The sequence below is a fragment of the Myodes glareolus genome, chromosome 24 (genome assembly GCF_982192425.1).
Source record: "Myodes glareolus chromosome 24, mMyoGla1.1, whole genome shotgun sequence".
Lineage (NCBI taxonomy): Eukaryota > Metazoa > Chordata > Mammalia > Rodentia > Cricetidae > Myodes > Myodes glareolus.
Window position 1 is genome coordinate 660,642 of NC_142049.1, and position 254,928 is coordinate 915,569.

The following is a 254,928-nucleotide window of genomic DNA, read 5'->3' on the forward strand; positions in this document are numbered from 1 at the left end:
CTTTGGGTCACCTGTGCTCCCAGAAGTAATCCTCATATAACTCGCTGGTGCGCCAAGGCTAGCCTTGATTGCAATCATTTCTTTGGTCTCTTTGGTGCTCTTTCTGGGGTGAGGAGACATTTGTTCATGTCTCCCCAGGAAGAGTCACATAACACAAGCACTTTAACAGGAGTGGCATGGTGAAAGTGACCCAGAAAGTGGTGGTGGCTATGTGAGTCTCCTCCTGCCAAGACAGACTGAACTCCTGAAGGCTTGTCTTGGGGTCTTGTCTCCTTGCTTACCCTAAATGGTGTTGGCTAAACAAGAGGGGCTTTTCTGTGTCCAGAGGCTGAGCGACTGGATCCTCTTCTAAGTCTGAACCAGGGCAAGAGTTGCCATTTGGTTTCTACATGGGTGAGCTCATCTGAGATGAGTCACTTGTAACTGGATGCCCAGTCTCTGTGCACTGCCCAATTTGTGACCTCATATTATTCTCCCAACCCCCGCCCCTTGCCAATTTCATGTCCCATGGGAAGACATGGAGACATGGGGATTGGTTTCCCCAGTTTCTAGATGGGAGAATTGAGTTTGGGAGAGAGTACGTGACTTACCTAGGGTACCCTGACATTCACAGTGGTTGGTGTAATGGTTTAAGTAAAACGCTGCAGGTCCCCGAGTGGTGGTGGCAGGTAGTAGGCACTGGGTTCCAAGACTATGGCAGGCCACAAAGGCAGCCCGGTCCCAGACAGGAAGCTGCGTGGTGAGTGAGAGACTGAGATGGACAGGCACGCCATGCAGAGTGAAGTTGGATATTTATTTAGTGGGTTATGGAAGGGAAGGGGATAAGGGGGGAAGAGCAGAGAGAGAGGCAGAGAAAGAGAAAGAGGAAGGGGAGAAGTGGGGAGAAGGGAGAGACAGAAGCTGCCCCTTTGAGGGGGGGAGGGGAGGGAGAGGGAGAGGGAGGGGGAGGGGGAGAGGGAGAGGGAGGGAGAGGGAGAGAGAGAGAGAGAGAGAGAGAGAGAGAGAGAGAGAGAGAGAGAGAGAAGAGACTCAGGCTTGAAGCTGAAGATCAAAGATCAGCTTGCCTCAGCAGACAGGGGATGGAGAGGGCGTGGCTTGTCTCTTAAAGGGACAGGACAGACCATTACAGCTGGGACTCCTTTCTTTCAGCTCAAAAGGTTTCAGGGGGATTCAGTGGTGAGCTGTGTGGTTCAAGCTCAGGAGCAGGAAGCCACACAGGTACCACGAAGGCATGGAAACAGTGGTGGAGGCAGAGGATGGATGCCAGAGCCTGGAGTCAGGGGGACAGCTGGATCCCCCAAGGGTTGCCCATAATGTGTGACAGAGGGGTGGACACAAAGCAAGGATTGCTTTATGGAGTTCTGGGAAATTGTAGGCAGCACATAGGAGGTATGCATACGGTGACAAGACACCATGAGCGTGGAGTGCAGTCAGCAGATAGGCAGTAACCACCTGGAACAAATGCTCTGAAGTGAACTCAACTTTATATGAAAGGAGAGTGAGTGGCACCCAAGTTACCATCCTGGTCTTTATCAGAGACAGTGGTTACTGACCCAGAGCTGTTGAGAAGGACTCAGCACAGCTGGAGACCCTTGAGGGAGGTCACAGGTCTACAGGCTTTAACCTCCAGGCTAGGGGAGGGTATGTCTGGTTTGAGGTGTCACTGGGGATTGCTGGGGTGATGCTATCTAAAGGTGAACAGCCTCAGGAGAACAGAGGATCTGCCTGCACATCCAGGGAATGCCCACAAGCCCTACACAGAGTGAGGACTGCATGGGGGCCCAACCATTCTGACCACAGGGACTCCAGGTACCTTATTGCTCTAATCCATGAGAGCATCCCAAAGAGGAGGCTCCCAGAAACGAGTGACTAGTTTCCACCAACAAGGAGGGAGACAGAGGCCAACAGATTATATGTGAGGTGACTTTGGACAAGATATTAGCTTTCCTTCCTTGGTGCCTTCTGCTGTAACCTGGGTATATCTGTTGCTTTTCTTTTCTTTCTCTCTCTCTCTTTTTTTTTTTTTTGAGGCAGGGTTTCTCTGGGTAGCCCTGGCTGTGCTGGAGCTTACTCTGTAGACCAGGCAGGCTTCAAACTCATAGAGACCTGCCTGCTTCTGCCTCCTGAGCACTGGGATTAAAGGCGTGCACCACTACCACCAACACTGCAGGCCTTGTTGTTTTTCTTATCTTTTTGACATAATGACTGACAGAAGCAGTTAAAAAATAAGGGGTTTAATTTAGATCACAGGCTGAGGGTACAGTTCGTCATACGGGGAGGTCTCGGGGTCAGTAGAGTGAGGCAGCTGGCCATACTGTGTCTGTAGCCAGAAAAATGCTTGGAGCGTAACACATTTTCTCCTTTCTATACAGTCATGGGGGTGATGTCACCCACATTCAGGGTGAGTCTTCCACCTAAACCTTTCTGGAAATGCCTTCACAGACTCAGAGATCTATTTCTTTAGTGATCCTAAGTCCAGACAAGTTGATAGTTGAAGGCTAATCACTGTACTGGGAAACCCAGCTGAGCCTGGTTATATAAAAGCCCTGGGGCACCTAAGGCAGGCTCTCATCTGAGTCATTCTTGTCCTGGATTTCGATGGAACTTACTGGAAAGCAGGAGTCTGCCTGTCTAGTTCACCTCCTTGAGTCCAGTGTCTGGCACACAGTAGGTCCTCAGAAAACAGATGATGGAGAAGGAGCATTTTGAGACACGTTATTAATGATGGTCATTCCATGTGCCTGCAGAGTAGGTGGCCAATGGGGCCTGTTTGAAATTGCATCAGACCAGCAGACCTGGGTTCTGTGTCATTCCTGGCACATTTTTTTTTTTTAACTTCTTCAGTTAAAGAGTTAGGCAAGTTCTCTGGTTCCTTTATGGCTCTGAGGTTGGGAGTCCGGCAAGAGGGACCATGTGTTCATCCACGCCTGGGTCCATAAAGATAATGAATTCAACCTCCCAGCTCTACCCTCGTTATACTTTAGCCCCTGGGTTTTTTTTCTACTCAGATTGGACCAGGTTCTTTTGTAGAGTCTAAATGCTGTTTTGAACCTTTGCAGATACCCCCATCCATCTCCAGCACTTCTTGTAGGCAGTGACAGTGTCTCCTCCCACTCTCCTATAGACGAGATGTCCACCCCCTTGGCCTGCAAATGCTCCCCTCCTTCTCAGTAGCTAGGGACAAGTCTCATTTTCATGATCATCTTTACCCCAGACCCACCTCCAGAGCTGCAGTGGCCCCTTAGCCATGGGTCGGGGAGGGCAGAGTGACATGTTTGCTGACAGACTGGTGGCCAGCGTGCTGCGGGGAGCAGGCCAGCAGCCGCAAAGGTGCAGTCTGTGCCAGGTGGGCCTTACCAGCCTGAGCTATTTTTAGAAGCCATGTTTGCAAATTTTGTGTTAATAGTGTCTCTGTCCAAGCTCTGGCTCCCAGGGCTTAGGGAGGGAGAGAGCCTTGAGAGGTCCTTCCCCCGGCTGCCTCCCTCTCCTCTTCTTGTCCTCCTCCTCACAGGTGGCTGGGATCAGAGCCTTCCCCAGGCTTCCACAGCAGACATTGGGCCAGTGGGGGTGGGGAGGAGGGAGGAAAGTGCAAAGGCTTAGTGCTTAAGTTGTTAGAGGACCAGTCTGAGAGGTGGCAGGGACTTGGCACGGGACACCTCTGTTGTTGCTCATCTCACTGGATGGGAATTGTCAGTCATTTTGTTCTTGGCTCCCCAATGAGCCGGGGTCTTCTCCTGTCATTCTCCCAAGACTCCCATCCTATCCCAAGGTCCCTGCCAGGCCTTGACTGAGCCCTGGCCCACAGCAGAGAAAACTCAACTCAGCGGATCTTACCTGGGACAGTGTATGAACAGGGGACTGACTATGGTGGGGAGGGTGGACTGGCAAGATCTTCCAGGTGCACCCCAGGGGCCTTCTCGTCTGGCAGGAAGGACAAAGACACTGAGCATGTCAGAACCCTAGGGGAGGTGGTGGGTGCTGGGGAGTCGTAATTGCTCGGAACCTACGGCTGACCAGTGAGTAGAAGCCGGGTGAAAAGTGGGTGGAAGGGAGCCACAGGGCACGCTGGGAGACTAGGGATAAGGGAGGACCTCAGATTCCATACTTCTGTGACCACTGCAGCCAGGGTAACCCTACAACCACGGAGGTTCCCATCTTTTCCTGGTTCCCACCCATCCACACAAACCTGAACTCTGAAGGTATGCAGCCCCAAACCCTAAAAAGAGTGGGCTGGTAGAAGCCTGAAGGCTCCAGGGAATTCTGTCTAGTCCCTTGCTGGAACACCCACCCTGGGGAGCGCACTCAGATGGGCAGCCTGACAGGGTCGGGGATGGGACGGGTGAGCAGGAAACGCCTCCTAGCTATTGCCAGCTGGCCCTTCCTAGCTCTGCCTCTTCCTGTGGCTTTGGGAGTCTGGGTTCCAGCCCTGGCTCTTTCGTTTAGAACCATGTGGCCTTTGACGAGGCCCTCACTCTCTCTGGACTTTGGGGCCTGGAACCCTGTAGGCTTCACAGTTAACACTGCCATCGTTACCCAGCAATGGAGGGGGAAACTGAGGCCAGGAGTGCACAAGCTGCTGCTCAGGGCCGGGCTAGCCCGGAGCAGGCAGGGAGGACAGCCATGGCCTCAGGGGCCCTCGCCAGACTCCGTTGGGCCGCTGCGCTTTACGAGCAAAAACAAACACGTCCCACAAGCCCGGCCTGTGCCGCCGGGTCAAAGCCGGCTTTGTGCCCGCCCCGCCGCCCCCGCGGCCCAGGCGATTTTAATTAGCGTCTGGGTCCACGCCGGAGTCGCGAATCAAAGCCCGCGTTCTTTAGTGCCCGCGCCCCAACCCCCGCCCCCGGTCCCGGGCTCCACGCACCCTGCAGGTAGCCGCGGGCAATGGAGCCGTTTAGAGTTCGAGTCTTGGCCTCTATGGCATGCGATCCAAGAACCGAGCCTCAGTTTTCCGCGTTATTCACAGCGGTCACTACAGCCAGCCAGTCCGCCAAGTGTGGCTTGTGCTATAGGGAGATAGGGGGTTGATGGGTGAGCTGGCTCTGGTAAAAGCGCAAAAGACCCTTAGGGGAGAGGCTCCTTCTTGGGAGGATGAGGCGGTGCTCAGGAAGGGCACTGGGTAGGACAGCGAGGCGGTGGGAAACAGATATTAGTCAATGCTTGGCGACCAGATGAAGGAGGTGGATGGGCAGCCATGGACCCCGGAGTAAGATGGTCGGATGTGAGTTTAGGGGGAGTCCCCCTACGCTGCCTGGTTATGGAGGTCTGGGGCGTTACCAGTAACTTTTGATGCGCTCTGAGAGCAGCCACCATAGGAAGGAAACAAAAAGTGGGCTAACATGGGCAGCATTCTCCCTGAACTTCTGATCTTGTGCTCTTAAGGGATTCTTTGGGTCTAACCGGGATGCTTGCTTAAAACATCAGTTTAGGAACTGGTAAGTTGGCTCCATAGGTAAAGTATAGATAGCTCCGAGCAAGCATAGGACAGGAGTTCTCACCTTCAGACTCAGCATGAAAGCCTGTTTGGCAACATCTGAAGCCCAACAGAGACAGTCTGCTCCCTGGGCCTCTTGGCCACCCAATCTGGTCCAATTGGTGAGCTCCAGGCTCAGTGAGTGACCTTGCCGTTTTAGTCAGTGTTTCTATTGCTGTGATTAAACCATGACCGAAAGCAACTTGGAGAGGAAAGGGTTTATTTGGCTTACAAGTACAGATCACCGTCCATTACTGAGGAAAGCCAAGGTAGAACCTCAAGCAGGGAAGGAACCTAGAGTCAGGAGCTGAAGCAGAGACCGTGGAGATGTCTGCTTACTGGCTTGAACTCCATGGCTTGCTCAGCTTTTTTTATACAACCCAGGTGATACCCAGGGTGTAGGCACCACCTACAGTGGGCTGGGTTGTCTCCCATCAATCATTAATCAAGAAAATGCCCATAGATTTGCTTACAGGTCAATCAGTTAAACCTCCCTGGAGACACCCTCTCAGACATGCCCCAAAGGTGTGCTTCACCTAGATCCATTGAGCTTTCTCTCAAAATTGATTTAGTGCAGTGTGTGTTAGCATGCACACATGTAACACAATATGTGCACAGAGGTCAGAACACGTTAGAAGTCAGTTCTCTGCTTCCATCCTATGTGACCCAGGGATCAAACTCGGGAGGTCAGCCTTGGCAGAAGCTCCTTTACTCGTGGAGCCTTGGTGTTTCTTAATCTAAGCAAGTTACAATCAAAATCAACGACCACACTGGACCTGGGTCTGTTGGAGGCTGCCGGCTGGAAGGACAGGACATCTAGCGTGTGGTGACTGCCTTTTGCTGGGATCCCTAGACTCGGAGGTTGAGCTGGGGTATCTGGTGAAAGTAATGTGTTCAGAGATGTTTTCCAAGACAAACCAGTAACTGTGGGGCAGAGAGGGGTGTGGAGGGGAGCGAAGTGGGGGGCCCACGACATGGTGGTTCCGTTCCACATTGACCAAAGGTCAGAGAGTTCAAGCCTATTCTTCTTGTTCCTTCAAGGTTCTGACAGGAGGTTTGACCCAAGGTGTAGCTACTAACAGAATGTTTTTGACCTAGGGTGTGGTTATTAGAATCTTTGGGTATTGAGAAGGTGATTACTTTGTTCCTTGTATTTTGGTGAAGAAGCCTCTTTGGATTGTGGTATATAAAGCCTATGAAAAATAATATGGAGCAAATTTCACTGCTTATTGGATGCCCTCCTGCCTCTATCCTGTGTCTCTGTCTTTTCTTTTGTAGCTCTGTCTTTTCCACCTGCCATTTCTTAATCCTCGCTCGTCCCTCCAAGCATAGACAAATAAGCCCAGCAGGACCAGCTGATACTGTCACCTGGACACATGCAGGATACAGCAAGGAAGGGGAGGATGGTCCCACAAAGGGGAAGAGAGGAACTAGAGATGGTGCTGGCAGCTCCTCAGCTCAAAGCAGCTGGAATGTCAGCTCCACACACCCTCAATCACTGCCAATGGAATGGGAGTGAGCATCCTCAGGTTTTCTATGCTGGGAGATCACCCAGAACCAGTGCATATGACAATGATGAGGGAATAAAGGATGGGCGATGTCCCAAGTGGAGACTGGCTACAGAATGTCTATAGTGGTAGGAACCGTGAGGCCATCTGTTTTCTTAAATGTTGAGGGAGGGAGGTGGTAACCATGTCTGATTGGCATGACTTTCATTGACTCAATCTTCTATTTATTTATTTTTTAAATCACTGCTTGACCAATCACTTAAATGTATTGCTAGCTCTTATATCTAGTATTAACCCATTTCTATTATTTTATATTTTACTATGAGGCTTGTGGCCTACCGGCAAGGTTCCGACTAGCAGCTCATGTCTGTCTTCCCTGGTGGCTCCATGGCTTCTCTCTGACTCTGCCTTCTTTCTCCCAGCATTCAGTTTAGTTTTCCCTGCCTAGCTCTGTTCCCCTATAGCTCTGCTATAGGCCCAAAGCAGTTTCTTTATTTGCCAGTGGTATTCACAGCATACAGAGGGGAATCCCACATCATACTGTCAACCTTCTATTTAGGTGGAGTTCTTAAATCCACTTCTATCTCTGTTCTGGCCTAGACAGCTAACCTCTCTGTCACCGAGAGCTGTGGTAAGACACTAAGCACATTCCCCTGCTTCCCGTGTTGACCCCCTCCGCAGAAACGACACCTACCCTCAGACCCCATACCGACCCTTTCTCAGTTGTGCCCAGAGCACCAGGGACCCCTGGAATGAAAAGAATGGGCACCCTCTCCCCATCAAAGGCCACACTCTGAAACAAGGAAGCCTGGGATTCTTTGTCCAGAGGGTAGAGTCTGCTTGAGGACAATGTGATCTCACCTATTCTCAGAGGGACCACTGGCTGCAGTGGAGCACAGCAGGACTGTGGGTGGGGTCTGGACAAGTTCCACTTACCTTTGCACATGACAAATCCCTGCTCCCTCCCCCAACTACTGTTGTTGAATGCTTCTGACTTCTGTTTGGGGCCAGCCAATGCAAATGCTTTGTCTATGTCCCACTGTGCCTGGGCTCTCTGGTCACATACGTGGGCTATCATTTATGGTAGCTGGACTGTCGCTCAGCTGGACCTGGTGACTGCAGCATCTAGGAATGACAGCCTGCCGTGGAGTCATTGGTACTGTGTGACTCAGAGCTCCAACAGCAAGTCCATTTGTAATGGGCAGCCGTGGTGTGGCCTCTTCTGGCCAGAAGTCACCTGCCTAATTTCTCCTTCATTCTGTTGGTGCAGATGAATTCTCCCAGGTTTACAGGGAGCAGAAGGGCTACGTGGCCAGTGTGGGGAGAGAAGCAACTGTGGAGCTGTTCAAGAGCTGTCAAAGGATGCAGGCCAGGATGGCCACACCTGTGAACAGGGCTAGAAGAAGAGGAAGAAAAAAAGGATCCAGACATGGTGATACATGTGTGCAATCTTGGCACTTGGGAAGAGATGGGAGGATTGTGAGTTCAAGGCCAGCCTGGGATACCTCTCGCGGGAGGAAGAGCCAAGGATCAATTCTTGGTTCTTTCCTGTGCTACCAAGGAATTTGGAGAAGTCACTAAACTTTGTATTTGAAGTTGGCTTTCAAGGCCAAAAAGGAATATTTTGTGGAATGGTTTGTTAGTGTGACTCTCAAGTTTTAGATATTTGAGGTACACAGATTCTGTTTGAATTCTCGCCCGGGCCCTGTAAACGTGAGGTCCTGGTGGAGAAGGTGGCAGTGATACTGGGTACCAATGGTAGTGATGATTTGTGGTCTCAACAAATGTTTATTGAGCACCTATGATAGGTCCCTTCAAGCCACTCCCACTGCCCTTAATTTCACTGCTATTGCCATGTTTCCCTCTTGTATATTGTGTGTTGAGCAGAGCAAGTTCTATTATGGAAGAATACAATATTTGGGCAACAGGAAGGACTAGGGGAGTGCCTTAGTTATTACATCGCTGTGAAGAGACCATGTCCAGGGTAGCTCTCATAAAAGAAAACATTTAATTGGGGGCTTGCTTACAGTTTCAGAGGGTTAGTACATGATCATCATGGCATCATCATGGCAGGAAGCATCTTGCTGGCAGACAAGCAGACATGGGGCAGAAAGAGAGAGAGAGAGAGAGAGAAGACGGCCAAGCATGGACTTTTGAAACCTCAAAGTCCACTCCCACTTGTACTAAAATAAGGCCACATCTCTTAATTCTTCCCAAACAGTTCCCAATACCTGAGAACCAAGTATTCGTGTATTTGAGCCCATGGGGGCCATTCTCATTCAAATCACCACTTTCCACTCCCTGGCCCAGCAGACTTGTAGCCTGGACCGTGGGGTGCTGTTGGGAGGACAAGCAAGGAGATTCTGTTGAAGAGGAAGCAGAAGACATCAAGAAGAGTCGTGACGGAGAGCTTTGGTGTTTCCCAAGGGTTGTGGGAAGTCCTGGAAAGACAACTTTAATGGGGGCAGGACTTTCTTGCAGGGATGAAGTAGGAAGGGAAAGCTGGTGGGAGGGAGCTGTGAGCAGGTTGTAATAACCTGAATCTTCAGTCACATCCTCTGAGTGGGTTCATTGCTGTTTGACCTCAGGCGTGTTGTGTGTTCTGCGATAGAATGGAATCAATCAGTGAGCCTGAGAGTGAAATTGGATCCACGTGGTCATTACACCAGCACAGAGCAGAGGTCCAGACCCAAGGTTTCTTTCTAGAAAGCTTCCCTGTGCAGAGAAGGGCATTCACGCAGAGACCCACACAGCCCCGGCCAGCCTCGGCTACACCTGATAGCAATGCCCAGTTTTCTCCTGTCTCCCATACATGACTCTGAGAAGTCAGGCAGGGGTGCTTTCCAGACACCAGGCTGAGGCAAGGTGAGTTCAGAGCCAGTCCTAGAGAGAAAGTCATTGTACCAGCGTGGCCCCAGGCCTTCCCTCACTTTAAAGGCAGCTTCAAGCTATAGACCACATCCTGATTCTCAGAAAGGCTGTCATTTCCCAGAACCCAGTATTCCCTGAAGGGATTGGGAGGGGTGGTGTCAGCAGCTCCAGGAGAAAGAGCAGGAGGAACCAGCCTTAAGAAACCTGGAGGCATCACAGTGAATGAACCAGCTGGGAGGGAACCTGGAAAAGTGAAATGTAGGCTCTGAGCTCAGTTCTGCTGGGCACTCTGGTGCTTTGAGGTCCACACGACCACAGTATCATCGACCCCAGTTGGAATCCGCTCTCCTTCTTTTATTCCCAATTTCATCATTCATTCCATGGGACTTCGTTTCCTCCTCTGTGAGACATGAGTAGTAATCCCCACCTCACTGGGGTCTTCTGAGGAGCAGAGAAGATGATGGATTTGAATATACTAGGATGGTGGAGTGGGTATGACTGACCTCAGGCAGGACAATAGATCCCTGGGATCCCCTGTGGGAGCCCCAGTTCCTTCTTCCTCAGCAGCCTCATGTGAGAGGAGTCAGGGTACCACAGTGGGTTTTTAGCCAAAAAAGATGATCATCTTTGAATATCCATCTCTCCATCCTCAGATCTCCTTTCTTCTCTTTTACCCCTTCCTGGGATCTTCTCATTACCGAGACTGGCTGGGTTCCCTCCCCTCCGAAAGTGCCTTCCATCCCATATACACAGCCAGCCGCTCTCCCCCTCTCTTCTTACTTCTAAATTTGTTAAAAGTCTGTTTCCTCACTTTCCAGACACCACCTCAGGTCCCCCAAACTCAGCTTCTGCTTCTCAACCAACACAAATGGTTGTCGTATCACAAGGTTGTCCTTGGCTCTTCAGAGGCTCTTTCAAGACCTCACCTATTCAACCACTTTGTGGTGAATCTCTTGCCTTCTCTCTGGTCTCCCCAACCATTCCCTTGCGAGATGCTCTATGTTCTACAATCTCTCCCAGGCCAGGGTTCCTCCCCTCCTGGCTTTGGTCACCATCTATAAGTCAACAGCTCCCAGCTTCTATATCTAGCCCAGCCTTCTTCTGGTAACCCATAATATACCCATAATGCTATGGTTATCTCCTCAGATGCCAGGTGTGTGTGTGTGCTCACGTGCGCACATGTGTGCACGCGAGCATGTGTGTACATAGTCTCCTAGAAGCTATCTGGTGAGATTCCTCCCTCTCTCTCAACATCCCCCACCCCTAGTCAGTCCACCCTGCCTTCCCCGTGGCCTCCCTCCTCCCCAAGCCTCTCGTGAACATTCTCTACACTGTTCCTCCCTGGCTTCAGCCCAGCTCTGCCAGGTCATTCTTCTGCAGCAGGTAGAGCAGCCTCTAAATCACAGAGTCTCTTGGGGTGAAGCCAGAGCCTCTCGGCTGGAAGACAGCCTCACCTCCGTCTGCTCACTGCCCAACACTGTCCAGCATGGGTGAATGATCGTGATTCTCCTTGTCATCTGCTTCTCTCATCTGTAGAGTTTTCTGCTCCTACATCATTACCCATCCTTCCCTCTCCATCCCTCCACTATTTCTCCACCTCTTCTCCATCCTTCAGAGCCTGGGTAAGTATCCTCAGATGGGGTTGGGGACTGTGTCCCCCAAAGTCCTGCCTTCACCTCTGTCATTTCTCAGATATCATGATGTCACCTCTTCACCTCATTGTTGTTGATCTCTTCCTCCAGATTTGGGAAGGGTAACATCAATCATTTCCTTGGCTCCGTGTCATTGGTCTAGTGTAAGGCTTACCCTGGAGTGGCTCAGAGAGCTTGTGAAATCATGGGGCAGTTTGGTGTTGCTCAAAATGAGCGTTTGCTCAAATAGAAAGGTCTGGACTGAAGCAAGGAGGGGGGGGTGTATAAACCGTGTGCCCACCCCCATGGGAAAGCAGGCTTAGGGCACACATCACAGGCTTCACATAAGCCTACCAAAGAAATCGGGGAGACAGCTCGTCCTGCCACATCAGGAAGAGTACACCAGGGTCCGGAAACCTAGGACTACAAAGTCCACCTACAGCCTAGTAATGGGGAAGAGGGATAGGGGTGGGGCAAGGGGCAAGGGTGGAGTATTGAGGAAAGCTTTGCTGAAGGGACATCTTCAGCAAAGACTTCTGGGAAGATGATCAGAGCCCACACTATAAATGGCTGGGCTATTAGGTTTCCGAATTGCTCAGAACCTACCCCTAGAATTGCCAAATTAAGTCCCTGTAGTGAGCAAGCAAGCCTAAATTAAGCCTATTCATTAGAAGGTACAGGTTTTTCTAACCTCAGACTCTCCAGCCTGTCCTCCCAGAGCTGGCAATGGAAGCTTAAAAAAGGTGATTCCCAGTCAAGGTGGCATTGGTGTCTCCCAGATCTTGGGGACAGTGTGGTAGAAACCGAGGCTGTGGAGATGGCTGGGTGGGTTCTCTAGGTGGCCGCACACAGATCCAGTTAACAGGCCTCTGTACACTATCTCTTCACTGCCTTTAACTTGACCTGGATAGGGAGAATGGGGAGCTGGGGCTGTGGATGGCTCAGCCTGGCTATCCTGAGCATTTCTGCAGGGTGGCAGAGAACCTGAGTTCAGGTTCTGCCTCGTTACTCATCCCTGTGAGGTTCTGGGGGCAGATTGCCTTCCTCGAGCCTCGGAGGCCTCTCCAGAGTCACGGGGGCGAGAGCGGTAAATCCTACGTTGTTTGACGTAAATGATGTCACAGGCCATAAAGCATATCTGACACCGCAAGCACTTGCACACGTGGGTAGGATAAACGGTTGATTTGTCTTTCACTGTATGGGTTAGGCCTTCCCAGACAACGGGCCAACTTGGCAATCTGACTGCAGTCTTGGATCCCTTTGGAGGTGAGGCCGTTCATGTGGCCGCAAGAATGGGGAGAGAATGCTAGCCTGGAGTCCAAGTCCTGGCTTCCAGTTCTGGGACCGCTACTAACCCCCTCTGTGCCTCCAGGTATGTTAGCTCCAGCTTTCCTCAAAACCCGGATTCCCTGAAGTAGGGCTGGCTGGCCACAGGAAGGCCCCAGGCCCCGGGGAAGGACTTTGAGGCTGTGATCACCACCACTTGGCTAACTTAGTTCCTCTCCTTGGGCTCAGCACCACGTAGCTGCTGAAGGGGTGGAGGTGCTACCTGTAAAAACAGCCTGCTGGGGGCCTTAGGAGTAAGGGTGCAAGGAGGCTGCAAGACCTATTCATGTTGCTGACCGAAAGCTGCAAGCCCTCTGTGCACCTTCTAAATTCAAGATGAAGGCCTCGATCTGCCTAGAAGGTTCCCTGGAAATGGGCGGTGAAGTCAACAGGCAAGGCTAGAGAGTAATGCAACCTCTTTATTAATATACAATAACAAAAACAATAAATCTCATATCTGCAACTGTTTGGGTCCTGGTTATAATGTCTTAGTCACTTTGTCTGGGCTGGCTGTGACTTTCAGCTCTGGAGTCTGGGCTAGGAAGATGGTCCAGTAACCTGCAAGAAGAGAGGTAGAAGAGACAAGGGGTGTGTGTGACCATGTTCGCTCACAAGCATGTGTACATCAGTGACAGCAACTGGGATTTTAATGCCTGGGGCAGAAAAGACTGTGTGGGCTAGGGTTTGGGACCCACTGGTGGAAGGGTAAGGTCCCCATCTTGCAGTCGTATGACTCAACCTTCAGACACCCTGCATTTAAGGGCTGGGTTTCCTAAATCCATTACTCAGGGTAATGTTTTACCTATTACCTGACCTGATACTCCCCCTTCTCCAAAAACCCCATCTAGGTCCGTCTTCTTGAAGTAATGCAGAGCAAATTAGAGAGTCAGGAAAAGTGGTTAGAAGGACCCTTCGTTGGGAAGTGAAAGCCTTCCTAATGCAGACCCTTTAATACATCCCTCATGTTGCAGTGACCCACAACCATAAAATTATTTCGTTACTATTTCATAGCTGTAGTTTTGCCGCTGTTTTGAATGGTAATGTAAATACCTGATATGTGACCGACCCCCAAGGGAGGGTGACCCACAGGTTAAGAACCACTGGCCTCAAAGCTTGGGAAGCACCAAGGCTTGGGGGATCAGACCTGACCCTACTGGGCCAAGACAAGGCCAGCTGCTTAAGCTCACCTTCTCTCTCTCATTTAGGGATTGAGAAATCTCTGGCCCAGACACCCACTGGATTCTTGTTCTGGGAACTGACGTCTGTGGCTGACAGCCGCCCCCCCTTCCTCCCGACACTAGCATCCTGGGAACTCCCCAAGAGGTCCTACTTTGTCACTGCTCCCCTCCTTGGCCCAGTTCCTAGACCAAGGTCCTACCTTCATGGGTGCCAGTGAGCAACCGGAAGTTCTGGGCTTCTTTCTGGAAATCTTGCTTCCTGACTCTCTTGATTTGAACCAAGTGGAAGATTCCTGTGGGCAGACAAGGCATGAGCTAGGAAGATCGGATGGGGTGACAGCTTACAACTCACCCTGCCACCTCCCTCCCTGCTTCTAGTCTGACCAGACACCAAGTCACAAGTCACGTGGAATAAAGCTGCAGGGTCCCTGTCCTCCTGCCCCAACTGCCCCTCCACACGAGTGCCCTAGCCCCTTTTAACTGGCAATCCCAATGGAGACCATTTGAAATATGCTGGCGTCTGACCGCCTGTCACCACCACAATAACTAAAGCATGTATCCTTTCGCCTCTTTTCTCTGCTGCTGTTCCTGCCACCATCCACAGGCCTGCCCACAGTGAAGGGAGCGAGGGGGAGGGGAAGGGAGGGGAAGGGAAAAGGGAGGAATGAGAGAGACAGTAAGAAAAGGTTGACCATGTGGACCAGTTAAGCCTTCCTCTAGCATACAGCGTATGATAAAAATCCATAGCTGTGTTCATTCAGACATCACAGAACATGGAGCTATCGTGTCGTGAGTGTGGCCCAGTCCTAGCAAATACTTGAGGTCCTAGGAGGAAACCGAGCCTCTGCAAATTCCAGTCCTTTTGCTATTGCTTTCTACATCCACTGTGCACAGCAAGTGAAGCACCCGTCTACCAGGTCTTAGTGGGAAGGTTTCCCTGAGCCTCCGTGAAGGGGATTTTAGCCTCCTCTATGCAGGACCTACCACACTTGGGTTCTGTTTATCATTTTACCCATTTCTTTTCAAAGGTGTCTATATGGGGTAGGGGGATGTGTGTATACATGTATGTACATGAACGTGGAAGACAGACAACAGACAACCTTGGGTACCATCCTCAGTAACGTTGCCATCATCCTTTGGCGACAGGGCCTTTCATTGGCCTGGAGTTCACCAGGTAGGCTAGTGGGGCTGGGATCTCCTGTCTCCACTTTCCTAGTGTTGTGATTACAAGTGTGTGCCATTACACCTGGTATTTTTACACGCCTTCTGGGGACCGAACTCAGGTTCTCACGCTTTTAAAGCAAGCACTTTACTAACTGAGTTGTCTTCCCAGACCAATCCCACCCATTTCTATGACGCTGTCATTATGCCTATTCCTACCTTCTCTCTCAGACTTGGAATTCTTGAGAACTTAACTCTCTGGGTTCTAAGCATGAAACACGTAGGATATATTATTCCTTGGATAGAAGGATGGATGGGTAAAAGTATGCATGGCTATGTGTATGTATGAATGAACAGGTGGCCAGGAGAATGAATGAATGGATAGATGGGTAGATGGATGTGGGGTAGGTGGATGGATGGGTGGGTGTGTGCATGTATATGTGTATGTATAAATGGGTGGATGGATGGATGGATAAATGGTGTGGGGTAGAGATGAATAGACGGATAGAAAGATGGGTAGGTAGATGGAAAGATGTGAGGGTGGATGTATAGACAGGTGTAGGGTGAATAGATGAGTGTGGTGGATGGATAAGTAGATGGGTAGGCAAATATATATGTATCTAGTCTAGTGAGGCCCCGGGAGGAATGAGGTATTAATCGAATCATCTGGTATTTTCACTTCATGGGAAGCTATGCCCGACACCATACATGGCACTGAAGCCCTAAGCGCATGGGTTGTGAGGTGGCACCGGCTGTCACCCAGAGAGAAGAAATGCATCCAGCAAGGCCTCAGCTAGGCCAAGAACCAGATCTGTACCCAGGGATCAGAGGGGAACCCCATGAAGGGGAATGGAAAACTCAGACATGGAGCCTGCATTTCAGGAACTGGGAAATAGCCCAGTACTATCCTTGGAGCTCTGGCTTAGATGCCAAGATATAGCAAATAGCTCCAAAGGCCCAGGGACTATATGTGTGGCAAGAAAGAACTTCTGTGGGAGGAGGATGGGCCCTCCTGCATTGCTCACCAGCACACAGAAAAAAACATGGGAGGAGAGACGGGGCGTAACAGATGGGAGGGATCCCTCCACCATGGTCTGTAGGGCATATGGAGAGGAAGATGCTTAGGGGTCTGAGGTCTTGAATGTGCCTCTTGCCTTTTGGAAAGGCCATGTCATGTCTGAGCACAGATGAGCTCGTGGCCCCCTAGGCGGAGCTGGTTCTGCTGAGTTCCAGGCACTAGGCCAGTCCAGATCACAGTGCAGCCAAACTTCTCTGGACCAAGTTGTTCTGGGTTGAGATAGAGGCACCTGCACGGGGGTGGGGCAGGGACCAGGGACCATCAGGAGGTTCGGGGAAGTTCTTTGAGGCCCCTGAAGTCTACCCTACCAGGAAAGTCCAGACTCTCACAGGCTCTTAGCCCTGGACTGGTCCCAGACGGAGTGGCCTTGCAGCACGTTCAGTGGCCACTGTTCCCTTGTTTCCATCCCTCCGAGGGAGGAAACTGCAGTCCTGATATAGAGTCCTCGGTGGGACCGTCTGGGGCAGGGAGGAAATTGTGGAACATTTAGGTGACCCAGGGGGTCAGGAAATGGGGAGCACTGCCAGGGATAGGACAGTAGGGTCTACCATGGTAGAACTGAAGCAGCCCCCTCATTTCTTTAATGCTGGGTCTGGTGATGATGAGACGGGAAGTCAGTCCCCTCTCCATCTTCTCTGTGTCATCCTGGCCCTTCCTGGTCTTTCTCAGGCACGCCCCTCAGTCTTTGGCAAGGCCATGTTGTCTTCTGGACCAAGTCTGCCCTTCCTTCCTTTGACTGGGTCTACGTAGCCCAAGCTGTCTTCAGATTCTCCATGTATCTGACAGTGGCCTTGAAAGTCTGATTTCACTTCTGGTGTCTGCCACCGTGTCTGGTTCATACTGCGCTAGGAATTGAACTCAGGGCTTCCTGTGTCCAAGGCGAGCATTCTGGCAACTAAGCTACACCCTAGTCTTCCAGACTTAGTTTTCTTACCTACAAAATGGGGCCTGAGTACATAGCTACACTCCAGTCTCCTACAAAATGGGGCCCGAAGGTGCTTATATACCGTGAAGGTGCTTGTGAGGATTAAATGGGGTACTTTGCACATGGTGTCTGTAGCATGCAGATCACAGAGCACAGGGCTGCTGCCCTCCTACTTGCAAAGTCTCTGTGGCTTCTCCAAGGCCCCCTGCTTCCCTCCGTTGCAAAGGTCTACCCTGTAGGAAGCCTTTCTATGAGCAACTGTTGCAAGGATAGGGGCTTACTGCTTTCTGCCGTCCCAGCACCTGCTGTGTGGTTGGTCTGAGAGCTAGCTGTAGCCAGCACCAGTCTGTGAAACGGTGTGATCTGTAGATTCAGAACAATGGCAAGAATTCCTGCTTCTGCCTCTCCCGTGGTCAGCTCCACACCTTCCTCTCACCATAGAAAGGCTGTGAGGATGAGCAGGTGCCTCCTCTTACTAAACAGAAGCCCACCTGTCTGCCATTCTAACCAGCCGGTGTGGTAGGAGGAGATGGATATTTTTGCCACATTCCATAGGTCAGGGATTATCCCAAAGCTCCTTTCCCTGGTTCACAGAAGAGAGCACTGAGGTCCAGAGAGGCTAAGTGGCTGCCTGAGGTCATTGAGAAGAGGCAGGATTTGAAGTAGCAGAAGTGAGATTTGAACCCAGGTCTGCCTGGTTGCGTGGCCTCTGTTTGTGGTCTGACCTCTGCAGTCATTCAGAGAAAAGCTGTTTCCTCTGACAGGGCAGCCTGCATCTTCTTTTCTTCAGGCTTTGGATCATGGTTCAACGCTTCAATCTCACCATGTAGAGTCTATGATTTTAAGGTCGGCTCCTCAAAGGGTGCAGTAACCCTCCATGACCAGGAGAGGGAGCGTTCAGAGACATTGGCGAGCTTATCAGAGCTATCAGAAATTGCAGAGGAGCAGAAATGGGAATGAAATTAGGGGTTCTTATTCCTGGAAGGATGCTGAGGCATCTGATCAGGAAAACCTCCTTAAGGCCCTTGTCGGTTCTGAGAGCAGGAAGGTACCAGAGGAATGCGAAGCTGGGAGTAGGAGCTGGCCACTCACCTTTCACTAGCTTCCAAATGTAGGTCTCCACCTGGTCAGAGGCTTCATGCTCCAGGACAAAGCGGTGCAGACCATCTGGGCTTGGAGAGACCAACATGTACACAGACACCTGGCCTGGCACCTTGGGACACTTGGTGGAAATGACCTCACTGTGGTCGGCATCTGCCTCATCTTCTGAAAGAGAAAAAAAAAAAGTATGATGTATTCAACCAACACTGACTATTCTCAAAATGTCCCATGTTCTAATACTTCATGGCTTCAAAGAATGCAAAACATCATTTGACCTCACGTCTATGTCAAGAACCTCTGAGGTTCCCACTGACATGCTAGGTGGTTCCATGTAGCCTGGTATTTTCTGTGTCTGTGCTTCTAACAGTCTGTGCACCTGTAAACTCCTCCTCCATGGCTAAATGTCAGCGTTCCAGGCCCCAGGGCTCCCAATACCTATGACCAGTGCCTCCCCTGCCTTCAGCACCCCTCCTACCTGGGCAGATCTTGCAGCACTTCCCAGCCACCTTCTTGGGTTGACTGCAGGGATATTGGGTGGGGCAGGTCACACGATGGCAGGCCTGGTCGCCATCCACACAGGTGCACAGGATGCAGGGCATGGGGCCGAAGGAGAGCACAGTAGGGTGCCACACCTCCCCATGGGAGTATGTCTTCCCGTTGTGGGTGCAGGCTGGAACATGGAGAGCAGGGAGGAGGCAGGGAGGGTGAGTGCCTCAGGTTGGCCCAGAGTCTCTAGCCCAAAAAGTAGAGGGTGCCAAGAACACACCAGCTGCATTGCCTGCAAAATGCTGGCCAGGGAACAAAACCTGTACCAACCCTGCATCCCTCAGGGTTTACTGAGGATGGAGAGCCCTCCCCTGGCCTCTGAGGTTCTTCTGGTGGAGAAAGGAGAATGCTGGTCTGGCAATCGGAGAGCTGGAGAGCTGAGGACAACTCTCACACCAGGCGACGGGCACTCTAGCAGGTCTACTTCCCCTCCCTGTCGGGACTCTGTAGCCCCATGACTCATCCCTCTCTACCAGCCTGGGAGGCCCACTGGGAACCCCTGTTCTCTCCTTCTGCAACCAGTGTGCCTTCCCTGTCCCCACTGTCACCCTGCAGACCAGTTCTGCCCCTCCTTCATTTGGCAGTCTTGTCTTCAGCCCTGTGTCACGGTAATTTATTCACGTGTCTTCCCAGCTAGTCTGGGAGCTCACTGGGGCAGAGACTGAGACAGACTCTGTTCTGTCTCCTCCACTTCTCAATAAAAACATAATAGATGCTCAGTAAAATACTATTACTTAGGAAGCTGAGATGGAAGGGTCTGAGGTTCGAGGCGAGTCTGAACTACGTAGTGAGAAACCCCCATCCCCCACGGAATCCAGAAATTGGGCACCTCAGTGTCCTCATCTGCCAAATGGGAGTTAGGATCCATGATCTTCAAGGGTACATTTAGTTGTGTTTGGTTTTGAGTTTAAGCTCACAGTCAGATTGAGATTGGAGAACCAGGGTAGGGGGTGCAGGAAGTGGGAGTCCCCACCCCATCAGCACATGGGAGGAGGGTCCTATCCTCACCTTTCTTATGCTTCTCCTTCAGAATAATCTTGACAGTGGTGCTGCCCGTTCCCATGGGTCGGAAGTAGCGAGGGATGAAGCCCAGAGGGAAACTGAGGCTGGTAGGTGCTGGAGTGCTGGGGACTCTCCTCTTTCCATCCTCCGAGCCAGGATCCTGTCTCTGCAACCAGCAGGCAGGGTGTCTGAGTAGGATGTGCCACAGTTGGGGCCACAGACTAGGCTGCATTGAAAGATCTGCTAGTGGAGATGAGAGGACTTTCCAGAGAGAGAGGGAGGCAGAGGGAGAGGGAGAGAGAGAGAGAGAGAGAGAGAGAGAGAGAGAGAGAGAGAGAGAGAGAGAGAGAGGAAGGGAGGGAGGGGGATAGGGAGAGGAAAGGAGAGGGAAAGGGAAAGGGCTGTGGTTCACTCTCCCTTCTCAGACCTCAGAGAGCTGGGAAGGCTGGGCCATCTGAATTCTAGGCAAGATTGACAGGAGCCAGGATTGAGGTGAGAGCAGAAAAACAGATCCCTGGCAAAGGAACTGCATCCCAGAAATGAGGCACAGAAGCATGGATCGAGCCAGAGGCCATTCCTCAGGGGCTTGGGTTAATCAGACACACACAGGCTGTAGATAGAGTAGTGTCAGCGAGATTCCCCAGAGGCAACCCCAGAGGGAGCCTGGGGTTGACCCTGCCTTGTGTGGCAAGCTGTTCCCTTATGGTCTGTCAGCCGTAATGGGGACCCTGTTGATGGTAGGGGGAGAGGCTGGAAGATGGAGGTGCCAGTGTAGCTGGCCCAGAGTGAAGCTCTCAGGCCTTGGAGTTAGGGTGGGCAGAGGGATACGGGATCAGGAATAGATAAAGTGCAAAGCATAAGAAAAGCCAGTGCTGGAGGTTCCCGCAGGCTTTTGGCCTGAGATTGCAGCATCTCTCTCCACCAAGTCGGCAGAGCTGTGTGCACACTTACCTCTCCGGGCTGCAACTGTACCAAGTCTTCTTCAGTGGAGCTCTCGCTTGTCCTGTCTGCAAAGGAAACAGGGTCACCCTGGTGGCCATGGCACCGAAGCCTCCGCCTATAGCTCTGCCCTCCTAAAAGCCACAAGTTACCTTAAGGGGCCCAAATGTCTCTAAGCGGCTTGTCTTTGTCATTACTGAGTTATCAAACATCTCCACAGCCAGGATGCTTGCTCAGTTCCCCAACACTGACTGAGTCACTCTAGGGACCCAACTGCTCAGCTATGTCAGAGCATCTTACATAGTCTACTTAAAAGCCACCCCTCAGCCAGGCTGTAGTGGTGCACACCTTTAATCCCAGCACTCGGGAGGCAGAGGCAAGCAGATCTCTGTGAGTTCGAGGCCAGCCTGGTCTACAAGAGCTAGTTCCAGAACAGGTACCAAAGCTACAGAGAAACGTCTTGGAAAAAACAAAAACAAAAAACATAAAAGCCACCCCTCTGGGACACTGGTCATCCCTTTGTGAATGGTCCCAAGGTTCCAGAATTCCATGTCTACAACCAGAATTTTCACAACACACTTCCAGGGCTCTACTGTCTAGTCCCTCTGCCGCCAGGGGAACCCTGAGGCCATTTCTAGTTGCTTCATTCACTACACCCGTGATCTGGTCTGTCTTGAATGTTCCTGCTTCAGAGAGGCAGGCAGTAGAATCAGGCTGCCTGTTAGAGTCGCTCAGCCAGCCTCCCTGCTCACCTCCCAGCTGACATGGAGTAAGGATGACTACACAGAACTACGCCTTCCCAAACCCCAGTCCACATGGCCAGTCCAATTGTACACCTCTGCTCAAGCCCAGTCTTCTCTTCAGGAGCGAGTCCAATCCTGTGGCCTCTGAGCTCATCCGCTCCCGGCTGCTACTTCGTGCCTTTTAGCCTTGTTGTGGGGACAGGACCCCGTCACAACAGGCTCTGCGGTGGTACCACTTCTGCCCCCAGCAGCCAGTTGTCCGCAGCTTTGCCCTAGCAGTAACTCCAATCCATGCTCCTCCCCGACTGCCTGCTCCTCCCAGGGCTGTCCATCACCCACGCTGCAGAAGTGAGGGGCTTTAATGAGGGCGATCGATGTGAGCATTGGCTGATGGGAGTTGACAAGACGGGAGAATAAACTTTTCCCTCTGCTTCTCTCACCCCCAGACTTTTACTTTGCCTTGCCAGTGCTTCCTGGTACTAAAGTGACCGAATAGGCACAGCACAGCCTTACCCATGGGTCCCGCTTTCTGGGACATCCATTTCAAGCCATCCTCCCTATAGGATGGGAGTGTCTACTTCCTACTGGCTGTCCCTGTCTCGTCCTGCAGGTCCACAAAGGGGATGATGCGGGACCCTGGCAGACTTCAGAGTCACAGTTCCAGTTAAACTCAATTGCTGGGATTAAGCATTCTCACCAAAAACAATTTAGGGAAAGAAAGGGCTTATATCAGTTTATAAGTTACAGCGCTTCAGCGAGGGAAATCAATACAGGAGCTCAAGTGGGAAGTGGAAGGGGAAACCGTGGAAGAACACGGCTTGCTGGCTTGCTTGACTTAGCTTAGCCCATAGTGGGCTGGCCCTCCCACATCAATTAACAAGACAATTTCCCGTAGATACCCCACCAGTCTGATCTAGGCAATTCCTCGGTTAAGGCTTTCCTCCTTAAGGGCTGTAGGCTGTATCAAGTTGACAAAGCTCACTGTGACACTCACCTTTGCGGGTCTGACAGCAGGAGTCAGGCAGAGGGAGTGGGGTGGGGCAGCCAGGTTCAGGGCAGGTCATGAGACCGCAGTAGATGCGTCCTTCCTGACAGACAGAACACACCAGACTGGGAATGAACTCTGTTGAAGAGCAACCTTGGGGCCCAGGAGAGCCTCTTTCCCAAGGAACAAACAGCCTTGAGGTCACCCCTGAGGCAGAGGATGGAGGGAAGCGGCATTTGGTTCCTGAGCAAGGTAAGTCAGCTCAGGTGTTTCCCCTTGACCTCCTTTTCCCTCTCCAAGCCCTGAAAAGAACTTCACCGCCAATATTCCCTCAGCTCTCACAGCTACCTGTGAGATGGGCTTTAAGGTGAGGGGGGACCTGGGAAAGAGGGGGGAACCGTGTCATCCAATCAAAGAGAAAGTTAGGGTAGAAGGAAGAAGAGCCCAGGCTTCGGGCTTTCCCTACTGAAATTGGTATTTTTCTCCTGTACCTGCATCAGGGACCCAGCAAAGGGAAGGACTACATGGGTGACTCCTAGGCTTATAACAGTCCTGATGAAAACCATTGGCTTTGAACTTCAAGACCCACTCTCCAAGGTGAGACTCCAGGATGCAGGAGCCTCAAGGAGGCAAGAGGCTGGGCACCTTTGGAGAGGTCTTTTCTCCTGAGTTTCACCTTCTGTGAAAGGCAGTGAGCACACACTCATTCTGGTTGTGAAGGTCAGCTGTGAGTGTGACTGGGAAAAGCTGCTGTAAGTCCCTGTGTTCCTGTAGTCTGAGAAGTAAGGATCCTGCCCCAGAGCGGAGGAAGAACATGGACTTTGGGAGTCAGAGAGGTCTGGGTCTGGATTTTGACCGTGTTGACCATGCAGCCATAAGCAATCTATTTTACTGTTCCGAGTTTTTGTTGCTTATCTGAACAGGATGTACTAAGTTAGACTTGGTTTATGGTTGGTATCCTGTCTGTGGTGAACAGATGTTCATCCACGTCTCTCCAGGAAAAGTCACACAAGGCCAGGACCGAGCTGAGTTCCTGCATAGCTCACTGACGCCTCATCTAGAAAGAGGCTAAAGATCACCTCAGCAGACTCCCTGAAGGAGTCAGGAGAGGTTTGGTAATAGGAAGTAAGGAGAAAGGGAAGCCAAGCCTGGAGTTGGGGTGGCAGCATGTGTGGCAGGAAGAGAGTGGCAGTACTCTCCCACTCAGTCAGGACATGCTTGGCTTGATCTGTCCCCCAATTACAGGGCTGTCAACCCTGCTGTCCCTAGGCCTAACATGGGCCGGGAGAGCCTAGCGCTTCAGCCTAAACCCCATCTGTGTCCCAAGACTGTTGAATGGTCTTCCTTCTTCCCTTCCTTCCTTCCTTCCTTCCTTCCTTCCTTCCTTCCTTCCTTCCTTCCTTCCTGTCCTTCCTTCCTTTCTTCCTCCCTCCCTCTCTCCCTCCCTCCTTCCTGTCCTTCCTTCCTTCCTTCCTTCATTCTGCAATAGCCACTGGCATCTTCTACATGCCAGGCCCTGGACATTGAGCAAGAGAAGACACAGGAAAAAGATGGGTACATTCCCTCCCTTCAAAGGGGTACAGCATTCACTGGGGGAAGCAGACATGGGCTACTCTCATTATTTGGGAATCAGGTGTGAAACCCAGAGAAAGGTCACCTCAACAAACTAGGGGCAGGGCATTGTGGACCCTGGGTGTTCCCTTCCCGCCAACCTTTCTTATTCTCGCTTAATGGCCCCCACCCCATCCCTCTCTGTAGGAGAGACACTGGCTCGGGCCATAGAGGCTGTAGAAGGTCTTACAATACAGCTACAGAGGACACACTGGCTGGACAGGCGGCTGGGGACCAGCTCCTGTGCACTGAAGATCTCTCCATGTTGGTATGTGGTCTCGTTGAGCTGGCAGGACTTTAGGGGAACCCGAAGCCCAGAGGGGACATGAGGATCTGCAGGTGGGAGAGAAGGGGAAGAAGGAAATGATATTTCATGGATTTAAGATTTTTTCCAGAATTAGGAAGACCACTTTTCTAAAGATTTTGTTCTCTCTCTCTCTCTCTCTCTCTCTCTCTCTCTCTCTCTCTCTTTAGCATTTAAACTAAGGTCTGGCCTAAGAGGTCCCCCGACACCTACACTGACCACATGCCTCCCTCCATTACAGCCCAGCTACCTTTCAGTGTCTGAGGCCCATGAGTGTGCAAGGAACACTCTGGGCTTGGTTCTCCAAGAGACAGGTTTGGAGAACACCGAATTCTCACCCTCATGGAATTATTCTCATAGGATCAGGTGTGATGCTCTCCACCATCCAGGGCTTGGAGTAAACTTTTATCATTCACTGGTCAACTCCCACTCCTCATTCTGCTGGGTGGAGGGGATGGTCTCCTGCTCTGGGACACCCCTCTCTTCCCTCACAATACCTTCACTAAGACCCTAGGCCAAGAAGCAGGAACATAGTGATTATCAAGGTTTGGCCCTGTCACCAACAGGTTCACAATCTAAGAGGTAGAGAAAGACACCGTGCATGCGTGCATATAGGGGTCAGCCAGCCCCAAATCATTCCCCCCTTACTTCTGCATAGCCAGAGGGACGGGAGCCCAAAAGTGGAGTCAGCATGCCAAGCCATTCTAATCTCCTTCAGTCAGTTTCTACTCTTTTTTTCTTTAACTTTACATTTTTATTACATTTTTTTTTTTATTCTGGGGGAAGGGGTGTAAGCTTTGGCATGTGGGTGGCAGACAGAGGACAAACTTCTGAGTCGATTTTCTCCTCCTACCATGTGGGTCCCATGGACGGGACTCAGGTTTTCATCTTGGGGAGCTCAGGTTCCTCTACCTGCTGAGCCATCTTATCCACCCAATTTCTACTCCATCTGCTTTCTTCTCCTGCAATGTGCATCAATTTTGGAGCTAGAAATCTGCTACCCTCGCCTACTTGGGGATTCAGAATGTGTCTGCCTAGCATCTGTAAGGTCCCATACATCTGATGGACAGGGTCTCTCTTTTCCTTATGGAGGCTTCTCTCAGTCAGGGGCTTACAGCAAGAGTGAACTGGTCTGTGTGGAGCTCAGGGCCAGGGTAGGAAAAGTGCTACTTACCCACACACCTGGGGCAGCACTGCTGTGGCTCCATCACAGGTTGTGAGCAGTGGAGGGGCGGGCAGCGGAGGCGGTAACAATTTACATGGCCACTCTGAAACAGACACATGGTCAGGCCTTATTCCAAAGAACCACTGCCTCCAATCTTCAGGGGTCCTCGCTCCAAACATCCACCCTGATTACAGAACCCTGCTTTCTCTTCAGCCTACGTATAGTAGAATCCAAAACAAACTCAAATGAGCCCCATCCTGACTCTGCCACCAAGCGACCTCACTTAGCCTAATTATCTGCATGCTTCATCTATGCAAAAGACGGACCTGTCATGGGTTTGCTTAGACCTCATGGTCCCTTTGTGGGTATGAGAAATAGAAATAAAAGCCTTGAGATATCTGGGCATTGATCTTGGTCCTCTGCCCTCGGCTATTTTTAACTCTACGACTTTTTTCTTACAGTACCGACCCTGAGCTTTGTGTTCATAGGAGAACTGTAACACAAGAGGACAGCGACCAAGACAGGACTGGTTCTTTATCACCCTACTCTCCAAGAGGTCTGGGGAACCCTGGACAGACTCTCTGGGGTTGACATCATAGAAGGAGGGATCTGAAGTTTTTTCAAGTCATCCAGTTCAGCAGGTAAAAGAGAATCAGACAAACACACATAGCAAGAGATGGACAGAGGCTAAGATAGAGGCCATAGCCCCTGGCAGAGGTTTCCCAGAGCTCCAGGCTGTCTCTCAGTCCTTCCTCAGCCTCCTCACACCTTCTTGCTCTTGCCCCTATGCCAGACTCATTGTGCTGTATGTTTGCATCTGCCTTTCCTATCCAACCATGAACTCCAAAGCATGGTCAGCGTGGGACCTGACTCCACTATAATCTACAAGGGTGAGCGAGTGGTGACCGGGGGAGCCAGGTCAGTCATGGAGGTTCTCAAATGAATGGTTCCAGCATCGATTAAACCCTAATGTTGACCAAGTTGGCTCCAGCTCTCTAGTATGTGTTCCCTTTTATCCCCTCTGCCCAGCAGGGACTGTGGACAGAACTTTTCCCAGAGACAGTCTCTTAACCAAGGAAGATCCTAGACTGCCCAAGTCTCTCTGGAGTCCCTGCTTCCCAAGACGGCCAGAGAAAACACCAAGGACTGGTCAGAAATGGCTTGAGCTTCAACAGTGACCTCCTAGAGGTCCCTCAGCTGGAGAGTTAATCAACCTCAAGAGGGTAAACTGAGGGCTAGGTGAGACGCTAGGTGAATTTGAGGGATGTGTGATCTAAAGAGCTAGAATCTTTCTCTTGGCTCTTGCTGAAATGATGAACGGCAGGCAGCATTGGATCAGGTGTCGGGGGTCAGCCTGGGGTGAAAGGGCAAGGACTTGGCATGAGGCAGGGCTCTTTGTGGTCAGAGGGAACTTCTCTTTAAGGTCAGATCCACCATTTTTGAGTGGCTGTGTAAATATAGATGACCTCATATCCTGTCCTTAATAATAGCCTGAGAGGCACTAGCATCCATACTGGGTGCAAAGAATCTCTCAGAGGCTGCCTGAGACCACACTGCAGCTGACCACCATCACCAGGGCCCATGCCTGCCTGGGATGCTGAGACACCTTGAGTGCTTATACTGGGCATAGACACACAACCAGGATAAGGGACAGTCTATCTGTTCTCAGAAACCTGCATCTTAGTGGCTGGAGATGGACCATAGGGCTTTAAGAAGCAGGGGCAAGCTAACTTCGTGAGTTACGTTTATGGCCATGATCAAACCAGGTGACGTGATTAGAAGACAGATCCGGAGACTGTATGAGAAACCCTTCTAATGAGGTGACAGCTTCACTGTGAACCAGGAAGGGAAAAGTTGCCATTCCTGAAATTAGAGGAAGACTATTTGGAGGGAATGTACCAAATGCTGGAGGTTCAGACTGGTGTGGTTGCAGCAGGGTGCGAGGGTGTGGAGTCGGAAGATGGGAGAGTGTTGATATTGCGGAGCTGCTAGAGGTCTGGGCTGGTAGAGTGCTTGCCTAGCATGCGTGAAACCCTGCGTTCGATTCCTACCACCCCATGAAGTAGGCACAGTGGCACACGCCAATGACCCCAGCACCATCAAGGTAGAGGCAGAAGGATCAGAAGTTCTAGATCATCCTCAGATAATTTGAGGTTAGCCTAGGCTATGTGAGACCCTGTCCAAATATAAGTGATTGGATGGTTTTAAGGGGGAAGAAACACCATAGCCCTGGGTTCAGGAAAGGCCATGCGAGCTGCTTCGTGGAGAATGGATTTTGGGTGGGACAGTAGAGAGGCCTGCTGGTGGGCTGATGCAGAGAGATGAAGACAGCCTGGATGGTGAAGACGGGCAAGGGGGAGAGAGCGGGAGGCATTCAGACTGCACTTTGGAAATACAGGCAACAGTCCTTTGGGCTGAGGGAAAGAAACTGCATGTGTGAATTCTGGGGAAGCAGACATGAATAAGCTCCAGTGGATCACAAAGCTTGGCCTTTGTCAACCGTGTCACGTGACATGTCTGGAATTTTCTGTTATGGTTTCCTTTCTGTTTTCTGGCTATATTTCATAAAGTTCCTTTTTAAATGGCTTATTGGCCTCTGATGTGCTATGGATAATAATAAAAAAAAGAGGCAGCTGGAGTTTGGGGGAATTGTATCCCTATCTGTGCCTGAGTTCTACCTGGAGCTCAGTGGTGGGACAGCGGGAAGAGGGAGGGAAAGACCCAGGAAGGAGTGAGCCCAGTGAGGAAGAGAGAAGAGCTGTGCCCCTGGCTCCCCACTCAGACTCCTTCGGGGTTCTTCTCTGCCCCTAAAGTTTCTGTCGTAACCATGGACGCCCTCAGAACTTCTGCCTCCTCCCTCTCTAGGTCTGTGAGAGAATAGGGTGCCGAGGGTCTGAGAGCCAGAAATCCCAGCAGTACCCAGAAAATGAGTTCAAGACGCCTCAACAGGGCCCTGCTGACTGAGGGTCCCCTCTGCCCTGCTCCTCCTGTCTTTCCGTTCTCACGCCTTCCTGGAGAATTCTGCTTTGCGCTGGTATCCTTTATGATTATGCAAGGCCCAGGGAGATGCTGGGTTGGTGATATGATTTGGATACTGAATGACCCCGAAGGTGAAGGTGTTGAGAGGTTTGGGATATGGGATTTTGTGGGCAGTCCATAGGTCACTGGGGGCAGGCCCTTGAAGAGGACCATGGGACTTGGGCCTCTTCCTCTTTGTTTGGCTTCCTGGCCACAAAGTGAACACTGAGACCAATTGACCTTGGACAAGAACCTCTAAAGCTGTGAAGTAGACAAACATTTTCTCTTTATGTCTATTTTTTCAAGTGCTGCATGGTGGTAAGGGAAGAGGCTGACGGCTTCCATTAGTAGTCGGACAGCAGGAGATAGAAATGAAAACAGAGACATGGCCTCCGTTCCATTTGGTTCAGCCTTTGGCTAGATGTGTGAGACTTCTCGGGGGCATCATCTAGAGAGGCACACCATTGTGGACAGTAGTTAGGAGGCTGAAACACGCGTGTTCATGCAGGAGGAGCACAGAGTGAAGCCTGGGAGAAGGAACATTCCTGAACGGGAGGCACGCTGAGATGGGGTTAGGTGGCAGGCTGGGGGGGATTTCTTGGAAAGGAAGGAGTAGAAGTCACAGAAGCCAGAAGGCTCTGGCTCGGCTGGGTGGAGACTGGCACCAATGCACACTAGACTAGGGACCAGATCCTCAGTCCACCCAGTCACTGAGCCACAGCCACCCCTGACACCATCTCTCTAGGATGACAGATCCTGGGTGTCTGCACCTTAAGTCCTTTCATCCTCTGGTCTCGCAGACACACCTGGCAGAGGTGACCCGGTTGCCAGAGGAACCTACCTCCGTGCAGGTACATCGCACACAGTATATCGTGCCTTGTGGTTCCAGGTAGGGGTGCCAGCTCTGGCCAGGGGTATATATCTTCTCACCGAAAAGGCAGACTTTGCCTGGTCCTGGCAAACCAATGAGGGGTGTTAGTCTCAGGAGGTCCCAACCACAAACCCTGCTGCATTCCTGCTCCCGGCATGTCTGAGTTTGAATCTCAGCTGGGCTACATATTTGATTTCAGGCATGCTGCTGCCCCTCTCTGAGCCTTGGCAGTTTACAGGGCAGTGAGGGGATCGGGCAATGAAAGGTTTTGTGGAGCAACAACTGTGGTATAAATGGTCGCTCTATTGCATAGTGGATAATATGAGGTCCAGAAAGGACAAATTAGATGCTAAAGTCACACAGCAGTTAGCACACCAGGCAGGCTGAAAGCCTGGATCTCCTGGCTCTCAGTGTGTTCACTATTCCTCTGCCTCATCCTCACACTTGTTCCCTTCCCTTTGTCTCATTTGCCTTCTCCTCTCAGTCTGTCTCTTACACACACACACACACACACACACACACACACACACACAGTATCTAACTTTCACATACCATTAATAATGGTCTTTGTGAGCCAAGGGGATGGTTTAGTGCGGAAAAGCTTGCTTCACAGATGTGAGGACTGGTGTTCAGATCCTCAGCACCCGTGTGGAATGTCCCAAAGTGTGGTGGCCTACCTGGAATCCTAGTGTTGGGGAGGCAGAGGACAGGGAATCCTTGGAGAAATCTGGCTGGCTAGACTAGAAGAAATCTCACTAGTCGAACCAGCAAGTGCTGGGTTCAAGCAACAGATCCTGACTCAATACATAAGGTGGGAGCGATCTAGAGAGACATCTATATCAACCTCCGACTTCCACATCCACACATACACATCTGCACATGCACGCACACACACACATGATATGAACACGATGCACCCAGAGACAAAGATTATCTTTGTTTCTTCCCTGAGCCACCTTGACTTGACGTCCTAGCTGTCTGCATATCCGTTGCTAATGGGTATGTGGGTTGTTTCTCAGAATGACTGAAACACTGGCTTGTGTTTGAGATGGGTTAGCCGCCTCTCCTATCCCCCTGCTCTGCAAAGCCTCCACTCTCCTTTTATCTCTAACCAACCATTGTCACCCTCACTTTCTCCCTACCCCCTGGCTGGCCCAGGATCACGCTTCCAATTTCAATATGGCTACCCAGGTTCACTATATCTCTTGCCTATCTCTGCCAGCTCCCCACCATACAGCCAACTGGGGTTCTTCAGTCCCAAATGGATGTTGGCATTCCTATAGGAAACCTCCATGACTTGAGTTCTTCTTTTCAGAAGAAATGGAGAGATCCAGCCATTAGTGCCTCCGTATTGAAACATTGAGAAAGAAACCTGCATTTATTCTCTGTGCTGTTTTACATGTTACTTCGCTGGAGATATAGCTCAGTGTCATATAAATCAGGCAAGGCAGCAGAGGCCTGTAATTCCAGTACTCTGAAGGTGGGGAAGGAAGATAAGAAGTTCAGGGTCATCCTCAACTGCGTGTGCATTTGAGGCCAACCTGGGATACAGCAGACCCTGTGTGAAAAATAAGTTAACGATTTCCTAAACATTGTGTGAGAATTAATTGCTGTAATATTTGCTTAGCTTTCTCACTGGAGGGTCACCGAGGACCTTAGGAATATACCACTTAGCTTCCTCCCTGGTGGGTCATGAAGGACCTTAGGAATACCCAGCTTAGCTTTCTCATTGGGGGCGGGGGCACCGAGGACCTTAGGAACACATTGCTTTGCTTAGCTTCCTCACTGGGGTCATGGATGACCTTAGAAATATCCAGCTTAGCTTTCTCATTGGCAGACCATGGAGGACCTTAAGAACACACCGTTTAGTTTTCTCATTGGGGGGCCATGGAGAACCTTAGGAATACACAACTTAACATTGTCATTGGAGGGGCCATGGATGACCTTAGGAACACACAGCTTAGCTTCTTCCCTACCTGTTCCCACCAACCCGCTATGGAGGGTGGCACCAGGCAGCAGGTCCTATCCCCCACGAGCCAGCAACTCCTAGCTGGCTGGTCTTGCCCGTATCAAATGAGCTATGTTTATCTCTCAGCCTCCCCTGGCAGAGGGTGGAACACAGGCCCAGCTGGGGTGCTGGCTAGAGTCAGTCTGACTCTCCGTGGAGTGAATAATGTCTTTCTTTCTCAGTCCCCTCCCCCCAGAAGGGAGGGGTGATTGCAACACCGTGACTACCTTAGGTCTCAGTCAGTTGCTGAAGAAACTGTGTCCTACCTTTCTTGGGGCAGTCCTAAAGCCTTGGGTTTCTGCGCCAGTTGGCAAACCTTTCCATCCCTGCCCGCTCGGAGTGTGAGGACAGGAGCCACTAAGTCAGGGCTCCTCCCTGCCACCAACATGCCTGGCAGAAGCTGAGCCTGTGGGGGGCCTGGCAGGAGGCCTTTGGTGGCCACAGACTCCACCCTACCATGCCCTCTAAGGTGCCTGGAGCGCTCTTCCTCTAGGGAGGTGCGTGCCCAAGGCCATGTGAGCACCAGGAGGGAAGGAGACTGCCAAGCAGAGCCATCCTGGTTCCACTGACCCTGGCACCAGCACCAGCTCCTGTACAAGGCTGTTGGCACGAGTGCCCGCTCCTGAAGTGGCAAATACACGAGGTGACACTCAGAAACGTCTTACCTTTTCTGAGCCTCAGTTTCCCTATTTGAAAGATATACAGGGGTAGGCTATGGTCTCCAGAGGTTTCCTGTATAGTCTATGAATCCACACTATCAAGTTTCTAAGATTCAAGATTTGAGAGTTGCACACTTGTAAAAGCCCACATTTCTTTACATTGTGAAGCTTCTAATGGGCTTTTTGGATGCTGTGGTTATGAGATGGATTGGCTATTCCACAGTCCTTGGAGGTTCTGATGGCTGCATCTCCCCTAGGCTCTCAGCCCTCCTAGGAGGATTAGGATGAAGTTCTGGGAGCCACTGAAGTCAGTCCTGAGTGCCACTGAGAAGGAGGCAGTGCCCTCTTCATATCTCCCTCCCCTTGTCCTCCGTAACCTCCTGCCTCCTCCCCTGGCCCCAGCCCAGCCTCCTCTCCCTATCACCATTCTTATTCCACCCTCCTGTGCCCAGCTCTCTCTCCATCTAGAAATTAGCATGTCTTAATTTCTAGGACCTTTTGTAGTCCCAGAGGTCGGGGCTTAAATAATAGATATAGCTTTTATTTGAAGCCCAAGTTGAGTAAAGCTACTTAAGTTCCCACGACCAGTTCTACATCTGTTCACTGGCACTTGGGGTTATCCTAGGATTAAGTCAGATCCTATCGACATCACGCTTGCTGTCAGACACATATCACAATATATGTTCATGTAAGTAGTGTGTAAGACCAGACTGACAAAACCCAGATCTGGGTGCTGGCTCTACACTTCTTTAAAGGTCTATTTCTCACGGTATTTATTTCCATAGTTCTCAGGAAGCCTCCAGCCCCTCCTAGCCATGAATGTCATAATACCCCAGAGGTAACAGCTCCAAAGTTTCCTCATTCATGAAGCTCCTGGACCTTATATCTTCACTCAAAAGCCAGTCCTGTCTCCCTTAATATCACCGGCGCCTATCTGGACCTCAGCTTGGGGTGCAGAGCTGAAACGGGATCTGAAGGTTGGGCAGAGAAAGGGAAGGGAGGATTAACAGGTGAGACCCTCGGCTGGGGAAGGAGGGATGGAAGCTTGCAATGAGGCCTTGGAATCCAGAGGGCAAAGGGCGCCTGTGATGAGTATTAACTGAGTTGCAGGGTGGTATGATCAAACCTGCATTTTAGAAGCATCACCGTGGGCCGTGATCAAGCCTGCATTTTAGACGCATCATCAACGTGGGCCTTGGGAGTTGAAAGCCAATTGGAGGACTAGTGGGCAAGGGACCAGGAAAGAGCTATGGCTGTCACTCTGGGGAGAGAGTACCGTGGCTGGTCATAAAGGGAAGCAACTCTGCTTGATGGGCAAAGGTAGAGATGGAAGAAACAAATTTGTCGGTTCCAAGGGTCGCCACAGGGCAGGATATGGATGGAGAGGGCAGAGGAGCCGTCAAGGTGGGCATGGAGGTTTGAGTGCGTGTGATGTCATCGGGGTGACCCAGAACCACCTGCAAGGCTGGAGACAAGCGCAGTAGCCTGAGGCATTTGGCAACATGAAAGTTAGCAGAGTGACGGCAAGTGACCACAGTGGTTGTAGCTCCTGGGCAGGGGCCAGAGAATGACATATCAGTGACGGCAGGGCACTTGGCACCTTGTGCGGTGAGCATCACTCTCATTAGTAACAGGAAAGAGCTTCCTGACATTCCCTGATTTGTGGAACTTCTGCAACTCAAGTCTTACAACCAGTCATGAGACACACACACACGCACACGCGCACACACACACACACACACAGAGACACAGACACACACATACAGACACACACAGACACACGTGTGCACACACACGTGCACACTCACATAGACACGCACACACACATACAGACACACAGATATGCAGACACACAGACGTACAGAGAGAGAGACACACACACATGTAGACACACACACGCACAGACACACACAGACACATACACGCACAGACAGACACACAGAGAAAAACACACGCAGACACACACAGAGACAGACACACACAGAGACACAGACACACACAGAGACACATGCACACACACACAATGCACATGCGTGCATGCACATACACAGAGGCACAGATACACACACAGACACACACAGATACAGACACACAGACACACATCACACGGGCGGGAGGTGTGAAGAGACACCAGGCAGGATCTTGGAGGTGCTAAACAAGGAATGGGAGGAGAATGGCTTGCCAGGCATCTGGAGCCACCTGCAAATACAGAGGCTAGAGTGCCCGTGGCTAGGACAGGAAGGCCCGAGAGGGGCTCTGAAGGGTGTTAGCCCCACAGGAAGCACCCACCTCCACAGACTCCCTGCCTACTTTAGCAGACGAAAGGAACTGGACTTAATTTATCTGGCCTCAATTCAGGGCAGGGATATGGTCCAGGCTGACTGCAGACGCCCCAGGTCACCCACCAGGCTGTCCCTGAGCTGGCTCCTGGATACATTTTACCCACTACTGTTTGTGTTTTCAGTCCCATCCCCTCTTGCTGAGTCTCTCGCTCATCACTTCAAGGATCTCCACCTCTTCCTCCTGGAACATACTGCCAGTGTTAGGACAGCACCCCCTTTTTAAAGACAGTTACATGCCACTGCCCCTACAAAGCCACCCCCACCCTGCAGAACCCTGGCTTCACCTTCTGCACTGAGTTAAGCGTGGTCCCAATGTGGTCCGAATTCTTATCACCATGGATTGGAAGCACTTGCTGAGTGGATCTGTCTCCTCTACCAGAATGTGTGAGAGGAAGGAATGAGTGTTGACCCTCTGGTGGGTGCAGAGGCTGTGTGGAGTGGATGAATGAATGAATGCATGGGTGGATGCGCTTAACCGAAAGAGGGGGATCCGATGATGGTCTTTAATCTCAGAAACCTCTCTCCTTAGCAACAACAAAACCCAGCAGTATTGCATGGAAGAACAAGGCCCTTTCAACATGTATACCATGCCACATCACAGGAACGAACCTTCTACCTCCCCTTTCAGGTCTTGGCCACTGACTCCCAAAACCATCTACAAACCAAAGAACACTATACACAAAGGTCAGAAGCTTGAGGCAGCTGAGGGCACAGATGACTCCCTGATCTTTTTTTAAAATTTATTTATGTTTTATGTATGTTCGTTCTGCATGCCAGAGAGGGCATCAGATCTAATATAGATGGTTGTAGCCACCATGTGGGTGCTGGGAATTGAACTTAGGACCTCTGGAAGAGCAGCCAGTGCTCTTAACCACTGAGCTAACTTTCCAGCCCCAACTCCCTGATGTTTACGAGCAAGTCAACATTCCTCATCTGTTCCCCACAGTCACCCCACAGTCTGATCCAGAACATGCGTGCAATGGTAAATAAAGGTGGGGGCAAGTCAAGGGTGTGTAGTGTGCCTAAGGACTCTTCCAATAGCAATCAGAAACGAACCAAAAAGCAGCTTCTAGGGAGGCTGAAGGGGGCCGTGGAAATACACCGCGAGGTTCAGGGACAGGAGCGAGAGGGCTGGAATTGTAGTAAGAACTCAGAAAATCTCAGTGAGCCAGACTGCCCAGGAATGCAAGCCTTCGGGTCCCATTTCTACCCATACAATCGTATTTTATTCACACAGACACCCTCACTCCCCTCTAAAACACAAGCCTTGCTCTGGGCTCTGGCTCTCCTAGAGGGAGGCCTCTAATGAAATTACACGAAATGTCTCAGAGGCCAAACTGCGCAAGCCAGCAGAAGGGATACGCGTCTCTGAAACCAGTTCCCTTCATCTGGACACAGCAGACATTTAGAAGTGTGGAAGGACTTCCAAGAAGAGAATCTTTGAGCCAGGAAGGGCACCTTTATTACCTATCAAAGAGAGCTGTCCACATTCTATTTCACTTGAATATATATGCTTAGATTCATAGAATCCTAGTAAGCTAAGGACTCAAACTATGTTCAATTCCCTTATTCTAGAGAAAGTGAGTCCCAGTGAGGGAGGGATCAGCTCTGGAAGGGGTGTTTATAGAGATGCCTGTCCAAGGGACAGGACCAGAAGAAATGGCTTCAACTTGCAAGCAAAAGGACTCAACCAGACACAGCGAAGAATTCCGAGTACAAGAATGGGCAGCAGGCTTGGGTCCTGCTCAGAATGGCGCCTGATCGTTGTGCTGCACGCTGCACCTCCCAGGGACACCGCTCTCACATCGGTCCTCCTCTTTGAGAGTTCGAGATATTCAAGGTCCTTTTCTCCGAGCCGGCGCCATGGCCGGCGGCTGGGGGAACTTGAGAGGCCAGCCCTGGAACAGGTGCAACAGCTGGAGCAACTGCGCAGCTGTCTCGGGGTTTGCTGCCTGGAGCCAGTGAGTGAGGCAGAGACCTCTACTGGTGGGAGCAGAGAAGTGCAGAACCTTGTGGTTAGAGACCCAGACACAGGAGGGTGAGCTTCGAGCCTTCCCTTAGCTGTTCCCCACCCGGGCAAGCACATCTAGACAGATGGATAGAGATGTGGCTAAGCTGGACAGCAGGGAAGGATTCCATATTGCCAAGTATTCCAGATACATATTTCCCTAGACCGTTCCAGGCATGTTTTCCTAGAATTGCTCATCTATCCCTCCCCACGGGGCAGAATACCTACACTCTCCCAACTCCCACTCCCAAAGTCAAGTGGATGAAGATGAGGACATCTTAGAGACAGGCAGTTAATGCTACCCTGGTCCTCAAACGTCACCTAAGTGTGAGCATCTTACCTCACAGGTGGCAGAGGCAGGGAAGGGCACGGTGCCTGAGGTTAGATTTGGCATCAGGGAAAGAGCGAGTGTTGCTACCCTGACATTCTGAGGGTGGGTTTAACACATCACATCTGAGGAACTACCCTCTGTCCAGGCCTGCTTCTGACATCTGAGAATCCATCACCTGGGAACCAAAACTCCAATTCCCGTTAGATTCAAACTCCAGAGGGCTGATGCCTTACTTGGTAATCAGCTAGTCTCCCGAAAGCAGCACAGAAGAGAAGCCTGAGGCATGCTAGATCTGATGGTTCATGAGGACACGCAGAGAGAAGCAAGTGCTGGGGAAGGCACTGGATGAGTAAAGGATGGGGCCACTTCTGGGTCACAGAGGGGATGAATGACCACACAGACGTGACTCCACCTGGAGCTTGGGTCAGCACAGTCAGAACTAGGACAGAGCCTCCAGCTTATGTGAAAATGGGATACAGTCCGTGGTGAGGCTGGACAGTTAGGGCTCAGCTTATGGCCTAACAGAGACTCAGTCTGGATCTGTGGGTAGAGCTGAAAAGAGAATAAAGAACTTCTGTTGAGAAGCCTTGGACTTCAACTAAAGAGTGTGCCAAAATCCCCGCTCACAGGCCTCAGCCATGTTTCAAGCTGTGACCACCTTGGAAGTCCGTCCCGAACACACCTGAGAACACCCATCTGTCGGCACCATTTGTAAAAGCACTTTGGAGTTACCAGGAGACTTCACACACACCACATGCTTGAGATCTCTCCTACACTAAGACAAGACTTTTCATTTGAGACCTTAAGACAGGATGCTGGCAGGAGACTTGCAATGATGGCAAAATTCACAGACCAAGAGCACCAATCAACCTTAGGCTCAGTGACAGGTGAAGGTGTCCCAACACACGCGACCAATAGATGACAGAGCTGGGGTTAGGATCTAGGTCTCTGTTCCTTTCTCCATGGCTCTGTAGTAGTGTCCCCTCCCCCCCTTCATCTTAACTCTAAAAATAGGTAATTTGACGGCTAGACACAGAAGAGAAAGCTCTCCCAGCCTTGACAATGCCAGGATCTTAATGCTCCTCCCCGAATGCCAAGTCACCTAAATGGCGGTCATTTTCTTGAGTGTCTGGAGCTTTGTACAAGGCTATGGAGGAGATGACATACTGAGGGACCTGGGGAGACAGATACAGATTCACGGGGGTGAGGGGGCGGGGGCGGGGTCATCAGTCAAAGGTAAAGCTCTGAAGAGCTGGTGGTCATGTGGGGTAGCAATGGCTTCATGTAGTTGCTGGGCCATCCTCAGAGTGGACCCCCCAGGGCACTGGTATTGGGAAAGGAGCTGCGGGGCCAAGGCCGAGATCAGGGCAGGCACAGAGGTCCTCTGAGACTCTCTCTTTTGGTGGACAAGCAAGCAGACTAGGAGGAAGTCCTCAAGGTTCAAGGAAGGAGCGAGGACATTTACTGAGTATTTGGCATCTTGCTAGGCATTTGAAAGCACTGTTCCCCAAACCCTTCAGACCCCTGGTTAGTAGCTCCCCTTTGCCGAGGAAGAAACCAAGACTCACGGGTTTGAAAAGTAACACCAATGTAAGAGGCAGAGTCAGGGCTCGAACCCAACTCTGAACACTCTGTTTCCCGTTCATGAGGACATTTACAAATTTCCAGCCTCTGGCAGACTAGGGAACATCAGGCAGACATGCAACCTTCCATTCACCAGAACAAAAAAAGACAGAAACTAGCCTCACCAGCTCCACAAAGCTGGGCGTGAGAGGGAAGCAGAGCTGGCCTGCGGAGCTGTGCTGTGGAGATGGAGGGCTCTCAGCTAGGAGGTAGGCAGCTGCGGTCTTCAAGCTAGGCTCTGCCCCTGTGGCCTGGAGCAAACCACTGCCCCTTGTCGGTCCCTGTTTCTTTATTAAGGGAGTTCAGAAGTGATTACCAGTTTAAGGGGGCTATGGGCCGACATAACCTGCTTGAGGTTACATTGTTTTTGAAGAAAAAAACTCCAGCATTATACTTTGGAGAAGCTACCTCGCAAAACATCACTCTGCAAGTCACCCTGCCTACTCCCTGTCATTTAATACTCAGAATGGTTTTAGGAGTCTCACATTTTATAGATTAGAAAAGAGGCAGTGAGGTTCCTTCCGTGTCTGACTCCCACTGGGTAGTATTCAGTGGGGCTAGGAAGATGAAAACGCACATCTAGTTTACCATGTCCGGAAGCCTTCCAGTGTCTCCCAGCTCCACATCACGGTGCCTTCCAGGCACTGCAAGACGGGCTTTGGAATTAGAGTCCCAGGTATGGATTGTTCACAGCTTTGGGTAACTTTCTCCTCTTTGCCCCGCTACGTTTACTCATCTGTTAAAATGAGTGATGGCACCTCCCTGCAGTATTGTGAGCATCCGGAAAGAAAAAGGACCAGAAAGGTCACCCTGCTTTGCTCATCTTTCTATCCAAGAGCTCTTCCACACAACAGCCTTTACGCTTCATCACACACTCCTTTCCCGCGGCGACACACCGGACTGCTGGGAACACGGTTCCTTTCTACAATGCACAGTGCCTGCCCTATGCAGGGCAGCAACCCCGCTACCCTGGTTTGCCAAGCCCTTGTCTTCCCCCAGACTCACCAGCCCGCACTGTCTCAGACTTCCTGCTATGCAGGTGCTGCCTGAATGAATTCACGAACTAGGGCTCCCTACATCCCAGTGGTCCCCATCCCTCCCCTGCCTGCCCAGACTCTGCCTCGTTTCTACTTACGGGCTCGGGCTTGCGAGTCCAAGGGGAACCAGAGCATCACGAGTCCCAGCAAAGACGAGAAGATTCTCACCCCGGGAACCATCCTTCCTTGCCCCAAGGCCAGACAACCCCGGGATGAGCCGGGAGAAACTAAGACTCTGAGAGGAATGCAAGTAAGTCCCCAGGACCAAGTAGGACCACTGCCTAAGGAGTCGGAGAAGCAAAGATGAAGAGGAGCCAAGGACAGGAGAGGTCTCAGGTGGGGATGAGAGAACAGAGGGAGGGGACAAGGAGAAAAGGGAGAGAGATGAAGAGATGGGAGATGAGGAGTTAGAGGAACGTCCGGCAGGAGGAAAAGCGATGGCAGAAAGGGAGAAGGTGCTAGCTAGAGAACCGGGGTCTGCGGGGCGCGCGAGGCTGGCGGCGGCGCGGCGGTGCGGACTCCGCACCGGCCTGCGGGACTGCAGGACCCTCAGCGGCGGCGCGGGGGAGGCTGAGCGAGGCCGCTGTGCACGCTTCGGGCGCCAGACGCCGTGCATTTGTACTTTGCCGCGGGAAGCCTGCAGCCCCGGGCTGGCCTAGCTCTGGCGCCTCCTCTGAGGCATCGCAAGCTCGTGGATTGGCCACCCGAGAAACAAGCCCATTTTCCTCCTCCCCTCTCGCGTAGGGCTCCGAACCTCCGCTCCAGGCGAGGCGCCGAGTGGAGACGAGGGGTCTGCGGAGGGGGAAGGGGCCGCTCGCGCCCTGGGTTTTAACCCCTGTCTCCCCTGCAAGGGGACCCAGCCCCGTTACATTTCAGATGGAAGTGAGTTGGGTTTCGAGTGGGGAAGAGTACAGCACCGGTCTGGGAAAACTCAGGATTGGGTGTATTGTGGGGAGTGCAGAAACACTTGACTTTCTTAACACAGTTTGTGGTTTTGGGCATCTACCTGGGAGGGAGACTTTCTCCCTAAAACTAAAAGGTGACTTTTAAGATCTTCAATATCATCCTGCAAATGTTGCAAAGGATCAAATGAGATTAGGAACTCCGAGTTGGGAGCAAAGTCATACCATCACCATTTCAGGTACCTGGATTCTCCACTCTCCAGGCGGTGGTCCCAAGCGCCATCCCCTGGTTGAGAGCTAGCCCAACAAGACTTTCCTATGGAGTCACTCCTGCTGCCACCTACCAAGCAGTCCAGGGTGAGCTCTGCCTGCACGGGTGAGGTCCCATCGCTCTCCACATGTGTCAGTGACAGCAGGTTGTCAGAACCTTGTAGTTCACGCTGATCCAGAACCCCAGCAACCCAGACAGGCTGTGCTTCCAGACCTCATGTTGAATGAGCTCCTGAGCCAATAGGACCCTAAGAAGAAAACCAGCTCTGTCCACACCAGAGCACCCAGGCTCCGCAGCGAATGGGCAGACTCAGTGTTCCGGCCTCATCCACATCTTGCTGGGGCACTGTGGGTAAACACAGTCTTCCTAACTTTGGACCTTGGGTTCCCAAGCTTCTACTTGAACTCTTAGCAAAGTCTCAGGGAGACCAGAAAACGGATAAGAAAAGAGAAGAGGTGGTGTGCCAAACCCCACTCTGGCAGAGAATCTGATTTCCAGGTTCAGACAGTGACTGGCAGGAATAAGTCTGGGCTGCCTGTCCCCCTGTGTTGTCACCTCCTCACCCCAATGAGCAGTGGGAGGAACCAATGACCCAGGAGTCCCCTTCTCAGGGCTCTCAGAATGAAGACACAGACACTGACTTCCCCCAGTACCCCTTAGACTTGACTTCTCTCCATCACAACCAGCCTTCTCTCCTTCCTCCGGGGTAGAGGGTTAAGTGTACCTCTTTGCTCTGTCTTTGGTAACGTGGGCTCTGCACCCATCTTAATGTCTTAGGCTACAAGAAGCTCAACCTTTACCAACTACTTGCATCCCCGAGGTGACCGTGCATTTTCTCGCCTCTGTACCTTTGTGCACGTTTTCCTTCTGCTAAATCAGTTTCCTTTTGCTTCTCAATCTTCGACCTTGAGCAAAGTAGACCAGCACTTTCTGAGTCTCGTATCTGCTCCTGGCTTGTCAAGTTGCCCCAGCTGGCTTCAATGATCCTCCCGGCCTCAGCCCCCTAGTGATCAGGAAAATAAGTCTGCATCACGGTGCTGGAAGTTTCTGTGACCTCGAGCTGCTTGTTTCTTTTTGCCGTGCGTTTTTGGTGTGTTCACACTTGGGCACTGTATGCACACCTGTGTATGCCAGTGCACATGCCTCTGCACTTGCATGTTATGGCCAGACGAGGGCAGCTGTTGCCTCGTTTCCACCTTACCCAGCTAAAATCCAGGGAGCCTTCTGTCATCACTGGGGTTACAAGCTTTAACAGCTACACACAGCTTTTTAATGTGAGTCCTAGGGATTTGAAGTCAGGGCCTCATGTTTGCCCAACAAGGGCTCTTACCCACTAAGTCATGTCCCTAGCTCCCCATTTTAACTTACGATCTTCCTGCCTTTGCCTCTAGGTGCTGTGACTGTAGGGATCACTACCATGTTCAGCTGGAGATGGGACAGGGCTTCTTGCATGGTAGGTTGGTAGGCGCTCTAGCTTAGCAACGCCATCGCTGGGGACTTCACTGAGTTCTCCCAGGCAACAGTTTTTCTTTTTAATTTTTGTCTTGGTTCAGTCGGGGCTCAAACCTGGGGCTTTCTAGGGCTTTGCCAGGCAAGGGCTTTAATAAACTCTCAATCTTTGTGTAGAGTGTAAATATTTATTTGCATTTCATCCTGCACTGTGAGAAAGATGCCCCTTTCACTTCTGTGGCTATTTTGAGTACGATGCAAACTTTTGATACACAATGACGCCTAATAAACATGGCTGAACATATGAGCAAGAGCAAGAATGACATCAAAAGACGTTACTCTTTCATCTGAATGCATGAAGCACCCACTGGCCTCAGCCTTAACCACTAAGAAACACAAATGTTCAGTGCTAAGGTTCTTGCCAAGCGTGTGCAAGGCCTTTGGTTTTGACCTCAGCACGCATTACTACAGTCTGCTTTAAAAGACCCCCAGTCCTAAAAAACCACGATGATTTAATAGTCTCCAACCTCTTAACTCCCAAGAGCATACTTCCAACATATTTGGTCCAAGTGGACATTCTTGTGAAAAAAAAAAAAACAAGACCAAAGCGAATGAGCAATCATAACAAAGTATAATCAAGCCCAAGAGGGAAAAACAATAAACCTTGCAGCTCCGAAGACCACCATCTGGATTCTTCTGGGCTCCAGAGAGTTGGTAGCAAAGTCCCTTGAGGAACATTTAGGGTTTTCTTTTAATGTCTTGTGACCTTAATATAGTAATATACATTTACCACACTTAACCATTGATATTATCTCAATTGATGTTATATTACATGATAAATAAACAGAAGAAAGAAAGCCATAAATGCCTACTTAATATGTTTACAAATAATGCCTGCTGGGTAGGACAAAAACATTCATGTCAATTACAGTTTCCATGTCTGTAACTGGTCATGTGCTACTGGTCATGTGCTACTGGTCATCTGCTACTGCCCGCTCTGTACCTCCCCCACTCTCAGCGAGTGCTTTCGTGAGCTTTTGTGTGGGTAAAATCATGCTTTCCCTCAAAGGGTCTGGTCCTGCTGTCTTCATGTCTGGACTGGACGGTTGTAGCTTCCAACTGGCCTGGATCCTCCCTGAAGGATCTCTTGCACCGCAGATGTGCTCTTCCTTACCCCCATGATAAAGAAGCAGTCCAAGTCTTCCCTGGTAGTCTGGGTCAATCGGTCCTTCTAATACGGTTGTTCCTTTCTTAGCTGGCTCAAGAACGTCAGGAGCCCCAAAGGGCCAACTCCTCACTCCAGTTCAGTGAAATGTTTGGTGGGCCTCCTGGTAGAAGCAATCCTCCATCTAAATCCAAACCTTCCAGGCTTACAGAGCATGAGGTCACAGGAATGGGAAGCAAACAACTTCCTAACAGGCTACTGGAGTGACTGTGAGCGGAACCACCGCCATTTCTTCCCCTTGATTCCTGGACCTGTGAATCCCAGCTACAGGAAAAACAGTACTATATATTGGACACTGATTCAAAGCATATACAGACATCGGAGAGCCTGCCCAAACATACCAGGCTATTGCCACCCAGTTAAGATACACTTTAACTGTATCTTTATTTTATAATATTTTAGTGATTATTATTATTTTACATGTATGGGTGCTTTGCATGCATGTATGTCTGTGTGCCATATGTACATACATATGGTGCCCAGGGAGGTCAGAAGAGGGTTGGCCTCTTACAGACATTTGTGAACCATACTTTGGGTGCTGGGAATCAAACTTAGGTCTTCTGATAAAACAGCCATTTAATTCTTCCCCGAATGTTTTTCTCACTAGTTTCTCAATCTTGCTCCTTCTAAATCCCTGACTATCTAGCCAATCCGTTGATCAGTGAAAACCCACATATATGTCCATTTCTGTCTAAGCAAACATACCGATCTGTTTGATCACTGTGCAGACTTTCACCAGCGTCCTTTATGGTTGTTCTGGAAAGGGTCTGTGATGCAGCAGCTATGCAGTTCAGGACGATGCCTGCATGGCATGCAGAACCACCAGTAGCTGGTCTACAGAGTGAGTTCCAGGACAGTCAGAGCTGCATGGTGAGACCCTGTCTTAGGGAAAGAAAGAACAACCAGTAAACCGGGGTATAGTTTTCTCCTCCGTTAACTGATCATAGGGCAGATCCTACAGGGCCATAGTGGATGGTCGGAGACAGACAACATTGTAAAAGGCATAGGAACTGTAGGCATTCGGGAAACCTTCTGTAACTGGCTTGTGCCAACTGGCTTGTGCCCTCTGAAACCTCACAAGACTCGTTTCCATTTGTCTGTGATGCTTTCCGCGTGATCCTCCAGTTTCCCACAGTAGCTCATTAAGCTGTGAGCCCTCAATGACATCTTCAGCCCAAAGCTCCAAGACCCTTCCACAATCCTTCCCAAAACGTTCTTGTCAATTCCATCACAGCAATACTCTGCTTATGATATGTTGCTAAAATCCCTCCCCAGGGACAGAGACCATCTCATTCCCCTCTCCAAGGTCCCAATGATAAACCAAGGTACGATTCCACCAAAGTTCACGCAGGAAAGCCAGTGAGTTTATTAGGCTGATTTACAGAGCAATGGTGAGGGTTTAGGGACAGGAACACAGGTGACCTTAAAGCAGCCATACTGGAAGGTCAGTACCCAGCAGGGATGATGCCCTCCCTGTGGCTGCATAGATGGAACCCCCTCTTCATCCTTTCCCGTTTATAGCCCTCCACTACTCATGCTGAAATACGGACTACATTGATTTCGAGCAGATATTGTATAGCAAGCACAGCTGTCGAGAGTTCGTGCAGCAGCTACCGGTCAGAAGACAATTTTGCAGGTGTTCTTCCTGACCTCTGGCGTTTACAGTCTATTTCCTGAGCCTCAGGAGGAGGGTCTGTGATGGAGACATTCCATTTGAGCATAAGCAGTCACTTCTGTCCACTGAAAGAAGCTTCTCTGGAAAGGGAGTCAATTGGACTAATATATGGGTATAAGGATAAGGAATTAAAAGGAAGTTTACAATGCTCCCGGTTTAGCAAAATTATAGTAGCAGGATCTACGGTGCCTTAATCCACAGGTTCTTGGCCAGGTATATATAGTGTTAGGTATGAATTTCCCCATGTTGAGTGGGCCCTTAAATCCAGGCAAACAGCTGTAGGTCACCATCGCTTTCCTTTTTATTATTTTATTTAATTAACATTTTTGTTTATTTTACACACTGACCACAATTTTCCCTCCTTCCTCTCCTTCTGTTCTCCCCCGCCCCCGGCTCCCATCTGCCCCCTCCCCATCCACTCCTCCTCCATCTCCATTCAGAAAGGGGCAGGCCTCCATGGGTTTGAACAGAACATGGCACATCAAGTCGAGGCAAGACCTAGCTCCTCCCCCTGCATCAAGGCTGGGCAAGGTAATCCAGCATGGGGAACAGGTTCCCAAAAGTTGGGTCCCATGCAGGCTCCCTAGCTGTTGGTCCAGAGTCCATGAGGTCCCTCAAGCTCAGGTCAACTGTCTCTGGGTTCTCCCATCATGACCTTGACCCCCGGCTCCTACAATCCCTCCTCCCTTTCTTCAGTAGGACCCTGGAGCCAGGCCCAATGATTGGCTGTGAATCTCTGCATATGCTTCTGTCAGTGATTAGATAGAGAACCTCTGATGGCAATTAGGGTAGTCATCAATCTGATCACAGGAGATGGCCAGTTCAAGCACCCTCTCCACTATTGCTAGGAGTCTTAGCTGGGGTCATCCTTGTGGATTCCTGGGAGTTTCCCTAGGACCAGGTTTCTCCCTAACCCTAGAATGCCCCTTGGATCAAGACATCTCTTGTCTCTTTTATTACTCCCCCCCTGTCCCACCCCCAACCCACCTCCAGTGCCTAGTCTTCCCAGCCTGGTCCCCATCCCTCCCAACCTCTACCCCCAGTTTACCCAGGAGATCTATTCTAGTTCCCCTAATCAGAAAATCCATGCATCCCTCCTTGGACCTTCTTTGTATTCTAGCCACTCTGGACTGTGGATTATAGGTTGGTTACCCTATACTTTACTCCTAATATCCACTTATGAGTGAGTACATGCCATGTTTGTCTTTCTGGGTCTGGGTTACCTCACTCAGAATGATTTTTTTCTAGTTCCATCCATTTGCCTAGAGATTTCATGAGGTCGGTTCTTACAGTTGAGTGATACTCCATTGTGTAAATGGACCACATTGTCCTCACCGATTCTTCAGTTGAGGGGCATTTAGGTAATTTCCAGGCTCTGGTTGTTATAAATAATGCTGCTATGAACATAGTTGAGCAAGTGTTCTTGTAGTATGATTGAATCTTCTTTGGGTATATGCCCAAGATTGGTATAACTGGGTCTTGAGGTAGACTGATTCCATTTCTCTGAGAAACTATCACATTGATTTCCAAAGTGGTTGTACAAGTTTGCACTCCCACCACCAGTGGAGGAGTGTTCCCCTCACTCCACATCCTCTCCAACATAAGCTGTCATCAGTGTTTTTCATCTTAACCATTCTTACAAGTGTAAGATGGTATCTCAGAGTCATTTTGATTTGCATTTCCCTGATGACTAAGGATGTACAATTAAACAATTAAACACTTAAACAATTCTTTAAGTGTGTTTGGACTATTTGAGATTCTTCTGTTGAGAATTCTCTGTTTAGATCTGTACCCCATTTTTAAATTGAATTATTTGGTTTTTTGATGTCTAGTTTCTTGTATTCTTTATATATTTTGGAGATCAGCCCTCTGTCAGATGTGAAATTGGTAAAGATCTTGTTCCATTCTGTAGAGTGCCATTTTGTCTTATTGACTGTGTCCTTTGCCTGACAGAAGCATTTCAGTTTCAGAAGGTCCCATTTATTAATTGTCAACCTCACTGTCTGCTACTGGTGTTATATTCAAGAAGTTGTCTCCTGTGCTAATTGTGTCCAATGCTACTTCCCACTTTCTCTTCTATCAGGTTCAGTGTAACTGGATTTATATTGAGGTCTCTGATCCACTTGGACTTGAGTTTTGTGCAGGGCGATAGATATGGATCTATTCACATTCTTCTACATGTTGATATCGGTTTATACCAGCACCATGCTTTCTTTTTTCCATTTTATAATTTTGGCTTCTTTGTCAAAAATCAGCTGCTTATAGCTGTGTGTGCATTCATGTCAGAGTCTTCAATTTGACTCCATTGATCCATGCATCTGTTTTTATGCATACCAAACTATTACTATTGCTCTATAGTAAAGCTTGAAATCATAGATGGTGATACCTCTGGTAGTTCCTTTATTGTACAGGATTGTTTTAGCAATCCTATTATTTTTTTCAAACGAAGTTGAGCATTGTTCTTTTGAGGTCTGTGAAAAATTGTGTTGGAATTTTTATGGGGATTGCATTGAATCTGTAGATTGCTTTTGGTAAGATTGCCATTCTTGCTAGGTTAATCCTAGCTATACATGAGCAGGGGAGATCTTTCTATTTTCTGTTATCTTCTTTAATTTCTTTCTTCAAAGACTTAAAATTCTTGTCATACAGGTCTTTCACTTGTTTGGTTAGAGTTACCCCTAGATATTTTATATTATTTGTGGCTATTGTAAAGGGTGTTGTTTCTCCAATTTCTTTCTCAGCCCATTTATCATTTGTAGACAGGAGGGCTACTGATTCTTTTTAATACCTGTATCCTTCCACATTATTGAAGATGTTTGTCAACTGTATGAGTTCCCTGGTAGAATTTCTGAAGTCATGTATGTGTTCTATCATATCATCTGCAAATAGTGAAAGTTTGACTTCTTCCTTTCCAATTTGTGTCGCCTTGATCTCCTTTTGTTGTCTTATTGCTCTAGCCAGAACTTTGAGTACTTTATTGAGTAGATATGGAGAGAGTGGACAGACTTGTCCTATTCCTAATTTTAGTGGAATCTCTTTGAATTTGTCTCCATTTAATTTGTTGTTGGTTGTTGACTTGCTGTATATTGCTTTTATTATGAGTAGGTATGTACCTTGTATCCCTGATCTCTCTAAGACCTTTATCATGAAGATGTGTTAGATTTTGTCAAAGGCTTTTTGAGCATCTAATGAGATGATCATTTGGTCTTTTTCTTCCAGTTTGTTTATATGTGAATTACATTGACAGATTTTTATATATTGAGCCATCCCTGCATCTCTTGGATGAAGCCTACTTGATCATGCTGGATTTTTTAAAATGTGTTCTTGAATTTGGTTTGCCAGTATTTTATTGAGTATTTTTGAATCTATGTTCATGAGGGAGACTGGTTTGTAGTTCTCTTTGATTGTTGTGCCTTTTTGTGATTTCAGTATCAGGGTAATTGTAGCCTCATAAAAAGAGTTTGGCAAGTTCCTTCTGCTTCTACTGTGTGAATAGATTTGAAGAGTATTGGTATTAGCTCTTCTTTGAAGTTCTGGTAGAATTCTGTCCTGAAACCATTTGGTCCTGGGCTTTTTCTGGTTGGGACACTTTTAATGGCTGTTTCTATTTCTTTAGGGATTATAGGTCTATTTAAATTGTTTTTGTGGTAGCTATCCAGAAAATTGTCCATTTCTTTTAGGTTTTCCAACTTTGTGGAGTACAGGTTTTTGAACTATGACCTAATGATTCTCTGGATTCCCTCACTTTCTGCTGTTATGTTCCCCTTTTTATTTTGACTTTGTTAATATGGATATTCTCTTTGCCTTTTGGTTAGTTTGCATAGGGGTTTGTCTATTTTATTGATTTTCTCAAAGAAAAAACTCCTTATTTCATTGATTCTGTGTATTGTTCTCTTTGTTTCTATTTTGTTGATTTCAGCTCTGAGTTTGATCTTGTCCTGCCATATACTCCTCCTGGGTGAGTTTGTTTCTTTTTGTTCTAGAACTTTCAGGTGTGCTGTTAAGTTGCCAGTGTGAGATTTCTCCAAGTTCTTTATGTAGGCACTTAGTGCTATTAACTTTCCTCTTCGCACTGCTTTCATAGTGTTCCATAAGTTTGGGTATGTTGTGTGGTCATTTTCATTGAATTCTAGGAACTCTTTAATTTCTTTCTCTATTTCTTCCTTGACCCAGTGATAATTCAGTCTCAAGTTGTTCAGTTTCTATGAGTCTGTAATTTGTGTTGTTGTTGAATCCTAACTTTAACCCATGGTGATCAGGTAAGATACAGAGGGTTTTAGCTGGGCAGTGGTGGTGCACACACTTAATTCCAGCACTTGGAGGCAGAGGCAGGCAGATCCCTGTGAGTTCGAGGCCAGCCTGGTCTACAAGAGCTAGTTCCACGACAGGCTCCAAAGTTACAGAGAAACCCTGTCTTGAAAAACAAAAACAAGCAAACAAACAAAAAGATACAGGGCGTTGTTCCAATTATTTTGTATCTGTGGAGATTTGCTTTGTGATCGAGTATGTTGTCAGTTTTAAAGAAGGCTCCGTGAGGTGGGTAAAACAAGGTATATTCTATTGTGTTTGGATGAAATGTTCTGTAGATGTCTGTTAAGTTCACTTGAGTCATAACATGTTTTAGTTCCCTTATTTCTCTGTTAATTGTCTATCTGGCAGACCTGTCCAGTGGTGAGAGTGGGGTGTTGAAGTCTCCCACTACGAATATGTGGGGTTTGATGTGTGATTTAAGCTTTAATAATGTTTCTCTTACAAATTTGGGGGCATACATATTCATAACTGAGGCTTCATCTCAATGGATTTTTCCTGTGATGAATATGAAATGTTCTTCTCCACCTCTTGATTAATTTTAGTTTGAAGTCTATTTTGTTAGATATTATGAAGCTACACCAGCTTGCTTCTTAGGTCCATTTAATTGGAAACTCTTTTCCCAACACTTTACCCTGTCTGAGGTAATGCCTGCCTTTGAAGTTGAGGTGTAAGTCTTGTGTGCAGCAAAAGGATGGATCCTGTTTGCATATCCATTCTGTTAGCTTGTCTTTTTATAGGTGAATTGAGTCCATTGATATTAAAAGATATTAATGACCAATGATTGTTGATTCCTATTATTTCTGGTTTTGGTGGTGGTGGTGGAAGTGTGTGTGTGTGCTTTCCTTCTTTGGATTTTGCTGGTGTGAGATTATCTATTGTCTGTGTTTTCTTGGGTGCAGCTTGGGTTGGTGTTTTCCTTTTAGTAGTTTCTGGAGGGCTGGATTTGTGGATAGGTATTGTTTAAATCGGTTTTGTCATGGAATATCTTGTTTTCTCCATTTATGATGACTAAAAATTTTGCTGTGTATATTAGTCTGGGCTGGCATCTGTGGTCTCTTAATGTCTGCAAAATGTCTGTCCAGGATCTTCTAGCTTTTAGAGTCTCTATTGAGAAGTTAGTTGTGACTCTGGCAGGTCTGCCTTTAGGTGTTACTTGACCTTTTTCCTTTGCAGCTCTTAATGTTTTTTCTTTATTTTATATTTTATATTTTTAGTGTTTATATTTAATTTAAATGAGGGGGAGGGATTTTTTTGGTCCAGTCTATTTGGTGCTCTGTAAGCTTCTTGTACCTTAATAGACATACTCTTCTTTAGGTTGGGAAAGTTTTTCCTATGATTTGTTGAACATATTTTCTGTGCTTTTGAACTGGAATTCTTCTCTTTCTATTTCTATTATTTTTAGGTTTGGTCTTTACATGGTGTCCCAGATTTCCTGGATGTTTTGTGTTAAGAATGTTTTGGATTTAACATTTTCTTTGACCAATGAATCTATTTCCTCTATTGTATCTTCAACTCCTGATATTCTTTCTTCTATCTCTTATATTCTGTTGGAGATCCTTGCATCTGTAGTTCCTATTTGCTTACCCAGATTTCCCATTTTCAGAATTCCCTCACTTTGTGTTATTTCTTCTGTTTCAATTCTCAAGTCTTGAACTGTTTATTTGCCTGTTTGTTTGGTTTTTTTCTTGGACTTCTTTAAGGGATTTATTGATTTCTTCCCATTTCCTCCCCTTACTGCATGCTAGGTAAGGACTCTAATAAATTTCCTATCTTTGTGAGGGGTGTAAATATTTATGTATTTTCCCTATCCTGTGAGGAATATCCCCATTTCTCTGTACTAGCACTTATCAAAACCTCTGACACACAAAGGCATTGAATAAATATGGCTGACTGAGTGAGCAAGGACAGTACAATTCTACATTATTCCTTCGTCTAGTGCCTGAAGCACCTGTTGGCCTGAGTCTAAGAAACACGAGAGTCCTAGACATTCTTCTCCAGGTGTGTGCAAAGCCTTGGGTTTGACCTCAGCACTCACTACAAAATCAGCAACAACAACAGAAAGAAAGAAAGAAAGAAAGAAAGAAAGAAAGAAAGAAAGAAGGAAAGAAAGAAAGAAAGAAAGAAAAATAAGCATGTGAAGAAAATTCAGGAACTTCAGCGGGAAGGATGCTAAAGATGTGGAAGATAGTTGTCCCTGTATCATTTAACATCATACTCTAAAAGGAGATGTGAAAGGCTGGGGAATATGTCCCACTAAGTTCTAATTGGTCTTTTTTTTTTTAAACAAAGTATCACCACACAGAACTTCTTAAGGTGTATTTATTTAGTTTGTATACAGTATTCTGCCTGCAGGTCAGAAGAGAGCACAAGATATCACAAATGGTTGTGAGCCACCATGTGGTTTCTGGGAATTGAACTCAGAACCTCTGGAAGAACAGCCAGTGCTCTTAACCTCTGAGTCATCTCTCCAGCCCCTCTAATTGGTCTTAATAATAAAAACACGGAGCCAGATAGTGGGGCAAATGCTGAAAATCTGAGAGAGAAAGGAACAAGCCATAGCTAACTCTCACTTTGCTAACTCCTCAGCTGAAAAAGGGGCTGAACCCTGTCTTTTCCCACCTTATATTATTCTCTCTGCCCAGCCATAACACTTCCTTCTGTTTGTACAGCTCTCTATACCTCTGTGGTTAGCTAGTGGTTAGCTCTACCCTCTGTTCTTCAGGCAAATTTTATTTGTTAGAGTACAAATAAGATATCATCTCATTTCCCCATTTTTTTGTATAAATTTTAAAAAGAAAGTTATAATATAAGAAAAACTATATACAATAAGAACAAAAACTGTATACAATATCTACAGACAATAAATACACCAACAAGGTCTAGTCCATTAGCAATTGACAAATTCAGAGAAAATACTCCATATCTACCCTATCTTGGTGAGTTCAAACAGTTGTGCCTAATTCACTTTCTATTCTAACTTACATTACCAAAACTATCTTTTAATGTCCCTCAACCTTATATACTTTATACCTCTTTAGTGAATTTCTTTTCTGAATCTGGTAACAAGAAAAACTATAACTATAAAGTCTTAAACTCCATAAGAGACCTAAGAAGGAAATAATATTAACTGAGTAAGCAGAAAGTGGAAGCAAGCAACTTGCAAAAAAAAAAAATGTGAGATACGACAAAAACAGCTGGCTGTCTGGACAGTCACCCAAGTTTCCTCTATAATGTTGGGGTGCCTGTCTTCAGTCTACAGGCCTAGCATATCTATTTTCCCCAGAAACATACATTAATTTATGTTTTGTTTCTATGATTGGGGAAATGTTAATTTGAGTATTCCAATGTTGTAACAAATCATGTCCCCATAAGTTCAGTGCTATGTTAGCCACATACGGTTTTAATTTTCCTCTCTGATTTTCTGGCCCTATACATTCAACCCATCTTGCACTCTATTTTATCTGAAATTAAGTTCCAATCCCTAAAAACTGAACATTTACCTCCTGAAGAGACCAATTTGGATGCCAAGATTCTGGTGCAATTAATGTTACATCTTCAACTGTAGCTACCAGATCTTCAATGACAACATCATTTATTCGTATTTTTAATTTTGTTCTTTTTTCATTTATAGACATTTGCTAAAATATTTGCTTTATTGTTTCTCCTGAATATTTTGTTCTCTCTTCTATAGTTTTTTCTATCATTCAGAGCAGTGTAGTTTCTTACAATAGGTATTAGGTTCTTTAATTGCTCTGGGAAGGAATTTCCTCCATGGATACGGGAAATGACTTAACTGAATTTGTTATAAGGGCCTACAAGAATAAAGGCCTTCAATGCATTTCCCGAAGGCAAAGGACTACCTTGATTATCCCTTGTTGATCTACATTTGTTAGCCCAAAGCCTGTCTTTGCAATACCTTCTGTAGAATCCAGAAGGGAGAGACATTCTGTTTGAATTATGCATAGAAAAAACATTGTTTTTAGGAATGCCCTATTTACAATCCCCCTTTTAGGTGACTGTGTTTGCCACAAATGAAACAATTGACATTTTGATTTTTCTTCAAGCCTCTGGATTAGCTCTCCTTCCCAAGCATCATCATGATCATGAGATTCAACATTGATTTTATCTCAGATCCATTCCTCTAAGGGTGTTGACCATGAGTTTAACATTTGCTTCACAAAAGGTGAATGTATGCTATATGAGATAATTGCTTCCTTGAATCTCCTTAAATCTAACATTTCCACAGGATTCCATTTAACTCTTGCACATCCTTGGGGATATCTATCATTTAGCAGGTGACTGGATAAATTAAAGTTGGTTGTCTGAAAACCTTAGGCTGTTCCTCTCCAACCTTATGAAGCAATGCTGAAATTGGTTCTCCATTAAATTCCTCTGTCTGGATCTGAATATCTCTATGATCTGTTTTAATGAGTTTTTCTAAGGCCTGTATCTTGAAGCTCATATCAACCAACTTTTTTAGAGATAAACCAAGAATTATCATACCAACAATAAAGATGATTAAAATGATAATTAACATTATGTCAATCCTGGTTAAATTGATTTTCTCTTCATTTAACTGCTCCAATTTTAGACCATCAGTTGTGTTAGGTCATACAGAGACCTAACTCCCTTCATCGAAATAATGTTTCCCATTTTGTGTGTGTGTGTTTCCCCTTTTTTAACGTGAGAAAAAAAAAACTCTTCTAAAAAAATTTCCCCCCTTTAAGAACTCTCAATTGTCTCAACAAATCTGCTGAGGATGTTAGTGACTGGGCAGAGAACACAGGTAGAGAACAGCCTGGCTGAGGACAGCTGCAGCTGCTGGAGCGTAGCCGTGATCTGAGAGTGTGTGGTGGTTGTAGCAACAGCAGAAGCTTGAGTGGATTTCAAGGCAGCTATCTAGTGGGGCAGCAGCTCAAGGAGGGGCTTCTGGGGAAGCTCACAACCCACAGGGGAGAGGGAGCCGGCCATCTGAAAAACACACATGGGACTGTACAGAAAAAGCATGCTTAATGGAAGCTTCCTGAAGGCAGAGCCAGTCTAGGGTGGATAAGTCCTGTGGCATTGGGAGCCCAGGTGCTTCTGGAGTTTGGGTGGCAGCTGAGAGGCTACAACAAGAAAATCACTGTGGCGCTCATTGGCCAGCCCGCTTAGCCCACGAGGAAGCTAGATTTCAGTGAGAGACTCCGTTTCAAAAAGTTAGTGAAGAACAATTAATAAAACCACTCACTGTTGGCCTCTGACTTCTGTGTACACACACACAGACACACACACACGCACGCACGCACGCACGCACGCACGCACGCGTGTGCGCGACCAATTCAGGCTCTCAGTGTGGCTGCACAGAACAAGCAATTGAGAAAAGCAGCACAGTAAGGCACCCTCACCGAGTATTTCCCACGCACAATTGCAACAGGCATTGATAACCTCGAGCCCACTGATGAAAAATTAGGAAGTGGTTTAAGTATTTATCATCCCTGATCTATTTTAATTTATTTTATTATTTTGATTTTTAATCATTTGTTTGCTCTTTAGAGACAGGGACCCTTATTGCCCAAGCTGGCCTTGAACTCCTATGAAGCTGAGGAAGATCCTGAGCTCCTTCTTCTTCCTGAGTGCGGGGTTGCAGGGAGTGCGCCACCAACACTTTGTAGTTATGAGGAGCTAGCTGATGATAGCACCCTTCATGCACCTTTACCAAGCATTCTTCCACCGGAGCCACATTCCCGTCCTTACTATCTCTATTTTAGATACAGTTTATTTAATTGTAATATTATGCAAAAATTTTGGTAATAACTATTTAATGACCAGTTACAAATATCTAGAAATGTAACCCTTGGTCTAGTATGGTCAATTCTTTAGCATCTACGAACTCAACCAACTCAGGCATAAGAGATCCAGAAAGGAGGTATACTGAGCATGCCCAGGCTCTGTGTCTTGCCATCATTCCTAAACACTAACATGTAGCATTCTTTACAAGTGTTTACGCTGTTGTAGTGAAAGCAGTCTAGAGGTGAGAAAATGTACACATGCAGGAGGATGTATGTTGATTACACACAAACACGTTTTATACAAGGGACTTGAGTGTCCACAGATTTTGGTATCTAGGCAGGTCCTAGATGCAGTCTTGCATGGATAGTGAGGGACACTTGCTCACTGCTTTATTTGATTATTTCCTTTAAAAGGGTGAATTCAGCTGGGTGGTGGTGGTGCACGCCTTTAATCCCAGCATTTGGGAGGCAGAGGCAGGTGGATCTCTGAGTTCGTAGGCCAACTTGGTCTATAAGAGCTAGTTCTAGAACAGGCTCCAATGCTACACAGGGAAACCCTGACTCAAAAGACCAAAATGAAAAAAAAAAAGACAGACTCTTCATTTTGACTCTTCAAAGTTAGAAACAATTCACAATTCATAAATGGTGGAAGGAGAGGCTTATTTAAAGGGGTTCTCAGCGTTGGTGCGTGAGGAGAACTCCATTCACTTGTCACTATTCCCTGGCTCAGTTACTGGAGTGTGCAACAATTTTTTTTTTAAAGACAGAATTAAGACAGACGTGGTGGTGCATGCCAGTTATTTCAGGGATGGGGAAGTTGAGGCAGGAGGATCACAAGTTTGAAACTAGTTTGGTTACACAGTGAAGCCATGATTTCAGGATGTATTCATCTGAGTCTCTAGATAGTGTGTTTGTTCACCTAAATGAATGCTTGCAGAATGGACGAGTGGATCTTTAATACATTAAATTGTTGCAATGCATCGTAAGTGCTCAACAGTTTTGTGAATGAATGAGCACACAGATCTTCTTAAAGCAAAACACATGGTATTTACTCATATGAGTTTTATTTGTCCATGTAAATATCACTCAGTCTTTCTTCCCCTGTGGTGGGTTCAATTCTCAGCATCCACATGGCAGTTCACAACTGCCTGTAACTCCAGTTCCAGGGGATCTGATACCTTCACACTAATGCACATAAGATAAATTTAAATATATATATATATATATATATATATATATATATATATATACACATTCATTGTTTTTATAATCCAGTCTGGCCTCTTGGTGACTGCTTGAAAGCCCCTTCTGAGCTGCCTCTGCCTATCCGTGAACTTTCTCTCTGCTTTGTTGTGGAGGCACCTGGCCTTTCTCTGTCCCGTGGACGGACCACATTCTCAGCCCTTCAAGGTATTTGTGTCTTTCCTGGTTGGAATTATTTCCTTCAGGCTTTCCCCAGAGCAGACCTGACATGTGCTCAATTGTCATGTCTTCTACTATGGTCTTCCAAGTCCAACCCTATCAAGCAGTGTCTGCCCTCTGTTTTCGACCAGACTGTCTTTTTAAATTTTCTCATTACTTTTTTTTTTTTCTTGTTGAAACAGGGTCTTATGCATCTCAGGCTGCCCTCAAACTTACTAGATGGTAGAGCATGACTTTAAACTTCTGTTCCTCCTTACTCTATCTCATGCACTCAGAAATGGCGGCTGGATCGCCACAGGGCAGCTCCATGATGCTTGGAGAAATCCTCCAAACCACATGTGACATAGGCAGTCTACAAAACAGCACCACTGTTGGTGAAAACATGATCCCCAGCCTCATGTATAACTTAATTGAGAAACTAGTCTTTTTGTAAACACAGAAACCATGAAAACCCAGGGTTAGGCAGGCGTAATGGTATGTATCTTTAATCCCAGCAGTCAGAAGGCGGAGACCAGGGGCTCTATGTGAGTTCCAGGTCAGTCATAGCGATATGGAGAGACTCTACCTCACAGGATATGGGCAGGGCATGGGTAGACCCGGAGTTGTCAAAAGCTCTGGTTTCTAGTTCAAATGATTCACCACACGGATTTGTCAAAGTAATTTCCCTCTTTAAGCCTCAGTTTTCTCTATTTTAACAAAAGGGGTTTGATTAGAAGCTCTGACGATTTCCAAAGCCTGCAGTGAGTGACTGGCTACCTAGAGAGTGTGTGGAAGAGGCTGAGCAGTATCTGTTCGCCCCCTGGTGGTCACATGGTGACATCACAGGGAGGGCAGAACTAAGACTAGCCAAGTAATGAACAAAGAAGATCCTCCATGACCATTCCAGCATAGACAAACCAAATTCGTCATCGGTTACAATTCTCTCTGGTCTCAGCCTTTAGCTGAACCCGTCAGTTTCTCCCCAAACAGGAGACAGTTTCTCAGGCAAATTCATACATCAGTATTACTATCTATGCATTCATTTATGATAAAAAATGGTTTCCCTGCTTCTCACACTTGTGCTGAACAGGGTCATGGCCACTTTCTTTCCGGGCCTTGGTCTAGGCAAAGTGAAGCTAGTAAGACGTCTTGTTGAGGTTTCTGGAGGCAGACTCAGGGAGCATTGAACAGGTGAACTGAGCTATGATGTGCAGATACTAGCAGAGAAAGGCACATCTCTAAAGGTCTTACTTGGAAATGGGGTTGTGTAGAGTTATTCACTCCTTTTTCTCCTATTTCTATCATAAACTTAATATGCATTTAAAGTCATGCGTGTCCCTTTAAAAAGAACAACTATATAGAAAATACAGTTTTTTTAATTCAAAGAAATTTTGTAATGTATAAATCAAGCTTGGTGTGGTATGTAATCCCAGCATTCTGAAGCTGGAGACAGAAGGATTGGGTTAGTTTCAGGCCAGTGTGGACCCCAGTGTGAGACTCTGCCTCAAAAAAAAAAAAAAAAAAAAAAAAAGGAAAGGAAAGGAAATCGATTCCTTAGAACCATAGACAGAGTCTATGGGGGAGAAGAAAGATAGGAAAGATTCAGGGTCAGGAAGAAACAGGAAAGACTTTGGGGATGGGGAGAAGGGAAAGAGGTACAGTGAGTGAGACCAAAGTATATGTAATTAAGTAGATTTACAGGATGGAAGTAGGAAATCCAGAAATAACTTTTTCACCATCAATGTGTTTGTTTGCTAAACAGATTTTTTTCTTATTTTTTCTTATACTTTGAAACTCACTAAATGTTAACGGCGTTAACTTCTGAATGCTCTTCCATGATTTCATAGCATGTAGGATGTGTCACTTGTACTCAAAGCTGCCCATGTCACCAATACCCTCCTTCCTTCTCATGGCTGAATTCTCAGCATGTATAGATGCTGAGTGACAACTGCCAGCTTTCTCTAGTAATATCTGAGCTCCATATGGGCAGGGATAAGACACTATTTTTCTCCATATAGTCATAATTATAGGTTTGAGAATTGTTCCTATAAAATCCACATGCCACACTCCTTTAGTCCAAATATGAAGTCTGGTTTCTCTGTGTATCTCTGGCTGTCCTGGAACTCACTCTGTAGCCCAGGCTGGCCTCAAACTCACAGAGATCCTCCTGCCTCTGCCTCCCTGAGCACTGGGATTAAAGGCGTGCGCCATTACTGCCCCGTTGAAGTCTTTTGATTGTTCCTAAAGTTCTTAAGTGTTTTCCTCTGTACGGGACTGACAGGCTTAAATGAGGCAGTCACCTTACAGCTTAATGTAGTGACTGCCATATTGTGTAAATTCTCTGTAAATTCTAGTTTTATTTTTTAAAACACCTTTTCATTTAAAAATTTATGGCTACGTGTGTTTTATCTTCATGTGTATCTGTGTACTACATCTGTTCTTGGTACTTTCAGAGACCAGAAGAGGGCACTGACCCTCTGGAACTGGAATTGTAGGCATTTGTGAGCTGCCATTGGGTGCTAGGAATTGAACCTGGGTCCTCTGGAAGAAGAGTCAGTGCTCTTAATCACTGAGTCATCTCTCCAGGTTTGTTAACACAACTTTTTATTTTTACATTTTTGGGGTAGGGAGAGGTAGAGGAGGAAAGGGAGGGAAGGAGGAAGGAAGGGAGAGAGAGAGAAGGAGAGAAAAGGAGAGAGAGAGAGAGAGAGAGAGAGAGAGAGAGAGAGAGAGAGAGAGAGAGAGAGAGCCATCCCTGTGAATGCCAGTCAGGCTTGCCTGTGGGGTCAGACAACATGAAGTCCCTTCTCTCCTTCTAGCACATGGGTCTTGAGGGTTGGAGCTCAGCTCTTCAGACTTGCTGGCTCCACTTCATCTCTGCCCAATCCTAACTACGTCCCCAGCCTTGTGTTCTTCCCACACTGAATGGCTTAGTCAGATCCTGCCACAAAGGCTGAGCTTTGATGCCTTCCTGCCCCAGCTGTGTCCTCTCCCTGCCTTCCCTCGTTTACTGGGTGAGCTCACTTCTCAAAGCAGAGCTCTGGAGCCCCTCCCTGACTCCTATGCTCTCTGCTTCCCTAAGACCAAGAGTACACTCACAATACTGCTTCTCGCTTTGCCTCAATTCTTTTTTTACAATCATTAGTGCACACGTTTGCCTATCAGAGAGGCAGAAGTCAAGGGTCATGTGGGTTCATACAGTGTCTGGAGGGGTCAGATAACCTCAAAGCAGCGGGTAGAGGGATTCGCTTTGTGAGAACTTCTGAAACCAAAGGGAAGAGCAGGGCACAGGGAAGTCTAAGGGATGTGAGGTCTTTCCTGGGCTGCCGTGGAGGGGCTCCTGGCTTTTCAGAGACAGGGTCTTCTTTCCCCCAGGAAGCAGGCTGAAGGATCTTATTGGCATCACAGTTTATCAGTCCAGTGTTGTGCCCAGTCCGTGGGGACCCCAAAAGACCACCAGGGAGACCATCTCACTGAAATGCAAGAGCAAGGTTTACTGTGTATACATGTTCAAGCCAGCAGCAATAGGCGGTACCCCACCCTTCTAGAGAACACTGTTTACAGGCAAAAACCAGAAAAGTTACATTAGCAGGGTTTGGGGGGATGGGTTCAATCTTGATTGGCTCGTGTCTAGGGACTTCTTACAAATTTTATTTTTGAACCTGGCCTGTTGCTTGTCAAGTTTTCTTATCGGCTGACCTTCGGGTAGGGACATTCTATGGTTATTTGTACTTTCCAGATGGCTACCCTGTCATTCCTGAGGACTGGAATGTTTTATGGGAAATAGCTGACACAAGGCACAAGATGGAGGTGGAGGGTAAAATGGAGGAACTTCGGTTCTTCACCCGGCAGAACAAAGCTGGGATCACCAGCCTGAAGGGAGAGCAAAGGTCTGCAGGGGTGTGGATGGAGAGGAGGAAGAGTCTTAAGGATCGTTCACGACTATGTGGAGCTATTCTCGTTGATGCTCACTATGGCGGCCATGCAGTCCTCAGCCTGTAAGGCAGGGGTAGCACCCTGAAGCACGGGACTGCACTGTTTGTTCTAACAACATTAAAGTGAGTCTACGGCTCCCACTTTTCCCTGGTAGTCTGTGGTGTCGGCGAAGGACGAGAAAAAAGAGTGTGGCCTGCTATGGTCACCTTACTGCTGGGAGCAGGGCTCTGACCCTGAATCCTGCCCTCCACTCCAGCATCTCAGGCTCAACCACCTGCCCTCAACAGGCCTATTAAAGAGACAGTTACAGTGAAAACCAGACAAAAATATATCCAATGTGGCCACGGTGGGCAGAGGAACAAAAAGGTCCAGTGGACCACATACCCTTCCTCTGGCCAAATCCAGCTTCTAGACCTGATGTGGGGGTCCCCTCTGTGTGCTGTGATTACCATTAATAAATAAACTACCCTGGCATGTTGATAGGGCAGGCCTTAGGTAGGTGGGAGGACTGGACTGAATGCTGGGAGAAAGAAGGGCAGAGAGTCAGGAGATGCCATGGATCTGCAGCCGGAGGTAGATGTGCTGAAACTTTGCTGGTAGGCCATGACCTTGTGGTGAAGTACAGATTAATAGAAATGAGTTAAATTAAGATGTAGGAGTTAGCCAATAAGAAGCTAGAGCTAATGGGCCAAGCAGTGATTTAAATAATATTGTTTCTGTGTGATTATTTCAGTTCTGGGCAGCTGGGATGAACAAGCGGCCTCCTCCTACATAGGCCCTAACATGAAGCTTAGGTTTAAATGTAGTACAAGGGGTGTGCAGAGCTAAGCAGTCGTAACTGAAGTGTGGTCTGTTGTCTGGGCTGGAGTGTCTCCCTCAAGGTGGCCCGACAAGCTCTCAGTACTGTGTGAAGTCTCTGAGAGACCAGTTTCTAGTCTTCTCCTTCTGCCTCCTGTCAGGAATATATAGAAAGGGGCATTTCCCAGCAGAGGTGAGAGCTAGGTGATGGGGACAGATGAGGTAGAACAAAATGCCTGCCCGGCCTCAGTCCTCCTCGCGGGTCTGGTGCTCCTTCCCGGATGCTGTTTTTTGTTGGCTTGTCAGTCGTGATCACAATCTCTGGTTTACATCTGAGACTTTGGAACCATCTTCTTCTCCATCCTGTGCTCATCATGAATGACTCTCCACCCATCCGCCCAGCCCTCCGTCACCATGACTGTGTTAGGGAGAATCCCTTAAAGAAGGCAGGGGTTCTGCCTTGGCTATCCAAGTCCCCTTCAGACACACAGTGAAAGGATCTGGAGTCCATCTCAGCGGGGATCCTCACTCTTTTCTTTTTGTTCATTTCCATGGCTAATTCTCCCACCGAGCACTCATTTGTCTCTCAGGAATATCCAAATGTGCCCCCTGCTTCCCTTTCTAAACATATTTCACACCTTTTCCTACCCAGCCGGCTTCTCTGTGTCTCCATCTTCTCACAGCAGAGGGGAGAGAAGGGACTGGACACTGGGGACTGATCTTCTGAATTTGAGAGATGGAAGAGACTTCTGAAGGTATCCGTTGTAACAGACTTTCCTAGGAGTTTGGGTTAGCATTCTTAGAGCGTTAAGAAGGAACCTCACACGCCCAGTAGCACAGACAATAAGAGAATCAATGAATAAATGGAACCTCCTGAAACTGAGAAGCTTCTGTAAAGCAAAGGACACTGTCAGTAAGACAAAAAGGCTACCTTCCGACTGGGAGAAGATCTTTACCAACCCCGCATCAGACAAAGGTCTGATCTCCAAAATATACAAAGAACTCAAGAAACTAGATACTAAAACTCTAATTAACCCAATTAAAAAATGGGGTACTGATCTGAACAGAGAATTCTCAACAGAAGAACTTTGAATGGCCAAAAGACACTTAAGGTCATGCTCAGCCTCCTTAGCAATCAGGGAAATGCAAATCAAAACCACTTTGAGATACCATTTTACACCGGTCAGATTAGCTAAACTCAAAAACACCAATGATAGCCTATGCTGGAGAGGATGTGGAGTGAGGGGAACACTCATCCATTGTTGGTGGGAATGCAAACTTGTGCAGCCACTGTGGAAATCAGTGTGGCGGTTTCTCAGGAAACTGGGAGTCAACCTCCCTCAGGACCCAGCAATTCCACTCTTGGGAATATACCCAAGAGATGCCCTATCATACCACAAAAGCATTTGTTCAACTATGTTCATAGCAGCATTATTTGTAATAGCCAGAACCTGGAAACAACCTAGGTGCCCCTCAATAGAAGAATGGTTAAAGGTGTGGAATATATACACATTAGAGTTTTACTCAGTGGTAAAAAACAATAACATCTTGAATTTTGCATGCAAATGGATGGAATTAGAAAACGCTTTACTGAGTGAGGTAACCCAGACCCAAAAAGAGGTATATGGTATGTATGCATTCATAAGTGGATTCTAGCCATAATTAAAGGTCTTTGAGTCTATTATTTGTGATCCTAGAGAAGCTAAATAAGAAGGTGAACCTGAAGAAAATTATGTAGTTATCCTCCTGAATATTGGAAGTAGACAAGAGTGCCAGGCAACCTTGGGTGCATGGGGTTGGGGGGGGTGGACGGAAGGGGAGAGGGTTAGAGGAAGGGAGTAAGGGAGGATTGGGGAAAACTTGGGAGATTGGGATGGGGGGGAGGAAGGATAGATATGGGAGCAGGGAAGTATATATCTCAACTAAGGGAGCCATTTTAGGGTTTATAAGAGTCTTGATTCTAGAGGGGTTCCCAGGTCCAAGGAGAGATCCCCAGATTGTCCCCTGGACAGCAGAGGAGAGGGTGCCTGAACTGGCCTTGGCCCATAACCATACTGATGAATATTTTGCATATCACCTTAGAACCTTCATCTGGCGATGGATGGAGATAGAGACAGAGACCCACATTGGAACACTGGACTTAACTCCCTAGGTCCAAATGAGAAGCAGGAGGGAGAACGTGAGCAAGGAAGGCAGGATCAGAGGGATCCTTCACCGGACAATGGATGGAGATTGAGACAGAGACCCACATTGGAGCACTGGACTGAGCCCCCAAGGTCCAAATGAGGAACAGAAGGAGGGAGAACATGAACAAGGAAGGCAGGACTGTGAGGAGTGCATTCACCCACTGATACAAGGGGACTGATCTAATGAGAGTTCACCAAGGCCAGCTGGACTCGGACTGAACGAGCACGTGATCAAACCGGATTCTCTGAATGTGTCTGGCACAGGGACTGTCTGAGAAGCCATTGATAATGGCACTGGGACTTGTTTCCTCTGCATGTACTGGCTTTTTGGGATCCTAGTCTTTTTGGATGCTCATCTTCCTAGACCTGGAGGGAGGGGGGAGGAACTTGAACTTCCCACAGGGCAGGAAACCCTGACTGCTCTTAGGCCTGGAGAGGGAGGAGGAGAGGGAGTAGGGGGAGTGGGAGGGTATTGGGAGCAGGGGCGAAAGTGGAAACTTTTATAAATTAATTTAATAAAAAAAGAAAGAAAGAGAAATAAACAAACAAAAATCAAAAAAAAAAAAAAAAAAGAAGGAACCTCACAGATCATACCGACCTTCAGCCTCAACTTTCGTCTTCGGTTGGCCCGAGGTGGCCCCTGGGCTGTCATGTGGCCATGTGCACATACTTATGCAGCGCACCCCAGGTTGAGAACTGCTGGATTCCAGTATTTTAACGCTGGGGAAACTGAGGGCAGAAAGGAGGAAGTGAGTCAGTGCAAAGGACTGGGACCAAGATCAGATCTGGCATCTGGCCCAATGATGCTCAGGTCTCTTACTTCTCCTTGGGGAAAAGGAAATGTCCTATTTCTCTCTGTGTCCAGAAAAGCACACTGCACTCTTCCAGGCCAGCAGTGAACAGGCCCTTCAGACTAAAGTCCCACTGAGCTCACAGCTCACTGTAAGGAACTGTTTCTAATGGTGCCTGCTTTCTGACTTAGTCAGGGTTACAATTGCTGTGATGAAACACCGTGACCCAAAGCAACCTGGGGGGGGGGGAGGAAAAAGGTTTATTTGGTTTATGTACCCCAAGTCACAGTCCATTGAGGAAACCAAGGCAGGAACTCAAACTGGGCAGGAATCCAGAGGCAGGAGCTGATGCAGAGGCTGTGAGGGGTGCTGCTTGCTGGCTTGCATCTCCTGGCTTGCTCTATCTGCTTTCTTATAGAACCCAGGACCACCAGGTCAAGGTCAGACTGCCCACAATGGCCAGGGCCCCCCTGCACCAATCACTGCTCCACAGGCCTCCCTACAGCCCAATCTTATGGAGGCTTTTTTTGTTGTCATTTGAGGCTCCCTCCTTTCAGATTATTCTAGCTTGTGTCAGGGTGACATAAAACATAAAACAAACCAGCACACTTTCTGTACAAGTCTCCCTTGTCGGGACCAGGCAAAGTGTCCCAAGAACCTCAAGCAGGTAGGAAGTGGGGAAATGCTGTGAATGAAAGATAGCACAGCCAAGATCAGACGTCTGTGTCTGTTTGGACAGGGACCCTTCAGTTGCTGATGGTCCTTCAGCAACATGGTTCTCATCTTGGGAATCCAAGGCTTTTATTTTCCCCTGGCTTCTGACTTTGACCAAGTCACTTTGAATTGGTCATCACCAACTCTGCCTAATCTCATGGAACCCGGGGCCTCTGAATGGTTCCTTCTATGTGTGTCAGCTTGACACAAAGCATTAATTGAAAACATTAATGTCTTGACAAAGTCTAGGCTTTTCTATCAAGATACCGTCTTGGTTCAAATGTACCTTAGGGCAGAAAAACAGCAGCAGGAAGCCTGTTGTAGAGGAGCCATCTTTCCATCAGGGGGAGCCATTCTTTTTCCTAAAGCCTCTGGATCCTGAAAGGGAAGTCACAACAAAGTCTGAGCTCCTCACCTGCCAGGGGTGGAGCACACCTTTGATCCCAGCACTCAGGACAGAGAGGCAGAGGTAGAGGCAGGAGAACCTCTGTGAGTTGAAGGACAGTCTATAAAACGAGTTCCAGGACAGTCTGAACACCTCTCCCTGGCTTGAACAGGAATAGTATGGCCAGAGCTGGCCTTTAGGGAAGAACTCTAGGAGCCACGGAACAAGGCTTAAGGGAAGTGGAATGGGGTGGTAGGAGGTCAGTTTGCCGAAGTCACTGCTGTCAGCTAGGTAAGGGATGATGAGAAATAAACCAAAGTGTGAGACCAGAAAATAAAGCTGTCAAGAACAGGTTGGAAAGGAGCCATTTTGACCAGAAAACGGCAGGACTGTAGGAGATGGTGATGATGCCTGGACCGGGCGCTTGAGAACCTGTTGGCCATGGTTCTGGGAATAGACTGAGGGAAGTAAGAGGGGCTGTTTTGAAGGGACTGTGGCGTTAGGTTTGTGTTGAGGGATGCAGACATCCAAGCGTATAATAGTAGATTCAGTAACTCTGAGCTGCAGATAGCTATGCGGGGTTTGAGAAGGCTCATCCTCCTTCTCATTCCTCCTTGTGAGGGGACCAGGGAGCACACAGAGTGAGAAAAGGAGGGGACCGAGAACCAAACTTAGAAGAGTTTCTATATTTAAGTATCGAACAAGGAAGGAATCAGAGATGGAGCTAGGGTGTGTGTATACGTGCGAAATAAAGTACGCTTTTGCCCCCGGTCAACGGAGGGGGTTTCATGAAGGGATATGGAGAGAGAGGATGAAAGCTGAACAGTGTTGTTATTTCGACACTCGTTAAAGACTTTTGGTCCTGGTAGGCCTCATTTCAATCATAACAAGCTGTCGTGGTCCTGAAGAAAAAAAGCACAGGCCCTGACCCAAGAAAGCACTTCGACAGGTTTCTGGATAGCTCACACAGACGTAATTACTTTCTAGAGCTCCACGTCGCTCAGAATTTCCAAATAAATCCTTTTAGCGCGCAGCCTCTCTGGATTCAGTGCTAGAAACTGCAAAGACTGGAGGGCGGGCTGACGACCGGATATATCAAGAATAACATTAAATATTAATGAGCATTCTTCGGCGGAGCTGGAGGTTCAGGGAGAAACCTCTCCAAGCCACTAGATCCACGCCCCCTCATGAATATGCATATACAACTCGCCGTGCCCCGCCCCGCCGCGCCCCGCCCTCTACTCTTCCCCCAGCGCAACGGACTCTCCCTTCAAACGGGAAACAAGATGGCGGCAGCAGGTCCGAGCACTCGGGCTTCTTCCGCGGCGGCCACGGCGGCTCTGAGTCGGCGGGGCCGGCGGGGCCGCTGTGACGAGATGGCGGCCGCAAAGACCGGGCTTCCGGGCCCGGCCTCTAGCCCCACGTTGATAGTGTTACCGCCGCCGCCACGGCCGGAGGAGTCGGACTGCGCCGGGTGCCTGGAGACCCCGAGGGAAGCGGCGGCCCTGCCGTGCGGCCACTCGCGGTGCGGAGGCTGCGCCTCCCGCGCGGCGGGCCCGGGCTGCCGTCGCTGCCGTCCCCGGGGTTCGGGCTGGGCCCGCCGTCGGGCCCGCGACGACGGCCAGGCCGCCGCGGAGCTGCTGGGTGAGCGCGCCCGTCGCGGACAACCGGAGCGCTGCCGCCCGCGCCGGGACGGGGGCGCGGCCGCCGCGGGGCCCAGGCCGGACACGGAGCCGCGCGCGGAGCCAGGTGGAGCCTCCCCCTTCCTCCCTTTGGGGTCCCAGCCAGGCCCAGCCACCCCGGGTCTGGCCTGGTGAGCGGGGTGGAGGATCCCGGGCCCTCCTGGAGCAGGTGTGGAGAGTTCTCTCCTAGGGTCGCGATCGGGTTCGGTCCCGGCGCCGCCTGAGGTTGGTGAACGTTGAACTTTGGAGCGAACTGCGTTCTTGTTGCCTTTGGAGGGGTAGTGAGGGGACCCCGCGCCTTACGTAAGTCACAAGTTTGGAAGGAAGCAGTTCTTGGAACAAGTTAGGGGCATGTTGGAGTTGGTGCGTGGAGGGGGAGGGGCCCCGGAGGATGCCAGGAGCGCTTGTTGTTGGCGTTAGGCGGAGGGGCTTGGGGTCCGGTTCTAAGAAGGATGTGTTTTCCTGGGCTCGAGTGGATGAGCGGCGGGTGTTGGGTATCCCAGGCTCGGGGGACAGATCGAATCTGAAACCGTGGAGGGGGGCTTTGCAGACTTGAGAGCAGAGCGGATTGGTGGTGGATGAGCTCGCGGCTCATGCAATCTTGAAAAAATACATGCTTATCGCAGAGCCCGGCACATAGTGAGGATGAGATAAATGCCATCTATTTATATTTGCGATAATACTAATCATAAACGCCAGAAACGCTCGATGAAAAAGCCGGGTGGGATTTAAGTTTTGGAGACGAAGATTGGGACTGTTTTCTGTCTTTCTGGGTAGGTTTCCGGCTATGATGCTGGCAATATAAAGTTCTGTTGCAGGACTCCTTTCTCAGCAGCGGCAGCCCATCACTTGTTGGTGCTGAAGTCTGAGGAAGGAAATCCGTTCAGTAACACGAACCAAGACAGGTTTCTTTGGGGGCACACCCAAGAAACATAGGTTTTGAAGAAATGTAAAGTCAGGAGATGCCATTTGTTAGCACTTTTATATTAGGAATTCTGCCTTACGTTGTTTTCTGTAGGTGAAGGCAGGCATTACATTGTGTGTATGAAAGTGTAGTTCCTAGAAACTACAGGGTCCAGAATGCATCTGCTTTGGTTCAAGCGGGGACACCTGTCAAAGACACCTACCTTTCTTCTCCAAGGGCTGAAGTGGTCTTCTTTTTACTTTCTGTGTTTTTTGTTATTTCTTTTTCGAACATCACAGTGCTCTTGCGAAGTTGTATGTTTATTTCTGTTTTATAGATGAGACTGAGGCCTAGAGAGATTAAATAACTTGCCTGATGATAAAAGTCCAATTCCATCTGATTCTTGCTCAATTTAGTTTTCTTTAATTTCTGAGACTATAAATATATAAGGCAATTTCTCTGGCCTCTCTACTACATTGATTGTATAGTCAAATAGGTTAGCAGTTTTAATTTCTGTATCTCTAGAAGCAGTTGTGAAGTACCTGCTTTGAAATTTGAACTATGAAAGAGACTATTGCTTGTTGGTAGTTTTTCTTCTTAAAGAAGTTTGTTTTCATAAAGGATAGGCTGTTAGTGAGTAAGGACATTTAAGAGTCCATAGGATTTATTGAGTTAATTGTGTGTCTTCCAGTTATATGCGGGTCATAATGAAAAGTATTTTCCCTAAATTTCTTTTTGGATCATCGAGTATATGCAGTCATATGTTTATTCAGCCAAATAATTTTAGAAGAATAGAAAAACACTACTGAACCAGTCATGGTGATGCAAACTTGGGACCTCAGTATTTAGGAAGTGCACTCGGGGTCAGGAATTCAAGGTTTTTCTTTGCTATGTGAGAAGCTGTTCAAAAAAACAAAACTTAAAAAAAAAGAATTGCTGAATAGGGCTTGGCAATTATGTTTTAGCCTTAGTGGGTATTCACTGAACTTATACACAGTATTTTTAAAATAAAACTTTAAGGGGGGGGCAGCAAGATGCCAAGCCTGACTTGAATTCAATTCTAGGACTCACATAAGTGAAGGGAGAACTGACTTTGGACAGTTGTCCTCTGGCCTCCACATGTGTGTCATGGCGCATAGACACACCTCCCAAAATACATGAAATATAATAAACTCTGCGAGGGTGATGGGACAGGCCTGTAATCCCACTATTAAAGACAGAATCTTAAAAAGTTTAAGATCTTCCTTGACTACATGATAAGTTTCGGGCCAGCCTGGGCTGCATGGGACTCTGTCTCAACAAAACAAAACCCAAAACCCTTTTCACCATTCATGAGTTAGAGGCGAATAGAAAGCGTTACTTGGTGATGCTGCTTTCTCCTCATTTCCTCTGTCTCCAGTGTTCTCTTTCCCCTTTTACAATTTATGCATCTCTATGAACTCCTTACCAAAATTACAATTTATAGTTTGCTATTTTTATACAAATGGTTGTGTGTAATGCACATTGTTCTGTATGTAGTGTGTGTGTTACATGGACAAACAGGACAGAGCAAGATGTCAGATACTTTCTTTTATGCCAGTGGCTCTTAGCCTTCGTAGTGTGACCCTCACCTTGTAGTGACACCCAACCATAAAATTATTTTCGTTCTGCTTCATAATTGTAATTTTGCTACTGTTGTGAACCGTAATGTTAATATGTGTTTTCTGATGGGCTTTGGCAATCCCTGTGAAAGGGTTGTTCGACCCCCAAGGAGATTGCGACCCATAGGTTGAGAATCACTGTTTTCTGCCTTTGGCTTTGAAGTGAGGACACCTTCCTCTATGCCTGATTGCTTTGAGATGAGGTCTCTGAGGGACCTAGAAGCTCTTCATTTTGCTAGGTTGACTGGCCAGCAAGATCTCAGACTCCTCCAGTCTGCCCCTCAGTGCTGAGATGACAGACACCTGTAGCTGCTCCTGGCCTTTAATATAGGGATTTGAACTTAGGTCCTCATTGCAGATCAAACACTTGTAGCCACAGAACCATCTCCCTAGCCCTGTAAGTTGTGGTTGCTTGTTTAATATGCATGCATGGTAGAACAGAAAATGTCTTTAATGCTCTTATACTTGAATGGGATTTTATTAAATGGGTGTAACATTTAGCCATCTATTGGTGCACGTTTAAGTGGAATCTTTTTCTATTATAAACTTTTTTTTTCCAAAGTTGTATTTGTATGTGTGCTTGGTGGCCCAAGGTGGCCAGAGGAGGGTGTCAGAGTCTCTGGATTTGGTGTCATAGATGGTTAGGAACTGACAGGTGGGTGCTGGGAACTGAACTTCAGTAGCTGGAGCTCTAAAGCATTAGCCATCTCTGCAGACCCATAAATAACTTATAAAAGTTGTCTCGTAAGTGTGTGCATTTTTATGGAGAGGTCACCTACAGCTTCAACAGATTTTCAAAGGGTTGCTAAAGAAAAGAGAAAGAATGAGGTTAAGACCTGTTTCATTCTGGGTCCTCATTGCTCAGAGAGAAGACTGGAGTGGAGGGGAGAAGAGAACTACCAGTTACAAGGTGCAGTGAGGTAGAAGATAAACAAAAGCTAAAGGAGAGACCATAAAAGCAAAACACAGCCTCAGTGACAGCGAAAGGTCCATGTTGACCTCATTTTGGTTTTGATAAGATCTCACGTTATAGGCCAGCCAGCCTGAATGGAGCTCTGTGTAGACCAGGGAGGCCTGGAATTAGTGACGATTCTGCTTCAGTCTCCTGAGTGCTGAGCTTGCCCGTGTGAGCTACTAGCCTGGCTCATGATGGCTTTTAATGGAGGAGGCTGAGATACTTGCATTGTGATTTCATGAGTAGTAACTAGAGCAGCAGGAGGTCATTTGTAGGAACCTTAGGAAGTGCATCTCTTGGTGGATTCTTAAGGCATACACAGTTAAGCCAGCTGATAAAGGAAGGGTTAGGCCTGCTTTGTGAAACTGGAGATGAAACTGCATTAGGTTTATTTGTTTATATATTTGAGGCCAGGGTGTGCTCTGTTGCATAGGCTGTTTTTGAGCTCCTGCTGTCAAGTGGTGTCCTCCCACTTCATTCTCCTGCACATGATACTGTAGCCGCTTATTAGAGTTTTGTATTTTGAGACAGGACCTTGCTATGTAGCCTGTCAGGCAGTGAACTTGAGACCTTCTAGCCTTAGTCTCCCAAGTGGTGGTTTCCAAGTACGTACCACTGTGCACAACTTGCTTTTCAGAAAAGATTTCAAGGAGTTGGGGATTTAGCTCAGTGGTAGAGCACTTGCCTAGCAAGCACAAGGCCCTGGATTCAGTCCTCAGCTCCCGGGGGAAGAAAGAAAAAATGATTTCAAAGTACAATGTCTCTTTTAGAATTGGATTGTCTATGACAAAAAGTATAGTCTGTGCTTGTTGAAAATTTTGGTTGTGTTTTTGATATTTTTGTGGCTTGGCATTTTATTTATTTAACTTAGACAGGGTCTCACTTTGTATCCTGGTCTGGTCTCAAACTTACCGCAACTGTTCTCCCTCAGTCTGGGAGAATCTCCCTGAGTGCTGGGACTATAGGTGTGCGCCGCTACACCTAGTTTACTAGTTGTTTTTGTTGATCTGTGGAACCCTGTGTGAAGGCTGCAGCAGTGATCAGATCAAGACTGACTCCAAGTGGAACTTCACAATCTTTGAGGCTGTGCAGGTCCTTGTCTGTGTGGACATACTAAGTATTTGCACTGTTTTAAGCAGCTTGCAAGAGTTTATAATGAATACCTACATTTTGCTAAGCATTGTTCACACCAATGAACAAAATATAAATCTCATTCTTATGGAACTTATATTTTAAATTTAAAGGCATTCTAATGTGTTGATTTAAAATCATTTACTACATAGGTGTGCATAGATTTAGAACTGCACATAGTAATTATATTTAAGCCTTATTGAAAATGATTAAAGAATTTTGAGAATTAAAGCCAAAGATGCTTTTAAATTATACTGTATTTGATCTTGAAACAGGAACTTTTTGGACTTTAGGACAATTCTTTTTTCTTCTACTATAGGTAATGATTGAAGTGATGATCTAGACAAAGGCTGATAACCATTTTAAGTTGACGAGTTTTTTTTTCTATTTTTGTCTTAAAGTTGAATTTCAAAAAATTAGTAGATAAAAAAGTGAATAGTACATCATTTATCCTTTTTTTTTATCCCACAGTCTCCCTGCATAAACATCCCTGTTCATACTCCCTGTTCACTTATGATTAACAAACATTTTAAACATTTGCTTTCCTTGAAAAGCAAATAGTTCTGGTCTGTTTGTCAGACAACATCTGCTTTCTGTGTTGCCTAAATTGCTTTGCAAACTAGTGAATAATGAAGCTGTGATTGTATAAAGGACAGGCATTCTCTGATCTGTAAGGATTTGTTTTAGCATACATAAAGTGACTCACCCTTCCTCTTTCCTGACATACCTGAGCATGTCCTTTTGTGTTGCACTAAGCAGGAACCATGTGCCTTATGCTTGCTTATGTGTTTTATAAACTCAGGTGGAGATTACCTCGCCACCTCTTTCACCAATGAAATGAATTACCATGGAAAGAAAGCACTGCTCAGCTCTGTGGACTTAGATTGAGCAGCAGGGATTCAGGTGGTACTTACTTCCTCTCTTACACCTGCTCCCTGACTTCTAGTTAATTTAGAAGAGTTACTCACCTTGAGTTCATTTGTATGTGAGCTTACTTGAGCATATGATATCCATTTTCATCACGTTTTATTTGATTAATTTACAGAATATTTGGTTCCTATTATTTTTAAGACACTTATTTATTTGTTTTTATTGGTCACAATAAATCCAGTCTGGCCTAGGAGTTAGTACACATAGTGTCTAGGAGAGAGTGGAAGGATGAGGGAGCAGGACTTGCTGAGTGGTAGTGGACTTTGGACACCTTGCCCAAGAGTGAGGATGCACTGGCGAATTCCATAGAGACTCTCTGATGAGGTAAAGTAACACATATGTTGGAAACTTCAGTTGTCTTTGGAAGATGACTAAGGTAGACAGCACTTAACCAGACAAACTGGTGAATATGGAACCGTGACTTCACATACATTCCTGAGCTTGCTATGAGACAGCAGTCAGCAGACATGGTGCTATCAAAACTGTTAAGTTGTTACCCCCCAGCAGGCTCAAGGGATCTGCTGAAGCCTTTCTGAGTAAGGAGGGTCTCATTTTCTCTTCCTGGGGAAGGGGTGGGGGGTGAGTTTAGCCATGCACAAGAAGCTAAGACTTCTGCATAGCCCTGGGGTTCTTCACGGGCTATATTCTCTGTGAAAGGAATTGTCAAAAAAAAAAAAAAAACCCAAACAAACAAACAAAAAACTACCCTCTGTCACAAAAAGAGAAGAAGATATTTTGTCTTGAGTTGCCTGGGATTTTTGTGAAGAGGAACTTAAAGAAATGTTTTCCTAAGAAACTAGAGCAAAGGGTGTATAGCTTTTTCACGTTCAAGATCTTAGAGGTTTTTGTTCAAATAACTTTATGCTAAAAAATATAGAAGAAATGTCTCCAAGATAGTGAACTATTTAAGTCACATGGAGAAACTAAAACAAGATTATCAGGGACACTCTCCTACCTCCGAGAGCCCAGGGTTCTTCCAGAAGACAGAAGCCAGCTGCGGTAAACTCACAGTGGGAAATGGCAGTATAAGCCTGCAGGGTTCCCTCAAAAGGAGAGTCTACAGACAAAACAGGACTGGAGCTCCTTGAACTGATAGTGTTAGTTCAAAAGGTAATTAAAATGAGCATAGTTAAGACTAAAGCTGTTCCAGAATTGATACCCCAGTAAGAGAGTGTAGTTAGGACTAAAGCTATTGTGGAATTTAATACCGTCTATGTAAAGATCTCCAGAATTAAACAGCTCAGTAAACAAGACATGAAATAATTTGTAAGAACTACCTACAGTGAAACCGTCAGTGAGGGTGAGTGCTCAGTAGGGCCAACAGTGCTCTACATAGATGAGAATAGGCGAGTATGTGAGTAAGCTCTCAGATGCACATTAGAATAGAAACATAGGAGATTGATCAGGAAGCTCCAGATATATTAATCCCAGGAGAAAAGCAGATAGAATGAGAGGGATGTAGAATCTGAAGATATGATGACTTAAGGTATTTCAGAATTAATAAAAAACCCTGAATCTTTTAAGATTCATGAAGCCCAGCAAGAATTAGAAAACACAGAGCCCTCATAACTAAACACATTGTGGTGAGACCCCAGAACCCACCCCACCCCAGTGCTGGGGATTGAACCCAGTTTCTAAAAGTAACAAACCAAGTGATCAACATAATTAGAAAAATAACAACAGGTTAAATTCAGAGGAAGTGCGTGCTAGAAAAGAATGGAAGTTCCCAGTGAGAAGAGGCCGAACAAGCCCAAGCCAGTCATTGAGGTGTTGGCCTTACCTGGTATACGTATCTACTGCCTCTTGAGTCAGCCTTTCCAGTAGTGGTGGTCTCGGGAAGTGCACAGGTATGCATGCTCACATGGTCATCTCAGACTGCATAACTGGAAAAAGAACAGTTTCTTTGAGAAAAGTAGCAATGAATTGTGGGTCATTTCTGTAACTTATTACAGTGAATGAACAAAGTTCTTATATATCATGAATAAATCTTGAAAAGATGTGTAGTGAAAAGTTATAAAAGGCTTAGCTGATGCCATTGATATAGATAAAAAGGTGCGTGAAGATGAGCTTATTTAAAGGACCGAGAGATGCAGGGAAAAGTCAGCACTGTAGACTACTCTTTATGGCAGTTAGATAGTGAAAGAAAGGAAATGGGGTCTCTCTCTGCAGACGAGGAGCAGGTTTATTCAGGACTCGAGATGACTGGAAAGTCCCCATGCTTGGGGTTTTGGTAGAGTTTGAGAGCTAAAGTGATAGAGGTCACGTTTCTCTCTTGCAGTGTATTGCAGGGGTGACCGTTTATCCCAGTAGCTGGAGATAATTTACCTAGTGTTGGTAGAAAGCAGTTAATGGTTAAAGGAGGTCAGGGCCAGGCCTACCTAATAAATTGACCCTGACTAAAACTTAAGTGCTGAACACTGTTCTAAATGTCTCCACTCACATAATTCCTACTTAAACCTAATGTCCCCCCCCCCCTCTCTCTCTCTGTGTGTGTGTGTGTGTGTGTGTGTGTGTGTGTGTCTATATGAAGGTGGGAGGACAGCCTCAGGTGTCATTCCTTAGATGCAATCCAGCTGAGGTATCTTGTCTTGGAATCATTGATTAGGCTATGTTGGCTAATCAGAATGCTCCAGGAATCTGCCTGTCTCCACCTCCTGGTGCTGGTATTACAAGTGCATGCTATCTTTTAGCATGGGTTCTGGGGATCAAACATAGGCCCTCATGCCTTCATGGCAAGCTCTTCACTGACTAAGCTAGTGTCTTAGTTCAGGTTTTGTTCATTTTAGCTCTAGATATGGAAGATGATCCCAGGTTTATTGGCATCTAAATATGTGAGTAGCTATTTCTTTTTTCCCTCAGGATAACATCTCTTAGTTCTTCTGTGAGTAATGCACATAAATATGTTTATTTCCTGTCTTAGTTCCTTGGTGTTTCAGTTTTCTGATCTATAAAAAGCAAGCATCATAAGCTGTACCTGGTTACTTGAAGGTTTAGGAATTATGTATAACAGCAGAGTGCTCAACATGTAAGCACTGAGTCAATGTCAGTCTACCAGGTACGCGTTCTGACTGGTCCAGATGCTGTAGCTCTTCTAACCTCAGTTCTTTAGGCCGGCCACCTGCTTTGGTTCTGCTCTCTCACTTTATTACTTTTTTGGCATTGATAGAGGTGTTAGCTTTTCTGAGTATTTGCTTCCTTGTGGATGGAGTAATGCCAACAAGCCCTGGGAGTACTTCAAGGATCAGATAAGATGTCCAATGTAAATGGTTAGCAGTGATCTTAAACAGTGAAACCAGCTTTTTAAAGGAATGTAATATCTCCAGTTTAGTGTTTTTACAGGATTCCTGATGTGAATGAGTGGGTCTCTGTGTCTTTATCTGTTTCTTGTGCCTTTTCTTGGGCTCTTTTCCTTCTGTTTGTTTGTTATTGTCTTATTATTTTTTTGCATACTGAAAAGTATTCTGGAAGAAAGATAGTATTGAAAAGTACTGGGTCTGAATGTAAATTCTGGCTGTGAGACTTTGGGCAAGCTGCTTAAACTCTGTCCCTAAAATTCTTCATTTCTAAATCCGAATAATGGTTGGATTGGAAAGTGGTATGGTTTAGGCAAGATGGCACGTTAGGTGCTTAGAGAAAGCAAATACCTCACGTAAGCTTTTATACATTATTTGTTAATGTAGTCATTAATTATTGTGCTAAACACAGTGCTAGTTGCTAGGGATACAAAAAAAGAGTAAACCACAAGCTTCTTTTTTTATGATTTATTTATCTTTTATTCTATGTGCATTGGTGTGAAGGTGTCAGATCCCCTGGAACTGGTTTCTCAGACAGTTGTGAGCTGCCCTGTGGGTGCTGGGAATTGAACCCAGGTTCTCTGGAAGAGCAGTCGGTGCTCTTAACCGCTGAGCCATTTCTCCAGCCCCAACCACAAGCTTCTTGAAGACTGTTGAGAAACTTGTCCTGACAGTAAGTGCACAGGATGGATTTATGGAGAGCAGAACCTAAGAATGAGAAACTTAGTAGGCATTTGCATTCAGTATAGGAAAACTGAACACCAAAGAAGCACAGTGAGGGCTGGAGAGATGGCTCAGCAGTTACGAGCACCGGCTGCTCATCTAAAGAACCTGGGTTCAAGTCCCAGCACCCACATGGCAGCTCACAGCTATCTGTAACTCCAGTTCCAGAGGATCCAACACCTTCACACAGACATACATGCAGACAGAAAAAAAAAATCCAAAAAGTAAAAAAAAATAAAACCACAATAAAGTGATAACATTATATGCTATTGTTTTTTTACATTTCAGTGGCAGCCGTTGTTAATGAGAATATATTTTGCAGACTTTTTATTTGCTGATCCAGTTAACACTAACAGTCAAGTTGGCACAGACTAGAATTATCTGAGAGGAAAGCATTGATGGAGGAATTGCCTAGATCAGATTGGTCTGTGGGCATTTTTTTGTGGGGGGTTGTTTGGTAATTAACTGATGTAGGAGGGCCCAGCTCATTGTGGATGGCACCAGCCTTCCACATGTGCTTCTGGTCTATATAAGAAAGCTAGACAAGTATGAGCCTGGGAGTGAGCCAGAGGGCAAGCTAGCAAGCCAAGTTCCTCCATGATTTCTGTTCCAAGTTCCTGCCCTGACTTCCCTCAGTGATGGACTGTAATCTGGAAGTGTAAGCTAAATAACCACTTTCCTCCCTAAGTTGCTTTGGTCAACAACAGAAAGGAAACTAAAACATGTATGAATATTGTGTGTGACTTGTGTGCATATTCAGGTTTATGTTCAATCACCTAAATCTCTTGAATTTTAGAATCTGGGAAATTTCTACCACATCATGATTTTACTTAAATTTATCCTGTAGTGTGTGAAATTTAGGAACTCTGTGTCTCTTCTTGTGATTCTCTCACAATGCAAATGTTTCCGACAGAAATAAGTAGGCTTGTTAATATAGGATATGAAGGATTTGTCGGATTTAGGCATTGTTTGATACAGCCAGAAGGTAAAAGAATTTGCATTTTCTAATTAACAAATAGGAATTTACTTTGCCTATTTATTAAGGCTTTATGCTGTATTTAATGGAGACTTCTTAATATGTATAAGGCACTGGACTAGGTTCCTAGCAAGGGTGGACATGAGAGCAGAGTATACTGAAAAGGAGGGACGTCGAGGGAACAGTGTTCTTTCTCACATAAGCTTGCTCCATTCTGCTTTAGAAGAATGCATTCTAAGAAGCTTTAGGAGTGGTGAGGAGACGCTAACGAAGGACAGTGTTTGCTGTTGTTTCATTCCATTCTTTCCAGGGGGAGTGGATGGTGCTGCTGTCCCAGATCTGTGTTTCTTAGTTCTTAGACATAAGTGTAGGTTCTTTCTGCACAGTGGATTATATCCATCCTCTGAACCCTTTTGCATCTGTACTATGTAGCCTTCCTTGGCTTACCTAGAGGTCTTTGGGCCCATTAAAAGCATTTGGTAAAGTAGTTGGATGAAAACAAAGAATCACATAAACCAAACCAACAACAGCAACAGGAGACTCCTACAGAACAGGCTGAATTGAGAAGTAAAAACAAGATTACAGAAGCAGATAGTCTTCATGAGTTTGTTGTAAAGGGAGCAGAGAATCAGTACCTGTGGGGTAAGAGCTTAAGAAGCTTTTCTCTTTAAGATAGGTGATATCAAGTCACCAATAGATATGTTACATTTGTGTATTATAGTAGAGGGGAGAAATTGATGGTTCTAGAGACTTTGAGTAGAGAAAACTGAATGTGGAAGTTTATATTCTCATTGGATAATTCAACAAACACTTTTTTGAAGGCATTGAATGACTGTTGGGTACATACCTGGAGATCATCTCTATTTTAATCCCTAGGTAGTGTGACAAATTCATTCATAACATATGTGATATGTGCTAGTGCATAGCATGTGTGATTGAGTGCTGTGAGCAGCCGGCTGGTAATATACTTCTCCTGGGTTAGTAGAAAAAACTGGAAAGTGAGAAGGCAGAAAATGGGTATGAGGTATGAATAGAGGATCATCATACAATGAAGGAGAGAAAATGTGTTTTAGGAAGAAGCAACATGTGTGACGTCATGGTGTAGTTCAAGTATGGCATATTAGGAGTAGTTATGTGGTTGAGGGATGGTCTATTGAGGAAGGGTGAAAGATAAACTTGGAGTGGTAGGTTTGGGAACCCATTGTATAGGTCTTGGAGGGAGTTAATGGCTAACCAAAGTTACTCAGTAGTAGGATGATAGGGCCAGACCGTTTATTCGAACTAGAAAAGCAGTGTTGAGTATAGATGAAAGACAAAGTTTTTGAGAGACAGGGAGGCTGCCATTGAATATGCACACAAACTGTTCCCAGTAATACTGGAAGATTAGTTGACATAGACTATTCAGATAGGAAATACTCCCATTTTATGATTAAAGAATCAAGCTAGCAAGGAAGAATAGTGCAGATGGAATCCAGGATAGGGTACAATTGAGTGCAGGTCTCTTTGGTTCCAGATTCTGAACTCTAACTTTGGAATCATTTTACTGATGATAGTTGTCTTAGTCACTGTCCTGTTGCTGTGAAGAGACACCATTACCATAGCAACTCTTACAAAAGAAAGCATTGGAGCTGGCTTATATTCAAAGGTTTAGTCCATTATTATCATGGCTGCACTCAAGTGTTGGAGAGGTAGCTGAGAGTTCTACATTTGGATCAGCAGGCAGCAGGAAGAGAGGCACAGGACCTTTTGAAACTTTTGAACTTTTGAAAGCCCACCTCCAGTGAGACACTTTCTCCAACAAGATCATACTCCCTAATAGTGCCACTCCCTATGAGACTATGGGGGCCATTTTCATTCTGATCACCACAGTTGTGAATAATGTTTTGCCTCACATAGAAGAAATCAAAGGCTGTTGTTCCATTTTGGTGGTGGGTGTGCTGCTGTGCCCATGAGGTTCTTTGTTAGCCTTGGATGAAAGATCTGAGGCCCAAGCCCTTCTCAGCTGCTGCTGAGTCCTGCACCTACATTTGATTCTGTGACCTCTTCAATCATAGGGTTTTACTGATGAATCATTGCAGATTGTCTTAACAAGAAAACATTGCTTTGGGGGCCATTTTTAGATTCAGTATCGAAGTCTTATTTGCTTGTCTCTATTTTTACATCTGTTTTTGCAGGTCTGTTGACCTCTACTGTCAGTGTTTTCTGATTCAGGAGTTGGCAAACTGGCCTGTAAGTTAGTCCAGCTTCACCCTTCCTTACGAAAGTGTTGCCTGTCCTTCCCAGTCCTGTTCTCTTCCCATTGTGACTCTTAACTGCAGCACTTGTTTGTAAGATTGATTTGGTAGTTGCTCATTCTGTGTGACTGTTATCTCTGCAGTTGTTCAGCTCCATCCTAAGAACTTTTGTAGATTTGTCTTAGCTAATAAACCATATTAAATTTCTTTGTGGAAGATCTGCCTTGTATTTGTGTGTTTTCCCTTTTCACTTCCCTTCTTCACTGCTCATTTCCTCTTTGTGACTGTTTCCATTGTTGTCTCTCTCTCTCTCTCTCTCTCTCTCTCTCTCTCTCTCTCTCTCTCTCTCTCTCCTGTGTTAGCACTTTGATTTTCTTTTTCTCTTTTTGTGAATTCTGTTAAGTCACCATTCCTTTTCTAGCATGTTGGTTATCTACCATACTCTTAACAATGGTTTTTCGTCTTACTGAAGCAACTTCTTTTATCATTCTAGTTACTGCCCAGCCCATCGACTTTGTGCAGTGTACTCAGTAAATAAATTTTTAAAAATTCCCTTGTCTTATTTTGGGTTACTATAGCTATGATAGAACACCGTGAGCAAGCCAACTTGGGGAGGAAAGACTTTATTTGATTTCCACTTCCATATCATTGTTCATCATTGAAGGAAGTCAGGACAGGAACTCAAACAGGGCAGGAACCTGGAGATAGGAGCTGATGCAGAGGCCACAGAGGGGTGCTCACTGACTTGCTCATTGTGGCTTGCTCAGTTGCTTTCTTACAGAACTCAGGATACTAGCCCAGCAATGGTACCACCCACAATGCGCTGGGTCATCCCCCATTGATCACTAATTAAGAAAATGCCCTACAGGCTTGCCCACAGCCAAATCTTATGGAGGTATTTTCTCATTTCAGGTTCTGTCTTCTCAAATGACTTTAGCTTGTGTCAAGTTTCCAACATAGTCCCCTATATAATTTTAATAGCTAAATTGTCTGACTATTCATTAATTAGCTTAACCAATCTCTCAGTGTTTAGCATTGAGGTTATTTTTGTTTTTCATTTTGTAGTGAAATCTTTTAAACTTTTTAATTACATTTATTTGCATGCATGTGTACGTGTTGGATTACAGCAGGCTTGAGGAGTTGGCTCTTTTATTCTATGATATGGGCCCTGGGGATCAAACTCAGGCCATCAAGTTTGGTAGCAAACATCTTTGCCAAGCCATCTTGTGGGCCCTGAAAAAGTTTTATGTAAGTTTCTGTTCTGTCCTAGAATATTTTAAAGATACATTCCTAGAAAATAAATTACTATATCTGAAGTTACAAATATAAGTTCTTCATATGTGAGCTCTGAAATTTTGATATGATTAAAGCTTTACCAGGGGATGTTTTAAAAATATAAACAGTAAAATTGAGTAATGGTGATTAGAGATGTTCAGTTCTATCCATTGTTAAGTAGTCTACATACTTGAGTCTAAATTTTACTAGCTTTTAAGAAAAATTTTAAAAAGATTTACTTAATGTATATGAGTATTTTACTCACGTATATATATGTGCCTTTGTGCATACCAAATGCCTGTGAGGTAGGAAGAGTACATCAGACTCCCTGGTACTTGAGTTACAGGGAGATGTGAGCTACCATGTGAGTGCTGGGAATTAAGCCCAGGTCCTCTGCAAGAGGAGCAAGAGCTTTAAGTGTTCTTAGTTCTTACCCTTTTCTCTCTACAATCTCTTCTTCCCAGCTAGGCACTCTTGGTATTGCCTACTATAATTCTTCTTGTCTAGAGTGAGAAAGTTAGCAGTTGTTGACACTTGGATATTGCCCATACTCTTAGAAGGAGCAAACTAGATAACAGTAGATAAAGGCTAAAAATAGGAAATAATAATAAAGCTATTTTCTTTGGTGCTGGGGGTTGCACCATTGCCTCACCTGTATTACGTAAATGCCCCCGATTCTGAGCTGTATCACCCCCAATAATGGGGCCTGTATCATTTTGGCTTTAGCACACATTTATGATTTACTCCTCTTTCTCCTTTCATGCTGTGGAGCATGTGCTTAATTTAACATCAAATTTCTCCTTTTGGAGGGCTGACTGTGGTGGCCAATACCTATCATCTCAGCACTGAGAGAGACTGATACAGGAGGATTGTGTGCTCAGGACATGGTGAGACTATCTTTACAAAATTCTCTTTTCAATTGTTCCATTTAACAGTGTTCTGAGGTTTGGTGGATAGGCACATACATACGTGGTAAGTTGGGACTGTATTGATAGTGACTCTTGTTTTTTGTGCATCTCTGCATTTACTGTATGTTTTGAAGAGGTACAGTATTTTCCTCTTTATATCTGCCAAGGACATGCTCCAAGACCCCAGTGCATGCCTGCTGTGGGCAGAATCGAGCCCTATATTTGCTGATTCTTCTTATGCACACATGTTTAACTTTCCTAAGTGTTTCTAGTCCCAGTGTGGTGTTCAGCTGCCATAGACAGTGTGGTGTCTTTTCTCATCTGAACTTCAGTATGCATAAGACTCAAGCTTCTTTTCTGTCTTTTCTATCAAGGTTGTAATTATTTAAAGCCCTTTTTACATTTATTTATTGTGTGTGTGCCTGTGTGAGCACATGTGTGTATATACCAAAGCCTTTGTGGAGTCAGAGGACAACTTTTGGGAGTCATGTCTCTCCACCATATAGGATTCTGAGATCAAATTGATGTCATCAGGTTGGTTGCAAGTGCCCTTACCTTTTGAGCCATCTTGGTGGTGCCATTTTAGCCTTTCCAGAGAGTATTTTCCTGTTTTCCCATGCGTCTATTAGACTTGTCTCTTCCTTCTTGTTTCTCTGTTACTCTTAGGACCTATCTATGTCTCTGTTAGAACATTCACTCAGTAGTGGTTGCTCTGACTTCTCCCATCCATATCACTTTTAAAGGACCTTCATGCCTCTTAGCAGAGGCAGAAATACATTGTGTCAAGGACTAACCTTTCGGCTTCCTGAGGTGCTGTGTCCGTCCTCATCGCCTCCACTCATCACTGCCTCCCATTGTTGCCCCCCTCTCATTGTTGCCCCCCCGTATCCTGTGTCTCACTCTTAACTCACAGTGTCCTTACCTAGTTTGTGAGTAGCTTTTTTGTCTTTGCCAGTACTTTTTCTTGACACCTGCCATAACTCTAGGCAGCCTGACTTTTTTTATTATGTCAGCTCCTGTTGGTTCTTTCATTATCCTTCAGATTTATTTGTGTAATACACATTCGTCTTATGATATGCTTATCTCATAATTTGAAAACATAGTTTGGTCTGCTTCATGCTTTTATCATGTGTAATATGACGGCCGGCTTGTTGGGGTTCTGTCCCGCCTAGTACCCCACAGCTGGCAAATCCCAAAGAGAAAATCACACACAAGACTCCATAAGATTATAAACTGATTGGCCCATTAGGTCAGGCTTCTTATTAGCTCTTATAACATATATTACCCCATTATCCTTATCTACATTAGCCACATGGGCTCAGTACCTTTCTCAGTGTGACAGCTTACATGTTGCCTCATCGTTGGTCTGCACAGGAATGGCTGAGGAAGTTTCCTCCTCCCTAGCCTTATCCTATTCTCATTGCCCCACCTCTACTTCCTGTCTGGTTGACCCGCCTATACTTCCTGCCTGGCCAATCAGCGTTTTATTAAAATACATGATTGACAGAATACAGATAATTCTCCCACACCAATCATGAAATCTTGCTTTTCTTACAGTGCTTATAAAGTATGTAGATTTTAAATTCTTCTGACTACAGTGGAGCAGACAAAACCCCTGCTGAGAGTAACTAGAAGAGCCTTATTTAAAAAGTGAAAGCTCTGTAAGGTTGCCACTGCAGCCAGGGCTTCAGAAGTTTGTAGATTCCTGGTAATGGGGGAAGCAGCTAGTGAGAAACAAGAAGCAGAAAGTCAGACATGCTGTCCTCATGGGCAGTAAAGAGGAAGTGCATTCCCCACCTGCTGTCTCTTGGGGGCATTTGCTGGCTTAAGTGGCGCCTTACAGAAGCCACCGAGAAACAGGAGGTCTTTTAACTTTCCTTCAGTGCTGAGGAGGAAAGTTTCCAGGAGTTTTTGAGGAAGCTGGGTGTTGTGGATGCCCAGGATCCTCACTGGACCCCTGTAGGATAAGAGCAAGGCCAGAGTAAGGTTTGCCACTAGAGGCTGCAGGCAGTTTTGAATTTGTTCATGTCCCGTTTAGGCTGTGGGGTGATTTACTCCTCTATCTGACTGTTGCTGGAGAACATGGTGACCCTTGCTTGGGTCATCTGGATGCCATTCAGAGCTGCTGCATTTTTATGCACAGTGGATGACTTCTTACCCTAAATCACCAGGCCAACTAAGAAGCTAGGAGAAAAGCAGACATTGCGGGAATGACTGTTACCAAAATGGTGTCCCACGTATAGTTTGTTTAGTCGATCTTAATTTGATTGTAGTCTTAAGTATCGTGAGTGATCTTCAGTGGGCATTCTTGTGCATATGTCTTTGCACCCATATATCTACAGTATCTTGTGCATACTACTTCAGTCTCTGTGAGTTCATATGTATGTCAATCACATTGATTTAGAGGGCATTGTTTTCTTGGTGTCCTTCATTCCCTCTGGCTTTTATACTGTTTCTGTCTCCGCTACTTTGGGATTCCCTGAGCCCTGAGTGGAGGAGATATCCTGTTTAGGGCTGAGTATTATGAGGTTTCTTATTCTCTGTGTGATATCTGACTGTAGGTCTCTATTTGTTCCCGTCTGCTGTAGGAGGAAACTTCTCTGTTGATGGCTGAGCACTGATCTATGAGTGTAGTCATTTTATGCTACCTTTTTTTTTTTTTAATATAGAACAGAAGTGTTTGGTTTTTACCCTAAGTCCCTGGGCTATCATGTTTCAGGTTCTTGGTCATCTAAGCAGTGTTAGTTACATCTTATGAAGTGGATTGTCAATCAAATCACATGCAAGTTGACTATTCCCATAAACTTTGTGCCACCATTGCACTAGTATATTTTGCAGACAGGACTCCATTGTACATGAGAGGGTTTGTGGCTGGGTTGGTGTTTACATTTCTCTTTTGGTAGCTTGCAGAGTGCCTTCCTGTAACCAAAGATGCTAGAAAATAGGGGAGAAGGCTCTATGTAGGCACCAGCTCGGCTTCTCCGTGTTTAAAGTGTTGTGTGGGCCATGTTGTCAGTTAGTAGAGAGCTACCTATAGTCTTAGCAACATCCTGGATTGTTTGGGGGTTCACGTGGGATCCTTTTGGCCAACAGCTCAATTAGATGTAATTCAGTCTTGGTATTGGAAGCTTCATTTGGTGAAAAGAGATGGCCAGTTGAGACTCTTGTCTCCCCCATTATTTGTCTGTTTCATTTAGATAGCCTTCATATATGTTGATATTTTAGAAAGTTTTTTTCTCCAGAGCTTGCATGGGTCTGAACCAGTTGGAGTCTGAGAGCCAAAAGGGGACGTAGGCACATGCTCCCTTCCTTAACACAGAAAAATCTCCAATTGATAATCACTTGTACATATAAATTTAGTTTTCTTAAAGTGAGTCTCCCTGGAGAAACAAACTACTCTTAAAGAGTAGACTGCACGTCCAGCAGTAGATGATCAACAGAACATGAACTCTGCGGCATCTTTGGGGGTTCCTTGTCTCATAACGTCTTGTCAGGACTCTTTTTTTTTAATTTTAAATTTATCTTATTATTTTCTATTTTTATTTTACTTACATTTTTTTCTCTTTACCCAACAGCCCTTTTGCATATATGTTATGGCTTCCAGTTTAGGTTTTTATGAGATTTCTGAGTGTACAGATGAATGGGTCTCTGCTTCCTTTGCCTTCTCTTGGGCTCTTTTCCTTCTGTTAGTTTGTTTTGTCCAATTCCATTGTGTTAGTTTTTGTTTTATTTTGTTGCTATCCCATAGAATCCTGTTTGCTTTCTAATGAGACAGACAGGGGGTGAATTTGGGTGGGTGGGGAGAGATGGGGAGAAGCTGGAAGGAGTAGAGGGAAACTAATCAGGATATATAATGTGAGAGGAGAACTGTTTTCAATTAAAAAAAAAAGGTAACCGTATCCTTACCAACTCTTGTCTGTACCAAACTTTTTGATCTTTGCCAATCTGCTAAAGTATTTTGTTTTATTTATTTATGGTTTTTTCGAGAAAAGGTTTCTCTATAGCTTTGGAGCCTGTCCTGGAACTAGCTCCTGTAGACCAGGCTGGCCTTGAACTCACAGAGATCCGCCTGCCTCTACCTCCCAAGTGCTGGGATTAAAGGCGTGCACTACCATCGCTGGATAACCTAGGCTGTAATTTCCTATATCCTTTGTTAGGTGTATGCGTGCGTGAGTGTGTGTTAGTATGTGAGAACAGAATCTGAATCCTGATTGCCTGGATTTCGGTCATGGTTTTCTTACGGCACTGGGGCATTAGCAATTAAAATCTCTGTTCCTCAATATCCTCATCTGAGAAATGGTAAAGACACAGCACAGAGACGTTGTGACAGTGAGTTAGACCTGGGCCCTGCATACCCTGAGTTCCACATCGTTGCCTACTATTGAAGGAAGGTTTAACCTGGTGCAAGGTGAATAAGGAGAGTGGCTGAGGAGAGAGTGAGGTTGAGAGTGTTTCAGGCATAGACGTGGGGCAGAGCTTGGTCAACCAGAGACAGAAACTGTTGATGTAAGGAAGGAACGAGGTGATTATAAACTGCAGATGTGGCAGACTGTGTCCCATGACTGTCTCTTATATTGTGTTGAAATGTAAATGGTATAGAGACAACTCTGGTGGTAATAGACAATTCCCCTTTATATCTGAAAAGAATGCAACACTCCCCAGTTAACCATTTTTCAGTAGATTTTAATCTAACCATGTTCTTGCATGGTGGTGGTAAAAAATTCACCAAACACTTTAGCAACTTACAATCTTTTGAATTCATTATTTTGTATCACGTCCATAGTTCTTTAAGATGTGGTTATATTATTATAAAATTACAAATAAGGAAATTGATGCCAAAAGAGTTTTTAAAAATTACCTCAAGGACAAGTAGCTAGTCAGTGAGATATTCTTACTAAAATCTAAGACTTAATAAGGCTTAAGATACAGTAAATCTAAATCTCTCTTTTATTCTGCTCCATTCATAAGAAATTACACTTGTGATGGGGCCCCTTAGTCGTGTTCCGGAACTAGAGGCCAGTTGACTTGACTTTTAGGGTTCATCAGCTAGCATCTTCCAGTACAGTAGAGTAGGGTTTCTTTTTCTTTCTCTTTTTTTGAAACATTGTTTTTATTGAGCTGTGAATTTTGCTCCACTCCCTTCCCTTCCTTTCCCTCCCCGCTTCCCACCTTCCCTTTTACCCTCTCCCGTAATTCTCACGCTCCCAATTTACTCAGAAGATCTCGTCATTTTCTGCTTTCCATGTAGATTAGATCCATGTATGTCTCTCTTAGGGTCCTCTTTGTTGTCTAGGTTCTCTAGGATTGTGAATTGTAGGCTATTTTTTCTTTGCTTTATGTCTAAAAGCCACTTATGGGGGAGTACATATGATATTTGTCTTTCTGGGTCTGGGTTACCTCACTGAACTTCATGTTCAGTTCCCAGCACCCACACAACAACTCACAACTGTCTGTAACTCCAGTTCCAGGAGATCCGGTGCCCTTTCCTGGCATCCACAGGCACCAGAAAACACATGGTACACAGATATACATACAGACAAAACACCCATACACAATAAATAAAATGAAGCAACTATTACAGAGAGTGTGGATGTTCTGGTAGTGACACTCAACTAGGTGCAAGTAGCAAAATATCTGTCTTGTAGTTCATTTGTTTTTATTAACAAACTACTAGTCACCCTGCCCCAGGGAGTACTTTCTTAAGGACTTTGAAGAATGTTTTTCTATTCTTAGAATTTACAATAGACTAAAGTAAGTACTATGCGTCGGTCACTGACCACAGGTGTGTGTCATCCCCAGGCTATCGCATCACTTGGGAGTTTCTCTTCCTGGTGTGCACAAAGTCAGAGGGCAGGCATCAGGGAATTCCATCAGCCCCTGGATTTGTGTATGGATGAAGATGTTCTATGCTCACATGCATCCAAAGCTGTGTCTAACACTTCTTTATGTAAGGGAAGGAAGTGTGAGGGGTTCTTGTAGTGCTACTGAAACACTTGAAAATCACTGAACAGTTAATAGATGTTTTCCTAGGTGGACACTTTTAACCAAGTAAACAACAAGACCCCATGGGATTGGTAGATTTATTTATTTTTTTTACAAACTAACTCCTCTGTGCAAGAGAGGGTTGTGCTGCTTTTCCTGTTGGCCCTGATGTCTTGTTCCTCTGCTTGTAGGAGTGTTGCTGTCATTTCAACCTCAACTTCCTTTTTGGGGGGTGGAGGAAGCTGACATATACTCCTAGAGAGGTTAAGGAAGTAAGGAAAAATCAAGTAAAATCCCACATCAACAGATGCAAACTATTTTACAAATCATGGAACCCAATGGTTCATACTAACTGATATGTTAAGTGCCTGCTACATAGTCCCCATTCAACTGTGAAAGAGTGATTTGAAAGAGGAGCTTTTGGGCCAGAAAGATGGCTCAGCCGGCAAGGTCCATACTGCCAACCCTGACCACCTGTGTTCACTCCCTGGGACTCAGACAGTAGAGAAAGAGTGCTGACTCCAAGGTTGTCTTTTAGCCTCTGCACGCACTTACTCCCTCCTGTAAGAGAATAAACATGTAATAAAAAATTTAAAAGCAGAGCTTGCTTTCATTTTCTGACCTTTGCTTGGTCCATTTTCTTCACACTGGTCCAGGCAGATTAAAATGCCATGCTTCATAGAGTTTCAGAGACATCATTTTGAGGTTTTAATTACTCTAAGCCAAATAGCATTTTACCTATAAGATTGAAATGTGTTGTAAGGAGGCCACTTGTTTTGTTCCCAGCTGCTCAGCCCCAAAATAATCACACAGAAACTGTATTCATTAAATCACTGCTTGGCCCATTAGCTCTAGCTTCTTATTGACTAACTCTTAAATTAATTTAACCCATTTCTATTAATCTGTGTATCACCATGAGGCTGTGGTTTACCGGGTAGAGTTCCAATTTTCTGTCTCCAGTGGCTCCATGGCTTCTCTGCCCTTTTTCCTCCTAACATTCAGCTTAGTTTTCCCTGTCTAGCTAAGTTCTGCCCTGCTATAGAGCCAAAGCAGTTTCTTTATTCATTAATTGTAATCACAGCATACAGAGGGAAATCCCATATCACCTCCCCTTTTCTGTTTTAATAAAAAGGAAGGTTTTAACTTTAACATAGTAAAATTACATATAACAAAATAGGTATCAAGCAAGAATTACAGTTACAATATTTGTATCTACTTTATCTTTTATGATAACTAAGGAAAATTATATAACTATAAACTTACTACAAAAATGTAGTGGAGCTTTACAGGTTTTAGAGGAATATTGACTAGGAAATAAGAATGAATTTGAATTTGATATTGGACCAACAACTATAGATGTGTAATATTGCTATCATTTCTCAGATACAAACTGAAATCTAAAGAATATTTAGAGCTAGGCATTTAGTAATGCACATTTGTAATACCAGCATTCAGAAGACTGAGGCAGGAAGATACTAAGGTTATCCTGCACTACACATTGTGTGCGTGTGTGCCCCAAACCCACCCATAACCTCAGCTACTCAGCAGGAGCACTTACAGGACTCAGCATGTAGTTGTGCTCATAGCTGTGATCTAGGGCAGTGAAATAACACTGAGCAACATCAACAGCAAACACTTTGCAGGACAAAGTCTGGGGGAAATTAGGTACAGGCTTCCATGGCTTTCTCTCAGTGGAGGCCTGCAAGATGTGTATTACTCCCCCAGCAAAGAAAGTGGAGCACTGTGTGAATGTTGCCAACCAGAGAAACTTGTTGGAGGCTTCTTTCTTAGAGCTTTTATAATGAACCGATCACATACACTTTCTGTTGAGCTTATACCAACATTTCATACTCCAAGTAGGTAAACAGGTGTTTCTAAGTCAGGGAGGTACAACAAACCACTCCTACCGGTAAAGTCAGGGAGGCTAGGAGCCTACCTGAAATCCACGTTCAAAGCATCAGCCAAAGGCTAATTTTGTAGGCAAGCCTTCATAATGACAGGCAGTTAGGTCTGCCATATCTATCTTTGTGGCAATGTGTGGTTTGTATGTATTTGACATTTAGCATATAATGTTTGCTCCTTACCTGTTAAGTGTTTTTATTATAAAGATTTTATTTTTATATTATATTATATGGACCTTGGACTCCATATGTAATCTGGGCTGAACTGGAATTCACAAAGATCCTCTTCAATTTCCCGAATACTAGGGTTACAGGTATATGCCATACACTAGGCTACAGTAAGGATTCTTCATTGACTGCTAGCCCTAATACTACTTAAAATTATGGTATATTTTCCTGTGATTAGTTTTTTTTTTTTTTTAAGAAACAGCGTTATACCTTGTGTATGTGGCAGGGAGGGGGGTGGTTTCCTGCAGGTTTTACAGCTGGTGGGGGGCAATCTGGGTGAGGGAAGAATGAAATTCAGTTCAGGTAACTAGTTAGTACAAATCCAAACTTTGAGAGTCTGAGTTGGTTTATTGTAGCCATGTTTAAGCACAGCATGATTTTGGAAAACTTTTCTGAAAACCAGTAACTCAGTCCCATGAGTATAGCAGAGCTTATGATGTGTTTACATTGAAATTCTTTACAAAGTACATCCAGCTTCTTCCACTAGATGGGTACTGTTGACTCAGAGATAGCGCCCAGGATTTAGGGTCTAAGGAAAAGACCTTAATGTAATAATGCCTGTGGGTGTCTGGTTTGTCCTGGCCCTAAGATAACAGAGAAGTCACTTAGGCTGTTGCAAAGCACAAGTGACCTCACTCACAAGGATGGGCTTTATGGCCTAGAAGCAATGCTTAAGATTTAGGGGGAAAGGGTATGGAATAAGCAAAACGTATTCTAGGGGAATACAGTAGAGCTTGCCTCAACAGATAAGGAAACACCAAGTTGTCAACTACATCCTACAGCATTCCAGAGGACAAGTAAACTCACCCTCTGAAGAAACAAGCCTGTGTGTTTTTCACTTTTCCTGGCTTCTTCAAGGCTTGTCTGTGTGCACAAGGACCTCTTGGCCTCTACAGTACTTTTTTTTAAAAAAAATATAGAGATGGTGGTGATGATTATTATTATTGATATATGTTCTTATTATGTAGCCCAGACTGGCCTCAAACACAAATTCTTCCTGTCTCACCCTTTGGAATATTGGGATTACTTGAATGTACCATCATGCTTAGTTTAGCATTTTGCATTTTTAAATTATTTTAACCCAATATTAAGATGATTTATTTCTGTTCTAATGTTAGTGGACATATGATGGCACCTTATTCTTGTCTTTTGATTGCAAACAAGATAGTAAGATATGATAGATCATAATAATTGTGGTCTAATTGCATATGAGATAAGTTGGCCAATATGTTGATTTGTGTTTGATAGATAAGGAGACTGAGGCAAAGAGAAGCTTGACATTTCTGAGTACTTTGACATCATTGACTGATGGTGGAAGTTACAAAATAATCCCATACCAGTTCAGAATTATGAACAATGAAGGGTTATTTATTTAGGGGAGACTCACAAATCACTGTCCTAGATAACAGTCCTCTGCATGAATGGGGAACAGGAACAGAGTCTAACAGCCGGAAGCAAGAACTGCCTTTATAGTAAAGAGACCACGCCCAAGTGGGCTGGTATCTTAGGCTATTGGCTGAAGGAGTGGAAGGAGCTCCTACAACAATTGACAGAGCAAGTGTGTGAACCTGATATTATGAGCCCACCCTCAGGGCTGTGATGCCAGGTGTTGAGCTCCTATTTAACATTATACGACTTTTTAAATAAATGTACCACAGTGAATATAGCTTTTTGTGGAATGTGCATATAAAACAGCTAAATCTGTGTTTCTTATAAATTTAACTTGCTAATAAAACCAAGTTATAAGAGCATTACACCACAAAAATCAACTATAATTTTATATTTAATAAATTATGCTGTATTCTACTGTCAGAAATAATTTACAGTGTTTTCACTTTTCTTATTCTCATTTGATCTTCATAGCCTACAGTGACTGATATCAATTAGGTTGTATTTACTATTAGTCTGATTTTATAAAAGAAGAAATTGAGCCTGCATCATCTGAGGCTCTGATTCTTGTCTACAGTCAAGTTTTAAGTTTAGAGTATTTACAAGATGAAGATATTAAACACTTGAAACTTGAAAATTTTACTCACTTTTAAAATTAGTGTATACTATTTATACAAAATAATAGTTTGTTGTGAGATTGACAACCATCAAGACCTGTCTTAGACAGAGAAAATTTCCTAATGGTAAACTCAGTTGTCATTTTTCCCAAGGTGTCACTAAAATATTTTTATTCTCTTGTGTTAGATAGTAGTCTTATTTATAAGCCTGAATAAGATTATGTTTGTTATGTTGTTTCTCAAAATACTTGGAATTTTAAAAAGTGAATCTGAGAAGATTGTTATGGTTGTACCAGAAGGGACTATGTATAATAGAGTTGATTATGTCTTGATCTCAAGGTCTTCCAAATACACAAAATGCAGAAGCCATAAAAAAAAAAACAATTTGAGACCAGGCATGGCATGCATGCCTTTAGTCCCAGTTCTATCACTTGGGACGCTGAGGCAAGTAGATCTCTGAGTTCCAGGCAAAGAGCTCATCTCTAAAAAAATAAAAGAAAATTGAGTATCTATTGCATAAGAATTTCTGCCATACACAGAGTCTACTGAAAGTGTTGCTCTTCAGATGGTATGACTTATACAGAGGAACTCTAGCAAATCAAGAGGGTGAGTTTATGTGAGCAACAAAGGGAACAGAGCTCAGAGGAAGCTTAAGCTGCTTTTAGCTATGTGGAAAGCCCTCTCAATTTTACCCATGGAATGTCATCGTTGCCTCTTAGATTGACAAAGCTGAAGTTTCAGCACTGGTGTGCTGGACAGATGGCAAGTTCATGCCGTGCTAGTGGGACCATGATCCAATGTGGTCTTAGGAAGGTGAGCTGTTATCTGTTAGAAAGCAACGTTCCATTGCCAACATTTTGTTCTGTAGATAACAAGCAGCCATGCAAAGGAGCATATATGCAACACCAGTCACTGTAGCGTTAGCGGTCACTGCAGATTGAAGCCCAGTATGGTACCTGCACTTAGGTCTTTTTAAAACAAAATCTTTCTCCTTTTCTTCTTGGTTTTGCTAGCTCCTGGTTTACTCTTTATTTCAGAGTACTATGTGAAAAATAGAAACAGCTAACCTTGTTAGTTGTACTAAACAGAAATCTACATTTGCAAATTTATTCAGAAAAGGGATTTAATGAGAAAGAATATTGAATAGCAATTGGCAGGTGCATGACTAGAAAGCTCAACTTGGAAAATGGTAGCCAATGTTGAAAATTTTTATAATACAGATTTTTTGAAACTGTTTGAAATGTCTTTGTAACATAGTATATTATAAATAATTGTTTCTGTTTTTCATTAAGTAATAAATACTCTTCATTAGGTGGGTACATATATATGTAAATATGATCAAATGTAATATTTTGCATTTTTCTGTTTATTTTTTGCTGCCCTTTTGGTTTGCTTAATGCATGATTTTACTTGTGGTATATTAAATTTCTTACCATAATTTTATATTAATTTCTCTTTAAATTTTGTTTGTGTGTTGTGTTGTAGGTTCTTGTAAATTCATGACTGTTTCCTTATTAATGAATATTTTGTATTTTTAGGTAAGAAAGGAAACATATTAGTTTCCTTTCTGTTATGAAATATTGATTAAAATCAAGTTAGGGTAGAAAGGGGTTTCCTTTAAATGCCTATTCAAGCAGAAACTTGGAGCAGAAACTATGGAGGAATGCTGCTTGCTGACTCATTCACATTTGTACACAGCCTAGAATACCTGCTCAGAGAATGGTGATGGGCATATTCCCACAGTGGACTGGGTCCTCCTGCATCAGTTCACATTCAAGACTGTCTTCCACAGGCATGCCAGGAAGACTGTTCAGGAGGGTACCGCTGCAGTGCTTTTTGTAGTACATGAGAGAGATTGGCCTTAATTTTGAAAGCATTGCCTTTTAAATTATTAAATAATTTCTCCTTTTCCTCCTGTTGAAATTTCTCTTCCATCTTTGCCGTGCTCCTGTGGTGTTGTGGTAAGCAAACCTTTGAGACTCCCAGTTGCCTACCTCAGTTGTAGGATGGGTTGGTGCCTACGGTGACGTTTCTGTGAACATTTCACTGTTTTCAGTACCTGTGTCTGAAGTACTTTCTTTAAAAAAAAAAGATGTTTTCTGTGATAAGTGTTTGGCCTGCAGGTATTTTTGTATATAACACGCGTGTCTGGTGCCTGTAGAGACCTGAAGACGGCTTGGATTCCTTGGAACTGGAGTTACAGATGACTGTGAGCCACTGTGTAGGTCCTGGGAACTGAACCCAGGTTCCTCTTAAAGAGCAGCCGATGCTCCTAACGGCTGAGCCATCTCCAGCCCCTAAAGTACTTTTTAAAAATGAGTTTTTCTATCTTTTCTTTTCTTCTCTTCTCTGTAAGAGCATCAACTTTTAAACGCACTTCTTGTAAGTGGAATGCGCTTTGGGGTACGACTGAAACAGTCATCAGGCCTTGAGGGGGTGACGATTGTCTGTCTTCTTTGTGGGTGGAGGTCTTTACGCCAGTGTTTCTAAGTAGCTCCTTATTCTTCAGTATACTTTCTTTTGAAAATAGTTTAGACTACTGAAAAAGGACAAAGGGCTTTTGAGGAACTTAGTTTTTCTAGAACCAACACTGGGAGGTAGAGTTATCAATAAATTATAAAACTATTGCTATAGTTAGAACACTAAACATCTCGAGGCTGTAAGCTATTATCATATTTATAAAAATAAAGTGTTTACCCCTCTATCCTTTCTAAAATTAGGTTCCTGCTCTGTAGTCTAGGCTATTCTTGAATTTATGGCAGTCCTGCTTTCGGCTCCTGAGTGCAGGGATTCCAGGCATGTACCTTCATGGTTGGCTCTCCCTTTTTGATAACATTTAAGACTTAACTTTTATTCCTGTTCTCAATTTTCATTTTATTGTCCATTTGCATAACTCTCATGTACTTTATGCATCTTATAGTCCTCCTGTCTTCAATTTAGAAATATATACAGACTGGAGAGAAGATACAATTTTAGATGGGGAAACAGCATACAAATTAATGTATACAGTTTCTGTTTTGTGGCTAATTATTCAAGGATTCAGCAATGTAGGGATTTTGAAAAGATGATCAGTTAGTGGAGTACCTTGAAGAGCACACTGGGAAGTAGTGTCTTTGTTCCTTAGGCTCATGAGAGTCACGCAAGACTTTGGGGCTAAAGAAAATACGTTACATACTTTAAAAGATTGCATTTCTGTGTGTGTGTGTGTGTGTGTGTGTGTGTGTGTGAGAGAGAGAGAGAGAGAGAGAGAGAGAGAGAGAGAGAGAGAGAGAGAGAAGAGGGAGGGAGAGGACACAGTGGCTTCAAATATAGTTTTCTTTGTAATCTTTTGACATGTTTATCAGCGAGCCTTTTCCAAACCACTCTGTATAAAACAGACTTTTCCATCCACCCTACATTGACTTCCTCTCTATAGCATTTACTGCCACTATTCAGAAGGAAACGCTTGCTTACCTGTGTCGGCTCCTCCACAAGATTGTAATTCATGGCACAAGGACTGTACTTGTTTATATTTCTTCCAATGCTTAGAACAGTCCTGATTTATATAACCTTTAGTAAATATTGACTTAATGAATAAGGGAATAGTCAAACTAAGACACCCATACTTTAAACCAGATGTGATAGCACACACCTTTAATCCCAGCACAGAAGCAGAGACAGACAGAGTTCAAAACCAACTTGGTCTACATAGTGAGTTCCAGCTAGAGCTATATACTGAGTCCCTGTAACAAAAAACAAACAAAACCACTCTGTAGCTTTTGGAGCCTGTCCTGGAACTAGCTCTTGTAGATCAGGCTGGTCTCGAACCCACAGAGATCTACCTGCCTCTGCCTTCCTAGTGCTGGGATTAAAGGCGTGCGCCACCACCGCCCGGCTTACAAAGCATAATTTTTAATGTGATTTATAATGTGGTGGTCAGCGTTAGAACATTGTCATGGTTCCTTCTTACAAAACTCTATTTGAAAGTATTTTCCTTTTCCTCCAGAGTTTATATTCAGAGCACCAATCAAACTGAGCAAGCCTGGAGAACTTCGTGAGGAGTATGAATGTCTAAGAAAGGTACAGTGTACATATTAGCATGACATTTATTTTCTCGAAGTTAACTGAAATATTGACATTAAAGAATGCTTACTTTTGATTCATTGGGCCTTTAAAAATTTACTCTTCATAGTCTGTCTTTCTATATACTACTTTATAACAGCCCATATAGATTTAAGGCCACACTAGAAGTGAACTTAACTAAGATCTTTTGAGTTGTCTTTTCACAGGTGAAAGTGTAACTTAGAGGGGCTATCACACTCTACCAAGAAACAGCCCTTGCTAATAATTGTTTGTGTTAGTTTTTCTTGTGAGCACTTCTAATTACTTGTAACTACTGTTATTTTTATAGTTTTTAATTTATTAAGTACTCCAGGAGAATTGTAATGGAGGCCGTAGGACATGTGCCTGTCACTACATGGCCACCCGCAACCATGCCCTTCCTGCCATGAGTGACTGTACCCTTCCATAGTATCAGACAAAATAAACCTTTTCCTCCTTGAGCCCCTTCTTCCAAGCACTTATCACTGTGAGAAAAACAATCGCCACATCTTGCCTTTATTCTATGACAATGCCTGATTCTGATTAAGTAGATTATTTACCTTTATAAAGTAATGCCCACATGCAGAATTATTACCTAATTATTTACAATCCTAAGTGAGCAGTTGAAAAAATCTCTTAATTCCAAAATTCTTACTATTTGGGAAGCTTTTAACTGTGTTATAATAATCTTTTTTTTAAAATATTGGATATTGAACCTAGGGCATGGTGGATATACTCTGTCACTGAACTCCAGCTTCAGCCTGTAACTGTTGCTTTTGTTCGTTTGTTTGTTTTAATTTCAAACTAATTGTCTGAGATTGGCCTATAGAAGTTTGATGTCAACCCTCCCTAGTCCTCTCCCTGCACTACAATTGCTCACTCATGGTGGGAAGGGCATGGCTGGCTAGACACTTCTTCCATATAGCCATGTGTGTACGCACGTGCGCGCGCACACACACATACACACTCACACACTCTTCAGTGTGTTTATTGAGCACCACGTATGCTCACTAGGGATACAGTGTAAAAGAAGACACACAAGGTTCTTGTCTTCAGGGAGATTCCTTTTTGGGGGTAAGACAAGAAATCATGATTTTACATAGTAAAGCAGTCAGAAGTGTCAGAAAGCAGTGGGAGGGAGCATTAGAGCAGTTTTGGAAAGAGTGGTTAGGGAAGTTACTTCAGAGGCAAGACTGTGTCCTAAAAGAAGCAAATCAGGTAAAGCATGAGAAGGCGCCCTGCAGAGGCCTAGGGACCAGCAGTTGGGTGTGGTCAGTGCACAAGGACTTCTGTGTGTCTGAACATACAAACGTGAGCAGGACGGAAGCAGGTGAGGGTTATAGGAAATGAGTTGAGAGATGTTGAAGGGCCAGGGCAAAGATGTAGTTAACCTGGTAAAGAGCCTAATGGGACATGAACAATGCAATCCTAATGCAAGTGTAAAGTGTCTCTAGTTACTGTGTTAGAAATGGAATAGGCCAACAAGTCAGGAATTGTGTTTATTGTAAATAGTAGAAACTCTAACATAACAACTCACAATATGTAAGAATGGCTTTCTTCTTTTGTTCTTGCCATAAAAACAAAATGACTATATGAGTTGATTTAAGTGTGTTGACTGTCTTACTATCTGTGTGTATCCTATGATATCATGCTGGATACCTTAAATATACCAGTAAAGCATTATTTTAAAGATAATAAGACTTTTTATTATCCTCAGGTCACACAAACATGGAAGGCAGGTAGTTCAGGGCAGAGCACAGCAGTACTATGACTCAGGGCTGTTTTTTTGTTTACATATCTCCAGGAGTGCTGTTTTCCTTGTGTAAACGGGTGACTCTTCTAGAACCACATCTGTTGAGTGAATTGGGTCCTTTGAAAGATCTTTCCCTAACTCATAACTCATCAGAATTGTAAATTCTAATGTCACAGATCCCTGTTGTAGGGAGCCTGGGAGGTATAGCATTTTAGCAGGTATACAAATTTCCTGAGTAAAATCAAGATTTCTTTTGTAAGAAAAGAAAGCATAGATCCTGGCTGGGAACTTGCAGTATCTGCCTCATACAATAGGAATAAGACCAATTAGAATACTTTTTCTTGTAAGTAAACTTAAGTTAAACCACGGTTAAAGTTTGTCTAAAAGTTTGGTAGAAAGGGTACAGTAGATTAGAAGATGTATACAAGGAAGTTATTAGAGTTGCATGTTATTGCTTTGTTTTTGAAACACAAGTCTTACTGTGTGGCTCAGTTGGTCTTGTACTCAGGCCTTCAGCTTCCCAAGAAGATGAAATTATAGGTATGTGGCACTGTACCCACTAGTTATTAATATTAAGGCTTTGGTTGTGGATCTAGGTTTATTAAAGAAGGGACTTGAAGGCATAATGGATAGTGAAAAAAATGAGCTGTCAGGTTTATATCAAGAAAGAACTGCAGAAGGTAAGGTTGCTGGCTTAGGAATAAAGTTGAAAAGCTAGGGTATGGTGGTCTAATTGTGATTTTACTAAAACTTGGACATGTCACTCAATCTATTTGGCTGTATATATGTTGTGTCATAACCCAAGTTTAAACTAGCTTTTCCCTTATTTGTTTTCTGTTTCTTATTTTAGAAAATACTTGCAGCAACCTAGGGAGTTTAAAACATGTTGTATCATATCACAGAAGCAGCAGCTTGTTGGCCTATTTTAAAGTTTTTTTCTATAGTGTTTTTAAGTACAAATGTTTATTCAGTTGTTGGTTATCTAATCCTAAAGCCTCTTCTGTATGAACAGTGATTTATGTAACAATGTCCTTAGCTTGGGATAGGACAGGATGCATTTTAAGATTCCTAGTGTTCTTTTGTCTATTCTATCTGCTATTTTTTCCTCTAGAACATTACATACTGTTTGAGAAAATGCCCGTTTCTGACATGTGCTGGTGTTCTTCTTTCTAGAGACAAAGAAATAGTGCAGAGCCTTATGATCTAGGAACAGGCCAATGCCTGGTAAGGGGAAGAACACCCCCAAGAGTGTACTTTAGTCCTCACTACACGAAGGAAGACCGTCTCTATAGGATGGGTGCTTAAATATGCAGCTACACAGATGGCAACAGCTTTTTCAAGTAATGTACTTTTCGGAGAAAAATAGCATAACACAAGACATTCAGAGTGTGATCAGATTTAGAGTAACAAGTATTCAAGTTATTTATGAAATGTGATATTTTGCCTTTCTACTTTCATATTTGTGAGACAGGATCAATACTTATAAGATTACTATATTAATTATTATTATGGCTTAGAGAATAATTTAAATAAAATCATCTCAATGTTACTTGCAAACCAGACAGAGGAATCATCTATCTGTAGCTATTTAGCCTCTAGTATAAATAAAATACTTTGTTAAACTATCTGCTTAATTAGACTTTGTAGTACTTGAATGAAAATGGCCCCATTGCTTCATAGGGACTGGCACTATTGGGAGGTGTGGTGGTGTTTGAGGAAGTGTGTCACTAGAGGTAGGCTTTGGGGTCTCAGAAGCTCAATCCAGGCCTAGTGTCTCTTGGTCTCTTCCTGTTGTCTGTGGACCCAGGTGTAGGAGTCTCTGCTCCGTCTCCAGTACCAAGTCTGCCTGTATGCCATCATGCTTCTCACCATGACGTTAATAGACTACACCTCTGAACTGTAAACCAGCCCCAATTAAATAATTTCCTTTATAAAAGTTGCTATGAGCCGGGCAGTGGTGGCTCACACCTTTAATCCCAGCACTCTGGAGGCAGAGGCAGGAGGATATCTCTGTGAGTTTGAGGCCAGCTACAAGAGCTAGTTCCAGGACAGGCACCAAAGCTACAGAGAAACCCTGTCTTGAAAAAAACAAAGTTGCTGTGGTTATGGTGTGTCTCTTCACAGCAATAAAACCCTAAGACAGAAGTTGGTACCAGGGACTGTGGTATTGCTGCGATAGGCCTATGATGCTTTTGTTTGGAGGAATTTGTACTTTAAACTTTGGGTTCGAAAAGCAGTTAAATGTTTTAAGTAGGGCTTAAAGAGCCATCCTAGTGGTTCAAGATAATTTGAACTGTGGGGACCCAACTCAAGAGTTTCACAGAAGACTATTAATATGTGGCCTGGAGACCCTGGCTGCTTTCTACCTTTGTCCAAAAAGCAAAAATTGAAAACAAAAACAAACAAACAAACTGTCTGAGGCTAAATTGAAGAGTTTGGATTAACAGCTTTGGCAGAGGACATTTCAAAACCACCTGGCATTGGCTATGTTGCTTGGTTATCAGTGACCAGTCTTCAGCAGATCTATAATGAAAAGGAGCAATTTGAGCAAGGGAAAATTCAAAATATAAAGTGTGAAGAGGAAAGGAGCACCAGGAAGTTCAAAGAAAGCCTGATGCCAAAAAGAATAAATGGAGTGATGACTCTGATGAGGGCCAGACCCCACCCAGCTCAGCTTCCAGTTTGTGAAAAGGAATTAAAGAACAGTTTAGGTCAAGGCAGACAGGCAAGCAGACCTCTGAGTTAAAGACCAGCCTGGTCTACAGATTCAGTTTCTGGAAGCCAAGCTTAGTCAATGAAGGAACCATTGTAAACAGAAAGCTGGTGAAGATGTAATTGAACAAGGAGGCTATGTTCCAGCCCCAGAAAGCAGCAGAACTTGGCAGCCGAGGCCACATTGTTCTGGCTTTAAAGTCAAAGATAGAAGAAAGGCTTTATAGAATCTTCCTCCACAGCTAAGGAAAGCCACCAAAGCCAGACATGTGTCAGGGGTGTCCCTGCATGGAGGCCGAGAGAGGCCATTGTATGAAGCTGTAAAGGTGAATCTTGAATTGCCTGAAGACTCCAAAATGTTGGCGATACCAGAGCCTTGAGATATGTGCCAACAAGAGCTGCTAACAGGAAGTAGAACTAGCCCGAAAGAGAGAACTGGAAGGAGTGGAGACCTGAAGGAGTTTGCCCAGTTGGCTTTTAGTCCTGCTTTGGTCCAGTGTTTCCTCACTATGCTCCCTTCCTATATTTGGAATGGTGATATATATATATATATGTGTGTGTGTGTGTGTGTGTGTGTGTGTATGTATGTGTATGTATATATACACATATGTATGTATATGTATGTGTATATGTATATATGTAAACATACACATATGTGTATACACAGTGTATACACACTGTGCCATTATATGTTGGAAGTATGTGATCTACTTTTTGATTTTGGTTTTACAGAGGATTACAGTTAAGAGATTGCATGAATCTCAAAAGAGACTTTGACAAACTTTGGACTTTTAAACAATGCTGAGAATATTATAGACTATAGAGACTTTTGTAAATTGAACTGAATGTATTTTGCGTTATGATATAGCCATAAACCTATGGGGCCCAGGGAATGGAATGCTAATTGAATGAAAATGGCCCCATAGGCTCATAATTCTTTATTGATTCTTTGGGAATTTCACATCATGCACTCCAATCCTGCTTACCTCCCAGTTCCTCCATGTCTGCCCCTTGAAGCACGACCCTTGAAGCATGACCTCCCCCAACATTAATTAAAGCAAAATAACTACTTCCCTCCTCCATCTTTTCAACACCTCTTCACTTCATTCATCCTAGTAGCATTGGGAGCTGCAGTGTGTCACACACACAGTGTACCCTTTTGTTCAGTCAGCCCCACCCGCAAATGTCATTGCATTGAGTCATTAGTCTGGTTCAAGGCCTCCAGCACACCATCATCATGGACCCTCACTGAAACTCCTCAGACAACCTGCTGTTGCTCCAAGTTATGGAAATCCTGTGGATTGTTGCTCAGGACCAGTCAGTCCCTCCACGCACTCCAACAGGTCAAGGATATAGTAGATGTTAGGGTGGGCCAACCTAAGACTCAGGATGTGGGTCTGGGCGGTAAACAAGCTGGTTTGTCCTTGGCACTGGGACCACTCCCTTCAGGTGAGGGGTAAAGCTAAGCTGAGCCATCTTTACAGCCCTTTTAAAACATACATTTAAAAGTTTCACTTTTTTTTTTCTTTTTGAAATAGGTTCTCTCTGTATACCATGGCTGGCCTGAAACTTAATATGTAGACTAGGCTGGCCTCTAACTCATAGAGATCTGTCTGTCTCTGGCTCTGAGTGCTGAGATTGAAGATGTATGCCACCATGCCCGGTTCACTGACCCTTTTTTATAATTAAGAATCTGCTTGTTTATCTCAGACTTTTTTTTTAAAAAAATGCAGATATTTTTCAAATGACTTGTATTATACAGTTAATATTAACCTAAGCTGAAAGGCAATATTGGAAAGCCAACTGCCCTATTTCAAATCCTGCTTTTGCTGTTTACTAAAATGTGAATTTAGGCAAACTACATAACCTTTATAGTCTCAGTTTCTTGGTCTTTAAAATGGATACCATAGTCCCTAGCTTACCATTATTGTGAAATACTGTTGGCAAATGGAAATCCATATATAAGTATCAATTATTCTTACTAGAATTAAAAAAAAAAATGAGCTGCTCCCAGATGCTACTATTTTTTTTCCTTGGGTAAGAGAGAAAGACTTTCAGAAGTTGTAGTTGGAAGCTGGAGAGCTAGTGCTGTTAGTCTATGTGAATAGACTCCCTCAGGCCAATGATGTTGAGCATCTTTTCTTCTGTTTCTTATGTTCTGAATGTTGCATTAAATGTTATATCTTAAAATATATGTTATATGTTAAAAATGTTCAATTTTTTGCGTAATTTTATAAGATCTTTATATATATAGTCTAGATTCCATTCTTTCCATGGGTGCACATTCTGCACTGTATGATCTGACTGTAGGCCATTTTCTTAATTAGTGATTGATGGGGAAGGCCCAGCCCATTATGTCTGGTACCATCTCTGGGCTGGTGCTCCTGAGTTCTGTACAAAAACAGGCTGAACAAGCAATGAGGAACAAGATAATAAGCAGTGTCCTTCCATGCCCTCTGCCGCAGTTCCTGCCCTGCTCAAGATCTTGTCCTGACTTCCTTCAATGATGGACTGTTATACAGAACTGTGATTGAAGTAAACCCTTTTCCTCCCAAGTTGCATTTGCTCATGGTGTTTCATCATAATAATAGCAACCGTAAATAAGACAGCCAATATATTGATTTTTTTTTTCAGAAAGTAAAAGCAAAATAAACCCCACAAACTTTGTTCTTCAAATCTGTTATTAAGGAAATAAAAAGGTAAAACAAAAATTTGAAGATTTTATTCTCAGAATGTGTATCTAACAGTGAACTTGTATCTAGAATAGATCAGAAATTTTTGTACATGCTATTAAAATAATAAGTAAATAAATAAAATTACAAAAAGGGCAAAAGGTTTGAACAGACATTTCACAAAAGAATATAGCCTATTAAGGACATGAAAAGACAGCGTAATTAGCCATCAGGGAAATACTAATTAAAACCATAGAGGCAGCGCCTTACATCCTCTCCCATTGGTGAAAAGACAAAATGTAAGAATAATGTAAGCATTTGGAAGAACTGGAACTTTGTGCCTTGAAGGTAGAACTTTACAGCAATGTACCCTCCATGGAAAGTGTTTTAGCAGTAGCTTATATATTTCAACCTGCACTTTTTAATATTTGAGTAAAATTTAAAAGTGGGTATGTTCATGCAGTGAAGTAGGTCTTACTAATATAAAAGAATATCTAATTACAAACCCAGTTATTAGTTTGAATAAGTCTCAAAAACAAATTGAATGAACAGTTGGCATAGGGAATTGTAGGGCTACGTGTGTGTGTGTGTGTGTGTGTGTACATGCATGTGGAGGCCACAGGATGACCATGAACTTATTCAGTGCTGTCTACCTTGTTTTGAGTCTCTCTCAGTGGGACCTAGACCTCACCAGTTAGGTGAGACAGGCTAGCCAGCAAGTTCCATGACCTCCTTCTGTGTCTGCCTCTCCAGTTCTGGGATTACAAATATAGGCCAGCATACTGACTTTTACAAGGGTTGTAGATTTTACAAGGGAGTCGATTCTCATGACCTCATTGTATGTGAGAATGAATGCTTAAATGAAACAGAAAAAACACTCTCCATGCAATTAAAATTAAACAGTGGTACAAATTGGAATTTTCTGTGTTTAGACTGTGTGGGAAGTAACCTGTGTATCTGAGCGCACAGGTATGTTGTGGTTCACTTTTAGTTCATTGCCTTTTGAGAAACTAGGTAATCTATAAAGACAGGATTACTTGGAGGTGGCACAGTCCAAAAAGGTGGTCCTTGCGTCTGCTAATTATTTGGTGAGGACTATCCCTCTGTGTTGTAACATGACAGAGGCATTGCACAGTGTGATGGCTTGAATGAGATGTCCCCTTAGTCTTGGGCATTTGAATGGATGGTCTCCAGTTGGTGCTGCTATTTGGGGACGCTTAGGTGGCAGGGCGTTGCTGGAAGGAGTATGTAACTGGAGGTGGGATTTGAGGTTTAAAAACCTATGACTTTCCTAGTGCGCTGCTCCCTGATGGTTCAAGATGTGAGCTCTCAGTTTCCACCTCCTGCTCTCATATCATGGACACCGCCCCCACTCTAACCACAAGCCCAAATAAACTCTTCTTAAGTTGACTTGGTCATGGTGTTTATTTGCAGCCATAGAAAGGTAACCAATACACGTTAAGACAGCAAGTGTGCTAGCATAGCACATCTCTCTTCTCTTAAGGAGTCACCGATGTGATCAGGAAAACCCCGCCCTCATGACTGATGGAGCCCTAATCTCTCAGAGCCCTGTCATCATACTGTTAGTGTGCAAATATGAGGGTTACATTTCAACACATGAACTTTTGGTGACACTTTAAACTGTAACACACAAACATATATGTAGATATGCGTATGTACATATTTTATCCTGACAATTCTCATATCCAGAAAATATAGGTAGCTCTTACTAGCAGGGCAGAAATGTGAATATCCATGCTGAGAAGGGAATGTGCAAGCAGTGAGCTCAGAAAAGGTGCTCTGCAGGGCTCTTCTCAGAAGAATGCAGATTAGAGTCCTCATGCAGTACCAACCCACAGGATGGCAAAAATAGAGCAGCGAGTGGTGGGGATCTGGAGCGGCTGTTGTCCTCCCACGCGGAGGGGCTGCAGGTGGGAGTGGGGTTTGATAACCAGCTTGAGAAGCTGGCGGCATGCCCGTGTCTTATGACTCACAGTTTCTCTAGATACTGTTCTGTGGTACACATATGCCTAGGTAAATAGTCAAGAATATCAGCTTATTTCTAAATAGCCACAGAATAGAATGTCTCTAGGTATCTATAAATAATAGAATGGTTAAATTATTTTAAGACCAAACAATAGAATATAAAAAAAAATGAGAAGGAACACACAGAGATAAGTTTCACAGAATGATCATGAATGATTACAGTCAAAAAGCATAAAACTCCATGTATGTAAAATTTAAAACTAGACCAACTATAGTAGCAAATGCCTATACTCTCAGCATTTGAGAAACTGAGGCAGTAGGCTGGAGAGTTCAAGGCCATCTTGGGCTTTAAAGTGAGATGCTGCCCCCAGCCCACCAAAAAGCAAGTAGTATAAAATGATTTTTGATAAAGCCAAACAGGACTGACAAAAACAAAACAAAATAAAATAAAAACACGATGAAATGATTCCTCATGATGCTCTGCTGTACTCATAGATCAGTACCTAGCTCAGTTGTCAGCAGAGAGGCATCGTCCAGCAGCTGATGGGAACATGCAGAGACCCACAGTCAAACATGAGGTGGAGCCAGGGGAATCCCACAGGAGAGGAGGAGAAAGGATTGTAGGAGACAGAGGGGTTGAGGATACCACGAGAACTTGGCCCACAGAATCAACTAAGCTCACAGAGACCTAAGTGACAGTCATGCCCTCTGGATGGGTCTGAGCTAGGTCTGCTGTATATATATATTATGGTTGTGTAGCATGGTGTTCTTGCAGGACTCTGGGAATGGGATGTCTCTGACTTCTACCTGCTCTTGGGGCCCCTTTCCACCAACTTTGTCGCCTTGTCCAGCCTTAATATGTCTGGTCTTACTATAATTTGTTGTGCCATGTTTGGTTGATTGCCCTGGAGGTGCTCTTTTCTGAAGTGAAATGGAGGAGGAATGGATCTGGGGAACGGGGAGATGGGGTTGCTGCTGAGAGGAGTAGAGGAAGGGGAAACTGTGATTGGGATATAATATATGAGAGAATTTTTTTATTTATTTTTATTTTTTAAAAATATTTATTTATTATGTATACATAATTCTGTCTGCATGTATGCCTGCAGGCTAGAAAAGGGAACCAGACCTCATTACAGATGGTTGTGAGCTACCATGTGGTTGCTGGGAATTGAACTCAGGACTTTTGGAAGAGCAGGCAATGCTCTTAACCACTGAGCCATCTCTCCAGCCCGAGAGAATTTTTTAAAAATATAGGAAAAAGTGATTTTTGTTAAAGTATTAGAAACCAAGATTATGGTTACTTTTGGGTAAGGAATTGGTCCAGGGTACAGCTACAGGCTGGACTTCCCACAGCCCACTTCTTAAGTGCAACAAGTTTACTAGGATGCTTCCTTACACTCAGGGAACCTCTTGTGTTTACTTACTCAACACCAAATAAAGTTATGAGCAGGGCAAATCCTGTGGAGACAGTCTGTTGCTTCAACATGGCCATTAGACACACCATCCTCAGGCCTCCGTATGCTACCTAAAGCTGTTAGGTCCTTTCATGGAGTCTTACAGGTGTGAGTGAAACGTGGGAAGCTGTACAAATGTCATGGACACAGAGTCTGAGGTCTTAGCTCAGTTCCTGGCATACAGTTAGCAAATAATAATTACTAAAAGGCTAAACCTGATCACTTGGGGCCAATTTGCCTCTGTATCCCTGAAAAGTAAATGTCCATCTGTGTGACCTGTGCTAGGTTGTAGAAGACATGAATTCCTCCCTGTGGGCCTTGAGCACTGACATCAGTTTTGTTTCCTGTTTGTGGACTCGCTCTTCTTCCTATATGGTCTCATTTGGATTGGGCAGAGCTGGGAGTCCGTTTCATTTGAATATCCTTGCATAACATTGTCTGTGGTATTTTCTGCTATATATAACCACTTGAAGCAGGTTCAGTGTCTTAGAGACTAGTCAGCCTTAGGGGAGATCCATAGAAATCTGAAAAATAAGACTAAGCAGGCTTTATGGTTTTGCTTTTGTTACTGTGGGCTATTATTATTATTTAAATCTTGACACAACAGCCTATCAAAAGTGTGTTTTAACTCGGTGTGATGGTGCAAGCCTGTAATGCCAGCTCTTGGTAAGCCAAAGGAGGACCACCGAGCTCAAAGCTAGCCTGGGCTACATAGTGAGCCCTTCTGTTGTAAAACAAGGGCCAGTGAGTGAAAACACGTGCTGCCAAGCCTGACCCTTGAGTGTGACCCTGGGACCCACCTGGTAGGAGGAGAGAACCAGCTCCTCCGTGTTGTCCTCAACCACGTGTACACCATGGCGTGCTGGCGTGCTCGCATGCTCCTGCTCATTTGTGCAAATGTGCACACCAAATAAATAATTCACAAATTAATTAAAAATAAGCCATACCCTCGCCTAAACTATCCTTTTTTTTTTAAAACTTTATCTTTTTACAAGAAATGAAAACTATAAATATCAGTGCTTGGAATGTACCATCTCATTGAAATTTATTAAAACATCAAGCAGTAAAAATGAAATAAAAATAGAAAGGACTGCTTGATACACTGTACGAGCACAGCAAGATCCTCTGCCAACTATTTAGAATACTTCCAGCCATAGTTTTCTCAGAGAAAGGCACAGAGGTCCCTATTCTGAGCTAAATAAGAGATGAACTGTTGACCTGAGATTGCCCAGGTTTTTACTAAAGTCCTCTTCTAGTTGCATAAGGTAGCACTGCCTTTCCCGAATGAGAAGCATATACCTGTGCCTTAGATTTTTCGTAGGTCTTGTGTCTTTGTTGACCTATCCTGTGACTAGGATATGAACGTAAAATGCAGGATATTGGAACTGAGAGAAGTCATTGTTGTTGCTAGTAAGACCCAACCAGCTACTCACATGCTCTTGCGGCTGTTTCGGCGCTTCTCCTGACCCACCCAGTACAATTATATGTAACTTATGGAGCAAGGATTTTTAGGGTCAGGTTTTATTTTTTCCTATGTGAATGGATCTATCTATGCAGCTAGGTTTTTGGTTTCATGTTGCAGAGCAGCACAGATACTGAACCGACAACCAGGGAGCCTATATGGGACTGACCTAGGCCCTCTGCATGTGTGTTACAGCGGGAACTTGGTCTTCTGTGGGGGTCCCAACAGTGGGAACAGAGGCTGTCTCTCACTCTTTTGCCAGCTTCTGGAACCCCATTCCTCATACTGGGTCATCTTGCCCAGCCTTAATATGAGGGAAGGTGCCTGGTCTACTGCAACTTGATGTGCCATGATTGGTTGATATCCATGGGGGACCTGGTCTTTTCAGAAGGGAAGTGGGGGTAGGAGGCTAGGAGGAGGGGAGGAAGGAGAAACTGCAGTAGGGATGTAAATAATGGTAATAAATCATTTAAAAATCATAACCTCATCTTAAACTGTATATACACACAGTTATTCATTTTCATTATATTTACTTATATACAAAATGTATTGGGAAAATAAAAAAGAATGCAGAGTAATTCAGTCTTACTGCATGAACTATGTTTAGCTAGAGCCAAGTAAAAGCAGATTTATGTAAAAATTGGGGTGGCCATCTTTAATGAGAGTCACCCTGGAGGCTACCACTTGTCTTGTCTGTAAAGAGGTTTTCAAGTCTGGGATTTTCAAAACTCCTCGTCTCTGTGTGATTTGTATTTTTCAGCTGAGAGAAGAAAAGTTACAGGAAGAAAAAACTTGTGAAGATAAGATCCACAAAGTCCTGCAGGAGGATTCAGAAATGGGGAAAAGGAAAACAGATGAACAGAAAACTAGAGATGAACCAGTAGTGCTGAAAACAAGTCTGGAGCAGGTCAGTGGGCACCTGGGTGGACATCTTCCCAGTCTACCGTCCAGCCAGGGACGTGGGTCTGAGAGCTCTGTGCCGCCTAGGAGTAGGGAAGTGCTTCCTGTCCGGATGGCGATGGAGGGAAGCAGTTTTGAATGGGACAGTGACAGCCTGGGTCAGTGTGCTGCATGTGATAAGATTTGTATGTATACCATCATATTGACGTATGTGCCGATCTTTGCATTAAACTTTATACATCTTAGACTTGAACATTTCCATTACTGTTTTTTATTATTTGTATGTGTATAAGCAATGCACACCTTGACACACATGTGGCAGTCAGGAGATAAGCTGTGAGACTTAGTCTTCTCTTTCCATCACGTGGGTCCTGGGGATTGAATTCAAATCCCACCAACCTATCTGACTGTACCAAGAAAGTACGTTTTGAAAATGTAATTATATTTGCATAGAAAAATAGGAGTTTAGTGTCAATTCTAGTTACAGTGGTTTGAACATCTAATGATTGCTGAATATTTTTGAGTCATATCTTTTAAGTATTTTTATATAGCCTTGTTAAAATTTCAGGTTACTTTTTTTTAATGGGTTGAAATTAATAAAGCCTTAACATATGTGAAGATAGGCAACATAAGAGAGTAGGAAAATGGGGGGTGGGTACTGGAGAGATCGCTGATCTTGTAGAGGAACTAGGTTCGATTCCCAGCACCCACATGGTGGCTCACAGTATCCTATAACTTCAGTTCCTGGGAATCTGATGCCCTTCTCTGACTTCTATAGGAACCAGGCATGCATGTGGGGGGTGCAGGGGAGAGAGCGAGAGAGAGACTAAAAACAGCTCTCCACAGCCAGCATTGCAGCTCACGCACTCTGGCCAAGTTTTTTCCTGTCTACCTTCTGAATTAGTTTGTATAAGGTATTTTTTCTTAGTTTCAGAAACAGATGTTTTTAAAGCTGTCTTGGGTCAGTGTGTTGCTGACTGTCATATGCAGATGACATATGATTCTGGTTGTAATCTTAGTCATCACTGATTATTATTAAAAGTAATCACTTGGAAACAGACCATGATGACATACATCTGTAACAGCAGCACTTGGGAGGGTGAGGCAGGAGATTTGCAGTTAAATTGTCCTGAGCTCTGTAGTGAATTCTAGGCCTGCCTGGGCTATATTATATATGTAGCAAGGCTCTTTCTCAGAACAATAAGAATAAAACAAATTTTCAATCCTGGAAAAGATTCCATTTAACAAGCATAAAATGCTGTGTGCTCTCAATGGAATGCACCCCAGGAGCTTTGAAAGACCCGCTGCTTGTAAGGATACATGTGCATTAGCTTAGAAGGCAATAGGATGCATGCTGGTTTGACCGCAGCCCCAGCTGTGCCTCTTTCCAGTCGTAATGTCCTCAAACAAACAGTCCCAAAGCCCCCAACTCTTGAGAGCTCAGTCCTTCCATAGAAGGAGCCTGCATACCTAGATTTCCTCCAGGAACAGGTCTCTAATACTGATTTTAAGTCACAGCTAGGCATCATAATTATTTTGCTTTTAGCACTACTGTTTTTAAAATAGAAATCAGTTAAACCAGCGCAGTTCACTTCTCTAAAGGAATCAGAAAATGCAGATCTTCAGATTCCCTTATTGGCAGTAGCCAGGTTCACAACATTGTCAATGCAAAGCACAGTGAGTAACATCCAACTTGTTTTGGATTTTTATAATCCTGCCCTTTTCTACTTTCCTTGTACATTTTTGAGGACTTTTAAATGGCTTAATAGTTTTTAGACTAATGCAGGCTTGTGCTCTCAACTACTTGAGAGACTGAAGTCAGAAGATTGCAATTTCATGATCTGATTGGACCTCAGAGTGAGTTCAAGGCTAGCTTGGGCAAATCAGTGAAACTGTCTAAAATTAAAATCCCAACAAAGGCTAACAGTGGAGTAGAAGAACATTTGACTAGCATGTGCAAAGCCCTGGGTTCAGTCCCCTGTTCTAGGGCAAAGCAAGTGCTTGGTCTTGAACAAACAATTTTATTATATTAAAATTGGGCCCAAGAGAATCTGAATAGTCTCAATGGAAAGCCAGCCAGTGAACTCTTTGTATTAAGGGTGTGTCCTGATGAGACAAGTCATTACACTTTCATACCACCAAACCTCATCGACCCTGCATTTCTTTGAGAACTCTTCAGCCAGCACTCAGGTCCTTCCTGGAACATAATTCTAGCTTGTCTTTCCATCCTTGAGTATGCTCCAAGACTCTTGGGAGCAGAACCATTTGCTGCCAGTTTATACATTCTGCTTCCCTTTTTTCTGGTGCATTCTCAACAGCTTGCTGCTGGAAAGACTGCTCTGTCTGTCTCTCTGGGTCCAGTTTAAAAGCTGTCACCTTCAGACTGGTAGATCTCCTTTCCTTATTCCACCCTCAATACTTAGTGACTGCTACAAGATTCCATGCTCCCATCATAGATTTTGATTGTTTGTTGACATGTGTCTGACCCAGTTAAAAACCTCCTGCCATTTCTTGCCCATCACAAGTTTTTAATGCATGCTCATGAAATTATTAAACTCTGAGAGAAGAACATACTCTTTCTAAGAAAGGAGAGATTTGGGCAGTGGTGGAGCACACCTTTAATCCCAGCACTCAGGAGGCAGAGGCAGGCGGATCTCTATGAGTTCGAGACTTGCCTGGTCTACAAGAGCTAGTTCCAGGACAGGCTCCAAAGTTACAGAGAAACCCTGTCTTGAAAACCCAAAAACAAACAAACAAACAAATAAAATAAAAATAAAAAAAATTTAAAAAATAAAAGAGAGATTATGATCTATTATTTTCTGAAATAGAAATAAAATGTTTAAATTGTTTTCTTATAGTACCATTAATCTAATAATGTGAATTGTTGGAAAACAGAACAGTAGAGCTAACAGTTATATTAAAGATTATAAATCAGAAGTGAAAGATTAATTATCCTACAACCTAGAGTAACGCCTCTAGGCATTGTGGTAATTATCCTAATCTTACTTATTTTCTAAGTGCAATGTGCACATGCATCTATACGTGTGCATGCATACACACAGACACACCCCCCCTTGTGTATGCACTACATGTTCTTTTCATTCAGAAATGTTGATTTGCATGCAAACCGCATTATAGCTCCTTTTTAGTTCATTATAAATTGTGCCTTTCCGTGTAAATAAAGAATTCATATCTTTCTTCAGTTGTCCCCTACTACAATTTGAGAATTTTAATCTCCTGTAGATATCTTGCTGTCTTAAATGCCACTGTGATAAATTACTAAAAGGAGACCAGGTGAAGGAAGTGAGCTTTGAAGCTGTTTTAGCATGTGTGTTGCTCAGTTGTCACCACCCTGGACAGTGTGGTTTAGATGAACTCCTTTCGGTGCTGTATGAAAGCCACACCTGCTTCCCCTGACCCACCAGCCTGGGAGGGACGGTGTGTTTTTAGGGTCACTGCAGACTTTTTATTTCCCCGTGCTCTGCACTGTCTTAGGCTTGTCTATATCCAACACGAAAGATGAGAGGTAGACATTTCTTAGCTAATGTTTCTAGGTTGTGGGCATGGAAGCGTGGAGACATGGGTAGCTTTTGTCTATGTAGATATTTGCCATTTAGTTTTAATAATGCAATTTAGTTTTCATCAGTTAAAAGGAATTTGGTAAATAGTATAAAACTAAGCTTTTTTTCTTAATACTATTTAAATTTCTAAAAGTAAAGTCTATTTTTTGAGACCTTGCCTGTTAGCTTATTTAATATTTTATCAATTTAGCAGAATCTTTACAGTAGTGAAGTGGTTCTCAACTTTCCTAATTCTGTGACCCTTGAATACAGTTCCTCATGTTGTGGTGACCCCAACCTTAAGATTATTCTCGTTGGTACTGCATAACTATAATTTTGCTACTGTTATGACTCATAATGTAAATACTTTGGAGACAGAGGTTTGTTAAGGGGGTCATGTCCCACAGGTTGAGAACCATTGATTTAGAGACAATGAAAATGGACGAAAGATGAGCCACTGACTCTAGAATGACACTGAGAGGGATGGGGTCCGAATAGTCTTTTACGTGGTACCAAACTGGTTATGAAAAGAGACCAAAGTACATAGAGAGTGCCATTGTTTACCTGTGTTGAGTCTGTCACCTCTCTCCCAGAGTTGGAAGAAAATATCAAATGTAATTTGATAATGGGTTAATTTGATTTTCAGTTAAAGCCACATTTGCAATTAGTATTTTCAGAAAGCATTTCTAATCAAATTGGAACTCAGAAAGTGAGAGATTGAACTTTGAAACCATAGCTACGATAGATCCGATGGGAACCCCAGTCTTATCTCCCTTGTCTCCTTGCCAGTGTCCTGCACGTCTCTCGGATTCAGAGAATGAAGAACCTTCTAGGGGCCAAATGATACAGACGCATCGCTCAGCCTTTGTCTCCAAGAACAACTCCTACTCCTTAGCTTTCCTGGCAGGGTAAGAACTGAATTCAGAGTTCTTTCATGTGGGGGTGAGAGGGTCTTCGGACAAGTAGGGGGAGTAAAAGGAGAAGGGAATTAATTATTAATAGATTATATATGGATGGTGGTGGTGCATGCCTTTAATCCCACTCTCTGGAGGCAGAGGCAGCAGATCTCTGTGAGTTCGAGGCCAGCCTGGTCTACAGAGTGAGTTCCAGGACAACCAGGACTGTTACGCAGAAAAACCCTGTCTTGAAAAAGAAAAAAAAAAAAAAAAAAACGATTAGAGAGGTGTGTGTGTGTGTGTGTGTGTGTTGTAAGGTTAACCTCTAGTGGTGTTCCTCAGGAGCCATCTACCTTGTTCTTTAAGACAGGGTACCTGATTGGCCCGAAACTTGGCAAGTGGGCTAGGTGAGCCTCAGGAGCCCAGGACCTGTCTGTCCCCACCTTCCTAGCATTAGGATTGCAAGTGGTCTTTGAAATCAAGCTCAGTCTTTTTAGCTCCTGAATTTTATAGAAAAGTATTTACTCATTTCTGGCATCCTCTAGGTAGGATTATGTTAATTTTGTAGCTGCAAAGTGTGACCCTTTCTCCTATGGAAATGAGTCTCCTTCAGTTTGACAGTATCTGTTGACTCTCCCTCTGGACTGGAAAACTGTTAGAAGGAGTGAGACCTGGGTTGTTTCCTTTCCTTGCCTAGATCTAGTTTCAGGAAGTTTTTTAAAATCCTGGTCAAGGAATTTCTAGGTCCTGGGGAGGAAAAGAAAGCAGGGTTGGATGGCTGCTTGATCCTGGAGGAATACAGAAGGGCAGGCAGTGGGTAGGCAGGGAGTCATCAATTGTTCAGTAGATGTTTTGGAAGGGACTGTTCCATGCTGTACTCCATTTTAATATAGGCTATGAAGCACAATCTTGACCGCATTTTGTTGTCTATTTTACTTAAAGCCGGCACGCTAGGGCTCATTTCTTTCTTTCTTGCCAACACTATATAGTAGCTGTCTCTCTTGCTGCCTCTGGATACACATGGACTTTTCTCTCCTGGAGAAGTTACTGTAGTTACTCTGTGTGTAACTACATCAAACTGCCAAGTTTAGTAGCTGTGTTAGAGGTTCTGCCCTGGAAGGTCTCTTATGCAAAATATGTCCCTGAAACCTTATGTATGTTCTTCTGGAGCAGTTTGGTGTCCTTTGTTGAAGATTTCTAAGAGTAAAAGTCACCAGATCTCCTCTTCTTGTAGGTGCTGTCCCTGGAGTAACAGTAACTCCTGCAAGACCTTCCCTGGATGTATATTCGCTTGTGTGGTATTTGCTGAATGGCCATTTGTCCTAGACAGTTTGCTAGGTTGATAGAATCAGAACCCAGAAAGTGGGTAAGCCTGTGTCACACACTGTGACAATGATAGGCTCACACTGCATGTGAGCAAAAAGTACAGATGTTCTAACACTACAATTCAAAATAGTCATCACTTCCTGAGTATTTATGCCCAATCATAGTTATATCATAATGATTATAAAACAGGAAGAAAATAAAATCATTTTTTCTAATAAATCCAGAAATTGCAATTAATATATTATCATGTTAAATAACCTAAAAAATAATGTTGCTATACCCAAGGGGCATTATCCCTGTTAGAGTTCCTGCTGAATGGCTGACTCTACCCTTGCACTGGTGTAATGCATCCTTCTGAAAGAGGGCCTGAAGATTAATATGCCATTGCACAAAGGTCTTAAAAGTTACTCTCTCTTGGAGAGGCTTGCACAAGCACAGAGGAGTGTGCTTGGAGAACATCTCTTCCATATCTTCTTTCCTGTCTCCTGGCCTATCCTTGCTGTGATGGGACCAGTCAATAGGAAAACACTGACATTAGCCTTTATTAGCTCACATTAAGGTCAGCATTGTATAACCTTGGTTTCAGGGCTCATCTTACAAATACTCAGGTCAGGCGAGGTTCAGTTGTTAGTTTGGTTTTTAGGCAGTTAATTGGGTATTATATGTACATGACCAACCCACAAAGCATCATTGGAGTGTATCTCCCATAGCTGTCATGTCCAAGTCAAAGGCTCCTGCAGAACCTAAGCAGCTGCATGAGAGACTAACAGGGGCATTCATGAGATAGCTAAACACTAAATTCTTCCAGAGCTGTAAGTTGGTCACTTAAACCAGCATACGAGGTATATGCAGACACACCTGCAAGGCCTCACAAGGTCGATGGAAAAGTGGGTCTGCAGCAGGTGTCCTCAGAATGAGAGGCACCCATGTCACCGTGGAAGATTTTTAACAGGAACATTAAAGAAGATACTGGAGAAGCATTGTCATAGTCACTGTTCTTTTGCTGTGACCACGGCAGCTCTTATACAAGGAAACATTTAATTTGAGGCTTGCTTAATTTCAGAGGTTTGGTCCTTTATCCTTGTGGTGGGAAGCATGGCAATGTGCAAGCAGCTGTAGTTACGGACAATGAAAAAAATAGCTTGATAGTAGTTACACAACAGCCTAACTACCCTTAAAATAGTTAAAATGATAAATTAGCTTGATAGGAGTTATACAACAGCCTAACCACCCTTAAAATAGTTAAAATGGTAAATGTTGTGCTGTTCATGTTTTACCACATAAAGACACTAGCATTGCTTATAGATTGGTGTTATTTCAAATGTGTTTTTTCTATTGAGTAACAAAAACTGAACAGGCTGTTCCTATATAACAATTTTAGACTTTTTATAGCTAATTTTAATCAAATGAAGCTGTCATTTGTCCTTATCTGTGCTATGCACAGAAGTGCACAGGCAGTTGTGAAAGGAGAGCTGAGGGGCAAGTTCACTGGTAGATTCTGGCTGTGGATACTGTGAACAGATCAACTAATTTTTATAAAAGAAATTCAAAGAAAAGAGGGCTTTGTGGTCATTTGATGAGGCTGTGATCCTTTCAGATAACTAGAAGTTAATCAGAGATCATTTCTGAATATATTATTAACTGGAAAAACTAATTTGAAAGCTAAGTACGATATATAACAAAGCTAAAATTAAAAAACTTGAAGTTTAATTATTTTTAAAATCATTATTTCCCTTTATTTCTCATTCCTATTTCCCCACTAAACTCAGACTGAAACTGTGATTCTAGAAGCTCTCGTGGAAACTGTCTAGTTGACAGGTGTCTTTTCTCTGGTAAGAGCTCCATGTTGGGCTGCACTGCTCTTGTTTGAGCTGTTAGAGGGGTTAGGTTTGAGGCAGAGTTCAGATTGGTCAGCTGTAACATGAGGGGGCCAACTTGTTTGTGTTTTTATGTCCTGCCCAGTCCCCCCACTGCCACAAGTCCCAGACAAAATCAACCAAAGATCTCTATTAGTTATAAAGCTGATTGGCCCATTAGGTCAGGCTACTTATTAGCTAACACTCATATCTTGATTAACCCATTTTTCTGATCAATGTTAGCCATGTGGCTCAGTACCTTTTTCAGCTGGCAGATCACATCCTGCTGCTTCGGTGATCTGGGCAGGAGTGGGAGGAATCAACTTCCTCCTTCCCAGAATTCTCCTGCTCTCCTTGCATCATTTCCACTTCCTGTCTGGTTTTCCTGCCTACACCTCCTGCCTGGCCAATCAGCGTTTATTTAAAACATGATTGACAGAATACAGACAATTCTCCCGCACCAGTCAGCATGACTTACCAACATGACATAACTTAAAAAATAATTATTACTATATGTTCTTACACTTATTAATGTCATCTCTAGTCTTCATTAAGACTTAGTTTTATTTATTTATCTTTTACATCTATGTGTGTGTGTGTGTATGTGCGTGCGTGCATGCGTGCGTGCGTGCATGCATACACATGCACGCTCCTGTGGAGGTCAGAGGGCACTTGTAGGAGTTAGTTTTCTCTTCTGCCATCATCTATACCAAATTCAATTTCATTTCTATATATTAGCAGTGAACAATTTAAAAGTGCAATGAAACAAACAATCCCATTTTATTGTTACTAGAATAATTAGAAAGAAATAAAGTTAACCAGAGAAGCATAAAAATTTAATACTGAAACTCCCAAAGTTTGATTGGTAAAAGAACCTAAATAAAGGGAATGACGCCTTGTTCATGAACTGTCAGTACCCCGAATAGTTTTTAAAGGTTCAGTATGATGCATGCTAGAGTTCAGTGAACTTTCTTGCAGAAGTGGACACTGGTGTAAAATTCACATGTGGGATTTCAGGAGATCCCAAATAACCAAAACTGCCCAGAGAAGTTTGATGGTAGCAATCAAGCAGTATGATACTGGAATAGGGGACAGATATAGAACAGTGGTTTTAGAGAGAGTCCAGAAATGATATGTACATTTATGATTAGTTAATCCCCAGCAAGGCGACTAAGGTCGTTCATTGGGAAGAAACACTGCCTCTTTACATGGCACTGCACAGCTGGGAATCAACATGCAAGGATGTGAGAGGTGAAACTCTTAGAGCAGGCTCTGAGGTTAGCTGTGCAGTACCTGTGCCTCTGATTTACCTTGTCATCAGCTCTTCTCCAGTGCTTTGCAGAGAGCTGCTGCTCAAAGTGCGCTTACCAAATTAAATGACAAAGCTAAAGTATCAAGAATATTCTCATCATCGGAAACTTGCTTAGGTGTCTTCTCTGTGTGTATCATCACCACAGATGTGAGTATGCTCCTGGGTCTCTTCTTTCACCAGTATGGAGTCGAGGGGGAGAGAGATGTGTTTTTCCCAGCTGCATGCAGTTGTGATTTGTGGATCTATAATTTGGACCTGAAACTAGACTAGTAACTGTCACCTTGACCGTTACCCCTGACAAGATGAATTCATAGCCTGTATTGTTTAGGTACGGCTTCAGCTTGACCAGCTCCAGTGGCATCAAACCCAGTGTTCCAGAGAGCTGCTGTACTGAAACTTGCATTAGTCAGAAAATCTTTTCATCTCATTGTCTGTTTGCTTCACCAAAAGTCATGCATTTGAAATAATAAAACAGCCTCTCTGAGTTCTAAATCGTTGGTCAACAGGCACATTATTTACAGACCCTTTTGTGGAGGTGTGTCTTAGTCAGTGTTCCATTCCTGTGAAGAAACCATGACCATGGCATCTTTTTATTTATTTATGTTATTATTATTATTATTATTATTATTATTATTATTGGGTTTCGAGACAGGGTTTCTCTATGGCCTTGGACCCTGTCGTGGAACTAGCTCTTGTAGACCAGGCTGGCCTCAAACTCACAGAGATCCGCCTGCCTCTGCCTCCCAAGTGCTGGGATTAAAGTCGTGTGCCACCACTGCCTGGCAACCATGGCAACTTTTATAAAGAAAAACATTGAATTAGAGCTGGTTTGGTCTATTATTGTCCTGGCAGGAAGCATGACAGTATGTAGGCAGACATGATGCTCGAGAGGGAGCTGAGAGTTCTACATATTGATCTACAGGAAACAGGAGACTGTGTGCTACACAAGCAGAACTTGAGTATATGAGACTCCAAAGTCCTTCCCCATAGTGACACACTTCCTCCAACAAGGCCACACCTTATAATAGTGCAACTCCCTATGGGCCAAGCATTCAAACACATGCGTCTTTGGGGACCAGTCCTATTCAGACCACCACAAGTGGCTTACGTGACTGATAGCTTGTGTGGCTTCTAGGAATGCAAATGAACTTAAATAGGTTTCTAATTAAAGTATCAATCCAGCTTGCTTCTAAGGAACTGTCTTCTTAAGGTGATGTTGAAGTTTTTTGCTTGCTCCAAAATTGTGGGAGATCTCATCTCATTTAAGTGCTGAATCTTCTTGTTAAAGTGCAGATTTGTGTTGCACAGCCATCATTTTCTCCTGTTGGTACCAGGTGGCCATAAGACATAGACTGGGAGAAACCACAGAGGGGCTGGGATAGAAGTCATTCTGAGTGCCTTCTCTGGAGCTGCAAGGTGCAAGAATACTAGGATTGTTCTCCTTCCTCCCTTCCTTCTTTTTTCCTTTCTAAGTTTTGTCTGAGCCAGTTCTGATGTTAGAATCTTTTCTACAAAAGAGTTCATAGGGTACATCCCATTAAAGAGCTAAATAGGATCAGTTGAGGAAATGGTTTCTGTTCGGAGCCATCTACACAGGCAGGTGTCAGTCTTGGTTTATTGCAAATACTTCATCATCCAGCAAGGTGAACATGCTACAGATTTTCCCAGTATTTTCATTCCATGTCAGTTATTAATAACCCTCTTTTTAATGTCATTTCTGACTCTTAAGCCATGACTATTTCATTATGCCCTTAAATTGTATAATACTGAGTTATTTGTCTGTCCCACTAGTTTCTGATTCTGTCTTCTCAGTGCCTGGGTAATGCCCATCAGTGTCTTGTATGTACTGAGTATGTGATAAATGCTTGGTGTCTGTATGCAGTTCCATAGTAGGTTCATCTGGCATTCCATAAGCCAATAGGAAGCTGGGCCCCCAACCATTCACCACATGCAAAGTGGTTCAGAATGAGCCAGAGACCCAAATGTAGCAACCTATAGAACTCCCGAAGGGTGAAAAACAACAGCAAAAAGCAACTTGGAAACGTTGCTGTATAATATCTTATCTGTTGCTTCATTTGTCACCTTAGAACATGGCGGACTGCAGCACTCGATACAGATATGGGGAGTGTGGCTCTGAGTCAGTTCAGGGCTCAAGAGAGGTCTCAGTGGTTAAGATCACTGGCTGCTCTTCCAGAACACCTGGGTTAGATTCCTAGCTGGCACATAGCAGCTCACAACCATATGTAACTCCAGTCCTAGAGGATTCAATGCTCTCTTCTGGCCTCCATAGGCACCAGGCATACATGCATACATAGGCATAGGCATACATGCAGGCAAACCACACACACAAAAAGTAAGTATAACAAAAATTATAAAGTCATATACAAAAGATAAAATTCATGTGTTCTGGAAAACTCTTAAGTCATTGGGACTTAGGTCTTTGGAAATGCAAATGTAATGAGTTAGCAAGAGACTACACTTAATTTTGACTCCCTAAATGAATAAACAACAGAGCATTGTGGTGCATCTTCCTAAATGCTTCCTTTTTGTTTGTTTTTTTGTTTTGTTTTGTTTTGTTTCATGGCTGCCTTAGATTGCTTGCAGAGAGGTGTGAGTCTGATAGGAAGAACAGGTTTTATTTGTTAGGGGACTGCATGCTGTACACACCTTCTGAGGGAGGTAAAGTACCCCCACTCTCTAAGTTTGGCAAACAACCGTCTTCTCTGCTTCACCGAGGCAGGGTCTGAAAACAAGCCTGAACTAAGTGTCCTGTCTTTCTCATTAGCGTTTAGTTAATAAGTTAACCTGTATTCTATTATAGCTACCTAAGGAAATTGTCTTTCTTGGTGAGTGGCTTAGAATGGTAAGAGACTGTCATCTTTTCCTAAACTCATGTAGGGCTAATCATACCTATACATTCTTTTTACAGGAAGCTAAACACCAAGGTGCAGAGGAGTCAGAGCTGCAGTGACACGGTTCAGGACCGAGTGAAGAGCAGGCTCAGAACAGCTCCACCCAACAGAGCCAAGGTACACCTCAGCCTCAGGCTTCCCCAGCAACATACACATAGCTTCCCCTGCACCAGGCAAAGTGCATTAGTTGCACAGGATTAGGAGCCTATAGACAGAGATGAAGGAAGAAGGTTCAAATTAGTAGACAGAGTTTGGGGGTATTACACCATTATAGATACACACCTTTTAAATAGGTCTCGGTGAGACCCATCTTCAGATTTTAATGTTTTTATCACCTTCGTGTGTTTTAAGCTAGGATTTCCCTAATTTTTTTTAGGTACACATTACCCTTCCTCTTCCTTCCTTCCCTATCCTCCCACCATCTAAAGGATTTATGTAGAAACAAATACATACAGAGAGAGCTGGAGGGATGGCTCAGCAATTAAGAGCGCTTGTTCTTGCAGAGAACTAGATTCACATCAGTCAGTTGCTTCCCATAATTCTAGCTCCAGGGGATCCAACACCTTTGGCCTCTGTGGACACCTGCACATGCATGTGCGCGCGCGCGCGCATGCGCGCGCGCACACACACACACACACACACACACACACACAAAATCTTTTCTCTTTCTTTCAGGTCACAACTATAACCCCAGGTTCCACCCCCATTATTGGTGTTCTCTTATCCACTCAAAACAACCGCTGCCTCTCAGCTCCTGACTTAACCATAGAAAAGCGCCTGCCCTTCAGCTCCCTTTCATCCTTGACTTCCTTGCATAAGCCAGAGCGCTCTATCAGCCCTGAAAGCAATGACAGCATCTCTGAAGAACTAAACCACTTCAAGCCCATCGTCTGCTCACCATGCACCCCTCCCAAGAGACTCCCTGACGGCCGTGTGCTAAGTCCTCTCATCATCAAGTCAACACCTCGTAACCTGAGCAGAAGCCTTCAGAAGCAGACTTCCTACGAGGCTAGTCCACGGATCCTCAAGAAATGGGAACAAATCTTCCAGGAACGGCAGATCAAGAAGACTCTTTCCAAAGCCACTCTCACCTCCCTGGCCCCTGAAGGAGGGGAGGAGTTACCAGGCGCTGAAGCTATCCATTCTAACAAGGAGAGGCCACCTCTGGCTCTAAGTACAAGACTGTCCAGGGCCCAGGTGCTCTCAGAGTGTGTTGGGCCCACATCCACTACCCTTGAGTATTTCCCTTCTGTTAACCAGACAGAAGCAGAACAGGACTATGTTAGAAAAAGGAGCCATGAGGTCCCACTGGAAACCTGCCATTCCTCAGAGCACAGAGTTATAGCCAGTGGGCCTTCTTTGGAAGGAGAGCAGTTTGAGGAGTCAAGGTCCGCCCTAGATGCCACGTTAGACAAAACTTGCATGAGCACAGTCATGAAGACTTCAGCAGTTAATTCAGTGCTACCCAAAAATGATGTTTTGGGTGGGGTCCTCAAAACAAAAAAACAGCTGAAGACACTCGGTCATTTTGATCTGGCTAATGGCATTCTGGTCGACAGCCTAGGAGAGGAGTCAATTCCTTCCCTGCGTCGGGGCCGGAAAAGGCGTTGTAAGACCAAGCACTTGGAACAAAATGGTGTTAAGAAACTGCGACCACCCAGCAGTGACATGGGCCTGGCCCCCAAAGACCCAGGGCTGCTTGAGGTGGGGCGGAAATGGCAGCAGGAGGATGCGAGCTCAATGGCTCTGCAGTCACAGCGCATATTTGACAGTGAGAGGCGGACTGTGAGCCGGCGGAAACGAAACATGGATCAGTATCTCTTACGGTCCAGCAGCCTGGCTGGGGCCAAGTAGCACTTACTGAACAATGTAATGTTACGGCTTCTCAGAAGCCTTGACCTCAGTCATTTATCCAAAAGAACTAGCTGAATGGTCTCACTTTGAGTTTCTTTCGATGGCAAAACACTGTCTAATACGAATCTGAGGGGCTTCAGGACCTTGGTAATCAAAGCCAAGGGTCTGTATCTTTGGCTCTGTAGAACCTGAGCCATGCTTCTCACCCCAAGTGAGCCAACTCTGAAGGCTTCTGGGCCCAAATCTGGCAGCACCCACTTGGAATGAGATTGAGATTGGCCTCACTCATGAACGTGATGGCTGGAGTTAGAGATGGCAGGGAGAGAGTACCTTCTCACACTTGTGAGACCCCCCAGCTTCTTATGACACAGTAGTAGTTGCAGATAAAGATCCATTCTTCAGAGACAAGCAGTGCAGTGCTTGGGAAGATCCGAGATGAACAGGTGATCATGTTCGTCTGTCTTCCCTATGTGACTCTACATACCTAAATCAGTTGAGCTTAGAACCTTTGCTTCTCCAGAAGTTAATTTGCATTCCCTGTTTAAACTATGACATTTGACTGATGCTGTGATTGACACCTGGCCTTGGTGTCAGCTCGATGAAGCTGCAGTGCAGGTGTTGAGGTTCTCAGCTGCCGAGTGGTATTGCCCCGGCTGACCACTGTGTCTCCTGGATTCTCCACAATCACAGGGTGCCCGAGGGCATGCATGCCAGGGCGACCTAGGGAGACTGGCTGGGCACTGAGTGTGACAGTGTGAAGCCCCCTTGGAGCAGCTGACGTTGCTGAGATGTAAACGGTAGAACTGCAGTGGTCTCACCTACCCCGTTTACAGACTCTGCTTCCCCAGGAGCCCTAGCCAGAGATAGCTATGAGGTTTCCTTACTACTTTCCACTTGGCCATGGCTATCTGAAATTTTGGTCTAAAAATCATGAAAAACTTGCCCCAAAGTCAGGCAAAGGTCAATGCTGAGACTCCCATACTGTGGAAACAAGGTATCTAGCTGGATGCAGCTGGTAAATTCAGTCCCATGGACCTTTGGGGTTTATTTTTCTTAGCAGCTGACACCATGTGTCTTTTGCATCCCTGGTGGTGCTTGGTGCTTCTGCCCTTCTGGGCTCAGTGAGAATAGGGATTCTGATAGGATTTTAGGACTCTCAGGTGGGCTGGTGTTCCCTTTTTCTGTATGAGCTGTTACCATAGTCATGTGATTGGCATTTTAACAAACCTTCCGGAGCTTCTATACCCACCCTATGCTGTCTCCCTTGAAAGGTCTCAGCAGGATACTGCATAATTCTCCAGTGAAGTTGCCTTTGATCAGAGAGTTTCTGAAACATTCAAAGTGTAGAAATAGCTAGAGGATAACCCCCTCCTCAGTGGCAACAGGAGGTTACCTGTAGTTCTGTTTCCTCGGGGCACATGTCAGTTTTTTGGGATTGTAGAAGAGAAAACCTCACATTTGGAATTAGCCCAAAGGTGATTGAAGCTCCTAGAGAGGGGAAGGAGCACATGGAGTCCCAAGAAAGCTGTCCCTTGGAGCAGACGGAGATCTTTCTCTGCAGCTCAGAACTGACTGTTCCCAGGGATGCTGGTTGTGTGTGGCCATCGCCGAGATAGGTGGCTTCAGAGGTTGCTCTGGTGGGGAACTGTGAGTCCTGGGGTGTGGGTGTGTTTTTAAAACATGCAATAGTCTCATTACTTTATAGTCACACCATTTACTTCTTGTCCTAGGTAACTTCAGGCTTTAGGGGCTGCTAGAAAGCATGTTAATGCCCAAATAGGAGGGCTGGCCCTGGTCTGCAGATACAAGGAGATTCCATTAGAGAAAACTTTGAAATTTTTGCCATTTTATATTTCTTTTATGATCTTAGTAATTATTATTGGAAGGCTAGTCTTACTGGGTAGTAGCAAAGACACTTATTTTTCCACATGCCACCCTTTTATATGCCATTAATCATTAGAAAAACACTTTCAGTTGGAGTTAATTTTTGGTTTTGGGAAAAAGGTAAAATATTTTTAATAGATGAGAAATATATATTTTAAATATCCCCCTGCCCCTAGTTACTGCCTTGACTTTAAGAGTGTGCACAGCAGTAGTGACAAGCATGACTGCAGGTGCAGTGTTGCTGCTGCTGAGTGAGTACAGTGAACACTGGGCTGGCCTGGGGCCATCTCTGTGCACCCCGAGACCCGGTGTGCTGTGGTCAGTGTTTCCCATGCTTCCTGCTGAGCAGTCGTTCTTGAAGTCAAGGCAGAACAGTTTACATTGAGGAGGAAAGGCTTTCTTTTTAGTCCGCTTAGCTTTGAAGGTGGGAAAACTACTAAAGCGCTGCATGCAAGATGCTGTAACATGTAGTCACTGGACAGTCCTTTACAGCTACAGTTGTTGACATGGGTTCCTACAGAGTAGAGAGACACGGGAAATAGAACGGTCGGGAGAGCTGATGAGCTAGAGTGAAAGACGTTACTTCACTGCCCTCGTTCTGCTGTGCTCCTTCTGTATGTGCATTCTGCTTCTTTTTTCTTATTAAAGAGGAAATTATGAGTAAGAGGAGGGTGAGTCTTCCTGATGGGACATTAAGAGATGTGCCATTCCTCAAAAGGGTTTGGTAGCCCTTCTCCAGGAAGGTAACCTTAGTGACATTCATGAGTAGCTGACTGTACCTGTTGGAAGATGTCATCTGGACCAGATGGATTGGTATCAAGTCAGGGATTATTCAACCAGCCACTGGCCTCTGTCCCTTAGTTACCTCTTTTAAAAAAAAAAATTTTTAAAAAAAAGTCTGGCTGAGGCTTGTCTAGGAATTCTTTTTCCAGCTGAGTTTATTTGTTAAAAGAAACAAAACAAAAAATCCAAAACTTTTTTTTTGTAGGGAGAGTATACTGGTCATAAATGTCCTTTATTATTTTTTAAGGTAAAATGCCCCATCAGAGAGTAAAGCTTTTCATTAATTATTGTCTGGTTACAAACTAGCCACTGACTAACATGGGCAGCGGCTGATTCAGTAGGCACTTTTGAGCTCCTAGACCACCCCACCCTGTGCTGGACCATAGGATAGTCCCCGTTGGGAGGGGGCATGCACGTGTGTTCGGCCAGAGAGTGTGTTAATGATCTCTGAACAGCCATTTCCTCTATAGCAGTGGGAACTAGCACTTAGCTTGCCACCAGCAACATTTCCCATACATCGTCAGTATTTATGAGCTGGTTAACTCTGTCTTTTCCCGTTCCCTAAATAACTTTCCCAGGGAAGAGTGGATGTTCTCCTGCAGTGATTATAGAACAGTCACCCTGTTCAGAAGCTGCATTTACGTCAAGTCCTAAGAAATGAGGCAGGTCTGGATCACTGGCAGGGCCAAAGAAGCCATTCTTCATTTTAGTGATCTCCTAATGCGTTCCCCAAGCTGACCTCTCACCAGAACCAATAGTGACCTGGGGTTTCTTCTTCCTAGCTTGTCACTGAAGTGGAGAGCCATCAGGAGAGGGTAGAGGCTAGCTCATCATCATGGGATATTAAAGCTGGACCAGCCCCAGCCCCACTTTAAATGAAGACCCACTGTTCTGGTTTCTACTGTAGTTCTCTAGGGCAGGATAATAGTGAAGGTCACATAATTTGTGGATGTAGGGGACACCCAAGTGACAGAGGTTTTAGAATGGCTGTTTTTGTTTCTTTCAGTTAAGTTGTACCTATATCCCCTGATTATATCCATCATATACAGAGTACTTAGTAGGGAAAACCCTGTAGTGTGAACTAAGTAATAAGTGGAATTTTATTGTAGTTATTTTAATTACAGCCTTTGCTGTTTCTTTCAGAATAAAATTCCTTAGGGTCTTACACCTTTCTTAGCCAGCCCTTTGCTCCTCAGCCATAGGATGCTCCCTAGACTTAGTGTTTAGAGAGGATGGAACTGGTTAAAGTCTCCTGACCCAGGAGGGTGCGAGGACTAGGTTGCTGCACACATTTTCTTAGATGACCCAGAAACGCACCTTTCACCGTAGCATTCTGAAGACTGTTCTGTAGAAGACATGTAGGAACACACAGAGGTTTCAACTTAGTCAAAGTGGATGGTGGAAGAGGCACCAAACCCACGTGACCAGACTGCTTTGTGTCTGCCAGTTTTTCTTCTGAGGGGCAAATGAACTCTTATGTCCACTTTGTGGTGTCTCAGGTCTAGAAGGAGTTAGACAAAGCCATGCTAAGATCAGGTTCGTTCCTCTCCCTTCCCTACCACCAAGTGTGAGCACAGACAGTGCAGGCTTCAGTGTCAGACTGTGCAGGGTGTATCCTTCTTCTGGTGCCAGATTCCTGTAGCAGCCATCAGTTCTCCCTCCAAGCTGAGATTCCAGTTTGCATCAGACATGACCATCAGCCCTAAGCTCCAGCAAAGCAAGAAACAGATACTATGCAAGACAAGTGGGTGTTCTTTTTCTCCCTTCTTCCCTCTCCCCCTCCCTCTCTCTGCACCTGATACACTGTTTACTCTTAACTGTACAGATATAATTGTCTTAAGAGCCAAGAGCCAAACCTTTCCACCTAGAAATATAAAATGGTTGTCTCTTTGGTTTTAGGCAACCTGCTATAGCTCCTTGTGGTCTGGTGGTTGTGACTTACTCTACCTGTTTACATTAGGATCGGAGAAGGGGCCCTGCATCCTGGTGGACTGCCACTGCTGTCTGTAACCCCTTGACTCATAAAGAGCCTTTTGACAGAGGACTTGGGACAAGGTATGCCCTGTCAGGGATGCTTTTCGCCACAGTGAAATGGTGTGGAATTGAGTGGGATGTTGTACGACTAAAACAGAACCAAAGTGCATTCTTCATGTGTATGTGCCTGTTCCAGGCGAGGCCCAGGTTGGAAATGCAGTAAAGCAGACTTGTGAAAGCAAACAGTCTACTTCTGGTTAGTCTCGAGAGACCTGCGTCTGACAGTGTGGACTGAGCTCAAGGCAGGTGTTTGGGTGCTGTCCTGGGGCAGGGAGGTACCTGGGATGGAAAGGCACTGGAGAGCGGTCTCCACAAGGAACAAATATACCTTTTGATGTATTCTAATGGACAGTATTTAGTTTCCTGACCTCTCTTGACCATCCCTACTTCTCTGAAGGCACAGTTTGCATAAAGAGTGACTTGTGGGGTGCCACCATCCTTGTCCCTTACAGCTGTACTTAGAAATATGATTGTTAAACGTACTCTTCTTTGGAACCATTGCTCAGAAAGTCATAAAAAATACCTTTGACATGAGTTTTTCACTGAACATAGAACAAATGTTAACCTGTTTCTCTTAAACTCAGAAAACGAACCTGGAAGACTCTGCCAGCCCATGTGGGATCTTCAAAGACCTTCAACCCAAGGCCTTCAAGGGAGATTTGAAAAGCCAGCGGAGATTTGAAAACAGTACTCGGTCCCTATAGTAGCAAGACGCTCTACACACTGTTAATTCCCCTGTAACTAGGTATGGTGGGTGTCCTCCTTTACAGATGGGAACTCCAGCCCTGGCAGTGCAGAGCCTAGGTGCTGAGCACTCTGACCCCAAAGCTGCTGGTTGCCTCTTGTAGTGCTGTGGCCGCAGCTAACCTTGCAGTGCAAACCTCTACCACTGGCCTTGGTGAACAGTATGGCTCCAGTTGCTGTCTGGACTGGAACTGATTGGGCAGGTGACTAGGCTGTCTTCCCACTTTGCCCACTGAGCTAATTCCAGGTGTGAGCATAGTCTGCTTCTCCATCTGTGGGTTCTCCCATAGCCTCAGTAACCTTCAGATTGTTCACTAGCATTCTGGGTGACTAGACGATTGAGTTAGGGAACTCAAGGTGAAAGTTAAGAGCAGGATCGGGAGTTCAAGGTCATCCTGGGCTACATGAAACTCTGTCAGAAAATACAAGAAAAAAAATGAAAACCATGAGCCGTCTTACCAAGTCTTACTAGAGTAGTAGCAGAACTGGGGTACAACATAGTGCTTCCTGCTGGGGTTCAGTCAACATTTTGTTACATGTATGAAAAAGGGGGCTCATGCTTGAACTTGCTCTCTATGAAGTAGCCTCTGGGGTAAGAAGCCAAAGGAAGGAACTCAGAATGATCAGAAACTTAGCAAGGAGAGGCAACCAGCTTGTTCAAGGGAGAGAAGGTGGTGCTTGGCCCAGACAAGTGTGCCCTCTTTGGAATGCCCGCACACAGATTAAGGGGCTGCCATGGGGGTACAGAGAGCAGACCTGGAACTGAGGGACTTATGCATTCAGGCTACATAGTCCATTGTAGCATAAACCATTAAAACTGCCATCCTTCAGAGTCAGCTCTGTTCCTGGGGAGACTGTTAAGAAGCTAGGTTGGAACAGAGTGTGTGTGTGTGTGTGTGTGTGTGTGTGTGTGTGTGTGCGTGCGTGCGTGTATGTGTGTAGGTAGTAGGTCCATTCTTGAGAATATGTAGCAATAACATGTCTGGCCGAAGGAAGCAGTCTAGGAGGTTCTCAAGAAGTGGAACCTGGTGGGTTGACAGTGTTACTGTCAAGGTGGCTTCTCCTAACAATAAAGGAAAGATGGACACTTCGAAACTCCTGAAAGTCCAGTCTAGCAAGCCAAGCACAAATGCCCTGAATGTGGCTGCTGCTGTGGGTCCCTGCATTACCTCTATCTGTCAGACATCCAAATGAGCTAACTGTACTTTGTCATCTGGTGTGGCCTGCATAGTGATGTACATGCACATGGGTATCTGGCTACAATCACAGCTTAGTGTAAGCACTTTAACTGACTATTTGCATGCCTGTGAAGTTGAATTCAATAATGTGTAAATAGTTGTGATTTGGATTTGGGGCGTCTGCCTTGCTGAGGACCAAGAAGCATTCTTCGACCCTGGGTACTGCAGCTCTGTCTGATGCCCCAATCTGAAGACGCTTTCCTCAGGGGAGAAGTCTTAGGTCCCACACAGCATAGCCCTGGTGGACTTCTCCAGACCTTCTTGGGTTAGGTGCTGCCTCCTGGGCACACACCCAGCCCAGGTTCCCACCCAGCCCAGATGTTTGTATTCCTGTCTTTAGCTTGTGTCCTGGGTTATGGGACCCTGGGAAACTAGCCCCTCCCCCTTTTACCAGTCATTATTTCAAAAGGGACTATTCCATCTTCTTTCACCCTCACAATCTGTCCGGCCTGGGTCCTCTGCCTCTTGCTGGCTACAGCCCACTTAACTTCTGAGCTTTCTGTGCTACTTCTCTGTCTCAGCACTTATTGAAGCTGTCACGAGCGACTCGGGTTTCTCATAGCCCTCTGGGATGCAGCAATCAGTGGAGATTTTTCCTTAGTGACACCATCACTGTGGCCCTGACCTGGCTTCCAAGAATACTTGGTACCCACTGTATTGCTCTATGCATCACTCTTTATTGCTGCTGGGCCACCCACCAGGTGTAGCCTGGCCAGGCTCGGAGGCGAGGTCCTACCGAGCTCCACATGCTGACCACGGAGCGAGATGGAGCCCAAGCCCTCTCTGTTCAGGGCAGGGTACGGTCCAGGGCACAGAGCCCCTGGGGAGGGCGGTGCGTAGCTCTACTCTTTCGAGTCGCTGGCCGTGGGCTCCTGGCAGAACTCGTCCATGAACTCGAGGAAGCGGCCCAACTTGGGCTGGCCCGCGCTCAGTGCGCGACGGGTGGGCGGCCTGGGCGGCGGGCTGGCAGTGAACACAGTCCGCAGCGAGCTGCGCACCAGCTGCCTGTAGCGCGCGCGGAACTCCTTTAGCAGCCGCTTGGCCTCTCGGTACTGCTTCTGGTTCACCAGGCGCTGCTGTGCGCGTCGCTTCAGCACCGCGCCTGCAGGGACGAGAGCGGACAGCGCCAGGCTCGCCGGTTCCTCAGGCCCAGAGATACACAAAGTATATTGGTGTGTGGAGGCAGTACAGCCCCGACAAGTGGGAAGTCAAGCCTTAGTTCAAAACCCGAAGGTGCCCGGTGACGTGGGAGCCTCCTACTTGCCTGCCTGTCCTGCAGACACTGTAAACGGCTTGGAAAATCCCACTTTCCACATCCTTCCCTGCTTTCCATGCTCCCTCCTAGTTTCGTACCAGCCCTCCCTGGTAGACACCAGCCTTGATGGGACAGTGGCACCATACCCAGTGGAGCTTCAGTGACGTTCCGAGGGTCCCGCATGCGAATGAGGATGTCATCCAGCAGCTGCGCTCGGGTCTTCCTTGGGGGTGGTATTGGTATTCTCGCAGCCTGGCACAAGGTAAGGAGGTCTGTCACTTCATGCACTCATAATGACAGACAGGGGGCAGTAGGGAGTGCTGGGAAACGGGCCTCAGGGTTCCAAGGTGGAGACCTCAAAACTCAGGAGCACAATCAGTGGCTGAGGTGCTTACCCGCTTCTCTTTGGGGATGTAGGGTTTCTGGAAAGTGTCCAGCCTGGGCTTGGAAGAACGGCAGACAAGCGGCTGCTTCAGCATGCGATGCAGGGCCTGCGCGTTCTTCTGGATGCCTAGCAGAAAAGGCAGCAACAGGTGTCATCCCTGACCCTGCTCAGTGCTGGGAAATGAACTGCAGAGCCCAAGAAAACCAGGGCTTCCTCATCTGTGCCCTCCCCCCCACCCCATCCAAATGCTTCACCATTCATTGCAAGAAATGTCCCTGTGAGCTCAGAGCCTGATGTGGGAAGACTTGGGGCCTCACAGTGATTCCGTAATCGGGGGTCACATGATAGGAGTGACTCCCAGGAGACTGGCTCCCAGCAGGCTCTTTTGGAGGCCCAGATGAGAGGGCACTGCCTCTGCTGCCCCAAACCAGGTGGGGAGGGTTTGGGATGGTCTGCTGGGCCTTAACAGAGGCTGGTGAGAACTCAGGAACCTGGCTTTGTTTGCTCATTAACCCTTCTCTATGAGCAATTTTTCACCCAGGGCGACTGGGCTAATCCAGGCAGTCTTTGAAAAAAATCCATGACCCAAAGCAGTGAAGGTTCAGCAAAGGACAGTGTGATGCTGCCGTGTACTAAGAACCCTCTGGCAGACATTCACATGGAGTCAGCATCAGCCTTGGCCTGGCATGGCCTGCTCTGGGCTGACAGGATGTCCCTGGTCCTGACATACCCTTCGGCTCCACAAAGGTAGGATCAGGCTTGGCCGTGAGCAGCTCCTCATAGCCCTCATACTTGTTGGACATAGGAGCAGACGGCTGCTTCCGCCGGGTCTTCTTTGCCTCTCTGGGTGCAGTTAGTGGTCTCGTTTGGGCATTCTCCTTCGCCTCTAACTTTCCCCTGTGGACGGTGGAGGATGGCAATTCATTCACCTGTGCCAGGAAGAAAACACACTCACTTGTTCCCTGCCCAGTCCCAACATGGGCTTTGCACAGCCCACGTGTTGGGCCCTGATAAGGGAGAGCTGAGGCATAAAGGAGGCCAAAAGAATAGGTGATATGTGCTAACAGGAGCAGGCATGGCCAGTCTAGAGAATCTCAGGCCCAAAGCCCACCAGAAAACTCCATGGGAAGTGATTCCTTAGTCTGGGCCAAGTCTTTGGGACACAGGAGAGTTGTTCCCAGAAAAGGCAGATAGAAGACTGGACTTCAGCCATGACAGAGGGCAGTAGTCAAGGAGCAACATGCATGCTTCAAGAGCAGTGTACCAGACAAGTGGCCTGCGTGCTGAGCAAGGCCCAGGTGAAGGACCTTCGAATGCCATGCTGAGGGCATTTGTTTTGTATTCTTTATTCTCACTTTGAGGGAATCCAGGAACATTTTGGTCTACCCAAATAGTTTTTTATACAATACAGGACGCCCTATCCATGTAGGGATGTTCCGGGGGACCCTGCCAATTCTTCTAGCCTTATGGAGGTTGAACAATCTTTACATGAAATGCCTGGGAGAAGAAGAACGTTTATATTTTAGAATATTTACATGACAAGATAAGATGCCTTGGCATGAGACCCAATTCTACATGGAAAATTTGATGTTTTATGTATATTTTAAATACATAGCCCTAAGGTAATTTCATATATCTTTAGTGATTTTATGCATGAAACAAAAATTTCATGATGTAGAATTTTCCTCTTGTGGATATGTTAGCACATAAAAAAAATTTCAAAATTCAGAATATCTGGGATTTGAGTCATTCACATTGGGGATTTCCTTTCTCTATACCAGTGGTTCTCAACCTTCCTAATGCTGCAACCCCCTTAATACAATTCCTTGTATTGTGGTTACCCCCAAGCATAAAATTATTTTTGTAGCTACTTAGTAACTATAACTTTGCTACTTATGAATTATAATGTAAATATCTGTGTTTTCTGATGGTCTTAGGTGACCCATGTGAAAGGGTTGTTTGATCCCAAATGGGTCGTGACCCACTGGATATTCATGGTTCCATTTGGATTTCTTCCCCTGCACCACATTTTCTGTTCTCTTTGTCCGTATCCCTACCTTGCTAATGCTTCCATGGCCTGAGAAGTGCAGCTCATTTGACCCTTCTCCCAGCCCTCCTGGTTTGGAACAGAGGCATCCTTCCTCAGACCTGGTTCCTGAGTTCCCCCAGTCTCAGCACAGATGGCAAGTTCTGTTCCTGTCAGCTTTCCTTTTAGACCATAAGCACCTTGAAGATGGCACCTATATCAGAGCCACCTTTGTTCCCAGGACCCAGGGCAGCATGGGAAGTGAGGTACAGTAGTGACAGGCCTCTGCACACTGGTCAGCACTACATCCCAGGGAGATCTGAGGTGCTGTCTGTGCCACAGGACTACTACTACTACTACCAGAGAGTGCCTGAGAGCAGCACGGCCTGTCCTGGACAGTCCACAGCAGTGCAGGTAGCTCGGTGCAGGAACCTGTGAGCACTGCAGCCAGAGGTGGAGGCAGCTGGGGACAAGCACCTGAGTCAGGAAGATGGACTCCGTACTCTTGGCATCTTCATCTGAAGGGTGGTCTGGGCTCAAGAGGCCAGCTGTACGGCTTGGATGGGACACTGGCTCACTGTGTACGGTGGAGTCGGAGCAGATGGGAGGCATTGGCACAAAGGTCCGGTGAGTTACAGAAGGGCCTTCTGGGCCCTCAGTAGCTAGCAGTGCCTCATGAGAGGTGTTTTCGGTGGAGGGCAGTTCCTCAGCTCCTAGTTCTGGCTCCTGCATAAAACTTGAGGGAGGTTTGTCTGTGGTCATGCTCAGGTGATGGGGTACCAGAGAATGCCTTGGCACTCTGGGGACGTGGGTTTTCACCTGAATGAGAGAAAGGCTGGGTTAGATTTGCTCTCTAGTTAGGAGTGAGTCCTGGACCCCACCAGCCTCAGATGGGCTGCATGGTAACAGTGGAGTCTGGGGAGGCAGGAGGGCCATCACATGTGCCTACCCAGAGGACTCAGCGTCACGTATACCACCGTGGTGGCTTAGTGGGGAGGGCTCTTGCTGCCAGCCTGGAAGGCGAAAACTGGCTCCTACAAGTTGTCTTCTGACCTCCACGTGGCCACTGTTGCTCATGTGAGAATTTTATAAAGCACCTAGGAACAACGGGCCTCTTTCCCAGGTACTTGTCCCGGGCTCTAGGCCTCAGCTGCATCCTGACCTGACTTTCTTGGCAGCGCCACTCCTCAGGGTTTGCCAGATGCCTCTCTCTCTCCTCAGGGATTTCTACAGGGATGGGGTGGCTATTTCCCTAAGCCGCGTTTCTCAGGAGTTGTGGAATTACTTAACTGGCAGGGCCAGTCACCATCTTCCTGCACTGTCTCCCTGTGTGTGGAGCGGGAAGAGGAAGGAGACTGTCCGTGCCTTGTTGTCTAGGTTTACAGACTGACTACTGCGGTAGAAAGGCCCTGGGCACTGTACTTAGGAGCTTGTGGGTTCCTTGTGAACAGGTCAGACCACTCCCCACCCACCCCCCCACAGGGTGAACTGACAGTCTTCATTCCTGCCCTAGGTGCTAGGCTGGTGTAGCTGCCTCTTGTGTTCTCACAAGGAAAACTTCAGTTTTCCTCCTGCCCAAGCCTTTGTCCAGGGAGTTGAGGAGAAAAGTCCTAGGACTGGCCTGCATGTGTAGCTCTCTTTCTTGGCACACTGCAGACAGGCTGCTGTCTCAGCTGGCATCAGGTCTAAGCCATGTTCTGGGGCCAAGTGCTGTGTGTGCCTAGATGTACCCCAGTGCTTTGTTTCTCACAAGCTGATACCTTGATTACTCAGAACCTTAAACAGGAGGAGGGGCGAGGGACACCCTGAACCCAACACTAACTTGTATCTTGTGAGCTGGTGCACCTCTCTGAGCCTGTTTTCTTGGGAGAAAAGTGAGGACAGAGGTGTGTGTGCCCCGTGGAGTACCAGCCATGGACGAGGAAAGAGACAGAGCATGTGCCCAGCATCCTCCCCTCACCCCCCACGCGCCCCAGATGGTAGATGCACAGGGAGGTGGTAGATCCTCAGAGCATGCCACAGAAACCCTAAGAATGTCGTCTGTTTCTGGCTTTAACCCTTGCTCTGCTCCTCTAGGGCTTAAGAGCTTCATTAACGGAGCAACCACAGGGCAGGTGGCAAGGGACAGATGTGTCTGCCTTTGGGGACCAGCAATGTCTGCGATAGGAGACAGGCGCTTTTCACAGATTTTCTGAAACTCTTTTAGATCAAAAGGATGTTAATTACTAATTCAAGGTCCCCAGAGGTGAATCTACGAGCCCACTTGGAGTGAGAGAATCCAGCCTGCCTACGACAGGGGCTGTGTATCTAGTTCTGGCCACCCAGAGCTGTTGCGTGCACCAGGACCTTGTGTGACTAAAGTCAGTGTGGCTTCATGGCTTCTTCATCTGTCCTTTAAGCAGCTCTGTGAGGTCCAGAGCCGAGACACCAGCCTCTCAGATCAAAACTCTTGCCAAGTTTTGTAGATAGCTGTAGATATCTACTGTCTAGCTGTAGATAGTGGGGGGTCCTGACTTCAAGGCTGATTTCTCCCCCACTTCTCTGGTCCTAGTTTTTCTGTAAAATTCGGGGGTCACTGACTTAGTGACCTCCAAGGCTCTTCATTTTCCCCCCCTCTTCTTGACGGCTCTCCGTCTTATCACCCCTGCCTCTAGCTCTGTCTAACAAGAAAAGAAGGCACAGGAGTCAATAGAGAGAGAGGTTCCAGGTTTGGCTGGGGAGGGGTGTTCTCATGCCCAAGCCAGTGCGCATGTTAAAACAAGGCTCCACTTCCCTGGGTCAGGGTCCTGTTGGAAGACTTACCTTTCGTGATTCCTTCCGAGGTATCAAAATATGGTGTTTAGCTTTTACCAGTTTCCTTCGCACTAAGCGGATGCCCAGGCGCTCCTGGAGGAAGCTCTTTAGCAGGGGTGGGATCCCTGATGTGGAGGAAAACAAGATGATTGACGATTGGCTGGTACATCCTGGGGCTTCCTGTGTGTTTGGCACTGTTCACATTACTTTGTATGTGTTAATGTACTTCTCTTTTCAACCCTAGTTATTCCTAGTCTATAAGCAAGGAAAGTGACACCCAGAGGCTAAGGTGACAAAGTGTAGCAAGGTGTCCCAACAGACCCAGGGCTAGAGCAGACCTCTGGCTGGTAGGCCTTGGCTAAAAGATGGTGGGCACCACAGCAGAACTGCATTCAGAATGCTGGCAAAGCCAGCCCAGCAGCTGTGCCAACCCCAGATAGAACTGGAAATGGGACCACAGAGTCCTTCTCTGCAACCAGGGTGCAGCTTATAGAGCTCAGATAAGGGCGAGAGAATTCAGAATGCCCAGCTTTTCTTCTTTTTCTTGAGTTACCCTGAGCAGACCAGAGCCACTGTGGTTCTTGCGGTTAGTGCCTGTTTGCCATGGCTGCTGTGCTCCACTCTCCAGACAGACAAGCCCCTCCCTCCTTGGCCTGCTCCATCCCCACCTTAGCATCTAAGCGGATGAGCGCTGGTTTGGGGGACAGACCCATGGCTGCCATACCTCGTGTATGCGCTACCAGAGGGTTGTTGTGGAAGACAAGCTCACAGAGAGAGGGGAAGAGAGCTGCTGGCAGGACAGCATCCTCCTTTGCGATCTGGAACAAGGGCAGGAGGTATGTTAGTCAGTGCTCCCCGGCCAGATAAGGATGGCTGCAGGACAGATGTGAGAATGATGGACAGGAGGCCATGCCTTATCCCTGCACCACTGCCTACTCAGGCACTCCTGTCCAAAGATTCTGTTACCACTGCTTCATCATATGAGTGTTTTGCGTGCGAGTATGTCTGTGTGACACATGTGTACAGTGACCTCAGAGGCCAGAAGAGGGTGTCTGATCTCCTTGAACTGGAATTACAGTTGGTTGTGAGCTGTAGGTGCTCTTAACAGCTGAGCCATCGCTCCAGTCCTCATTGCTGTGTATCTTTAAGAGTTAGAAATCTCTCTCTTATCCACACGGAACATATCCAGAGTATCAAGGATACTGGTGGCCAAATAATCAGAAGCATTTGTCTCAAAGAGCCTTGAGGGTTGGCACAGACGGCACTGGCTATGGATGCAAACCTGCATACCCCAGGATTCCGTCAGCAATGCTCCTTGGCTCTTCTTCCCATTGCCCTAAGCACTGATGGATCAGGTGAAGAGCACCAGAGGGCAGGAACCCACTTAACAATTGGAATGTAGCTGAGCCACGGCAAAGGACACCATCTCATGGCTGGACAGCTCAGGACTGGCTGGGGCCAGTGGCTATAGTGCCCTTGCACACTTAGCCTGTAAGTGGTCAGGCCAGACTGCATGACAGAAATCACACAAGCATTGTTGAGCAGAGTAGCTAGAATATGGGAACAGCGGTGTGTTTCAGAGGAGCCCAGAGTGGGACTGACGCAGGGACACAGAGGCACAAGGGTGGCAGGGAAAAGACAGACTCTTCAGATGGCTACTGGATCCTGGACTGCACTGGAGCAAATGCCTTCTCATGGCTGGTCATTCAGCTAGCCCAGCACTTGGTTCTCGAGATTACAGGGCACTAAACTTCATGTGAAGAGCCAGGCAATAAATGCTGGGACACAGTCTCTGCTTCTGACTCAGCCCTGGACAATTCATGAGCAAATAGCTAGAGTGTTTCTTTTGCAGTAAGATTTTACTTATAGACACTGAAATTTAATTCCATATAATTTTAACACATCATGAAACGCTATCCTTGTTGAATGTACCTGAAAATATAAAAGCCACTCAGTCCAGGGGCCACAGCAATCCGTTGGCTCACTCAGTTTCAATAGATCACCAGCTTGCTCCTTGTGGTCATACCACCTCTGCAGAGCTAAGGAGCGACAACAGACTGATCTATTGTCTGGCCCTTTATTTAAAAAAAGAAAAATTGCTGGGTTTGGGGATATGGCTCAGTGGCAGAATGCATGCCTACCATGCTGAGAACACATTACCAAAAAACTTGTGGAAGGAGGCTCAGTCTCCAGGCTTGCCTGTGGTGGCCCAGGATGGCACAAGGAGAGACAAGCACTACAATGTGATATATAAATTAATTCAGTCAAGATACAAGATCCTGTTTATAATTAAAATACAAAGGAAGCTGAGTGGCATCCAAGGTGTGTGGTTGTCAGATGTTCTGTGATGCCAAGCTCTACCTGAAAGGCATGGGCTCAGGGCTAGCTGATTGGCAGGCAGAATCTGGCCCCAGGCTAGCTGCTCCCTATGGGGTGAGTCAGATGACTTCAGGGGCACAGGTTTCAGTGATAGCCTCTGATTTCTGTCCAACTTCACTGGGTTAAAGGCAATATAACAAACCTATGAGCTATTAAATACTGACTAAAGTTTGAGCTAAAATGACTGTTTTGCTTTTGACACAACACTTCTAAGTGAACATCTGGGGGAGAGAACTTCTGTTTGGAGGCAGAATTGGTTTTTAAAGCTTGTACCTCTAGTAAACCAAACACTGATTTTGAAACATTTATCTGTGTCTGTGGTGTGCTACGAGCAGCATTCATGAAGTCTTAGTGTGCACCATGCATCGTGTTATTCTGGATGCTAAGGATACATGTGTAAGTAACACACAGCCTAACACTCGTACCAGGCAACTGACAAGGGAGCTACAGTGCCAGGAGTTAACTGTCATACAGAATCATGGTCAGGACACAGGAGCACTACCCCATCCCAACAAGAGCAAGCCGGGCAAGCCATGTCCCAACTGTTGTGAAGCTGGCAGAGAACTCTGGTCTCAGAGAAGCCCTGGCGAGTGGGACACTAGCTCACCTGAGGTCCATGCCAGGGCTACATGTGCTTTAAGGACTAATCAACTAAAGATTGTATGAATTATTAAAGTCCATCTGTGGCTCAGAGCAAGGCAATAAGGCTCCTGAGGGTATGGCTATGGTGTGTGGATACAAGACCACATCTCTCCCCCAGATGTTCACTTAGAAGTGTTGTGTCAAAAGCAAAACATTCATTTTAACTCAAACTTTAACCAGCATTTAATAGCTCATAGGTTTGTTATATTGCCTTTAACCCAGTGAGGTTGGAGAGAAATCAGAGGCTATCACTGAAACCTGTGCCCCTGAAGTCATCTGACTCACCTCATAGGGAGCAGCGTCATCATGGGACAGCACCACGTGGCATAACATATGCCTAGGGTAGAACAGCTGCCCTTGCAGGAGAGGCAGTGGCCCCCTGCTGCCCAGAAAGAACAGCCAACCCCCAGACATGGCATCTGGGAAAGGGAGCACTTGCTACTCCTGAGGTGAAGTAGAAAAGCACCTAGGTCCTGCACAGTAGAGATCTCTTGCTGCCATGGGGGCAGCAGCGGTAGGACCACAAGAGCTGCCATCTTGGAGAGGCAGGACCACAGTGCTGCCCAAGGCTGGGGTTGGAGCTCTACCTTGGGCTGGCAAGTGTCAAAGAACAAGCAACAGTAGTCTGCTGGGAAGCAGAGAAGCTAATGGGATCAGCCAGAGATGCAGGGATGTGGGGGGGGAGCCTGAGAGCTGCAGATAGGAGCAGCAGAGAACCACTCTCACAGCCTAGCAGAGATGAGTTCTCTGTAGTCTGAAAGGGATGCGCTTTAGCACAGATGACATAGGCCACAAGTGCAAGGGTAGAGACATAGACAGATGCCCACGGAACCCACAAGAAAAGACAAAACCACAGGGAAAATTAAAAAATACTTTTGTTGAACGAAAAACACGGGCTGGGGTGTAGCTCAGTAGGTGGACACGTGTAGTATGCATGAGAGCTTGGGTTTGTTCTCCAAGAAGAAAAAAACTAAGGGTCTATAGAAAACAAACAAGATCTGGATATACTAGATAGAGGGGAACCAGACGAAGTCAGACACATGGACTTTTAAATCTGTTGTGTTCCCTCATCAGGCCTTCACCTGATGAAACTCGATGACTCTGATCTAAGCTCAGACACCACTTTTCCTTGGCCAAACATGAGGTCAGACCCGGCATCATACACTGCTTCACAGTGCTATGTATTCCTCATAGCACCAACCATGCTGACATTGTGTCAGCCTCTCTTGCTCAGGCTAACCTCAAGCTCACAGGCAGGAGGTAGTGGCAGGATCACAAGGATGTGCTACCACACCCACTTTAAGCCATACTGGGTGCTGAAACCCTGGGTTTCACACCGAGTGTACTCTATCAACCAAGCTCCAGCCCCAGTCTGGAGGTCTTCAAACGTGTACCCCCAGCGCCTAGCGCAAAGGCCAGCACATGGAAGTTCTTGAGAACCAGAGCCACACACTTGCATGCAGGGAAGAAATTGCTGGGCTCCAGGCCAGAACGGTTCACATCCCTTCCTCCCATCCATGCCCCAAGGAAACAGCAAAAGCAGTTACCTTGTTGTAGGCCAGGCTAAGGTATCTTAGCTCTGGGAAAGGTGGGGCCAGCGTCTGGTTCCTTGCTTTCAGTGACTTCACAGGAAGTATCTCAAATATGGGAGGAAGTGAACATATCTTGGCTGTCTTAGAAAGAGAAAAGTCAGAGTCAAAGTGTCATAATGATTTGAAAAAGAAAAAAGAAACTGAGGCTGGCAGCAGTCAAATGTCCTTTCTATTGGGTGCGATGAAAAGACCTCTATGAGTCTGGCCAAAGGAACATTTAGGGTCATAAAGGCCAGAATTCTGACTCCACATTCTCTGAGGTCACATGAGCTAATTCTCCAGTATCCAAAGTTCCAATTTCAAGTTCCCTGGGGCCACAGAAGATCACAGGAGTGTTGTAAAAACCAGAGGCTCTTGCCCTTCCTCCAGCCCTGAGGCAACTTGGCCCTGGCTAGCCCTTCTGTGCAACTCAGCTAAAATTTCCCCAAAGGTAGAGGAGGTGTTTACACTGATAAAGGCATTCAGTTGTCTTGGGTAGAAGAGGGAAGGCAGGAGGGGACTGAGTGGGGAAACTCGTAACCTCTAGACCCTGAGCTCCCAGTTCTCATTCAGGGTGGAGCAACAACTAAGTCCCAGTGATCAGAGCCAGGCTCAGCCTGATGACAGAATGCGTCTTCATCTAGATCACCTGTTGTTGGCAGAGACCGTTCATTCATTGCTCAGCCCTGAAATAATCACACAGAAACTATATTATTTGCAATACCTTTTGGCCAATAGCTTAAGCGTATTTCTGGCTTTATCTTAAATTAACCCATTTCTATTAATCTGTGCATCACCACGTGGCTATGGCTTACTGGCAAGGTTCTGGCGCATCTGTCCCTGACAGTGGATACATGGCGTCTCCCTGACTCCGCCTTTTTTCTCCCAGAATTGTTTAGTTTTCCCTGCCTAACCCTACTATAAACCCAAAGCAGCTTCTTTATTAATCAATGGTAATCACAGCATACAGAGGGAAATCCCACATGACCTCCCCTTTTCTGTCTAAATGAAAAGGAAGGTTTTAATTTTAACATAGTAAAATTACAGATAACAAAACAGATATCAAGCAAGAATTAATTACAATATTTATATCTACTTTATCTTTTATCATAACTAAGGAAACTATAACTATCTATTCAATTCCAGCAAAGAGTCCAGAAGAATATAATATTACCTAAGTTAACAGGAAGTTCATTGTAAGCAACTTCCAAAACTCTTGAATTGACAGAGACATCTCACTGCCTAGGCAGTCACCCAAAGTTCTTCTGTAACAATGTGGGCACCCATCTTTAGCCTACAGGCCCATAGTATCCAGCAGACTTTTCCATGAAGCAGGAAATTTCAAAGACAGTTCCACCTATATTGGCAGTTTGTCAGTCACTTTCTTCTGTGTTCTGTTGAATATCAGGCAAATTCTTTCATGAAACAGAAACCCTGAAGGGTCGTCTCAACTTTAGGCAAGTTCAGCAGTCATTTCTCTGTGGGTCCTGCATGTTCAGTCAAGCAGTTCAGGCAAGAGCAGTTTCTTTCCCAAATGGCTAACAAACTCCATACGGAACTTCTTCAGCGTCCATCTTGCTCTTGAAGTTATTGCGCTGCCAGGAGCAGATGTGTCTCATAGTCATGTAAAGTCCTAAGTTCTTAAAACGTTTTAAATGCCATATTCTGTAGTCTTTGAAAGGTTTGAAGAATGCCTATTCATCTGAAATACATCTCTGTACATCTAGAAATCCTAACTAACGTGACTACAAGCTTGACTATTATAGATGACTCTATTAGCCTGTATTTCTTAATTATACATTTTTAAATGAGCTGCACAAACACAATGCCTTAATCAAGAGCAGAAATATACAAATAACAAAATTGACCTAAGATTTGTATCAGTAGAGCAAGATTCATACCAATGCAACTCTCTGTAGCAGCCTGTAGTTCCTGGGCTCCCTACAGCCTAGAGTGCCTCAGGGCCAATGTAGGATCAAGCATGAAAATGGAACTGATGGATTAACCATGCCAGACACTTATGTTCCATGAATTGCATGAGTTCAAAGGGCATGATGCAGGTAAGATAATTGAGCTAAGATGAACCAAATGCCCTAAGTGCCACTAACTGCTGTTTGATCTTAACGCAATCATTCTGCCGTCCTTTGTTCAATAGTGGAACAACGACTTGGGGTCAGATATTCATGTCCTTCTGAGCCAACTGGTGAAGCTGCACGAATGAGGCAGGCCAGCATGAGGCAAAACAGAAATGAGTGATAATGATTCCTCTGGTCCGTGTCACCCTGCAATCTGAGAGAGCAGGGTACAATGACAGCAACAGAAAGCTCTACTTTTCAGCTTCCTGTGACAGGGATTGAAGGACTGCCTCTGACTCCTTAGGGGCCTATAGCTATCTCTGCAACTCTCAACTTTTGGTCATATCCCTGCTCAAGTCCACACATACACATTTAAGGGGTCGCCATCATCCTTCAAGGCAGAAGACACAAGAGTAATTAAGACATGTTCAAGATTCTAGATGCAGACTGCAGGCAGATCACCCCCACCATGGGAAGAGGGGGAGAAGCAATTATCCCATAAGGCAGTGGAGGCTGCCCCTTGAGTAGGAACAGTCAGTGTGTGACTGATCCCCACCCTCCACCAAGCAATACTTTTCTGAGAGACTACAGGCCCTCCAGAACAAGACCTGAAATGATGAGTCACACAGAGATTGACCAAGACTGATGATCTGTGTATATTTATGGGCCCACCACATAGTCTTTTGTTCTACCCCTACATAGCCTGGGATCTTCTCAGTACCCCACAGACAAGGGTTAGTCACCGTTTCTTCTCATAGTGGTCACACTGCGTAATAAATTATTTTCTTCCTTGACCATCACTTGTCTCCCTGAACTCTTGAGGAAGTAGGTGGCAAGAGTCTGGCCTGTTAGGACCCCTGAAGGGTCAGAATTGGGGCAAGACTGGGTAAGCAAAAAGGGAGAGTCAGTAGAGCACAGCCCAGGAAGCCCAGAGAACCCGGCTCAGAATACTAAGGGCGTGACTGACCCTCTCCTAGAGGAGCATGCATCCGACTTTCACTGAGAGGAGACCCATGACATCTCTACCTCCAGTTCACCTTCCAGGTTCTCGGTACTGAACTGTAAGCACTGACAAACCTGTCAACTGTCATTTATTTCCAAGAAACATCCCTGGTCACAGGCCCTTCCATCCAATATGAACGTCTTTCTGCAATGTGACCCTTGACACTGCCCCACCCAAATGGGCAGCTGCTGTTTCTACATTTCTAAAAGTATGCTGACTGCCTTTTGGTGAAACATTTATCTGGTTTCTGTCCCAGACTCCTGGCATTGAGCTTCTAAAGCTCTGGGAGTTTCCTAAATGATGCCTATCTGTTACCAGGGTTCCCTAAGTGATGCCTGTCTGTTTTCAGGGTTTCCTAAGTGATGCCTGTCTATTACCAGGGTTCCCTAAGTGATGGCCTGTCTGTTACCAGGGTTCCTTGAACCACATTTCCATTTTGCTAATGGGATGAGGAGCAGACTTGGTTGGAAGGTGGGGCTCTGAGCTCAAACATGTATCAGAGAAGATGCTCTACCAAAGCTGCATGCTGAGGCTCAGGAGAGCTTCCTGGTGGGTAAGTACACTGACTTACCTGCCAGGAGGGTGGGATGCCAGGTTCCCTGGGGAGGGTGCACACAGGAGCCTTCTCATTCTGCTGACCTCATTTTTTTGTCCTTTATATTACCACTGTGGGCGGTTAAGCAAGACCCTTTCTCAAGTTCTCTGAGTTCTACAAGTACTGAATCTCAGAGGAGGGTGTTGTGGGGACTCCCAAGTTTTTATCAGTCACAGTGTGAACATCTTACTGTCTTCTTCCTTCATGACTGGCACCTAGAGTGAGGGCAGTTTTCTTAGGAACTCTACCCCTAAACTTGACCTTAAACTCTGGGCTGGTTAGTGTTGGCACTGTGCTCTGTCATCCTGCCCTCTAATTGCTTTGACAATAGAATGTGGCCAATGTGACCCATTTGAATTTCACACTCTTCTGTGCTTGCTTGCTTGCTCCCTTGAGACCTGAAACTGCCCTGTTGTTAAGACCAGGGTGTAAAGACAATGTGGAGAGGCCAGGGCACACCATATCCTTTGAAGCTCAACTGCCAGCTGGCCTGCAACTCCAGCAGAACCACCCTGCTAGCTCCAATAATCTGGGAAGTAATCAGCTGAACTGAAGTCAGTCAGTGGTCGGTAGTTTTGTTGTGCAACCAACAGTTAACTGATACAGTTTCTGACACAGTCGTATCTGTGAGGAGGTAGCTTTATCTTTCAAGGGTATGAGTTGGCTGGGTGTAGACCCGCACAACTTGCTGCACATGGAGGCATCAGTATTTAGTCTACATGTATCCTCTGTCCATGAACAGGGTTAGTGAGCTATGCCGAGAAGGAAACCAGTCTTCTCTGTTGACAGAATCAAACAGTACGCCTTTGATAGCAAGGCTCAGATCTGGGCAACAGTGTAACCAGCAAGAAATCTACCTTTTGAGGCCTTTGTGAGAAGGCTTCCTGGTGGCAGTCTCAATTTTATCACCTGATAGCCTTTGTCACTATTCTCTGCTAAACAGTGTATGAAGGCAAGCGAGGGAGCAAGCCTGTGGACCGATGAGGTCAGGGCCTGGTCAGTTCCCCCCTCCATGTCCCCAGTGGTCAGCATAGGGCTGAACCGCAGTAGGTAGTGAATATGTGGCCTAGAGAAATGTCTCTTGTGGATCTATTACTTGTTCATTACCCTTTAATGCTTTTGCCGTTATTCTCCCACTACTGAAGTACAACTATAAGACTTTTCACCGTGTCGGGGAACAGGAACCCAGGAGAGACTGGAAGTGGAACGGCATCCGCTCTGTCTGTGTAAGGCTGTGGGTTCATCCCTACATGGACATTGAGCAAACACAAACATGAAGCAGCAGTTCCTCCTACCTCTGAGGTCGAAAATCCAGGATAAGATGAGAATACAACCTCTGAAACGACAAAAAGACAGAGGAAAGGTTGGTGAGAACACCCACTGATCTCAGGGTCAGGGCTCAGCACCTTCCCCACTGTGTGCTCTGGTGCCTCCCAGATGGTCTCAGTGCTAACTGGAAAAGGATTGGATTGGGATGATACCCAACTGCCTTAGCCAGGCTGCTGAGGCCAATGGTTGGTCCCTTCCCCGCTCCTCCCATCTTATCCCACCTCAGCTCACTCACAGTGTTTCAGTCACATGGACCTTCATCCTAACTTTGTAACGTGCAAGCTCTTTGTAGCCCTGGTGCTGCTGGGAAGCCTGCATGGGGTAGGAAGCTAACCAGCTGGCTCATAAGAGAGAAGGACAGAAAAGACATCCCGTCTGGGGAGCTCAGAATGGCTGAGACAGGGAAGTGGCTGAGAACGAGCTCATCCTTGGGGCCCAGGGCAGAGCACCTGCGGGACTGCATCCTGTGCAGCCCTCCTCCTGACTACAGCCTCTCCACACAGAGAAAACCCCAGGCTCTGGTGGCGTCACGGCGTGGAAACGAGAGCAGTGAACACTGCACACCCTTGAGCTCATGAGGCAATCACAGCCCTGATCGCCATTCCTCACAGGAATCTCGCCACAGAGGAAGGCGTTACACTAGTCACCTCCTGGAGCATCATGGCCGAGGCCGAGGGAGTGCAAGACTGACTCAACACTGATAAGTTCATCCAGAGTTCTCTCACCCCCTCAAATAAAGAATCGTGGTAACCCCACCCCATCAGTCTGTTGTAGAGGTTGGTGGTACATGTCCCTAATCTCAGTACTGGAGAGACAGAGGCAGGCAGATCTCTGTGATCAGCCAGAGCTACATGGTGAGACCCTGTCTCAATTTTTTTTTCACCTTCCCACCACCAATAAAATTCAACACTAATTCACAGAAGAAAAACAAAAGACCTCTCAGCAAACTAGGAATACATGCAGATTTCTTTAAAGTGTCTACAAAAATATATACAGCGAATATACTTTTGAAATATTGAACACTTTCCTCCTAAGTTTGGGAAGAAAAATTCCCATCATTGCTTCTATTCAATGCCATACTGTTTGGGTCAGCCAATAAGGCAATTAGATTTTTTTTTTTTAAAGTCTTTCTAGGGAACCCATGGAGGAGAGCAGGCCAGTGGCAGGACCAAGCTCAGGTCTGGCTGCAGTCAGTCCCCTCCCCCATCCCCCCCACTCCTGCCATGTGTGTAGATACAGGAGAAAGTGAGTCATCTGAGAGCTGTCGGGAAGAATGACTTTTGGAAGCTACAGTGACTCTCACTGTCACCCGACAGTCTCCCTACTCAGTGGGGAGCACAGGTCTTCCAGTTAATGGTGCTGGGTCACAAAGTACATGCAAGCAAGCAAATGTTGACTCTGCCTCACACCACATATGAAAACCTTAGGCAGATCACTGACCAATATTTGAACACTCAAGCTTTTACAAGAACATATGGGAAAATATCTCCATAGTCTTAAGAGAGTTTTGAGAGAGGCTCCAAAGTCTTAAAACAGGAAAGAAAAACAATGACATAAGATACTGACGAGTCAGATTTCATTGAAAGGATTTCTGTTCATCAAATGCCATTAGGATGAATATCACCTGGGAGTTAGAGCTAGCTGGTAGAGAGCTAGCTGAGCATTTGTGAGCCTCGGGGTTTGATCCTAGCAGTGGCAGAATGGGAGAAAGAGGAAGAACAACAGGAGGAAGGAAAACAAACTGCCCACTAGTAACATTTATAAAGGATTTGTGTCCACAGTTATAAAGAATCTGGCAAGTCAAGAAAAAGATATGCACTCCAATTTAAAAACAGAAGTCTTGAGCATTTTCCAAAGAAACACTGAAGTGACCAACAAACACATAAACAGATAACATCACTTGTTTTCTGAGAGATGGGAATGAAACCACCATGCCTACCCAGCACAGCAGGACAGCTAACCTGAACTTTCAAGCATTTTTGAGGCTATGGAGTAGCTGAGAATCACACACAGCAGAGTGGACACGAACGCTGGGACAGCCACGCTGGCTGATGCTCATGCTCACAGTGTCTGTGAATGCTCAACAGACTTGGAGATGTGCAACAGGCAAGTTCTCTCCTGGGCATACACCAAATGATGAGAGGATGCTCACAGCAGTTCACAACCTCCAACTAGGTATAACCAGTGTGTCTCATCAGTAAAAAGGAAATAAATCATGGTGTGCAGAGTAAATAAGAGCAGGGGAAAAGATGTGTGCAGTAATACTAACGAACCCAATGACACAACACTGAGTGAAAGAAACGACACCAAGTCCATGCTGTACAGTTCTGTACATGAACTTCAAACTGGACAAGGGAGGTTACTCTTGGAGGAGGTGTTTACTGCCAGGCTCCCACTGGGAATGTTCTGGATTGTTTTGTGAGTGATGGGTAAAGAGTGGGTATATAACGTCAAGCTCTGCCCGAGATTTCTGTTCTTCACCTGCTGTAAGCCATTTACCCCCATTTGAACAACAAATAGCTGGCAGATGCAGAGTAACACAGGATGTCCAACTCAGACATGTGCCCTCTAGACCCTCCTGGGGTTTATAACGTTGGAATGTGTCTTTCCTCTGCCTTGGGAGAATGCCATGTGGAGCCATCCTGAGAACCTAGTAGGAATCAGCTTAACAGGACACACAGGCAAGCCAGTGCCCAAGGAGGGTGGAAAGGCTCAAAGCCCTTGAAGACATGGACGCGCCTCAGGCTTTCCTGACTCCTGAGTTTCTTAATATATGAGAATTTTTATGACAATTATCTACTTTCAGTTGGAGTTGAAGAGCACCTCACCTGACAGAAATGGTTAGGAAGTCTAAGCCGTTCATTTAGAATACAGGGGCTCCCAGAACCAACCCCCAGAAGCCCATTCCCTGATAGAGCAAGCATCGGGACCCAAGGACATGGCTCACCTGTGCGGTCAACGTCCTTCTTCATGGGCAGTACAGTATAATCTGGTTGCTCATATGGGGTCTCAAATATCCACGTCTGGGGCTGTAGCTCTTTCTGGGAATTTGGCCCCTCTGTAACCCAGTCCCCTGATGATCCATCACGGAGCTGAACCTGTTGTAGGTACGGGATCCGGAAAATCTTGTTTTGGTCCAGGCTCAATTTCTTCAGTCTTCAATTAAGGAAAGTAAATTCAGAATCTCAGCAGTGATACCACTGAGCAAGTGATATTACTGAGTAAGCTGGGGAACACACATGGATTCAGGCTTGGACATGGACACCTGTTGTGTAAACTTGAGATGGGGGGTACTTACCTTCTCTGGGGCCCAATGGCCTTACCTCATAATGGGGATAAGGTTTATTAATCTTTAAAGCTCTAGTGAAGACTAAATGAGACAATATGTAAGCAGCTGGGCACAGCAGTACTCAGTAAATAGTAACTAAATTCAAATGAAATATTTTAGAGATCTTTGTCAAATGTGCAGAACTTGACAGCTAAAGTTCTTTGTATGTGGTTGTGTGTGTGGGGGGGGGCACTTGTCTTCTTTTTCAGGGTCAGGGTTCTACTGTGGGTGATGGCTAATCCTACACATGACCAGAAATAATCTTACTGATGCTGCATTTCTCTGCCAGGCTAAGCTCAGAGAGAGAACTGCCTTGCCCAAGGCCACACAGCAGAGACCTATGGCGGAGCTGGGATTTCACCCCTTGCTGTGTAGTATGAATGCAGCACTCAGGGTGTGAGCCCCACTGGGGTTGGGGGATGGTGCAGAGGGGGGCTGTGACATTACCTCCTGAGCCCAGCCAGGCTGGCAAAGCAGCTGGGATTGGACAGTTTGTTGTCATCCAGCATCAGGGTCTCCAGCGCCGGGAACCTCAGGATGTACTTCTTGCTCGTCAGTGATGTCATGGATGCCTCCCTGTGGGCACAGAGATCTTGGGTACCGAGGAAAGGTAGCGAATGAGAGCCACTATCCCCAGGAAGAAGGGGAGGACAGGGATCTGACCAGGGGGATTAACCAGCTTCAAAACTTCCCTGGTGCCTACAAGAGGTCCATGTAGAGATGATCAGAAGGTATAATTCCCACCCACTGGCCCCTCCCCCAAATCCTGCCTGTCCACACTGGCCACTGCATAGGGAAATTTCACTGACAGTGGGCTAGGCTGGGGTAGCAGGGTCACCGGCTGTGATGATGGTCAACACCAGGGTGAATTAAGCATGACCAAGTTGTATAGAAAATGCTGCAGATGGTATACTGTACAATTCTGGCCAAAGGTAGACTCCTGAGTATCTTTTGTCATCCACCCTGAGGATTGGTAACCATGGGAATGATATGCTCTTAGCTTTGACCATGGTTGTGCCATCAAGGTTTCCTTGAAGAATTCCCCAAACGCCTGAGATGGGATTTAAGAGGCTGAGGTCCTGATGTGCACAGGTGGGCAGGAAATAGTGGCATTTTAGGTGTGACTGTTAATGTGACCTTGTGTTTCCAGGTGGATGAGGCCTAGGTTGCTCTAAAACATGGGCAGGTGACTCAGATCACAGATTCGCCCCTCCCTGTACATTCCATTTCAGTCATAAAATATACACACATTCCATGCATGAGATATAGGCACACAGGCAACCGGTGAGGTGAGCAACATTTCCCCCAAGCCTGCTTCATTCCTGCACTGTGTAAGGGACTTCACGTGTCCTTTGAGGAGATCGGTGGTGGTGGTGGTGGGGTATTGTCCACCTGCCTGTCAATCAGGATGTGTATGCTTATTTTGTTGGAAAGTTGTCTGTGTTTTCTGTAAGTTTTGCTGCAAGCATGGAGCTGAAACAAGAATGGTTTGGATATTTTTGCTGACAGGAGTCAGTCACCACCCACCGCTGCTGTGGTTACATTAATGATCATGACTGAGAATTTGTCCCTGAGCTCTGGTCATTGTCTCTGGATTCAGGTTAGCAGGAGCTCAGATATCTTTTGATGCAGATGACATTAAAACTGTCTTATGCTGTTCTTGTTAAAAAGCTGTCTCTAGAGTTTGATTATGGCCCTTCCTTCACTAAACCAGGCACACTTATTTTGAAGTTTTCTCTATGTTGCTCTGCCAGTCTGAGCCCCTGACACAGTGACAACAAAGAAAAAGAAAAAAAAATCTAGAGATAGTTTATGTGAACACTCTCTACTTTAAAATTCATAAGTTTATTTTTGTTAGATATGGTTAAAAATCTGTTAAAATTAAAACAAAGTTAGCTAAAAAATTAAAACTTGTAACACTGGAAATGGATAATTATAAAGGAACCATCTGACACGATTCCAGTTTGGATTGCCACCACTTTTTACTCAGCCACATGGCTGGTTGCCATTTTGCTGGAGTTAAAGAAAAGATGGCTGTCTCAGGGTTTCTCCATCATCTCTATTAGAGACGACCTCGTGAAATGAGCCTGACCAGGAGACAGCAGCAGCTCCCCAAGATAGATTTTCATATGGTAATTCATGTCCTGTCCTAAATACAGGTTTATAAAAATAAGAATTAAAATATTAAATCTGCACCTCAATGCTTCTGTACACAGAAATACACCTTTCTCTGGCAGCTAAACTTTGTAGTTTAACATCACCCAGGTGACAATGGTTATGAAAACATGAAGGGCTCACAGGGAACAGCTGAGGTCTGCAAATTATGGCAGGACTAGAGTCCCAGACAGACTCCAGTCACACGGATGAACCTTATGAGTTTTAGAAGTGCCAGTGCCAGGTGACAGTCACCAGAAGCACCAGGTACAGTGAAGTGGAGCAGGCTGAGATCTAAAAGGCAGGCTATGTCTACACTGCCGGGAGTGGGCCAAAGGGGGATCCAAGCCGATAAAAAAAAAAAAAAGAGGCACTTTATTTTTGTTATTTTAAGAAGACATTTAAGAGATTTAATTTTTTTTTTAAATACAGGGTTTTTCTGTGTAGCTTTGGAGCCTGTCCTAGAACTTGCTCTGTAGACCAGGCTGGCCTTCAACCCATGGAGATTCACCTGCTTCTACCTCCCGAGTGCTGGGATTAAAGGCATGTGCCTTCCAGTGAGATTTAAATTTTTTAATAGCAGTTTTTAAAATATTTAAATTTATAAGGCTATGGGTCATTTGTGCTTATAAAATGCTTTATATTGTTAATATTTGGACTTAACAGAAAAGGCTAAAAATTAGGGTCACAGCCATAAGCACCAAATGCTAACTGGAAACTGGGGAGTTAGTTTCTCATGATGCAGCAAGACAGTGACCTAAGCTGTCTGACAAAGGGTTTGGAGCAGTTTCTCAGTCCACTGAGTCTTGGCCCTTTGGGGGTTAAAAAAAAAACACCCTTTTTACAGAGGTAGCCTAGGACCACCTGCATGTCAGATGTTTACGTTAGGATTCATAAGAATAACAAAACTGCAGCTGTAAAATAACAACAGGAAAAATTTGTAATGGGGAACTATAGTAAAAGGTCAATGCATTGAAAAAGTTGGGAACCAGTTGCTCAGAAAATGTCTCTCCTCGCTCAAGGTCTATTCCAACTTAAACATTTAAATCTAGCCTCCTCGTCTTTGTCAGCTTTGCTAAGCTTAAACTATTTGGATAAACTGACTCATCTAAATATTTTGTTTCACTAAAAAGAGCTTCGATTCAAAATCATTATTTTGAAAGCTAAACCTGACAGAAATGTAATGTAAAATCTTAGTCTTATAAAAGCTGCTAACCTATTGTAAAATGTTAAGAAATACAAGTTAATAACCATCCTTATAAATGATCAAGTTCGTTAATTATAGCCACTACTTATATAATTAATTACAGAGGTAAACCTTACTTAGTCCCCTGTATATGTTTTCAAAAGTTAAGCTTAAAACAAGTAACTAGACACAAAGTTATCTATTCAGATATACCTGGGCAGTCCTCAAATACTTTAGAGATCTTGAGAATATGGCATTTAAAATGTTGATTAAAAAGTTTATTATATCAGAGACTCCCAGATCCTCGCAGTGACCAAGTTCTCCAAAGAAGACTATGGGACTGACAACACTGACCATGGGGTGAGATGCCCAAGTGCAACACCGCTGCCAGGACCTGGCCCAGGCTAAATTGATTACACCAGTTCTTCCTAGACATGTCCCTCTTCCACAGGAAAAAACAAATAACCAAAAAAAAAAAAAAAACCCTGTCATCTTATGTGCCTGGCAAAGACTGCTGTTCCAATTCTGCCTCTAATGCTATGGAGATCTGGGTATGGCTAACTGTGTAGGACTGGTCCCTGTCATTTTTAAGAGATTCAGAAGCTGCTTGGTCTACACTCAGGTATAATTCATCCTTCTTGGATCTCTTATAGTATTGATGGCTGGGCTAGCTATAACTTTTCAGCTTGGCAGCAGGCTACCAGGCTCTTCCCCAGGGCTATAACCAGCTTGTTAGCTCATTTTATATATAAACATCAAGCCTTGATATGTGTCTAAAATAAAAAAGGTCTGAGGATAGAAAAGTTTATGAGCTTTAAGGGTCTCAGAAAATGATTTGAGATATGAATGCAAGTTATAAAAATGTAAATAGATCATTTAAGATATAAAAATGTTTAAGATTGTTTTCCCCTTCTATGTATAAAAGTTTGGAGTTTAGCATTTAATAGAGTTCTGATCAGCTGGCAGAGCAGCAGTTACTGACTGCTCAGTCTCAAGCTCAAGATTTTGGATTTATTTTGGTTGCCATCTAAATATAAACTCAAAGGTTCTTCTCATCAGGCCAAAGATATTTCTGTCCAATCTATACCTGGCTCTCTGGACAAAAGAAAATTGTACATGCTTCTAATGTGGGATTCCCCTCTGTATGCTGTGAATACCATTGATAAATAAAGAAACTGCCTTGGCAGAACGTAGATAGGCAGGGAAAACTAAACTGAATGCTGGGAGAAAGGAGGCAGAGTCAGAGAGAAGCCATGTAGCCCTGCCAGAAACAGACACCATAACTTTAGCCGGTAAGCCACAGCCACGTGGTGATACACAAATTAATAAAAATGGGTTAAATTAATATGTAAGAGCTAACAAATAGGAAGTTAGAGCTAACAGGCCAAGCAGTGATTTAAATACTATGGTTTCTGTGTGATTATTTCGGGTCTGAGCAGCTGGCAACCAACTAGTGACCTCCCCACAACATGCTTCTAACTCAAATCTGTAGTTTTTGCTAGGACTCAAAGATCTTAGTCTATTCCTGCTGTTTTACAGTTACGATACCTATTATCTGCTTTTTCTACAATATGGATTTCAGTATAGACTGATGATACTAATATATCTAAAACTTGTATGTCCTTTCATAAAATAAAAATTCACATAGGCTTCAGAAAAAAACCTGGATCCACTTCTCACAGGTCAAAAAGACCCCATACAAATACAGCCTATGTTTTCCCCACCTGTCTATCTCTAAGGATGATATTTTTTTTTCTCCCCTGGTCTTGGGACTCCTCCCCTTCCCACTAGCTAAGACTATGGGCCTGAAAGTTTCAAATGTAATATTTTCCTTTATGTTCATAAATTTTAACTTCTGTTCCTAGTTCAAACGTGTTTCAGCAGGTTTCTGCTTGGCTGACAGACACATCCAAGTATCAGCTGAGGACTACAACCTGCCCCAAATGATTGAGAGCCCTGGACTTGCTGAAAGCTGATGTGGACCAGTCCAGCCTCAGTGAATTCTCCCTGTCTCTTCAGTGCAGTCAGAGAACCAGATGCTTCTGATGAGTGCCCCATTGCCTGAATTCCCTCCTTACCTTTGACTAGCCTTTCAGCCTTCTATCATTGCCCTGATAGCAATGCCCCAATGTCAGCTTGAAATAGTTACAGAAAAGAACATGTCGTCCCATGTTCTCTGCCCAAAATAGGTTGAGATGCTGAGACAAGGGGGAATTCCCTGGTATGGGGGACAAAATGGCTACCTATAATGCCCACTGACATCCCAGAAAAATAGGTCCAGAGTTGTCAGGTAATGGATTTTTTTAACTAAAATGGTTCTACAATAAGATAAGATACTTTGGTTCTTTATGTAGAACCACAGAACCAAAGAGGGCATTCAGGATTATAATTTGGCTGTACTCAAAGATCAGAGCTTCAGGGCCTGGTAGCAGAGGATCATCATTACCCTAGAAAAATCTGTTAGCTGATGGTTCTTAGGTCCCAATACAGTCCCCTTAAGCCCCTGTGCAAGCAGGACCCATGATGGGGTCCTGTCATCGGTACATGTGAAGGGGGAAATGTAGGACTCAGCCATGACAAGCTCATTAGAGGCCTGAGTTTCAGATTGGACCACCCAGGAACACATCACCCGATGGGAAAGTACCTAACATTCCAAAGGAGAAATCTAATGCTCCAACCATTACCTGATGTCCCTTAGCCCAGCACATACCCATCCCCTTTCACCAGGGCAGCTCCAGACCAACGTCAGCCAACCAGCGGTCCTGAACCTTAGAAATCCCTCACCCCAACCTCTGCTATGATAAAAACCCCACCCCAACTGAGCTTGAGACTCTCTGATCATGCCAATGCATTGGCAATGCGTTGGATACACGGAGAGTCCAAGTTAATCTCGAATAAAGGCTCTTTACTTTTACATACTGGATCCAGTCTCCTTGTTGGTTTTTCAGGGCACTCCGTGATCTGGGCATAACAGACACAAACTGACTAACTCAGAGGAAGCACTGGCAGGGACTTGCTTTACTTTATGCAGCAAGGCTTCCCATGGAGACACCAGAGTCATGAATAGTGTGTGAAAAGGGAAGAGAGGCCTCATTTTCAAACCTGCCAAAAGTCTAACCGCCTGGAGGAAGCAGTGTACAGAACCTAAATGCCCAAGACAGAACCAAATCTAGGAGGCTGGGCAGCCTCAAGAGCATTTGCTGATCCTGTTGGAATTGAATTATGGCTTAACAGTCTGGAGAATCAAAACCTAGAGCATGCTGACAGCAGGGCATCCAGTGCGAGTCAGAGATGCTAAAGGGTTGTGCACCCTCAGGAGTGCGTGAACCCCTTGAAGGCCCCTCTCCTCCCACAAGCAGGAAATCTATCTTGGAGTGAGCAGAGACGGAGAGTTTGCAAATCTGTACCTCTGGGCACCTGGCCAAAGAAATGGAAGTGTTGATGTTCTCCTAGACAATGTAGGTCAACTTATCTGAAGTACCCCAAAACTAATGAGATGTGAGGAATCATGGGGCTGAGTTTTCGGAAGTGACCCAAAGGCTACTTTCCCCAGGGCTGTCTGCCCACTATAGGAGTGACAGGCAGGCTGGGAAGTTGATTGGACAGTCTGTTGATAGTGCCAACGGCAGGTCCTAAACCTTAGGTCCATAGTGTGCCCCAGACCATGGACCTAATGGAAGCCTAGGAAAATGCCTATGGGTAAAGTTTAGGGAACCAGAGAACTAAACCCTAAAAGACAGTGTGTACTAGAAATACTGTCAAATAATTTCAGTTACTGTAACCGAATTAAGGAGGTTTCGAATTATCCATGTAGAATCTACACTAGATAAACAGGGACTCTCAGTATGCCAGGAGAAAAAAAGTAATTTAACTTGTTCAAAGGGAGAGTTGGGACATTTCATTTGGTTTGGTATTTGCATTTAAATTAGACGGAATTGGGCTTAAATGAAATAGAAAAGCAAGCTCTTGCCTCAGAGCAGCTAATTTTAAGCCCTTGCTATGACTGTAGCTACCACACCAAGCGCCACCCACACGGAACAGCAAGCAGCACCGTACGGTGTCTGGCTGGACTTGGATAAACCGTCAGACGACACCTGCTGGCTGGCGTGGGTCTCTGGGGATGTGGAAGGCATGGGGGGGGGCGCTGCCAGTCAGTGTGGGGTCTGTGGAGGTCAGGGGAAGACTAGAATTCTCCCCACAGCTTGAATTAGACACACTAACCAAGTGACAGAACACCCACGCTTGTTTACTCAGCTCCAAACTGGGGGGCCGTTGCTATGGGAAACGCCACGCTGGAGCTCTAGAACTTCTCCTCCCTAACAGTAAACTGAAAACTCCATTGTCATCCTGAGGTCACCGCAGAGAGAGTGGTGCCAGCATGGACGCATGGGAACAGGGAGGCTGTCAAATCGTATGACATTCCCGTGGAGCGCCCCCTGCTCATCTGCCTTGTGCAAATGTCAGGTCTTGAAGAATGACTGCAGATTATGCGATCTGAACTCCCTGGTGACTCCCTCTCCAGCTGTTGTTGCAGATGGGAAAGCTTTCTGTGGTAAATCAACAGAGCTTGTGGCACTTGGAGTCCATCTGAGAACCTGAAAATGGACCCTTCCCTTTATCAGTTAATTGGACTTCCAGAAGTAGCTTTCTTTAATCTGACAGGGAAATCAGTATACCTGTGCCCTCTTCCTTCAGGGCTACACGAACTTCAACCCCTATTATGATCAATCCACAAGGATTTTCATTATTTTGATGTCTCACAGGAAACAGGCTGAATGGACTTGGTAAAGTCACACAGACACACACACACACCCCAGATGGCACAGTAAGGCTCACCTGCGTCAGAGGCTAAAGGTAAACCACACAGGAATTTTAGGAACTGTCACCTGTTTAATTTCCTTGGTGTTCACGTATGTGGAGCATGTCAGGCTGCATTGCCTGTACAAAGCTTTGTTGCTTCCGCTGGGTTCCAGGAACTACAAGTCCAGACCCACTGACTAATTTCTCCAGACCACCAGTTTTTGGAACAAGGCTCTTCAGCAAGCTGGGACTGCAGCGTGAGCTGCTCTTTTGCTGGACTGTCTCTCAGCAAGCCCACCCAGGTGCTGACGGTCCAAAGCAAAAGATGTGCCACACAGACAGGGTTGCCGTGTTTCCTGTTTTTCAAGTGAAGCTTGCATTTCTCCATTTTCTCAAACTGTTCTTTTATTCTCACTCAGATATGTTCTGGGTTGGGTGATGAATGACAATGCTGAGTTTTAAATAGAACCCTTTGTAGGTAGGAATAGCGGGAACCATTACGAGCAAAACATTGCCCTTTTCCTTTTGAAAATCAGTTTTTGGCTTACTCCTGTTGTTGGCAAAGACTGGGCTACACACAAGACACAAACGGCCATGTGATGTGAGTTGTTCATCATGAACCAGAGGTCTGGCTGATTGGACTTATCTAGTGACAGAAATGAACTTTTGAAAATAATGGGCACATTTAAAATGTATTTATGGAGCACTATGCAATGCTTTGATAATATATACATTACATAATGTTTGAATCATCATACACACATCTATTTTCTCAAACACATACTGTTTTATGTTAAACATTTTCCAAATCTTTTCTTCTAGTTTCTTCTTTTTTCTCTTTCTTTTTCCTTCCTTCCTTTCTTACTATCTAGCGCATACTTATAACTTATTACAATAGAACATGAGAACTCAGTTCTCCTATATACCCAGGGCTCTATACTTGTTGATCCCCCTCTCCCCATTGTCCTCTCCAGCCTCTATTTCATTCTGCTTTTAGCTTCTATGAGATAGACTTTTCATAATTCTGTGGGGGAGGGCTGTATGTGTGTGTGTGTATGTGTGTGTGTGTGGGTGTGGGAGGTTATGTGTATGTGTGTGGGTATGTGTGTGTGGGTTATGTATATGTGTGTGGGTGTGGGGGGTTATATGTATGTGGGGAGTGTGTGTGAGTGTGGGGGGGCTATGTGTATGTGTGTGGGTGTATGTATGGGGGTTATATGTGTGTGGGGAGTGTGTGGGGAGTGTGGGGGGTATGTGTATATGTGTGGGTGTATGTATGGGAGGTTATGGTGTATATATGCACATGTCTATGCATCTGGGTTCATCCATGTGTGGGGGCAGAGGTCAAGGCCAGGGGTTTTTATCACTTTCTACTTTTTTCTCTTGAGACGGGGTCTCGCTAAAGCTGGAGGTCACTGTTTTGGGACCCCTGGAGGCCATCTGCCTGTCCCTGCCCCAGTGTGAGTTATAGGTGGGCACCCAGACACACCCCGACTTTTACCCTCTGAGACATTCCCTTGGTGTGGGAGAATTGTCTGTATTCTGTCAATCATATTTTAATAAAACGCTGATTGGCCAGGCAGGCAGTATAGGCAGGAAAGCCAGACAGGAAGTAGAGGTGGAGCAAAGAAACTGGGAGTATTCTGTAAAGCCGGAAGCTCCTTCCGCAGTTCTGCCCAGACCGCCGGAGAGGAAAGATGTAAGCTGCCCCGCTGAGAAAGGTACTGAGCCCTGTGGCTAACGTAGACAAGGAAAATGGGGTAACATAAGTTATAAGAACTAATAAGTAGCCTGACCTAATGGGCCAATCAGTTTATAACTTATAGAGATCTCTGTGTGATTGATTTTCTCCGGGACTTGCCGGTTGTGGGGTACCAGGCGGGAACAGATACCCTAAGCCGGCCCTCATGTTACATTCCCTACCTCCTTTTTTAAAATAGGATTTCATGTTTCCCAGACTGACCTCAAATTCACAATGTATTCTCAGACTTCATATCCTCTTGGCTCCACTTCCCAACTTCTAGGCTCAGGTGCCACCCACCACACCTAGTTTGTGTGCTGCTGGAAACTGGACTCGGGGCTTTGTGATACTAAGCATTCACTTTACCAACAGAACTCAATTCCCAGATTCCAAGTCTGGGTGAGACCTTGCAGTATTTGTCTTTCTGTTAAGGTTGGTTTCACAAAGTCTGAATTCCCATGGTGCCTAGTCCAGCTGCGCCACTGTCTCTCCATCAGCTCACAACCAAAGCCTTGCACCCGCTAGACGGGGAAAAGGCCTCCGCTGTACTCAAAAATTATTCTGTATTGATATGCTAGCATCAGTGAAAAATGAGCTGTCATGGTATGGCTCCACACAGCAGCAAAGCTACAGCAATGCACCTGATTGTCCATGCGCTTGCGTTCAGAGAGTCAGAAGTACAGATCTGGGGATAATAAAAGCTTGTTAAAAAATAAAAAAATAAAAACAACAACAAAAAAACCTAACGGGTGGTTTGGGCTGATCTCTGAATGGACTTTCAGAATAGATGGAGGGTAGAAGGCTATTTCTGTCCTCTGTGGGTGTACGCACTGCAGAGATCCCAGCCATCAGATGGACAAGGTGACCTAATTCTGTGAATGTCAGGCGGCCAACTGGCCTCCACAGCAGGGAGGAAGACTATGACTTCCTGCCATGAAAGCACACAGAACATCATCTGACAGCAGCAGAGATCACCGCTGTGCCCCAAAGGCACCTTTTCAGGAGTTCAAGCAGTCCAGTGGGGACAGATTGGCTGCAATATGTCCCTTCCTTCAAATTTGAGTGTCTTCTCTGCCCATAGTGTTCTACATGGGACTGCAGTGTCATTGCAGTAATACCGTGTTGACTGAGTATTGACCAAATACAATCTTTGTTTCTGCTTATGGCTTTGGGTTCTGTCTTTCATCCCAGTCTTGGGTCACGCCCTCTCCTAACACTTCCTATAGAGGAGGTCTAGAGGTGATGAGTTCATTTAGCTTTTGCTTATCTTGAAATGCCTTCGTTTCTCCCCTACCACAGAAAGACGGTTTTTTGTTTTTTATTTGTGTGTGTGTGTGTGTGTGTGTGTGTGTGTGTGTGTGTGTTTGAATTCCCTGTAGCTGGAGTCCAGCAGGCCACTGAAAGCTACTGGGTGTGGCTGCTAGGAATGGAGACTGGGTCCTCTGCAAGGGCAGCATGTACTCAGTCATCCCTCTGGCACCCGAAGGTGCCGCCGAAGGGCAGCTTTGTTGGACATGGGACCCTTGGTTGGCAGGTTTTTCTTTTAGCACTTGGAATATGTCAGACTCCTGCCTTCAAGCTGCCAAAGTTGAGAATCATCTGATAATCTTACTGAGACTCCCTCATGTGAGGGGTCATTTCCCTTGTACTGGTTTCAAACTTCTCTTTATCTTTGACATGGATTATAGTATATGCACCAAGTTCTCTGGGCTTCACGGATACTTAATTCATATAAACTTGGAAAGTCATAGGGTCATTATTTCTTCAAATAATCGCTCTCTCCCTGTCTGCCTTATTCCTTCCCCCCTTCCTTTTCCTCCTCCCTCCATTCTTCATCCTTCCTTCCTTCCTTCCTTCCTTCCTTCCTTCCTTCCTTCCTTCCTTCCTTCCTTCCTTCCTTCCTTCTTTCCTCTCCTCCTCCCTTTCCCAGCTTGCTCCTCTTCCTCTTCCAGGGCTTCCAAAGAAGACAGATTGATTTTCTTGACAGTATCTTCAGGTCCCTCTGGCTCTGAAGAGGAGAATCCTTTTTGTTCTCAGACTTAATAAGCCTGCCTTTGGACTCCTCCGATCACCTTTTCACTTCAATAACTTTGATTGTACAATTTTTGTTTCTTCTCAGGCTCTCACTCTTCACTACTCATATTTTGTTTGTACACCATTTTCTTGACTTTCCCCTTGTTTTGTTAGCTCTTTTGGCATCTTTATCACGGTTGAAATTTCTCTCTAGAAGATCTTCCTTCAGATTTTCCTGAGAGATCCAGAACAGCTTCAAGGCTGCTGGCTAAGATGGTCCAGTCTCACAGACTATTCTAGTCAGGACTTGACCATTACCTAATTTTCTCAGGGTCCCCCCAAAATACCAATGTTCCCAAACAACAGGAAGCAGTCTAGAGAACACAATTTCTTTTTCTGAGACAGTCTCACTGTGTACCCCAGGCTGACCTCAAATTGACAATGTAGCTCAGGCTAGCACTGAACTCTCAATCCTCTGCCTTTCTCTTCCAAGCGGTTACAGGCAATTGTTACCATGCCTGGCTTCCACATTTCTATGGAAGTAGTCATTCAGAGATAGATACGGTAGCTGATGGAACTGCATGTCAGCCTGTTGTGGAGTAGTGTGAGTGTCTTCAAATGTCAGTTACATGAAGCCTATGGTGGTTGTCACTGTTGTTTGGGAATTAAATAGAGGAGATAGACACACTAAGGCTCCAAGGGGTGGGTGTGCCAGTCATCTGGCTCCATGCCCTCAGCCTTCACCCCTTTCCTCTGTGCTCAGCTCTGCATGGCAGAGTTTAACTACATGTGCCAAACTGACTTTTTAAACTGGCTTCTAGCACAGTGCTATCAATTGAAGGGACGGGTAAGGCTCTGCCAACCCAAGAGAGTGGGGGCAAATCTTCTGTCAGGCTTCTGACAGCAGCAGTGTGGGAACAGAGACGGTGGCCAGGGTCCAGGCAGCAGGGCTAGAACGAGCACCAGCCTCTCTACAAGTCCAGACGCAGACTCCCTGCTCTCCTCCAACGGAGTTAGCTCCCAACAGCTGAGTGTCAGCCCTCCTTCCTTTGTTCTTCCATGCCCCCTTCTCCATTTGCCCCAGCGTTGTCCTAGGATTTATATAACGGATTCTCTCTACTTATCATTGGCGAGGCTGGAGGTGGAATAAAGGCTTGCTGGTTCCGAGTTTTAAAAGAGCCCTTATCTCTAGGAGCACATATTGAATATTTATAGATGATACATGAATCTTCTGATTCATTTGTGAGTAGAGTCATTTATAGCTGGGTACATTTTTCTTAAGAATAATCTCCAATAGGGCAAGAGGGGGGTATGGCCGTGACAGACTGGCTGTGACCTTACTCCTGGGTGACGTAAGTCACAATTTTTCCACTTGTTCTCCTTACATTGTGTAGTTTGTCCTCTGCGGTGACAAGCACCCATGAAAAGCAACTTCTTTATGCATTTGTATGTTTGAGGTTTTGTATACATTTAGGTCTGTACACCAGAAGATGGCATCAGAGATAGTTGTGAGACACCATCTGAGGGCTGGGAGTTGAACTCAGGACCTCTGTGAGAGCAGCCAGTGCTCTTACCCACTGAGCCGTCTCTCCAGCCCTGAAAAGCAACTTACAGGGAAGAACCATTTATTTTGCTATGGGCTTCAGTTGGGATTCTTTATTCTCTTGTTCTGGGTCTGCAGTAAGATGGAATCGTGCAGCTGGAGTCTGTGGCAGAGATTACCAACCTCGGGGAGGGCAGGACTCAGAGAGAGACAAGAATGGGAGGGGCACAAGATCCCCCAAGGACCTTTCCAGGAAATGACTTCCTGTAGCCAGGCCTCCCTTCCTAAACTTCCGGTCCCTCCCAGAACAGCCCACCGGCTGGGGACCTACTCTTTAGTGTATAAGGCGTTTGAGGGCATATAAAGTCAAACCATAACTTTCCTTTTAGACATTTCTGGAATTTTCCATAGTAAAAATATCAATGGTGATCTCTCTCTCTACTCAGAGCAAGCAAATTCTCAATTGCAATACTTTTTTTGTGAATCTGACTGAGACACGTCCTATCATAGAGAAAGCCTAGCTCCAAATGTAGTCAGCACAAGGGCAAACAAGGCTGTGTGCAAGTGACAGACACCCTAACAGAAGTTCCATATGACACCAGAACCCTGACACATCCTGTCCTCAATACCCAGCACACAAATCCAGCAGATTCATTTTTTAGGACTTTTCAGATGTATAAGCCCCCTTCCCTTTTCTTTTTAATAATATATATTTTTAATGTGTATAGGTGCTTCATGTATGTCTGCCCACCCTGTGTATGCTGTGCTCATGGAGGCCAGAAGAGGGCACTGACTCCTATGGAACTGGAATTACAGATGATTGTTAGCTGCTATGTGGGTGTTGAGAACTAAGTCAGGTCCTAAATGCAAGAGCAACAAGGTGCTTTTAACTGTTCAACCAACTCTCCAGCCCTCCTTTTTCTTTTTTACGGGAGACAAGGTCTCAATATGTAACCCAGGTTGACCTTGAACTCCCATGATCCTCCTGCCTCAACCTCTCACATGCTGATAAAATAGGTACAGGCTACCTCTAAAGGTTTCTAAATACCCATTTTTGGAAACAAAATGATCCTAACTAATGAAACCCTAAATGCAAGGATCACTATCATCCCCACCTCCGGAGCAGCTAACAAATCGCTGTCAACCATCGCTGTCACTGTCACCTTTCATGGTGGCAATGAACGTCACTAGGACTGTCACCATCAATATCTCTACTGGTCAACATCAGCTGACTACGTATTAGATGAAAAGCACCAGATCTTTGTCTCGCTGCCGCAGATCAGGGATGAGTGAGGCAGAGCCCTTGCTCTGAGTGCTCCTCACCCTCAGGTGGTCCACCTTCGATAAAGATTTATGTTTAGGTAGCCCAGGTCAGAGCCGAGTAGCCCAGGGGCCTGACTGAGGGACACGCAGCACAGACCGGAGGTGCAGAACTTACTGCTCCGCGACAGCCATGTTGGGTGGCAGAGAGGTGAGCCCGTTGCCTGTGAGGAGCAGCACACGGAGATGCGGCAGAATCCCCAGGTCACAGATGGCCTCCTCAGTCAGGCTGTTGAAGGAAAGGTCCAGGAACTACCATACAAAACAAAAGAAGGGATAACAGAAGTAACATGTAACCACGAGGCCCAAACACATGGCGGGAGCTGGCTACGCCCCCTCCTCACTTCCTGGAAAACCTCACCACCCACACAACAAAGTCTCTTGGGTTTGACATTCACAGCCTGTGGGGGGTCAGGCTCAGTCCCCCTTCAGTCTTAGCTGCCACTGCACAGCTCTGTCTCCCTGGGGGGCAGAGAGTCCTCCCTACCCCTGGCCTGTCCCCCCAGTCACCCTCTTCCTTATAAAACAGTTCCCAGCCCTCAGGCAGGTGGCACAGGTCATGGAGGAAGGACTTGGGAAGAAGGGTTTGAGCAGGAGAGGAAGGGGATCAAACAGGGTACTAGAGGGGGAAAGGTTTAAAACTCATATATACATATGTGAAACTGCCAAAGTATAACAAATAAGAAAATTTAAAAGAAGAAAAGAAATGATACCACTACGATAAATATCTAGACACACACTACAAGCCACAGAGGCAACAACGGCCAGGTCTGCCAGAATGTCGGCACAGGCTTCACACAGTGGCAGCGTCTGAGCTATCCTCAGACAAGACTGCTAAAGGCAGGGAGTGCTGGAGAGAGAGGGGGGGGGGCACAAACCCGGAGCAGGAGGCAGCCATCTTCCTGCTGGTTCTGAGAACTGTAAAGGTTTGGGTATCAGTGAGGCTTATGGTAAATGAGAGGCTGGGCCTGGACGTGAAAAGATCCAAGCGCCGATAGGAAAGGGAGGATTTGCGGTACACATAACAGGGCTGTCTCATTTGGCTGGAACAAGGAGAGGGGAAGGCCTGGAAATAGGCTCTGAAAATTACACATGAAGATGGGAAAACCCTTGTCTCTAATACTTGTGTGGCACATCAAGGCATATGGGTTTGTATCTGCCTCCCTCATGTCTCTCATCGTCCCTCCAACCTGTTCCTCATATGCAGCCAGACACGTTTTCTAAAACACAGTTCTGACCACAACATGATCCCTGTCCCATGAGATAGTTTCAGCTACTTAGCAAGTCCAGGACACACCGAGGTCTGTCCTAAGGCACTACCCATCCACAACTCTCACTCCCCCCATCCCATCCACATTTGAAATGCCTCCCCAGTATTCAAGCTCAGGAGTCAGCACGCCAAGGCCAATGAGTCAAATCCAGTCTGATGCTCGTTTGTATCCAATGAGCTAAGAATGAGCTTTACACTTAAAAATAAAAACAAGAGGCCAGGTTAGGTGGCACATGCCTTTCATCCCAGTGCTCGGAGGCAGTATCAGGCAGACCTCTGTGAGTTGAGGCCAGTCTGGTCTACAGAGTGAGTCCTAGGACAGCCAGGATTACACAGAGAAACTCTGTCTCAATAAACAAACAAACAAACAGAAGAATAGTGTGTTCCAGGCGGCAATTACGAGTAGTTCACAACTCAACATCACGCTTGGTTGCCTCCACTCTGTCTGTCGTTCTTTCCTTCTACAGAGGCACGGATGACTGGTTATGACAGTCATAACTGTGAATAGATGGACTAGAAGTTTAATATACTTAATTTCTTGTCTCTTACAGAAAAAAAAACAAACCTGTGGACCCCAATTCTACTGCTTTGGCTATTTAATGCTGGGTCCAGATTGGCTTTCAAATCACAACCAAGTGATGTTTTCCACTCTGGGCTGCTCCCCTCTCCCCTTGGGGCCGGCTCGCTGACAACCAAGGACAGAGATTCCTAGCCTGGCTGCTGTATCTGCTGAGTCATATCGGGTTTTATTACACATTAGAGTATTCATTACTATGAGATGCAAATTCAGGATATTTGACATATTTATCTTTTTTCCTAAGAAGCCCTTGCAAATCACAGAGAGACGAGAACAAATGACTGGTCTGGAGATTTCCTTCTCTCATCCATATTCTGTATCCTAAAATGAGTCTGTTTTCTCTTTTCGACAAATTCTTTAGACTAATACCGGGTCTGGAGGATAAATAACCCTCATCAGATGCAATCAGACTGTAAAGTAGGGGCACATACAAGATCAGTCATGATGAACATTAGATCCCGAGCTAGCCATTCAGAGCCAAAGCTGTGATCACATCCCTCTGCATGGCCGCTGGCACTTGTGGCATGTTTGGGGTATGTGGGAAGAGGAAGACACGATCCATGGCACTATATAGAGTTCTAGGGAGATCGGTGATTGTTCTCTGAAAAGGTCAAACAACAGAGGAAGTCCATAGGGGCAGCTGGGCCTAGAGGCCAGGGAAATGACTCCTTGGATCTCAGTGTCGAGCATCCACCTCCCACTGTCAGCACCAAAATATCATACAGAACGAGGCTCTAACATAGCTCCAAACTGCATCAGTTACTTCTTACTTTGGATTTTATTGGACTTTGACAGTTTGCCTACTGAATAAGTCTGAGGACCAACATGTGTCCCAAGTCAGAGCAAACTGCTGTTATCTTGAGTGTGACTCAAAACCATGGGGAAAGTCAGCTTTGCGTTCAGCGCTAGATGTTTTCAGAGTGTAAGGACACAGCGTTCATCTGGGGAAGATGCCCATTCCAACATGCTAAAGTGTTTCCAAACTCTGGCGTAGAAAGGCCGTCAACTCCTCGATAAGGTCAGTCTCTCTGAGACAAGTGAGGCACATGTGAAGAATGGCTGACCTATGATGCTTACAGACTTAAGTTGGCAAAGCTTACAACACGTAGACATGCTGCTGAGGCGTGAGTGGAAAGGCTTTCCTTTTAGGTCCTCACAAAGGGAGGAGTGCATTGCTCAGGGAGAGACTGAGCCTGGCCAGGTGGCTGAGCCCCACTTCTGGCACTGCTCTCTAGTCCGTGTGTGCAGGACTCTCTCGTAGTGACACAAACTTTATTCCCTTGTGGTCCTCTAGTCTATCCAAGTCACAGGAGGTGATAAAGTATGAAGAGATGCAGACCAGATTTCCTATTCCAAGGCCCTGAGAACAATTAGGGATGTGCATGCATGTAGGGTTCACAGGAGACCTATTTTGTCCATCCCCACCTCTAGGTCTAGGGATAGATGTACAGCCTGTACTACCCCAGTCCACTGGGACCAGCCTAGCTTACAAGTCAGGTGTGTTTTGGTATTGGTCTCTTTCTTACTGAAGCTGGCTCTTAATCTCTACAGCTCTTCAGACACCTAAGGAGATACATCTCCTATGAAGCTCCTCCTCCTATGATACTCCATCGAAACTCACTTTTCTGTAGACTCTCCTGAATGCAAATGACCCTAGGCACGTATATCCCAGAATCATACACGTTGGCTATAGTTACCTGTCTACCACAAGTACCACTATTACCACCACCACCACTACTATCATCATCACCATCATCACCACCATCATCATTATCACCACCATCATCACCACCATCATCACCATCATCATCATCATCATCACCATCACCACCATCATCACCATCATCATCACCATCATCATCACCATCATCACCATCACCACCATCATCATCATCATTACCACCACCATCATCACCATCATCACCATCATCATCACCGTCATCATTATCACCACCATCATCACCATCATCACCACCATCATCATCATCACCACCATCATCACCATCATCACCACCATCATCATTACCACCATCATCATCACCGTCATCATTACCACCACCATCATCACCATTACCACCATCATCATTAGCACCATCACCATCACCACCATCACCATCACCACCACCATCATCACCACCATCACCATCATCATCACCATCACCACCATCATCACCACTATCATCACTATCATCATTATCACCATCATCATCATCATCACCATCATCATCACCGTCATCATTACCACCACACTCTCCAGAAGCCATCCATGAAAAGTCTAGCGGTGAAAGCCCAGAGAACCCTTCTCCAAAGTTACACTCTGTAAAGACCCCTATACTAATCCCTCACAGGGTAACAGGTAGGACCAAAAACTCCCTACCTCCAACTTACTTCCAATGTCTTGAAGTCTCCATATTTCACATAGACCATCTTGATGCCATTGAATGCAAGCTCCAGTTCCTTTAGGGTTGGAAATGTGTGAAAAGCATCTGCATGGGAACAGAAAGAGAGACTCTTGAGCTTGTAAAGGCTTAAAGAGAAAGATACGAATAACAACCATTCACTAAGCTTTCCACAGGGGGAAGGGTGAGTGTCGTGGATGATGCTTTACGTATCAGGCCTTTAAAACTCTAACCATAGGGCTTCTGAGATGACTTGGGGGTCAAGAGGGCCAGAGTTCAGTCCCAGAACTCACACTGGGTGACTTCCAACTTTCTGTTACTCCAGCTCCAAGGGTTCCAATGACCTCTCTTTCCTGGCCTGCATTCATGTACATACACCCAAACACACACACACACACACAAAAATAAAAATAAAATAATCTTCTAGAAAATTTAAAATCTCTAACCACACTCACTAACAGGAATTATGACTTCCATTCTACGGCTGAGGAAATGGAGGCTCAGGTGACTAAGTGACTTTTTAGAAACAGGATTGCTAGTATGAGGGAAAACTAAGGCTTGGATGCACAAACTCTGTTCAAATGCAAAGCCCACTTAAAAGTTATCTCTTGTCTTTCTTCTCTTTTGTTCCCAGACTAGAAATTAACCCCAGGACCTTATGCCTGTCACAATGCTAGATAATCTCGATCATTTCTGATTAGAGATGTCACTGTGTTCACCCCAAATAGTCAACATCACAGGAAAAAAAGAGTTTCTTTAGTCCCAACAGTTGGAGTCAACTGTTTAAAATGCCATGTATATACCTGATTTTTTTCACGTGTGTATTGAGATACAATGTTTTTATAACATGGAATACATGCTGCACTGTGGCTTTTCTCCTTTAACAGTGTGACTTGAAGATTAGTCTATGTTAAAACAGACAGATTTGTCCACTATCTTAATTACCTTCTGGTATAGACATGCCATAATTTTACCCTTTTCCTATTGATAGCATTTAGGCTATGGGGGTAAGAGGTAATCCAACACTCCCTCTTGCATGATAACTGAATCTTAAGATTCCCTTTCTAGTCCTGTTTCCCCGGTAACATGAAGCACATGATATGGTAACTGTGTTACTAGGCAACTATTGCTTGTGGTAAAGATGACTGCAGACTAGTAAATTGTGTCTAGACCAATAGAGAGTATAAATTATAAACATTTCTGTAAATGGTGACTCCCATAACCAGATATGTCCTTCGTGGGGCTGCTACGAGCTACAGACCTATGGAATGTCACACGGACATTGGCTCCTGTGGTTGATGAGATTTCCAAGCAAAGTGATTCCTGCATTTACCCAGTGAGAGTTTCTGTCCTGCGCCTGGGGTGACACCTGGATAGTGGGCAGCCCTACCAGATGGCCAGTCACGGGGACTCCACTGGAGGACTCCTGATGTTGTGCAGCAGACACACAGCGTAGAATTACTTAGAACCTTTGAAGTGAACCTGGTGTGCTGTGTGGCCTACAGAAGGCTTGAGTCAGAAGGCTCAGTAAGGCCTACTAAGAAGCTGTCTAGTGGGGATTTCCTTGTGTAAATCTCTCCGTAGAATATATTCTTAGAAGTGGAGCTACTAAAAGCGATCACTATTTCAATGCTTAAAGATTTATTTATGTATGCATGTTTGTGTGTTTAGTGTATGTATGTCTGAAGGATTAAGTTTGACTCCCAAAGCCTTCCAAGATCCTGAAGCCCTGCCAATGTGTCTAGCCTCAGTTCTCCTCCCTTGCGAGCAATCTTCATGACCAGGCAGTACACAGCTGTCCCCAACAAAAGCACCGTCATTAACTCTTGAGTCGGTTTCTTTATTACATTGTGTGTGTGCGTGCGTGCGTGTGTGTATGTGTGTGCAGGCACAGATCAGAGGACAACTTTTTGGGAGATGGTTTTCTTCGTCTACCACGTGAGTCCCAGGGATCACAATCAGGTCACCGAGTTTAGCAGCAGGCGCTTTAACCCACTCAGCCACCTGGCCAGCCCAGTTTACCTCCTAATCTTAGCTTAGGTGCTCTTTTCTTACGTTTTCCTGACTCACGGTATGGGTTAAAGTCCCCCTTGGATGCTCAGTGTTTCCTGACCTCCCTGTACCATTGCTTATATGTACCCTGCTTTGGGTCTGAGTCTGAGCCCTTCTCTCCTCTCCAGAGAGGACTGGGTACGCGTCTTTCTAAAGGCCATGCATTCTGACACCAGCAGGGGTCACTGTGGATTTGCTGAATTACCAAGATGCTTTCTCTCTGCTAGGGAAATGCACAGGTTTAAAAGCCTCTCAGTCACTGGAGTTTGCAAGGTGCCCACAGGCTTGGAGGAGAGGGTTATCTGTGTGTATGGAGAAGCAGGCTCCAGTGGCGGGGTGGGGCCAGAGTGCAGACGAGTGCTCTCCGGGGCCCCTACTCTCCGGCTGCTCAGCCAAAGATGAAAGGCCGATCACAGTTGGATAGACAGACAGATCCTATCACAAGTGATTTTTCTGGCCAGGAGGACAGTTTCCAAGAAGAGGAAGCTCACCTAGTGGCAGCAGGTTTTCAGAGGCGTTGATATAAATCACAGAAGTGAAATGTTTGAAGTCCTTTTCCTTTGCCTGTCAGAAAGCATTCCAGAAAAGCACAGGATCAGTTCCCTGCCCAGGAGCCCCGCAGGAACCAGAGCAGCTACTGAGGGGACAAACACCTAAAGAACTAAGGGACATTCTGAGTGCAGGCGCAGTCATGTGGGGAGGGCTGGGGGGATTCTGTTCATTTTCCTCTACCCTGGGGTACTTCAAACATATCGAAAAGGATAGTGAACGATCTTTGAAGATGTAGCCAGGAATGATCCAGTTTTAACGGAGCTGAATCTTAGCTGTTTAAATGTGAAAGAAACTATTACAAGACTTAGAACCGTCCATGTGCCGCCGCCCCCAAGCCTCACACCTCATCCCCGCTCTTGATCTTTACATGTATTACATATACACACATGTTCATATCCATCAACTATACAAAGGGTGATTTACATGCTTTAAAACTTTATTGTCGTACAGACTTACAGAACAATATGCCTTTTTACTCAATAGTATGATTTTGAGATTTATGTGAGATATGTATAACTCTTTGGAGATTAATCTGTGTTGATACACATGGGTCCAGTTCATCCATTTGAATTCCTTGCTTGAGTGTATGACAAGCTATTCTTTCCTAGTGGGTGAACATTTCGTCTGTCTCAAATTTTCCATCATTACAAACAATGGTGTCATATACATTCTTATATGTTCCACTTCATTGTAAGAGTTTCTTTATCCCTACAAGGTGGTAAGGTTGTGTGGTGGGAACTCCACACAGGAATTACACTCTGCCCAAATTCCCTGGCCAGTTCACACCATTTTCTTTGCCCCCAGTCTCAAGAACAGATTCATAAGTTTTTCTAATTCATACAAACACTAAATTTAAAGCAAAGTTAGAATTTGTTTCTTCCCAGCGAGTGCTTATTTGTCCTCCCTTCCTCTCCCTTTCTACATAACTGATTTCTAGTGCCCAGGGACTGTGGATGCCCCCTCACATCTGGCTCTGTCACGCCTTTGCTGCTGGCCTCACCTTGGAGAACTTCATGCCGCTCACATTCACGGTGCAAAGGTCTGAGGGCTTTCTTACACAGTGGTGCTTCATCTGGAACAGAGGGCACAGACTCAGTCCCAGGGTCCCAGTGGAGTATGATAGGTTAAGCTATTTCTGCTGAGTGTCTTCTCATTGGGCACCCTCATAAAATCTGCCATTCGTTTGTATGTGCATTTGCTCATTCACCAAGAATTAACTGAGAACCACCTCTGGGCCATGAACTGACCGTATTAACAAGCCCTTGTTTAATCCTAACTGAACCCCTTCTTTAACGTAAATAGTGTGTCTTATTACTTATTAGTTGTGTTCAAGGTTTACCTCTCTCTTTCAGTATTACTTTAGTGAAAGGGTTTACTTCCCCCTTCAATGAGGCTGAGACAGCAGGTGCCTTGCCTGGGGCCCTACAGTTGGTACATGATTGATCTATGATTTGAATTCAAATCCGGAATCATTAAACTATGCATTTTTGCCTATTGCATGTCATTGTAAATAATGAAAAAGTTAGGATCAGACATCAGCTTCAAATTATCTCCTAGTTCAATGCTGTGGAGCCCCTTGTCTCAGCCATTATGGCCCCTCCATATGGTGTCTACTTTGAAGAGGCTCTAAACAAGCTAAATGGGGAAGCAGCAGAAGCCATCCATGCCTTCACTTAGTGGGAAGTCAAATGAAGTACTTAGAAATGTAATGCTTATTTTGAAGGTAAAGTTCAAGATTCCATGGGGGGTATGGAAACAGGAGGCCCCAATCTCAGTCTGTGAAGGAGAAAACATTTACTTGAGGGAGTGATTTTCCAGCCAAGGGCTAAGAGCCCAACAGGAGATGATCCTATAAAGTGGGTAGGGAGTGTGCACGCCTCCCAGGCAGAAGAAGGCACGATGTTTTTGAGAGGAAGCCAAGGCAAGGCTAGAGAGGGAGTCATGAGGCCATTTGGGTCCACACTGGCGCTGAACAAGAGCATGGCTTATGTAGTGGCTGATGGAAGTTCCATAAAAGTCAGTATGTCTGACCTCCTTAGAAAGGGTAAGACGACAAAGCTGGGCAGTGGTGGCACACGCCATTAATCCCAGCACTCAGGAGGCAGAGACAGGTGGATCTCTGTGAATTCAAGGCCTGTCATGTCTACAAGAGCTAGTTCCTAGACAGGCTCCAAAGCTACAGAGAAACCCTGTCTCAAAAAACCAGAAAAAAAGAAAAGCAAAGATAAGAAGACAGAAGAGACCATTGTGCCAGGAGTTGTTAATGACCGTTCCAATACAAATTTGTCTACATCTTCCCTGATAGAGAACACTGAGGTCATTTCCCTCCCTTAAACGGGACTGTTCCAAGCTCCAGTCCCAAGAACTTGTCAAGGTCTTGTTCCTCCAACTGACACTGGGTATGTAGGTCCTGCCAATAAGATGTTGGCTGCTGAGGGCAGGAGTGGGTGATCAGTTTAGGGGAGCCTTTTCTTCTAAAGACAAACACAGTAGCGGGGGGGGGGGACCTCTTCTCTGCCTCGGGATGTTGTTCTCTGTGTGTGTAAGATGACCAGAATTGCTGCAGCCATTTCGAAGTAATGGAGGGAGTCAGGAGTCAGGCCAGGAGGACAAGCCAACATGCTGAGGATGGCGGAGCAGAAAGATGGAAGGGCATTGAGCCTTGGAAGATGTTATGTTATGCAACCATCATGTAATGGATCGCAAGCAATGCCCCAGGCTTCTGTGTGAAATAAAAGCATTCTAGATGTTATTTAATTATTATTATTAGCAGCAGCAGCAGCATCTGGGGATGTGTGCATGTGTGCACATACCATGTCATACATGTGAAGGTCAGAGAACAACTTTCAGGAGTTGGTTCTCTTCTTTCACCTTCCCTCCTGGGAAGTGAACGCAGATTGTCAGGCTTGGGACAGCAAGCACTTTTATACACTGAGCCATCGGAATGACCCAAGAGAAAAGATTTCTAATTGGTCTGAAATAGTTCGAGAGTTACGTGGTTAGTCTAGTAAGAGATGATGGTGGCTGGGTTAAGTGTTGTAGCAGAAGAGATAAAAGGAACATAGATGTGATGACTGTTTAATAGACGTTCTCGGACTGGTTAAAGGCGGGAGTATGGGCAGAGTATAAAGTAGAGCCCCAGGTTGCAGGTTTGGTGACTGGTTAATTAGTGACAACACAGAGGTACTATTAACCCAAATGACGTATTTGGGGATGTGGAGATCAATGAATAGTACAACCTGAGGGGCCAGTGATCTGAGAGGCAGCGTGGAGATGCCATTACTCTGAAAAACATTCTCATCGCTGCTTCTACCCAAAGCGGCAATTCAGGTAGCAAACCTGGCCAGTTCAATGTGGGAAGAGTTATCCTCTCCCAACTGCTGGGAAAGCTAGGATGTGAGAACAGGGACTGTCGAGTACCTGAGAATTTTAAAAGTTAACTTTATATCTGGATGCTTGCCTCCATGTATGTGTGTGCACCACCCGTATGCCTACAGTCCCCCTTCAGTCCTGCTGTTTCAACCCTCACAGTCGTCAGCACCTTGTACTCTGTACTCTGCACTGAAGCAGTGGTCGTAACAGTCAAACAAACCTCACAGGCTCTGCAAAAACCTTTCCCTGCTCAACAAGGGGAGACAGAGTCAAGCGTGACCTCTTGTAACTTCTGATACACATCTGTTGGGACTCACAAGCAGAATGTGGGAACAAGGGAGGCTGCCGGAGTCATTCGCGGGAGCAATGAGAACCACACTACCCATTAATATTAATCTACAAAATCCATCTTTCTTTGCCAAGCTACTGAAGCGTTGCACAGAACAGATGTGAAACTTCCTGGCTGGTCTCCAACCCAGCACCCAGCTCTCTTCTGAGAAACTGCCTTGGGCCTGGCTAGAGTAATACCATGATCTCCTTCTGCTTCCAGGCAGATGCTAAAACCAGAGGAGCAAGGCTGGGGGAGAACAGGACAACCCTGTCCCACTGGCTCCCACCCCAGGGCAGTACACAGCATGGCACACAGAAATCTCTTGCTCCTCCTCAGCGCTGTCATGGGATTCTTAGTTTACCCTTTATTTCTGAAACACTCTTGCCTTTCCAACTCACATAAGACTTTTCACTTCATATGATATCTTTTTTCTTTTGGAGCCAGAGCCTCACTACGTAGATTCACAGAGATTCACCTGCCTCTGCCTCCCAAGTACAGGGATTAAAGGTGTGCACCACTGCATCTGGCCATTTTACATAATATAAGGTACAGGTTTTAGAATCAGTAGATCAGGATTCTAATCCTGATCCAGTCATTCATTGGCTGTAGAGGGGACCTCTTTTTCCCTGTCTACAGGTGGCAACAATATAAGGATGGCAATACTGGGTCTGTCTCACAGGGTGCATATGTAAAAGCTTTGTGTGTTAAAGGAAATTCCCAGGGTTCTTTTGTCACCGGCCACATTCAGCTTGGCACCATCGCTCTGACAGCTTGGTATGGGATAGGAATAGCGGTACCGGGGCAAGACAAGTCCTGGTCCCTAGCCAGACAAGGGCAGGGTAGTGTGGTTCTCATTCCTCCCTTCCCCCTCCCTTAGCTGATGTCGCTAGATACTCGGGAATGCATTTACTCTCACCAGAAAAGCTCGGTCCAAGACGTGTCCAAGACTGTCTGCCTGGTTATCCCGCTGAGACACTTTCTTCAACCCAGTCTCGAAAGAAACCTTCTTCAGGTTTTCCTGTCCTTCCGAGGACGGCTTAGCCACACCCTTCTTCATGCTGCCTTTCCGAGCCACTAACCAGTGTCCTCGGCCTGTGGGGAAGAACGGACCGGTGAGAAGGGCCAACCGCCTCTGAGGCCGAGGGCGTGAATACGGATATCGATCTTTAATACTAAAGCCCCAGTAGTTCCTGAGTACTGACACTACCAGTTACTCAACACCGCTGGAGGGTATCTGTGTATGCGTCGCATTTAAGCAGCCACTAAGCTCAGTGACGCATATGCTACAGATGAAAATGCTTACAAAGAACAAGACGGGGTGGCTGCCCAACTCCTTAGTTTATCTCCAAATGTGTGCCTCCTAAGTCTACGGCTCATTGAAGAGACAAAACTGGGCACTTCCTGTTATGGGACGTCCTCCTCCACCCTCCTTGGTATAGAGGATTACTCTCTCGGGTGCTAGCCAGTTACTCTCCCACTGATCATCTCTTGGGTAAGGCCCATGTGTGACCTGAATTCCATGCTTCAGCGAAAGGAATATGAGGGCTGGGGATGTAACTCAAGAGTTGGCTAAGTATTTGCTTACCAAGCATGGAGACCTTAGTTCAACCCCAGCATGGTATAAAACTGGTTATGGTTGAATAACACTTGTAATCTCATTACTCAAGGAGGGGGAAACAGGAGGACCAGAAGTCCAAGGGCATCCTTGGCTATCTAGCAAATCTGAGGCCAGCCTGGGTTACATGGGACTCTGTATCAGAAAAAAAAAAAAGATTATGAAATTCGTAGTAAGTTTATTTAAAAATCATGATGACATTCTATAATCTGCTCTTTTCCACATTAGCGATTAACTGACCCATGGCATTAACTGTAATCTGTAATTGTATTATTATGTACTCATTTGTTGCCTACATTCCCTCTGGAATAGAATCTGGACAGCAGGGGCCTTGTCTGGCTCGCTCATCACCGTGCCTAAATGAACGACCCAGTGACCGCACATAATCATGTTTGGATGTCTGTGGCGTCTACTTCACATTGAGAGTGGGGGCTATGGGAATGAACATGACAGAAGCTCTGACCCCCAAAAGTTCAATGACACCCGAGGTGCCGAGGAAGCCCAGAGAACCTACCAGCATGACACAGATCTAGCAAGCAGAGGGAATTCATTAGATGAGGATTGAAACAAAGGCAGTCTGGGCAGAGGGAAGAACAGCAAACAAACAAACAAAAATGCCCAGAAATATCAAAGGCCTAGAAGACACAGAACCGCGTGGCTGGAGACCCAGTCTGGGACCACTGGCTCTGGCCTGCCGCAGTTCCTAGTTCTGCCTCTAGGGCTGGACTGGCATGTGACCACTGTTGCCAGCTCTGGCCTCACATGAAACATTTCCTATTGTGGAATAATCTTTGTGTACACTGTGAAGATTTGTCACTCAGGACAGAGAGGACATTGGGAAGAAGGGCAGAGATGTGGAAGAAGCCAACCCGATGAAAAAGGGAGAATATAGGATTAAAATGATGAAATTAAAGGGTAGATTATTGAGTCTTCTTTTGAGCAACTACTAGTCTCAAATATTTTACACTGGTATGGATTTTTGTATATCGATTCAAATTTAAGGTTATTTTTGTTATATTGTATATATGTTTCTATTTTTGTTTAATGTATTGTACCTATATAGTTCATTTAAAAAACATTATGTATAGTTTTAGTCTTTAAAAAACTTTTTAGGATAATAAATATAAGTTAATAGTTAGTTATCCATAACTATCCTTCTGGGGTCTTTTATGGAGCTGAAGACTAGGTCATCATAGTTATAGTTTTCCTTAATTATGACAGAAGGTAAATTAGGTACAGAGGTTTGGTCTCATCAGGATAGAATAAATGATGGAGTATTTTCTCCAAATATGCCAATACAAATAGATTGGATATTGTAAATGCAACTCTTGACTGATAATTGTTCTTATTGTCTATAGTTTTATTATGTTAGAGTAAAAAAATTTTCCTTATTATTTAGACAACAGGGGGAACTGTTGTGGAATAATCTTTTTGTAGACTGTGAAGATTTGTCACTCAGATTGGTTTAATAAATAGCAGAACAGCCAATAGCTAGACAGGATTTTCAGGACAGAGGGAACCCTGGGAAGAAGAGCAGAGATGTGGGAGAAGTCAGCCAGACATGGAATTAATTAGACATACAAAATGGGATAAAGGCAAAAGCCATATGGTAGAACATGGATTAATAAGAAAAACTGAGTTAATTTAGGTTATAAGAGCTAGTTAGAAACAAGCCTAAACTATCAGCCAAACTTCCATAATTTATAAGTCTCCGTGTAGTTTGGGAGTTGGTTAGGTGGGACAGAAAAAGTTCAACTACGATTTCCTACTCCTGCCATGGACCAGGCACTTTGGTACCCCCATCAAATGCTGCCCCATCCAGGGCATAGACTTTGGAGCTCCTTGACTCTCTTGTTGTATCCCCGACTCCTGGTGATAGCAGTCTGAGTTGGTGTGAAAACTCAAAGTGGTCAAGAGGAAAGGCCAGGAGGTCATTGTGAATGAGGCTTGGGGGTCAGGAGAGGCAGACCATGAAAGTGCTGAAACTGGATGGAACCTGGTAATGGTATCGACCTTTAGTAGGAAGGGGGTGGGATCAAGGGAGGACTTGTTGATTTTGGTTTTCTTTATAACTTTTCATTTTGAGATAATTTTAGACTTCCAGGAGAGTTACGGAAATGGTATAAATTGCTCCACAGCCTTTATCCAGTTTCCCTAATGTCTTGTTCTCATATTACATAACAGTCACACAATTAATGAACCAGAGCAATTAGCTTTGATGCAACATCAGCTACTAATGTTAGCCCCTCTTTGAAGTTTGCCAGTTTCCTGACTAATGCCCTCCTCCTGTCCCAGGATCCAGGCCAGGATCTCACATCACAGTCAGCTGCCATGGCTCCTTAGTCTGCTCCCACTGGTGAGATGGTTTTCCAGTCTTCTTTTCCCTCTGCAGACTTGACACTTGTGAAGAGTACTTGTCAGTGAAATACTAAATACTAAAGTATTTAAATTAAAAAAAATTCCCCTGTGTGAGCTTGTCTGTTGCTGTCCCATGTTCAGACAGAGGCTTTGAACTTGGCATGCTACCACAAATGCAAGCTGTGCCTTTCTCTGTGCATCATTTCAGGAACTCCGGGGTCATTGTGCTTTATTTCTGGTGGTGGTAACCTGTTTCGGGAACAGGTTCTCACTATACAGTCCAGGCTGCCCCAAAACTCACAATCCTCCTTCCCTGGCCTCCGGAGTGCTGGGGTTTTAGGAGTGTACTATTATACAGCACATTGACATTACAATGTTTATTTGACATGCATGTGGTATACACATGCATGATGTCTGAGTGCATGTGTGCAGTTGTGCACACAGAAGACAGAGGAACATGTAAGGTTTCTCTGTCACTATCTTGTTCCCTTCAAACAGTGTTCCTGTTTGAACCAGAACCCAACATCTCACGTGTGCTGGTCAGCAAACCCCAGCAAACTTCCTGTCTTTGCCCCCACTTCTGAGGTGACCGGCATATATGGCCATACCCAGCTTTTACATGGATGCTGGGATGGGTACCCTGCTGAGCTACCTCTCCAGTCCTACAATGCTGATTTTGATCACTCAAAGTGGGGTCTGCTCGATTTCACTACTGAGAAGTTCCCATTTTTACCTTTGTTATTAAACAACTATACCTGGAAAGTTCTTCAAAAGTCTTGTTTCTCATACTTACATCCATTTTTTTTCTAGTATTCCAAATTGTTCAATTTTTCTAGTAATTCCAAATTGACAATTGTGTGTCAGCTTTACTGGGTTACGCAATTGTTCAGACACTACATTGCTGTGACAGTATTTTGTACTTTTAGTTAGTGTCTTGATGAGGCGATGTACTTGATGATGCAGGGGCCCTCCCTCCCCCAGTTAGCTGAAACACTTAAGGAGAGGAAAAAGTAGTCCTGCTACAGTGGGGGAGGGGAGCAGGTGAGGCATGGTGGCACCGTACCTTTAATTCCAAGACAGAGAGGCTGGTAGAGCTCCAGAGTTCAAGGCCAACCTGTCTATATATAGTGAGTTCCAGGACAGCCAGTGCTACCTAGAGAGACTTTGCTTAAAAAAATAAAAAAGACAATGGGCTGGGCTATAGCTCAGTGGTAGAACATTGCCCACCTGTGCAAAGCACTGGACTTCATACTCACCATCAGGAAACCAACAAAATAAAAACCCACTTCAGAATCAGCTCTTCCCCAGGGGTTACCTCAGCCTCTAAAGGCATATAAGCCAAATTCTATTCTATCTACCAACCTGCTCATCTATCTATCTATCTATCTATCTATCTATCTATCTATCTATCCATCCATCATCTATCTATCCATCCATCCATCATCTATCTATCTATCTATCTACCTATCTATCTATCCATCCATCCATCATCTATCTATCTACCTATCTATCCATCCATCCATCCATCATCTATCTATTATCTATCTATCTATCTATCTATCTATCTATCTATCTATCTATCTATCCATCCATCCATTTATCCATCCATCCATCCATCCATCCATCATCTATCTATTATCTATCTATCATCTATCTATCCATTCATCTATCCATCTATCTATCTATCCATCCATCTACCTATTTTCTATTACTCTTACATCTTTAAAGAATCCTGACTGACATAGTATCCTAAGTGGGTTTTACCTGCAAAAAATATTACTGTGATATTTGAACAGCAATTTTAAATACCCCTCATGTGTTCTGTATTCATTAATGAGATTTTTACCACAAGGAAAAGCTGTTTCTTCTCTCCCACTTATTTATTGACTTAAATGTTTATTTATATCATTATGGGCTCATGAATATTTATTGCATGGTTTACAACCCAATCCTACCATTATTTATTTTTCTGTTTAGGCTGTCCCAGATTTGGCTCTGTTATCTGGCTGCTATGTCCTTTCAACTTGCCCTCAATGTTTTTTCTGAGCACTTCTTTACTTTCTGGTACTACAAGATGTTTAAGGCCCAATAAGAATTCTTTTTTCCTTACCTTAGACCTGTGGACATCTATTTCTCTGGAGAGGTCTTATTCCTCTCTTTGGAGAATAGTATTTAGAAACCAAGATCCAGGCAACAAGTATATTCTTCACTGATGACACCTCCTTGCTCTCAGTGAGTACATATACTCCTCTCTTCCCCTATGTGTTCTGTCTGTGTGTGTGAGGGGGCGGAGGAGGGACTGAGTGAGAGAAAGCATAAATCCAGACTGACAGGTGCTTTGGAGTAGTGGTTCTCATCCTGTGGGTCACAACCCTTTCGGGGGTTGACTGACCTTTTCACAGGGGTCACATATCAGATAACCTACATGTCAGATATTTATATTATGATTCTTAAGAGTAGCAAAATTATAGTTATGAAATAGCAATGAAAATAATTTTATGGTTAGAGGTCATGCTAACTAGATGGGTGTTTGAAAAACTACCAGAGAAGGCCTGGAGGGATGGCTCAGCTGTTAAAGGCTAGGCTCATAACCAAAAATATAAGAGTTCGGTTCCCAGCACCCACGGCTGTCCCTCCAGGTACCTTAAAAAAAAAAAAAACAACTACCAGAGAAGATTTAGTGGTTTAATTTAGGACCTGGCCAGAGGATGATTAGTCATCTAATCAGAAAAATGGGAAGACGGATGCATAACAGACTAAGGGCTATAGGATGGTTTGGGGAACAGAGTGGAGGAAGAACAGGGCTCCATGGATTTGAAGACTCTGGCTAACTGGAATGGAGGCTGAGTACTTCAGACAAAGCCGAAAGCTTTGTGAAAAGAGCACCCTAAAAGGAAAGGAAATAAATAAAGGAAAGGGGCTGTGGCAGAGACTGAGTGTAGGTTAGACTGTGACTGGCATGACCCTCTACAGGGCAGCAGAGAGAGGCTGCTGAGCTGTGGCACCGTGGTTAAGAGCACACTGCACAAGGCCCGATGGGGCTGCCATAGAAGGCGGGATGAGAGGGGATGGACCGAGTGGTACAGGCAAAAAGGAGAAAACCGTGCAAGGCAGGAGCTGGGTGTGGATTCGTCTCACCTTCTTCAGGTACCCGGAGGAGATTCTTGGCTGGAAAGCAGTTGCTGAGGTAGGGCTTGCCGCAGTCCATTCTGTACATCCCTGAAGACACCATCTCCCTGAGACAGCAAGCACAGCGGGGAGTCAGAGAGTGAAAAGGCATGGGGGAGCCCTCCCCAGTGCCATTCCTGGGCCACCAAGACCACTGCGTCCTGGCGCCCTTCCTCTGAGGACCAGGAGGCTCTGCTTTGGCAATGGGGCTGCCAAGAACAGAGGGTGTGTGTGTGTGTGTGTGTGTGTGTGTGTGTGTGTGTGTGGCAGGAGCGGGGCTTTCCGGTGCAAACCAGTCCTAACTCAGCAGGACACTAGATTAGGCTCACACAGACCTGGCTTGAATCCTGGCTTTGTCCTTCTTTGCTGTGTGACTGAGCGTGTTCCTTTACTCCTGAGTCCCCCTGTCCTTGCCTATGGGGCAACGCTCCCACCTTAACAGGAATGGTGGACTGAATGAGAGGGCTGTTGCCTTTCTAACAGAGTTCAGAGAAAGGATCTTACATGATGAACAGACCAAGTTTGGAGTAGATAAATCTGGTCTGAGGGGTAAACCGAATTTACTGATGGAAAGGGGGATCAACAGTGATATAGCACAATAAAAACCCAGAGACAGACATTGGGGTTCGAGCTGAAGATCAGAAAAGCAAAGCAGCCAAGTCACTAGAGAGCTCTTACTTCTACCCAATCTTCAGACTAAAAACAGAGTGTGGTCCCATCTCATCCCACCTCATACTTCTCTCTCGTGCTAGTATTAAAGGCATGACCCACCACTGCCCGGCCTCTCTGGCTAAGTAGTGTGGCTGCTGGGATTAAAGGTCTGTGCCATCACTGCCTGGCCAGTATGACTGACTGGTCATACTTTGTTAGATCATAAACAAACTATCACTATACAGTCCAAACAGAAAGAGCCACAGGACTGAGGGCTTCATGGTGCACAGGAGGAAATGGTCAGGACCCAGGAAGAAGAAGGCTGTGCATTTGGAACTCTTTGATACAATAAGGTTCAACAGGAAGATAGTGCCTGCTTCTTAAGGGTGTTTGCTGAGGGGCAGGGAGACCGTGGTTTCACACTTTGGGAGACAGAGTCAACAGCTGAGCTTTACACAAGCCATGCCCGAGCTGTGCTTGGGAAAGGGAGGCCAGACAAAATGGTCCGGTGAATGAGCCTGGCAATGGGGAACACTGGTAGAGAGCACTATACCAAACTAGTGGAGCTTTTGGAACTTTGAGAGACCACAGAACACAGAGGAACCAAACAAAGATAAAGATAAAAGCAAGGTGGGGAAGCAAAAGAGGGAAGGCGAAACACAGAAATGAAAACCAGAAATAGAAACAAGACCAGAAACCAACTGTAGAGAGGTAAACAGGAAGATGGAGGAGGCCCAGGGAGCTGTCAGGTAAACCAAGGACAACAAAACCCAGGAGAGCATCTGAGAGGAGGAGCTGAGAGGTCAGGGAAGGGGACCACCTCAAACAGTCCACTTCCCAGAAAGGGCAGAACTAAGCACTGATGTAGGAAGTGTGGAGAAAGAAGGGTGGTAACCTTACCCTCTCTGGGAGTGATCAGCAGGAAGGAATTGGGCAGGAAGGCTCCCTGGGACAGCTGTGATGGAAGACATTTCACATATCCTGATTGGCTCATTTCTTACCACCCAAGGAATAAGAAGCTTTCACTTCTTGTTGGTTCTACATGTATGTACGTACATGTATACAGATAGAAATGTATGTACAGGCATGTATATAGACAGAAATGTATGTGCATGCATGTATACAGACAGAAATTGGAAAGTGAATATGGTTCTGCCTCCAGGATCTGACTTGGGCTTTTTTAAAAAATCAGCTTGTTACTGTCTTCAGAATAATTCCTCAAAAGAGGGACTATCCCTAATTACAGTTAAGTTTATCACCTGTCACTCAGGAAACAGGAAGTTAAAGAGCTTGCAGAGTTCAGGGAAGATAAAGATGAGCTGAAGGCAGTAGAGTACGTGCCCAGCATGAGCTCCATCCTTAGCAACACACACACACACACACACTCACACACACGTTTATCATCTGTATCTTTCAGTCTTTGTCAGAGTCTGAGGTCAAACCTTGCATAAACCTGCACAGGTAGCCACGCACTGCAAACCCAGGTCTTTACAGGAGCTAGGCAGGCTGTGGGAGGGGAGTGGGTGAAGAAAGCTGAACGCCAGAGAGACAGATGTATGTGAGCATACGTGTGCGCTCAGGAACGGCTCCTACTCCCCAACTGCTGCCAAGCAAAAATCCCAGTCAGTGTTGCCAGACTTTCCTTGTTTTTATCAAGAGAAGTCTGCTTTTGTATGAAATCTTTATTATTTGAGCATGAGCATCTCATCTGTCACTTTGAAAGCAAATCAAGCACATCTGGGAAGACCGTCAACTCCGAGGCTACTGTTGGTTCTCTGTGGTGAAAATCCTTTGACTTTCACAGGAATAAAGTAATAAATGCTATTCAAAACCAAACCAAACCAAACCAGAAAACAACTACTACTGAACTTTGCAAATCCAGCCACAAACGTTTGCTGCTGCCTGGGAATGCACTGCTGGAGACTGTGATGCTACTGGACCCTGCCCTGGCCCCAGGACCTTTCTTCTTATCATACGCTGCTTTGGGTTGGTTCTTGTGGCAGGATTCCAGCTCATACTGTCCTAGCAGCCTGCTCTTCGCCACGGCATTCGCTCGTACCCAACCTAGACTGCCGCCACGCTCTTCTGACTGCACCCCTGAGGAAGCCACAGGTCCTACTCATTTGTTTGCTTAGCTGCATTTTGGTTTTGCTGTGCTGTGCTGGAACCCAGAGCCTCAAACACACTTGCCTGCTCTCCAAGGTCCCTGGCATCAGCACCCTCACCTTTCCAGCCTCGCCAATCCTGGGCATTCAGCCTTACAAGGGTATATTGTCACCAGTGTTCCCAGCCTTGTGCTTAGTGCTTAGTGTTGCTTCAGCATAATAAATATCCATTTTTACCCTGTCTACCTGGTTAATCTCACCCATTAAAAAATTCAGTTCCACTCCTCCCACAAAGACCTGAGTTTCTTACATTGTAAACTCCTAGAGATTTTTCTTTAACAGACTTTCATTATCAAAAGTTCTGATTTGAGAGCAGCTGCAGATATGAGAGACTATCTGAGCCGCCCCAGCTGAGGGAAGGGAGTTCCCTGACTGAGACATCGAGCGTGTGTGAAGAATACATAAAAGACAGGCAAGCTGGGCTCGAGATGTTCTGTGAGAAGGCTTCCTGGCCATGACAGTAGCAAAGGTGGGGCAGAGGAAGAGGGCAGTTTGGGAACAAGGAACTTAACTTCGGGTCTAGTTTTTCCTACAAAGTCGGACAGCTGTGGCAAAGTCATTAAAATGACTCTTTGAGTCTCAGCTTTCCTATGCAGGAAATGGAGCTACAAATTCTGTACCTGGAGAACTGTGTAGAAAACGAGATGAAGCAGTGGACAGATGTGTATAAAGAACGTGCAGAAAGGATGTCTTCCTATCCCCTTTGCACACGCCACCCCTCTCACAAAACCTTTATTGGCCCTTCTAGCGGGAGACAATGGTGCTTTTGCTAGACTGAGTTTATTTATTCAGTCCTTAATGTCGCCTTCATGGTTTCCCTGCTTTCGACCTCATACAGTTGCTACCGATAATGCAAAGCTCCCCCAAGGGACGATGAGCCTCCAAGTCTGAAACACTCCTGATTCATTGCTTCGCATCCGTCCACGGGACCTAGCACATTAGAAGCACCCAAAGGCCATGAGTGAGCCAAACGAAGGCTATGATTGATAGCACTCCTGGGATCCCAGGGTCTCTCTAATTTCCCTCGAGGGAAAGGGCAGTGTGTGTAGTGAATTATCAGTTTATCCTAACACAGCATGAGGCACGTAGCAGACTCCATGAGTATCTATGGAATGAGTAAGTGATGCTTGGCTCTCCTTTGGTCTAATGTGTAGCCTCTCTGCATTCTGATCCCGAGTCCCCTTAAAGGGATAAAGGCTTTTCTCACGGTCCTCTGGCTTGCCACACTTCTAGAATGATACTCACTACTTTGTTAGTATTTTGCTCCCCTCACCAGCTTCCCTGTTACAGGCCTAAGATTGCCTCACCCAAACAAACCCATTCTCTGGTTAGTTTCCTTGCTTGCTTTTGCCAGCCGATACAAACTAGGGTTAGTGTCATCTGGGATGCATGGACATCAGTTGGGAAAACGCCGCTATCAGACTGGCCTATGGAAAAGCCTGTGGCACGTTTTATGGATTAATGATTGATGTGGGAAGGCCCATGTCTCCTGTGTAGGAAAGCAAGCTAGTGAGCAGCAGGCCTCTGTGATCTCTGCTTCAGTTCCTGTCCTGCTTAGCCTTGGAAGCTTCCCTCACGGATAAATTGGGATCAGGACACGCAAGACAAATAAAGCCCTTTCTCCGCAAGTTGCTTTGTATCAGTGTTTTGTCAGAGCAACAGAAAGCCAAGTAAAAACACCCGGACACCTAGGCCTGAGCTAGAACTCTCTACAAAAGGGCAGAGGGCCAGGAACAAAATCCACTGTTTTGGTTTTCAGGACACCTCTCTGGTGGATCAATCTATCAGCTGGACAAATGAAGGAGGGAGCACTGAGTAAATCGCTGTCTAGAGAACACTAGAGACAGCGCGGCTAGAGAAGGATCTAGCAGGTCACTGGGCACTCAGGGCCTAGCTCCGTGTCTATACAGTACTTACCTGATCTTTGACCTCGGGAACGAGTCTTTGTTTTCCTTTTGCTTTTGTTTCTTTACCTGTTTCTTTACCTGTAAAAGAGATATTGTAAATCTTTTTAGCCTGTTGTTAAGAAGTCTTGAACTTTAGTAATTATATCCTACATTCTAGATATATGGAGCCTTATGCTCCAAAATGTGTCTTGGATGAAGGGTGTGTGTGTGGGGGGGGGAGGGGATAATAGGATGGAAACAATTCCAAGAAACAGATGGACATGCTATGAAGATGAGACAAAAGGGGCTGGAGATGTAGCTAGTATGTTCAAGACCCTGGGTTTGGTCCTGAGTGTCATGTATGTGCACACACAAAAGACACAGAAATGAAGAAATGGGCAGAGAATTATAAGAGCCATGCTGTTTGCCAGTATAATGCAGCTGGGTTGCTTAAGCAGGCTACAAAAAGCATAGATGGGAAAGGAAGGGACCGTTTATAAGCTCACTTAAATGAAACACATTTCTGTAGAATAAAAATAGCAAAGACAAAGTTGAGAGTTAAGTCCCAGTCTGGGAAAAATAAATGTCATGCATTTAATACAAAGAATAAATCGAACTCAAATATTAGGCAGCACATAAATAATTATAGAAATTCTAATTCAGTGTGAGAACAATAGGTGAGAAGGTACGGACTTACAACCAAAGGGACAAGAAAGGGACATAGTTCTTAGGTTACATTTTCTAGACTGTAACCCTGATAGAAGCATGAACTCATTTTTATGGTAGAAAAATGAAAGATGAAGATTCATACATGAGGGTTAACTTCAGCTACCTCTGAACTCTCTTTCAAACTTGAAAGCTAATGCCAAGCTGACTTTAGCATCCCCTAGCTCCAGCAAACACACCTTTTGTCTGTCTGTCTCTCTCCTGCATCTGTGTGCATGCATCACTCTTTCTGAGGCACTGGTGCTCCTTATTGGCATACATTTGCTTACTCCACTCCTTCAGCCTATCACGTCTGTCTTTCTTTACCTTGATTCATGCAGTTACCTTTCCTGGAACTCCATATTCCCGGGTGGACCTTTTTAAGGCCCGCTTCATTTCTTTTAAAAATTTACTTATATTTAATTTATGTGTACACATGTTTTGCCTACATGTATGCATGTATACCCAATGCCCATAGAAGACAAATGAGGGTACTGGATCCCCTGAAACTAAAATTACAGATGATTGTGGGCCTTCATGTGGGTGATGGGAACTGAACTGGAATCCTCTGCAAGAATAGCAAGATGCTGAGCCATCTCTCCAACCCTTAGGCCTATTTCTTTTTTTTCTTCTTAGTTTTTTGAAGGTTTTTCTGTGTAGCCCTAGCTGTCCTGGCACTAGTTCTATAGACCAGGCTGGCCTCGAACTCACAGCTATCCATCTGTCTCTGTCTTCTGAGTATTGGAATTAAAGGTGTGTGCCACCACCTCCCAGCATGAGTCTATTTCTTTTCTTTTCTTTTTTGAAAGATTTATTTGTTATGCATACAGTGTTCTTTCTGCATGTATCCATGTACACCAGAAAAGGGCACCAGATCTCATTATAGATGGTTGTGAGCCACCATGTAGTTGCTGAGAATTGAACTCAGGACCTCTGGAAGAGCAGCCAGTGCTCTTAAGCTCAGTCATCTCTCCAGCCCCATGGGCCTATTTCTTAATGGAGGTACTCTATTACAGTGTATTAGAATGACCTGGTTTTCTGACTGTTCACCACGGCAACCTCAGGCTGAAGCTGAGGACCTCCGAAAGCAAACCTAGGGTCTAGTAATCTCATTTCCAGCATCTCAAGCAAGGCGTGACCTACAGAAGGAGGGTCATAATAAATACTACCCCAACTAAACAGGCATAAACAAGACGCTGCAGGAGCACTTTGTTCTGTCTGCAAGAAAGGAAAAGGCAAGGATCGAGGAGGGTTTCGCAGAACAGGTGACATTCGAGCTGGGTGCTGAGAAATGAGAAGTTGCAGGAAGGACGAATGGCAACAACAAAAAGCCAAGAGGCATTCGACTGCGGTGGCCAGGAATAGCTTAACGTGCCTTTAGTTCCCCACTCAGGAGGCAGAGGCACCTAGATCTCTGTGAGTTTGAAGCCAATCTGTCTACATAGTTTAAGGCCATCCAGAACCTTACAATGAGACCTTGTCTCAGGAAAACAAAACAATGTCTAATGAATTCAGCATTTGGTCCATAATCTGAATATTTATGGGAAGTATATAGGTATAGAAGCTAAATGCAATGTAATATGGCATAAAGTAATATTCTTAAGCCTCTAGATTAGCGACCAGATTTATTTTCCTTACATGCCTTATACAGTGTCAACTTTTCCTGATGCTCAATACTTTTTCTCAATCAATATCCGTAAAATCAGAACTGGAAACATGCTTTTAATTAAAAAACTAAAAACTTGGTTTCAACTGTGTTCTGACCCATGCTCTCTGCCTTCTGGTAAATTCATTATTTTGAGATTGACACTGGATGGATGTGAACGCATGTAGGGCACTATCTGGAAGACAGTAGGCTCAATAAATGACAGTTCTACATGAAACACTACTAACAGCTAAGACGATAGTCACTTTGGAGAGAATACTCGAACTGATGTTCTAACAACAGGGATAGAAAAGAGTGAAGAGCAGGCTCTTCCACGCTTTCGGGGCTAAAAAGACTCTTAACTCAAGCAAACCAAGTTTCCAGCCACACCTGCCTCCGGCGTCGTTTCCGCCTCCGAACCGTCCGCGGAGGCGACGTCCCTATCAGGCGGGATGCACGCCTGCGAGCCTCACGGGAATCTCGGAGTCGCTCCACGGTGGCGCTTGCCACAGTCTTCCCCACCCACTCCTTAGTAACCGCGACGCTGCGGCTAGCAACGTAGGCAGCAACTGGCGACCTCAGATTCTAACTACAAGTCCCGTCAAGCTCCGCGGCTACTCTCAGCCCTCGTCAGCCCACGAACTACGGATCCCGATGGGCGCTGAGCGCCGCACCACGTGGGCAGTTTCAGCCAATCGGCATTGGACAAGTCGTAGTGGGAGGGAGACGCGGAGGGGAGACAAGATGGCGGCGGCGGCATCGCAAGGCGGGAGAAGCGGCGGTGGCGGAGGCGGTAGTGGGGTTGGCGGCGGCCCCAGCTGTGGGACAAGCAGCAGCCGTACTGGTTTGTTGGATAAGGTGAGGAACTGAGTCCTGGGAACAGTGTAGAGCCTTGGGGATGCCCAGGAGGTGCTGAGCCCGCCGTCCCATCCCCGCCCCCCTTGTCTGCGGCTTCTTAACTAGCCCAGCACCGCGCTCTTGTCATCTGCCCTCTCAACACATTCACATCTCAGCTTTCTCTTTAGGTCCTCTCTTTCTGCAAGTATGCTGGTCCCTAACGCTGGCCGTCACCGCAGCCTTTTAAAGTTATTTATGGCTATATTTCGCCGTAAGGATCGCGTTTCTATTGTGTTAGGAGGGCCACTCTTGAAAGTACCTATTTCACCAACGCGGAAAACTGATCTCCCCAAGAAATTAAAAGAATCTACTCGAAGTCGGTGTTCCCCAAACTTCCGCCGTCACCCTCGCGTGTTGCTATAGAGGCCAAAGAGTTCCGCGACCTTTTATTCACTAAAGTTTCTAGGCAGATTTTCTTTTCCATGACACGTCAAATAATGAAATATTCGTATGTTGGCTTCCCTTGCTAGGCTGACAGAAAGTCTTTTTCCCTTTTGCGTTCCCTGCCTTTCTCTTTCTTCCCCTGCTGTCTGTGCCAGCTAGCTGCTTTTCCACTCTGCCTACCCAATCATTAAAAAACAAAAACAAAAAAAAAAATCTTTATCCATAAGGGCTTAAAGGAAAGGGGTGGGGCTGCTCCTGAATTGACCTTCTTGCCCTTTGCACAGCATCTGGAAGAAACAGTTATGTGAAAAGCAGGCCTAGTATTGGTTCTGCCTCTGGCTGTGTGACCTGAAATATGCCTGTTCTCCCCGTGTCTGTTACTCATCTTGAAAAGTGAGGAATTTAGCCTGAGTATATTATGAGGTTCCCCTCCAGTGTTTTCATTCTCAGCTGATGTGTTAAGTGTGGAGCATGCAGCTTTAATATAGTAAACCATTTTTTTCTTGAAACATTTTAATTGAAAAGCTTTCTGACTCCTCTGAGCCAAACAGATTGCTAGTGCTTAAGAAATGAATATCTGATTATGTTGAGGGCTTCCAATCCAGGATCTCTTCCCACATAGTAGGGAACTACTCCACCATGGAGCCACATCCCCAGTTCTGCTTGGTTCTTTTGAGGGTCATTAAAGATAGGGTCTTGCCATGCAGCTAAGTTGGTCTCAAGCTTAGATCCTCCTGCTTCTTTCTTCTGACTGCTCTCACAGTCTTCATACTTCTTAAGTAGGATTGTGTTCTGAGAATTGGTTGGTATTTGTGTTAAAATTCACCCTTTCTATTAGGTGTGCAACTCACAGCTCATGCTGAGCCTTCCCAGGTGACTCCGTCTTCCCTCTGCTTGGATTTTCACTAGCAAACATAAATATGGACATTCTGCCAATGCAGAGCTTACTAAACAGTGCTCTTTGGTGTCTGTCAAGGCTTGGTTTCAGGTTTCACTGCAGATTTTTGGTGTTCAAGGATGCTCAGATCATTCATAAAATGGTATAGTATTTGAATATAAGCTATATACCTACCCTCCAGTATGCTTTAAATCACCTGTAGATTATTTGAAATACTTGCTGCAAAGTAAATGCTTTGCAGACAGTTGTTATACTGTGACAAAAAATGTTTGTGAGTTCAAGACATACAAAGGTTTTTCGTTTTTGTTCTGTTTTTGTTTTTTCCTTTGAATACTGTCTGTACATTGGTTGATCCTTGCCTGTGCAATATTGATGTAGAGAGCTGACTGTAGTATCTTAGTGTTAGGATAAGTTGGCCTTTAAGTGTCTCTGCTACTGGAGTAAAGTATGAAGACTGAAGTTACTTAACCTTAGAACCTTTCCTATTCTTCATATGAAACAAAGAGAGTCTCTGGCAACTATATGACAGGGTTTGGGGCAGAATCAAGACAATAACAGCCTCTGCACTCTGAAGTTTACTGAGTAGTGATGAAGGGACGTAGCAAGCTTCTGTTATCAGAGTGCTCAGACTAGCCAAATAGGAAGTAGAATATTCAAAATAAGTATATTTAAGGAAACACATAATGCATTCAAAAGGTACTTTTTGCAGAAATTCAAATGAGAGGATGGTTCTTAAGATTTGATAGCTAAGAGTTAGAGCCCTGAGGTGAAAGGTGTCATGTCTGAGTAGAGTTCAGACATGATGTTGAGAATGAGAAGAACATATGAAGTAAGAGAGTTTTAAATTATTTATTGCATTTGATGTATTTTGATGTGTGGGGGGCACATGGTGTGGAGGTCAGAGAACAATTTTTGAGAATCAGTTCTCTCCTACTGTGAGGGACTCAGGGACCCCATGAGGCTTAGCAGTAAGTATCTTTATCCGCTGAGCCATCTCTCTTCCTTATACAGAATGTGATGGTGCTTGAGATTTCTTGTAGGCTTGCCAGGAGGGTCTCTAGGTAAACTAGTGATGTAGAGTTAGACTGGAGAGGGTCGCTTAAGTGGGAGTGGGATGGAAAGGCTTTTGAGACTATATAAAGTGACTTTAGGAAGATTATTCACATAGTTCACAGACGTAATATGGCCATAGACTAGTGTATAGGACTTAGTAGAAAGAAGGGCAAGTTTGCGTTCTAGTGCAGCATACTAAAACGCTTGGATGATTAATCATTATTGAACTTACTTGAATTTCTTTACCACAGTAAATATTGTAGATATTCTCATTATTGACTTGTTGTAAAGATTATATTACACAATACTGATAAAGCTCGTTTTAAAGGCCTGTATAAAAACAGAATGGGAAGGTGATGAATTCCCTAACTGGGATATCAGAAAGAGATAAAGTGTTCTCACAGAGGAACATTTGGAAGATTGTTTTCCCTTATTGAAATGGGACTTCACTGTGTAACCCAGGTTGTTCTTGAAAATTAGAGTCTTTCTGCCTCAGCCTGCCTAGTAGTGAGATTACAGGCCTGTTCCAGGATACTCCCCTACCCCAACACGGAAGATTTAACCAAGAAATGAGAGACAGAAGAGAGAAAATAGTCAGGAGCTGTTTTCCTTTTTCCTGGAAAACTGACTTTTTGTTTACATTGACTTGTTTGCAGAATTTCTAAATTCCAGAAGCAACTAGTGCGCCTGGGAGTTGGCTGAGTTCTACCAGTTTGTGTTTTTCCAGTTTTGTGTGGGGGTTTCTCTACAGTGATCAGTGCAGAGCCAGTGCTTACAGCCCTGATGTTAGCCGAGAAAAATCCCCCAGTCTTAGAAATAGCTGTAGAAGATGCTGCTTGATGTGTCTGAGAAAACTGGCTGCTGAGGTGGAGAATCTGGGACCTATCCCGAGTGGAGCAAGTCTATGTGAACAGCAGGGGTTTTGTTCTGAGGGAGTGAGAACATGGGGTGTGTTCAAATGAGGATGGTGCCTTTAATATAACCTCTTCAACATGATTTCTCTTCTTGCTTTTTCTTTTCTCCCTTTGTGGGAGGAAGGTTTTTATTTCCACACCTGTTGTTTCACTCGCCATGAAGAGATGTGATCAAGGTGTATGAATGTGCTTCTCGGTTTCTCAATACTGATGCGGGTTTCTGTTCCTTTGAAACGGACTTTAAGAGCAAAGCGGCACCTGTTTCCTGTTTCAAAAACAAATTTGCAGATCTAATCTTCTCCCCTGAGTCACTGCACTAAGCTGGTTTGCCCCATGCCTGTCAGTGCCTTCTGAGCTATATGGCAGCCAGAAAGAATAGCTGCTTTGCTGAGTGGTGGTGGCACATGCCTTTAATCCCAGCACTCGGGAGGAAGAAATAGGTAGATCTTGTCTACAGAGTGAGTTCCAGGACAGTCTCCAAAGCTACAGAGAAACTATCTTGGGGGGCGGGGGAGAATAACTGTTTTCCAATTTGTTTGGGCTATTAAAAGTTGGCGTGCTATTCATTCATTCATTCATTCATTCATTCGTGAACTGTTATCCAAACCTTTTTAACCTCATAACCTGTATTATGACTCATGGTTAGAGTCTCAGCCTGACATTAGGATACAGCTTCTATATCTTGGTTACTGAGAACGTAGCTCTGGGGCCAGCCTTGCCAGCTTCTAGCTTTGTAGAACTTTCTGCAGTGGAGAATCATAAGTGAAATGAATCTCAAGTGTTCATGAAAGTCATCAAGTGAACTTGTTAGACGGGTGTAGTCAGAGTTCATATATATAAGAACTTCAGAAAAACCCTGTTGACTGCTCAGAGACTATTTACAATTATTCCAGATAGTATCTTGAAACTTAACCGTCATTTTAGTTTTACAGGATCCCATAGAAAGTACATTGCCTCCGTGACAGCTAAAAGTAATTCTAGAAGACTATGTCCCCTCTCCCAACAAAGTTTGTCCTCAGGGTTAGGGATGATGTCAATTAGCGGTTGATTTTTAAAATCAACTGGTATAGGGTTGGGAGGTTGGAGTGGAAATTATGTAGGTTCAGGGATCTCTTTGAAAAAAGGGGAGGGGGAATTAAATGGGATAATAGGTAGATCAGCATGAGCTTACTCACACTAATAATAAAAGTGATTGTGAGCTATTATTTATAGACAATTTATGTTGGTATAGATTCTTTCATGTTGGTACAAATTCAAATTATATTTGTTATATTGAATATGCTCCTATTTCTGTTTACAATATTTTTACACCTAGGCAAAGTAATTTTGTCATATTGTATGCCTGCATATTTCTACCTCGACTTAAGACATTTGTATATTGGTACATTTTAGGATATATTTATCATATTGCACTATACATTTTTACCTCAAGATACTTATACACTCTTTCCATTTTGAGGTCATTGTCCTCATTTGCTGCACAGTTGTTTAAAGATTGTTTAATATTCTAGTATAAACTCTTAGTCTTTAAGCTATACAAGTATTAAGTATTATAGGTCTTTAGTAACCCATGTTTGTCATGATTATAGTTAGACTAATCAGTTTCTTTAGATATATAGGGATTGTATGCCGCATAGATGGGTGATCTTCAACCACTTCGAAGAACTATAGAATGTGACATTTAAATAACTTAGGGTTCTGTTGACGTGAGACACGATTGCTCCTGGCAACATCAATCTATACCCATGAGAATGTTGAGCACTGAAGACACTCCACTTGGAGCTGTTTTCTTCTTGGCAAAACTGGCCTTTGGGCAAGAAACTGCCCATGCCTCGACCACTGACAAAATTTGCGGTGTCCGGACTGGACAAGCACGATACAAGAAAAAAGACTGGCAAACCTTGCCAAGACAGGGTAAGATGGTTTTGAAATTTTTCCTGCCTCTTTGGCTATGCTCTGTCAGTTTCTGTAGGCCTTAGCCAAAGTTGGTTGCTCCAGTGTTCCCAGTGAGACTTTGGGTGATTGCCCAGGTAGCCTGTTGTCTTCATTTATTGCACATTTTGGAAGCTGCCTGATTGTACTTCCTGCCTACTCAAGAGAAATTATCTACCTTCTCAGGTCTTCGATGAGATTAAAGACTAGATAGTTGTAGTTATTGTCCTCTCCTGACTTAGCCAGCCATTTCTAATACAAGACTTAGACTCTTTAGGACAGGATAAGTATTGAAATATTTAACATATGTTTCTTGCTTAATATTGTTTATGCTGGTCGTAATTCTAATTTTTATACTTGATATCTGTTCTTATTGTATACAATTTTTTTGTATTAGGTTTGGAACTCTTATTTAGGCAAAAAGGGGAATTGTTGGGGAACCTCCTTCAGCCAGTGACCTTTGAGATACTGGACCAGGTTGGGCATGGCGTTGGTTACCAAAGAAAAAAAACTATGCAGGCTCACTTGCTCGCTCTCTTGGTTCCTGGATTCGGTTCCTGTTGCCCACTCCTGCAAAGGATAAGACCTGTGAGTCCATTGTAAATAGGGAACCCTTCATTAGACCCAGTCCTGAGCTAGTGTGGGACTGTTTTATTCGCATTTGCCTATATGGGGTGTTTCTGTCCTCAAAACTCAGGCAAGGACAAGTATGCCCTGTTCCTCTGTTGATTAAAAAAAAGTGATTTCTAGTAACCATCATGACTCACTCATGAACATGAATAACTTGTATGGTTATAATGTAAACTCAGAGCCATGATCTGATCCAGTTAAGCAATTAAATAATGCCAAGTCAGTACTATGACTGTTTTGAAAAGATGGCAGGAGGAGCAGGAAAAATAATACGAATATGTCAGGAGAGTTTCCCAAGACTGGTGATTTGTTAGCCAAACCATGAAACTCAGCATATAGTGCTGCCTGGAATAAGATCTATTATAGCACCATGGAATGGAATGCGGAGGAGACCAAGTGGTATTTAATGGCAGAGCTTCTTGGCCATTAAAACCCCAAGAGACATCCCTTCAGTAAGGAGAGTTACAACAGATAGCACATGTAAAGTGGTGTCTGCCGGGGAACCTCATTAGACACACAGTTAAGTGGGCACCTTATGCCTAGTCTGTGCCAGATTCCTAGAAGAAAGGTGTTTGACATGGATCACATTGTTCACAGAGCTTAGACACAGGGAACTACTTTTAGCATGTAGGGGATATTTTATATAGTGCAGGGAACTGTGTATCAGCCAAGTTGCCAGATAGCAGGCAGAGACCAGCCTGGAAAATATACCTTCCTAAGTGTTCCGAGGCAGAGGCCATTCTGGCTTACACAGTACCAGGTCAGCCAAGGCTCCATAAAAAGACTCTGTCTCAGAAACAAACAAAAAGGTAGCGATCAACTGAGGAAGCTTCTGGCCTACACACACACACACACACACACACACACCTACATATGTGTGTAAACATAAACACAGAGATACAATGTAAGCGGAGACTGTTCTTTCATTTCCCAGCCGCCCAGACCCAAATAATCACACAGAAACTATATTAATTACACTATTTGGCCTATTAGTTCAGGCTTCTTTATTAACTAACTTTTATATCTTAAATTAACCCATTTCTATTATTTTGTACTTGGCCACAAGACTTGTGGTTTGTTACCTCTTGCTTTTTGGGCAGCTACATGACATCTCTCTGACTCCACCTACTCTCTCTTTTTATCTCTTCCAGCTTGACTGTATTCTGCCCTACTATAGGCCAAAGCAGCTTCTTTATTAACCAATGGTAATAAAACATATTCATAGCATATAGAGGGAATCCCACATTAAAACAAGGCAAAGGCAAGTTTGTCTCACAGTATTTTATCACAGTAACAGGAAGAAAAGTAGGGCACTTGGTTTATAACTGAAAATTTGATGTGTCAACCCATTTTTCTGGATTTGCTGTCTTAAAAGGTGCAGCATGGTAATAAAGTATTCAAATTATTTATAGACAACAATGTTTTAAGGACCTTCTCTCTCTGTCTATAAATTCCTATACCTGTATTTGCTGAATTTTGTGCTTACGGGATGTTAGGGTGAACAAATGCAGCTTTTTTTCTGCACTCATCTGTGAATGTAAAATGGGGTAGGATGTATGAGTTGACATAGCACATCCACTTGTTCTGGTTCTAGGCTGTAGGATTTGCGTTTTCTGCATGGAAACTTGCACTATCCATATGAGAACCTGATTGTGGTGCCTAGTCTCCATTCCATCAGAAGACAAGAGTTCTGAAGAAAGTAGCTCATTGTACTTTGTAAGGTGCCACAGTTTTTGATGCACAGTTTTTCCGTTTGTTTTGCAGTGGAAAATTGATGATAAGCCTGTAAAAATTGATAAGTGGGATGGATCAGCTGTGAAAAACTCTTTGGATGATTCCGCCAAAAAGGTACATTTTTCGAGAATGTGCATGAGTGTGTTTTTAGCCTGTGGACATGTCTCCTCTTAGATCTCAAAGTTAGAAAATGAACCAGGAAAGGGCTTCTAAAATTATCAAGAATAAATAGGAGGAAGTGTTTTTAACATCAGTGTTGGGGTGTCATGAAAATTGGTAATTCATTGTTTCGAGATTAATTAGCTTAGAGCACAGAAGCTTGGGAAGGTAGAACTTTCATCTATGGAGAGTCCGTTTGAGAATTTTAAAAGCTATGTAAGGTACTGCCAGGCGCACTTGGGACACAGAGGCAGGCCGATCTTTGTGAGTTTGAGGCCAGCCTGATCTACAGAACTAGTTCCAGAACAGCCAAGATAGCCAAGGCTACATAAAGAAACTTATTTATATAAACAAGAAACTTGCTATATAAAAAAATAAAATAAAATAGGGCTGGAGAGATGGCTCAGAGGTTAAGAGCACTGACTGCTCTTCCAGAGGTCCTGAGTTCAATTCCCAGCAACCACATGGTGGCTCACAGCCATCTGTAATGAGATCTAGCGCCCTCCTCTGGCATGCAGGCATACATGGAGTCAGAATGTTGTATAATAAATAAATAAATAAATAAATAAATAAAATTCTCTGGGATTCTTTAAGTAGGATTTGAGCTTCTTTGTTTAGAGTGGTAAGATGCCAGTGAAGAGAAAATTTGTTCTTTCCTGCAGTTCATAACATGGCCAAGCCACAGCAAGGCCGCATCGCTGACACCTCCCCCTGCTTCTCTCTAGGTGCTCCTGGAAAAGTACAAGTACGTGGAGAACTTTGGACTGATTGACGGCCGGCTCACCATCTGCACCATCTCCTGCTTCTTTGCCGTAGTGGCTTTGATTTGGGATTACATGCACCCGTTTCCAGAGTCCAAGCCAGTTTTGGCTTTGTGCGTAATATCATATCCTTTTTCTCACGCTCAGGTTTACTTTCTAGTAACAATTCAGAAATGCCTGCCGTTTAATTAGCCTTGCTTCACATAGAAGCTTTGATTTTAGGGCTTGCTAATGTTAGAGTTAACATTAAAAGCTGTACCTGTCAACTCATGCTGTATCATTGATACTCTGTATTTAATAAGGTTATTTAGTTATTAACTAATAGGAGAACTAGAGCAAAAATACACAATGGTAATGAGACCCAGCTCTTTTAACTCGTTGGATTTTTTTCCATCAGACTGGGTTGCTTTAAGCCATTTATTCCAGACTATTAATAGAAAAGCTTTGGCTTTTAGAAGTTTGAATTTGTTTCCTATTTTTCTTTGATGCTGAAGAGCTGGCTGGGGAGGTCCTGAGCATGAGTGCGGATTTGACCTGTGTTTCAGTGAGATTAAGGACTCCTGGGTCTACACAATGTGGGTTTGAAATCCAAGGTGTTTGTGACCTTGTGCTCAGCAGAAAAAATGTAAGTAATACACATTCAGAATTGCCAGAATGAGTGGGACTCTGGGTGTGGTAGCATACGCTTGTAATTCCAGCTCCCAGGATGAATCAGGGTGACCATGAGTTTCAAGCCAGCTAGGGCTACCTGGCAAAACCTCATATCCCCATTTAAAAACTGGGAAAAAGAGTGTTGGAGATGGCCCATTGTTAAAATATTCATTACACAAGCACGGAGACCTGAGCTTGGAACCCCAGCACCCACTTAAAAGCTGGACACAGCATACAGGCTTGTGATTCCAGTGCTGAGGAGATGGGGACGGGATTCCAGGGTCATCTGACCAGCCAGTCTCTGAATCTGTAGCTCCAGGTTGGTTCAGTATTTAACTTTCATAATTTATAACTTAAAAACGATATAGCCTCTTTAGGTTAAGGTATTTGCTGTCAGGCTTGATGATGTGAGTTCAGTCCCTGGAACCCAGAGTGAGGGAATTGACCCCTGCAAGTTTGTCCTTTCATTTCCACACCTGTGCCTTGACATACTTTGTGCACACATTTCCCCAGATAAATGGTATAAAATTAAAAAAATTATAGCTATATATCTCCATTAGTATGTAGAACTCTACCACTAAGTGAAAAAATATATCTTACAGACTACCTTCACAAAGCTGGAGAAATAGTGCCGTAGTCAGAGTTTGCTTCCCGGAACCCAAGTCATCAACTCCAGCTCCAGGGGATCTGACACACTCTTCTGGCTCCTGCAGGCACCCGTGTGCACACGCGCACACACACACACACACAATTTCAAAAATAAAATTAATCCACTTTCAGAGGCAGTTAGTAAGCCATCTTAATAAAGCACCCGATTAAAAATAGTACTATACAAATAGACAGTTCCTGGTCTTGGCAACATGTAACCTTTGACTCTTCAGTAATCAGATTAGTTATCCTAGTTAGAAATGTTCACTGTTGATGCAATCTAAAAGAATGTACCTTAAGTTCTAGAGACCATTTTCAAGACAGTGACAGCAACCATATTACACAGTCTCCAAAGGAACTACTTTGACAATATTTCAGCTATACTTTGTTTAAAGCAAAGCATGATCCTAAGGTCATGTTTTATATATAGTGCTAGTGACTACCACTGTAAGGAAGTACTGTGTGCTACATGGCTATATATAGAAGCCCCATGGAAGTTCTGTTCCATTTGTCTGAGACAGGTCTCAGTAGACCGACCTTAACTCGCAGTAGTCCTGACATAGCCTTCCAAGTGTGGAAATTAGAGGTGTGCCCCACCACGCTTAGCTTCACGACCATTCTAGAAGCTCAGTATTCTGCCCATTTAGAGATGAGCATATGTGGGGAAGAAATTAATTTATTAAATGCCAACATGCAATCCCAGTACTGTCTTAACTCAGAGTCATTATTCTTCTTATCATATTCCCTGCTTCTCTCGTTCATAAAATTTAAGTGACACTCTACACGTTAGTGGTTGAATATAAAATTAGCACTGTCAAGCTGTATAATAATGCGTCTGCATGTACATCTCACAGTAGACTAAATCTGAAGTCACTTTGTCATTGGCTGAATATAGTCAAATGGAAGATAGAGCTTTTATTTTTGTGTTTTATGTACATGGGTATTTGCCTGCATGTATGTCTTTGTGTCCAAGGAAACCAGAAAGGGTATTAAATCTGGAACTGGAGCTATAGAATCTAGTGAACTGCCGTATGGGTGATGGGATTCAAACCCAGGTTTCCTGCAAGAGCAGCCAGTGTTCTGAATTGCTGAGCCATCTCTCCCGCCGCTGATAGTTTTTAAATAGAGAAATAAGCACAGGCGATAACAAAGTTTTGAGAAACTAAGTAACAGGACATTCTTAGACCTGTTGTCCTTCAGTGTAAAAGATAAGAAAGACCATTTGTCTCCTTTTTGAGATGGCTAGAGAACTAACCAGAGGAAGCCATATTTCTTCTAGGTGTTAAATACAAGGGTTAAAAGGAAATAATTAAAATTTCAGTGATACACTAGTAACTTGAGGCTATCAAGAAAATTTTTGTGGCTCTCGTGTGTCTTTTGTTGTTACTTTTTTTGTGTTTGCGTATTTGTATATTTTCCCCTTAACATTATTTGAACCTATTTTGTGATGATGGGGATTCTGACCATTTATACCTCATATAAGGAGAAGAGCATCTTTCTTGTGGCCCACAGAAAAGATCCTACAGGAATGGATCCTGATGATATTTGGCAGTTGTCCTCCAGCCTCAAAAGGTAACGGCCATCCTTAGTTCCTAGAGATTCTGTATTCCTGGTGTTGGGTTTGCCCTGGATTTACAGTGTACTCGTCTGTGTTCCATGCCAGTCACAGTGCCAGTCATGTAAAATGGGGGGTGAATGAGCTGGTAGGTTTTTTCTAGCACTGCAGTTCTGAGATTTCTTTATTGTAGAAGATACTCTCAGGATATACTTTGTCTTTTTCCTTGTGACCAGTTAACAAAGGTCAGAGGTTGGGTTGGAGGAATGGCTCGGAGGTTAGAAGTGCTTACTGCTCTTATGGAGGAACCGGGTTTGGTTCCTAGCACCCATGCAGCAGCTCACAGCCAGATGTAACTTGAGTTCCAGGAATCCAACATCTTCTTCTGGTTTTTCTGTTCTCCTGTATACATTTCATACGCATAAACTTGTGCAGGTGAATACATATACATATTAACTAAGTAAATCTTTTTTTAAAAAAGATCAGAGATGTGAGGTTATCTTTAAGGAGCCTCCATTCAGCATCTGTGTCCTCTGACTTGATTTTGAATGTGTTCAAGAATCCCTGGAGTGGTGTCCAGAGTCTCTGTCCCGTGGTAGCATGCACAGGTAGTCTTGGTGTTCAGAACTAGGTCCATGTTCCAGTGAGTTTGTTTCTAATTCATGGCTTTTGGAAAATTATATAAAGTGAAATTCTGTGAGGTTAAAAAAAATTGCTCAAGGGAATTGTTAGGAAGCTCAATATCAGCTATAGCAAATACACATACAGCATTTATTATATATTAGGTATGTGTTACTTTTCTCTTGTTTTGATAAACACCATGACCAAGGCACCTTACAGAAGGAAGGCTTTATTAGGGTTTGTGGTTCCATCACCATCACTTCAGGGAGACTTGGTAGCAGGCATACATAGTGGCTGGAGGAGCAAGCTGACAGCCCATGTCTTGAGCCACAAGCACAAAGCAGAGAGGGCAAACTAGAAATGGTACAAGTCTTTAAACCCTTAGAGCCTATCCCCAGCCACATACTTTATCCAGCCACACCACATCTAAGCTCTCCAGATAGTGCCACCAACTGGGGACCAACTGTTCAAATATACGAGCCTATGAGGGCATTCTCATTCAAACCACTGCAGGTGTTATGCTGAATCTTTGCCTCATTTAAGCTTTAGAACTCATATTTACAGATAAGAGCATGGGCCTTAAAGGTTAAATTGATTGAGCTCAGAAGTGGTAGAGTGTGTGTTAATACTAGCCCAAGTTGTGCACAGATTCCAGGTTCTTAGTTATTAACTAAAAAGAAATGATACAGTTTCTAGCATATCCAGGCCGTCATATTGTAATGACTCACACTGAAGGTAAGGAGCTTCAGTACCGGCCCCTTCCTGGCAGTTTGTGGAGTAGCCTCTGAGGAAGAGAAACAGACCTTCATTCTAAAGTCACAGCTGAGTTCTGCTTTCTCCTGACAGGCCCCTACCTGGCTTTTGGCCTCAACAATTAGAGAAGTTTGTACTTCTCACCAAGGTGCTAAAACAGTTGCATAATTCTAGAATCCAACAACATTGATTTCATTATTTTCATCTAACCTGTTTTTTTTAGTGGTGGTGGTGGTAGTGTGTGGTCCCAGTGTGTGTGTGTGTGTGTGTGTGTGTGTGTGTGTGTGTGTGTGTGTGTGATTTGCTTGTGTGCATGTTTGCCATGGTACATGCAAGTGTGGCAGTCAGCAGTCAGGATACTTCTTGGGAGTCAGTTCTCTTCCTTCAACCATGGGATCTGAGGATCAGCTAGCAAACACTTTTACCCACTGAGTTATCTCACCTGCCTTGGTTTTGTTTTGTTTTAGTTTTTGGGATCAGGGTGTCTCTGTGTGACTTTGGAGCCTGTTATGGAACTCACTGTGTAGACCAGGCTGGACTCAAACTCACAGAGATCCACCTGCCTCTGTGTCCTGAGTGCTGGGATTAAAGGTGTGCGCCACCACCGCCCGGCCTGCCTTGTTTTTTCACAGCTTTATTGAGAGAAAATTCACCCACCCTCCCATTCACCCACGTAAAGTTTAATTCAGTGACTCCTAGTGTATTATAGTTGATACCTGTTACCGCAGTCCTAGAAACATTTCCTTCACCTCAGAGTGAAAACCTATACCTTCAGTAATTGTCTCCTATTTCCCCCATTTTTTGCAACCCTAGTAATCACCCTCTGCTTTCCTGTATAAATGTCTCTTTTATGGTGGGCATTTCATTTGCATGGGATAATAATGACTTCTTTTACTTAGCATAGTGTCTTCCTTTTTTTGTATTTCAAAACTTTTAAAATTTTATCTGGTTTTTGAGAATTTCATACTGGTATGTAATTTGATCATATCCACCCACCCGTTCACTCCCCAGCTTCTCCCAGACCCCTCTGTACGGGCCCTTCTCAACTTCATATTACCTCTATAATCACTGAATCCAGCTCATGCTGCCTGTTAGTCAGGTTACCCACTGGAGTATGGGCAACCTATGAGGCTTCATTCCTGAAAACAACAACTGCCTTTCCCAGCAGCCATCACTGCCTGTTACTCTCAGCTAGAGTGGGACCTCGTGAGCTCACTCGCCGTCCATGCCAGATCTTGATTGTCTTGATCTTGTACAGACCTTGATGGGGCAGCCACAGTTGCCGTGAGTCCATGAGTACAATGGCCCTGCCATGTCCAGAAGACAGTACTTCACAACATAGCATGTTTTCAAAGTTCACCTCTGATGTGCCATGTATCAGTACACTATATTTTGTTACCCTATTTCAGTTGAAGAACATTTGAATTAGTTCTATCTTTTGATTTTATGAATGATAGTGCCTATGCATTTGTATGAATCTGTTTTAATTTCTCTTGGATAATGTACCTCGAATAGGAATTCCTGTGTCATGTAGCTACTTTGGTGAATTGACAGTCTGTTTTCCAAAGTGTGTGCTTCACTCTAAATCCCACTAGAAGTGTGTAAAATACTGACTTCACACATTCCTTGCTAGTTGTTGTCAGCTGCCCAGTATTGTTGGTGGAGAAAGAATCCTGAATGCTCCTTGCTGTCACCCTCTCCCTTAACAGTGGTTTAGTGTGGAGCAGTGCTGATTCTGCTGTCTCTGCAGCTGCCGGGTGTGCTCTGATGTGGCAGTGTGAGTGTCACAGGTGGTCAAACTGCACAGGCTTTAACTCAGATGTAAACAGTCTTCAGTGGGTTGCTCTTCTGCAGTTGGTATGCAGTGTAAACTTCTTCCTCTGCCCCCAGTGGCACCTCCATCTTATCTGTCTTCACACCCTTCTCAGACAGCATTGTGGAGTTTGCACTTTGTCAACCGCTCTAGTTGCCCATTGGCTGTCTCCCTTTAAACTGACTTCTTTCTGGCTTGATTAGTTTTCTGTCTCAAAGATAAATTGTTTGCCCTCTCTGAAGAAGGCTTTCCTGCCATGTGTTAGTCTAAATTAGGTATTCCAAGAACATTTTTACTTGCTAGTGTTGTCCATGGTCACATGCAGCTATGATTAAGTTTGTCTTGGTAAACTGTAAATCCCACAGTATCACTCTCCACAGCCTGAAACTCTTTACCATCCCCGGTTCCCAAGCACAGACAGGGATTGTGTTGTTTATCTCTGTGTCCTCAGCCCTCGCCCAAGGTCTGAGATAGTATGTGTGTCAGAAAGAAAGATGACTTGCTGATTAAAAGAAGCCGCTATTGCTCCAGAGAACCTGAGTTTTGAGCCTCAGCACCCACATGGTGGCTTACAGCCCAGCTGCAGGGATCTTAGGATTCTAGGGCCTCCCTTGGCCTCCATGGGCACCAGACACACAGGAATACACAGGCAGACATGCAGACAGAACACTCATACATAAATAAAAATAAATGAAAAAAATGTGTGACCGAGCCTTAGCTGTAGCTGTCGGCCATCTATAAAATGTACAACATCTTCCGTAGCTTCTCCATCTGAACACTTCCCGTTTTTCCTCCTGTAGTGAAACCTGCCTGTGACTGGAAGACACATTTCCTCTATGTACTAAAAGTAGTGGCTGATGTTTGTCTTGTAGTCCTTGTTACCAGATGGTGACCTGGAGCTAGGTTCCTTTTCTATTCTTCAGATATCCAAGGCATGTCCTTGGGCCTCTGTACTTTCCAGTCCTCTACATGGAATACTCTACTTGGATAGTGTGTTTCATCTTCATTAGGGTTCAGTAATTATACCAGGGGGATATGTCAGCATATCTAGGGAGGCATCAGAATTAGTACCGTAATTAGGCATAATTAGTACAATAATTAGGCAGTTAGAAAGCCTGGGAGTAGGGTCTGTCTCTCTTTGGGTGAGGGTGGGGGTAGTCTCTGATTCAGCATTGCTAAGCTTATTCCCACATTTCAAAAACATTTGGTGAGGTGTGTTACTGCTTGAGTTCCTATTTATTTTTAAATTGATTTTTAAAGTTAGCATATAAAGTGGTGCATTTTTGGTGGCATTTTCATATGTCTGCTCTCACTGGTCCTCCTCTCTCGTCTGCTGGTTCCTCTCCTTCCCCTTTAATGCCCTCTTCTGCTGTTTGGTATTTCATTGCTCTTGTCCCTGACCCTCAGAACTCTGCAGTTTTCCAGTCTATGTGGTGTTTGATTTTGTTCTTTGTCCTGATGCTTAGGTTCGATGACAAATACACCCTGAAGTTGACCTTCATCAGTGGGAGGACAAAGCAGCAGCGGGAAGCCGAGTTCACCAAGTCCATTGCTAAGTTCTTTGATCACAGCGGGACACTGGTCATGGATGCATATGAACCTGAAATATCTAGGCTACATGATAGTCTTGCCACAGAAAGAAAAATAAAATAGCCAATTCTAAAAGCTGTCTTTTGCTGGATCATACAGTTACTGGTGGGTAGGAAAGAAGCAGAAGCTTAAACTTGGTCAAGTATGAAATGTTAAAAAATGCCCCTGTTTAGCCCATGCTGGATAAATAGAATGTCCTAGCACAGATATGCAAAGCTGTATCTTTGATGGCTGGCTGTAGCCTTCTTGGTCTGCTGGGTTGTTGTTGTTTTCCTTAAGAAACAGTTTTGTAAAGCCGAGCATTCTTTTTCCTTTGCACTTAATAGTACTTTATTTAGCACAGCTTTGTGCCATGCAATGTTTGAATGCTCAGTTCTTAAGAACCCTTAACCCACTGGGCAGTGGTGTTCACCTACAATCCCAGCACTTGAAAGGCTGAGGAAAGGGGATTGAGATTGAGGCCATTCTGGACGATGGAGCCAGGTCTTGTCTTGCGAAGTGGGTGTTGTTAACTTGTTGCTGACTTTGTGTTAATCCCTGCTTCAGCAACTGTTTCTTTCAGTCCAGGATACAACTTCTTATGTATGACAGCTTTCCTGTATGCACCATTTTTGTGGGTGTGTATATATATTTGACTTGGGGAGAATTATTTTAAAAAAAATACAAATATTTTAATTTGTTTAAAATAGACCTGCCTATTACATTTTGTGCTGTTAACCAATTAAAGAAGCCAGTGGCATTTTTAGTTTTATAGTCTCTGTTTCCCACTAGTATGTTCCTGTCCATTTGTTTGTGCCCTTTATTAACTGCCATTTTCTAAAATTTTTTTCAATAAATGAAAGAAGATGTGAAACGTGGAGTCCTAGTCTTGAGAGAAGGAAGAGCACAGCGAGTGCTTTACTGCTCGTGGTGAACTCACTGCTCGGCTGCTCACTGTGGGGAGGCCTGGGGCCTGGGGCCTGGGACTCTGCTTCAGTGTTGGCAGTGAGGCTTAGCACTGGCTTTGTGCTCTGGGCAGGCACTTTCCCTTACTTGACACACGAGGAAGCTAAGACACAGAAGTTAACAGTTTGCCACACAGATGGATCTAGAACGGGAATTAAATCTTGGTAATCTGGTTCCAGAGTTTATGTTCCTTCAGAGACAAAACAACATTTTCCCAACTGGGACAGAGAACTGGGCACTTGACCAGGTCTTATGACCTTTAGGAATATTGCCCCTCTAGACTTCTGGGGTTATAATTCTAAGTCTAGTACCCAAAACTATGTTCACTTTATACGAAAGCCCCTGCCGAACACTGGCAATGTTGTCCCTTCTAGCAGTACCCAAGTGAGACAAGACTGGCCAGGTGTTGAAGCCTGGGAGTGTATAATGTATATGCTCTTTCCTAAAAGCCTTTGGTAAGTCAAAGCTTACCAAAGCTTGAACTTCTAATCTGCCCCGTCCCCTCCTGTAATGTAACAGTTCAGGTAGGTGGCTCATTTAGTAAAGTGCTTGCCACGCAAGCGTAAGAACCTGAGTTTGGCCCCTAGAACGGATGTATAAAGAAGCCAGGTGTGGTGGCACATTTGTAATCCCAGTAAAATGTTCATATAAACACGTGGAGACTTGGACCGCAGGGATCTCTTACAGTTTTACCCATGCCTCAAACCGGTTTAAGCAGTTCAGATGCTTTTTGAGTTCCTTTGTAGTTGCCTGTTGGTGAAGTATTGGGGAAGTGGTTGTAGAGTCTGAGTAGTGAGAAGTACTTGGAGAAACAAGAACAAACCAAATCCCAAATCAGTAGATGAGAAGAAATAATTAAGACCAGGCTAGAAAACAAAAGTCATTAGGATATGCCTTAAAAATATATATGACCTATGTAGATATAGAAGGCTTATCAAAATTAAGCCAAGAAGAGATGAGCCATTTTAAGAGGTCTATAGCAAGCAGTTGAGATTGAAGCAGTAACAAAATATTTCCCAACTGGAAAAGTCCAATCCCACAACGAGTTCTCTACTTAAAATTTTCAAATACTTAATGAAAATCTAAACCAGTGCTTCTCATACCAGTCCATGCTATAGGAAAGGAACGCATGCTTTCAAACTCTTATGAAACCAGTATTATTTTGGTAATCCAGTTTAGAGGCACAACAAAAATTATAAATCAATCTTACTGATGAATACGCATGCAAAACTAATTAAACTTGCAAATCAAATTCAAGAACACATCTACAGGTCATTTACTTCAATCCAGTTACAGGAATGGTTCAGCATACAAACTGGCATAAGAGTCCAAGGACAGAAATCACAGCATCATCTCAGTCGATGAACAAACGGCGTTTGATAAAATGTTTTTTGGAGACAGGGTTTCTCTGTGTAGCCATGACTATCCTGAAACTCACTCTTTAGACCAGGCTGGCCTCAAACTCAGAGATCCACTTGCCTCTGCCTCCCAAGTGCTGGGATTAAAGGCCACCACTGCCTGGGAAAATCCAGCATTCTTTCATGGTGGAAATCCCAAGGAGACTAGGAAAAGATGAACCATTTATCTGAATATAATAAAGGCTATATATGATAAACCTATATCCACTATTAAACCGAATGGAAACCACTGCATTTCTACCTAAATTAGCAACAGCAAGTATGATTTCTTGCTCTACACTTGGGATAAGCTGCTTGAAGTCTTAGCTAAAGCAACAAGATAAAAGGGATAAAAACAGGAAGGGAAGAAGTAGATGGTAAGATTTCATACATAGACAAAACAAAGGCTACCAGAAAACAGCTCTGATAAGCACATTCAGTGAAATAGTGGAATGCAAAATTACCATATAAAAATCTTGAAAGGCACTGAGTATCAACAAACATATTGAGAAAGAAATCAGATACAATCCCATTTACCTGCCCCCGCCCCCACCGAGACACACCCTTGGGTAACCAAACGTAACCAAAGAAGTGAAAGACCTTTAAAACAAAGACTTAAAAACATTGAAGAAATTGAAGCCCACCTATGCTTACAGATTGTAACAATGAATGTTGTAAAATGGTTGTATTAATGAGAATTCTAAAGATTCAGTGCAGCCCCATCAAAATTCAATATCACTTTCACAGGAGAAAAAAGGAATACTAAAATCTATGCAGAAACATAAAATACCTTGGATAATCAAAGTGGCGTTGAGTGAAAAAGAGAAAGACTGATTTCAAGTTAGACTTTAGAGCCATAGGAACAAAAACAGCACCATATTGGCACAAAAACCCACAGAGCAATGAAACAGAAGACCCGGATGTTAGCTCTTGCAACTACGGCTACCTTATAAGAATAAAATGTTAAAAACACATGCTGGAGCAAAGTGCATTTTCAGCAAATGGTGCTGGGAACACTGCATGTAGAAGGGTTAAACGATGCTATCCCTAACCCTGTACGCAACCAACTTCAGGTGGACAAAAGACCTTAATGTAAGATCTAAAACTGAAACTTGGAAAAGTAGAGACATCACTCGATACAGCACAGAAAAGGACTTCCTGAATAGCATCCAATCACGAAGCAATGCCAACTACTGATGAAAAAGAAATGATGAAACTAATTTAAAAGCGGTAGAGGCAATAGTGTGAAGAGACAGCCCCCAAAGTGGAACAGAGTCTTTGCTAGCTATATTTCTAACAGGGCGAATATCTAGAAAGAACTGAAAAATAAATGTTCTGGTGTCCTTACTGTTGTTGTGAGAAAAAAAAAAAAAAAACATTCCAACCAAAGGCAACTTAAGGGAGAAAAGTTTGATTCACCTTACATCGAAGGGAAATCTGGGCAGAGACTTGAACTCATCGGGGAGACTGTTTGCTAGCTGGCCCACGGGCTTATGCTTAGCTAACTGCTTACATAGCCCAGGATATATATAGGATGTCTAGTCATATGTCTAGTGATGGTACTGCCACAGTGGGCAGGGTCCTCTCCAGACAAACCCACAGGCTAGTTTGATCTAGGTGATTCCTCAGTTGAGGCTTTCTTTAATGACTCTAAGCTATGTGACGTTGACAAAGCTAACTACAAGAAATTAACCAAGCAATCAATCAAAAAAAAAATAATGAGTAGTAGTTGTCAGAAGATGGAATCTAAAATGGCCAGCAGACATACAAAAACATTTTTACTCTCACTAGACATCAAAGAAGTCGAAATTGAAAATACCTTTCAATTCCATCTGACCCCAGCAAGAATAGCAGCCATTAAAAGAAGGTGGCAGAGGAGGAAGAGATGGACTGCAGAGATTGCTCAGTGGCCATTCCAGAAGACCCAAGTTTGTTTCTCAGCACCCATGTGGGCAACTTGCAACTGCCTGTAACTCCATCTCCAGGAGATCTGATGTCTTCCGGTATCTGTGGGTTTGGTCACTTGTGGCATACACACACACACACACACACACACACACACGTACATCAATTCTTTTAAAGAATAAAAACTATTTTTTAAAAAGTAAGTGTTGGTGAGGATGGGGACAAAGGTAACCATTAGGTAATGCTAGAGAATGTGAGAAACTGGTTCGGTCATTATGAAAGTCACTGTGGAAGTTCCTCAACCTAAAAGACCTATAATGGGATGTAGTTCTGCCACCTCTAGAGACTCCTACTTAACACATCACAGACATACAGTATTAATAGTAGCTTAGTTATTAACTTGAGCCAACCCAAGTGTCTAACAACAGAGGAACGGACGTGGTATGTACACCTAGTGGATATTTTCAGCTATACAGAAGAATGAAATGTCTTTTTTCAGAAAGGTGATATAGCTGGAGATAATCACCTTAAGTCAGATGTGAAAGAAGGTTTTCTCCCTTTTATGGATGAGCTCTTCTTGTATCTATGACGTGAAGGTAGAGGTGAGGCTGTCTGGAGGATCAAAGGACTAGGGAGAGGCGAGAAAGAGTGGTAGGAGCAGGGATGTTCTCATATGGTACATAAGGCATGAAAATACCTTTATGTAACACAATTTAATGTATAATGAATACACATGACGAAGATATGTTTAAATAATATGTAGGAAAAAATGGAATCCACTCATGAGTAACTCAGTCAACATTCCAGTATTTCAGGTTAGGTTCAATGAAGCAGGCTTTGTGGGTGGAGTTTGGCAAGGTACCTACCTGGCTTCAGTGTTTTAGGGAAGGAGGACAGTCAAGTAAAAGATGCAGAGGGAATTTAGATATTGTGCGACCCTGCTTGGGCAACTGCCCCTGACTGCTGGCTGACTTTGGAGATAAGTTGGCTCGGAACAGCTGGATCTATCAGCTATACCTATATATATCTATACCTCCTATCAGTTACTTACTTGCCGTTGGCTGTGGGCCAATCTGGGAGAAGGCCTTGGCTTCAAGGGACGATGTTTCTTCAGCTGAGGGAAACCCGGAACCATCGGAGGTGCTGACTGAAGCCTGGCAGCAGTTCCATAAGCTGTGGCCACAGGCCTTTCCTGAAGGAGGGACCTGCAGAGTGCGTCTCAGATCTGTCACAGAACAACAGTGGGCTCATCCATTGGCAGAGTTCTAAACTGATAATGAGAAGCCTTGGAAGTGGCTCTCAATCATTTTAGAAATAAAATTATGCTTTCTGTGACATCTTGCTATGACAAAAGAGATCCCTTTGCCAACCTTTAAAGGGGGAGAGAGTGGTAATTTTTTTTTAAATTCATTCCTCCAAAGTGTTTATTAACTAGAATTCTGCCCCCAGGAAACACTATTTCCTTTGCCTAGTTTGTACAACTATTCATGTCAGTATGGGACTTGGTTTTATTCTATTCTAGGAGCTATGGCCTCACTACCAATATCTTCTAACCATGTGGATTCCAGCTCTGGCCACTGAGGAGCTCATGTGAAGGAGAGTCCCCTGTTACTCGGTGACCTCTTCGTACCGTAAACATCACAAGGTGTTCCCCGTTACTCGGTGACCTCTTTGTACTGTATACATCACAAGGTGTTCCCTGCTCAGCTTGTGTTTTTCCCAGCCCCACCTCTGGGATCAACTATTTTACAAGGAACCTGGTCCGTTTCGTCAGAAACCGAGATCTGGGGGCTTGGTGTTCATTATTGAGGTGATTGAAAATAACTACGATGCTGTTATTCCTCAAAGCAAATCCTGAATGTCGCGTAATGGTTACTGGCAAGATTGCCTCAGAGTCTTTATAGAACCGATTCGTTCAAGCTAGGATCCAAACAAGGTTCTGAGATTCATAGGTGTTCTTGTAGTTGATTAAAACATTTGAACGTATTGTTTTGTCTGCATTCCTCCTTCCCACCTCCCCACACTTTGCATTTGTGAATTCGGCTGGTCACATCCTAATCACGTCATGGTATCATTGGACACATTTTCTACTCCCCCTTTGTGTGTGTGTGTGCAGGTGGGTGGCTGAGGGCTGAACCAGGGCTAGACGAGCACTCTACCACTGAACTACACCTCCGACACTCAGACTGGTTGTTTAGCAGTAAGTCTTTATACAGGAGCCACATAATCACCTGTTTGCCTCTGTCTACTGTGCTGCACACTGGACTCTAGTGTTTTTGGCTTGATGCATCTAACACAAAAATTTTACACTAATCACCATATGGTTCCGGGAGCCACTGAGTTATTGCAAAATTAGAAATTTATATCATTCCTTTATTTATATTATTATAAAGAAGATCATTCAGCCACCTTGGAATAGGATTTGCATAGGAAAGGCTTTAGTCTACTTTCTGCTTGAATTCTAACTTGATTCTCACCGTAGCAACCTCTTGAAATGGGCAGGCTTTTTTCCATATGTCAATACAACCTCATAACATTTTGAAGGCCTTTCTTTATTTAATGTGCATAAATGTTTTGCCAGCATGTGTGTATGTGTACTGTGTGCATGCCTCGTGCTCTCAGAGGTCCAAAGAGAGTGTTGAATTCTATGGAGCTAAAGCTAAGGATGGTTGTGAACCATCATGTGGGTGCTGGGTCCTGGATCTGAGTCCTCTCAGTCAGTGGGCCATCTCTCCTGCACCATGACCTCAGAATTGTAAACATTTAGTCTACTCCTTGTAAGTTGTTATTCTTTTTCTCCCTTTGATACAGGGTGTCAATATTTAGCTCTAAGTACTCTGGAACTCATGTTTAAACTGAGCTGGTTTAGAACAGGCGGAAATTCCCTTCCCTCAGCTCCTACAACCCTGCGGCAGGTGTGTGCCTGGCTGTGATCATCCCCTGTAGGATCCTCGTTAAGTCAGCTCTTCTGCTGTGACCCCGGTCCTTTCTCTGGCTGCCCTGTTTTCAGGGACGTCTAGACACGGTAGGATATGATTAAGCTACACCTCTTCTCCCCAACCCTGCAATCAGCTGTTGTCTTTTTTTTTCTATGAAGTACTGGTTCTTTTAGGAGGAAACATTTTTATTTTAGCTCAGTGTGGTTAGGTGAGTATCTCATTATAGTTTTTCTTTAAAAAAAGAACGAAGAAAAACTGCGTCATGTTGTAATTTTGTGTTCTTAGGAAAGCCAATCCCTTAGAACTCAACACATGGCACCTCCCCCAATTCTATACTTATTGCATTTCTCCTGCCTCGGGGACTCAAATTCAATATAAATTCATTGTTTTTCATCCCCCAAGTTAGTATTCCACTTTCCCTTTGGTTTTTTGCCAAATTCTTTTGTTTTACTTGGTTCCAACAAAAATGATTTTAGATTGTTTCTCACCATGTGACTTTTACTCAGAAGAATCGAACAAGTTCATGTCAAAGAAAAAAACACCATAATAGGGGCATGGCTGTGGGAGAGAGAATCCTCAGACGACCAAAATGAAGTAAAAGGAACAGACACTATGTTTCTTGGTGGGCAGAGGTGGTGTTCAGGTCCCTGCAGAGTCTGCCCTGTTGTGAAGCTTCATGTCTTACTAGTTAATCCACATTTGAGGACGTGATTTGCATTATAAGGTATAAGTTTCTATAGTACGTCTTACTGAGAATTATAAGCCAAACCCACCACTACGCTAAATGCCCTAGTTCATATATGTATAAGTAACCACTGTCTAGATTTTGATGTCAGTGTATTCCACATCTTGTTTTTGTTTCTTTTCATTTTCCTTTGGGTCTTCTGTTTCTGGTAACCTTATTGACCAGGCTGAGTCATCTGTAGCTTTCTTTGTCTCCATGCCTGACTGACCTTCTTAGAGGCTGCAGTGTCTCAAGAGGGGTCTTTTCTTCTTTGGGGGAGGTGGGGAAGAATGGGATGATCCTTGGACATGACTGTATGTAAACGTGTGTAGGCAATACACAATAAATAGTCTGCAGAACTGGAGCATGAACCTAGGATGATGTGTGTGCTAGGCAAGTGCTCCACCATTAGCTGGTTACAACTCTGTAAATACTTTTTTATCCTGTGATAGGGGCTTCTTGATAAATTGTTCAGGGTGGCCTTAAACTCATTCTGTGGTCCAGACAGCTGAAATTTCCAGTTCTCCAGCTTTCGTCTCTATCCGACTAGGTGAGTTCACAAGCCCTGTGCCACCAGGCCCTGATAAATATATTTTTGCAAGGCGAGTGTCCAGTGCTTTGGGTGCACACACCCTTCCACCTCTGTCTTTTTTTTTTTTTTTTTTTTTGTAGTCCCCTCTGAGGCCCGGAACCTTCGCTCGACAATTAGGCTGTCCAGGGAAGTTTTAGGCGGTGATACCTTCCACAAACCAACCGACAGATAAGAGCGTTGAGAAGCCAGCAGGGCGGGCCCAGCGAGGTGAGGGGCGTGGCCCGGCCGGGGAGATTGACACCCGGCCGCTGCGGGACCATTGCAGTGCGCACCGCTAGTAGCTTCATCTCGGCCTGGTCTCGCTTTCCTTTCCTGCCTGCTCCTGCTCAGCGTGTCTGTCTCCGCCTCCGCGATCTCTGTCCGCCGCTTCCCTGCCTCCATCGCCCCAGCCCTGCTGCAGGCCCCCTTCCGAGACTCCACGGAGAGCCCGGAGAGACGCTGGAGCCGGTGAGCTGGGGTGAGGGTCACCCCAAATGTGGCCCGGGACTGTAGGGACCTCACAGCCGGAGAGTGTTTTGGGCCGTTCTATTTTTGTTATCTTCCATCCGCAGCCAAACTTAAGCTGTAGTTTAGAATCGTGGAAACGAAGCGGGAACCGAGCCAAGGAAAAGCCTTCTTGGGACAAAGGAAGTTGTGGTCGGGCACGAAGGGCCTGGGGTGGGAATTTTGAGACTAGGTTTGCAAACAGAGTGGCCTCACCGAAGTTTTTCTTCTCAAACAAGGTTTCAGAAGTCGTACTACCTTGTACCCTCTCTCTCTGAGAAAGAGAGTGGAGAGGACTGTGTTGGACGGAGAGAGTATGGAACTGCAATTAATACTTAGAATTCTCTGCTAAAGCAAACAATTCCAAAGCAGACCTGTACGTGATTCTTCTGTCCCCAGTTCTCAGCACACAGTTTAGCGTTTAAGTGTCAATGCCAGGCCACTATGTTACCGCTGTCATCAATATTATTAGCATACTCATAATGAATGAAAATTAATGACTATTTAATTGTTGAGGTGATGACAGAACCAAGAGTGAATTCTGAAAAGGTCAACATTCATAATTAAAGACATTATATTTGTATAGTGCCTTAAAGTGTACAAAACACTCCCGAGTGCTCCTCATCAGTGTGCATTATTCACCTTTAACAAATGAGAGCCAGTCACATGCCTTACTCTTGAGCCTGGGGCATGACAGTCACAAGTTCAAGACCAGCCCAGGTACTAAGAGGAGGCGTTGCAATTGATAGAATAATGCAGTGCTTAAAGATGCGGCTTTGTACTGGGAACGCCACCGTTAATGTTATTTTATTGTCATGAGAATATCATCGGTATATAAACACATCTATACAGTATAGACCACGGCATGGCTGGGCTAACTGGAATATACTTCCAGCTGATTTAGTGTGCTGTTTCACAGTAGAAGTTTAGTAATTAGATATGCACTCCAATAATGACAGAAGGTGTAATATAATGAATGTTCAAGCCAGCAAAGTAGCTTATTGTCATTTCAAGTTTTATGAACTATACACAACTGTGTTATGTTTTTATATGACTGGCATCACCACAGATGTGAGTAATGTCCTAGAGCTGTGAATGACTAAGGTGTCTCTAGGCAATAGGAATTTTTCAACACTTATAATCTTGTGGTATTTGTAGGTGAAAGGATCAAGGAAAAACACCTTGCACATAAATAGACCTGAGACTTGGGCCAAGGAAAAACACCCGATTTGACCCCAGGACAACAGCTTGAAATCACACTAATCCTTGAACTTGCCCCTCAGGCTGTGGAATCCCACCAATCCCTGAGCTTGCCCCAGAATCAGACCCCCAAAATGCACCTATTGAAAGCTCCACCCTCCCACCTCCACTCCCAGAAACCTACATAAAGTTTGTGCCCTGTTCAGTTTGCTGCTGTTTCTTACCAGAGGCAGCCACCCTCCTGAAAGCTTCCTTCCCAATAAATCTCTTGGGTGAGGTTTGCTGGGTGACTCTTTTGCTGGAGCCCAGCTGTAACGACTTTCACCAGAGCAGAGCAGCACTGTAACACTTGCTGGGTAAGCGTTCCCCTAGTGGAGCCGAGTTGATACACTCTGGAGTTCTAAGCAGAGCTGTAACAACTTCACTGGGGAAACCTTTCCTGCAGAGTTGTTACACTTGCGCTGGGGAAACCTTTCCTGCAGAGTTGTTACACTTGCGCTGGGGAAACCTTTCCCTGTAGCAGCGCTGTAGGCGCCTATGCTTTCTTTGTGGTGCAGTGACCTTCTTGGCTCCTGACTGCCAGGATATCTTTTCATCGAGCTGCAATGCTTACAGCACCTCCCCCCACACCCATACAGCCTATTATTACATTTTATATAGTGCTTGACTGCATTCAGATATCAGTTTCAGGACTCAGGAATAATATGCCCTGTTTGGCATGGTGGCACATACCTGGAATCCTAACACTCAGGAGACTGAGGCTCAAGGATATCAGGTTCAAGGCCAGTCTGGGCTTTACAGTGAGACGTTGTTTTGTTTTTTAAACTATATAATGACTTATAACTGAAAAATATGGTATAGTGACTGCCATGTATTGTGATCCTGTTGTGCAATAGGCCTTGTGACAGTTACTTAAGGACCTTTCATTCCTATGTAGAATTTAATGGTGGCAAAGCCTTGCCAGTTATAAGTAGTTACGCTGCGGCAGGGGGAGGGAAGTTAGTTGGAACATCTGGGAACTACTATGGGGCCTCTGATCTGCTGGAGGCTTGTTTGAGTTAAAAGAGAACTAGGTGCCCTCTCAGGAGGTTGAGGGGGCTGTAGGAGAAGATAAGAAAGTAATGGTTTTTACTGGCAAGCAGAAACCCACTTTACAAGGTTTCGGAGGAATGCTGAGTGTTTCCCGGGTCAGAGTCCAGCCTGAGCTGAGCACAGACTGCCACCCTGCACACTGGGACCTGACATGATGGCCCTTTGATTTTGTAGTGTTCATTGTATTATATGTGTAATCTACGAGCCCTCAGAGAGTGCTGGGTCCTGTGGAGAAACAAACAGGGAGCTCGTCCGCTGGAGGGTGTCTGGACAGAGCTGGGGGAGGTGAGGGAGGGAATCGTGTGGCTCTCTGAGAAAGAGTGTTCCAGGCAGAGCAGGTAGCTAGCTTGGCCAGTTATTACCTTCTCTGGGGCCTCGGTCTGCACAGGTGCGCCTCTTCTGTTTTCCTACTTGCTGTTGTGTCACCTCTAAGATAGCACTTACTTTATCTGTGTGCACATTGTCTTCCTGCCCTCCAGTGTTCTCAGCTTAAAAGCAGGTGGCTCCTCAACACCGTTGTCAGGGCCTGCTGTACGAAGACACTCAGAAATGTTTGCTGGATAAATACAGACGGACTCATTGGCCTACGGGTTGCTGTTTGTTTGTTTGTTTATGCAAATTATTTGTAAAAATGGGCTTTGGGTGACATAATTTGAAAGAAAATTAAATCCTAAGCCTGTTTTTGTCTGCTTGGTCTGAGTCCCTTCTGTGGCCTCTGAGAAGTGGGACTTCTGGGCACTTTCCAAGAGTTTCTGGAGGTTTCCACTCCCTGTTATCACAGGCCTGCTAGCCTGGCACGTGGCAGATAGAATATCGCAAAGAGGGCTGAGAGATGGCTCAGTGGTTAAGAGCATTGCCTCTCTTCCAAAGGTCCTGAGTTCAATTTCCAGCAACCACATGGTGGCTCACAACCATCTGTAATGAGGTCTGGTGCCCTCTTCTGGCCTGCAGGCATACATGTAGACAGAATATTGTATACATAATAAACAAAGAAATATTAAAAAAAAAAGAATATCACAAAGACCCATGTAGCTGAGTTTTCAAGAACATAATCTCCAGGGGGCTGGAAATAAGAGGGAACCCAAAGCCACAGTAGTTATCCCTTGAGTGACAGTTAACTGGTCACATAAAAGTGTGGCTTTTAAGACCCTTGTCACAGCTGCCAAAGCTGCAGGTCCACCCGGGCTACAGCACCTGGAACTGAGCTCACAATACCAGGCTGACTCCCTTGAGAGTCTGCACCCTCTGTTGTGTGCCCCCCCCCCCCCCCGAATAAACTATGGGTAAGACCTTACTGACAGAAATGAATCAGAAGGTTGTCCTTTCTCCTGGTCTTCAGGAGAGGGAGGGAACTTGCCTTGAGAATTGTTGTCCGTGATCTTACTCAAATGGGTTTGGTTTATAGTCATCTAGAACCCCAGGCTGAGAAATCAACGTGTCTGGAGAGCAGATGTATTGAATGAGGGTGCATCTTATTTGCTTTGGCTGCTGAGGCCATGATGCTGTCTTTGTATGAGAAAGCGGATGTTTGCGTACATCCACAGCTCGCTGTGTCCTCAGCAATGGACTCATATGCAGACTCCCACTCACTGCTTGCTGTCCTCGCAGAGGTCATGGAAGACATGCCATCCTGCTCCATCAGCAGCACTCTGTTCCAGCAAGAAGACCAGCAAGGGATCACCTACCGGATCCCAGCCCTGCTCTACATCCCTCCCAGCCACACCTTCTTGGCCTTCGCAGAGAAGCGGTCCACAAGCAGAGACGTGGATGCCCTCTACCTGGTGCTCAGGCGAGGGGTGATGAATGGCCACTCTGTACAGGTGAGTGATCCTCTTGGATAAGGACCTGGGACTCATCTTCTCTCCTCAGAGCTGAATGCACTTCTGGTTCTGTTCTCCCCACCACCCCCGCCCCACCTTTGCCAGCAAAACTCTATGTGGGAAACTGAGGGGAAAATAATAAAAAACAGACTTTTACTGAGCTATTTTGTGCCAGGGATCCACTGAATTTTATCGTGGGCACTGTTGTTAATCATGTTTAGCACATGGGGGAACATGGCTCAAAGAGTTTGTCATTTACTCTAAGCCATGCACCTGTAATCCAGCAGCAGAAACATACTTCAAACTCAGGCGCAAGCTTAGGCCTCTGTGGTGCATCCAGACCCTGCACGGTCTGCCTTTTGTTTCTGTGCCCTGATAGGACCACCCAGGGGAGGGGGCACCATTAGTTCAGCGTTCCTGAGTGCTTCATCTCCTCATCTGCCTGCGTTTCTACTTCTCACCGCCTGAGCGGCTCGAAATGGGTGCCTTGCTCTGTCACCGTGAAGATGTGACTCTGCTGAGCCCCCATCCTGGCTTTGCGTGACATTGGTGCCCGTTTCCTTCTGAGGAGTTTGTACTGTGAGGGCTTTCCAGACCGTTTGTACTATACGTCATTACTAGGTCAGACTCCACAGAGGCCCAGCCCTGAGGCTGACGGAGCCCAGAGTGCCAGGTGTCTGTAGGACAGACAGCGATCAAACACCTTCACTCTGAGCAGTCTCAAGGACACACACCCCTGATAAACTTTTTTTGGCTGGTGTTGGAGATACAAATGCATATAATTTGGGTGTTATCCAAAAGGCCCATAGTCTAAAAGAGGAGATAGTTACCAAAAATATGCATACTCCATATAGCTGCTGTAGCTTCTTAGAAGAGTGAGTTTCAGCGAAGCCCCCAAAGGGGGTGACATTGGAGTTGGATATTGGAGATTGATTTGGAAGTCCAGATGCAGCAAAGAAGAACATTCTTGAGAGAGCACAGCTTTTTACAATATCTAGCATTATCTTTTTTCAAATGTAAAGCCACCTTGTAGTAGCTGCAAATTTTGTGATTATTTGGGCATTCAAGATTCTGTTCATGTTAATGTCATATATTGTTTGCAAAAAGAACTGGCGCTTTTAATGAGCCTTGTGTCTGCCTATTAGTAACCCAATCCCACTATCTCCTTCTTCCCCTCGACTAGTGGGGACCGCTGCAGCCACTGATGGAAGCCACATTACCTGGGCATCGGACCATGAACCCCTGTCCTGTGTGGGAGCGGAATACCGGCCGTGTGTACCTGTTTTTCATCTGTGTGCGGGACCATGTCACTGAGCTTCGGCAGATTAGGTTAGGCAGGAATGCTGCCCGTCTCTGCTTCATTTGCAGTCAGGACGCTGGGTGCTCGTGGAGTGAAGTGAAGGACTTGACTGAGGAGATCATTGGCTCAGAGATGAAGCACTGGGCCACGTTCGCGGTGGGCCCGGGTCACGGCATCCAGCTGCAGTCAGGGAGACTGCTCATCCCCGCTTATGCCTACTATTTCTCACGCCGGTTCCTCTGCTTTGCGTGTTCAGTCAAAGCCCATTCCCTGATGATCTACAGTGATGACTTAGGAGTTACGTGGCACCATGGCAAGCTCATTGGGCCCCAGGTGACAGTGGAATGCCAAGTGGCGGAAGTGACTGGGAGGGCTGGTAACCTTGTGCTTTACTGCAATGCCCGGACACCAGACAGATTCCGAGCAGAATCCTTTAGCACTGATTACGGTGACTGCTTTCAGAAACCAGCCCTGAACCCACAACTCTATGAGCCCGGCTGTGGCTGCCAAGGCAGTGTAGTGAGTTTCCAGCCCTTGAAGATACCGCAATTACAAGACCCAAGTGGTGAAGATGCGCCCGATACTCAGAAGCGCCCTCTGCTGGACAGCTTTCTGGAGCGGGAGGAAGGAGCTGGAACCCCATCAAGAACATGGCTCTTGTACTCTCATCCAACTAGCAAGAAGCAGAGAATTAACCTGGGCGTCTACTACAACCGGAACCCCTTGGAGGGGACCACCTGGTCCCGCCCCTGGATCTTGCACTGTGGGCCCTGTGGCTACTCTGATCTGGCTGTTGTGGAAGAACAGGGCTTATTCGCATGTTTATTTGAATGTGGGCAGAAGCATGAGTGTGAGCAGATTGCCTTCCGTCTGTTTTCAGATCAGGAGGTCCTGAGCTGTGAAGACTGTAACAGCCCTAGTAGGAGCTAAAGCCAAATCTAGACTGAAGGGTGAGGACCCAACTTTCCACAGAAGGGATTACAGAGGTCTCTGATGTCTACAGAAAATTCAAAAGCTAATATTTTGCTGCTTCCATTTCTTTTCCCTTTTCCCTTTCCAATGAGCCTAGAGAAAATCGTGCCTTACCGTACACAGCAATAAGGCTATGGAACTGGGAGTTTGGAGACCACGATGTGGTTTGGGCTCTGCTGCTGGCTTGCTTTAGGACTGTGGATGTATCCCCTGAACTCTCTGGGTATCAGGTCTCTGTTATAGAATGAAAAGGTTGGTTTGCGACTTTTTGTCCTCCCATTGAAAGGAGAGACCGAGTGCTACCTCTTGTCCCACAAACTCTGGATTCTGATCGTGGGTGGGAGCCAGAGACTTATCTTTTCAAATGAGTCACTGCTCACTTGAGTATGAGGTGACATATAGGTGCTTTGACCAGAAGAAAGATGTGCATCGTTCTATTTTTAATAAGGAAAATGCCTTTACCCTTCTAATCATACCCTAGCTCTTCAAGTTCTCTAACCTGGAAGAACTGAGAGGGCAGAACCGTGAAGTCGGCTGCTTTCCCTGGCATTGCTGCTATGTTCAACCCCCCCTCCCCATCCAGAAAACATTTCCCAGGGAGAAAAATGAGAACCCCCTGCCAGCTGCCCTTGATAATGGTGCTGATTGCTTTTGATGTCATTACCTCCATTAAAGATGAATCTGAGGGGGGCTGAAAGATGGCTCTGTGGTTAAGAGCACTGGCTGCTATTCTAGAGGACCTGGGTTCCATTCCCAGCACCCACATGGCAGCTCACAACTGTCTATAACTCCAGGTCCATAGTATCTAACCCCCTCTGGCCTCTCCAGGCACTTCATGCACATGGTACACACACACACACTTGAACACACACTCCCATACACAGTACTCATGTTCCTTGTCTCAAACAGCTTTTGGCTCTACATCATTTACTAAAGGGTGGTTATAGGGCAGCCTGGTGTGCAGACCTTGCAGGTTGAAAGTAACAAATGCATACAGACTTTCCTTCACTCTTATGTGAAGCCCACTGACAGGGAAGACCTCCATCCAGGTGGGAAGGAAGAGCCGCCAGGGTCTAAGGATGACTGGGGTAGATGATAGCCCTGGCAGTTGGGGAAAGGTGGAGGCTGGAAAGAGAAGAGCCCCCATGAGAGGTAGGAACTCACTGTAGAGACTCTCACTGTACTACACTAGGGTAGACACAGTAGCTGAATTCTGTGTCTAGGACGAAAGGATGAAAAACAGCTTTGGGATTTCTGTGGGAATGTCCAAGAAGGGAGTCAAGGAAGGGGCTTAATTGCCTGCCCATGTGAATGCCACTTCTCTCGTTTTCCTTTCTGACCCACCCCTTCCCCTTGCTTTGGGCTTGTATCTACTTAGTGACTAGCTGTAAAACCCTTAACTGGGAAAAGGCCCTTTGTGCTCTTTTCAGAAAATGTAAGAAAAGAAGATCAGAGACTCAGGATGTCTGAGATGAAGACTAAAGAGAGATGGAGTGGGTGACAGCAACTGGGGAGAGCAGGAACAGAAGATGGAAGACCCTGCACCTTTAGGCAAAGAGGCGGGTGTGAGGTCCCATCTTGTGGGGTGGTGTAGAGGGTGGTGCTGTGGGAGAATCAGGTTGAGCTATTGTCCTGAAGCTTTCAGGAGGGGAGAGAGACCTATCCAGGCCGGTGGCTCAGCCTGTGCAGGAGGTCCAACCTGAACCATTTAACTGTCTTAGCTTGTGGTTCAGCTAAGCAACAAAGACAACTGTGGACCCTCCAACCTTGCCAGTCATCCAAAGGCTTCAGGGCCCTGGGATGTGTCTCATGCTGTGGCAACAATTGTTGAAGCCGCTTCAGCCACCTTCAGGTTGAAAGAGTAGAAAAGATGGTGGGTAGTCACACTACCAAGGAAAATAAAGCAGAAAGGAGGCCCGTGGTCTAGGTGTGAAGAGAAGCCCATACAGACTCTGATTTTTTGCCTTCATAGTGTCCCAGTCTGCCCCTGAGGTCTCTAGAATGGAGTGGCACAGTAACCTATCGCTGGAGTTCCAGAGAATAGGCCTCCCGTCCACACAACCTCCTGGCCCATGTTCCTTCATAATCACCTCAGGTTCTTGTCGTTTGGTGCTGCATTTGGACCTGCATGTCTTGGTCATGAGTCTCTCCTCAGAGTGCCAGAGGATGTCATGAAGCTTCACTGTGAACCCTAGAATCCACATAGGTCAACCTGAGGCTGAAGGGTTAATGATCTCCATCTGGCCCTATCATGTTATCCCTCTGTACAGCTGAAGTCACATTCTGAGTCTCCCGTTGGTCCTTCCATGGGCTGCCAGGTGATACTATCTGCTGTGTCCTCTAGACCCCTGCTAGGAGGGGTGGAGAAACCCTTTTTCCTTTTTAACTCTGAATCACAATAACTTGTCTATAATACTGTTTTTCTGTCACATTCTGAATTCGCTGAAAGTAAGAGCTGTCTTTGTCCTCTGTCCCCAGCAAAGGGGAGATGGTAGGCAGCAGGAAAGATAGGCTGAACAAACAAATGAGTCAGAGATCCTTGACCACCCCTTTCCAGGTTCCCCCACGTCCAAGTACTGCTGAACCGTCACTGTAAATAAATGCTGTGTGCTCGCCAGGTTCCAGGTCCCTTACAATGCTTCCTGGAGCTGGGCTTTTATCTAGGTCAAGCCTGGTCTTGTCTTGTGAGATGTCCCAAGCCTAAAGCCAAGCTGTGATGTGTGGGGTTCTCACTTCACTGATATTCCCCTTTTGTCCCTGTGTGGACTTCCCATGGCTGTCACTCCTGCAGGATTCCAAGGGAGATGCTGAGCTCACGTTTTGAGTCTTGCTTGGCTCTGTGATGCCGGCACCAGACATGTCATTGTACCATAAGCATCACCATCACTTAGAACAGTGGCTCTCAGACTGTGGATTGGGACCCTGTGGGGTCACATGACCCTTTCACAGAGGTTTCCCAAGAACATCAGAAACACAGATATTTACAATTCATAATGGCAGCAAAATTACAGATATGAAGAAGCAATGAAAATAATTTTGTGATGGGGGTCACTGTCTTAAAGGGTATCAGCATCGAGAAGGTTGAGAACCACTGACTTAGGACCAATAAAGATGCTTAAAGGTCATTGTTCCAGTAATTAGTGATCTTTGTTGCTAAGGAAACTGAAAAGATCATCATCTTAATATCTATTAATAGTTCACATTCCACATTTTTTCTTTTTTTTTTTCTTTTTCTTTTTTTGTTTTTCGAGACAGGGTTTCTCTGTAGCTTTGGAGCCTGTCCTGCAACTAGCTGTTGTAGACCAGTCTGACCTCGAACTCACAGAGATCCTCTTGCCTCTGCCTCCCGAGTGCTGGGATTAAAGGCGTGTGCCACCACCGCCCAGCTCCACATTTTTTCAAAAAGTAAATTTGAGATAATTTTTTTTATGAGAACTTTTAACTTTAATACTCTTCCGTATTATCATACTTTTTTTGGTTTTTGGTTTTTTAAGACAGAGTTTCTCTGTGTAGCAGTCCTGGATGTCCTGGAACTTGCTTTGTAGACCAGGCTGTCCTTGAACTCACAGAGATCCGCCTGCCTCTGCCTCCCAAGTGCTGGGATTAAAGGCATGTGCCACCACTGCCTGGCTTATACATTTTCTTTAATCAATGGGAAAGAAATGGCCAGGAATGCTTGTGACACTGCTGGGCTTGACCAGCTGTTTCAGCCTGACTCCTTACATTCTCTCAGTGACTGTGTGTGCTTTCTGGAATTCACTTTTGGAAAGGCTTCAAGTAAGCCTAGCAATTTTCATAATATTGAAACTCTCCCAAGGACAAAAGTATCATCCAGAGACTATTAACTTACCTCTTCAACAGTTTCATAATAATTGTTTACATAATCATTTAAGGCAAGAAATCTGACCTATTTTATGTTTGCATTTTTGTTAGGTTGCTCTACGTTGGGTCCGTGGGCTTGGGCTTGAGGGGAATACTCAAATTTACAAGCCTTGGTGGTTCAATTTATTTAACTCATCTAATAGTTTATTAAGACTCATTAAACAATGAATAGCAAATTTGATCCTGATCCTTTGAATGTTCCAAGTATTGTAGGTAGTATTTGAAGCATGGTTAATCCGATTATAAGCCATTGTTCTAACAAAGTGGGGCACAAAAACCCAACAGCCTGAGCACATGCTTAACTCACCACCTCAAGGCAGCAAGAGGGCCACGGGGTAGATCAGATTGCCAGGGAGTCCTCAGAGGGCTTGGTGGAGAGAAGTGGGGAGAGCACCTTTATCCTGCCCTTGGTCTCCACCACCCTCAGCATGGGCAGCATTTGGTGGCTGAATGCAGACAATGTGTTGATGAAGAAGGGAAGAAGACATCCCCGGAGGAAGACACTCTGAGGTTGAATGCGGTCGGCGCCTGGGAGAGATTGCTGCAATCTCTGCCGCAGTGTGAGCCACACTTGCATGGCAGTTCTTCCCAGGAAAGCGTTTACTCTCGGGATCCCAGGACGGTAGAATTGTTTTCCAACCTCCCGAGAACCTGCTTTCAAAGACCCTAAAGATGGGTTTTGTTATCAGCAACTGGGAAGAGAATCAGAAATGAGAACATGGATCCCCTCAAGGGAGAAGCAAAGATGTGGATAGCAGTGAAGGCTGATGCCATGCCAGCCACGAAGCCTGGAGGCACCAGGCAGCTCTCAGAATCAAAACTCGTAGTGAAATCTTGTTTTGTGCAACACTAACTCTGCCTTTCCTCATGGCTGGGTCAGTCTCTGGAGCTGTTTATAGTAGCTACGTCTGAGCCTCTATGCAATTTGGGTGGTTCTCCTCACATAATTCTGAAAACACACACACACACACACACACACACACACACACACACACACACACTGCATTGTTGCTCCAGCCTGCAGATGAGGAAGCTGCACTGAAAAATCAGTCATGTGAGACTACAGAAAACAAGCCTTCTTAGGCCCTTACAAAGTCCTCCCCAGACACCCAAACTGCTGTCACCTGGATCTTGTACTTTTCAATCTCAAGACCTGTGGCCCACAAATTGCTGTTGTGCATGAATTCTTCAGTCCCAGGTGCTGTGCATGGACTCTTCAGTCCGGTGTGCTGTAATGAAATCACGGGAGGCTGAATGAAGGGAGAGTCTAAGTGATGCTTTCCAGCCATGGTGCACACACGAGTCATCCCTGGAGAGTTATTTAAAAACAATTTCCAACCCATCATCCCCCATCATGCCTCCCTCTGGAGAATGAAATTTAGGTCTGGGGTAAGTCCCTTCCCTTAGGGACCCCAGACTTGGATTCTTTGGGGTCAAGTTATTGAGCAATTGCTCTTCCCACTACACTCTATGCCTGGTTAGAAAACTTCTGTGTTGAAAACGAGGGCCCGGAGTTGGTTTATAGACAGCTATGAACTTTGAGAGAAGGGGATTAGGTCTCTTAGTCTTCCTTCTGTTCCTCTTGTATAGTATGGAACTGATGAATATTTGTTGAATGAATGAATGAATGAATGGCCTCCAGCTTTAACCATTTGAAGAAGTATAGAGTCCACGAAATTGTGGATTCAAAGGCAGGTCTTAGACAAGGTGAGCTATCCTGGCTCTTCTCGGCCTTCCTTGACTTGGGACTTCATAGCATCGAAGTGACCCCAAAGAGGATACCTGGCAGATGAAGTACAGTGAATCCTGGATTCAGAGAGGTGCCACTAACAGGGCCCCAAACTGGAGCTGAGGGGCGACTTTGTCATTTCAGGTCCATGTCACGCTCTGCTGTGATTTGGAAGCTGTGGTGGTTTGAGTGACAATGGCCTTCATAACCTCAGATGTTCAAATACTTGGTCCCCAGTTGGTGGAACTGTTGGAGAAGGCTTTGACGATGTGGCTTTGTTGGAGGAGGTTTGTCACTGGGGACATTTCCTGGGTAAAGCCTATGTCATTCCCAGTTAGCTCTATCCACCCCATATTTCTAGATCAACACGTAAGCTCTCAGCTACTGCTCCGGTAACATGCCTGCCTGCTGACTGCCATACTCCTGGACATGATGGCCATGGACTTACCTTACCCTCTGAAACTGTAAGCCCCAAATAAATGCTCTTCTAAAGGTACTTTGTTATGGTGTCTCATCACAGCAATAGGAAATTAACTGAGACAGACGTGGTTCCAGAAGCCCAGCCCTCTAGTCTTGCAGCTGCTATGTTGTTAGTATTAAGCAATGTGAGCACATTTAACTGGGGACCTGTGATTGAATAGTGAGGCTTCCAGAGGCTGGTGGATGATGGCAGTAGGAATCAGAGAGACTCTGAAAGCCAGAGCCTGTGTGTTGATAGCCTTCCATCCACCCTGTGAAGATGCTCCTTTGGAGGACAGTACATTGTCCTTACATCTCTGGAGAAGGGCATTGTGGGTAGGGGTCCATCAATACTCTAAGGATGAGGAGCATCCTAGTGCCCTAGGAATTTCCAGTGGGAGGACTCTGGCCTTGAACTAACCCAGAATCAGGTTCGGGGCAGACCTCACAGACATCGCTGACCTCAATGGGCTCTGACGGAGATCTAGGCTGCAGGCATGGATGTAACTGTTGAGAGAACTGAGGTCAGTCCTGCCAGCTGGGGATAGATGGCTCAAGATTCAGCTCAGGTGGTGGGCTGTGCTCGGGATAATTACTGCTGTCTTAGGGTTTCTATTGCTGTGATGAAATACCATGACCCAAGTAGCCTGGGGAGGAAAGGGTTTATTTGGCTTACACTTCCATATGTAGTTCACTATTGAAGGGAGTCAGGACAGGAACTCAAACAGGGCAGGAACCGGGAGGCAGGAGCTGATGCAGAGGCCATGGAGGGGCGCTGCTTACTGGCTTGCTCCTCGTACCTTGTTCGGCCTGCTTTCTTGTAGAACCTAGGACCACCATCCCAGGGATATCACCACTCACAATGGACTGTCCTGCCTCACACCAGTCACTGATGAAGGAAATACCCTGTCACCTGATCTTATGGAGGCATTTTCTGAATTGGAGTTTCTCCTTCTCAGAGGAGGTGTCAAGTTGACATACCTTTGGTTGCCCGGCAGAGCTGTTTCTGTGTAATGGGCATACGGGGCTTAAATCCAGCCAAGTGGCATTTTCTAAGATGTGTAAAGGGCCCAGAGGGATGCCTCTTGGGGAAACCCTCCTTTTGAGTATCTGAGGTAATGTTCATCACAGCTACCGTCTTACCTTGGGTATTTATTGCTGTGAAGAGACACCATGACTGTGCCAACTCCTGTAAAGGAAACATTTAACTGAGGCGGCCCCCTCACAGTTTCAGAGGTTCAGCCCGTTATCATCACGATGGAGAATACGGCGGTGTGCAGACAGACGTGGTGCTGGAGCTGAGGGTGCTACTCTTGACCCAGAGGCAACGTGAAGTTGATTGACAGTCATGGCCACACTAAGGGAAGCTTGAGCAAAAGGGATCCCAAAGCCTGCCCTGGCAGCAACACACTTCCTCCAGCGAGGCCACACCTCCTAATAGTGCCACTCCCTTTGGGGGCCATTTTCTTTCAAACCACCAGAGCTGCCTAAAACATCAAGGTTTGTTGCCAATCTGTGATTCTACCCTTAAATTAAAAGTCTTCCATTCTGAGCTAGTGTGGGACTACTTTATTGTAATCGTCTACGAAGGTTGGAAATTCTGTGCCCGGTTTCTTTGTGGGAGGCTGGAACCAAAGGTTGACTTAGGCCTATGTATCAGACTGAGGCCGCTCATCCAGGGCATGGGATATACTTGCTTAAATGTGGAGGTCTTTAGACCACACGCAAAAAAGGCCTCTGGGCTTGAGTGTGACCTCTGTGGCCTAAGGGCAGGGATCATTAAAATGTAATTTTCTATGACAAAGCTTCAAGGGAGGGAGGGGAACACTTCAATGACACTTAGGAGAATGTTGGTTCTTGTACAGAACCTTATTTTTTGGAACAAATAACATGGGATTAGAGATGCTGGGGATCAAGAGGAAGGCACACACACACATGCACATGCACGCATGCACATATGCGCACACACACATGCATGCACGCACACACACGAATATGCATGCACGTACACACATGCACATGCATGCACGCACAGCACACACATGCACACATGTATACATGCACATATGCACACACACACATATGCACGCATGCACGCTATTGGTGTCTTCCCCAATAGCTCTCCACCTTATTTCTCCCTGAACCTGGAGTTTGCTGACTGTCTAGATTGACTGGACAGTGAGCTCCAGGGATCCTCCCACGTCTGTCTTCCCAGCACCGAGATCACAGGCACACACAGTTCTGCCCCCTCCCTTTTTAAGCATTCTGGAGAATTGAGCCTTGGTCTTCAGGTCTTTGTGATTGTTGGGCAAGCACTTTACCAACCAGGCTATTTCTCCATCCCTCGAAGGAGAGTTTCTTAAGTCTTAATTATAGTTTGGCTCTTGTTTTTCTCTCTTCCCTCTGTCTCCACTCTCCTTTGATTTTTAGAATGTAAGCAGCGTATTAAACTCTGGACCCGCCCTTCCTCCTCGAGAAGCGGGCATGGCATTCAGGGTAGAGACATGATGGGCGTATTCTCTACTTGCCATTTGGGTCCAACTCTTGTCTCTGGCAGGGATAGGGGCCCTTGGGTCTGTCTATGAGCATGAGGCCGCAAGAGGCCTCTCTTTTGTGTCTGAGAGAGTTGTAGTGACCCACTGAGGAGATCTAACTCTGGCCAAGGAGGAAGCTGGAGGTGAAGGCTGTGGGCTTCATGTGTCTTATCAGGACGGCCCCATCAATCTCCCACCCTCCCAGTGCTGTGACCCTTCCAATCCATTCTGTGCGCTAGCAGGCATCCCAGCCACTGGGACAGGGTTTTCCTTTCCTTTTTCACATTTTTATCTATTTTGCTATTGTTCACGTGATGCATATGTGTGGGTGTGCACACCACAGCACCTGTGCAGAGGTCAGAGGAAAGGAAGAGGAAGGAGCCTCTCCTTCCTCTCCCACGACCTTTCCAGGGATCAAGCTCTGGCCAGCAGGCTTGCATCACATCTACCTAATGTGCCCTCACAGGCACAGCACAAAGACTTTATTTTAGTGATAGGGGACCAGTGTCTACCCCGCCTCTCCCAATAGTTCTATATCTGTAGGCAGATGTTCCCAAACAGGCTTTCACTTCTGCCTCTCTGTGGCTCTTTCTGTCAGAACTCCCTTTTCCCCACTTTCCTCCCAGGATCTAATTGAGAGGATGGCTCATCTACTGGGATACCTGCCCTGCTCCTGGGTCAGGATAGGCATCCCTTCTTGCCTTCCAGGCCCCCAGTCACATAGCATGACCACCCCGTGCCATGGTCTATTGCTGTATTTACGTTATTTTCTAGGCTGAGCTTTCCAGCAGCAGGGGCCAGAGACAAGGTTATGTCCTGGCTCTAGGTATGAACACCGTGGGGCTTACTGATGCATTTGAATATGTGTGAAAATGATGGGAGGGTAGGCAGTTGCTGGTCAGTGGTAAGTGGTCCCATCCCTGAGTCTTCAATACTCACGTCGACCTGGACTGAACATTGGTCTCTTGCCAAAAGAGACTAGTTATTGTTTTGTTTCCAGAAATTAGAAGACGTTATTGCCACTAGCATTTTGAACTGGCAAGTCAAAAGTCTGCCATCTGAAGCGTCTGTAAGACACCCTCCCAACCCCACTGCTCCGGCATAATTTTGTCTGAAGCACTACCAATGTTAACCACAAGGTGGCAATCTTCCCCTAACTCCTTGAATTCTGCAGCAACCCCAGTTTTGAAGCATGCTGTCTGTCATTGGTGGCAGAACAGCAGTCCTTGCTCTTTCAAAGTTGCATGCGCGCGCGCGAACACACACACACACACACACACACACACACACACAGAGAGAGAGAGAGAGAGAGAGAGAGAGAGAGAGAGAGAGAGAGAGAGAGAGAGAATCTGCTTCTGGGTTCATCTACAATAGTTGGTTTTGTTGACCTGGGGTTATCTGGGAGTTGGTAGACTGGTTTCCCTGCACGGTTTCCACTTCTTCATCCATCTATTGAAGATGCATTTAGAGGCAGGCAGCTGGGTTTTCCTCCTCCTGTACCAGATACCCAAGACTCAGCCTTTTTAAGGTAATCTGTCCTCCCTCATCTGCAGCAGTCAGGCTCCTCATTGTAGCCTATGAGTTCTGTTGTGGGGGCTGTGGAAACTGCTGTGATCTTCCTCCATTCCTGCTACAGGCGATGAATCCGGAGGGAGCCCGCTGCCCTCTTCCTGGAATTCCTTAGCTAGTCCCCTTCTGATGGCTGAACATGACCCCTTCAGAGGATGCCTGCCTCTAGCCATCTCTAATAGAACACGGTCCCATTCTCTCTACTGTTCAGTGACAGCCCTGGGATGGGCCTGAAAACTCCCTGGTTCAGCCAACTTTCTTCGTGGGAAGAGGTGAGGTTTCCCCATTCTGGCAGGCACAGCCAGCCTGTGCAAAGATCTGGGGAGTACTTCCAGCCCTCCCCCGCGGCATACACACAGTCCTCCACACGAGGCCTCCGCCGACATCATTTTCCATCAATCTCTCTCTCTCTCTCTCTCTCTCTCTCTCTCTCTCTCTCTCTCTCTCTCTGTGTGTGTGTGTGTGTGTGTGTGTGTGTGTGTGCATCTCTCCTTCATGCCTCTCCTCACAGAGAGGCTTAGGGCATCCTGTCCTCAGATGGTACCCTCCGCTGCAAATTCACAAGTCTGAGACCTCAAGGGAAATCCTACTGGGTAGATGTCATGACAATGGCTTTGCTTGACTATGACAGAGTTTACTTCAAATAGAAGTGGATTGGGGGTTCCTTGAGGGAAACACTGCGATCTGAGCCCCTTGTCCCCGGTACCAAGCAGAGGGTCTGCCTGGTAAAGGATCAGGAACCATTTCTCATGTGAACAAAGGCTCTGAGGTGCTCCCACACTCTGTGCCTCTCGGCAGGGTAGGCCCTCTGCCTCTGGAGGGCCCGGGTTCCCCTCCACAGGAACTGGGACAGGGTGGAGAACAGAACAGATGTTTATGAAGCAAGCACCGTGTGGCTGTTATTTCAGGGCTTCTCACCCTTCTCTCATTCACACACTGCTTCCATATTAGCTAAATCTTTGGATTATTTTTAATATTTCCCTTAGCATACTTTATGTAAATATCTGATTTCATGGTCTCCTGGCAGTGAAACTCACAGACTTGATATTAATTTTTTTTCCTAACACACGTTATGATGAGTGCATAACTTTTAAGAAAATAATAAAGATTGCTGGCAAAGACCCTTGTTACTGCCAGTGAGGAGTGTAGCATGCTTGGGTGAATTCATCTTCACAGACCCCTGTAAAGTCACCGACACCATTTTTATTTTACACGAAATTGAAGCCCAGAAAGGTGAAGTGACTCGGCCAAGGTCACACCAAGAATTCTGATCTTGGCCCACAGCCTCGGGAAGGGGGGGAGCAGGTGCTGGGGGAAATGCGAGGAAGCTAGTGACAGGAAGGGCTGCAAGTGAAAAATGCCAGAAGGCAGGGAAGGTGGAGGGTTGGGGGACAGGGACTCCATGTCAGAAAAGCAAATGACCTGAGTCCCAATGTCCTATGCACGGTAATGGCCATGAAAATAGCTGCTGTTTTGCCTGCTTGCTTGCGCTTGTGCAAGCAAGATTTATCGTGCCAGCAGCTCCGGTAATTGGATGATGAAAGCATTGCAGCTGGGCCTGCAGGCTCGAGCTTCATTATCAGGGAGACGGGTGGGTGGAGTGGGGAGTGGCCTGGAGTTCACCCAGCTGTGGAGAGGTCTCCACCCTGGAAAAGCAAGTGCTCAGGCCCCGGAGACATAGGGGACCCTCCTCCTTTCAGTGGGGATCCTGAGAAGGGGATGGCAGACTCTGCTATGGTACCACACAGGGGAGGTGGAGGGGAGCTCGTCTTCTGACTGGGAAGATGCAGTAGCAGAAGATGGCCAGAGGTAGGGCCTGCGGCAGGAGGGGAAATCCACGATTGGAACCTAATGCCTTTGAGACCCTAGGTAGGTCTCATGCTTCAAGCCCCATCTTCCCCAGATACACCCTGATGATCATGATGCAGACCTAGCCAGGAGGTAGTGAGGCTCCAAGGAAATTCTATGATCCCATTTAGACCTGGAACCTATGCATGTGATCCCTAAATCTGATGCTCAGCTACTGCGGGTGCCGTCTGTAAGAATGCCAAGTCTCCCTGGAAGATGAGGAAAGCCAAGGGACACATAGATCAAAAGTTCCAGCAAAAAGCCCTAAAGGAGGAAACCAGGGGTAACAAATCAATCTTGAGGCAACGAATCTCCTCTCGAGGTTAGGGCCTCTGGCTGGCACATGAATCTACTCCCACCCGGAGCGACCCTCAGTTGCAATGGGCACCGAGTGAGCTGGGGACATAGAGATGAGGCAGAGCTAAGGGAGCAGAAGAGGGGACTTTTGGATCCCAGGTCTGCCTCTGCCTCTTAGCCAGCTCGCCAAGTGACTTTTTACAAGTGATTTTCCCTCCTAAACCTTTGTTTTCTCATCTGAAAAAGGACCACAGGTTTTATTGAATTGTGAAGAACAGAAAATTACCTGAGGTCTTCTAGACAAAATGGAGTTGGGTGTGGCCCAGCTATGTGATGGAGTATGGACTAAGTTCTGGAGGACCAAGCATCTGGCTCCGTGCTCTACCACCGCAGCATGAATTCTGTACAGTCTGCCTTTTATTTTATGTTATTGAGACAGAGTTTTATGTAGCCTAGAATGGCCTTGAACACACGATGTAGCCAAAGATAATTTAGAACTTCTGACCTTTCTGCCTCCACCTCCTGAGTGCTGGGGTTACAAGTATATGCTTCCATGCCTGGTTTGTGTGGTTGTTGGGCTTCAGGCCTACGGCTTTATGCACAGCAGGAAAGCACTCTACCAACTCAGCTGAATCTCAGCCCTGTAGCCGGCTCTTGACAGGGAGCTTTCCCCAGATTGACAAATGGAAGTGTAGCATACGGTGGCATGAACTCGGGTCTGACTCAAAATCCTTGGCTCCAGACCAAAGCTGAGAGTGGGAGCTGCAGGCTGCGCCACCTCTGCCTTCCCCTCCAGCTGTGTAAGATAGATTAGCTAATCGCTACCCAACTGACCACGGACACCAACTTCATCAAGCCCTTCCTGTGCACCAGGTACTGTCCTGAGTGCTTTCCTGCATCGCCCAGCTCCATCATCTTAACAACTCTACAGTGGACGTCTCTATTTGGCAAACTCTTGCCTTACATTAAGCAACTTGATCAAAGTCAGATGCCCTGGAGGGGCCAATTCGCAGCCAGGCTGCCTGGTTGCTGACCCTGAGTGCGTAACCTCTGTATCGCAGTACAATGGTCAGGCAGGAGACTCTTCCCCCAGATCAAGGCCCAAGCACATTTCTGCCTTCTCCCTCCAGGTACCGTTTTTTTCTCTCTCTATCTGCTGCTTAGCACTTGGCTACAGATCTGATTACAGATTTCTCATCTCAAGTGACCTCAGTCCCGCGTTACTCTATAGTCACCAAATCCACTCTCTTCCCTCACCATGATAGCTCAATTTCTCAAGAGTTCCCTCTGTCTATACTTTCTTCCTGCTCTTTAAGCTGACCTTCATCTCCCCAGCCCCCATCACCTCAATTCCCCTAAGCTTATGGAGTTTGGGTCCCTGGATCCTCAAGAGGAAAATGATTCCTTTCAATGACCTAAAAATGTTGTCGATCAAGCACAGAATCGGCTTTTTTTATGACTGCAAAATAGCGCAGCCTCAGTGGTTTTACAGGCCCTTTCATCAAGAGGAACAGCGGCAAAGAGAAACCGTGAGTCGTGATTTAACTCGACTGGTGATGACCGTGGCCCTCTCTGGAGCCTTCTCCATCCAGCCGGAGTTTTACTTTTCAGCTCACCTACACCTGAGGGTTACACAGCCACGGTGTCCTTCCTGGGTAAGGACAGTAACCAAACAGGCTGTCAGGACGACGGACAGCCTACCCTTCAGCTTCACTTGGTACACACAAGGCCAACTCTCTGCTTGGATAGCATCTCAGCAAGGGTGGTTGTGACTTTGTTCTCGTTAAATACAGTTATTTTTAAATAGCATCAAAACAAGACTCTTTCTCTCTTTGGTTTATCTGTTATATCTTTCTAGAAATCTTCACACATTTCTCATTTTTCTCTCCTCTTCCTGATTTTTTTTTTTGAGACAGGGTCTCACTATGTAGTTATGGTTGGCAAACCAGAATGGCTTCAAATGTACAGAGACCTGCTTGCCCCCTGAGCAAGCATGAAAGGGGGCATGAAAGGTGTGTGTCATCACGCCTGGCTTGGCTCTTGACCTTCTTAATCTCAGACCATCCAGAGTTTGTGGAAAGGGTTGGAGAGGAGTCGCTGACAACAGCTGGGCCAGAGATTCTCCACGTCTAGTGCACAGAGATAATTTAAAGTCCATGAGGAGGGTGTTAGAGACTCTCCCAACTCCTGGGTGACACTATGAACACGAAGACCAGACAAGATCAAAGGGACACTGAGTGTCTGCCTCAGTCCTTGCTTGCTGGTCCCTACAGACTTGCTTTCACTCACCTGACCACTCAACTCCATTCCTCATTGGCTGACTTCGTATAGCTCCCTTCCGAGTCTTTAGACCATTGTCTTCATCCTCTGAGGGTTGGAGAGCTCCAGGGTCCCAGCCTTGACCTTCCATCTGTTGTATTTGCTTCCCCTAGTGATCTCATCTGCTTGTAAATCCACAACTGTCATCGACCAACGATTTCCAACAGTCTTATGTTTCCGTTGCCAAGACCATACTCTCCTCCCAGCCTTCTGATTTTCCTCTGCTCTCTGGCCATCCACCACCCACCACCCCACACTCTCAGCAGCCTGCCTACCATCCTTCCCTCCTCTGCCTTTTGCTTTCCATATCCACACAATCACAAAAAACAGGTGGAGTGTGCGCATTCTCCGGCTACTAGAACATTGCTTTTCTTTCCAGGAAGCAGAGTCCAGTGGACCAGCCTGAGCTGGACAGGTGTGGGATTTAGGGTGGGGAATGGGTCTGCTGATGTCTTCCCTCCATTACTCTGTAACATTGGGCAAATCTTGATTTCCTTCTTTACGAAATGGGGGTGATAATCTACTTGAAGAATTGTTGAGTTAGAGACTGATATTAATATCTAGTACTGTCCTCATTCCAGTGAGCATTTGATGACATCATTCATTAGGCTGATGATAATAATAATATTTCTTTTTTTAAAGACTTGTTTTTATCACTTTTAACTCTGTGTGTGTGTGTGGTGTGTGTGTGTGTGTGTGTGTGTGTGTGTGTGTGTTTGCGTGTGAAAGCAGATGTCCACAGAGACCAAAAGAGGGTGTCAGTTCTCCTGGAGGTAGATTTACAGGCAGTTGTGACTTGGGTCCTGGGAACAGAACTCTGGTCTTTGAAGGAACATTACACACTCCTAAGAGTTAAGCCATCTCTCCAGCCCCTGTAACTCCTTAATGCTCTAATCTAGGACAAAGTCCTCTCTCTCTCTCTCTCTCTCTCTCTCTCTCTCTCTCTCTCTCTCTCTCTCACCATCACATCAGCTGTCTCATTGGAGTTTCTACCCTCCCTCTCTGGTCCTACTGCCAAACTGACTACTTTCCAGGTAGTCAGAGAGATGGTTCTAAAATGCAGAGCTGGTGGGATATGATCTTCTTAAAAATCTACCCTGCCCCCTTCTGTAGGCCCCATATCCAGCCACACTTTCGGCTCTCCGAGAACATTTAGGTGGTGTTCCCCTTCTGGCTGTGTTTAGTCGAGCCGCTCTCTCTGTAGCTGCCTTGCTGTTCTCCCTTTCTCATCCCTGTGTCCTACCTGGCAAATCTAAACCCTCCACATCCAGTATCAATGTCTGTGCCCAAACACGGTGTAAACTGCAGCACCAGGAGGGCTGGCGCAGGTCTTTTATTATGGGGCCCTCACCTCCCGGCTCAGGGTGTTGGTCTAGCATCTTGAAGTGGGTCAGCAGCAAGGTCAAAGCTGGGCCTCAGGTTACCTGAACTGGACCCTTGCACCACAGCCACACACACACACACACACACACACACACACACACACACACACACACACAGGGCTGGTGCGTGAAGGTGGAGAAGCTCCTCCGTGTGAGGGCAGCCTGAGGGTATCACACATTCCATCTTGGTGCCGCTCTGGTAAGTGGGAAGAGGATCAAATTATCCACTCCCCATAGCCTGTGTCTTCCCATCCGACACAGACTAGAGATAAAAAATGAAAGAAACAAAATCCAATCTTCTCGGCACGGAGGCTGGTGAGGGTGGAGGCGGGGCTGGCGGCCCAAGCAGCCGCTCACCGCGCAGCACATCTCATATTTATTGCCTCATAATTGAAGGCAGCCTGGAGATGTCCCGGCATTGGTCTCCGACAAGACAGATGGGGGCACAGGGATGCTGAAGGAAGGAGCTGGGATACAGACTTTCTCCCGGGAGTGCAGCTACAGAGGCCGGGCAGCTTACCCGGCTGCCGCACAGACCTCTGGGAGCTCACCTAGGTTCAAGGTCTTATTTACCCCTCCCTTGTGACTACTTTGGACCAGCTGTTCTCTTCTTGGTCATGACAGTAGCTTTCTATATTTCTTAACCAGGGTGTAGGAGAACAGCTCTGGAATTGAGGGAAATCTGAGGTTCTAATGTTCTGTGAGGCTTTGGGTGAGTCTGGTTTCCTCTTAGGGCTTTGTGTTTTTGCATTGCAAGGAGGAAAGGGTGACTCCTTCTTCTATGTCAAGGCCAAGAGGGTTGGGCTGGCCTAGAAGCAGCTAGGTTGCGCATTTTAGCAACAGCACTGGGAAAAGCTCTTGGAAGAAGGCAAAGACATGTAGCCCAAAGAACAAGAACCTGCCATGGCTCCCGGTTGCTATGGAAATGGTCCAAATTGCCAGGCTTGTCATCCAGAGCTTTATGAAACCTGCAGTTTTGTATCTGCTCATTGCATCAAGTGGGGAAGGGTTCTGGGCCTGGGAGTCTGAGAGTCAAGTTCTGGACCAGTCTTATTTTTGTATGAGACCATGGAAAGGTCCTTGAATGCCTCAGTTTCTCCATCTGTAAGGTTTACATGTATGATCTACGAGCAATTATGGTCCTCAAGCCCAAGCTGGTTGCCGAATTCTGTCCTCTGTTCAAGTGTCTTCCATCCTCCCCACTTCCGTTCTAGCTAAGGCTGCTGGCTGACCCAGTACTGTTTTCATCTTGCATATCATCACAGTGATGCTTGCCCATTGCTGTCTGTAATCTCGTCAGAGTGACTGTTTAAAAGCATGCACCGTAGGCCGGATGCGCTGTGCAGCTGGTAGAGTGCACCTGCATAGCGTGCATGAAGCCTTAGCTCAGTCTCCAGCACCTTGTAAAACCAAGTATGATGTCACGTCTCTAATCCCATAATTCAGGAGGCAGAGGCAGGGCATTCAAAGTTACCACAGGCACATACAGGGTTTGAGGCCATATTGGGCTCCATGAGACTGTTTAAAGAAAATAGAGCCAGAAGTATGCATGAAATCATGCGTCCCTGTGCCTTTCCTCGGCACCTCTACCGCATCCCCAAGTCAAGCTCCATAGCACTTTTTGCTTTTGAGACAAAAAGCCTCACTGTGAGCCCTGGCTGACCTGGAACTTCCTACAGAGACCAGGCTAGCCTTGATCTCGGAGATCCACCAGCCTCTGCCTCCTGAGGGCTAGGATTAAAGTGTGCCACTACACCAGGCCCTTAGCATGATTCTTAAGGCCTTACATATCTGATCCTGTGTTGCCCTTTTTCCTGTCCCCATGAAGTGGCCTGTATGGGGATATTTTACTTGTGTGGAGTTATTAGTTATTAGTAGTGGCTTCCTAGGCAGAATATGGTCAGCATGGAGGCTCCCACAGCCAGCCTTCTCAACAAGCCGCCTTGAATACTGCCTCTGCAGCATGTCTGCTGCTGATGCCAGAAGCCCCCTCTGTTCATTTCCCCAGTGTTTACAGAGCACCATGGGCCAGGCTCAGCTCCAGTCCTGGAGGTTCAAGATACTTCCTACATTTTCCTTTTGTTTCATTTCCTGATAGGTTTTGTAGTTTCATTTAAACATTTAATTACTTTACTGGCCTTGAATTCAGTTTGGGAGATAGTAATAAGTGATTGCCTTACCCATTTATCATTTAGGTCAAAATTTTCCAGTGATTTTACATTTCACTGGTCCCATAAGATTTTAGAAGGGAAGAAAGATTCTGTAGCCAATAGTTAAGAACCTTCTTCTTCTTTTTTTAGAGCTTTACATTGGTGTGTGTGTGTTTCGGGGTGGGGATGGAGGGTTGTGCACCCAAGTTCAGATGTCTGCAGAGGCCGGTGGCATTGGATTCCCCTGGAGTTAGAGTTACAGGTTGTTGAGAGCTGCTCCACATGGGTGCTGGGAGTCAAACTTAGGTCTTTTGCAAGAGTAGTACATGCTCTTAACTGCTGCTGATCCATCTTCCTAGCCCCTTAAGAACCTTTATCTTTTTTTCTTTTTTTCTTAACAGATGGGCAGCATCCGTTAACACATGAGGGCTCCGAGGATTCCTGCAGTCAGGGAAACCAGATGCCTTGTTTTGTAATTTTATTAATATTTGACTCTAGGCACCATTTTTAAAGGAACAGCTGCTGGCTGCATGACATTGCTCTGAGGAGGAAGTATGGCCAGGGCAGAAGGAGCCTGAGGCTTTCTCTGCCTCAAGTCCAGCCTCTGTGCTTTGGGGTCTATCTGGAAGCATGCAGCATGCATGGCTAACCCTGCACTAGGCCTGTGCTGCAAAGCCCTGGGTCAGGAATCGCAAACATGGGTGCCTTAGGTAGGGCAGGATGGCCTGCCTAGCACTTGGCTAAGATGTCATACAGAAACATTTGCCCTGAGCCTTGAAGAGTGGAAGAGGTGTACGAGTTGGCCCTTGTGAGCACAGGATCTCCAGGAGTGGGCAGTGACACGGTCCAGGCCTCAGAGCTGGGAATCTACAGAGATGTCTTGTGGGGAAGTCAGACAAGAAGGAAGGTGTGAGCCAGAACTCTCCCACAGGGGCCAAGGAAGTACATCCACCATGCACTAAGCTTGGCGTTTGCCATCATGAGACAGGGTCTCCTGGGCCTAATTACCAGTCAGCTCAGGCCACTTCGGTGGCTGTCTCTCAAGGCCTCCCTTTCCTCCGGGAGCCTGAAAAGTTCTTTACTTGTCTAGAACAAGCAACTGGGGAGCAGAGAACGTGGGGACCCAGATTCCTAGGGACTCATTAGGTCCTGTCAATAAGATCTGTTTCCCTTTTAGGGGCCAATTAAGGCAACAGGAAGCTTGGGAGCTGGGCATCAGGGAGGTAAACATTGGCGCCCTGCTGTAGGCAGGGCCTTCTGTCCTTGGTGGGGCTGAGTCTCTGGAGATGGGAAGACTATCCCCTCAGACACGCAGTTGCCAAGAACATCCAGGATTGTTTCCATCACTTAAAAGCCGCCCTGGGTGAAGCACGAGTCATCATCTTAGAATCACCCTCGTCTCCATGGTAACTGGTTTGTACCAAGCACCCAGTAGGGGCCAAGACTGAGCCTCCTCCTGTTACAACCTCACTTTAACAAGCAGCTGTACTGAGCCAGGATTCACGTACAGTTATCCACTTCACCATCGGAAGCATGAATTTCATTTTCAATATAGTCAATACAATGTATGTTGTATAGCCATTGTCAGAGCGCGCATGCACACACACAGACACACAGACACACAGACACACAGACACACACAGACACACACATACACACACACACACACACACACACACACACAGTTTAAATATGTGTCTCTATGTTTGCCCAGGGAGGTGGTGGGGTATGTGCATATCCAGAGGAGGTGCTTGTGGAGTCCAGAAGAGGGCACTGGATCCCCTGGAGTTGTAGTTACAGGTTGTGAGTCCTGGGAACCCAACTTGGATCCTCTGGAAGATCAGTATGTGCCTTCAATAGCTCAGCCATATCTCAGGTGCGAAGTCATTCTTGAACCTTTTTATCTCCCCCACCAATGACATTCTGCACCCGTCCACAGTCACTTCCCTTCCCCCTGAGCTCCCCTCAGCTCCAGGCAATGGTGACCAAACTGTCTCTTTATTTAATCTACCCTGGATCTCTTCCGTGAAGGACACCACAGGCCACGTGTCTTTTGTGTGCTGCTTGAATCACTTACCAGAATGCATTTCGGGTTCCTCCGTGCTGTGCATTTATCTGTATGAATGTAATATTCCCTTTCTGTTTTTTTTAAAAAGGCAGTTATATTGAGATATCCACACACCACACAATTCACTCACGGAAAGTATATAATTCAGTGCAGGCTTTTTTTTGTATATTACATTGTTAAAATAAAATATCCTTTGAAATAGTGTCTCATATAGGCCACACTCACCCCCGTTCAGTAGGTGGCTGAGGGAGAATGGCAATGACCTCCTAAGCGCCTGCCTCTGAGACCTTCCACACTCTGCCATCACAGTTGACTTTGTTCATCTTTAAAACTAGATACAACCTTAGCCATTTTAATCATTTTAAAAAGGTGTTTTATTATTATTTATGTGTATGAGTGTGGTCCTGTGTGGTTATGTCCGAATGCATGTGGGGGCTCTCAGAGACCAGAAAAGGACACTGGATTCCATGCTACAGTCACAGACGGTGTGAGCTGCCCAACATGGGTGTTGGGATTCAAACCACAGACTTCAGAGAGAGCAGGAAGTGCTCTTGACCGCCGAGCCAGCTCTCTGATCCCTGGTTTGTTTATTCTGAAGTGTTTGATTCTATGGTATTCACTATACCTACAGTGCTGTGCAATCATCACTATTGTTTCTAAAAGTATTCTCATCACTACAAAACAAACCCTCTATTAACCATTATACAATAACTCTCCATCCTCTCCCCTCTCCCCGTGCCTATGGTAATTCCTAATCTATAATCTGTCTCATGAATTTACCTGTTTTAGGAACCTCCTACGCACATTTTGGTGGTTTCTTTTATCTTTTGTCAATAGCCCTCTCGTAAACATTTGAGGCACACATTTTGTTCATGCATGCGTGTGTGTTCACTTGTGGGTGAGGTAGGCAGAGGACAGTCTCTGACGTCACCCCAGCAATGCCATCCACCACCTTTGAAACAAGGTTTTTCATTAGTCCAGAGCTTACTGAATAAGCTATACTGGATATCTGAACCCAGGGATCCTCCTGCTTGGGTCTCCCCAGCACTGGAATGATAAGCATGTGCCACTGTACCTGGCATTTTCTGGGGGTCCTCAGAATCAAATTCAAGCCCCTATGCTTGTGAGACTTTCTAGTCTTCACTGTCTCCCCAGCTCACGGGGTCACTATTTTGGGTATTTACCCAGGGTGGATTGCTGGGTTATAGGACGATTCTGGGTTTAACTTACTAAGGAGGTGCTATATGGTTTCTAGTCATGACAGTGTCTTCTGCACACCCATCAGAGATGTAGGAGAGCTCCAGTTTCTCCACATCCTCCTCAACACAGGATGTAGCTCAGGTTGCCCTACAACTCACCATGTAGCCTACACTGGTCTTGTACTTTTCTCCTTTGGTTACAGAGGTTCTAGTGAGTGTGAAGTGGTGTCTTGTACATTTTTCTAATGATTAATGACATCACATATCATTTCAAGTGCTTTATTGCTGTTGTGCATTTCCCTTGGAGATGTGCGCATTCAGTTTTCACACCCATTTATGAATCGAGGATCTGTGTTTAACTGTGAAAATGTTTTTATAGTCTCAGGATTCTAATACTTCTCTAACTTTGTGTAGTGTCATTTTAATTAATTGTGTCCCTGTCTGGGACTGGCTGCTTTCTGCAGCAAACCGCCGGGAACCCATAGCAAACCCATTACAGTTAGTAACAAAAAAGTAACTGTTTTGTGTGTCAGTCATATACCCTGCAACTTTGCTAGTCTAATAGATTTTTAAAGATATATTATTTATTTTTTAAAAGTTATTTGCACGTGGGTATGTACGTGAGTGCATATACCTGCAGGGGGCAAAAGAGAGCATCAGATTCCATGGAACTGGAATTACAGTTATGCACTGCCTGATGTGGGTGCTGTGAGGGAACCCAGCGTTGACCCCCCGAGGCACCTCTCCAGCCCTTTTGTGGGTCTTCAGGACTTGCTCCTTCCTGTCACCTGCTGAATTCCCTTCATGGTGCCCTAGTCTGTTTTCTATGCTATAATAAGTACCATGAACAAAGCAACCTGCAGAGAAGAAGTTTTATTTCATCTTACAGCATCGTGAAGGAAGTAAGAGCAGGAACTCAAGCTGGGAAGGAACTAAAGAAAAGGCCATGGAGGGGAGCTGCTTACTGGTTTGTCCCCCATGGCTTGCTCAGCCTGGTTTCTTATAGTACCCAGGCCCATCTGCCCAGGGGTGGTACCACCCACAATGAAATGAGCCAGCCCACACCAATCATTAATCAAGAAAACGTCCTGCAGACTTGCCGACAGGCAATCTGATGGAAGCGTTTTTCTCAACTGAGGTACCCCTGCCTAGATAACTAGGTTGTATCAAGTCAACAACAACAACCAGGACACTAGGCTTTTAAGGACAGTGTTGAATAGAAACAAAAGGAGGAGGCCTTGTCTTGTTCTTGCCCTTGCTCATAGGAGAGAGGCTTTCATTCTCTGCCAAAGGGAGGACTTACTGTGGGTTCCTTGAGAATGCGTATTTCTATTCCGAGGAAGTCGTCATTTATTCCTAGTTCTCTGCGTGTCTTGTTGCGAAAGGGCATTGAAACTGTCAGGTGCTTTCATCGTATCAATTAAGGCGATCATGTGATTCCCCCACTCCTATCATTCTGTTAATGTGCTGCCTTGTATAGATTCTAATGTATTCGGACACTCTTCCAGTCTGGTAAGTTCTGTGTGGTCACAGTATAGTATGACCTTTGAAAATGGATTCCATTGCTAGTGTTTACTGGGAACTTTTGTATCTATATTCACAGAGGGTCTTGGTGAGTTGGTGTTAGTTTTCTTTTGATCTCTTTTGCTCTGACACGAGGCTGATGCTGAATTCATCTGATGACTTATACAGTGTTCTTCCTTTTTTTTCCCTTGAGAAAAATGTTAATTATTCTTTAAATGGTAGGCACACCAATCATATCATCAACCCTGGACTTCTCTTGGTTGTAAGTTTTTTTTTTCATTAAACTTCACTTGCACAATTACAACCCTCTATAAACTTAGAAATATAGATAAACTTAGAAAATGTTATTTTCATCTTGTTTGTGCATTGATGCAAAATACTTCACAGTGTTGTCTTATAATCCCTTTGTACTTTGGTTTGGTTTGAAACATCTTACAGAATGGGGGTAGATATCATTACCAACTATAATCAGACTGTGGATTAATATCCAGGGTAAATAAAGAACTGCAGAAATTAAGCACCAAAAAAGTTGAACCACTCAGTCAATGGATTGACTAGGAATTGAACAAACGTTTCTCAAAATAAGAAACACAAGTGACTAATAAATATGTCAAGAAGTAATCAATAGCCTCGCCCATCAGGAAAACGCAAAGCAAAATTGCTTACAGAAAATCATCTCAGAACAACGGACCTGGAGAGATGACTCAGGACACTTGTTGCTCCTCCAGAGGAGTCAAATTCAGCACCCACATCAGGTGTCGTAGCCCATGTCTGGCCAGTGATGTCTGCTGCCGGGTCCCCCCTGGCTTGTTCATTTTTGCATGGAGGCAGGTGTATGTCATTCCTACAGGTAGGAATGACAGAGACACAGAAGAAACAGACATAGGATAGACTTGGGAGGACTGTTAGTCAATACCGCAGTCTCGAGTTAATTTTTCATAGCCCTTTTATACCCCAAGCCAAAGGGGAGGACAAAAAGACTTTCTTTATCCTGATACAAGGAACAAACAAGAGTTCAAAACACTGAGGAGAAAAACACCCAGTGGCTACACCTTAGGTCAAACACCCTGTTATCTAGGCAAGACGTACAGCAACTTCACCTTAGGCTGGTTGTTTGACCTTGAAGGAACAAAACAAGCGTGAACTCTCCAACCCTAAGTCAAGATGGAGCAGAGCCCATTCTATGGGCTCTCATTCTATGGGCTCTCATTCTATGGTCTCATTCTGATCAGGAGATCAGAAGCATCTGTAACTCCAGATCCAGGGGATCTGATGTCTCTGGACACTGAGGGTACCTGTACACACATGCACATACCCATCGACAGATATGCACACCTATACATAATTCAAAATAATCAAAATAAATCTTAAAATATTAACAACAAATGCTGGTAAGGATGTCGGGAAAGAAGAACCCTTAATCAGTGATGATGGGGGTTAAACTCAAATAGCAGCTGTGTCCATCACTAGGTGTGGAAGTTCCTAAAAAAGCAGAAACTAGAACGACTGTGCCCCAGTTACAGTCGTTGGGTATATATGTATGTATGTACCCATAGAACTCTTAGGTCAGCATGATAGCTGCACTATTTACAATAGCGGGAATTGAACTGGGTGGGTGTCCTCTAGAAGACGAATAGATAGAGAAAAGGAGGTGCATATACATGGTGGAACTTTATGTATCTGCAAAAAGAAACAAAGTCATGACATGTTGCAATTGAAAAATCACTCTGCTAAGTGAAACAAGCCAGGCTTAGAAAGATACCTAGTGTATATTTTCTGTTCAGGAGCAGAACCTCTCTCTCTCTCTCTCTCTCTCTCTCTCTCTCTCTCTCTCTCTCTGTGTGTGTGTGTGTGTGTGTGTGTGTGCATTACACTGCGTGTCTGTGTATGCGTGTGTGTTTATATGGGCATTCTTCAGGTCATGAAACTGCAAAAGGGAACAGGAGAAGGCAGGAAGAGATCCTAAGGGTCCATGTGATGAGGAAGCAGAAGTGGGAGAACGGGAACCAGTTAAAGGGGAGGAAGAGGGGAACAAATGAGAACACACACACAGGTTTCATCTTTACTTTGTCTGTCGACCTAAAAATACAATGAAGATAAATGAGTCTTCCGCTCAAGAGATGTTAACTACTGAATGAAGCTCAAGCGTTAATCAAGGAAGAAAGACCACGGAAAACGTTAATAGATAGGAACTGCTGTCTTTTAATTTCTTGTTTTGATTTTAAGGATATTAACTTTGTATAGTTGTACTTGCTGTCCTTTGATCCTGAACGATGTTAGTTATATCATTAATTTTACTTTGTCAAAGTTTGGAACATTAATTTCTATTCTGTGGCTATAATTCCCAGAGTGCTTCAGTCTTGGTTCTATATTTAAATGCTACTCATCATTGTCACTTTTATCTCCAATTCTTAATTCCAGCCATTCTTTATTTCGAGTCATCTACCGGCTGCCTGCATTTCTTTACATAACAGGCTTTCAGAGTGAAGCCCACAGGTGCTGTGGTCCCTACTTCCTGTGCATCTGGAAAGATCCGCCTGGGTTGCGTTAGGCTTGAATGAACACTGTTCATGATGTCGTGACATTGGTGTGCAAAGTGCTTTCGGTTTCTCTTTAAAACTTGCTCACATCATTGAGGGGTGCACAGGTGACCATCACCTGGTCTCACCATCGAGGGGGGCACAGGGAACTATCTCCTGCTCTCATCATCGAGGGGGGCACAGGGGACCATCTCCTGCCCACATCATCGAGGGGGGCACAGGGGACCATCTCCTGCTCACATCATCAAGGGGTGCACAGGGGACCATCTCCTGCTCTCATCATCGAGGGGGGCACAGGGGACCATCTCCTGCTCACATCATCGAGGGGAGCACAGGGGACCATCTCCTGCTCTCATCATCGAGGGGGCACAGGGGACCATCTCCTGGTCTCATTTATTCATGTCATCTGGGGGGCACAGGTGACCATCTCCTGCTCTCATCATCGAGGGGGGCACAGGGGACCATCACCTGGTCTCATCATCGAGGGGGGCACAGGGGACCATCTCCTGGTCTCATCATCGAGGGGTGCACAGGGGACCATCTCTTGGTCTTGTTTGCTCACACCATTGAGGGGGGCACAGGTAACCCAACTCCTGGTCTCATTTTTTTTTCTTGAAATCTGCTGTATCATTTAATACGGTAGAATTAGCTCTTTATGTCATGGGGCTTTCTTGCTTAGTGTTTGAAATACTCTTTCTGTGGCACTCACTGATACCTTTACTTCAAAGACATCAAATACCTTTATGATAAAAGTTTTCCTATTACTCATCTTCCCTCCACTTAGGCTCTGAGAAGGATAGTCTGTCTGTCTGTCTGTCTGTCTGTCTCTCTTTCTCTCTGTGTGTCTCTCTATCTCTCCTCTCTCTTTTTCTGTTCCTCCATATAACACCCACTATCACACTACCTTTTTTCCATAATTTTTATTTTATTACATAATACTCCACTCATCTCTCATCAGTGATATTAAAAGTGAAAATCTGAATGCAGATAGTCTTAATTTGTTGGCACACTCTTACGTAGCTTCATTAATATTTACAAGAATTGATAAATTTAAATAAAACATGCATTGAAAAAGTCTCCATGATTTCATCAGAAAATTATCATTTATTTTCACATTAGATGTGGCAAAACATGATAAACCTAAGATTTTAATTTCTTAATCACTTTTTAAACGTACGTTAGTTCAGTGGCAGTAGGCATGTCTTATTGTCATGACAGGCAAACCATTGCCTGTCCACAGAGTTATTCTTATGTCAGTTTTTTTTGGTATTTATTTATTGTTTGTTTTTACACCCCAACTGCAGTTTTGCCCCCTCCCCTTTGCAGTCCCTCTTCCCTTCCCCGCTCCACTCCTCCTGTTTCTCTTCAGAACAGGGCAGGCCTCATGGATATCAGCCAGCCTGGCGTACCAGTTTGCAGGCTACACCACTTCTCAGCCCACAGTTTTAGCCCTCGGGCAGGGAGTGGTGCGGTATGGAGAGAAACCCCTGAAATCCCAGCACTCAGGAGGCTGAGGCAGGAGTGTTCTGAGGCCAGTCTTGCTGCATAGTAAGTAAAAAAAACCAAAATACTTTAGATTATTTTCTGACTCTGACTGAGCTCCAGGAACTGAGATGACTTCTGTTTGGTCTTCATTTTTCTCCCGGCATTGCTGTATGATCCTGCACTGTGACAACCAGTCGGAGCAGAGTGGAAAGCAAGTCCGTCCAAGGGGATGCTGCTGCAGAGATGTAGTCTCGTCTATTCGGAAGGCACAGGACCATCGAGGAGCAACAGAAGGAGGAATTTGTGTCTTCAGGATCCAAGGACCAGACGTGAAGAGAGAGGATTAAGATGGTGGCTGTGAATGAGTGACGTGGTAGCTGCGACCACGGACCAGACAGCCTGCTATGAGTACCTAGATGGAACTGTAGCTCTGAACTCCCGAACCCTCCGTCTTGTTCTTTGTCCACACCCCCTCAGGCTACCTTTCCTCTTCCCAAGCTTTTCTTCTCCCGTTGCTCGGCCCTTGAAGTCTTTTCTTGTCCTTGTGCTCACCTCAGAGAGCCTCAGAGGTGGTTCTCTCATTCTCACCGTGGGAGATGCTTGGAGCTGCTGTACTGCTTGTGGGAGGAGACGGGAACACATAGATTCATTTTCCTGCAGCCTAACTCCTAAAGATGGTGTGAGAAGGGGAGGATCCTGGGTAAAGAAGAGGAGGAGGGCACCAAGGAGTCTTGAAATCATTCAGCATGTTCTACAGGGCACTCAGTCCGACTGTCCCCTCTCCAGAGATAAAGACACGGGGTGTCAGAAAGATATTTCAGTGCTCAGCTCTGAATGTGAAGTGGAGGCAGGGACAGAAGAGGGTTCTGCTGTAAACTAACCAAAACACTTTTGGTTGTAAGTGACAGAAGCCCAACTTCACCAGTAACTCTCAGGGTATTATTTGAAAAGAACAGAGAATATGTTTTGTTAATTTAACCAACCAAAAGTTTTACTCAAGGAACACTTTCAAAAGGAGCAAATTCTCTGGATATTGGTCTACTGGCAACTGAAAGGGAGGGGATCCTAGCCTGGGAGGAGGCCTCCAGTAAGACAGAAAAACCAGGGAGCCTCACAACAATAGTGTCGACTCTCCGCTAGACCCTGATACCCTTTGTTCCCCGTCAGACTTTTATTTCTGTTGCTGTGAAGAGATATCTGACGAAAAGAAAATTAGCGGGGAAAAGGTTTATTCCACTTTCAATCCCAAGTTACAGTCAGTCACTGAGAGACAAGTCAAGACAGAACTCAATAAGCAAGTCAATCACACCCATTTTCAAGAGCAGAGAGAAGTGAAAATGTAGGCTTGCTTGCTTGCTCTCAACTAGGTATCTCCTTTCTTACACTGATTAGGACACCCCCAGCTTAGGGAGTGGTACTGCCCACAGTGGGCTGGGAACTCCTAGATCAATAAAAGTCAGGAAAAATTCCATATAGACATGGCCACAGGCCAACCTGAGCTAGATAGTTCTTCATTCAGACTCTCCTCCCAGGCGACTCTAGTTGACAGTAAAACCTAACCAGGACATACCCTGGTACTTCCTTATGCTACTCGGGTCTGGGAGGCATCTCTCCAAAAAGAACGTGAATTAAACACTTCCTGGATGGAAAAATTCCGCCAAACTAGACATTACCCGACAAGCTATGGAAAAAGTAACATAAAACAATAGCTATAAATTTTTCAAGTGCTTATTTTGTTTGAAGCATATGCCTTCATAATCATGTCAATGAATATTATTTATTTGTATTCTACATGTAAGGAAGACTTGAGACTTCTGTAGAGAAGAATGTAAAATGGGGCAAAACATCGCAAAAAATAATTTAGAGGGAAGAAGAGCAGAGGCTGTTTTTAGGCTCTTGGGAAAGAAAGGTGCCAAAGTTGAGAAACAGGCTCGAGTTCCTGTCAGCCAAGGCGAAAAAGAGTCTGGTGGAGTATGAAGCATGTCATTCACCAGCAGAAGGAAGGTCAGTAAGTCTACTTTCACATATAACATTTTCTTCCACCAGGAGAAGGTTCCAGGGCAATGCTGGGTGATATTATGGGCACTGGTATTCAAGGCACCGTTCTGTAGAGTGATAGCAAAAGCCAGTGCACACTTAGAACTCACTGTTTGCTGATTTGTGTTAGAGTGCAAATCCCCAGGCCTCACTCAGCATCCGCTAGATCGAAACCCACAAGTGGGAGGCCAGCATCCCGTGTTTAATAAGCCATCAGCATGACTTCCCAGGATGCTGGAGTTTGCACACCATGGTGGGGCCTGGAGAATGAAGGGAAGCTTGGTATTGAGCATCATCTCCACCCACCCATGGGGGTCCTTGAGCCTTGAGAAGAAAGTTGGTCTCTGACTTGTTCTTGGGTATAAATCTGCCATCTGATCTTCCTGTGATGATGAGGGAGGGGCACTAAGGAGCAGGGATGGTGTGGAATGAAGTGAACCTCAGCTAAGGGACTTGGCTGTAGCTGTGGGTTTTCTTTTATTTCCTCTAAGTCTCTCAGGAGTGAATAGTCTCTATCCTTGAGTCTATACAATGAAGAGCCTGATGAGATGATTGTGTGTGTGTGTGTGTGTGTGTGTGTGTGTGTGTGGTGTGTGTGGGGTGTGTGTGTGTGGGTGTGTGTGTGTGTGGGGGGGTGTGTGTGTGGGGTGTGTGTGTGTGTGGTGTGTGTGGTGTGTGTGTATGTGGGGTGTGTGTGTGTGTGGTGTGTGTGTGTGTGTGTGGTGTGTGTGTGTGTGCGGTGTGTTGCGTGAAGCACCAGGTGAAGAGATTACTTATATTGTTCTATTATTAAATAAAACTCAGGAGTCAGATATTGAGGTAAAAACCTGATACATTCAAAGAGCCATGAAGGAACAATGAGCTGACCTTGCCTCTCTACGCTTCCAGATCAAAAAAGCCTGTGACTCTTTCCAGAGTCCTCCCTATTCCTTCCTGTGTCTCTCTATCCTAATCTGGGCCCACCAAAAACTCTATAGTTAATTCTGGCCTGCTGAATGTTGACTCCGCCCTCTGATACAAGGTTTTTCGGCAGTCTCGGAAGTGTCAAAGTGAGATCAAAATATCCCAGAACAGTGTGGAAGTGTGCAGGCGTGGGTATAAATGCTGAGGGACACATTTATTTTTAAGTATATTATTATTATTATTATTACATGTACGTGTATGCAAATGTGAGTACATGCATGTCAAAGGATGTGGAAGTCAAAGGACTTTTAGGAGCCAGGTCTTTACTTCCACTAAGTGTTCTGGGGATGGGACTCAGGTCCTCAGTCTCATTAGCTCTTCAGTGACACCTCAGAGACATAGGAAGACATAGAAATGAAAAAAAAAAGCAGGCCCAGTTCCTATCTTTATATGAATTTTCTAATGAGGAATTTATGGAGGCATTAACAAGGTCACCATCATTCATTGCAGTACGGCGTGGTTTGGAAGCAAGATACTAGCCGGAAATGATTTTTTTTCTTTACAGAATTAACTAGAAAAGATACTTTTAAAGGCTTTAAACACAAATAAGGATAAGCAAATAACTAAGTCAGCTTTGAGAGACATGGTAAGCTCAAAGGGCCATCCTTGTATCCAATAGGAAAATCCCCCACACTTGAGAGCTGTAAGGGAATGATTTGGTCTTCAGACAACAACAGACAATTGATAATAAAACAAAGTAGGCGACCCAGAACAAGCTTGGTATGTGAGAATTTTATGGAACAACAAAGGACAGACTTTTTAACAGAAGACTTATTTTTACTCTTGATGGGTATCTGTTTATATCTGTGTCTATGCCGTGCAGATGCATTATCCACAGAGAAGAAGGCAACAGATTCCCTGAAGCTGGAGTGAGGTGGATGCTGGGAACTGAGCTTGGGTCCCTCTCAAAGAGCAGCAAGCACTCGTACCCAGTGAGCTATCTCTCTAGCTCTCAAGACAGACTGTTTTGTTTTGTTTTTGAGACAGGGTCTCTCTATGTAGCCCTGGTGGTCCTGGAACTCACTACATAGACCAAGCTAGCCTTGAACTCACCAAGATCCACCTGCCTCTCCTTCCTAAATGCTTCCTAAGTAGGATTCAAGGTGTTAGTCACCTTGTCTGGCTTCAGGAAAGACTTCTTAAAAAGATGAATTTGAGAACAAAAGTAATGACTTTCAATGTGGAAGGAATGATTCCTTTCTTATGCCTTAAATGGGAGAAACTCCACGCTATAAATACTCAAGATGTAAGTGTAAGAACTAAAATGATGCTCATGAGAGTTGGGAATTCCTCTGTGATACTGATGGCTGAACACACTGAAAATACACGGATCATGAATGTGATAAATTCAACTCCATCAAATCCCAGATTTCTCCTTCACGGAGGACAAATCGCAGAGTGGGCAGGCAGGTGTGGTAGTTGAGATCTGTAACAAACAAACAAACAGTCATCAGTGCCCTAACAAGATAAAGAAGAGGAAATATAAAGAGAAGGGCTAAGTGTCCTAATACGCAATCCTGCAGAGATTTGCCAGCTGCTGAGAATAAATATAGAGATGTCCAAAGCCATTAGTAAGCAGAGAGATGCAAATCAACAGATCCGGGTCACGCTTTGGCTTGGTGAGGATGGCAAAACTTCACCCCAGGGAGATTGCTCGCTATGAAAACAGGAGGATCTGAGTTGGATCTCCACACCCACCTAAAAAATGGGGAGCAGTGTAGGGTACCCCTGTAATCCTAGCACAGGAGAGGTAGAGATAAGCATCTCCCCAGAGCTTGCTCTCCCAGCTAGGGGAGCCAATCAGTGAGCACCAGATTCAGTGAGAGACAGTGTGAAGTAAGGTGGAGAGGTGATTGAAGAAAACACCCATTATTAATATCTGGCCTCCACATGCACCTAGACACATGTGTGTGCAAACATAAACACACACACGAACGTAAACACATATCCTTACATACAGAGAGGGGGAGGGGGGAGAGAGAGAGAAAGGAAGTGTGTGTGTGTGTGTGTGTGTGTGTGTGTGTGAGAGAGAGAGAGAGAGAGAGAGAGAGAGAGAGAGAGAGAGAGAGAGAAATGGCAAAAACCTCAAGTTGGATAATACCAGGTTTTGGCAAACATGTGAAAAGGTGGGTACCATATGATCAGTTACTTCTTTCCAGGACTGCAGACATCACAATGATTCAGAGAAGACATGATCACAGAACACACTCAATTTTGTTGTTAGCAAGAACTACTTTCTGCAAAGTTACACTGAGTTAGTGGACACAAATAATTGTACTAGTAGGGAAGTAGAGGGTCTAATTCCCACAAATCAACAATTAGCATTTTTGTCAGCCAAATAGCACACAGGTGTCCTTCACATACGTCTGTGCTCAAAGACACTTTACCTAGTGCATGCTGTCAATTCGCTGGACTTGCAGCCAACAGCACTGCAACTCAAGCTCACACGGAGCGTTTGTAGTGCACACTCCTGCACACCCTGCCTCTATAGCTGCATCACAGTCTTGCACCTGGACATCTCAACTGGACAGCTACACTTGACTTGAGGGACATTTTAAATCATCAAAAATTAACATATAAATGTGTGTGTGTGTGTGTGTGTGTCGGGGAAGAATGGCTCAAATACACTAGCACACTCCACTTCTCAGTTAACTATTGGTGGACGGTTGGGTACTTTCTACCTCTCAAATGACCACCTATGAATACAGAAGAACAAATACCACTGGCGGACTCTTACTTTTAGTTCCTTTCGTGATTTACCTAGAAGTAGCATTGCTAGACTCTGAAATAAGCCTGTTTAACTTTTGGTTTATTTGAGACAGGGTCTTACTATATAGCACTGGCTTACCTGGAACTCGATATGTGAGCCAGGCTGGTCTCAGATTCACAGAGATCCATCTGCCTCTGCCTCCTGAGGGCTGAGATTAAAACCGTGTGCCACCACACCCAGCTTGGTCTCAGTGGTTAAGGAACTGGCATGTTATCTTCCAGAACGGCTGTAGCAGGTTACATTTCCTCCAACGGCACTCGGGCTTTCTAATTTTCCCACATCCTGTCACAGTGCACACAAGAAGGTCAGAGGACAATCTCAGCAGTCAGCTCTCTTCCTCCACCACGGAAGTCCCGAGGATGGAACTGGGCGGCAAGTATGTTTACAAGTATGTTACTGAGTCGCTTTGCTATCCTCCAAGATGTCTTTTTTTCTTTGAGACAGGGTCTCTCTCTGTAGCTCTGGCTGTCCCGGAACTTGCTATATAAACCAGGCTGGCCTCCACCTGCCTCTGCCTCCTGAGTGCTGGGATTAAGGGCGTGTGTTTTTAAAGCAGCCCTCTTGAGGATTATTTGGTGATGGCTCGCTGTGGTTCTGATCCACATTTTCCCAGTGGTTAGAGACACTGATCTCTTCTTGTGTTTATTGGCTCCAAAGGACCGTCTGTTCAAGTCATTCCCCTTCCTCTAAACATCAAAGTGAGAATTAGGCATGCTTCAGAATGAATAAGGTTGAGATGGAAGGATGTGAAATGTTCGCATATATACATATACATATAATGATGATAGACTCATAGATGGTGTGTGTGTGTTTCTGGGTATTGGATTCAGAACCTTCTCATCAATGAGCTACATCCACTACACTCCTCGCATTTTTATTGAGCAGTTTGCATTTTTGTTGTTGAGCAAGAATTCTTTATATGTATATTATTGATAGTAATTCCTTAATTTGTTATCAAATATGAAGTTGACAAATATCTTCTCCTGTCCTGTGATGGTCTTTACTCTCTTGATAGCATTCTTTAGCATAAAAGTTGAAAAACATTTTTTAAAATGTGAAATACAAAGAGGCTATGACAAGTAGCTGTTGTGGCTGTGGGGAAAAGTATTATCGCCATCTTTGTGGTTGCTGTTTCTTCTCTACTTGTGATAAATATTTAAAAGAAGCCCCAAGAAGATAGTAAGTGGAGGTAAAGCTATCCTGAACTCTGTTCCCACACCAATCCACTTTTCACGTGAACATCTCTTTGTCCTGTCGAGAAGGAGGTTTGGAGATGAAAATATGTCTGGGCACCAGGGCAGGCAAAAACTTTCACTAAAAACTGACACTAATCTCCAAAGAGGCGGTCTGAGCACAGATTTCCAAAACAGAATACAAGCTAACAAGGGAGTAATTTAGAATTGTTCGTTGGTTGGTAATGGAGCGGAGAGAGTGAAACTTGCTCTCCACATCCTTAGGTTAAATTCTAACAGGTTTTGGACTGCA

At 45.3% G+C, this 254,928-nt stretch overlaps 5 protein-coding genes and 2 long non-coding RNA genes across 16 annotated transcripts; 4 read left to right on the forward strand and 3 right to left on the reverse strand.

The window, feature by feature from the left end:
* Positions 1-13,205: 13,205 nt before the first annotated feature.
* On the reverse strand, positions 13,206-40,021 carry Chrdl2 (chordin like 2). Of its 2 annotated transcripts, none has more exons than XM_085682929.2 (11): positions 39,540-40,021; positions 29,404-29,516; positions 25,554-25,647; positions 24,266-24,408; positions 22,474-22,567; positions 20,749-20,804; positions 19,804-19,963; positions 18,725-18,919; positions 18,241-18,411; positions 14,185-14,277; positions 13,206-13,364 (listed from the first exon to the last, which is right to left on the reverse strand). In XM_085682929.2, exons 1-11 carry the CDS (start codon positions 39,619-39,621, stop codon positions 13,285-13,287), a joined length of 1,281 nt encoding a protein of 426 aa, XP_085539055.2. In that variant the 5' UTR covers positions 39,622-40,021; the 3' UTR covers positions 13,206-13,284. The 2 variants fall into 2 exon arrangements, with proteins under 2 accessions (XP_085539055.2, XP_048291276.2); XM_048435319.3 differs by having other exon boundaries at positions 18,241-18,414; positions 39,540-40,019.
* Positions 22,533-36,751, forward strand: LOC146889850 (uncharacterized). Of its 3 annotated transcripts, none has more exons than XR_014999556.2 (5): positions 22,533-22,716; positions 22,965-23,061; positions 24,223-24,343; positions 26,006-26,185; positions 28,410-36,751. It is a non-coding gene; the product is annotated as an uncharacterized LOC146889850 (long non-coding RNA). The 3 variants fall into 3 exon arrangements; XR_014999555.2 differs by lacking the exon at positions 28,410-36,751 and adding an exon at positions 26,338-28,392 and having other exon boundaries at positions 22,534-22,716; XR_014999554.2 differs by lacking the exon at positions 28,410-36,751 and having other exon boundaries at positions 22,537-22,716; positions 26,006-28,392.
* Positions 40,022-59,033: 19,012 nt separating the features above from the next.
* On the reverse strand, positions 59,034-66,525 carry LOC146889851 (uncharacterized). Of its 2 annotated transcripts, none has more exons than XR_015736391.1 (5): positions 66,237-66,525; positions 65,158-65,249; positions 63,965-64,095; positions 61,819-61,957; positions 59,034-59,919 (listed from the first exon to the last, which is right to left on the reverse strand). It is a non-coding gene; the product is annotated as an uncharacterized LOC146889851 (long non-coding RNA). The 2 variants fall into 2 exon arrangements; XR_015736392.1 differs by having other exon boundaries at positions 61,819-63,795.
* Positions 66,526-66,542: 17 nt separating this feature from the next.
* Positions 66,543-127,643, forward strand: Rnf169 (ring finger protein 169). Of its 2 annotated transcripts, XM_085682932.2 has the most exons (8): positions 66,543-67,005; positions 96,010-96,083; positions 108,904-109,050; positions 113,393-113,511; positions 120,923-121,022; positions 121,581-123,202; positions 127,387-127,481; positions 127,597-127,643. In XM_085682932.2, exons 1-6 carry the CDS (start codon positions 66,543-66,545, stop codon positions 122,757-122,759), a joined length of 2,082 nt encoding a protein of 693 aa, XP_085539058.1. In that variant the 3' UTR covers positions 122,760-123,202; positions 127,387-127,481; positions 127,597-127,643. The 2 variants fall into 2 exon arrangements, with proteins under 2 accessions (XP_085539058.1, XP_085539057.1); XM_085682931.2 differs by having other exon boundaries at positions 121,581-127,481.
* Positions 127,644-130,095: 2,452 nt separating this feature from the next.
* Positions 130,096-188,913, reverse strand: Xrra1 (X-ray radiation resistance associated 1). Of its 2 annotated transcripts, XM_048435040.3 has the most exons (19): positions 188,717-188,913; positions 186,008-186,075; positions 181,245-181,342; positions 175,050-175,225; positions 171,431-171,502; positions 170,370-170,442; positions 167,816-167,913; positions 163,699-163,832; positions 149,271-149,399; positions 148,443-148,651; positions 145,462-145,502; positions 140,470-140,595; positions 136,626-136,719; positions 135,911-136,026; positions 133,586-133,927; positions 131,813-132,011; positions 131,093-131,208; positions 130,844-130,949; positions 130,096-130,544 (listed from the first exon to the last, which is right to left on the reverse strand). In XM_048435040.3, exons 3-19 carry the CDS (start codon positions 181,336-181,338, stop codon positions 130,285-130,287), a joined length of 2,385 nt encoding a protein of 794 aa, XP_048290997.1. In that variant the 5' UTR covers positions 181,339-181,342; positions 186,008-186,075; positions 188,717-188,913; the 3' UTR covers positions 130,096-130,284. The 2 variants fall into 2 exon arrangements, 1 of the variants encoding a protein (XP_048290997.1); XR_014999558.2 differs by lacking the exons at positions 130,096-130,544; positions 130,844-130,949 and having other exon boundaries at positions 131,337-132,011; positions 188,717-188,911.
* Positions 188,914-189,026: 113 nt separating this feature from the next.
* Spcs2 (signal peptidase complex subunit 2) lies at positions 189,027-206,072 on the forward strand. Of its 3 annotated transcripts, XM_085682933.2 has the most exons (6): positions 194,209-194,386; positions 194,802-194,992; positions 196,799-196,882; positions 197,653-197,812; positions 200,424-200,559; positions 205,196-206,072. In XM_085682933.2, the coding sequence occupies exons 1-6, from the start codon at positions 194,218-194,220 to the stop codon at positions 205,380-205,382; spliced, it is 927 nt and encodes a 308-aa protein (XP_085539059.1). In that variant the 5' UTR covers positions 194,209-194,217; the 3' UTR covers positions 205,383-206,072. The 3 variants fall into 3 exon arrangements, with proteins under 3 accessions (XP_085539060.1, XP_085539061.1, XP_085539059.1); XM_085682934.2 differs by lacking the exons at positions 194,209-194,386; positions 194,802-194,992 and adding an exon at positions 189,027-189,184; XM_085682935.2 differs by lacking the exons at positions 194,209-194,386; positions 194,802-194,992 and adding an exon at positions 191,266-191,334.
* A 7,969-nt stretch (positions 206,073-214,041) lies between these two features.
* Neu3 (neuraminidase 3) lies at positions 214,042-223,813 on the forward strand. Of its 2 annotated transcripts, XM_048435044.3 has the most exons (4): positions 214,042-214,268; positions 217,076-217,186; positions 218,205-218,416; positions 219,600-223,813. In XM_048435044.3, exons 3-4 carry the CDS (start codon positions 218,210-218,212, stop codon positions 220,644-220,646), a joined length of 1,254 nt encoding a protein of 417 aa, XP_048291001.3. In that variant the 5' UTR covers positions 214,042-214,268; positions 217,076-217,186; positions 218,205-218,209; the 3' UTR covers positions 220,647-223,813. The 2 variants fall into 2 exon arrangements, with proteins under 2 accessions (XP_048291001.3, XP_048290999.3); XM_048435042.3 differs by lacking the exon at positions 217,076-217,186 and having other exon boundaries at positions 214,043-214,268.
* The last annotated feature ends 31,115 nt before the right edge of the window (positions 223,814-254,928 follow it).

Bases quoted from the DNA above. Each gene is read 5' to 3' on its own strand.
- Chrdl2 (XM_048435319.3), bottom strand. From the start codon at position 39,621: ATGGTTCCCGGGGTGAGAATCTTCTCGTCTTTGCTGGGACTCGTGATG. The intron at 20,805-22,473 runs GTGAGTGTCACA...TTTCCTTTGCAG, and splicing joins CTGCTGTCAGACCCGCAAAG to ACAGGACAAGCGAGAGCTCC. The intron at 14,278-18,240 runs GTGAGTGGCCAG...GTCTGCCCACAG, and splicing joins CATTTGGAAGCTAGTGAAAG to GAATCTTCCACTTGGTTCAA.
- Rnf169 (XM_085682931.2), top strand. From the start codon at position 66,543: ATGGCGGCAGCAGGTCCGAGCACTCGGGCTTCTTCCGCGGCGGCCACG. The intron at 96,084-108,903 runs GTACAGTGTACA...TGTATTTTTCAG, and splicing joins AGTATGAATGTCTAAGAAAG to CTGAGAGAAGAAAAGTTACA. The intron at 121,023-121,580 runs GTACACCTCAGC...TCTTTCTTTCAG, and splicing joins CTCCACCCAACAGAGCCAAG to GTCACAACTATAACCCCAGG.
- Xrra1 (XM_048435040.3), bottom strand. From the start codon at position 181,338: ATGGTGTCTTCAGGGATGTACAGAATGGACTGCGGCAAGCCCTACCTC. The intron at 171,503-175,049 runs GTGAGAGTAAAT...CCTCTGTTCCAG, and splicing joins TCTTGGACCGAGCTTTTCTG to ATGAAGCACCACTGTGTAAG. The intron at 148,652-149,270 runs GTAATGTCACAG...CCTTAATTGAAG, and splicing joins AGCCTGGCTGGGCTCAGGAG to ACTGAAGAAATTGAGCCTGG.
- Spcs2 (XM_085682933.2), top strand. From the start codon at position 194,218: ATGAGAATGTTGAGCACTGAAGACACTCCACTTGGAGCTGTTTTCTTC. The intron at 197,813-200,423 runs CATATCCTTTTT...ACATTATTTGAA, and splicing joins TTTGGCTTTGTGCGTAATAT to CCTATTTTGTGATGATGGGG. The intron at 200,560-205,195 runs GTAACGGCCATC...CCTGATGCTTAG, and splicing joins TTGTCCTCCAGCCTCAAAAG to GTTCGATGACAAATACACCC.
- Neu3 (XM_048435044.3), top strand. From the start codon at position 218,210: ATGGAAGACATGCCATCCTGCTCCATCAGCAGCACTCTGTTCCAGCAA. The intron at 218,417-219,599 runs GTGAGTGATCCT...CCCCTCGACTAG, and splicing joins TGAATGGCCACTCTGTACAG to TGGGGACCGCTGCAGCCACT.